Source organism: Pseudonaja textilis, chromosome Z (assembly GCF_049901715.1).
Source record: "Pseudonaja textilis isolate UNSWEBS1 chromosome Z, rPseTex1.2, whole genome shotgun sequence".
Classification (NCBI taxonomy): domain Eukaryota; kingdom Metazoa; phylum Chordata; class Lepidosauria; order Squamata; family Elapidae; genus Pseudonaja; species Pseudonaja textilis.
In genome coordinates this window covers 59,545,225-59,832,436 of record NC_142008.1, presented here as the reverse complement: position 1 = coordinate 59,832,436, position 287,212 = coordinate 59,545,225, and the positions used below count along the sequence as shown (strand labels likewise).

Here is a 287,212-nt window from a genome sequence, read left to right as displayed (position 1 = left end):
TGGAATTGTCGGCTAAATAGTTGCTAATTGTTGATTAATAATAAAACAATTTTTAATCTGAAAAATACTTGTCATTGAATCTGACACAATCTTCAGGAAGAGTCTATTTAAGGACAAGATTTGAGTTATTGGAATCCATAGCTAAATATGGGCACTTCCAGTAATTGCCATATTTTAAGAGAGCCTGCATATGAGATACCCCAGCCATTGAAAACATTTCTCATCTTTCATTTTTCTGTCTATGGTTCCTATAGAGATGTTAAGGTATTTCAACCATCAGGCTTAAATACTTAATATCCATTTTGGAAGGAAGAATCCCCTGGGATCCGAACCACAGATTGTCATATTTCCTCCTAGTCTGAAACATATGTAGAATTGCTAAATTTATTACTAAGGCAGTCAGCCTACAAATCCAATATATAGAACAAATTGGGGTCTCCCACAAGGGAGATTCATTTATCTATTCATTTACTATTTTGCTGCAAAAGAACACTTATATTTTATCACTTTAATAATTGTATTCTATCTTATTCCAAAATTAGATAATGTAGTATATTTTATTTTATTGATATGGTTGCAATACTAATCAGTAAATAAGCAAATACCGGTACTGTGTTATCTCTTACTACTATAAAGAAAATATTAGGATAAATAATGATACTCTGTTAGATATGCCTAACCAATGAATGTATCCTATGGAAGATTTCCATCTATTCATCCTTAAGGTGACCATCTCCTTTTCCTTGTCACTTACTCCTACTTACCCTACCAAGTCTATGGAGAAGTTCATCTCAAAGTTAGACATTGTCCTGTCCTCACAGGGCATTAAAATTGGTTTCACTGTTGTGAAAGGGAACTGTTTTAAAATTAAAAAAACATCCATACTTCCCATTAGCAAAAGTCACAAAATCATACTTTATATATAATATGTCTGCTAAGTCACATTAAACTACAGACTGACCAAATTTTGATGTTCTTTGAATTCAAGCCTATATGCTTATTTTTTAGTGTCATAAATTAGGGCTATCAAATCTGGGCTGCCAAAATCTGGACTATCAGATACAGAGATAAATTTAGGAATTCTTTGCTGCCATCTAGTGGTCAATTTATCTACTTACCTTAGTTAAACCTTTTAAAAAGATTGTGTAAACAGATAATGCTTGATTTACAATCGCAATTGAGGCCAGAATTTTTATTGTTAAGCAGGGCAGTTGTTAAATGAGTCATACCCAACTTTGCAACACTTTTTGCTATGGTTGTTAAACAAATCACTTGTAGTTGTTAAGTTAATAACATGTTTGTTAAGCAAATCTGATTTCCCCATTGATTTTGCTTGTAAAAAGCCAGTTGGGAAGGTTGCAAATGGCAATCACATGACTCTGGGACGCTGCTACCATCATAAATATGCCAATTGCCAAGCACCAGAATTTTGATCATGTGATGTGGGAATGCTGCAAAGTTTGTAAATGTGAGTAGCAATTGTAAGTCACTTTTTCCAGTTCCATTGTAACTTCAATAGTTAAATAATGATTGGAAGTTGAGGGCTACCTGTACACAGCTTTAGTCAGAAAAAAATTATCACAAATTTTTCAAAAGTCTGAATCTGGAGAATGTACAAACTCATCCTGATATACCTGCTTTTCTAAAGTTTAGTTTCTTTAAAGTAATATTAATTACTGGATGCACGTAGTGAACCATTTCAGTTTTGATTTAACTCTTTTTTAAAAACGTATCCAGCCATCTTATTTTTCTTCTGTGATTAAAGCCTTAGATGTTAAACTGTTGAACATTTAGAAAGAAAATCTTGTGGCACCTTTTAGATTTACTAAAATCACAAACTTCAATGGATTTTCTTCTCTGCACTCTCATTATAGCCAATTTAGAGTGCAATCCTATGGATCTCTACTTAGAAAAAAGCTCCAAGTTCAAGGCACTGACTTCCAAATATAGGCAGTCCCCAACTTATGACAATAGTTAAGTTTGGCAATTATGGTAATCAATCTTGATGGTAATGAAGCAGATTGTCACATGATCTTTTTTGAAGTGGTTGTTAAAAATAGACTATGATCATAAATAAATGCAGAAGTCATTAAGCAAACCCATTGTTTACTCTTGGGGAGACTTTTTTGGAAACTGGAAGTAAACACTGGTTTCAGAAAAAAAATAACTTAGACCCTACAAACAGCTGTAAATGTGGTCTGGTTGCTGAGTATCCAAAATGTGATCATGTGACTACGAGAGAATAGCCATCTTAGCTTTGAAATCAGATCATAAGATGAGGACTACATGTAAGTTTGAACATGTAAGCTTGTAAGTATATGACTGCAGTTTCAGCTATTTCAAAGTAAGTGCTTGTGGCTTAAGACTCAGACTTTATTTAAATGCACTGTGCAATATAATACATAAAACATCCTCTGAAATTATAGAGTTGTGCCTTTACTCATTTGAATAATTTATATTCTATTCTTCATCTGAAAACTCTTTTCATGCAGAACAAACCACAAAGATCCCTATCTCTCAAAATTCAAATCCAAATCATGATGCCTTTCCTCAGCAGAATGACTAGAAAAAATTGCTCAAAATGTTCACATTGTTCTATGTTACTTTTACTTTGTTTAAACTTCCTTTTTATCTCTATTTTTTATAACTGGGAGCAGCCTAAAATAGCCCATAGTGAGATAGGTGACAAAGAAATTTAATAATATTTTTTAAAGGAAATAAAGAAAAACAAGGTTAACCTGAATGACAAGGTAGAAAATTAATAGGATGAGTCAGGCATTTAATAAAACTTGATAAAGATCTGATGTATTTCTAAACCTGAGCTAAAGATGATGCATGGAAATACTTAGGAGCAATGGTGAATATTTGCTTTTTAACCTTCTTGTTAAAAATCATTGTGTTCCATCTTCTACTTCCAGGAGTTCATCAAGGTATTCTACTACTTCACCCTAGGATATGTTATCACAAAAGACAGATTAATATTTAAAAAGTTTAGTTTTTGACACAAATTTCTATTTTTTTAATAAAAATATAGAATTGACATTAATGCTGGAATGATTAATCTTCTGCCCAGAAAACAGAGTTCTAGTTTCACATTAGGCATGAAAGCTGATGAGTGACCTTGGCCTATCACTTTCTCCCAATTTCTGAAAGGCCCTTTATTGTTTTGAATTTATTTAAAACTTTCAAATGTAAAACTTTGAAAAGCTAGGCAGACAACTTGACACCATAAATGAAACAAAGACTAGAAAAAGCAAAATGGCAATTACTATGGCAAAAAAGTTACTTTTCCTTATATCTCTTTGATCTATCAAGAGATAATTGGAAATCATGCGTAATTAGTTACATGCATTATACACTGCTCAAAAAAAATAAAGGGAACACAAAAATAAGACACCCTAGATCTGAATGAATGAAATATTCCTATTAAATACTTTGTTCATTACATAGTTGAATGTGCTGACAACAAAATCACACAAAAATTATCAATGGAAATCAAATTTAGCAACCCATGGAGGTCTGGATTTGGAGTTACACTCAAAATTAAAGTGGAAAAAAGCACTACAGGCTGATCCAACTTTGATGTAATGTCCTTAAAACAAGTCAAAATGAGGCTCAGTAGTGTGTGTGGCCTCCATGTGCCTGTATGGCCTCCCTACAATGCCTGGGCATGCTCCTGATGAGGTGGCGGATGGTTTCCTGAAGGATTTCCTCCCACACGTAGACTAAAGCATCCCCAAACTCCTGGACAGTCTGTGGTGCAATGTGGCATTGATGGTTGGAGCGAGATATGATGTCCCAGATGTGCTCAATTGGATTCAGGTCTGGGGAACGGGCGGGCCAGTCCATAGCATCAATGCCTTCATCTTGCAGGAACTGCTGACACACTCCAGCCACATGAGGTCTAGCATTGTCGTGCATTAGGAGGAACCCAGGGCCAACCGCACCATCATATGGTCTCACAAGGGGTCTAAGGAGCTCATCTTGGTACCTAATGGCAGTCAGGCTACCTCTGGCAAGCACATGGAGGGCGGTAATGGTGTGGCCCCCTAAAGAAATGCCATCCCGCACCATTACTGACCCACTGCCAAATCAGTCATGCTGGAGGATGTTGCAGGCAGCAGAATGCTCTCCACGGTGTCTCCAGACCCTGTCACGTCTGTCACATGTGCTCAGTGTGAACCTGCTTTCATCTGTGAAGAGCACAGGGCGCCAGTGGCGAATTTGCCAATCTTGGTGTTCTCTGGCAAATGCCAAACTTTCTGCACGGGGTTGGGCTGTAAGCACAATCTTCACCTGTGGACATCGGGCCCTCATACCACCTTCATGGATTCTGTTTCTGACCGTTTGAGCAGCCACATGCACATTTCGGGCCCGCTGGAGGTCATTTTGCAGGGCTCTGGCAGTGCTCCTCCTGTCCCTCCTTGCACAAAGGCAGAGGTAGCGGTCCTGATGCTGGGTTGTTGCCCTCCTACAGCCTCCTCCACGTCTCCTGATGTACTGGCCTGTCTCCTGGTAGCACCTACATGCTCTGGACACTGACAGACACAGCAAACCTTCTTGCCACAGCTCGCATTGATGTGCCATCCTGGATGAGCTGCACTATCTGAGCCACTTGTGTGGGTTGTAGACTCCATCTCATGCTACCACTAGAGTGAAAGCACTGCCAGCATTCAAAAGTGACCAAACCATCAGCCAGAAAGCATAGGAACTGAGAAGTGGTCTGTAGTCACCACCTGCAGAACCACTCCTTTATTGGGGATATCTTGCGAACTGCCTATGCTTTCCACCTGTTGTCTATTCCATTTGCACAACAGCATGTGAAATTGATTGTCAATCAGTGTTGCTACCTAAGTGGACAGTTTGATTTCACAAGAAGTGTGATTGACTTGGAGTTACATTGTGTTGTTTAAGTGTTCCCTTTATTTTTCTGAGCAGTGTATTTTACAGTCTATTTCTCTGTCATTAAATGTCACTATATAATACAGGTAGCCCTCAACTTACAACCATTCACTTAGTGGCCATTTGAAATTGTAATGGTATTTTTAAAAAGTGACTCATGACTGTTTTTCACACTTACAACCATTACAGCATCCCCTGGTTACATTTGTCAAACTTTAGATGCTTGGCAACTGGCATGTATTTATGAAGGTTGCTGTTTACAGAATCATGTAATAAACTTTTTGTGACCTTCTGACAAGCAAAATCAATGGGAAAGCCAGATTCACTTAATAACTGTGTTACTAACTTAACAACTGCAGTGATTCATTTAACAATTGTGGCAAAAGCACATCAAATAGGGTAAATTTCATTTAATAACTGTCTTGCTTAGCAACAGAAATTTTGGACTTAATTGTGGATGAAGTTAAGAACTACCTATAGGCATGGAGAAATATTGAAAAAATATTGTGTTTTAATTTCCACAAGTCAATTCTTAAAAGCAGGCAGAAGCAGAAAAAAGCAAGGGGAAGGTCATTACCAACATATAATTTGATCCGTAGTTTATTTTAAAATATTAATTTGCTTTAATCTGCTTTACTTACTTCTTCATCATCCATCACATACTCTTTAGCAAATTCATACATTTCTTTGTGTAGCATTGTTATGTTGTAATATCGAATGGCTTCCTAGAAGAAGAGTAGCAAAACAATGTGTCATATTAAAATCCAAACTATATGAAGTCTCAAGGTCAACACAGCAAGCCTGGAAAAAATAAACCTATTCTTATACTGTATATCAATTGCTTCTAATCATGCTATTCCAGAAGTCTAGAATTTTTGATAGACTTGTAAGCCAATCAAACAGAATGTGCTACTTTTCCTTCTAGGCCAACATTTACTTACAGCTCTAGGGTGGAAATCTTCATCTGTGAGTCCCCATTTATCTTTATGGTATTGGTAATAGACAAGATTCTGTTTCATCACTTCATCTTTCTGGTCGAAAAGCATGTAAGTAGCAACACATGGAGCTGCATTCTTCAAATCATTCACTGAATTAAATATGCAATAAATCAAGTCAACTTCTCAGAAAGGTAGTATTATAACAACATACAGTATACAAATATATTTTATTAACACTTCCATCTGAAATCATATGTCATGGCTGAAATGAGATGCATGTTCTCAACTAAAAATATTCCATTAATTAAAAAGAAATATCCCATGTTAGCCTTAATATCATTATTATGAGATATGTATTCTTTCTTCTTTTCTTCTGCCTTTTTAATTTCATTTTGATAATGGTAATGTGTAACAATTCTTCTATATATAGATAAAGCTAGTGGTAAGAGCTCCTCTCTCTGTACATAAGAAATAATGAATCATTTAGATCATTTCTATGTAAAGCAAAGTGAGCACTCTTTTCATAGTGCCTTTAGGAAAAAACAAAGGGATTATAATATATCATCCAGGGCAGAAGATATAATTCAACTAGCAAAACTATTTTCTTCACAGCCAGTATCTATTGAGTAGTGTTGGGCTTCATGTTTTAATGACCATGGTCTAGACTAGGTCGCCAACTGGTGCTCCATGGAACACTGGTGGTCCATGAGAACATTTTGGTAGTCCGCAGCGCACCCATGTCTGCAACAGGGATGATACTCACAGTGGATGGATTGATGTGTGTGGGAGGGGGGTAGCATGTGGGAGATTACATTGTGGAGCCCTTCCTGGGTTTTCCCTGGCCTGCGAGGGAAGGACACGATTTCCCGCATCCCTCCCCTAAGGAGCTGCAAAGCACTCGCTGCCCCTCTGGCAGCCACCAAGCCTCCTCCCACCATGCTTCTCTCCCTCCTCACCAGAAATGCTCACACGCCCAGCAGGGGGAAGGCTTGGCGGTGCCAGAGGGACAGTGAGCGCTTTGCGGCTCCTGAGGGGAAGGGTCGAGCCTCCCCCTTGCAATGTCTTCACCTGAGGGCATCACTGGCAGCAGCTTTTTGTGGCTCAGGAAGTCTGCGCTCTTCCCACTGATGCTTGGCCTCCTCAAGGCGCAGAAGCAGGAGGCTGCAGCCATAACACAGGTTTGCTAGGGAGACTGCAGGATTGCCCCATCTCCCTGCCAGCCATTTGGTCTTCAGCATGTGGCTCGTCAGCCTCTGTACATTAGATTCTCACCACCCAGCACCAGTTAAGAGGTTCCTTTCCCCACACCCCCATGTGACCAGAGAGAGTGGGGAAGAGAGACAGAAAGACAGAGAAAGAGGGGGATAAGAGAGAGAAAGGCAAGATAAAGAAAGAGGGAGAAAGAGAGAGGGAAAGAGAAAGACAAGACACACAGAGAGGGAGGGAGGGAGAAAGGTGTGTGTGTGTGTGTGTGTGTGTGTGAGAGAGAGAGAGAGAGAGAGAGAGAGGGAGGGAGAGAGAGAGAGATGAGATGATCCCGGTGTTTTGTTTTCTGTGGGAAACGGGTCCAAATTACTCTTTGAGTATTTAAAGTTGCAGAAACAGGCAGCCAAGCTAAGTGCCTGAAGGACCCCATCCTGTCAGTGGGAGTCCAAGTGCTTCAGCAAGCGGCATGCTGGATTCATATTAGTGGTGTACGGGATTTAAAATTATGAATTTGGTGGTCCCTGAGGTTCAAAAGGTTGGAGAGCCCTGGTCTAGACAACATTTCTGACCAGTCAAAATGACTATTCAAAATCAGACACAACAAAGAACTAATCAGACACCAGCCCACACCAACTTGCACAAGTTGGAAACTAGCTTGGCTAAAGACCAAATGTAAGTCAGGGCACCTGGCAAAAATGACAGGTCCCTGCTCAGTTGTCTGTGGTAGTCAGTAAACTCTGAAGCTCAAACTGCCTATAACTTGTAAAAATGGCAATATGTACTAATGGTATATGAATAGTAATAAACAGCACAGTATCACATTAATTATAACGAATAACTGACAGACTCTAATCCAGTATTCATGACATCAATATCTTAGATTTCTGAAATAACCATGCCTTAACAAACTTTTGGAAAGCCATGCATATTGGGGGTATCTTCACAGGCAAATGATTCTATAGTAGAGACTCCTGTAAAAAAAGAACACCTACATTTGTACTGCTTTCCACCAAGAGCAGACAAAATTGTGGATACGATTACATAATTGAAGCCCCGTTACTCTTAATAAACATTTATGGAAAAACAAGAACAGGAGGCTTCAATTGCATCTTTGACTTTTTAGCTAGTGTCAGTTTCAGCTTAAGAATAAAACTCTTAACTTACATTTATAATAGGCAAACTGCAAGTAGTGATACATAGTAGCCACAAATTTTTCCACAACGTAGCCCCCTATGACAGGTGTCAGATCAATTTCACATCTCAGTTTGCACTTAAGAACTTCAGTATAGTGATCTAAAAATAAAATCTGAACATTACTTAACTTACTAATTCACCTTGAAAATGTCAGGTTGACTATAAAAAACAATACTGTAAATTTAGAAAATGTACAACACTTGAAGCTTGAAAGTCAGTAGGATATGACAATGTTTAACTTTTGGGGATGAATAAAATACTTAATAAACAAATGAGCATACATTCTCAAAATCACCTGACACTGGTATGACAAATTCCTAGAACAAGTCATCAGTAGTTTAACTATTAAAGATAATTTTTAATGTATTAAGACTATGCAGGGTTTCAAATGCAGAGTTACAGAAAATGCCACAGAAAAAGGACATTAAGTTAAAAATGGATATAATTAAACATAAAATGGCTCTAATAGAAAAAAAAGAATTAGCATAGAAAATCAGAAGTGTGAAACAGAACTACTTTGAAGATGCAAATAAACCAGGTAGATGGTTAGCATATAAATTGAGAAAAGAGAAAGAATCAAGGAAAATATTGCAATTAATAGATGACCAAGGCCAAGTTTGCTATGGTAGTAAAGAGAAGAAGGAAATCATATGAGACTATTATGGGAAACTATACACACAAGAGAATATTGATGAGGAAAGAGTTAAACAGTACTTACAGAATGCTAATCTACCCCAGATACCTAAAGAGATTGAAACAATGTTAGAAAGCAATATAATGATGATGGAGTTAACTGAAGCACTCAAGAAGCAAAACAATGGAAAGGTACCAGGCCCAGATGGACTTCCGGAGGAATTTTCTAAAACACTACAAGAATCATTGAACCTTCCATTGCTAGAAGTTACGAAGTTATGTTAAAGAAGAAGATACCCAATTCATGGTCAGAAGCTTATATTACACTTGTCCCAAAAGAGGACGCCGATCCATTACAAATCAAGAATTATAGACCTATTTACTTACTAAACACAGATTATAAATTTTTTGCTTCAATATTGGCAGAAAGACTTAAAAAATACTTAAACAATTTTATCCATCCTGATCAAAATGGATTTCTGCCAAAGAGACAAATTAAAGATAACATGAGAGTAATCTTGGACACTTTGGAATACTACGAGGCACACCCTGAAAAACAAATGGCTTTGATATTTTTAGATGCACAGAAAGCATTTGATAATGTGAATTGGTGATTAATGTTATTACAGCAGGAACAGATGGGCTTTGCTAAAAAATTTATTCAAGCAATAGAAGCTATATATCATAAGCAAACGGCAAAGGTAATGATAGAGGGAGAACTGACAGACTCTATTGATATAAGAAAAGGAACAAGACAAGGGTGCCCGCTATCACCTCTGTTGTGTTAACCATGAAAGTGCTAAACAGAAATATTAGAGAAGAAAAGGATATAAAAGGGATGAAAATTAGAAAGGAAGAATTTAAATTGCAAGCATTCGCAGATGATCTGGTTTTCATTTTAGAAGACCCACTAGAAACAACATCAAAATTGATAGAAAAGATAGAGGCATATGGAAAGGTGGCTGGTTTGAAAATAAATAAAGATAATAAGACAAAGATCTTGACAAAGAATATGCTATCAAGACAAAAGGAAGAACTGGCAGATCTACTGAAAATTCAGGTCACGAATAAGATCAAGTACTTGGGGATACATTTGACAGCAAGATGTAGTACACTAAAAGAGAATAATTATATCAAACTGAAGCAGCAGACAGCACTAGATTTGGCGAAATGGGAAAATTTACAACTGTCATCGATCAAGATGAATATATTACCCAGAATTTTATATATGTTCCAAACAATTCCAGTTAGGCTTGGAAAAGATTATTTTGAAGATTTAGATAAAATTGTATTGAAATATATATGGCAAGGTAAGAAAGTGAGAATAAAGTTAAAACTTTTGCAAGATGCCAGAATGTATATGTTCCAAACAATTCCACTTAGGCTTGGAAAAGATTATTTTGAAGATTTAGATAAAATTGTATTGAAATATATATGGCAAGGTAAGAAAGTGAGAATAAAGTTAAAACTTTTGCAAGATGCCAGAATAAGAGGATTTGGTTGCCTAATTGGGAATTGTATTACCAAGCTACAAATCTGATGTGGGTTAAGGAATGGATAACATTAAGAAATACTAGATTGCTGACATTAGAAGGACATGATCTGTTGTTGGGGTGGCATGCTTTTCTATGGTATAAAGAAACTAAAACACAGGGGTATTTTAGAAGACATTATATACGGGAGTCTCTGCGGTTAAACTGGGAGAAGACTAAAAGACAATGTTATTTGAAAATTCCAGTCTGGATATCGACTATTGAAGCATTTTCTTATGCTATAATATATAAATAGGAACAAACAGTTAGATATGGTAAAATATTGAATGAAAAGGGTGAACTTAAATCTATGCAAAAATTAGAGAAACAAGGTATAAAGATGAATTGGTTTTCATATGCGCAAACACATTCAAGGTATGATAAAGACTCTAAAACAGAAGGTTTCTATGATAAACTGACTGATTTAGATAAGATTTTGACAGGTACTGATAAAAAGGTGATTAAAAAATTGTATGGATATTTATTAGAAATTAAATTAGAAGAACAAGTTAAAGAAACAATGAAACAGTGCTTGGGGGAAGAATTTTGGATATGGGATTGATCTAGAGAAATGGCAAAAATTGTGGTCTCAAAATTATAAAATGACAATGTCAACAGCATATAAAGAAAATTTGTATAAGATGTTTTACAGGTGGCATTTCCCCCCGACAAGAATAGCAAGCATGTTCAAGAATAAATCCGAAAAATGTTGGAAATGTCATCAAACACCTGGCTCATATTACCGTATGTGGTGGAGTTGTGCGGATGCTAAAAAATACTGGACTAAAATCCACATGTGGTTGGAAAAAATGACAAAAAAACATATAGACTTGAAACCAGGGATATTTTTATTGGGAATTTTATGTGAAATATATAGTAAAGAATTGAAATACCTGATTGTAAATGTATTAACAGCGGCTAGGATTGTATTTGCTAAAAACTGGAAAAATGAGAAAATACCATTACAGGAGGAAATCATTAAGAAAATATTGGAATGTGCTGAAATGAGTAGATTGACATTTGAAATCAGAGAACAAGAGGATAAACCATTTTATAAAATATAGAATCTATTCTATCAATGGTTAGACAATAGAACATGGTAATGAAATATGTAGATTCTTCAAAAATAATAAATATATAAAGATGTATTCTTTTCTTATTATATCTACAAAATGATTGTAGGATAGATTTGAGATGATAATATGAACTGTCATAAAACAAATTAAGTAAAATATGGATTATTTCATAAAACATGAATGAATAAAAGTATAGTCAAATGATTAACAATGATATTAATGTATTTAATATTTGATTGAAAATATGAGAATATATATAATGTAACTGTAATTGAAGACTATGAAATGGAAGCACAAAACAATTTGTAAATCAACCGGCACACTGTATGTATATATATGGAAGATGGCTTGATGTTTTTATGTTTTGTTTGTCTATGTTTGTCTCAAAAACCAATAAAATTTTTGTTAAAAAAATGGTAATAAAAGCCATTATAGTATTGAGCAGAATGAAGGGGAAAAAAAGACTATGCAGGGTTTCAAATTGAGATTGAAATACTAAAACTGCCTCAATGCAGAGGCCTCTTTCCACTTCTTTTCCAATTGAATTAATTTGGCCCATTTCAGTATTTCAATTTGAGACACAGAGTTCTTATTTTCCAACTTTTTCCAAGATTTTTCCTCAAAATTAAGGACTGCAACAATGACTGAAGCCAACATAGCAGATCCACTCTGCACAGGTCTAAATAATATGCATAGGAATTGCTTTGTAATTTAAGCAAGCAAGAGAACATTCAACAATGTTGTGATATTTGGACACAGAAAATAAGTTTTCTATTTGCATATTATACAAAGAGCTGGAAAATATAGTGTTTGGAAAAAGGAAATCTAATTCAGAAAAAAGTGCTGTTGATTCCTCCCCCACCTCAGATTGTTGTTTTACCCTATCCAAATTACCTCTCACAAAACTTTCTTCACAAATATGAATATGGGAAACTAAAAGAGAGAAATAGGAACACGCAAGGCTAAGCCTACTGTAGCTTCCTTAATCAATCCCTTCTGCCCTACAACTTATTTGCTTTATAAAAAAAATTCCAATATATTTTAGGACTTCCAGTTTGCAAGGCTATGGCGGCGGCAGGAATCTGCGATTGTGCATGGTTCCCACTGCGCTCGCCGCCGAAGTGCCTCCGATCCAGCTGGATTTGGAGGATATGGTTGCCCCGTAGAGGCAATCGAAGATAGGGGAGATCCAGGTAGGGGCTTGGGGATATCGCAATCCCCCTCCTCAGCCGGCTAAACTCCCTTTTCCCAAGGTGGTGGAGCGGCGGTCAGCAATGTCCGCCACAAAGAAGCCTGCAGCCAGACAAGATTGTGCAGGAGGAAGTTGGAGAAAGTGAAAGTTTTTGGCTGAACCGGAACAACAAGGAACCTCTGAATACCCTGGAAATTTAATCTCTTGAATGATACATTGTTTCCCAAGAAGACTGGAAAAACGGCGGAAGAAAGTTTGGGGAAAGTTATTTTCTCTCACTCTCCTTCCCTACAGAAATAGCAGATGGAAATCTGAAAAACCTTCTTGGGCACAGAAGGTAACTAAACTTGAAAATTAAAGCCAAGGGGGTAAAAGATTCTTGAATACTGGAATTAAAAATTAAAATCTTTTTGCTATAAGTGGGGAGGAAGAGGTAAAGAACTTATTTTAAGATTGTACTGGAGGAGACTGCTTGGAGTTTATAAGACCAGAAATAAATGGCAATAAGACTTCTAAAAAATTATTTTGGAACTGTGTAATTAAATTCTACCCCAGGAAGAGAAAATATAAAAAGAAGAAAGTACTAATGAAATAGTTTGTCTTGATTTGGACTGCTTTGTGACTTTGTGACTTTTGGGAACTATTTTTTGAAAGATTAAAAACATTTGGGTTGGGTTTTTTTTTAAAAAAATGGCATTATCTGTTGAAGAATTGCAAATGGAATTTCAAAAGTTAAAAGAAGAGGAACAAGAAGGCAAGGGCTCTTCTGGATCTATTTTTCACTTTTTAGAAATGGCGATTTCTACCTACCAGGAAATACAACAACAAGAAAGCTGGGATGAAGAAGAAGAAGCCATCTTTAATGGACATATAATTTTAGTTGAGGAAGAAAAGAGAAAGGGGGGAAAGGAAATGGAGAATTCAGAACTTAAAAAAACAACCAAGAAAGGGAAAAATAAGGTGAAAAATCAATATAATGTCAGAAAGCAACAGAAAAGAGAAATACAACAGAGAGGGGAGATTAAGAGAGTGGAGTTTGAGAGATGGGGGGGTAAAAAGGTTAGAATTGATAAGAAAGGAAGGGAAAAAGGAAAGAGAAGTCATAAAGGTTTGAAACAAGATGTTAAAAAACAGTTTTTTTCAGAGACAAAGGGTAAAATATAATTTAAAAAAAGATTCTGCAAAAGTACATAAGATTGTATTGTAGATATTAGTATTTGAAATCGAGTTAGAAAACTGAAATATTATATGAGTTAATAATACATTAAAGGGAATGTATAAAAATGTTTAAGATTTAAAAATAGAGTTTAATTTCCTATGGAACATTGTTTTTACTATATTATAAACTTATTTTTCTTCTTTTGTTTTACTATTCTAAAACGTAGTACTTAGAATGTACTAAGCAGAATCAGTATGGAAAGAATATAATATTTTAAGTGTTAAATTTAGGGGAAAGATAAAAAGTTGTCATACTTCAACCAGTGATTACAGGAGAAATATTGTATTAGAAAGATAGATAATTGAAAGAGAACGGACAAAAGATGCAAGTATAATTATCTAAATTGAGATGAAATAAATAAAATAGAATTAAGAGAGTGAACAGAAGAGAGAAAATATATAGAAAATATAGAATGTTAAATAAGATATGAAATAGTATATTAAGTGAGCATGAATTTGATTTATGTCTGTACAAAAAGATGTAACTCGGGGTTAAGCCCCTTTCCAAAAAGAACTTTTATGTATTTATGTTTTGTGTTTTGCTTGTCTATATTTGAATTAATAAAACTCTAGAAGAATGTTGGAAGAGAATAATGAAATTGCAAATAAGACAGATGGATACAATGAATATATATAAATCAAGGTAAAAGAAATATAATTGAATAGAAGGAAAGAGAGAAATAGAGAGAAACTGGGAAAAGATATGAAGTTGAATATATAAGATAAATATACATATTAAATTGTGCTTGCATGGAACTGTGATAATTGGGAATTATGCTGTCTTTATAAGATGTTTTATTTGTTTTTCAGAAAAGATGTCTTATGTTTTTATATTTTACGTTTTGTTTGTGTATTGTTTTTAAAAATTAATAAAATTCGTTTAATAAAAAAAAATCCAATATATTTTCATGAACCATGTTGTTAACTTGTTTTCTGCCTTCTGCACAGAGATGGATTTGTAAACTGTACAGATGCAGATAGATAACTCAACAAGACGTCCTTAACAAATTACATTTATTGGTTCATCAGGTATCCTCCTAATTCACATTTGTGATGAAGTTCTTCTTTAATGACCAATCCTTTGTATATCTGCCTTGTAGGAAAAGATGGTTATCTCCTAACCGATCTTGTAGCGATAGAAAGAAGCTGCCATGAGTTAGAGAGTTCAGACAAAGAATGACGAAAACCTCCCCCACCCTTCGAGGGTCAATTTAGTGACCAATCAGGATTACAGATGTGGCCATGTGACATGAACTACATTTCCCAGGATACCTTTAACTACATTTACCATAATGCATTCCCTTAAGGGGACAGCTCATAATTCCTAAGTAACTATCCAATTCCCATAGACTGGCTGGGACAGCACACTCCCCGCCTAGAATTGTAAATTCCACTATTAAAAGAAGAGAGAAAAAAAATTAACTATAAACAAACATAAGCAGTAAAGGTTCAATCTTCAATCTTCAAGTTCGGCCTCTTGGTGCAAGACTGCTGGTTACCTCTGGAGGCCTTTTAGGGTGTACAGAAATTCTTGGTGGCAAAGGTGAAAGTCTGCTGGTCACCTCTGGTGGGATTTAGGGTGTACAGGTACTCTTGGTGGCAAAGGTGAAAGTCTGCTGGTCACTTCCAGAGGCCTTTTAGGGTTGACAGATACTCTTGGTACCAATCGTGAAAGTCTGGTGGTTGTTTCTGGCGGCCTTTTAGGGTTGGAACGGTACTCTTGCTTCCAGTGTCAAAGGGCTTCGGGAAAGGTTGTTGCGTAGGCATATGCTTCTGTAGAGCATCTTAGTGGACGTCTGGTGGTTGTTGGCTGTTTAGGGTGTCCTAGCGAAAGTGTACTGATCGGCGGTGGCTTCTTAGGCTGGAATGTCATTCTTGTTTTCGATGGTGCTAAAGGGCATCAGAAGGCTGTTGGAATGGATGGTGCTAAGGCATTTGCCTGGGTTGGAGCCTGCATCTGAGCAACACTGACAATTCCTATGATCCCCCATCCTAGTGGAGATTTGATGGCCACTGGGCCGTCTACAGGGCCGCCGACTGACTCGGAGAAGAGAAAAGCGCGTGGGCATTATTTCCCAGCAAGAGTAGGATATCAGCCTCCGGATCTAGAGCGGGGAAGTGATGAGCCACATGCTGTGGGTGAGGCATGCTGCTTATGACCTCAGGTGTTGCAATCTGACTGCGGCCGTTCGGTATCCCATCTCATTCAAATACAGGCAGTAGTAGGAACCGGGAACTTCCATCCAATGACTCTATGCAGAATCCAGTAGCTCTCCTCCCTGCCGTGCTTCTTGGTCCATGGCATGTTGATACAGTGAAGGGAAGTTTGTTCCGTTGCACTTCAAAGAGGTCAAGGAATGCGGGTCTGGCCAGAGTGCAGGTTCTTTGAGTGTCTATCCGCATGTACATTTTCACGGCATCTTCAGGGCATCCTTCAGGATACACTTTGGCTAAACAGATGGGAAGACACGAATGAGGGCACGGTGAGTCAGCATGCAGTGCTGTGCAGTTGACACTCATCCTTGGTTTTGGTTGTGGTTTGGCAATCTGCCGAGGAGCCCTGCACACTTCTGTGTTACTTTGAGGCTCCTTGTCTGAAGGAGGGCTACAGGATATCTGTGGCGGCGGCTCGGAGTCTGGATGGAGCGTGGTTGGGTGCTGGTCACTATTGCATAAGTCGCATTGCACCTTGGCTGTGCAGTACTTGGACATGTGTTTGGAATTGCAACACTTGTAGCAGTATTGGTACTCCCTTAGCAACTCTTTTCGTTGGGTCAGTGATTTCTCTGCAAACCCAGTGCAGCTGTTCAGCGAGTGATGAGTGTTGTGCATAGGACAAAACTGTATTCTCCTTGTGTTCAGAGATCTAAATTGGGTTGTATCTCGATGAGTTCTCTCCCCAACTGTGTGTGGATGAGGAGTCGATCTTGGTTTTATGGACAACCATGAAAGGTCTTTCCCTGGTAGTGTGCATAGGCCATGAGGGCAATATATGATCGCTGTATCTTCTGTGACTAGGAGGACTAACAGCTCTGAGTCCATGGGCCTGGTGTGTGTTGCACACTGTTGCCTGGTGGGACATGAATTCTTCAAGAAGTGTGAAGGGTACAAAGTGGTGATGACCCTTGGCAATGAAGGTGTCAGTCAACTGGAACCACTTTTCAATTAGCACCTGCAGAAGTTTTCGAACAATTTTGTTCTGCGTGTTGACGTGATCGAGACAGGCAAGTGCCGGTAAGCTGGGATCCCATTGTGCCGTTCTTAGTTGGACAAGTATGTTAGCAAGGTCTATGATTCGGCGAGGCTTGTCGATAGGAATTTTAGAAAAACTGTTGAGGCTATCCAAGGGTGTTGCTTCTACGTCCTCAGAAGCGCCATACAGTTCATCAAGCCTTTTTCATGATAACCGTAGGGCAGCAGCTGGGTCATCTAAGTGGGATGCCAAAAGTGCCCTCAGTATTTCGGCAGACTGTGGCCCTAGCCATGCTATCAAGTGTCCAATTATTTCATCAGGGTTCAGGCATGCCGCAGGAAGTTTCTTCCATACTAGATACTCGCCGCCGCCTGGCTTGACAGAGAATCTGCGAACTCCGTTGGCGTGCAAATTTAGCTTTCCACTTTGTACAGCCAAGTTTCTCCAGTAATCTTCAGCATTTGCTGAGTTGGGGGGAGGTATTGATGTAGAGGGTTCTTCTCCTGGATTCTCATAGAGTGGGTTCGGGTTGTAAGTCAATGACGGGTTGTAGACTTCCTCCCAGTACTTACGGAGGATGTCGTTCTCCCATACTGGGGATGATGGTCGAGCGTCACGCTACTGTGTAGGCTGGGCGCAGTTACCTTGTGGTGCCTGGGAGCCAGATTGGTATTGAGGTTGTGGCAGGAATGCCGCCGCCTGTGGATTGAGTGTGGCAGTTGTCGTTGATGGCATGTCGACTCATCGAGAAGTTATGAGCACTGGCGGGCTACGCTGCTCGGCCAGCAGGGTGTGAGACATTGCAGTAGGGTTGCTGGTGCTGGGAAGAGAATCTCGGACCTTAGTATGTACAACATAAGTTGGGAAAGGTTTGCTGTTGGTGGGAAATGAATCTCATATTTTAGGTCATACGCCAGTAGCATAACTGATGTGTAGTCTGTGGTTGAGATTTATCCCTGTGCATCTCTGGTTGTGGGAGACTGCTGGGCAACTGAGGTGGTTCCATCTGCTCGTTTCAAAGCGAGTGCTGCTCATCCACGTAGGCCTTGACCCGTGTATCTGGGCTCTCTTCTCCCAACTCATAGACTGGCTGAGACAGCACAACTTGTACTAACTGCTTTTTCACTAACATAGCTATGTTTCCCATAATTAAGTAATTACATTATACTATCTAATTACTATGGTTTTGATTGCAATTTCAGTCAAAATTTATTTTCACAGATTGATATCTTGACTGATTTTTTTTCTCTCCAATCTAGATTTTAACTATTTCTCAGCCTAATGTGTCATCATGTTGTAGGACCAATTCATTCAATGTATACGCTAAACAGGTAGGACAGAAAGAGAAGAAAAAGAACATTTTTTTGCAGAAGCAAAACCTTTCTTAATAAGTGATTATAAATATTATATTTAGACTTCTTTTATGTCAGAAAGAGACATATGGAAATTCCTGTTTTCTATTTGTAGCAAAAACTTGATATTATGTCAAAATTTAATTAAATATGAAATAGAAAATACATACTGTATATGTAGGCCTAATTTATGTTTTGAACTTCATCTATATAATCACTTGAATAACCATATTTATTTAAAATATGAATAACTTCATTTGTAATTCTTATTCTCACACTCCTCCTCTCCCCATTGGCTGAAAACTGATTATAAAACATATCGTGCATGTGAAATTTAGAAAGTAAGGATTCTTTCAAGAAACCCTTTCATAGGGCGATAGGGGCTTGGGTGGATATTCTGGAGACTTGGCAGCTTAGGAGAATAGAGATGGAAGAAATATTCAGTCTGAATGGTGAACATATAGATAGATGTTGATAGAGATAAAGATTCAAGAAAGGAGTATGGGAAGCAAGCTAAAAAATGAATAAGAATTAAATATTCTCTCATCCATTTTAATAAGTATTAAAATGGATGAGAGATAATGGATAGAAAGGAAACACACACACTTACACATATTAATTAATTCTTTTCTTCTAATATGATGGCCTGATTAGAAAATTGTATAGCGGTAAAAATAAGAATACACACCTTTATATGAAGCCATAGTTAGATGGAAAGATTGGAGGCTGAAAAAGGGTATAAGTATGTTTAAATAATAGGAAGACTGGTACTTCAATGATGTATTGTGAAATTGAACAATTAAATAATGACTATATCTTATATAAACATGTGTATTAATATTAGGATTAACAATGGTAACCTGATTAGAATAAAGGCAGAAATTAGAAATAGGGGGAATATTAGCAGATATAATTTTTTTTTATAATAGAAGTAATAATTTGATGGAAAAGACTAGAGGGTGAAAGGTGGTATTATCATGTATGCTTATAACATCATTGGCATTAAAATGGAATATTGAAATATTGAATAACTACTTTTAAAAAACCATGTATATTAATACTAGGATTATATAAGTTTGATTAATATAACAACTATATGATTATCATTACTGATATTTGTATCAAAATGAATTATACCCAGGGACCACACTGTATTGATATTGATGTATATTTAAAAATAAAAATATAATAAAATGTTTTAAAAAAGAATCACCTGCAATAGACAGATAAAACTCCTTAAAATCTGTGATCTCTCGGGAGCCTTCACAGGCAGCTGTACAATCATCATAGGCTTTGTAGAAATCAGGAAGTGCCAGTTCTATGTCTGAAATTGAGGTCCTCCAGTTTTCTCCATTGTAGGCCCTTACTGCCCTGACAAAGAGAGTCTAAAAGGCAAGAAAAAACTGAAGGAATGTGACAAACATTTTATTTGAATGACCTAATTTAAGAGTATATCACTATAAGCTTATGAAACTTAAATTTTGCTTTGCTTCACTCTCTCTTTTTCTTGGGCAGCAGATCCAAAGAGGTTATCTCTCCAATAGATAACTTAACAATTACATATTTTTCCCCATGAAATTTACATTGCCTTAGATTTATGGGATTTTCTAATAAAGTCCTGTATTAAAGAATTTCCTTCCACCAATATTTTGAAATTAATAAATTAAATGTAATGGATTGTCAAGGGACCAAAATTAGGCATTTTTAATAAAACTATTATTATTACAATTTACAAATGAAAATAAGAAATTATGGGAGGCTAAAATTATTATTTTTATATATTTTTACAGAATATAATCAGAAATGTTCATAAACAAGGGTAGAAACAGTACCTCATATGATTTGATTTCTAAATCTTTAATATAATCTTCAGCATCAGGCATGCTTTTATAATATGCCATATTCCTTTTCATCATTTCATCATCCGGATGTTTCAGAAGAAATGTATGTGCAGCTGCAACAGCTTTTGGAAAATTGTTTGCCTAGTGAAAAAAGATTTGGAAATATGTGTGTGTGTGTGTGTGTGTGTGTGTGTATACACACACTACATACATACATATATATATGTATGTGTGACACACACACACACACACACACACACCATGCCCAGTTTAAGTGTGGATAGATCAGGGGTCTGCAACACACTCAAAGAGCCACTTGGGCCTGTTTCCCACAGAAAACAAAACACCGAGAGCCACAAAACCTGGGTGACCATGGCTAACTCAACATCACTCTCCCACCCAGTCACATGAACTCCTCCCCAGCCATGCCTACCCAAGTTTTGTGGCTTCCCAGGTTTTCTTTTCTATGGGAAATAGGTATCTCCCTGTCCCTCCCTCCCTCTCATCTCTCTTTCTCCCTCTCATCTTTCTTTCGCTCTCTCATCTCTTTCCCCCTCACTCCCATTTTCTTTCTCTCATCTCTTTCTCTTTTTCTATCACCCTATCTTCCTCTCCCTCCCATCCCTCTCTTTTCTTTCTGTCTCTCTTTCATCTTTCCCTTTTTCTGTCTCCCTCCCTCTCCCATCCTTCTCTCATCTTTTTCTATCTCCCTCTCCCCTCCTCTCTCATCTTTCTCTCTCATCTTTCCCTTTTTCTGTCTCCCTCATCTTTCTCTCATTTTTTTCTTTTTCTATCTCCCTCTCACCCCCATCTCTTTCTTTCTTTCTCTCCCTCGCTCTTTCCCTCCCTTCCTCCCTCTCACTCCCCACCTCCACTTCCCAACCCGCATTTCTCCAGCCCTCACCTGCAATTCTCCATGTTCCTCCAGGCCTGGCTTGCTGATGGGGGAGAGCAGCCCTGACTCCTCTGCTGCTCTCCCCTAGGGACCCAGCCATCACTGCTGGGGAAAGGCACAGGAAAAGAAAGCAAACAGAAATTGCTATTGCTGAGACAAAGGAGATGAGATTGGGGAAGGCACAGGCAACCGAAAGTGGTGCATTTCAAAGGCATGTTTCTCCTTTGAAACATGCAGCTTTCTGTTGACTGTGCCTTTCTCAATCTCAGCTCTTTCACCCTAGAGAGAACTGCTTCTGCTTGCTTTTTCCCGGGCAGCAATGGCTGGAGCTGGGGTGGGGTAGCAGAGGAGTCAGGGCTGCTCCCCCCACTCAGCAAGCCAGGCCTGGAGGATCGCAGAGAGTTGTATGTGAGTGGCGGAGCGTCAGAAGACACACTCCAATGTCTCTGACTTCCAACTCACCAATGGGGGCGCTTCTGCCAGGCCATATCCCCCTGGGCTGCCCCCATATCCTGCTGGGCTGTTGTGCTCGGCACTTGGTGGGGAAGAGGAGTGCTTCTCCATGTGGCCCCCTTCTTTCTCTTGGTACCGCCAACAAGGGAAGAGGAAGGCCCAGCTTGGGGGATGGCCCCCACCCCTCAAGATCCGCTCCCACCATTCTCTCCCAGCACTCTTTGCTGGCAGCAACAGCAAATGAACAGCGACAAAGGCGGAATGCTATTGCTGCGCACAGGCAAGTGCAGGGGCACTTCGTTCCTGTGTTAAGGCTCCAGCTATGCCATTGCCATGACAGGAGCCACTGCAGAGGGTCCAAAGAGCTGCATGCAGCTCCAGAGCCACAGGTTGCTGATCCCGGGATAGATGGATAAATAGACAAAGGCAGTAAGAATGGAATCAGATGCTGACTGGTTTAAAGTCACCCAGTGAATTTCTTTGACTAAAGGAGGGCTAGGAAGTTTCCACTAATACATATGATGGGCTACAACTTTCAGAATTCATATAAATGGATAGTCCAACACATCTGGATGGCTGAAAGTCGGAAAGCTAGGCTTCTAGTATTATTTTTATAACACTAAAAAAACAGAAAAATAACAATTGGCCGAAGAATTCAGGAAAAAAAATTGATGGGCCTAAGAGAGCACAAAGATTATTGAATTTCACATTTGACAATGTCAAGTACAAAGCAGTTGTATGACATGCAAGAAACATAAACATACATGCAGGTGGACAGTGTTTCTCGACCTTAGCAGCTTTAAAATGCATGGACTTCAATTCTCAGAATTCCCCAGCCAGCATTCTGGCAGACGAATCCACACATATTTAAGAAGATGAAGTTGAGAAAAGAGGGTGGAGCTGGCGTCGCGATGATACGGCGTGTGATCTTGAAGATCTGAGATCGCCGCCGATATCTTTGCTTCTGGATGGTCCAAATGGATCTAAACCATCCCGAAGAGACAATGAATGTAAAGAGAGCATCCTGTCGATCCCAGGGATACTGCAAAGTCCCTGGTAGATCCAGGAGAAGCTCTTTTTGCCAGCAGCAAAGAGGCAGCCATTAAAGCTGCTGAAGCTGGAACAGCTCCGAAACGGGAGAGAATGGAAAGAGAAAGTGTGCCGGTTTGGTGAGAGTTTTTCCTTTAAGATTTAAAAGAACACCCTAAGGAAAAGAAAGAATTTGTAAAATCTGAGACAGAAGTGGTTAAATGGCAATTTTAAACAGGAAGTCAAAATTAATATTTCTTTTTTTATTGCTGGACTTTTAATGTATGATTTTTTTACTTTTAAACTGGAGTGGTTTTCTTTTTTATCTTTCTTTTTTTGGCTTTATAATATTCTATGCTAGAGATTCCCCTTCAGCTTTTTTTTCTTTTAAGACTTTTCTTCATTTTTAAATAATTTTTAAATTACATTTTGTTTGGAAAAGGAGGGGGAAAGTGAAAGTAGAGGAAAATATGTAGCACTGCCAACTAGAGGCTTAGAAATATTGTTTCCTTTTTTTCCCCTCTTTGACCAGACAAAGCTGAGAAAGATCTGAGGCTTCTTTTCAAGGACTTTGAGCCTGTTTGATAAGATAGAGGGAAGAGCACGGGAGAGTGTTATTGTAGGTGCTCCTCTGGGTTTCTATCAGTGGCTGGAGTCTGGTATTGAAACTTATAGAAAGAAGACGGTAGGACTCTAGAGAAGAGAGTTATAAAATAGTTTGGAACTTAACAAAAAGCCTTGGATAATTAAATAGGTGCAGTGTGTTCCTTCACTTTTTTTTTTTTTTTTTAACGTTGGGCTAATTTCTACTTTAACAAACCCCCTCCTTATTAGTCTACTATTTTTGATAGTTATTTGGACCTTTGGCCTTTTGGATTTTTTTTTTTTTTTGCTTTTGGAGTCTATTTTTATTTTTGCATCTTATTTTAAAGGAAAATCTTAGTATTAATTTTTTCTTTTTCTTTTTAAGGGAGTAGTTTTTTTTTTCCTTTTTTCTCTCCCTTCTCATCTTTTTATCCACCTCCTATATTGGTTTTTTCTCTGGCTTTTTTTTTCCTTTTTATACTTGAGACAAACCCGAAGCACTTTATTTCATTATTTTTCTTGCTACCCACAAAACTTAACAATTTTTTCTTGCTACCCACAATACTTAACAATTTTTCCTTTTTCTGTTTATGGTTTTTTTCTTCTTTTTTTATTTTTCCTGCTATTTTAACCAATTGAGCGGATTAAGACAAGAACCTGAAATTTTTTTTTTTACTCTGCTTCCTTTTTACTTCACTGTTACAATTGGTCATTAAACGAGTAGATTAAGGTCTAGAAGAACCTGAAGATTTTGAATTGTTTGAAATGAGCAGGAAACAGCAGCTGGTTCTTCAATTCCTACTTCTTCCTCTTCACCATATGGAGGACAACATTCAATACAGATGATGTTACAACAAGAAAAAGAACAGGAAAAGGTGACGCTGCAGATGATAATGCAAGGAATTCAAAACATACAAGCAAGAACAGAGAATATTGAAAAGAGAACAGAGAAAACTGATGAAAAGGTGGAGAATATTCAACAAATGATGATGAAATATGATGAGAGATTCCAAAAAATTGAGGAAGAAGATAATCAAAGAGATAAGAAGATTGGAGATATTGATGGCAGATTAACTGTGGTTGAACAAGATAAAAGTGGGATGCTGGGAAGGGAGATGGACAGATCAGAATTTTATCTTAGATTCCAAAACATAGAGGAAGAAAAGGGACAAAACTTGGCAGAAATAATGATAGAAATCTTGGCTGAAGCTCTGGAAATAACTAAAGAGAAGATGATGGATGGAATAGATGAGGTCTTTCGAGTTTTCACAAGGTACACAATGAGAGAAGTTCTTCTCTCATTGTGTACCTTGTGAAAAGAGAACTTCTCTTTACCAAGACAAGTTCACATCAGATTTACAAAGAAAGCTATTAAAATGCAAACACTGCAGGTGGCAAGAGAAAACATTGAAATATAAAGATAAGCAGATTGTGGTTTTGAAACAAGTACCCAGAAGAGTGAGAGAGATGAGAAGAGAGCATCGATTCTTGACTAAAATACGAGGGTTATCCACAAAATAGATTACGTTTTCATCTGTAGCAAGAAGGGGAGGAGCTAGCCTGGCCATCTTTGGTCTGTGCATCCGCCGTTCAGTCTACATCTAGTTGTGCTAGTGGGAAGTTCGTATCGTTGCCCGTTATTTCACAGCAAACATTTGAAATGTGTGCTGCAATTGAAAATCCCGCGAGTTGTGAGGTGCAATCAGATGGGTCAAACATGTGAACAGTGAGACCAAATTGCAGTCTATGGAGTGGGGGCAGACAAATTCCCCCAAAAAACTAAGAAAATGTTTGCAAACTATCTCTGCAAGGAAGATTATGGCGACTGTTTTTTGGGATAGACAAGGTGTGCTTCTTATCGATTTTCTGGAACATGGTGCAACAATAAACTCTGTGAGGTATTGTGAAACGTTGCAAAAACTAAGAAAAGCAATTCAGAACAAGCGTAGAGGAAAATTAAGCTCAAAAATTTTGTTTCTGCATGACAATGCCCGACCACACACAGCAAATCGCACTCGAGAAGTCCTGAATGCTTTCAAGTGGGAGATTTTTCCTCATTCGCCCTACAGCCCCGATCTTGCACCAAGCAACTACCACTTGTTTCCAAGGATGAAGACCTGGCTTGGAACACAGCGCTTTGATGATGCGGAACTGCGGGCGTGCATGACTTACTAGCTCAAATCTCAGGTGGCTGAATTTTATGACAATGGAATTACAAAGCTTGTTCACCACTATGATAAGTGCCTCAATTTGTTCGGTGAATATGTTGAAAAGTAGTATTTAAGTGTCACTTTCAAGTGTATATAATAATTTTTTTTCCCTACACTTTATTTTTTTTCTATCACAAAACGTAATCTATTTTGTGGATAGCCCTCGTACTACTCAAAAAAGACGTGAATTATAGATGATTGATACCAGAAGGTTTAATGTTTACATAGCAGGAACAGAGACACAGGATTGATTCAATTGAGAAAGTAGAATTATTTTATATAGAATACTTCGGAGAGAAAGAGGAGACAGAAAAAGAAGTGTTGTTAATTGAATTTCAAGAGGACGGTCAAGCAGCGATTGAAAAAGAAGGTGCAATAGGCGGAAAGGTGGAAGCTTAGAGAAAGAGAACCAAGATCTACTAGAGCTGCAAAACCTACTTATATATCATGGAAGAGAAAAAATTGATTAAAATTAATATAAATGGAATTAATTTAGCTGTTAAAAGAAGGAAAACTTTCCATCAATTAGAGAAATTAAAATTTGATATAATCTGCCTACAAGAAGTACATATTAAAAAGCAATATGAACAACTGTTGATACAGCCAAAGCTAGGGAAAATATTTATTTCTTTGACACAATGCAAGAAAAGAGGAATGGTCTTATACATCAAAGATACTATTCCAGTGAAATTGATCCATACAGATGATGATGGAAGACTCTTAATGGTCGAAATAATGGACAATAATATGAAAACACTCCTGATAGCAATCTATGCCCCGAATGAAAATCAAGAAGAATTTTATAGAAAATTAGATATGAAAATAATTGAACTGGACTATGTCAATATTTGTATGATGGGAGACTTCAATGGACTAGTAGACAATAAATTGAACTATACAACACAGAAAAAAACAAAACAAAGCAGAAAGGCTCTCCCCTATATCCTTTTTTAAAATGATAGATGAAATAAATTTAAAAGATGCATGGAGAGAAAGAAACGCTAAGACCAAACAATATACCTTCTATTCAAACAGACATTCATCATGGTCCAGAACAGATATAATATGGATGTCAACAGAATTGATCGCTAATCTCCAAGAAATAGATATTGAAACAAGTACCTGGGCAGATCATAATCCAATGACAATTAAATGGAGAGGACAAAGAAGAAGATCTAGATGGACGTTAAATAATACTACATTAAAGGAAAAAGACTTCACACAGTGGATGGAGAAAGAACTGCCTTTTTTCTTTAAAGAAAACAAAAAAGAAGACACATCAATCCAGAATGTTTCGGATACAATGAAGGCATATGCCAGAGTCTTGATAACAGACTACACAAGGAAAAGAAATGTTATGAAAAGATTAGCTTTTAAGACATTAGAGGATGAGTATAAGGGCCTTGAAAAAGAGTTACAGAAAATGCCACAGAAAAAGGACATTAAGCTAAAAATGGATACAATTAAACATAAAATGGGATTAATGGAGAAAGAAGAATTAGCACTGAGAATCAGAGGTGCGAAGCAGAACTATTTTGAAGATGCAAATAAACCAGGTAGATGGTTAGCATATAAACTGAGAAAGGAGAACGCATCAAGGAAAATATTGCTATTAATAGATGATCAAGGCCAAGCTTGCTATGGAAGTAAAGAGAAGAAGAAAATCATACGAGATTATTATGGGAAACTATACTCACAAGAGAATATTGATGACGAAAGAGTTAAACAGTACTTACAGAATGCTAATCTACCCCAGATACCTACAGAGATTGAAACAATATTAGAAAGCAATATAAAGATGATGGAGTTAACTGAAGCACTTAAGAAGCAAAATAATGAAAAGGTACCAGGTCCAGATGGACTCCCAGCGGAATTTTGTAAGACATTACAAGAATCATTGAATCTCCCATTGTTAGAAGTCATTAATGAAGTTATGTCCAAGAAGAGGATACCCAAATCATGGTCAGAATCTTATATCACACTTGTCCCAAAAGAGGACAGTGAACCACTACAAATCAAGAACTATAGACCTATTTCTCTACTAATTATAAAATTATAATTATAGAATTATAAAAATTTTGCTTCAATATTGGCAGAAAGACTCAAAAAATACTTAAATAACTTTATTCATTCCGATCAAAATGGATTCCTGCCAAAGAGACAAATCAAAGATAATATGAGAATAATTTTGGATACTTTGGAATATTATGAGGCACATCCTGAAAAACAAATGGCTTTGATATTCTTAGATGCACAGGCGGCCTTTGACAATATGAATTGGCGATTTATGTTACTACAGATGGAGCAGATGGCCTGTGGTAAAAAAATCCATCCATGCAATCGAAGCTATATATCATAAGCAAATGGCAAAGGTAATGATAGAGGGAGAATTGACAGATTCTACTGACATAAGAAAAGGAACAAGACAAGGTTGCTCACTGTCACCTCTGTTGTTTGTGTTAACTTTGGAAGTGCTAAATAGAAACATTAGAGAAGAAAAGGATATAAAAGGGATAAAAATCAAAAAGGAAGAATTTAAATTGCAAGCATTTGTGGATGATCTGGTTTTCACTTTTGAAGATACATTAGAAACAGCATCAAAACTGATAGAAAAGATAGAGGTCTATGGAAAGGTAGCTGGTTTGAAAATAAATAAAGATAAAACAAAGATTTTGACAAATAATATGTTATTAAGACAAAAGGAAGAATTGGCGGATGTTTTGAAAATTCGGGTCACAAATAAAATCAAGTATTTGGTGATACATTTGTCAGCAAGATGTAGCACACTCAAAGAGAATAATTATACTAAACTCAAGCAACAGATAGCGATAGCTTTGGCGAAATGGGAAAACTTACAGTTATCATTAAGAGGGAGAATATCAACAATCAAGATGAATATATTACCCAGAATTTTATATTTGTTTCAAACAATTCCAAATAGGCTTGGAAGAGATTACTTTGAAGATTTAAATAAAATTGTGTTGAAATATATATGGCAGGGTAAGAAAGCGAGAATAAAACTAAAACTCTTGCAAGAAGCTAGAATAAGAGGACGATTTGGTTTGCCTAATGGGAGTTGTATTACCAAGCTACAAATCTGATGTGGATTAAGGAATGGATAACATTAAGAAATACTAGATTGCTGACATTAGAAGGACATGATCTGTTGTTAGGGTGGCATGCCTTCCTATGGTATAAAGGAACTAAAATACAGCGGAATTTTAGAAGACATTATATACGGGAGGCTCTGTGGTTAAATTTGGAAGAAGATTAAAAGGAGATTAAAATTTTATTTGAAAATTTCAGTCTGGTTATCGACTGTTGAAGCATTTTCTTATCCTATAATATATGAAAAGGAACAGCTAGATATGGTGAAATGTTGAATGAAAAGGATGAACTTAAATCTATGCAAAAATTAGAGGAACAAGGTATAAAGATGAATTGGTTTTCATATGCGCAAATGTTTTAGATATGATAAAGATTTTAAAACAGAAGGTTTCTATGATAAGTTGACTGATTTAGACAAGATCTTGGCAGGTACTGATAAAAAGGTGATTAAAAATTGTATGGATATTTATTAGAAATTAAAGTAGAAGAAGAACAAGTTAAAGAAACTATGATTGCTTGGGGGAAGAATTTTGGATATGAGATTGATCTAGAGAAATGGCAAAAATTGTGGTCTCTAAATTATAAAACGACAATGTCAATAGCATACAAAGAAAATTTGTACAAGGTGTTTGTACAAGGTGGCATCTGCCCCCAACAAGAATAGCAAGAATGTTCAAGAACAAATCTGAAAAATGTTGGAAATGTCATCAGATACCTTGCTCATATTACCATATCTGATGGACGTGCGCGGATGCTAAAAGATATTGGACTAAAATCCACACATGGTTGGAAAAAATGACAAAAAAACATATAGACTTGAAACCAGAGATATTTTTATTGGGAATCTTACTCGAAACATACAGTAAGGAATTGAAATATTTGATTGTAAATGTATTAACAGTGGCTAGGATTGTATTTGCTAAAAACTGGAAAAATGAGAAAATACCAACGCAGGAGGAAGTTATTAAGAAAATAATGGAATGTGCTGAAATGAGTAGATTGACATTTGAAATCTGAGAACAAGAAGATAAATAATTTTATAAGATTTGGGATTTATTTTATCAATGGTTGGACATGGTAATGAAATATGTAGATTTTAGAATATAAAGAATATATAAAGATCTATTGTTTTTAGCATAATCATAATATAATTATTGGATAGATTTGGGATAATAATATGAATTGTCATAAAATAAATCAATTAAAATATGGATTATCTTGCAAAACATGAATGAATAATAGTATAGTCAAATGATTAATAATGATATCAATGTACTTAGGAATATTTGACAAATAATATGAGAATATATACAAGTAATTGTAAGTGATGACTATGAAATGGAGGCACAAAACAATTTGTAAACCAACCGACACGCTGTATGTACATAAGTGGAAGACGGCTTGATGTTTTTATGTTGCGTTTGTGTATGTTTGTCTAAAAAAACAATAAAACTTTTTCAAAAAAAAAAAAAGATGAAGTTGAGAAAAAGTTTCAGAATTAATCTACCACCCAATAGAAAGTTTTAAAGTTTTTCAGTAAAAAGTGAAATACAAGCCTGAAATTCAATTTATCTGACTATACATTTGATTCTAAGATGATGACCCTTCCTTTGTAATAATATGGAGGGAGTTGTTAGAAATCTTCCTTCCAGAAAAATATGAATGATTCAGCTATCATTTTCACTTGCTTATATATTTTGTTCCTCCCCTCTAAATGCATAGCAGTGAAAAATAATTAAATTTTTCCAATCCAGAGATGATGTAGAAGAAAAACATTTGTGGATTTCTGCCTTTCTGTTTAAAAAGCCTCAACTTAACATATGGAAGAAAACTAAGAGTGCGGAATGCCTTGAATCAGAAAGATCCGGACTTCATGAAAACTTTGGAAAGAGAAGGACGCAGAAAAGTGGCGCAACCAGTGGTGTATTAACTATTAAGCAGACTAAGCACATGCTTAGGGCACCAGGCCCAAAGAGGGCACCACAGTTGGGAATATGGCTTCGTCTGTACAGTTATGTACAAAGGAGGGGGGCACCAAGATTTGCAAGATTTGTCAGTGCTTAGGGCACCAGCGAGCCTTAATCCACTGGGCGCAACGGGGCAATGGGCTGCGCGAGCGAGCGGCTACCTTGAAGTAGGCGAACTGCAAGAACTTGTAAGGATCGCGGCGCTGGAATTCTTCCAGGACTTCCCTGCTGGGCTGAGACTGGCGGAAGGCCGGCAGCCCTTGCTTGCAGCGTTTCAAACACTGCGTTCTGAGTAACATGTCCCCGAAATAGCGCAGCTCCGGGAAACCGTCGAAACGGTCGGCCTCCTTCTCTTCCTCCATGCGGACAGAGCTACAGTTGAGGTGACAGAAGGCCTCGCTGTCCCGCAGAAGGCGATAGAGACGCAGGCTCATTTCCAGGTAGTTCACGGTCTCGGGCCAGTTCTCGTTGCTGTATTGGTCCAGGCCGTAGCGGTAGGCAGACTCCAAGGGCATCAGCTCGTCGCGCGGGAAACTCCTGAAGCTGTAGCGCTCATACTGAGCCCCCGCCCGCGCCCACAGGAGAGAGAGAGTGGCCACGAGTAGCGGGCGCTTCCACATCTTTCCCAGCTTAGAGGACACCACGTAGCAAAGGAGGAAAAAGTTCAGCCTTCCCGTCCGACTCCGAGAACCAGGCGGAGATCCTGAAGGATTGACGTACAGTTGGACCCCTCCTCCTGACGCGCGTTGGGGACGTCGCACATTTTGGGGAGAAACAGATGGGGAAAATTGGGTTAGCAGTTAGATCCAGGGATCTCACTTAAGAGGATTGGCATAGTTGGGTACTTTAGGAAGCAAAGTGCAAGAAGATTGACCTTGTTCTAACGTTTATATCTCAAGGATAGATATTTCTCATCTTCTGCTTTTCCTGAAAGAATAGATCAGCATTTCAAAGGGTATGTCTCTAAAAAACCGAAAATGAATATAAACATGTTGCCCTTTTGTACAGATAATCCTTGACCTAGGACAACAATTGAGCCCAAAATTTCTGTTGCTAAGTGAGACATTTGTTAAATGACTTTTGTCCTTTCACAACCTTTCTTGCCATGTTAAGTGAGTTATTGCATTTGTTGAGTTAGTAACATGGTTGTTACATGAATCTGGCTTCCCCATTAACTTTGTTAGAAAGTCACAAAAAGGTGATCACATAACCTCAGGACACCGTAACTGTCTTAAATATGAATCAGTTGCCAAACATATGAATTCTGATCATGTGACCATGGAGATGCTGCAATAGTATAAATGTGAAAAATGGTCATAAGTCACTTTTTTCAGTGCCATAACTTTGTTATTAAATGAACTGTTGTAAGTCAAGGATTACCTGTATTTATTTTCTGTTTATATCAATCACTTAAACCAGTATTTCTCAGCATCAGCAAATTTAAGATTTCAACTCTTTAAGTTTGAAATACACTGAATTAAATTATTACCAAGTACTTCTGACGCTCTAAAGTAGAGGCTGATTCCTAAAGGCATCTCCTCTAATGCTCTCCAGATCTATTGGACCACCATTGCCAGAATTCCCACTAGCCATGCTAAATAGGAAATCCTATTCATTCATCTAGTGGACTCATGCAATATTTGGAAAAAATCAGATGTATGTTAAGTAGAAAATCTTGCCTAGGATCTCCTAGTGTCCCAAAGGTGCCTTTTCCAAAAGGCAAGCGGAATTTTTGGTGTTTTTTTATTTGAAAATGTTATATTTCTCCTTAAGAAGCTTCTTCAGTTCTAATTGATGGGGAATGGAAGGTGTGGAAACTTCTTGATTTGGCTGAAAGGAGTCAGCAGTTTCAAGAATGTTTAACATCCATTTGCATTGTGATTCAGGTGATTCTTGAGGATACAGATAAACTTCCAAGTGGCCTCACTGAATCTGTGAAAGCTAATGACTGACCTTCAGAGTGCTCATGAGCAGATGATTACAAAGAATATAAAACATTCCAATCCCCACCAATTAGAACTGCAGGAGTTTCTTGAATGAGAAGTGAAAACATTTTCAAGAAAAAAAAAACAAGAAAGTCCAGTAGCCATGGTAGTCCACTCTCGGGACTACCATGATCTTAATCATCAGGCTGATTAAGAATCTCCATAAACATCTGTTTCCATTGTCCTATTTTTGTTAAGAAAGTGTAGTTGATAACCTTATATGCAGGGATGGGATTCTACTAGTTCTCACCTATTTGCTAGAACTGGTTGTTAACATTCTAAGCAGTTCGGAGAACCAGTTGTTAGAAGAAATTACTGGCCTAATCCTGTAAGGAAGGCAGGAAGAAAACATTCTGGTGTTGCTTACAGAAACTGCCTCTCTGTTAACCCTTATTATATTCTTGGCAGGACTAGACTTCCTGTCTCAGGAACTTTTTCCCCCTTCTTTGCTGGTACTTTGCTTGTGACCATTTAAAGTTACAATGGCACTGAAAAAAGTGACTTATGACCATTTTTCACACTTACGACTGTTGCAGCATCCCCACAGTCATGAGAGGCCATGCGAGGAGATGTGTGCCTCGATCTGAGTGATGTTGAGTTGGCCACACCCAACCAGTCATATGACCACCAAGCCATGCCCACCAACTGAGCCACGCACACAGAACCGGTTGTTAAAAAAATTGAATCCCACCCCTGCTTATATGTACAAAGTGATTCTTGATAAACTTTTTCACTGTAGGAATGTGTTAATGGATTGTCAGTTTCTATTAGCACTTTATGTGGTAGTTTAACTAAGCTATCTTATTGTTCTCTGAGCAATAATTTTTACAATAAGTTATAATTAGTAAAATTATTGATAGAATTGTTAGAGAAAGTGACAATTGTATGAACCTCAACACTTTAAAACTCAAATTACAAAGTGTACTACTGGAATATCAGTTTTCTATAAACAGATATTAAAGATTTTATTATAATTATTCATTGATATTGAAGCAGTACAGGTTGTCTACAATTTACAACAATTCATTTAATGATCCATTCAAAGTTATAACCTCCCTGAAAAAAGGACTTGCTTTTTACACACTTACATTTTACCCAATTACAAATGTTACAGCATTCCTATGGTCATGTGATCAAAATTCAGATGCTTGGCAACTGACTCAAAATTTATGATGGTTGTAGTGTCCTGGGGCCAAGTGATCACATTTTGCAAACTTCTGACAAGCAAATTCAATAGGGAAACCAGATTCACTTAAGAACTGTGGCAAGAAATGTCATAAAATGAGGCAAATTCACTTAACTGTCACACTTAGCAAAAGAAAGTTTGGGCTCCATTGTGGTTGTAACTTGAGAATTACGTGTATTAGTGCGATGACTCCCTCAGACACTTCCCCAGATACCTCTCCAGATGTCAGCTTGGAGGAAGATGATCCGGGCTGATGATAAATTGATCGGTGAAGGAAATAAGCTACAAGTCATATTGTAATGTCTCCCATGGATGCTTCCCCAGTTACCTCTCTAGATGTCAATTTGGAGGAACATGAACCAGTCCCAGGCACATGGGGGGAGTAGTTGGTCAATGGATCCAAGCAGCTGTCTGAGTGATTTGGCTGAAGTATAGCTATAGCAGGACAGCTGAGGCTTCAGATGGGGAAAGCATGCAGCTGCAGCCAGTCAGTGATGAAGAACTGTCTTCTGCACCTGATCCAACACATAGGGCAAAGAAAAGGCAGGAACAATGAAAGTTAACTAGATTACTCATGAGGGGGCGTCTTCCCTCTCTTGATGGGCTGCATAGGAAGCTGGATATTTAGCACAGCAGACAGTGGGAGATGATGTTGTGTGTTCCATATCCATAGACTTGAAGCCTCGCATTCCCATTGGTCCGTTAGACCACTATCTGATTGGACAGCTTGGACAGTTCTGATTGGCTCGCTAAGAGTCTGCCGCGATTGGCTAAAACCAAGCTTGGCAGACTTGAAGCAGCGTCATTGGCTGCCTAGCCACGGCGAGCTCTATAAAAGAGCCGCCGTGGCTGCTATTGTTCCTTAAGCTTGTTCTAGCCAGTAAATAAAGAGCTGTTGTTACTGAGCCAAAGTCTCTCGTCTTAAATGAACCCAACCTTCTGAACTTAACACTGGTGACGAGGATGGGATAAAGACGACAACGAGACAATCCAGCACATGGCAAACGGCGCGAAACAACCATCAAGATGGCCAGCAATGCCACGCCATCCGCACCCTTTAATCCGGCTGCTGAGGACTGGGAGTCCTACATCGACTGGTTTCAGATGTTTTTAGAATGCAGCAACCTGAAAGATGCCAACGGCAACCGGAAATGAGCTGTATTCCTATCACACTGCGGGCCCGCCGTGTTTAAAATGGCCAAGGCTTTGGAGAAACCCGCAGACGTCAAAACAATCCCATCCTCTGAAACCACTACGCTCCAGCTGTGCCCACCCTCATTCGCCGGCATGACTTTTACCAAAGAGACCAGCGCGAGGGTGAGAGCATTAGCGAATTCGTAGCCAATCTGAGGGACCTTGGAGGGTTGTGCGGATTCACTGACCTAGAAGAGGCTATGCGAGACCGGGTCGTCCTCGGCCTAAAAGACCCCACGTTACAAAGCAAGTTGATGGCAAAGGGCAGTATCTCCCTCGCCGACACCATAGCTGAAGCAATGGCAGCAGAAGCCACCCGCAAATCAGTGGCTCGGATGCGGTGATCAAACAGCCGACTGCCGCCCTGTCAGCGAAATAGCTTCAACATCGGAGAAGCATACCACCACCACCCACCACGGCAACACTGAATCCCCCTCTGACAGCGACTACGAGGAGGAAGAAATCCACCAGCTCCAGTCGGAACTCGATCGAAGAGACCGGCGGGATCGTAAGTTGGGGTTTCAATGCGCTGGATGCGGAGGCAATCACCCCCATTCCGAATGCCGTTTCCTTGATGCCATTTGTCGGCATTGTGAGAAGCGGGGGCACATTGCAAAAGTATGCCGAAATAAACGCAACCTCAGCCCCTGGCGTCGAGGAGGTAGCCCGAGACGATGAGACGGCACCCCCCAAAGCATCGGGACCGCCAGACTAACAGCCGATGGAACCGAGACGGCCGGACCAAGCGATTCAACGAGGCACCGCGGAAAGAAGAGACCCATCAAACGGTCGTCATTGGCCATTCTTCTACCATAGATGCCTCAAAAGTACTCATAACAGTAAAAATCGAAAACCAAACGTGCTCCATGGAAGTGGATTCCGGATCCTACCTCTCCATGGTCTCCTGGCACACCATCAAGTGTCTAATACCCAGCATACGCCAACACGAGCTAAGCGACCAAAAGCTGATCCTCAGAGACTACCAAGGGAATCGCATCCCCGTAACCGGCATCGGACACTTCAAAATCTTATTCAAAGACCGCACCAACATCCTGCCACTCACCATCATGGACAAAGACCGTCCCAGCTTGCTCGGGCTACAATGGTTCGAGCCATTAGGTATAGAAGTGGCTGGTATCCACCACACCAACGAAGAAGATTGGGAAGCGGCACTTGCACGGGACTTCCAAAAGGTCTTCGACAACACCTTAGGCAAGTACAAGGGGTCCCCAATCTCCTTCAATCTTAACCCCTATCTGCCTCAAACTGCGGCGAGTGCCATTTGCACTCAAGCCCAAAGTAGACGAGCAACTAAATAAGCTCATCGCCCAAGGCGTATTGGAACCTATTGACCATGCCCGTTGGGAAACACCTATAGTCACCCCCATCAAACCGGACGGCTCCATAAGAATCTCTGGTGACTATAAGGCCACCCTCAACCATGCCCTGCAGCAAAGCGCCTACCCCATACCAGTAGTCCAACACCTTCTGCACTCACGGGGAGAGGGTCTTTGCAAAGCTCGACCTGGCACAAGCCTATCAACAGCTACTGGTCGATGCAGAAACCGCCGAAGCTCAAACGATCGTAACACACCAAGGGGCATTTAAATGCAACCGCCTCCAATTCGGCATCAGCGTAGAGCCCGGGGTTTTCCAAAGCCTCATGGAAAGAATGCTGCAAGGCATTAAGGGAGTAGTGCCGTACTTTGATGATGTATTAGTGGCAGCGGCTAATAAAAAACAACTAGAAAAACGCCTAAGGGCTTTACTCCAAAAATTTAAAGATTCTGGTTTGAAAGTTAAAAGAGAGAAATGTCAACTATGCATGGAGAAAGTCGAGTTTTTGGGGTACCTCCTAGACAAACACGGAATTCACCCCACCGAGAAAAAACTTAAAGCCATCAAGGAAGCCCCCAGACCGAAAAACAAAGCAGAGCTTCAACCGTTTCTTGGACTCATTAACTTTTATAATGTTTTCCTACCCCAAAAGGCGACCGTGGCGGAACCCTTGCATAGACTACATAAGCCTGGCTTGTCAGGCCATAGGAATGCATGCCATCCTTGTTGCAGGTCATGACCTTCTAACTGCAGGATTCTTCTATTTTCTAGTAATATCCAATCTCTAACCCTGCTTGATGATAGATTTCCCAATCTGGAAAGCCAAAACCTCCCATTTCTGTCGCTTCTTGTAATAATTTAAGTTGAATCCTCGTTTTTTCCCCCCTTCCAAACAGAATTAGAGGTTGTCTTGTTTAGTTCTTTAAATAAGTTTAGTTCTATAAAGAAGCTTTATAGGTATATTTTGAAATAAAAATAACAATTTTGGGAGCACATTCATTTTAACTACCGAAATCCTTCCTGATAATGATAGTCTTAGGTACTCCATCTTGCCAGATCTTCTTTAATTTGTTGGTATAATTTATCATAATTATCTTCTTTAAGTGTGGTGCATCTTGACGAAATAATTCATAAATATTTAACTTTTTTTACTATCTGTATTTCCATTTTTTGGGCCAGATTCTCTTTTTGCTTCTCTGTCATGTTTTTAGTTAGCATTTTTGTTTTATCCTAATTTTTAGCCCTACAACTTTGTCATGTTCTTCTAATATCTCAAGTTTTGGTCCTGATTTTTTTGGATCCTCCCAAATGAATACCAAATGCTTGTAATTTAAATGTCTCTTTTTAAATTTCTAGACCTTTTTTTTAAAGCAAATTTTATTGATTTTAACAACAAACAAAACAAAACATCATTAAACATTAAAAACATAAAACCTCTTTCCATTATAAATCTTTACAAGGCAGATAACACATTATTTTATATCACATTCTTCTAATTTATCCCATTTCCATATAGACACGTAAATTCCCTTTAACAAATTTCACATTATTTCTCTTTACTCTTATTCAATCACATTTCTTTTCTAGTTTATCTGCTATTCAATCATCACATTTATATTTTCCTCTGGCTTGTTTACAGTTGTTCTCATCTGGCCTTCCTCCGAGATTTTATTAATTCTCAATTAAACACACACACATAAAGCACAATAAACATAAGATTACCTCTTTTTGTATGGACTTCAATTAAATTCATTCTCTTCTTATATACCATTACCTATCTTGTTTACCATTCTATATCTTCTATATAACTCCTCCCCACTTATATATTTCATCATACTTTAAGACAATATTTTTATATCTTTTGTCCATTTTTCCATTTACATCTATCTCATTCCCAATATAGAAAAAGAATAATTTCTCCTGAAATCACTAATCAGAGTATGATGCCTTTCTGTCATACCCCTAGATTGAAATTTGAAATAACACCTAAGTCCCAATCTGATTCTGCTTAGTACATTCTACTATTTCAAAAACAAATACTACAATAATAAATCTATAATAATCAACACATTAGCCCATTAAACTCTATAATTAAACTAATATTTTAAACATTTCCTTTAATATTTTATTAAAACTTAAAATCATTCATTATTAAACATTTTAACATTGTACCTTAATATTTTAATCTTTTATTGAATCTTATAAAATTCTAATTTTCTATTTTTAATACAAATACAACTGCTACAATACTATCATGTGTACTATGCAGAATCCCCCTTTTAAAAAAGAATCATACATTACCCTTTGTCCCTAAAAAGATTTTCTTTTTCCCCATCTTGTTTTATACCTTTATAACTTCCCCCCCTTTTCCCTTTCTTTCTTGGCCCACCTAGACTTTTTACCCACTCCTCTCCAAACCTCTGCCTTCTTGGCTTCCCCTTTCTGTTGCATTCTTCTTTCCTTTTGCTTTCTGGCATTATATTGTTTTTGCATCTTATTTTCTCTTTCATAGATATTTTTTATGTCTTAAGCCCTTCCTTTTCCCTCCTCTCTTTCTCCTTTCTTTCTTAATCACACTATTTAATTCATTAAAAATGGCTTCTTCTTCCTCCGCTTCTTCCAGCTGTTGTTTAATTTGCTGACACATAGCAAGCGCCATATCTAGAAAACAAAGGGCTTCTCCCATAGTGTCCTTGCCTTCTTTCCTTATTTTTAGATATTGTTTTTTTAGTTCATTGAGAGGTAGAGCCATTATAAACCTTTTCTTCTTCTTTTTCTGTATTCTCTTCTTATTTATTAAGCCAATCAAATATTTCCAAACTTAAAACAATTCCCCAAAATCCCAAAGTCCCAAAGTCATCAAACAGTCCAGGCAAAGCACAAACTTCTTCCTTCTACAGTTTCTCTTCCTGGGGTAAAGTCAGTTAGGGAAAAAAAAAACCAATCTGTATTTTAAATCTTTTGCAGTTAGCTTCTAATCTCTTTATCTTCAAAGCATCTCCTCCAACAAAGTCTTGGAATAATTTTTTTTTTCCAAGCCTCTCCCTTCCCACTTGTAACAAAGGGCTTTAAATTTTTACCTTCTGTTAGAGAGAAGATTTTCCATGTCCATTTGTTAGTTCCATAAGGGAGGGAGAGTAACTTTATCTTTCAACACTTTCCTTCACCGCTGAGAACCTCCATTAGAAACATTGTAGCATCCAAAAAGAATAGTAATTTTCCAGGTATTAGATATGTCCTTAAAGTCCCTGTTCAGCCAAGAAAAACTTTCATTTTAAAACTTCCTTCTTCTTCCTCCTGCACATTCTTAATCCAGTTGCTGGCTCCTTCATGGCGGCCATTGAGACCGCTGCTCCACCGCCTTGAGAAAAGGGGGTTATTGCCGGCTGGGGAGGGGGTCTGCGATACCCCTCAACCCCTGTCCGGATCCCCCCTATCTTCAGCTACCTCAACAGGGCAGCCTTATCCTCCAGATCTGTCAGGATCGGAGGCACCAAGACGGCTAGCACAGCAGGGATCGCAGAGAAAGCGAATCCCTGCTGTCACCGAAGCCTGGCAAACTGGAAGCTAAATTTCTAGACCTTTTATCTGTGTTTCCTTTCTAACAATTCTGGTCAGTACTTCCAGGGTAAGTATAAAAAGTAATGGCAATAATGGGCAGTCCTGTCTAGTTCCCTTTTGGATCTGAAAATTCTTTGTTCCTTCTCCATTTACAATTATTTTAGCCTTCTCTTTTGAATAAATCATACTAATAATATTAAAGAATTTCTCGCCAAAATCCATATGTTTAATTTGTTGTAAAAGGAATGACCATTTAATGTTGTGGAAAGCCTTTTGTGCATCGAGGAAAAGTAATGCCATTTGTTGACCGCTATGAATCTCATAATACTCTAAAACGTCCAATATAGTAGCTCATATTCTGTTTTATTTGCCAATTGGGTAGAAAGCCATTTTGTTCTTTATGGATAAATTTTAAGAATTTTTTAAAGTCTATCTCCTACTATTGTTCCTCAAACATTCTGATCTGAGGAAATGACAGATCGAATTTGAACCAGAATTCTTTCTATTAGGGATCTTTAATAATATACAATATTAGTATACAATAGTACATATTTTGACAGCGGCCAGATTGGCTTTTGCACAGTGTTGGAAACAACCTCATGTTCCATCAGAGGAAATGATTATTCAAAAAATATCAAGTTGGACAAATTAACTTTGGCATTAAAAGATAAAGAAACATCAATGTATTACAACAGCTGGAACTGCTGGTACGAATGGATAGACCAAAGATAGATTACACAATAAAGGGCAAAAGAAGATATGTTATAATTGTAGTAGTGATTATAACTTTTGAGGATGACATTGTTTTTAATTTTCTGATTTTTTTCTTTCTACTCTTTTTTCTTTGTTTCCTTTTCCTTTCTCACATTTATGTACGTGTTGTTTGTCTATTTTAATTGTAAAATTAATAAAGTTTATTTTAAAAAAATTCTGATCACTTCATTGAGCATCGTTTTTGTCTCCTCCGGAATTCTTGACAGTTCTGCCTTTTTTAGCAATTCCATTATGTTTCGTTCTAGGTATTTGTCACTCTCTTTATATAGAGTCTCATAGAACTCCTGGGCTATGTTTCTTTTTTCCTCTTCCTGATAACATATTTTCCCAAACTCATTCTGTAGTTTGCTAATCTGTCTCTTTTCTTTTTGTTTTCTCAATTTGTGTGCTGGCCACCTCCCCGGTTTATTTGCATTTTTGAAAAAACTCTGCTTTGTTTGTTTTTACTGTTGTGCCAATTCTTCTTTTTCTAGCAATTACAATTTGTGTTTAACTTGGTTCATTTGTTTGAGGTTTTTCAATTGCAGATTTTTCTATATCATTATTTCTAGTCGTTTATACCCCTCCTCTAGTTTTTTCTGTTGATATTTTTTCTCTTTATTTTTCTTCGCCATATATGCTATCACCACCCACCTCATATATGCTTTAGCCGTATCCCAGAGATTATGTACTGATGTCTCTTCTATTTTCACCAAGAAAGTGGCCCAATTCCTTTACCATTCTTGATCTAAATTCCTTCTCTTTTAAAATTACGCGTTGCATTGTCCATCTTGCTATTTTCTTATGTCCTCTCCAGCTATATTTAATGGGGTTGTGATCGGCCCAAAGACACAGTTCGATATCGACTTGTTTAGTGTCTGTATTGATTCCTCTTGACATCCACACCATGTCGATTCTTGAGTATGATTCATGTCTATTTGAATAATGAGTAAATTGTCCTACCTCCTGGTTCCTTTCTCTCCGTATGTCTTGTAGGTCTAGATCCTTAACCATTTCAAAAAATGTTCTGGGTAATTTTCTTCTATTTCCTTTCTTAATTTCATTACTTTTATAGTCTAGTTCTTTATCTACTATGGCATTGAAATCCCCAATTACACATATTTCTTCATATTCTATGTCACAGATTATGTTATGTAGCTTTTTAAAAAATTGTTCCTGACTTCCATTTGGGGCATAAATCACATTATTATTTTCATCATTCATTTCCACCTCTATAATTAGAATTCTTCCTTCATTGTCTTTGAAAATTTGTTTGACTGAAAATCTATCTTTAACATATATTACTACTACTCTTTTTTTTGGGGGGGGGGGGTGGACTAGAGAAGAAAACAATTTACCTAACTTCGGTTGTTCTAACAACTTTTTGGCTTTCTTTAATATGAACTTCTTGCAAAACTACTATGTCCAAATTTTGTTTTTTCAATTTATTATATATTTTCTATCTTTTTACCAGTGAATTTAACCCATTAATGTTGGTTGACCAGACTGCACATTCTATTCCCATATTTTCACTTATTCCTAGATCTTGTGCTTCTAATTAGTCTAAGTTTTTTTGGTTCTTCATAACTTCTTTCATAATTATCCCATCTTTCCTCTCCTTCTTTCTCTTTCCCACTAATTCTGAGTACTTCTTTTTCCATGGTCAATATTCTCATCTCTCTTTCATCCCTTGTATCTCTTTCTCCTTCTGAGTCTCCTTTATCTTCATTACCAAAATGTTGTCTGTAAAAATCCTCTGCCTTGTCTATCATGTCCAATCTGTGTCTCCTGTCCTGCCACGTGACCATAATCCCCTCCGGCATCAGCCACCTAAAGTTCACATTATGCTTATTCAATCTCGAGGTCAGAAATTGATACTGCTTTCTAAGGTCTCTCGTTCTTTTAGGTACCTGTTTTAGGACTGGTATCTGTTTTCCACAGTACTGTATCAGCTCATCCTGCGTTCTATGGAGAATTTCATCATGGATCGATTTTTTAACAAATTTAATATGTATTTCCTTAGGTAGATTGTGCCTTCTTCCATAGCTGGTTTGAATCTGATAAATTCCATCCATTTCTGATATCATTTCTTCCATTTCCATACCCAATGCTTTTGCTATCAATTCTGCCATAGTATTGGGAAGATCTTCTCCTTTTTTCCTCTTTAATATTTTGGAAGCAGATGCCAGGCCGCTTTTTCTGCTTCTAGGAAATGACAGAAGTTTCTAATTCCTTGTTAGCTTGCATTAGTCCTTAATTAATTTCATCTACTTTTGTTTCTTCCTGGTTTATTCTTTCTTCCATTTGCTCCAATTTCTGTTCTTTTTTGTTTACTCATTGTTGAAAGTCCTCAAATTTAGCGTCCATTACCAGCATCCTTTCTTTCAGTTCTCCCAAGTCATTCCTCATCACACCTTTTTCAGTTCTTCATGATTCTTTATCATTAGTTCCTGCATACTTTGTAACATCACTTGTAAATCTTTATTAGGAGTCACTCACTCTTTTTGTACCATATCTTCAATGGATTTCTGGGTCAAAGGGCTGTACGCCATCATCGAAGCCTGTGATATCATTTTCTTCCCAAGTCCAATCTTCGTCAAATTTGTGTTGTTTGTCATGTTCCACGATTTTTTCAAAGAACTACCTTTCAACCAAAATTCCCACCTTCTTTTCACCACTCTCTTTCCTTCCTCTATTTTTCCTTGTATTATTATTATCTTTTCTTTTCTGTATCCAGTGAGTTAAATCATACCAAATAAATCTTGAGTCCTAAGTTCACAACAATTGCAATAATTAATTTAAGGTTATATAGTACTTACCCTAAGTCTTAATCACAATTGATAACAATTATTGATCTTGCTAAGTAGCAATAAATAAACATTGATTACAAAATATGAACTTAATTACAATACCAGTAAGATAGCAAATAGTACTTCTTATAGAAATGGAAATATAAATATATGGGATTGGTCCAGTAGTATCAAATTTGTGCACATCAAATTTAATTATTTAATTATTTCACTACTAGATTAGGTAAATTTATATAACACTAATTCATTAATAGTATAAGTTAAGTAATAATATATAATGAACAATGAACCATTCTTTAAGCAAAAGCCCACCTTTTTTCAATTATTCCATAATCACTTTTAATTTTTCTAGATGAAATTCATCAGAACAAAAAGAAATATTTTCCTTAGGCAAATTCCTCCCCCCCCACATCATGTTTAACTTTTTTTGTTCAAGTTCATCAAAACAAATTACTTTCCAACACCACTGTCACTGATCTTCTTGTTCCTCTATAACCAGTAGGTGTCTCACTCCTTAATGCTGTCCAAAAGCGCTGTCACTTATAACAACTCCATTTTAGTTCAGTACTTTGTCTTCTTCTCAAAAAGTTATTAAATGGCAACAGCAAGTTCAAATTTCTTCTTATAAGCTATAAAACAAACTCTCCTCTCTTCACCACAGCTCTCAAATTAACAAATCACACTTAGCACTATCCAGATTTACCGTTATCTTCACTTCGGCTTACTGTCCGGCATTTCCTGCTGGTCTTTCTGCCACCATTGATCTCTCGTTGCTTCTCCTCTGATCTGTCTGGACTTTCTCTTTTGCCAGAACTCACTCTACAAATCATAAAAAAGTCTCTTCCTTTCACTTCCTCATGTGTAGATGATGCCTCGGGAATAATTTGGTCAAAAGCCACTCCACTGTTGTTCTGCTGGCTCATTGCTAGCCTCGTCCAGGCTGTTCAGTTGGCCATTGCTGACTATCTTCTTCCCGGTCCACTCAATCACTTCTTGTAAGGTTTCTGACCATGTTCCACCACAAGCCGCCATTTAAAAGTGTTCCACAGGATACCCACTCTTCTGGCTATCTCTCCAGGATCTCCTTGACTCCAATGAGTCCCGTGAACACAGGGAAAAAGTGGATTAACAAAGTGGAAATCTCTGCACTTCCACGCTCTTTGACAGCTGGCTGCACCTCTCCAAGAATCTGAATTTTGATCACATAACTTATGACCATTTTGCAGAAAAACATTGCAGCCTCTCCATGTGAAAAATAAGGCACTTTTTTCAGTGTTATTGTAACTTTGAAGAGTCACTAAATGAATGGTTGTAAGTTGAAGACTACCTGTAATTGAAGCATGTTAATGTTTTGACATTATTACAATGTTGATCACACATACTTGATTCTTTTATTAAAACATTTCATTTTTATGCTAAAAATAAAGTACCAGTATAAGCAAAACAAAATCAAGAATAAATTAAAATTAGATAAAAGTTCATAAAAAGTAGTATAGATGCCCAAGAGTTATTAAAAAGTCTTAAAGCTTGTGTTTGCTGGCTTATAGCAATAGCACATCTACCCTTCCTGGCTTGATTTCAAAGTTTTGTTTCCTTTAAATCCCTCCCAAAAATGCAGAGCACATACTGCACTGGGAATACAGAACACGCTATAAAGATAATACTAACTCGGAGAATTCATAGCTCTTTTTAAAAAAAATGAGGGGTAGTGAAATCAACACATCTGGTATAGATGGAATTTAAAGCAGAGATCAGCAAGAGAAGCAGTATATTAAAAAAAAAAAAAAGCTAAGAGGAACCATTTTGGAAAAAGACCTAACTTCCTTCTTCTTTTCGCTTCCTTTGGCTCTTCAATGTGTTTTTATCAGATGTCAATTCAATATTGCAACCCTGGGAAGTCTGCCCAAGAATATTATATCCCACTCAAGCTTAGCAGGAGTCGGAAGAAGACAAGGGAGCAGAAACAGAAACGCGAACTCCCACAGTCTGAACGAAAAAAAGTTGAGAATAGCTGAAACTCGGCAGGCAACAAATGAACAACGATTATTCACACCATTCCTCTCAATGAAATCTAGCTTTGCTTGCACTTTACAGCTGAAACCGACACGCGCGACCGCTCGGGCGGAAGTGATCAGCTGACTCGAGTCATGCGGTCGGCGGGCCTGCCTGCGTCAGGTGCTGGTGTATTTTCTTCTATTTCTTTGCCCTGCTGCTTTAACATGCTTGCTTGGGTTTTGCTTCATTTCCTAACAGCAGGATTTGGATCACCGGTAAGCATAGCGCTTTCTCGTAATCTCTCACAGGAAGATAGCTTGTATGAGGGAAGACTTTTATTGGGCGCGAGTGCAGAAGGGAGCCCCCGCCAAGGAGCAGAAGGCACAGCTGAGTTGATTGTTTTTCGAACTTGCAATTTACAGATGAGTGGATTTTTATTCCAGAATTTAAGTTACCCATTTTAAAATTGTCAGAGTTGGGAATCACTGCCATAGATTGATAATGGAGAGCTCAGTTTGCTTCCTGAACATATTTGAAGCCACATCTTGTAGTGCCAATAGTCTTACAAATATTCAAATATGACCAGGAAGAAATCTGAGGTCCCACCACTAATCTACAGCAGTGTTTCTCAGATAATTTCAAGATGTTGGATTTTTGGCTGGGAAATTCTGGGAGTTGAAGTCCACACATCTTAAAGTTGCCAAATTTGAAAAACGCCTATGGAACTGCATGTAGTGCCCAGCCTTTGCAAATAAGCTATTTTGCAAATAATAAGCCTTTGCAAATAAACTAGGAAGTGGGGAAAACAAGTTTAGTTGGCAGACATATTGCTGTATTCTTGAGGCCTGCAGAAACTTAGAAGCATTTAACTGAATTTGGCCAACATCAGATAGGAGACAAACTATTTTATTTTATTTATTTGATTTGTCAATCGCTTACAAGATAATAGGTATAAGTATAAACATGAGTAAGAATACAGGAAATAGGTATGAATAAATGTGGACAATAGGACAGGGATGGTAGGTGCACTTATGCATGCCCCTTACAGACTAGGAGACCCAAGGACATAGTCTAAAGGAGGAAGTGAAAAATGTCCACATAAGGCAGTTTTCCTGTCATTGCTTATTGCTGCAACTCTGTAGTCCAGACGGAATAGCTACCTTATCTAGAAAAGCACCCAAACTGCAGAAGCAAATGCTTTTCTCTGTTTGAAAATGTTTGGTTAATTGAGGTTGCAAACACGTGTGGTTAAACAGAATGGGATTATTAAATTAATGATTTATGATCCTTTGTACTACTGTAACAAATTTACTACTAAATCAATACCCGTGCTTCACTACAAAAGTATGTGGTCGTGCTTAGTTTTGGGGGAGGAAAATAAGGGGAAAAAATATTCTGCCTCTGTTTACCAGTATCCATCTATTCGTCTGGCTAGTGTCCTGTCAGTGTGTGAGAGAGTTGAGGGCTGTTTCAAAAGTGAAACAATATTTGTTGTGTGAGCAAGAAGGAGACAGCAAGGAGCCTGGGCATGGCTTAGCTCTGATGTTCTATACTTGGTGCTGTGAAACTAAAACTGAAAATGAAACTCCGCTTGTGTTTTGCATTTGGAGCAGATTTCTTTTCAGGTGGGGAGAGGGAGTAGAACTCCTTAGCATCAGAGTGTGTTAATAATAATAATATATGAAATACTAATGCTCTGGTGGTCATTTCGAAAAATCTTTTCTTAATGAGCACCTAGAAGCCAAGAGGAAGATATGTGCCAACTTTCAAGTTTGTAGGTTTTACGGTTCTGGAGATTTTGTGATGATGCGTGAGTGGTGTTTTGCTTTTATATAGAGAGATTAAAACTTGTGTTTGTAACTTCAAGTGCATTATATTGCAACAGTTTTAAAGTGTCTAATAAATCCACTGATTTGAAGAATATATAAAAAATCCTATAACCATTACTCCTCTGGAATTGAAATTTACGCAATGTTCAAACCAGTTTTAGTTGCAAAATTATTGCCAGTTACTTGCCAAAGTTTTCCCTGCAGTTACCTGGTCGTGATTTCTGACAGTTCTGCCAACATCCCCCAATAAAGACAATGGGGAAGCTGCCAGAAAGTTGAAAATCATTTCCACTCCCAGTTTTTCCCCCCACGCATGTTGATTGCAATATCTTCAGGAAAATTTAATGTTCATTCTGGTCACAAAACTGCATTATCTCTCAAACTTGACTCATAGGGTTGTCTGGTATAATTTATTCCCCTTCAAATTAAAAAGATGTCTATCTGAAAAATCTGCTAGGTAGTGGAAAGCTTTCTCCTTTTTTTAAGCCTAGTGAGAAAAATTGATATAATGTAATTTGGAATATAATTCCTGGGACTGTTAAAAGGAAGTCTTTACACAGGTGAATCTTGCCTCAGAAAATCATACTGTACGGACAGGTCATCAGCAAGCTATTATAATTATTTTCTTAGAAGATAATAGTTGCTACATTGCTACATTTGTGAGTGGAGAGATAATGATTGCATAGCATAGGTAGCACAATGACCAGATGTATAATAATGTATAACTATGTTCATGTTTTTAAATAATTGGAAATAGAAGATAGATAGATAGATAGATAGATAGATAGATAGATATTGAAGAAGAAGAATAGAACCGAGCTGAAAAGGGACCTTGGAGGTCTTCTAGTTCAGTCCCCTGCTCAAGCAGGAGAACTTATACTATTTCAGATAAGTGACAGCCAATATATATATATATATATATATATATATATATATATATATATATATATATATATATATATATATATATATATTTATTTATTTCAGATAAGTGACAGCCAATATATATATATATATATATATATATATATATATATATATATATATATATATATATATATATATATATATATATATATATATATATTTATTTATTTCAGATAAGTGACAGCCTATATATATATATATATATATATATATATATATATATATATATATATATATATATATATATATATATATATAAGCCTAGTATAGGCTATATCAACATATAGGTTCAAACACATATTACCAAAAAAAATTCAAACAAACAATTTAAAATGAGAATAAGGTAAAATACAATAGTTTTTGGACAAAATACAATAATTTAATACATAAATATGTAAAATAGAATAAAATGACATAAAATTATATTTCTGTATCACCTCTGCAATCTACTCCAATCAGACCCACATATGCCGATCTCGGACCATTTTAGTCAGAAATTATGCAGTATTAAATGTAGTTTTCAGATTCTGACCACACATAAAGTATGTTTTTTTAATATGGGCCTCCCACTGGGCCATACATTCAATATGTGTATGCTGTCCAGCCAGTAAATGGGAATTGGGATAGTTAGGAATTGGAAGCTATCCCCTTAAGGGAATGCATCATGGTAAAATGTAGTTAAGGCATCCTGGGAAATGTAGTTCATATCATGTGGCCACATCTGTAATCCTGATTGGTCACCCTTGGTGGGTTGGGGGAGGTTTCTTCACTCTTGCTCGGACCCTAGCTTCATGCTAGCACTTCTTCTTTGGCTCTACTACCATGGGATGAAATAGGGGAAAGATTACTATCATTTTACACTATGATTTCAACTATGCAAAGAATTGGACATTAGATGCATCTTGACATAACTGTGAGTTACCTTGAGGATACCTAATATAATCCAATAAAAAAAACTTTGTATGGAAGAATTTGTAGAGTTATCTATCTGTCTTTATATTCAACAATTGAATCAAAGGACAGAATAGTAAAATGATAAGTAGATTTGAATTCCTGCAATCCCTCAGTAAGAAAATGATGGAAATTTAAATCTAGACTCCCAAGTCAAAGCAAAAGGTTAATCTGAGTCTCCAAAGCAGAGATATAACTAGTCAGATTGCCTGAATTCATTTATTCATATTCTCTCTCTCTCTCTCTCTCTCTCTCTCTCTCTCTCTGTGGAATGGAAGTTTTACAAGCTTTTTGGATGGTTGGGAGGGGCTAAGAATCCCCCATTTCGCAAGAGGCAAACAAGTAAACTCCTCTCTGCATCTCCTCTTCGCATCTCTGTTTATCTGCTATCTCAAAGACTCAATTTGCATAACAAGAAGGAGAGTGTGAATAGCTAAGAAGAGCCAGAAATTCCCCATCATTCAAGGGAAACAGTTTGAGTGGGGCTTGGAAACATTTCCTCTGTTCAAGTTTTAAAACCTGTTTAAATTTGCTGAATCTTTCTTGTGCCCCCTAACAAACAAAGAAACTGCATTTCTCCAGCCCAGAGAATTATAAAAAGAGACCCTAGCCAGCCAGTTTATAACCTGGTATCCAAACAACAAGGTCATAAAAGAGGTCTCTGGCCAGTTTATTCGGGGTCATAAATCACTAGTGGAGAGCCGTCTCCAGAGCAACCCCCCCACAAGTCTGATCTGAGCAGGCTATTTGAACAAAAGAAGCAGTTTGCCTCTCTAGTTAAGACAGAGCTAGAAGATTTTTCCCTTTACTGAAAATTTAAAACTTAAAGGCCAGTCCAAAAAGAGATTATCTAACCACAGCGCTTATGTAATGGATTACAGTATTACATTTCTTAAATGACTTTGTACAAAAGTATTCCATATGTTTAATGAACTTTCCTTCCGATCTAATCAGCTACCATTCAACTGCCAGCCTATAGCACCATCTAGTGGTCAAGTAGAAATTTCACAGAGTATTTAAAAAAATTTTTTTTACTCTTGCACCCTACCCTTGTACCCAACTCAAGGTTCTAGCTCCACAATTGAAGAGGCCAACCTGTGTGCAACACCAGTGTCTTACAGACCTAGCAAGTACCACTGACAGGCCATTTTGTGCTCTGCACCAATGTCTTCCAGACTTTGCAATGCACCCTCTAGCGGCCAACCAGTGTGCTTTGTCAGTGTCTCCCACACATTGCAACACACATCTCTAGTGGTCAACCACTGAAACATTCTGAATTTTCTCAAATTCTCCCCCCCCCCCGCAAAATTTGGCCGGAAAATAAACCATGATAAAAAAAAACGTGATAAAAAAATAAATAATTTTTAATAAATAATTAATAAATAATAAAAACATCTCACTAACTTCATTTCCAAATAAATTTAATATGTTAACTATGTTTTCTATGGTTTTTTTGGATGATCAGGTATCGTTACTGTTATTTTATTTTATGTGCAGCCCAAACCAAATTTTCATCTTCTAATGTGGCCCAGGGAAGGTGAAAGGTTGAACACCCCTGCTTTAAGAGAATCCTAAAAGTGTAATTTGGTGTGGTTTCTCAAACAGCCATAAGATGGAGCCAGAAACCTGGGTTGTTTAGTCTTAGTCTTAGTCTCAGAAGAGAATGTGAGTCTTTTTCCTTCTGTTGGAGAATATTGCTGTTCCTTCTATTGACTATTTTTCATGGATTTGATGTAAGTCTGTTACTGAATTGTTTTTGACACTGGACTTTATTATTGGATTATCCCTGGACTGAAAACTGACTAATTTAACCATGAATGACTTTGGACTGCTTATTTTGAACTTTGCTTAAAAGTTTCTGGAAGTAAAAACCTACATTTACTGTACAGTGTATCAGTGTGCTGTGTGTGTATTATTCAAACATTCCTTTCAATATGTCTCCCTGTATGTGCTCATTTTCCTAACGGGGAATTACCTCAACACATTCCACTTAGACGACCCAGACGCTGCCCTTTGGTTGACATGGAAAAGACTTGATGAAGAGTACAGCGCTCCTATAGAGGTAGAATCATTGCTCTTGGATCACCTCAACAACTTTCCTAAAATTCCTATCAATAAGCCTCATCTGGTCAGAGACCTCTCTAATATACTTATACAGCTGAGAGCGGCACAACAGGATCCCGAGTTACCGGGACTCACCAGTCTTGACCACTTCGAAATGCAAAGCAAAATCATTCAAAAACTACCGCAGGTGCTAATTGAATGGTGGATCCAGTTGTCTGAGGCCTTCATGGCCAAGGGTCGCCCCAAAGGTACACCCTTTGCCCTTCTCAAAAAATTTGTGGCCCACCAGGCAACATTGTGCTACAACCCCCGGACCCACAGACTCAGAGCTGTTAGTCCTCCAACTGAAAAAAGATCCACCAGCAACTATGTGCTGTCCACAGGCCCTACGCACTCTGCAAAGGGAAAACCCTTCATGGTTGTCCATAAGACTGAGGTTGACCCCTCAACCATAAAGAGTTCAGCTGCTAACTCATCGGACACAACCCAATTTATATCTCCAACTACAAAGAGTTGAGTTTTGTCCTTTGCACAACTGAACAGGTGCCAAGCGTTTGCACAGAAACCTCTGCATCAAAGGAAGGATTTGTTATGGGAGTTCAGATTCTGCTACAAATGTTGCAAATCCTCTAAGCACGTGCCCAAAGACTGCACAGCCAAAGTGCAATGTCATCTATGCAACAGCAACGAGCACCCAGCCGCTCTGCATCCAGACTCCGAGCCACCAAAGCAGACAACACATAATTCTCCTCTGGCCAAGGAGCCTTAACGTGCTACACAAGCACACCCGGAGCCAGTGGTGAGTGTCAATTGCACGGCAGTGTACGATAACACACCAGCCCCTCACTCATGTCATCAGATCTACTTAGCCAACGTCTACCCCAAGTGACGCCCAGAAGAAGTAGTGAAGATTTATGTATTACTGGATCCTCAGAGCGATTGCTTGCTGACCAGGTCTGCATTCTTCAACCTCTTTGATGTTCAGAAGGAAGAGGTGCACTTCACGATACCAACATGCACCGCACCAAGAAGCATGGCGAGGAGGAGAGTTACTGGACTCTGCATAGAGTCATTAGATGGGAGTTCTCAATTCCCACTGCCACCTGTGTTAGAATGGGATGGGATATCAGACGACCGCAGCAAGATTGCAACACCAGAGGTAGCAAGCAGCATACCTCACCTGCAGCACGTGGCCTATCACATTCCCACTTTAGATCCTGAAGCCAAGATTTTGCTTTTGTTAGGAGTAGATGCCCCTCGATGCTTTAACTTGCACTGAAGTAGTCAGAGAGGCACCCCCCCTTTTGCCTTCAAGGAATAGTCTGTGTTGATCAGATGCAGGTCCCAACCCAGGCAAATTCCTTCACACCATCCATTCCAACAGCCTTCCGATGCCCTTTGGAACCATCAGAAATAAGAATACCGGTCCACCCTAAAAGACTACCAGTTACCAATACTTTCACTAAGAAGCCCTAAAAAGCTGCCAGAGACCAACAACTTTCACTAAGATGCTCTACACAGGCAGATGTCTTCGCAACATCCATTTCAACCACTTGTCAACACCCCTTAGAACCATTGGAAGCAAGAGTACCTGTCCAACCTAAACAGCCGCCAGAAGCAACCAGCAGACTTTCACCAAGAAGTTCTACACCAGACCGGTCACCGACCTAGTGTTGCTGCAGAGAAAGGCTGAACTTGAAGGTTGAACCTCAAGCTTTGCATGCTTTGCCTTGTTTGATGCTTTTTTTTTTTGAAAACAATTTTATTAGTTTTTAAAGACAAACAAAACATAAAAACATCCAGCTTTCTTCCATAAATATACAAACAGTGTGTCGGTTGGTTTACCAGTTTTGTGCATTCATTTCGTAGTCTTAATTACAGTTACATTACATAATAACTCATATTATCAATCAAAAATTATATACCCTAGTATTAAACAATCATTTGACTATGATTTTATTCATTCATACTTTGCGAGATAACTATAATTTACTTAATTTATTTTATCACAAATCATATAATCATACCAAATCTATCCTGAAGACATTTTATAAATGTGATATCAAATAAAAAAGAAAAAAACTCTCTTTATATATTCGTTATTATCTAAAATTCTAAATAATCTATTATTGTATTTTATCATCCAACCATTGATAGAAAAGGTCCCAAATTTTATAAAATTGTTTATCCTCTTGTTCTCTAATTTCAAATGTCAATCTACTCATTTCAGCACATTCCAATATTTTCTTAATAATTTCTTCCTGCAATGGTGTTTTCTCATTTTTCCAGTTTTTAGCATATACAATCCTAGCCACTGTTAATACATTTACAATCAAGTATTTCAAATCTTTATTATATGTATCAGGTAAGATTCCCAATAAAAAGTTCTCTGGTTTCAAATCCATGTGTTTCTTTGTCATTTTTCCAACCACATGTGGATTTTAGTCCAATATTTTCTAGCATCCTCGCAAGCCCACCACATATGGTAATATGAGCCAGGTATCTGATGACATTTCCAGCATTTTTTAGATTTATTCTTGAACATTCTTGCTATTCTTGTTGGGGGAAAGTGCCACCTGTAAAACATCTTATACAAATTTTCTTTATAAGCTGTTGACATAGTCATTTTATAATTTTGAGACCACAATTTTTGCCATTTCTCTAAATCAATCCCATATCCAAAATTCTTCCCCCAAGCAATCATAGTTTCTTTGACTTGTTCTTCCTCTAATTTAATTTCCAGTAAATAACCGTATAATTTTTTAATCACCTTTTCATCAGTACCTGTCAAGATCTTATCTAAATCATTCAATTTATCATAGAATCCCTCTGTTTTAAAAATCTTCATCATACCTTGAATGTATTTGCGCATATGAAAACCAATTCATCTTTATACCTTGTTCGTCTAAGTTTTGCATCGATTTAAGTTCACCCTTTTCATCCATTATTTCCCCATATCTAACTGTTTGTTCCTTCTTATAAATTATAGGATAAGAAAATGCTTCAATGGTCGATAACCAAACTGGAATTTTCAAATAACATTGTCTTTTGATCTTCTCCCAATTTAACCACAAAGACTCCCATATATAATGTCTTCTAAAATAGCCTTGTGTTTTAGTTCCCTTATACCAGTGGTCCCCAACCTTTTTTGTACCAGGGACCAGTTTCATGCAGAAACACTTTTTCAAGGACCGGCGGGGGGGGAGTCCGAGTTTGGTGGTTTGCTTGCAGACGTTTCATTACCTGACTAGATAACATCTGATGTTGTTACCTAGTCGGGTAATAAAACGTCTGCCAGCAAACCACCAAGTTCAGGAGGCTCAGGACAAGTCCCTGCAGGATGGCTGAGAAGCCCCGCCTCTCAGCCCTGCCTCCCTCAGCCTCATCCCTCAGGTGTCTCCCTCCCTCCCTCAGGTGTTTGCCTCGTTACTCTCTCAGTCGCTCTCTCGCTCCTCCACCAGCCCAGGAAGAAACTGCTTCAAAGAGCCGGCAGGGTGGCTTTCCTGTCGGCGCAGCTCCTCCGAGCGCCCGTTCACCCCCACCCGCTGCCCGCAGTTCAATCCAGTGCTCCGTTCTGCCTGCCTGCCTTCGTTTCTGGTTGTTTCGGAGCAGCTTCGCTGAGTAAAAGAGGTGAATAGTTATTATTCTCAGCCAAAGCTACTCCGAAACAACCAGAAACGAAGGCAGGCAGGCAGAACGGAGCACTGGATTGAACCACGGGCGGCGGGGTGGGGTTGAACGGGTGCTTCGGAGGAGCTGCGCCGACAGGAAAAGCCACCCTGCCGGCTTCTTTGAAGCAGTTTCTTCCTGGGCTGGTGGAGGAGTGAGAGAGCGACTGAGAGAGGAACGAGGCAGGAGGAAACCGAAGCCGCTGAGCCAGAGAGCAGGACAGGATTTGGTTGCTTCCTCCCTCCCCTTCTTTCATTTGTGTCCTTGATCCCTGATCCCAGCAGCATTCACCGAAGGCGAAGAAAGCCACCATTTTTATTTTATTTTTATTTTCTTTGCGGCCCGGTACTAAATGATCCACGGACTGGTACCGGTCCGCGGCCCGGTGGTTGGGGACCCCTGCCTTATACCATAGAAAGGCATGCCAGCCCAACAACAAATCATGACCTTCTAATGTCAACAATCTAGTCTTCCTTAGTGTTATCCATTCCTTGGCCCACAACAGATTTTCAGCTTGATAATACAACTCCCAATCAGGCAAACCAAAACCACCTCTAATTCTGGCATCTTGTAAAAGTTTTAACTTTATTCTCCCTTTCTTACCTTCCCTTATGTACTTCAACACAATTTTATTTAACTCTTCAAAATAGTCTTTTCTAAGCCTGATTGGTATTGTTTGAAACAAATATAAGATACTGGGTAGGATATTCAAATTGATTGCTGAGATTCTCCCTATTAGTGATAGTTGTAGATTTTCCCATTTCTTCAAGTCTAACGCTATCTGTTGTTTAAGTTTAGTATAATTGTTCTCTTTTAATGTACTGTATCTTGGTGTCAAGTATATCCCCAAATACTTGACCTTGTTCATGACTTGAATTTTCAATAGGTCTGCCAGTTCTTCTCTTTGTCTTAGTAACATATTCTTTGTCAAAATCTTTGTTTTATCTTTATTTGTTTTCAAACCAGCCACCTCACCATGTGTCTCTATCTTTTCCAATAATTTTGGAGCCGTTTCTAAAGGGTCTTTCCAAATAAAGGCCAGATTATCCGCAAAGGCTTGCAATTTAAATTCTTCCTTTTTAATTTTCATTCATTTTATGCTTTTATCATCTCTAATATTTCTATTCAACACTTCCAAAGTCAGTACAAATAGCAAAGGTGATAGAGGGCATCCTTGTCTTGTACCTTTTCTTATATTAATAGAATCTGTGAATTCTCCCTCTATCATTACCTTTGCCGTTTGCTTATGGTATATGGCTTCTATTGCTTGGATAAATTTTCTGGCAAAACCCATCTGTTCCAATAATAGTAACATAAATCTCCAATTCACATTATCAAATGCCTTTTGGGCATCTAAGAATATCAAAGCCATTTGTTTTTCGGGATGTGCCTCATAATATTCCAAAGTGTCCAGGATTACTCTCATATTGTCTTTGATTTGTCTCTTTGGCAGAAATCCATTTTGATCTGGATGAATAAAGTTATTTAAGTATTTTTTAAGTCTTTCTGCCAAAATTGAAGCAAAGATTTTATAGTCTGCATTTAGTAAAGAAATAGGTCTATAATTCTTAATTTGCAATGGATTAGCCTCTTCTTTTGGAATAAGTGTAATATAAGCTGACCATGTTTTAGGTATCTTCTTTAACATAGCTTCATTCATGACTTCTAGCAGTGGAATGCTCAATGATTCTTGTAGTGTTTTATAAAATTCTGCCGGAAGCCCATCTGGACCTGGTGCTTTCCCATTATTTTGCTTCTTAAGTGCTTCAGTTAATTCCATCATTGTTATATTACTTTTTAACATTTTTTCAGTCTTTTTAGGTATCTTAGGTAGATTAGCATTCTGTAGATACTGTTTGACTTTTTCCTCATCAATATTCTCTTGTTTATATAGTTGCCCATAAAAATCTCGAATAATTTCCTTTTTCTCTTTATTACCATAGCAAACTTGGCCTTGATCATCTATTAATTGTGATATTTTCCTTGATTCTTTCTCCTTTCTCAATTTATATGCTAACCATCTACCTGGTTTATTTGCATCTTCAAAATAGTTCTGTTTAGCACTTCTAATTTTCTGTGCTAGTTCTTCTTTCTCTATTTGGCCCATTTTATGTTTGATTATGTCCAATTTTAGTTTAATGTCTTTTTTCTTTGGCCTTTTCTGTAGTTCTTTTTCAAGTCTTTTATACTCATCTTCTAAAACTTTAGTGGCTTGCCTTTTCCTGATATTCTTTTTTCTTATATAGTCTATTATCAAGCCTCTAGGATATGCCTTCATTGTGTCCCAGACATTCTGAATTGAAGTATCTTCTTTTTTATGTTCTCTAAAGAAAAAGGCCAATTCTTTCTCCATCCATTGTGTAAAGTCTTTTTCCTTTAAAATAGTATTATTTAACGTCCATCTCGATCTTTCTTTTTGTCCTTTCCATTTAATTGTCATTGGATTATAGTCTGCCCAAATATTTGTTTCGATGTTTGTTTCTTGAACGTTAGATATTAGTTCTGTTGAGATCCATATCATATCTAATCTGGACCATGATAAATGTCTATTTGAATAAAAAGTATATTGCTTGGTTTTAGCATTTCTTTCTCTCCATATATCTTTTAAATTTAGTTCATCTAGCATTTAAAAAAAGGATATAGGGAGAGTCTTTCTGCTTGGTTTTGTTTTTTTTTCTGTGTTGTATAGTCCAATTTATTGTCTACTAGTCCATTGAAGTCTCCCATCATACAAATATTGACATAGTCCAGTTCAATTATTTTCATATGTAATTTTCTATAAAATTCTTCTTGATTTTCATTCGGGGCATAGATTGCTATCAGGAGTGTTTTCATATTATTGTCCATTATTTCGACCATTAAGAGTCTTCCATCATCATCTGTATGGATCAATTTCGCTGGGATAGCCTCTTTAACGTATAAAACCACTCCTCTTTTCTTACATTGTGTCAAAGAAGTAAATATTTTCCCTAATTTTGGCTGTACCAACAATTGTTCATATTGTTTTTTGATATGTACTTCTTGTAAGCAAATTATATCAAATTTTAATTTCTCTAATTTTTGAAAAATTTTCCTTCTTTTAACAGCTGAATTAAGCCCATTTATATTCATTGTAATCAGTTTTGTCTTTTCTATGGTTATATCTTGTAATTAGGTTTGACAGCTCTCGTAGATCTTGGTTCACGTTGTTCTTTGATCTCCACCTGTCCACCTACTGCGCCTTCCTCTTTTTTAGTCCCAATTGATCCTCTTGGAATTCAATTAGTGAGACTTCTTTTTCTGCCTCTTCCTCTCTCCTTCCAAAAAATTCTGCGTAGAAAAGTTCTCCTTTCTCAATTGAATCAATTCTATGTCTTTGTTCTTGCCATGTAAACATTAGTCCTTCTGGAATCAACCATCTGTAATTCAGCTTTTTCAGTAACATTATAGTCAGGAATCGATATTCTCTTCTCATCTCTCTCACTCTTCTAGGTATTTGTTTTAAAACCACAATCTCCTTGCCTTTATATTTCAACGTCTTCTTTCTTGCCACTTGTAATATTTGTGTTTAATGGATTTTTTTGTAAATCTGAGGTGAACTTCTCTTGGTAAGTTGTTTCTCATCGCATATCTTGTAAAGTCTCGGTATACCTCATCTACTCCATCCATCACCTTTTCCTCTGTTATTTCCAAGGCATCAGCCAGAATTTCTATCATTATTGCAGCTAGGTTTTGACCTTTTTCTTCCTCTATATTTTGAAATCTGAGATAGAATTCTGACCTGTCCATCTGCCACTTCATCCCACTTTTATCTTGTTCAACCACTGTTAGTCTGCTGTCAATATTTCCAATCTTCTCCTCTCTTTGTTTATCTTCTTCAATTTTTTGGAATCTCTCATCATATTTCACCATCATTGGTTGAATATTTTCAATTTTTTCATCAGTCTTGCCTGTTCTTTGTTCAATATTCTCTGTTCAATATTCTCTATTCTCTTTTCAATGGTATCTGATTTTGTTTTAATGTCTTTAATGGACAAATTAATGTCTTGGATTCCTTGCATAATCATCTGTAGAGTCACTTTTCTTGTTCTTTATCTTGCTTTAATATTGTCTGAATTAAGCGTTGACTCCAGATGGTGGGGAGGCAGAAGTGGAAGTTGAGGCGCCAGAAGGTATGAGTTTCCTACTCATTTTGAATATGCTCAAATCTTCAAATTCAAGTAGCCAATTATAATCCAAAATGGGGGTAGAGGTGGTAAAGATAAAAAGCCCAATAAGAGGAAAGAAAAATTCTTCAGGTTCTTCAAGACCTTAACCCAATTATAAATGGTCAGTTGTAATCCAAGGTAAAAAATGAAAATAAGAAAAATAAAAAAGCCCAATAATAATAAAAAAAAGATGAGAGAGAAAATTTCTTCAGGTTCTTCACACCTTAATCCAATTGAGAGGTCTCAAAAGTGAAAAATAAAAAAACAAAGAAAAACATAAAGATGAACCAAAAATATGAATGGCAAAAAAGAAAATCCCAATAGAAAAAGAAAAGGAGAGATTCTGAGGCTTTTCCTTTAAAACAGAAGGCAAAAATAAATATATTACAAAAGTAAAGATTTTTTTCTTTTAAGGAGAAAAAAAGGAAAAGAATACAGTAAAACTGGTAAGGTGCACAGCTAAAAATAAAATAAAAAAGAACACACTGCACTTTGTTTAATTATCCAAGGCTCTTATTAAAAGTCTCTTCTCCACAAGCTTCAAAGCCAAACTTCAATTGTTGATAGAAGTCCATCTATCTTATCAAGTTGCAATGTCCTTGAAAGAGGAATCTTTCACAGTTCTCTCAACTTCAAGTAAAATATTTTCAAGCCTCTAGTTGGCAGTGTTACAAAGTTTCTTTGTTCTCACTCCCCCCTCCTTTCCCAGATAGAACGTAATAGAAGTTTAAAAGGAAAGAAAATATATATATATATATATATATATATATATATATATATATATATATATATATATATATATATATATATATATATGAAAAAAAGATTACTAAAGGAGCCTCTAATCTAAAAATTATTTTATTTTTTTTGAATAAATTTTATTGAATTTACAATTAAAAACATAACAACATTACATCTACAACAGGGGAGAAAAGAAAAAGGGAAAAAGAAAAAGAAAAAACGCTTCGGTCTTGCGAACCGAAAAAGGAGAAAAAGAGGTATAAAAGAAAGAAGAAAACAAAGAAACAGAAGAAAAAAAAAAATACATTAAAACAGACAGATATCCTTTTTGACAGTCTGCAAGATCCAATTATTAATTATACACATCTTATCACTATTTATGCTTAAATTACCCATTGTTCATTGAACAGTTTATCTCTGAGATAACCAATTATACCACGCATTCCAATTATCATAAAATGCTGAAGACTCTTTATTTTTAAGTGCTATGGTTAAATTGTCCATTTCTGCACAGTCACATATTTTCTGGATGACCATTTGATCTGTAGGTATATAGGGTGATTTCCAGCACTGGGCAAATGCTAATCTGGCCGCAGTTAGAATATGAATTGTTATATATTTCATCTTTTTAGGTAAGTGTTTATCAGAGATCCCTAGTAGGAAGAACTCTGGTTTGTATTCGATTTGTTCTTTTGGTTATTTCCTCCAACCATTTTCTAATTTTTTGCCAGTATTTCTGGGCTTCCTTACAGGACCACCACATATGAAAGTAGGTTCCTTCTATGTTTTTACATTTCCAACATTTTGGACTAGAGTTTGGGTTCATTTTCAACCTCAAAGGGGGTAAGTGCCATCTATATAACATTTTATACATATTTTCTTTGTACGCATGGATTTCGTAATCTTAATGTTTCTATTCCAGATCTTTTCCCATTCTGTTAATGTAATGCTTCTTCCAATATTCCTACTCACATTATCATGTTCCCTTTCACTATCTCTTGCTCTAGTTCTACCTCCCAATAAATATTTATAAAATTTGGAGATATTCTTTATTTGATCCTAATAAGATTTTATCTAAATATTGTAATTTGCTATAGATTCCAAACTCTTTGATATCTTGTTTGTATCTGCTATGGATTTGTATATATAACCACTGGTCAATTTTAAATCCCTGTTCTTGTAAGTCCTGAGTTCTTAATTTTCCTAAAGGGTCTAATAAATCTTTATATTTAGTCATTTTGTTATATCCAAATTGTTGGGATGAACCATTGCCTCCATTGTTGAAAGCCAAATCGGAATTTTTAAATAATGTTTTTTGCATATTTTTTTCCAATTAGTTAATAGTGAATCTCTAATAAGATGTCTATGAAAATACGACTGTTTAGTTTTCCCCACATCCCATAGAAATGCGTGCCATCCTCTCTGAAGGTCGTGCCTTTCCAAGACTAAAGTTCTTTTATTCAGTAAATTGACCCAGTCTTTTAACCATAATAAGTTGGCTGCCCAATAATATAATTCCCAGTTTGGGAGCGCTAGCCCACCTCTACTTTTTGCATCTTGTAAGGCCTTAATACTGATTCTAGCTTTTTTTCCCTTGCCAAATAAATTTAAGAGTTACCTTATTTATATCTTCAAAAATTTTTGGTAATTTTATTGGGATTGTCTGGAATAAGTAAAGGAGTTTTGGTAAGATGTTCATTTTGATCGTGGCAATCCTGCCCAGTAGAGAAAGCTGCAACTTATTCCAAGATTCTAGATCTTTCTTAATTTGCTGTAACAGTTTATCATAATTATTCTCTTTGAGCGATTTACTATGTGGTGTTAACCATATGCCTAAATATTTGACCTTTTTTGTTGCCTGTATCCCCATGGTTTTTTCTAATTCTTTCCTCTGGTTCTCTGTTAGATTTTTAGTCAGTAATTTCGTCTTATTTCTGTTAATCTTTAATCCTGCTACTGAGCCATATTGTTCTAGTTCTTTTATTAGGTTATGTCCTTTTTCCATGGGTTCCTCTAGGAAAAAAAACATATAGCCTGCAAACGCCTGTAGTTTATATTCCTCTGCTTTGACCCTAACTCCTTGGATTTCAAAGTTTTGTCTTATCCGCGTTAACAGTGATTCTAAAGCAAATATAAATAAGAGGGGTGAGAGAGGGCAACCCTGTCTAACGCCCTTTCAATGCTTAATGGGCCTGTTTGTTCGCCATTAATTAGTATATTAGCTTGTTGGGTATTGTAAATTGTTGTGATAATGTTCTCGAATTTAGTGCCCAGACTCATGTTATAGATTTTTTGTATTAAGAAGTGCCAATGTAAGTTATCAAATGCTTTCTCCGCATCTAAAAACATGAGTGCAAATTGTTTCTCTGGATGAGCTTCATAATATTCTAGGACGTCAATAACGGTTCTTAAATTGTTTTTAATTTGGCGGAATGGAAGGAAACCATTTTGGTCTTCATGAATGTATAAATTTAAAACTTGTTTTACTCTATTCTCTATAATTGAGGTAAATAATTTATAATCAGCATTTAAAAGTGAAATTGGTCTATAATTGTTGATATATCTGGCATCTACATCCTCCTTCGGAATTAACGCAATCAATGCCCCCTCCATGAGTCTGGCATTTTGGCAGCCAAAAGTACTTCGTTAAACACTTCCAGCATCAGAGGCCCTACTAAATCTATTGTGGCTTTATACAATTCTACTGGAATCCCATCTGGACCTGGGGATTTATTATTACTTTGATTTTCCATTGCGGATTTTAACTCAGACCATATAATATCCTTATTTAGTAATTCTTTGTCTCCTTCCCTATTGTTTTTATCATTCGTATTCTCCAGATAAGTTCTTATTTTGTCCTCATTGATTTCTTCTTTTTTTATATAATCTTTGAAAATAGTTTAATATAATATCTTTTTTCTTCTCAATCTCATGTTGTGGGATGCCTTTCTGTCTATTAATTGGTGTATCAGTCTCTTTTTCTTTTTTAAGTTTATAAGATAGCCATCTTCCTGGTTTATTGGCGTGTTCAAAGTAATTTTGTTTGGACCTTCTCAAGCTAACTTCTATTTTATCTTGTTCAGTTAAATTCAGCTTATGTTTGGCTAATATTAACTGGTTTTGTAGTCCTTGGATCTTGGGGTTTTTTGTAATTGTATTTCTAAGTCTTGGATTTGTTGTTGTAATACGTTTTGTCGGGCATAGATTCTCTTGTTTCTCATAGCATTATAGGAAATTGTTGTGCCTCTTATAATTGCTTTCATAGTATCCCAAATGTTCTGTTTTGAAGTTGTTTCATTATTATTATCTTTTTAGAAAATAGTTTAGCTCCTCTTTCAGCTTATTAATATACTCTTCTTCATTTACAATTTGGTTGTTTAGTGTCCATCTTTTTTTTTTTATTCGCCTCCTATCTCTCCAAATTAGCTGTATTGGGTTATGGTCAGCCCATTCATTCGGTAGGATTTAATTTCTTTAATTTCATTAGCCAGATCCAAATCCATCCAAGCCATATCTATTCTAGTCCAAGTCTTATGTGGATTAGAATAGTATGTAAATTGTTTTCCTTCAAGATTCCGCTCCTCCATAAATCTTTTAAATTTAACTCTTTCAACATTTCCTTACATGCCGCGGAAAGTTCCCTTTTCCCCTTCTTGTTTTTTCCATATTACTATGGTCTTTCTGGTAATCTGCAATGGAGTTAAAATCGCCAATCAAGCAAATGTTTCTTTTTTCAAAGCCTACTATTTTTTGGTGAAGGTGTTTAAAAAATTTCCCCTGGTCATCATTTGGGGCATAGATTGCTACCAGTAAAAATGTGATGTGGTTTATTCAAACTTGTATAACCAGAGTTCTTCCTTCGGATCCGACCAGATTAATTCTGCCTTTACATCTTGTTTTACGAAATTGCAATTCCTTTTTTCTTGTGTTTGTCGTTTGGTGCCATAAAAGTTTCCCTAATTTTGGACAAATTAGATGTCTTTCATCATTTTTTGAAATATGTGTTTTTGAAGACATATTATATCTGCGTTATGTTGAATAAGTTTTGAAAATATCCTTTTTTCTTTTGATAATGAATTTAATCCATTTATATTGATGGAGAGCAACTCTCTTCCCTCCACCATTTATCTACGTCTGCTTAGATTTTTGCCTAGTAATGATTCGGTTCTCTTGTTGTTGTTGTTGTGGATTTGCTCTTCTCTCCCAGGTTGTGGGTTATCACTTCCCTGAAATTAGAGAAAGTCGCTCCTTTGGGTTCTGTGATGATATCGGTCCTCCTGTGGTCTCCTTTTAGGTTCTTCTCTAGTGGATTGACCATTCGTATCTGTGAGCTGTGGGCCTGTTCTATCGATTCTATTTTGATTTTCCTCTCTTTCCACGTAATTAACATCCCTTCCGGGATTAACCATTTAAATTGGATTCCTTTTTTATTTAAATCATTAGCTAAAATTTATAATATTGTCTTATCATCCTCACTTTTCTTTTGGAATTTGTTTTAAAATCCTAATTTCTCTGCCTTTTATATGATATTGTTTCCTCCCTAGACATTTTCAAAATTAAATCCTCAGACATCTCCTAGAGAAGCGGATATGGATTTCTCTTGGACAGTTGTTACGCCTGGCGTAGCTTGTGCTAACCCTATATACCTCATCAAACTCTTTAATTAGATCATCTTTTTCCTTTCCTAACCATTTAGCCAATATTTCTGCCATCAAATGTTCCAATTCTTCATTTTTTGCTTCTGCCACATTCTGAACCTTACACGCCATTGCTTTGTCCATCTCGGGGTGGACCAGAGAGTCTTCCATTTCTCTAAGTACATTTTTAAATTCCTCATCCATCCTTTCAAAGTTAGCCTCCATGCGTATTGTTCTACTCTATATCTTTTATTTTCACTTCGCTTTCTCTCATGGCCTGCTGTAGAGACCTATCTTCACCCTCCACCTTCGCTAAACCGCTTTCATTTCAGCCTTCAGTTTCCCCATCTCATCTTTCAATTCACTTATATCTGCTCTAGTTTCCTGTGATTTTTAATCATCATTTCTTGCATTTTAGATATAGCTTCCTGCAAAGGATAATATGGAAGTTTGTATATTAATGTTGTGGACATTAGGCTGCTTTTCCCTGTTAAAGACTCCTCGATAGTTTTTGAGTTGTTGGTGGGGTGGATGTCAACGAATCGATAGGGTCAGGGTATGCCTTCCTTCCTGTTTTTAAGGCCATAGTTGTTGTGGATGTCATCTCTAAGTATTTGTTTTTGTTGATGCACAATTTTAGATATATTATCCCAAATCACCATTCAGTATTTGGGTCCTGTATTTGAAAGTCTATTCACGTGTATTTCAATTTAATATCTCACTCCACAGTCTTTTCCCCCTATATCATAAATAGATATCTGCAACAATATTCTAGTCTATGTAATAAGAGAATTGGTCAGCAATAGTACATCAATTAACACTTTAAGACATTGATCTTAAATGTCTTATAGTCTAAATAATTTATAAATAAATTATATCAACAAAGTTTATCCCTTTTGCTATTAATACTTACAACAGTAATCTCTTAACTCTATAATAATAGTATATCCTCCTTCCCCCCAAGTAAGTAGAATTATGTAAGATATTTAGAAGATACAATAGGGAGGCAGGGGGCAAGACAATAAGAGAAAAGGTAGAAGAGAGATTACCACAGCTTCAGAAAATCAACAAACAAACAGCAAGGAAGTCATCTTAAAGAGAAAATAGTGCCAACTTAGTAAACTTAAGTAGTACCACGCAATAAAAAAAGCAAGTTGGGTGAGCTAAAGGTCCATCTTCCAGCTAGAGGATTCTTTTCAGCCTTCCAATCAGCAAATGGTATAATGTGCTGACTAATCTGCAGTCCCAAAACCGCCTTTTCCCAGCCTTCTGTTCGCCTCTGCCTTCTTCCTCTTGCTGCTTCTTCTTTCTTTGCTTTCCAACTTTTAAATCAACATACAAATCTTCCAAAGTCCAATATAATGCTCAATTTGTCTTCTCCACAATATTAAGTAGATATAATAGTCATGTTGTGCTCAGATCTGAGGATTCAAAAGACTCAATCAATGTCAATATTCTTTCACCTCCGTCGCCTCCCTCTTCTCAAATAAAGTCAAAAAGAAAGGTCCAAAAGTCAAATAAAGCCCTTCACCAATTCCGACCTCTGATCTCCCGGGTTTTAGTAATCTCCTCTTTTCCCAGAGCTTCCCTTCACAGGGTAAAACTGTGTTTTCCTTTTGTGCTTAGACTTTTCCGCTCTCCATTATAATCTTTCCATTTTCCCAACTGCTTTTCTCGCGCTCTCCGCCCGACTTCCGAGAGGTGCTAATCACAACCAAGAGAGAAGAATTTGTGCTATCATTCTTCTGTCATTCTGCTCCCTTCAATCTTCAAAGAATCCAAGTTATAAACCGCTTCTCTGTTCCTGTTACTCGATCTCGCAGGCTGTCACTGCTTTGCTTATTCACTCAAGTGGCAGACTGATTGGAAGCTGTCATAGAATGACAGCTTACTCTTTAGCGCCGGGCTCGGGAGCTTCCCTCTTCACTGTCGGGGGTTGCCTTCCCCCTCTGCAGCTCGAGGATCTCCACGTTGACACGGACCTCTCCAGGGTTCATGTATCCCTGGGGGATCGCTCCTGACGCCAGAAAAGGTGTTCGAAGCCTGCACCAGACTTCCTCACCTCCATTTTCCCTGTCCTGCCACCACAGACTCCCCTGCCACCACAGACTCCTCTAAAAAATTAAAAAAATCAAAAAAGAGAAGAAAGAATAAATGTATATATGAAAAAAACCAGTCCAGTTAACAAAGCTAAATTGCGATAGAAGTCCAGTAGAAAAAAAAAAGTGAAAAAGTAAAAAGCCAAGCCTCACTTTGACGTTTCCATTTAAAAACCGCTGCTTACTCAGTTCTGTCAAAACTTTTACAGATTTCCCTTTTTCTTAGGGTGTTCTTTAAGTCTCAGAATAATAGTAAAAAAAAAAAGTTCTCACCCAAGCCGACACACTTTCTCTTTCAGTCACTTCCGTTCCGGAGCTGTCCCAGTTTCAGCAGCTTAATGGCTGCCTCTCAGCCACTGGCAAAAGGACTTCTCCTGGATCAACCAGGGACTTTGCGATGTCCCTGGGATCCACAGGATGTGCCCTTCACTATCACTGTCTCTACGGGATGGTTTAGGTCCATTTGGACCAACCAGGGGCTGAGATATTGGCTGCAATCTTGGAGCTCAATTGCAAACCGTACCGTAGCGAGGCCAGCTCAGCCCACTTCCCAGCCTTGTTTGATGCTTTCTTTTTTTTTTTTTATAAAAGTTTTTATTGTTTTTTAACATACAAACAGACAGACAAAACATAAAAACATCAGCTCCCCTATATTTATATACAAACAGTGAGTCGGTTGGTTCATCAGTTTTGTGCATTCACTCATAGTCACAATTACAATTACCTTATATAATAATTCTTATTGTCAATACAAACTTATAAATCATCATATCATTATTAAAAAAAAGAAAAATAAATTTGACTACGCTTTATTCGATCATGCCTTTGTGAGATAACTATATTTTAAGTAATTTATTCTAGAACAAATCATATAATCGTGCCAATTCTATCCTAAAATAAAAAAAAAAAAGAAGGAAAAAGAATACCATTATATAAGTATAATATCCAATACCAAAAATTAATGTTTACTGTTTATCTTAGTTATAGTTACTTGCTCTTTAGTTAATAGTGGAATTTATAATTCCAGGTGGGGAGTGTGCTCAGCCAGTATATGAGAATTTGGATAATTAGTTAGGAATTGGGAGCTGTCCCCTTAAGGGAATGCATCATGGTAAATGTAGTTAAGGTATCCTGGGAAATGTAGTTCATGTCATGTGGCCACATCTGTAATCCTGATTGGTCACTGGGTTGACCCTTGGTGGGTTGGGGGAGGTTTCTTCATTCTTGCTCGGACCCTAGCTTCATGCTAGCACTTCTTCTTTGGCTCTACTACCATGGGATGAAATAGGGGAAAGATTACTATCATTTTACACTACAATTTCAATTATGCAAAGAATTGGACATTAGATGAATCTCAACATAACTGTGAGTTACCTTGGGGATACCTAATATAATCCAATAAAAGAAACTTTATATGGAAGAATTTGTAGAGTTATCTGTCTTTATGTTCAACAATTGAATCAAAGGACAGAATAATGTGGATCAAGGTACTTATCTCTCACCCCCTTATACAACAGCAATTGAATAATACATGAATCAGATCTTCCATATATAATAGCGAAGATTAATGACTGTCTAATTTCTTCTTAAAACCTCCAGTGATGGAGCACCCACGATTTCTGAAGCTAAGCTGTTCAACTGGTTAATTGTCCTCACTGTTAGGAAGTTTCTCCTTAATTCCAGGTTGCCTCTCTTTTTGATTAGTTTCTAACCATTGTTTCTTGTCCTGCCCTCTAGTGCTTTGTAGAATAATTTGACCCCACTTATTTGTGGCAGGCCCTCAAATACTGGAATACTCGTATCATGTTGCCTCTAATTATTTTTTTTAGACTTGCCAAACCCAATTCCTGCAGCCATTCTTTGCATGTTTTAGTCTCCAGGCCTTTGATTATCTTAATTGCTCTTCTCCGAACTATTTCCAAAATCTCAACATCTTTTTTGTAATATAATTATCAAAAATGGTTGTAAGTGTGGTCTTACTAAGGTTTTATAAAATGGTACCAATACTTCACATGATCTTGATTCTATGCCTCTGTTTATACAACTCAGGATTGTACAGGTAGCCCTCAGGTTATGAATGTAATGGAGCTTGCCCATTCTATTCGCAACCCGAGGATTCGTGGAAGTGAATCTTGTACCTTGAATGGGAAACTCCTTCCTTTTGCCCACGCATTCACTAATTGAATGTGAGGCTCATTAAATGCATATGAGGTATTTCAAGATGGGGAAGACCATGGGGGGGGGTGCTTAAGACTACCCAAGGCTTTCCCAACTCCACTGAAATACATCATGTTCCCCTCAATTGCTTTCCCCACCCACTCAATCTGCCTGGGTCACTTATTTTATTTTTATTTTATTTTTATTTTATTTTTATTTTTATTTTATTATTATTTTATTTTTATTTTATTTTTATTTTATTTTTATTTTATTTTATTTGTTTGTCAAACATGTACAAGATAACTAGTATAAGTATGAACATAAACAAGAAGAAAGGAAGTAAATACGGATACATGGGGACAGTAAGACAGGGATGGTAGGCAAGCTGGTGCACTTATGCACGCCCCCTTTAAGGACCTCTTAGGAATGGGGTAAGGTCCACAGTTGAAGCTGTGAGGGGATGAGGCTGTAACAATGTAGTCAGGTAGGGCGTTCCAGGCATTGTCCACTCTGTTGCTGAAGTTGTATTTTCTGCAGTTGAGTTTGGAGTGGTTTACCTTGAGTTTGTATCAGTTGTTTGTCTGTGTATTATTATGATTGAAGCTGAAAAGTCGTTGACAGGCAAGATGTTATAGCAGACAATTTTGTGAACTATGCTTAGATCGGACCACAAGCAGTGAAGTTCTAGGCCCAAAATTTTGAGCCTGGAGGCATAGGGAATTCTATTGTGAGTGGAGGAGTGGAGTACTCTTCTCAAGAAATACATCTGAACCCACTCAATTGTGTTAATGTCCAATATACAGTGCAGGTTCCAAGTGGATGAACTGTATTTGAGAATTGGTCTGGCAAAGGTTTTGTATGCCCTAGTTAACAATTCAATGTTGCTGGAGAAGAAGCTTCGCAAAATAAGGTTAACAACTCTTAAAGCCTTTTTGGCAATGCTGTTACAGGGAGCTCTGGGGCTTAGATAATTTGAGATAAGTACTCCTAGGTCCTTGACAGAGTAAGGATCGTCTATGAGATCATTTCTGTCTAACTTATATTTGGTTTTTCTGATTTTTTTTTTTTGCCAATGTGTAGGGCAGAGAATTTGTTAGTTGAAATTTGGAGTTGCCAGTTGTGCAGCCATTCTATTTTTATTTATTTATTTATTTGATTTGTCAATCACTTACAAGATAACAGGTATAACTATAAACATAGTTATGAATACATGAGATGGATACATATAAGAAAAATTAAAAGAAACAATAGGACAGGGATGGTAGGCATGTTGGTGCGCTTTATGCACGCCCCCTACAGACCTCTTAGGAAAGGGGTGAGGTCAATAGTAGACAGTCTAAGGTTAAAGTTTTTGGGGCTGGGGGAAGAAACCACAGAGACAGATAGAGTATTCCAGACATTGACCACTCTGTTGCTGAAGTCGTATTTTCTTCAATCAAGTTTGGTGCGGTTTCTATCTATTGTGTACTCTTGTATTGTTATGGTTGAAGCTAAAGTATTCATTTACAGGTAGGACGTTGCAATATATGATTTTATTTACTATATTTAGATCAGCGTAGTTCTAGGTTTTCTAGGTCCAGAGTTTCAAGTCTGGTGGCATAAGGTATTTTGCAATGAGTAGAGGAGTGGAGAACTCTTCTTGTGAAATATATCTGGACTTTCTCAACTGTGTTAATATCAGATACGTAATGTGCATTCCAGACTGATGAGTTGTGTTCGAGTATTGGTCTAGCAAATGTTTTGTATGCTCTATTTAGTAGTGTGATATTACCAGAGAAAAAGCTACGTAGGACTAGGTTAACAACTCTTAATACCTTTTTGGCTATGTAATTACAGTGGGCTTCAGCACTTAAATCATTAGAGATGAGTACTCCAAAGTCCTTGACAGAGTTTGGATCATCAACAAGGTCTTGACTATTCAGCTTGTATTTTATTTTCTGATTATTATTTTTTTGCTAATATGTAAGACAGAACATTTATTTGTTGAGATTTGAAGTTGCCATTTGTTTGACCATTCTGATACATAGTCGAGGTCTTTTTGAAGGGTAGCAGAATTATCTGTGGTGTTGAATAGCTTTACATCATCAGCAAAGAGAATGCAATTGCTCTTAATATGATCACAGAGGTAATTTATGTAGAGTATGAAGAGAGTTGGTCCTAGAACACTGCCTTGGGGGACACCACTGTTGACAGGTACAGCATTTGATAGGATGCTCCCAATTTTGACCATTTGTTGTCTGTTTGACAGGAATGTTTCTATCCAGTTATACAGGTGTCTAGAGATACCGTAAGATTTTAATTTTAGGAGTAGTTTGTTGTGTACCACTGAATCAAAGACTTTACAGAAGTCTATGTAGATTGCATCTATTGTTTTGCCCTGATCGAGTTGTGTAGTCCATATGTTTTTGCAGTGTAAGAGTTGCAGATTACAGGATAGATTTTTTTCTGAAACCAAATTGTTTATTAGAGAGTAGGTTGTTTGTCTCTAAGTGGAGGATAATGGATTGGTTAATAATTGCTTCCATGACTTTGCAGGTGATGCAGCACAAAGAGATTGGTCTGTAATTTTCAACTAGGCTGGGGTCTCCCTTTTTGAAGATGACGATGACCGTGGCTTGTGACCATAGTTTTGGCAAGGATCTGGTCCTGAAAGATTTTTCAAAGATTATGCTTAGAGGTTTGGCTATGGCAGTAGATAGCTTTTTAAAGAAGTAGGCACATATTCCATCCGGTCCAATAGATAGAGATGGTTTTATATTGAGTAGTGCTTTTTCAACATTGCCTACTATAAAATCGATATGTATTAGATCATTGTAGTTGTCTGTGGTTCGACTAGGAAATACTGGGCATGATCCATTGCTGTTTACAAATACCGAGCCAAAGAATATGTTAAAGAGGTTTGCTTTGATGGTGTCGTCGTTGCAGTCTTTGCCATTAGGTCCTTTCAGGGGTGGGATGGACCTTGAGTCTTTTAGTTTGTAGTTTACAAAATTGTAGAAAGCATGGGTGGAATTTGTGCATAGAAGGTTTTCCTCTTGTTTAATGTGATAATTAGTGCATTCAGTTTTTATCTGGTGGCATAATATTTTTGTATCAGCTTTTGAAGTTGGCAACGTGACCAGATTTGTTTTTCTGCCAAAGTGATCTCTTTTTGGATTGAAGCTTCCTTATTGTAATGGGTAATCTGTTTTTCCTGATTTTGGGGGTTGTTATTGGTACGTATAGTTTGATGACTCTTTTGACTTCAAGTAAAAATATGTTGTAATGGTCTTCAATAGTATTGCATCCAGGGAATAGAAATTGCCAGTCAAGGGATAAGAGATCGTTGTTTATAAGATCATAGTTGTCTTTTTTGAAGTTATAATTGGGGATTCCATCGTTGTGATGATTTTTGTGTGGACGTATGTTGAGACAAAAGTCAGTCATGTTGTGGTCACTGTTGGAAAATGGTTCTGACACATAGTCAAGGTTGCTTTGTAGGGCAGCAGGTGTTGCTAAATAATTTTACGTCATCAATGATGAGGACACAGCTGCTTTTAACATGATCGCATTGATGTAAAGTACAAAGAGTGTGGGTCTTAAAATGCTGCCTTTGGGGATACCACTGTTAACTGGTGCTGGATTTGATAGGGCTTTCCCTATTTTGGCCATTTGTTGTCTGTTGGACAGGAACGTGGCTATCCACTTGTGAAGGGGTCCAGAGATGCTGTAAGAACTAAGTTTCAGCAATAGTTTGTCATGCACCACTGAATCAAAGGCTTTGCAGAAGTCTATGTAAATTGTGTCTATTGCTTTACCTTGGTCTAGATGTGTAGTCTAAATGTTTCTGCAGTGTAGGAGTTGTAGATTATAGGACAATTTTTTTTTGAAACCAAACTGCTTGTTAGAAAGCAGGTTGTTTGTTTCTAAGTATAGAGTGATGGATTGGTTTACAATTGATTCCATGACTTTACAGGTGATGCAACACAGTCAGATTGGTCTGTAATTTTCTATTAGATTAGTGTTTCCCTTTTTAAAAACCGGTATGACCGTGGCTAATGACTATAAGTCAGGTAGGAAACTAATTCAGAAAGATGCTCATAGATTGTGCTTAGAGATTCGGCTAGGGCAGTGGCAAGCTTTTTCAAAAAGTAGGCACATAATCCATCAGGGCCCATAGATAGGGATGGCTTTAGGTTACGTAGTGCTGTTTCAAACTTAACTGTGGCAAAGTCAATATGTAGTAAGCTGTTACAATTTGTTGTGGTGCGACTAGGAAATAGGGGCAGCATCTATTGCTGTCGACAAAGACTGAACTGAAGAACGTATTAAAGAGGTTGGCCTTTACTGCTTCATTGTTACAGTCTTCCCCATTAGGGTCTTTTAGAGGTGGGATAGATTTTGAGTCTTTAAGTTTGGCATTAATGAAATTATACAAGGGTCAGGAAGAGTTCGAGTTTAACAGTTCTTCCTGTTTGCAATGAAGATTGGTACATTTGGCCTTTATCTGGTGGCATAAGGTTTTGTATCAATTTTTAAAGTTAGCTATGTAGCCAGTTTTGTTTGCTTGCTAAAGAGGTTTTTTCTTGGATTGTAGTTTACTTATTAATGTGGGTAATTTGTTTTTATTTTTGGCTTTAGGGGTTATTTTTGGTATGTATAGATTAATGACTCTATTGATTCGAGCAAAAAGGTGTTATAATGGTCTTTTGCAGTACTACAACCTGTGAACTGGAGGCGCCAATCAAGAGATGTGAGGTCGACAGCTATGAGATCATAGTTGGCTTTTTTATAGTTATGTTCATTTTATAGTTAGGATCATTTATAATTAGGATCATTATGATCCTCTTTGCAAGGACACAAGTTGAGACAAAAATCAATCATGCTGTGATCACTGTTGAAAAAGGTTCTTTAACTTGTAGACCATAAATTGAGTTTAAGCTATTGCAGAAAATGAGATCTAAGCAATTGTTGAGCCTAGTGTTGTTCATTATCAACTGCTCCAGCCCCAGAGTTGTAACAGCATTGTACAGAGTTGCATGTATAGGTTTGGTTGTACATTTGTTTAGGGTCCAATTAATAAGACAGAGATTGAGGTCACCAAGAAAGATAAGAGAGTGTGGGCAGGAAGCTGCCCTGCCCATGTTAATAGTGCAGTTAGCTTGTTTGTATGACCAAGGTCATAATTGGGCTCTATAACATAGCAAGAAATGAAGTGTGGTATTTCAGGACAGCTTGTAGACAATAGTCTCAGGAAGAGCAAGCTCCTGAGCACCATTAATCTTTTTCAGACCTAGGGACGTGCAATTGTGCACCCCTGTACAATTATTGCAGTCAGACTGGAAAATGTGATAGTCACTTACTATAATAATGGAGTCTGGAAAGGATACATTCAACCATGTCTTGCAGACAAAAGTAAGGTCAAATAGGGCCACACTTAGAAGCAGGAAGAATTCAGGCATTTTGTTTGTGAGGCTTCTTGCATTTAGTAGTTTGCATTTTAGGCCTGTAGGGCTAGACCTGTAGGAAGCTGGGGCTGTGCATGACTAGTTTTGGTTGTTGGGGGGGTTGCTGTTGTGACACGGGCCATTAGTCCTGTGTTTGATACAGTCTGCGTGGTAGTCTATGTACAGGTCAGTCTCTCCTTGATCCTGGTATAGTTGAGCTCTGAGCGAAGCTTGCGGACATGGACATGTTGCAGTATGGATAGGTTGGGCCAGGAACAAAGTTTCCTGTGGTTTGTGCAGCTTCCAGTGAGTGTGTCTATTGTGGAAATAAATTTGTGTTTGCTGGATTCACTCTTACAAACTGCACAAGCGTGGGGCCACTGAGCTGTCACTGTTCTTGAACTCAGGGCCATCGCAGGAAACATCTATGATTTCATCAGGAGAGATGGTTGATGCCTGGAAGTTGCTGATGAAGTCTTGAACCTTTGCATTTGTCATTTGATTCGTTGGTGTCCTTGTGTCCAAATTGTTGGGCTCCAGTTGCTTTCTGACCTGTTTGGAGCCCAACACTTCAATGGGGCATGAGGGGTTGCCGACAGCAGGCTGCAGCTGTCCAGGAGACCGGGGCTAAGCACCAGTTACCTGGTGAACCAGGCTTGTTGATCTGGCATGGAATCCATCGGAGCTGCTGTGAAATGGAAGGGTGCGCGTGCGCACACACACAGACACACACACACACAGACACAGAGCCAGGCTGGACTAATGAAGGTGGCTGCGAGGAGTGCAGGGGTTGGAATGCGCAGGGAAGCACGGAGGTAACAGGATAGCATAGGAGAGAGATAGCATGGAATAGGAAGTAAGAAGGGCTATAGGAATGGGGGTGTGGTAGAAGAGGCAGGATGGTGGGTGGATATTAGGAGGGTGTGGCTTTAAACATTCCGGGTGGATGCTGGATAACCTAATGATGGATTACTGAAGAGGTATTTAAAGCGCTGAGAGAATCTAGCTCTCAGCTCTGGCTTTTCACAGATTGTCCGTTCTTGCTGCTATTAATTCTGAGTTCTCAAAATAAAGCAGAAACATGACTGCATCAAAGTGTTAGTACTGTTTGCTTTGTGAATAACTTCTCAGGAGTTCAGAGGCAGCTGAGAGAAAGCCAATGCTGATTGATCTATGTATGTATTGAGGGAAGTGGTGAAGGATGGCAGAAGGAAAGGATCCAAGCTGGAAGAAGTTGAAGCAGATGCAGCTGTGGAGGTATTGGAAGATGGCTGGGAGCGATGCAGCAGGTGGTCCATACAAAGGCTTCAAGAGCTCACAAAGAAGTACGTCTTAGTGAACCGTTTATCCAAACTGGTCCTGGATCAGGACCAGGACAGTTGAAAGATTGGCGGGTGCGCAGGTGGCCTGAATGGGAGGAAAGTGGCTGGGCGGTGCCTGGTAGTGAAATTCTTGATATGCTCCAACTGCAATTTGGGGAAGTGATGGTGCAGGAACCTCCTTTATCTTCAACAAAGTGGACAAAACACAGACAAAGTGTAGCATCCTCAGTAATCACTAGAGGTCTGTTAACTAGCTCTAGCCCGAAGGTGGAAGTCAGTAGAGGGTTGGACCGATATGATTTGCAGTCTAGATGGGCCCATGCTATGATGGGTTCTTTGACACCACCGTCTAGGGCTGAGGGGAACCCTGGTAGGTGAGACTTTGGCAGAATCTTGGAACAGGGCCTCGTGGGGCCACAACCAGGGAAGTGGGGTCCTTCCCCCCTTTCATGCCTCCTTTGATGGGGACCCTGATAGGGTAGCAGTATTCCTAGCCCAGATCATATAGCAGTATTCCTAGCCCTAGACCATATAGACTTGTATGGAAGGTATTACCCCTCCCAATGGGCTAAGGTGGTAGCTGTTACGGAGGTGTTAGATGGAGTGGTTGGAGAGTGGGCTGCGGATTTATACTGAGAACAGTCCCCCGAATTACACTAGTTGACATTAGTCTCTTGTCGGCCTTACGGTCCCAGTTTGAAGATAACTCGAAGAGACAACAGGCTGAAGAGGACTTGTTGGCTTTAAGGCAACAGGTCTGGCCGGCAAGGGACAATGTCAGTGAGTTTTGTCAGGTGGCTGTCTGGTTTCATGCCTGGCTGGAAAAACTGTTGATACATCTGTTTAAAGGAGGCCTGGACCATGAATTGAGCAAAGCCTGTTTGTACAGGGGCCTACCACAGAGACTGCAAGACTGGTACCAGACAACTATTGATCTGGATTCTGGTCTAAGGCAGTTACGAGCTTGAGGAGATGGTGGGTCAGGGATTAGGCGGGAATCTACCAGCCAGACAATCCCTCTGAGTATCTCCAGCACCCATCTAGTGGCCCACAAGATCGCGTCTCATTTAGGTGCTTTCAATGCAATAAACAGGGACATAGAGGGGTGGACTGTCCTATTCTGCCATTGGGACCAGGACCACGTCTAGCAAAAACCACCACTCCAAGACCTATCCGAGGTCTTGGCCGAACGAGCAGAGGTGCCTGGAAGGCAGTGGAAAGATCAAGTGGTGCAAGTCAATTACACTAACACCACTTTGGACAAACCAATAGAGGAAGATCCCACATTACCCAGATGTCCTGGGCTGCCAAAGGGTGACATTTGGGAAGAAGGATCCAAGGACAATCCGATGGTAAGTATGGCCATCTGCCCATTTATCATACCAGTCTTATTATACAATAGGTGGACAAATCAGGTGGAGGAACTTGGGGTGTTCATTGATTCAGGATGGCTTTGGAAGCCATATTTTACTCTGCTACGTAGCCTGAGAAAGTGGAAGGGGGTGATTTCAATTTAGTAGCTCTAAGTAGATAAAATTCTTTTGTTCAAGGTAATTTAGTATGGCGCAGGATGAAATAATGATCTTTCTTTTGGATGGATCATGATTGGGCCATGTGATGTGATGATGAACAAGGGGGGATGAATTTGTAGTTTGGAGAATTGTGGAAAGCTCGAAAACTTAGATTCAGGATTCCACAGATGTGCCAGGTGCTCTTCTAATAAAGGTACTTTTGAGATATGTTTGTCTCAGAGTTACTGATTGGAATGGAGGTTTGTTGGAATGCTGATATCCCGAATCTCTAACAAACTCCAGCACCCCAAAAGAGGCCCAGCACTGATTCCAAAGATGGAGCAATGCAAAGACTCAGCAAAGATGGAAGAAGATACAAAAGGGGCTGGATACCAGAGGTCTAACTGAAGCCCCCAGCCCCCCTTCTGAAGAGGTGATGCAGGCATTAGAAGTTGCAGAGGAGAGACGGAGGTTAGGAGCCTGGCCCAAGGAGACTGACTCATGGAGAAGCTGCCAGATGGAGCTGAATCCAGGAATGACACCAGAGGAGAAGCTGCCTGAACGCCTCTCTTTCTCAAGCGCTCTACGGGCATCTCATGAGACAGAGTGGAGAAGCAGGGGGGACATTGGGATTGCAACTTGTGGCCTCCATCCTGAAGTCAGTCATTGGCAGGAATCCCAAAACAACTCCAACAAGTTAAGATAGAAAGTTATGTCTCACAGCCACAACCTCTCCAGGTGAGCTGGATCCTAATGCAGCCCACCTTTACTTTCCCTAGTCCGAGAAGTGGAGGGGGAATCACTGTGGCATTATTTGGAGGGGGTCTATGAAGCAGCCCAGCTGGGCTGGCTCGAGTTTCAAGGGAGAGGCGGAAGATGCAGCCAACATTGGGTACATTACAAACCCCAAGCTCTCCCCCTCCACAACCAGAAAGGAGATTACCCTCTGCAGATTACCCCCCCTCCAGGGTGGGGATTTTATCCTGGTCAAGGGTGGGTCCAATGCCAGTGGATGCTAGCATCTGTTGCATCACCTGATCCGGGAGCACCCTGGCCCTAAAGAGAATCAGTGATTCCTTCTCAGCAAAGGGATCTGCACAGACAGCAGGCAGCAGCCAACCTCCCTCTTCCCATCATGGGGAAGAATGCAACAAGCGGCCTCTTCAAGGCAGGTGCCAAATCAACCACCCTTGGAGCAACCCTGCAGAGGCCCTTCTTCCAGAGAGCCCCAACACAGCCGGCCCACGGAGTACCCCTGCAAGGTTCATATGTTCCTTGTCAGGCTGCATTCATTCCAGCTCAACCCACAGTTGCTATGATGATCCCACCCACCCCCCTCAGACCAGACAGCTTTTAAAGCAACATTTGATGGACAACATGAACATTTTGTTTATTTCCTCACTCGGATCTGGTCCCACATAGATCGCTTTGGAGCCCAATATGCAACAGATCATGACCTGGTCACTGCAATCACAGATGGATGAATGAGGGGGATACTTCCGATTGGGTGGCTCAACTGTACTGTGAACAAGCCCCAGAACTACAGGATGTCAATGCCTTCATTAAACTCCTTAGGTTTAGGTTCAAGAATCCTGACAGAGTTGGAGAAAATGAGGACAAGTTAATGGTAATGAAACAAGGCAAGCAACCCTTACAAGACTTTGTATAGGACTTTAGAAGGGTCTCAAGCCACCTCATAGACTGGCCTGAAAGAATTCTGTTGCACTATTTCAAGACCCAGAAATAAAAAAGGCCTGTAACATTAGAGAATACCCGAGACTCTGCAAAATTGCTATGCAATAACCCTAGGCTAGACAGGGAAATCAACCCCCCCAAAAAAAACCCCAACCTATCTGAAGGCCCTCCTAGGAGAGCTGTGGCCAGACGGCTTCTAACCAGACCGGCTGAAGCTGCTCCTACCCGACCCACAAAAATGATAAAGTGCTATTGTTGTGGCCAAGATGGTCATACAGCAACCGACTGTCTGTTTCCTGCACCTGTTCCACAAGCTCCACAACCAAGGTTTAGTACAGCCACCAGGGGTTGAAGAAATCCAAGGAAGCCTCCAGACACTAGCTGGTTTGCTAGACACACTGTAGAAGGTCCCCTCCACACAGAAGGGAGCAATGAACTTCTGGCCCGAGAAATTCTTCCCAGAGAAGCTGATGAAGAAGACAACCCAATGGTAAGTGCTGCCATCACACCTTTTATCATCAAAGTGAAGTTGGTGGTGCCTGATATAGGGGAGGCAGGGGAGATAGAAGTCATAATAGATCAAATTAGAGATGGGCAGACACCCTGAACTCATATTTTGTAGTGGCTCCAAAGATGTTAGAATCTGTCATATTGGGACTTGCTTGCCTGGATAAATGGGCCCCTACCATCAAGTGGGAGGATGGATACCAAGAAGTCATAATAGGGGTTGGCCCACTGCCCTCTTTCCTCCCACAAATAAACTGCCACCCAACAAAGATCCCCAACCTGAAGTAACAGTCACTGCTTCAGACTCTCCTCCAGGTGTGCCCCAAGTCCCCAAACAATACAGGGACTTGGCTGAGGTGCTCAGTGAACAAGAATACAATGTTTTACCTCCCCATCGAGCCACTGATTGTGCCATAGAATTAGAATCTGGGACAAAATTGCCCAAACCAAAGTTGTATTCCATGACACCAGCTGAAATGACTGAGTTGAGAAAATACATCGATAACAATTTGGACAGAGGTTTCATTGAACCTGCCAAATCTAGGTTGGCTGCCCCAGTGCTGTTCAAAGAAAAAAAAAGATGGCAGCTTAAGATTATGTGTGGATTTTAGGGGCATGAATGCAGTATGCATAAAAACATGTACCCTCTCCCCCTCATGAAGGACTTATTAAATCACCTGTCTAAAGGCAAGGTCTTCACCAAACTAGATCTGAGAGAGGCTTACTACAGAGTCAGCATAAAGGAGGGAGATGAATGGAAAACTGTTTTCAGCTGCCCTCTGGATAATTTCCAATTCTGAGTCATGCCTTTTGGACTCCAAGGGACCCCCATAGTATTTATGCAACTCATCAATGAAGTCTTACATCCACACCTATACAAAGGGGTCCTTGTCTACCTGAATGACATTCTTATATTCAGCGAAACCATCTAAGGACATTTCAAATTGGTCAAGTGCTGAAAAATCTTTTAGCTGTCAAGTTTATATGTAAAGCTGTCAAAATGCCAATTCCACAAAGAGTCACTGGATTATCTAGGCTACTGAGTGTCCAACCAGGGAATTGAGATGGACCCTGGAAAAATAAGAATGGTGCTAGACTGGCAACCTTTAGCATGAAATATATCCCAGGAGGGAAAAACATACTGGTGGATGCCCTGTCGAGAAAACTCCAATTTGACAGTTGTCAAGAGGAAGAAGTGCAAACTATGATATCAGAAGCCCAACCCGCAGGCCAAGTAACCACCCGAGGCCAAGCGAATCACAGCCCCAGAAAATAAACTGATGACTGAGTTGAAAGCAGCCCTTTTGACCAATCGCTGGTTTATTGAACATCAAACTGATTTGACAATGAACGAAGGATTGGCTTGGAAAGGGACAAAAATTTATGTACCCAATACTCTAATGGTACTGAAGCGTAGCCATGACTCATGGTTGGGGGTACACTTTAGGTTCTAACTGCATTTAGTCAGGAGACAGTTCTGATGGCCAAAAATGAAACCTGATGTCAAGGACTATGTGAAAAGCTTGCTCAATTTGTGCTATGATAAAACAGAAAAACCCCTGGCCTCCTTCAACAAGTTGAACCAACAAAGCCCTGGGAAGAAATCATTATGGACTTTATCGTAGAGTTACCTGAGAGTGGAGGAAATACTGTGATTTGGACTGTTATTGACTTATTCTTTAAGCAAGCCCACTTCACAGCCTGTAACAGATACCTTAGGCTAAAAAACTTGCGAAACTGTTCGTGAAGCATATCTATAGGCTCCATGGGGTACCTTGTAGAGTAATCTCAGATGGAGGTGTACAATTTACTGCTAAGTTGTGGAGGGAGTTTTTGAAGTCCATTGAGTCATCCCAAGGGCTTTCCTCAGTGATCCATCCTGCATGCAGGAGGGCAGCAGAGAGGGTGAATGCCATGGTGGAACAACATATTAGATGCTATGTAAATTATCAACAGCACTGGTTTTTCACGGATTGTCCGTTCTTGCTGCTGTTAATTCTGAGTTCTCAAAATAAAGCAGAAATATGACTGCATCAAAGTGTGAGTACTGTTTGCTTTGCTCAGGAGTTCAGAGGCAGCTGAGATAAATAAGATAGTGTTGGGATGCTTCTGTTCACGTTCAGTCACATCTTTAACAATGATGGAAATGTTACAGGGTTAGCGGTTTCTTGCGGCTGGGGTAGGGATAGGAATTCAGGATGTTGGTGCTTTTCTTTTCTGAGTAATTTCTTTTCCTTCAAGGGATGCTAGTCATGTTTCTGTGGTGTTGACCCATTTGAGTAGGACAGCAAATTTGTCCAGTCTGGCTGGTTTGCAGGGCTTCGGCAGCAGGCAGGAATCCACGATCATGCACGGTTTCTGCCTGGGCTTGCTGCTGGAGCGCCCCGAGCCAGCTGGCTTCGGGGCTAAGCCACCCTGTAGAGGTGGTGAAGAGGGGGGAGATCGCCAGCAGGGTCAAGGGGAGCCGCATCTCTCCTCCTCAGCTGGCCAAACTCCCTTTCCCGAAGGCGGTACGAGCGGTAGTCAGAAATGGCCACCTCAAAGAAGCACTCAACTGGAAAAGAAAGTGCAGGAGGAAGATAAGAAGTGAAAGTTTTGGCTGACCGGGATAAAAAGTAACAACTAAGGTACCTGGAATTTAAATTTTATAAAAGATAACATCACTCCCAAAGAAGAGTCAGAAGCAGCAAAAGAAAGTGAAAAGGGAAAGTTTTTTTTTCTTCACTCTCCTTCCTCACATTGACAATGAAGAGAGCTGAATAAGAAATCGGAAAAATCTGCTTTGGCACTAATAGGTAATTAAGCTGAAAATATAATTAAATGCCAAAGGGACAATAAAGATTTCTGGACACTAAAAAATCCTTTTTTTCTATAAGGAGGAAGAGAGAGGAAAAGAATAAGGGCAGGATTTGGAAGGAGGAGACTGCCTGGACTTCAAAAGAATCTAAAGTAAAATCTCAATAAGACTTCTAAAAGATACATTTTAACTGGAACTTTGGAACTAAATAATAACCCCAGGAAGAGAAAGTGAAGAAAGAAGAAAGTGTAAAAAGAAACATCTTGTATTTGGATTGATTGGTGACTTTGCAATTTTTGGATATTATATTTGCATGACTAAAAACAATTGGGTGGCTGTTTAAAAAAAATCTACAATGGCATCACTTATGGATGAACTGAAAATGGAATTTAAAAAATATAAAGAAGAGACACAAGAAGGGAAGGGCTTCTCTGGCTCCGTTTTTCAATTCTTAGAAATGGCGATCTGCATCTACGAGAAACAACAAGAAAAGACTGCGCAACTACAAGATTGGGACAAAGAAGAAGCCATCTTTAATGAAAAAGTAACTCTATTCGGGGAAGAAAGGGGAAAGGGGGGAAAGATAATGGAGAATTTAAGACTTTAAAAAACAGCCCAAAAAGGGGAAAATAATTTGAAAAGTGGATATAAAGTTGGAAAGCAACAGAAAAGGGAATACAGAAGAGACCATTGGAGGTGGAGAGACGGGGGGGTAAAAGGGGAGAGAGAAGAAGAAAGGGAAGAAGGAAAGGAAGAGAAATTACAAAGGTTTGGAGCAAGATGTAAAGAAACAGGACTTACTCAGAGATAATGGGTGAAAATTTAACTGAAAAAGGGATTCTGTGAAGGTACATAAGATTGTACTGTTATATTTGTAATAGAAATAATGTTAGAAAATTGGAAACAATGTATGATTAAAAAGTGGGATAAAATACCCACTATGGAAAGTGTTCCCATAGAAGTATGATACTTATCTGAAAAGTAATGTGTAAAATTTTAAGATTTAAATGAATATTAATATTAATGATAGAATTGAATTGGTGTGGATTGTTGTTTTAATTATATTATACATTTATAATTTTTTTCTTTTTTAAAAATACAGCGTGTAGTTTTAGAATGTACCAAGCAGAATCCAAATGGAAGTTATGTATTATATTAAGTGTTATAATTTTAGGAGAAAGCTATAAAGGCGTCATACTCCAATCAGTGATTACAGGAGAAATTTCGTTCAATGAGAAAAGACAGTAGACAGTTGAAACAGGACAGATAAAGAATATAAGTACAATGATTTGAATTGAGATGAAATAAATAAAATAAAATTAAGAAAATTAAAGGAGGGGAGAAGCTATATAGAAAATGTAGAATAGTAATAAGATATGGAATGGAATATAAAAATGAGCATGAACTTGAATTTGTGTCTGTACGAAGAGATGTAACCCGGGATTATGCTGCTTTCAAAAAAGATGTTTTATGTTTTGTTTGTTTATGTTTGTTTCTAAAAATCAATAAAATTTTCAAAAAAAAAAATGTCCAGTCTGGGCTTGCATGATGGGCAGAGTAATGGAAACACGAACTGGGAGGTTTTAACTGAAGCTGCTTGAAGGAACTGGGCAACACCTTTGGTTAGCCCCAAGCACTAGTGGTGAGCATACATGTTGCATAGAGCTCACTTCATGGTACTCTCATCCTCCTTGAGTGCTTCTGTACAGATGAAGCACACGCAGGGGTCGTGTGGCTCATCAGTACGATCTGCTTCTTTTGGGGTGGGGTTTGGCAGTAGAGTATTTTCCTGGCATAGTAAGGCTGCTGGGGGAGTTTCCTGCAGGTTAACTTCGTAGGTTTACTTTGTTCACTCCCTGCTGTCCCCAGCTTAGCTACTTTTTTGCAACTATTGGTTAGCCATGTTGCTATTTTAAAAAAAAATATTTTTACTATTTCCCCCCCTATTTTTATATGTGTGTGTGTGTGTGTGTGTGTGTGTATGTTGTTATGGGGGATCCCCAGCTTACCAGGCTTTCCTTATTAAGTGCTTTCAGTGTGGAAATTGTAATCTGTCTATTAGCTTTGCAAATAGACCTCCTGGTTCAGCATCCCTATGTATCTACCTCCAGTAGGGATTGCTGGCCAGCTATTTCCTGCTGGGTTTGGAAGCTCCCTTTGGGCCTCCATCAATCCTCACTTAGCATGTTGCGAGCCGAAATGGACCTTCTGAGGGGTGGACCCACTCCTCTGATGCACCATTCAGGCATCCAGAGGCTTTGCCCAGCATGTTGCCGGCCAAAATGGAACTTCTCTATTTCAGCTGGCAACAAGCAGGATGAATGTTACAAAGCCTCTGTGGTAGTTTGTAAGGGTGAACAAGCCCCATGGTGCTGCAAGATTCATTGTTTTGGGACTTGTTCATAAACACTAGAGGGTGCTTATCATATAACTTTGAACATTTGCTAAGGGAACATTCATAACCTGGGGATTTCCTATATTAGTTTTTTTGGCTGCTGCTGCTGCCCACTGCTGGTTCATATTCAAGTAATCATCCACCAGGATTCCAACATTCCTTTCACAGTTACTGTTTTTGAGCCAGGTCTCGCCCAATCTGTACTTATACCTTTGATTTTTTTTCCTGCCTAAATGTAAAACTTTGCTTTTCTCCATGCTAGAATTCATTTTATTGAATAGGGCCCATTGTTCCAAATGTGTCAAGATCTTTTTGGACCCTGAGCTTATCTTCACGGGTGTTGGCTATTCCTGCCAGTTTAGTGTCATGTGCAAATTTCTTTTTTTTTAAACAAGTTTTATTGATTTTACAAACAAACAAACAAAACAAAACATCATTAAACATTAAAAACATAAAACCTCTTTCCATTGTAAATCTTTACAAGGCAGGTAACACATTGCTTTATATCACATACTTATAATTTATCCCATTTCCATATAAACACGTAAATTCCCTTTACCAAATTCCACATTGTTTCTCTTTAATCATTATTCAATCATATTTCCTTTCTAATTTATCTGCTATTCAATCATCACATTTATATTTTCCTCTGGCTTGTTTATAATTGTTCTCATCTAGTCTTCCTCCGAGATTTTATTATTTAATTCTTAATTGGACACACACACATAAGACATAAACATAAAAACATAAAACTTTCTTTTAGAAAGTAACTTGGCTAGATTACCTCTTTTTGTATAGACTTCAATTGAATTCATGCTCTTCTTATATACCATTACCTATCTTGTTTACCATTCTATATCTATTATATAACTCCTCTCCACTTTTGCCTCGTCTTAATTCTGTTTTATATATTTAATCTTGCTTTAGAAAAAATATTTTTATATCTTTTGTCCATTTCTCCATTTACATCTGTCTCATTTCCAATATAAAAAGAATAGTTTCCCCTGGAATCACTAATCAGAGTATGATGCCTTTCTATCATTCCCTAAATTAAAATTTAAAATAACACCTAAATCCCAATCAGATTCTGCTTAGTACATTCTACTATTTCAGAAACCAATACTACAATAATAAATCCATAACAGTCAACACATTAATCCATTAAACTCTCTATTTAAACTAATATTTTAAACATTCCTTTTAGTATTTTATTAAAACTTAAAATCATTCATTATTAAACATTTTAAAGTTATACCTTAATATTTTAGTCTTTTATTAAATCTTAAAAGTTCTGATTATCTACTTATAATACAAATACCACTATTACAATACTTCGTGTGTACTTTGCAGAATCCCCCCCTTTTTAAGAAAATAAAACCCATACATTACCCATTATCCCTAAAAAAATTTCTTTTCTCCATCTTGTTTTATACCTTTGTAACTTTTTTCCCCTTTTCCCTTTCCTTCTTAGCCCGCCTAAACTTTTACCCCTCCTCTCCAAACCTCTGCCTTCTTGGTTTCCCCTTTCTGTTGCATTCCTCTTTCCTTTTGCTTTCTAGCATTCTGTTGTTTTTGCATCTTCTTTTTCTCTTTCATAAATATTTTTTTATTTTTAAGTCCTTCCTTTTAAGCTCCTCTCTTTCTCCTTTCTTTCTTAGTCACACCATTTAGTTCATTAAAATGGCTTCTTCTTCCTCGGCTTCTTCCAGCTGTTGTTTAATTTGCTGACACATGACAAGCGCCATATCTAGGAAACAAAGGGCTTCTCCCATAACATCTTTGCCTTCTTTTCCTTATTTTTAGATATTGTTTTTTTAGTTCATTGAGAGGTAGAGCCATTATAAACTGTTTCTTCTTCTTTTTCTGTATCCTCTTCTTATTATTAAGCCAATCAGTTATTTCCAAACTTAAAACAGTTCCCAAAAGTCCCAAAATCCCGTAATCATCAAACAGTCCAGGCAGAGTACAAACTTCTTCTTTTTACAATTTCTCTTCTAGGGGTGAAGTCAAATTAGGGAAAGAAAAAACATCCAGTCTGTAATTTAAATCTTTTTTAGAATTAATTTCTATTCTCTTTATCTTCAAGGCATCTCCTCCAGCAAAGTCTTAGAGTAAAATTTTTTTTTCCAAGCCTCTCCCTTCCCACTTATAACAAAGGAGTTTAGGTTTTACCTTCTATCAAAAGGCAGGTTTCCCTTGTCCATTTGTTAATTCCATAAGGAAGGAAGAGTAACTTTCCCTTTTCATCACTTTTCTTCGCCGCTGAAAACATCAGTCGGGAACATTGTAGCGTCCAGAAAAAAGCCAATACTTTCCCAGGTGTTGAATATGTCCTTAAGGTCCCAGTTCGACCAAGAAAAAACTTTTGTTTTAAAACTCCTTCTTCTTCCTCCTGCACATTCTTTATCCAGTTGCCGGCTTCTTTATGGCGGCCATTAAGACCGCCACTCCACCGTCTTGAGAGAAGGGGGTTATTGCCGGCTGGGGAGGGGGTTTGCGATATCCCTCAACCCCTGTCTGGATCCCCTCTTTCTTCAGCTGCCCCAACAGGGCAGCCTTAGCCTCCAAATCTGTCAGGATCGGAGGCACCAAGGCGGCTAGCACAGCAGGGATCACGGAGAAAAGCGAATCCCTGCTGTCACCGAAGCCGACAAACCGGAAATGTCATGTGCAAATTTCTATTCCCTCATCTAAGCCATTTATGAAGATATTGAACAGTACTGGGCCTAAGATGGAGTCTTGTGGTGCCCCACTGCTTATTTCTTTTTTTTTTAAAACAAATTTTATTGATTTTACAAAACAATACACAAACAAACAAAACATAAAATATAATGACATAAGAAATCTTTTTCTAAAAAAACCAATACAACATCTTATTTAAAGACAGAATTATTCCAAGTTATCACATTTCCATACAAACACAATTTAATATATATATTTACCTTATCTGTTCATCTTCATATCTTATCCCGAACTTCTCTTTATTACTTCCTTTCCTTCTATTTATTCAAATTATATCTCTTTAACTTTAGATTGTATACATTTTTTATATCCATCTGTCTTATACATTTTCATTATTCTCTTCCAATACAAAAACAAACAAGACATAAAACATAAAAACATAAAACATCTTTTCTGAAAGTTGCTTGATCCCGGGTTAAAACTCATCGTACAGACACCACTTCAAAAATCATGTTCCTTTTATATATCATTCCATATCTTATTACCGTTCTCCATTTTCTATATAGCTTCTTCCTTTTTTTAACTCTCTTAGTTTTATTCTACTTATCTCAGTTCAAGTCGTAATACTTATCATTCTTTGTCTGTTCTCAACTATCCATTCATTTTTTCTCTTTAAACAAAACCTCTCCTGTACACTAATTGGAGTATGACGCCTTTAACTCTTTCCCCTAACCTAATAATACTTAATATCACACATAACTTGTATTGGGATTCTGTTTAGCACATTCTAAAGTCACACAATATATTATATAGAGAGAAAAAGAAAAAAGAAAGAACAACAATAACAAAGAAACAAATTTATAAATATATAATATAGCTATTACCCCTGTCCAAACCATTTTAATCATACCTATTAATACTCATTTATATCTTAAACATTTTATTCTAAAAATGCCTATAATAACACAATCTTATGTACGTTACAGAATCCCTTTTTCAATTAGATTAACCAATTGTCTCTAAATAAATTTTGTTTCTTTAAATCTTGCTTCCCATAGTTGAGACTTCTCACCCCTTCCTTTCTCCCTTGCTTATTCTTTTCCTTACCCTTTTTACCCCTTTGTCTCTCCACTCCCTTTTCTTCTTCTGCTTTCCCCCTTCCTGTTGTTTTCTAACCTTATATCCACCTTTCAACTCAATTTTATCTTTTTTGGTTGTTTTTTTAGGTTTTAAAACCCCTTTTTCCTTTTCCTCTTTCTTCTTCACCCCAAATAGGATCACATGTTCATCAAAGATAGTTTCTTCTTTGTCCCAATTATCCTGCTGCACAATCAATTCTCCATAGGAACGCACCGCCATTTCTAGAGATTGAAAAAGAATGTCCAAAGTATCTTTCCAGTCTTGTTCTTCCTTTTTATATTTTGGATATTCAGTTTTAGATTCATCCAAAGATGATGCCATTATAAAGAGGAAAAACTTTTCCCAAAACAACCACCCGAGTGTTTTTAAACAAAGAAAAAAATTTTCCCAAAAGATCCAAAGTCACCAAACAATCCAGGTAGACTATTTCTTTTAGCACTTTTTCCCTTCTTCCATTTCTTTTTCTGGGGTTGCTATTAAATCACAAAATTCCAATTAAAATATGTCTTTTTGAAGTCTTATTAATGTTCAAATGGCTCTTAAAATTCTAGGCAGTCTGCTCCTTATTTTCAAATTCTACTTCAATTTTTTTCCTCTCCCTTCCCACTCAGAGCAAAAGAAAAAAATTTCTTTAAATATTTAGAAATCCATATCCCTTTGGCATTAGCATAGTCTTTAGCATTTAGCATACCTTCAATGCGGGTTTTCCGATTTCTCTCAGAGCTGCTCCGTTTGGAAGGAGAGTGAAAAGAAAAAAAGTTTTCCCTTTAATATCCATTCGCTGCTTACTCAGTCTGGGAACAATGTGTCTTTAATAGGTGTTAAATACCAGGATACTTTCACTGTTCCTTTGTCCCGGTCAGCAAAATCACTTTCACTTCTTCACAAGCTCCTCCAGCACTTTCTTTTTCCGGCTGAGCTCTTCTATGTGGCGGTCATTACAGACCGCCGCTCAGCTGCCTTCGGAGAGGGAGATTTAGCTGGCTAGGGAAGAGAGATGCGATGTCCCTTGTCCCTGCCAGAACCCCCCAGTCTTCACCACCTTCTACAAAGGTGGCTTAGCCCCGAAGCCAAATGGCTCGGGGCACTCAGGCAGTGAACACAGGCAGGGACCGTGCACAGTCGCGGATTCCTGCCTACACCGAAGCGCCACAAGCCGGAAGGGGCCCCCACTGCTTATTTCTCTCCATGTGGATGTAATACCTTTAGGGTCTACTTGTTGAATATGGTTTGTCAGCCAGCTACAGATACATCTGGTGATATTTTGACTATTCCACATTTTTCTAGTTTACCAAGAAGTAGGTTGTGGTCTACTCTGTCAAATGCCTTACTGAAATCTAAGTATGCTATGTCCACAGCATTTTGCTGGTCTACTAATTTAGTCACTTTATCAAAGAATAAAGTAAGATTGCTTTGCCATGATCTGTTTTTAACAAACCCATGCTGGCTATTAATTACAGCTTCATTTGCTTCTAGTTGTTCGCAGATCTATTTTTTAAAAAGTTTGTATTGGTTTTTAAGACAAACATAGACAAACAAAACATAAAAACATCAAGCCATCTTCCATGTATATACATACAGTGTGTTGGTTGGTTTACAAATTGTTTTGTGCTTCCATTTCGTAGTCTTCAATTACAATTACATTGTGTATATTCTCATATTTTGAATCAAATATTAAATACATTAATATCATTGTTAATCATTTGACTATACTTTTATTCGTTCATGTTTTACAAAATAATCCATATTTTACTTAATTTGTTAATTTAATTTGTTTTATGACAGTTCATATTGTCATCTCAAATCTATCCTACAATCATTTTGTAGATATAATAAGAAAAGAATACATCTTTATATATTTATCATTTTCTAAGAATCTACATATTTCATTATCATGTTTTATTTTCTAACCATTGATAGAATAGATCCCAAATTGTATAAAATCGTTTATCATCTTGTTCTCTGATTTCAAATGTCAATCTACTCATTTCAGCACATTCCAATATTTTCTTAATTATTTCCTCCTGTAATGGTATTTTCTCATTTTTCCAGTTTTTGGGAAATACAATCCTAGCTTCTGTTAATACATTTACAATCAGGTATTTCAATTCTTTACTATATATTTCAGGTAAAATTCCCAATAAAAATATCTCTGGTTTCAAGTCTATATGCTTTTTTTGTCATTTTTTCCAACCACGTGTGGATTTTAGTCCAATATTTTTTAGCATCTGCACAAGTCCACCACATATGGTAATATGAGCCAGGTGTCATTACCTTTGCTGTTTGCTCATGATATATAGCTTCTATTGCTTGAATAAATTTTTTAGCAAAGCCCATCTGTTCCGGCTGTAATGACATGAATCACATTATCAAATGCCTTCTGTGTATCTAGAAATATCAAAGCCATTTGTTTTTCAGGGTGTGCCTCGTAGTATTCCAAAGTATCCAATATTACTCTCATATTGTCTTTAATTTGTCTCTTTGGCAGAAATCCATTTTGATCAGGATGAATAAAATTGTTTAAGTATTTTTTAAGTCTTTCTGCCAATATTGAAGCAAAAATTTTATAACCTGTGTTTAGTAAGGAAATAGGTCTATAGTTCTTGATTTGTAATGGATCGGCCTCCTCTTTTGGGACAAGTGTAATATAAGCTTCTGACCATGATTTGGGTATCTTCTTTAACGTAACTTCATTCATAACTTCTAGCAATGGAAGGTTCAACGATTCTTGTAGTGTTTTATAAAATTCTGCTGGAAGTCCATCTGGGCCTGGTGCCTTTCCATTGTTTTGCTTCTTGAGTGCTTCAGTTAACTCCATCATCGTTATATTGCTTTCTAACATTGTTTCAATCTCTTTAGGTATCTGGGGTAGATTAGCATTCTGTAAGTACTGTTTAACTCTTTCCTCATCAATATTATCTTGTGTGTATAATTTCCCATAATAGTCTCGTATGATTTCCTTCTTCTTTTTACTGCCATAGCAAACTTGGCCTTGGTCATCTAATAATTGCAATATTTTCCTTGATTCTTTCTCCTTTCTCAATTTATATGCTAACGATCTATCTGGTTTATTTGCATCTTCAAAGTAGTTCTGTTTCGCACCTCTGATTTTCTGTGCTAATTCTTCTTTTTCTATTAGAGCCATATTATTTTTAATTATATCCATTTTTAACTTAATGTCCTTTTTCTGTGGCATTTTCTGTAATTCTGCATTTGAAACCCTGCATAGTCTTAATACATTCAGAATTATCTTTAATAGTTAAACTACTGATACATTTTGGATTGATGTATCTTCTTTTTTGTTTCCTCTAAAGAAGAAAGCCAGTTCTTTCTCCATCCACTGTGTGAAGTCTTTTTTTCTTTAATATAGTATTATTTAACGTCCATCTAGATCTTTTTCTTTGTCCTTTCCATTTAATTGTCATTGGATTGTGATCTGCCCAAGTACTTGTTTCAATATTTATTTCTTGAATATTAGCTAACAATTCTGTTGACATCCATATCATATCTATTCTGGACCATGATAAATGTCTATTTGAATAAAAGCTGTATTGTTTAGTCTTAGCATTTCTTTCTCATCATGTACCTTTAAAATTTATTTCATCTATCAGTTAAAAAAAAGATTTAGGGAGAGTCTTTCTGTTTTGCTTTGTTGTTTTCTGTAATCCAGATTATTATCTACAATTCCATTAAAATCTCCCATCATAACTATATTAGCATAGTCCAGTTCAATTATTTTCATATGTAATTTTTTTATAAAATTCTTCTAGATTGTCATTCAGGGCATAGATTGCAATCAGGAGTGTTTTCATATTATTGTCCATTATTTCCACCATTAGTATTCTTCCATTGTCATTGGTATAGATCAATTTCGCTGGGATAAAACCACTCCTCTTTTCTTGCATTGTGTCAAAGAAGTAAAGATTTTCCCTAGTTTTGGCTGTATGAGCAATTGCTCATGTTGCTTTTTGATATGTACTTCTTGTAGGCAGATTATATCAAATTTTAGTTTCTCTAATTTATGGAAAGTTTTCCTTCTTTTAACAGCTGAATTAAGTCCATCTATTTTAATTGTAATCAGTTTTTTCTCTTCCATGGTTATATTTTGTAGTTAGGTTTAGCAGCTCTTGTAGAAGTTGATTCACGTTGTTCTTTGACTTCCACCTTTCCACCTACTGCATCTTCTTCTTTTTCAGTTGCCATTTGGCAGTCCTCTTGGAACTCAGTTAGTGACATTTCTTTTTCTACCTCCTCCTCTTTCCCTCCAAAATATTCTGTGTAAAATAATTCAGCTTTCTCAATTGAATCAATTCTATGTCTCTGTTCTTGCCATGTGAACATGGGGAAGAAAAGAAGGAAAGTAAAATTAGGAGGGGGAAGGAAGGAAGGTGAAATCAGATGAGAGGGAAGGAAGGAATAAAGACATGAAGGGGGGGTGATGTTACTAGGTGGGAGTGCGTGATGCTGGGTTGGCCACACCCACCCAGGTTTTGTGGTTCCTGGTGTTTTTTTCCTGTGGAAAATGGGTCCAAATGGCTCTTTGAGTGTTTACAGTTGCTGACCCCTGTGTTAATTTGCCATTTATATAACCTACTTTTGTATTGGGCTGAGGTGGCGCAGTGGTTAGAGTGCAGTACTGCAGGCTACTTCTGCTGACTGCTGATTGCCATCAGTTCAGTAGTTCAAGTCCCACCGACTCAAAGTTGATTCAGCCTTCCATCCTTCCGAGGTCGGTAAAAGGAGGACCCAGATTGTTGGGGGCAATATGCCTACTCTGTAAACCACTTACCATGAAGTGTAATATGACTGTAAATGCTATTGCTATTGTCAAATATTAACATATATTTTTGATAATTTACTATAAATTGTTCTTTTAAGCAAAAGAAAACCCAAGGATCACAATCCAACTTTTGTATAAGCATTGAATTTATATTAGTAATGACAGGTTACATTTTACATTAAATTGCCAAATTTAAATACAGTCAAACTGGTGTCTGCTGTGATAGAATTAATGAACGCAAATCATCCTGGAGCTGAATGGATTATATTGAATATTAAAGTTAAGGTTAAAATTGACACAGTTTATATTTGACAAGGGTGATTTTTACACACACAATTTTTAAATTATATATTGCCTTCCATTGTTGGCAAATTAGAGTTTTTATCTAAATAATTTTCTTTCATAGGTTACATCCCAGAGAAGCTTTGAAATTGATTATGCTCGCAACTGTTTCCTTAAGGATGGGAAACCATTCCGCTACATCTCAGGCAGCATCCATTATGCCCGGATTCCCCGTTTCTACTGGAAAGACCGTCTCTTGAAGATGAAAATGGCAGGCCTTGATGCTATTCAAACGTAGGTAACACTGAAACTCTCAGACCCCTGAAGACACCTGAGATTTATAGTTGCAGTCATTGAAAATGTAGCCTCATAAGATGCTGATCAGAAATATCAAATGTTTGCAGTTCAGGTAACAATTATTTTCTTCAATAAAGAATACTCAAAGGATAATAATAAACTTTATTAGAGTCACAGACCAGCAATAGACAAAATTATTACTGTTTACAATAGTGTTAAAAGATATCATCATCAACAACAACAATAATAATAATAACAACAATGTCCATAATAATAAAATACATGGTATCAAACAATATAGCTCTTATACTTGGTTATATGTGTAAATATAGATTCTCTAAAAATTGTGAAGAGATATCTACAAGACATTGGTGCAATAAACATTTTTAATTCTGTAATTGGTCGTTGTAGCTACACAGAATGTTGTCACTGCCCATGTGATAACCGGGTTTGAATCCCAGAGGAGATAGTCTACATAAAAATGGTATGTCTTCCCTGGTAATCTTTCTAATAAGGGGAGAATATGCAATAACCTAAAAATTCTGTATAACTCATAGTGCAATAAAACGTGTGATATCTTTGACTTCACCTTTTCCACATATACATACTCATTCTACTATTGGGGTCTTGTTATACCTGCCTTCGAGGAATGCTGAGGGCAGGATGTTAAATCTAACTCTCAAGAATGCTATTCTATGTTTTGGGAAGATCAGGTCCCCTAAATATTTTTTATTTGCACCATCAATATCCTCCCTTCTTCATCTGTAAAAATTAGTTTAGCTTTTATTGTATTCTTAATATATAAGAATATATTTTATTTTGTTGTGACAATGAAGCACATAGGTTCCCAGTTCTACGATAATCCAGAATTTGAACATATTGTTTTTAATATGTACTTCTTGTAGACAGATTATATCTGGTTTTAATTTTTCTAACTTATGAAAAGTCTTTTTTCTTTTGATGGCCGAATTCAATTCATTTATATTTATTGATATTAGCTTCTTTTCTTCATCCATTGTTTACATGTTATATATAGGGTTTATTGCTCTCATTGTTCTTTCTTCTCTTTTCTCTTTATCCCTTTCTTCAGCTATCTCCTCTTGAAATTTGATTATTTCCTCCTCTCTTATTCTCTCTTCTTCTTTTCCTCTAAAATATCCATCATAGAATAGCTCTGCTTTGTCTATTGAGTCCAATCTGTGTCTTTGTTCTTGCCAGGTAAACATCAAGCCTTCTGGAATCAACCATCTATAATTCACTCCTTTTTTAATTAGAATTTTTGTCAGGAATTGATACTCTCTTCTCAAGTCTCTCACTCTTCTTGGCACTTACTTTAAGACTGTGATCATCTTCCCTTTCTATTTCAATGGGTCATCTCTTGCTTTATGTAATATTTCTGTTCTCCTTTGAGCTGCTCGGATCATCCAGAGAGTGGGAGGTGCTCCAGTCTGCATCTGTGTAGGCTGAGCTTAATTACTGAGGAATGCTCCGCCCTCCATCATGTCCCTTGCAGCGTTCCCCAGTTTATGCTCAGCCTTCGCAGAGTTAGGCTGTGTGTTTTGCATTCTCTTATCTTTGGCCGATTCAAGCACTCTATTGATTTCAGGTTTGATTTCAATTTAATTGTATTGTTTTTCCTTAGCCTCTGCGCATTTGGGGGTGCCTTGGGTGCTAGGGGTGCGTGAAATTTCGCCCCAAGGGGGTTGAGCGGGCGGCTTAGCAGCGCTTCTGCGCTAACCCCCCCTCGTTCTCTTTTGTTTTCCTGCCTTTCCTTGTGCCGCCTTCACCAGCGGCCTGAATTGATTGCGCTTTAGCGCAGCTGGTTTTCCCCCCACCTAACGCCGATCGTCCCTGGTAGAGACGATTTATTTACTGTCCTCTCGTAGCGTTAACTGCCAGAGGAACTTTAATCCGCCCTGAGCGGCCCGTTATTGAAGGACTCGCATGCCGCCTCGTGCTCGGGCGCCATCTTGTGGCCTCTCCGCAGCTGCGACGTTGATATTAGCCCTTGCCACAGGCCTTCCAGCCTGTTAGGGCCTTCCCTTTTTCCACCACTGGGTGAAAATTACTAATAAAAAAGGCAGAATTGTTTTTTTTTTTCAAAGTGTTGGCTTCCGCAGCAGCGCTCAGGGCGAGGAAGCAAGTGCAGCCACTCCCTCCCTCGGGGGGGGCAAGCTGCCAGAGGCCGTTTTACACTTCAGACGTTCATTCGATCAATTGGATATTTTTCTACCAACCTTTCTCCAAGTTTGTATTATAGTAAAAAGATAAATAAAGAATATCTTCATATTTGTACACTTGTTGCTCAACTCTATTCCATTGGTGAGTAATCACTCACTGCATTTATATAAATATATATATATATATTCATCTCTGCAGAAGCATATTTTCAGATACGTATTCTGACAATATATTAATAATAATAATAATAATAATAATAATAATAATAGTAATAATATAATTATTAATTATATATTTCAGATTATTCTTTTCCAAATTCTAAAAGGGGGCGCAGGCCAGCTTTAGGATACCCGGCCTCTCCCGTAGGTCGTATCCTTGGTGTGCCAACCGCCTACATTGTTCTACTCAATCCCTTGTACAATGGCAGAAGACAATTCCGCTAACCGCCTTTCTTTGAAGGCTAAATCTAAGTCCCACCATGTGCGCAGACAGGCTAAGGAAACCTCTCAGGAGGCATCCATGGCCTCTCAAAGGGATGCCTTAAGACACCATAAGGCGTTAGAGAAAGAATTCGATAGGCGATCCAGGGTGTCTCAACCAGCACCTCCAGCCATTCCTTCTACTTCTATGCACCCCCCCTCCTCCAGTTTGTTCTCCCCTCTCCAGGCACAGCTCACCCCAGGAGCCTCAGGTCCCTGGACCATCGACCAGGCGAATGCCCGAAGCCACATTCACCCTCACAGCCACCGGTCTCTGACAGGAGGAGCCCCTCACAGTCGAGATGCCTGATCATATGAGGGCTTGGATGGAACAGGCTATTCACCAGGGAATTGCTCAAGGCCTGCAGCAGATGGCCAGGCCAGGCCTCCTTCAGATGGCTCCCGCACACGAGTCACTATCAGCCAGGTCCACGCCCACTCTGGACCTTGCTCACGGTCAGGTACCTTCACAGGGGGCCAGCCCTCCTCTAGAAGGGGAACTGGAGGAGGACATGGAGGTTCTGGACCAGTACAGGGAGGAGGAGGAGTTTGAATGGGGATCCACTTTCCATGGAGAGCCCTTATCGGAGTTAGATCCGATGGAGGCAGAACTGTCTGAGGACGAGGGTCTCACCCCTGACCAACCGTCCTTTGTGGGGCTGTTCAAACCTCACATGTTTAAATCTATCCTCTTCAAGGCCAAGAACACCTCTGGCCTAGCCGTACAACTCCCCTCTGCCCCCCCTTCCTCTGCTGAAGATCCAGAGGATGCCATGTTTAGGCAACCCGTGGTGGCAGAGGACGTTGTCCCGGCTCCACCCATCTTCCACGACGTAGTTTCAAACCAGTTGGTTTCTACGCCCGCGCCCCCATGCTCCATCCAATCAGGACAGGAGGTTCTTTAACCTCAAGCCAAGTTTTTGCACCCTCCTCAATACCCCGGAGGTGGATGAGCCCATCATTGGCCTTGCATCCTCCTCCTCCCCCAGCAACCCTCTGGAGGCCCTCAAGCCCGAGGACAGGAGGTCCGAACTAGCTTTACGTCGGGCTCATCTAGCCGACGCCTGGGCCATCAGATCGGCCAGGGCCGCCTCCTTCTTCACCAGGTCCTCGATCCGGTGGCTCCGCCAACTAAAATCGCATGCCCCCCCCTCGAACACAAGGGCACATCAGGACATTGCGAAGATCACGGCCGCGGCAGAATTTTCGGCCGACGCCACGTACCACACGGTCAAGTTCTCCTCCCGGGCACTAGTCTCTCAGGTCACAGCTCGCCGTCTGCTCTGGCTCAAACCCTGGCAGGCGGACATAAAAAATACGGTCAAGCTGGCAACCGCTCCCATCAAGGGGGAGAAGCTTTTTGGTTCAGCTCTAGATCCCCTGCTAGCCGAAACCAGGAACAAGAAAAAATTCCTTCCCTCCCTTTTTCAGAGGCCAGACTCAAGAACCCCTCAGCCCTTTCGAAGAGGGTCCTCCCAACCCTTCTACCAGTCTCCCTTCCCACCCAGATACCCGAGGCCCCCCTCTTATAGGCCATCCTATCCCCAAGACCAGGGCGATCGGAATAGGAGGGGCGGCAGCTACAAGCATCCCTTCAGGGGCTCCGGGGGGAGGCCCTTCTGGTGCTCTAAATAAATCTTGCCCTTCCTTTCCCATTGGTGGTCGGCTTAGACATTTCGCTGACCAATGGGATTCCACTACCTCCAATAACTGGGTCCGGGACTCCATTAGGTTTGGGCTCACCCTGGAGTTCAGGACCCCGCCCCCCGAATTTTTCATGGCTTCCCCTCCTTCCAAGGATCCCTCCAAATGCAGTTTGATGGATTCAGCCACCCATCATCTCCTCACCATCCAGGCCATCCAACCAGTCCCATCCTCAACGAGGACAGGGTTTTTACTCCCACCTCTTTGTGGTTCCCAAATCCTCAGGGGGGTGGAGAGCAATCCTGGATCTCAAAGGTCTTAATCGCTACCTAATCCACCGCAAATTCAAGATGCACACCCTTGAGTCCATTTTACTGGGTACCAGGCAAGGGGACTGGCTTTCTTCCATAGACCTTTCAGAGGCATACCTCCACATTCCAATCCGACCCTCCCACTCCAAATTCCTCAGATTCTGTTACAATCATCATCACTTCCAATATGTGGCCCTCCCTTTGGGTTGGCTTCCGCCCCTAGAGTCTTTACTAAGGTCCTCATGCCCTGGCGGCTCACTTAAGGGACTGCCCGGTGCGACTCCATTGCTACCTGGATGACATCCTCATCCTGTCCCACTCCAAGCCCCAGGCAGAGAAGGACATCAGGGCTATCCTCTCTGCCCTTCAGGCCCATGGGTTCTTAGTAAATTGGAAAAAGAGCCAACTGCTTGCTTCTACCCGGATATGTCACTTGGGGGCTGTTATTGACACGGTTCAGGGGAAGGTTTTCCTCTCTTCGGAAAGGTTCCTTAGCATCCAAAATTCTGTTCAACTTATTCGGCGATCAAAGACGGCTTCTCTATTAGAATTGTCTAAATTGCTGGGTAAAATGGTTTCATGCATTTCTATTGTTCCTTGGGCCCGTTTGCACACCAGGTCCTTGCAGTGGCTCCTGCTCCCATTTCAAAGGTCCGGCAGAAGCAACTCAAAGACCACAATCAAGGTGCCTTCAAAGGTCCTCACGTCTCTTCTCTGGTGGACCAACCCCTCCATCAACAAGGGTCATTGCTTCAAGGAACCTCCTCGCCTCACAATCACCACAGATGCCAGCCTGTCTGGCTGGGGCGCTCACATCCAATCCCTTACGACGCAGGGCAAATGGTCGCAGGCAGAGCGGGCATGCAGTATAAACTGGCTGGAGTTCCACGCCATCCACTTCCTCCCTCAGGTACGCGGGCGGCATGTCCTTATACTCACGGACAACGTCACCGCCAAGGCCCACGTCAACAGGCAAGGGGGTACTCAGTCCATCCGATTGATGAGGGAGGCCGAATGACTCTGCCGTTGGGCAGAGCATCACCTCCTCTTGATCAAAGCAGAGCACATCTCAGGGGTCTCAAACACCTGAGCAGACTGGCTGAGCAGGGCCACAGTGGACCAGTCCGAGTGGCGCATCCACCTGTCCCTGTTCAGGGAGGCGACCATGATCTTCGGTCTCCCCTCAGTGGACCTCTTCGCATCCCCCTCAACACACAACTCCCATGGTTCTTCTCCAGATACCCTTCCCCCGGGCCGAGAACCACAACGCCCTCCATTGCCCTTGGCCCCCGGACTCCTGTACGCATTTCCCCCATTAGCTCTGCTCCCCAGAGTCATACAGAAGCTGATCCAAGAAAAAGCAGAATTACTACTAGTGGCCCCCTACTGGCCCAGACGTCCATGGTTTGGTGGACCTCCGCAACCTATCGGTGACTCCTCCCTGGAGAATTCCCCTGGACAGGATCTCCCTTTCCCAGGGGCCCCTTCAACATCCGGACCCCCAATGGCTCCAATTAGCCGTTTGGAGGTTGAGCGGGAACGGCTAAGAAACGAGAACCTATCTGACCAAGTTATTTTAAGACATAAGACATAAGAATTTATTTGTCATTACACTCGCAAGCGGGTGCAACGAAATGAGGTGCTCTTCCACAAGTAAAACTGGACAACACCATTGAAAGAAAAATAAAATTAAACACAACAGACCATACAATAATCTCTATACAATTTAAAAATGTAAATACCCCATTACTCTCAGCCATTAAATTCCACAAAAATCTTATGACCCTGCATTTAAACTCAAAACTGCACTTGGATAAAAACTGTTCTTAAATCTAGTCGTCCTTGTTCTTAATACCCTGAATCTCCTTCTCGATGGTAATAGTTCAAAGAGCTGATGTCCCGGATGAGAGGAGTCATTCAATATATTAAATATCTTCCTCTTACATCTATTCCTATACCGTTCTTCCAAAGAGGGGAGTGAGCAGCCAATGATGTTATTGACACCATCTTAGCCGCTAGACGGCCCTCAACCAACCGAATATATAATGCCACTTGGGTCAGTTTCTGCAAGTGGTGCCATGGTTCCCAGGTCAATCCGCTCTTGCCCTCTGTTGCTCAAGTTTTGAATTACCTCCAAGATGGGCTGAAGAAAGGACTTTCTCCTAACACCTTGAGATGCCAGGTAGCGGCCCTCTCAACCGTGGTCTCCGGCGACAATATTGGGCCCCTTTCTCACCACCCCCGCATCAGGGCCTTTCTCAGGGGAGCCACTAATCTTTGTCCCCCTGCCGTGCATCGATACCCCACCTGGGACCTTAACAAGGTCCTTGTGGCCCTCACTAAGCCTCCCTTCGAGCCTATCAGGGAGTCCACCCTCCAATTCTTAACTTTCAAAGTTGTGTTCCTGGTGGCGGTTACTTCAGCACGCCGAATATCGGAGATAGCAGCCCTTTCGGTGAGAAAGGACCTCTGCATCTTCCATGCTGACCGGGTAGTTCTCCAACCTGACCTGACCTTTTTGCCCAAGGTCAATTCCACCTTTCACAGGGCACAGGAACTCACTCTCCCCAACTTCTGTCCCAATCCCTCGCGGGAGAGGGAGAAGCGGTGGCACACCCTGGATGTGAGACGGGCACTCCGCATTTACATCAAACGCACACAACCCTTTAGAAGGTCCGAGTCCCTATTCCTTTATTTTCAACCCAAGACATTAGGCCATAAGGTGTCGCCTTCTACCATTGGCCGATGGATCAGAGCCACTATCGCTAAGGCTTATTTGTCTCAGGCCTTACTGGTTCCCAGCGGGGTCACTGCACATTCCACCAGAAGTGCGGCTACCTCGGCAGCCTGGGCTACCCAGGCTCCAATTTCGGACATTTGTCGGGCCGCCACTTGGGCCTCCCCTTCCCCTTTCATTAGGCATTATAAGATTGACATATTTGCCTCAGCGGAGGCCTCGTTTGGCAGGTGAGTCCTTCAGCAGGTCATCGAGGACCCATGAGAGCCTCCACCCCAGATGGAGTCCCTCCCGTAGGACAGCCAAGCTTTGGTATGTCCCACTCTCTGGATGATCCGAGCAGCTCAAAGGAGAATGGGCGTTGGTCTTACCTGACACGCCATTTCTCTTCGAGCTGCGAGGATCATCCAGCCCCACCCTTTTCCTTTCACCATCTGGGGGAGTCTTGTTTCGGCCAATGATCCCTTAAGTCTAGTTAGATGAGAGTGCGACCTTTTCTTCCCTCTTGACTTTGCATAAACTGGGGAACGCTGCAAGGGACCACGTGATGGAGGGTGGAGCGTTCCTCAGTAATTAAGCTCAGCCTACACAGACGCAGACTGGAGCACCTCCCACTCTCTGGATGATCCTCGCAGCTCAAAGAGAAATGGCGTGTCAGGTAAGACCAACGCCCATTTTAATTGCTTTCTTGGTAAATCTCACATGTACTTCTCTTGGTAGCTTATTTCTCATAGCTATCTAGTATACACTCGGAATACTTCATCAATTCCATCCATCATTCTTTCTTTTGGTATCTCAATAGCTTCTGCCAGCATTATTGTCATTGTTTCTGCAAAGTTTTCTCCTTTTTCTTCCTCAACATTTTGAAATCTTAGATAAAAACCAGCTCTGTCCATCTCTAGAGCAATCATTCCCTTTCCCTTGTCTTGTTCCACTACTGTTAATCTGTTATGTATTTTTCCAACTTTTTTCTCTGTCCGATCTTCCCTTTCTTACATCTTTTGCATTCTTTCTTCATTCTTCATCATCTGTTGTATATTTTCAATTTTCTCTTCAACACAGTTCCTCCCTCCTTTTTCTTTTGCTTGCATCATTATTTTTAGCTCCTGAATTGAAAACTCTTTTTCTTTTTCTTTTCCCTTTCCTGTTGTAACATAGCTTGTATTGATCACTGACCAGCTGGGCTTAGGGAGGAGGAGGTAGGGATCAAAGATGCTGTTGCAACTGTCTTCCTCATTTCAATATAGTTATAATCCCAAGCAAAAGTATCTGCCAGTTAATCCAAGTTCTGCTTTCTTCAGTTTCTTCTCTGCCTTAATCCAATTGTGAAAAAACCAATATCAAAAAAGAAAAAAAGAAATATAAAAATATAAAAACAAGGGAATCAAAAATACAAAATCAATAAAGAGGCCATACAAGAAAAGGGAGAAAAATAAAAATAAAAAAGAAATAATTTCAAAAGTAATCCACTAGTAGTAATCCAATAATAAAAAGAAGTGATGGGAAAAATTAAAATATCCCAAAAAGAAGGCTAATCAAAAAAGCAGATGGCTAAAGAAAAAAATAGAAAGGTCCAAGAGAAATACCAGCAGTAGAAAATAAAACAAAATAAAATAGCCAGCAGTAATTGTAAATAGAAGTCACAAAGCAAATCTAAGCCACTGTATAATATCCAAAAAGCCAAGTCAAAGCTTAATCCAAGGTCACAGTAGTCTTTTTTCTTCCTTTTCAATCTCCAGCTGTTTAGATTGTTTACCAGCACAGCACCTGTCTAAACAATAGTTCAGCACTCTGCTCTTTATTTTCCTTTTAAGTCTAAACAGTCTTCAGTCAAAAACAATTTTCTCACCAGTTCAGTCCTTTGATCTCTCCAACTTTTCTGTAACCTCTAGGTTGCACTATTGCTTTGCTTTCACTTCTTTGTTAGGTTGTATCCCAAAAAGCTTCCCCCCAAAAGTTTCACTTTTAAAATTTATAAGTTAATAGATATCAAGCAAAAAGGGAAAAATAGTTAAAAAACTAAAATTAAAATTAAAAATTTATCTTTTCCAAATTGTTAGTCTAGTTAAAAAATTGATCTTTTGTTAAAAATGTAATAAAATATTCCTAATTAGATTTGACAGAATCATGCTCTGTTGCTGCTAACTTCTCTCTTCTGTCTTCTATTTCTCAAAATTCTTTTTCCCTTAAGGTGCTCTTCCATTCTTAACAAAGTAAAATTAAAAAAAAAATCTCAGCCAGTTCCGACACACGTTCCTTCTGTCTTCTCTTCCGCTCTGGAGCTGTCCCAACCTTCCAGAAATCTTGATGGCTGCTTTCCTCTGCAGCTGCTTTGGGAAGTTTCCCTTGGATCAACCAGGGACTTTGCAGTGTCAACAGGATGTGCTCCCCTCTGTCTGGGACGGTTTAGGTCCAAATGGACTGTCCAGTTGCAGGGATATCGATGGCTTTTCAGGAGCTCCTGAATCACCCATCATTCCACTGCGACATCAGCTCCGCCCTCCCCATATCTTGTCCTCTAAATATCTTAATAGTTCCCACACCTCCTAGTTAATTCTGTCCTACTATGGAGAGCAACCTATTTATTTCTGAATGGAACTCCATGTCTTTTATTCTATTAATGACTACTTGCTTAGCTTGGTCAAAGCTTAGGGATATTAAAATTGCCAGGGAGAGCCCATAAGAGCCCGGTTTATGGATTATTATTGGCTGTTTCCAGGAGGAGGAGAAGTTATCTGTCAATACTAAAGGAGTCGGTCCCTCTGGGAAGAAATATATTTTTAGCCAATAAATAATGATGAGCTTCAAGGGTCTTACCTGAATCTGTCTCAATCTTTAACTGGGCATTTGGTGTACCTTTGGGTGCAGCTAAAATGGCTTGCAGGAATTTTGTTTGCATGATTTCTAGTGAGTCTTTCTTTACGTGCCCCATAAAGAATTTGCAACCAATGTTTTGGCCTTGAAGAGTTTTAAGGAAGCAGGGATTAATCGTCCTCCCCCTGTGAAGAAGAAATATTTATGGCATGTGAAAATCTGAGGGCTGATTGCAATGTAAAATCCAGATGAACCTTCCATGGACCTTGTGAGAGGAAAACCACCCCAAGGTATTTAAATATCCTAACTAGTTCTAAATTGTGGAGTATTGAATTGGTCTTTTAGAGAAAACTAAAATTTTCAATTTGTCAAAATTATGGACCAACTTATTCTGTCTTCAGTATCGTATTGTTGCTGTGATTGCTCTCTTCAGTCCAATTGGCATTTGTGACATAATAGCATCATCGGCATATACTGTAAGAGGATCAGGATTTTATGTTGTGCCAAGTTAGGAGAGTGCAAGTCAGGGTTCTGCAAAAGATCAATCAAGGGATTGATGTAAAAGTTACAGAGGGAGGAGGATAAAATACAACCCTGTCATACTCCTTTTTGTACCTTTACTAGGCTGGATAAAGTCCCTCGAGAGTTACACTTCACTTTCAAGGTGGAATTAGCATACAATTTTTATATGAGGCAGAGGAGGTATTTATCAATAGTAGTGAGTTTTAATTTCTCCCAGAGGGTATTTCTAAATATTGAGCTGAAGGCCTGCTTAAAATCAAGGAAGGCCACAAAAAATATGATTTTTTTAAAATATGTGTATTTTTGGACCAGATGGTGTAATAATACCAAGATATGATCCATTGTTGATCTTCCTTCTCTAAATCCAACTTGTTCATCTTTGATTATTCCCCCCTGAAATTAGCCAATCCTGAAGTTTATAATTTAGGTGTTTGGCATGCAATTTTCTAACAACACTCAGAAGATTAATGGGCCTATAATTGCCTGGGTCATTTCTGTTATCCTTTTTGTGGACTGGTAAAATAATTTCGAATCCCCAATCTTTTGGCATACGGTCCATTTTATCTATATTTGTAAAAAGAGATGCTGATAGAGGTGCCCACCAACTGGTGTTCTTTTTAATTATTTCTGGCAGAACATTGTCAGCCCCTGGTGCCTTATTAACCTTAAGGGATTCGATCAGCTGGGATACCTCTTCTGGTTGATGGGGCCAGTAAGAATTTGGTCCAAACTGATTTGGCTCTCATTAGATTCATAGTTGGGGTCTGTAGCTCTCTAAAATGTTCTTCCCAGGCATAAATTATTACCTGATTAGATGGATGTAAGGGGGATTTTCCCAATCCTCTAGTGCAGGGGTGTCAAACTCCAGGCCCGCAAGTCAGTGGGGTGCTTAAATCTGAGCCGTGGGATTAGCATGGAACTATCAAAAGACCGTTCGTGGTGCCTCTGGTGGCTTAAATGGGCTGCATACAGCCCCCCTGTGCCTTGTTTTCACTCTTTATGGCCTCCTACAACATTCTGCTGGCTGAAAACGGCTCGAAAATGGCTTAAAAGGAGGCAAAAAATGGGCCCCAAAGAACTGAAAACAGGCCAGAAACTGGCTGGAAAATGGGCTGAAAGATGAAAATGGACCTGAAAACAGTCCAAAAAAGCCCCCAAACGGGCCAAAAAAAGGCCAGAAAACATCCAGAAAAACTGGCCAAAAACAGGCTGAAAAAGAGCCTAAAATGGGCCAAAAATAGGCCTGAAAACGGCTGGCACAGTGCTGCAGGAGGCCATGGAGGGTGAAAACGAGATGCGGGGGGGGGCACGGACCTCCTGCACCTGGTTTTGGCTGACAGCTTGTTGTCCTGCTCACCCCCCTGGCCCATGGAGGAGAACTACAATGCTGATCCAGCCCTTGAAGAAATCCTGTTTGACACCCCTGCTCTAGTAATATTCCCCAAAAGGGATGTATTTTTTGTCTTGACTGATGCAAGTCAATCTTTGCCAAGACTTTCACAGCCACGCTTTTCTTTTCTTTTCTTTTTCTTTTCTTTTCTTTTTTCTTTTAAAAAGAACTTATATTGTGCAAAATATAAAAACAAAACAATAGAGAGTATGATCCTCAGAAGGGGCATTTTTACTTTTCCTGTACTCCTTGTTATATATCCTTTTCAGTTGCATCAATCTCTATCAAATCATTTTTTATTCTTTAATAAAGTCAGCTTTTTGGAGTGAGACAATGTTTTGTTGGGAACTGATTTCAAATTTTTAATTAAGATTTCAAACCCCTCTAAATATGATCCTTCAAACTTATTTCTTAGGAGAGATGTATGTAGTTCTTTGATTTCTGGAGCTAACATCCATTTAGTAATTTCCTTTTCCATTTTCTTATAGCTATTATTTAATATATCTATTATTTTTAACAATTAATTTATATCTCTATATGTTCATTTAATCCATTTTAATTTGTTTTATTTTCCAACTATTGATAAAATAAATCCCATATCATGTAATATTCTGTTTCTTCTTCTTCTTTGATTACCAATGTTCATCTCTACACATTCAAATATTTTCTCAATTACGTTTCCCTCTGTCAGTATCTTATCACTTTTCCAATTCTGGGCAAATACAATTCTAGCTGCTGTTAATACATGTATAATTAAATATGTTTTTTCTTTACTGTAACCCTCAGGTACCATTCCTAATAAAAATATTTTAGGTTTCAAATCTATGTGTTGCTTTATCATTTTTTTCAACCATATATGTATTTTTGTCCACTATCTTTTAGTTTTTGAACATCTTAGGCTTGTTTTGCTGGTGCATAGTGCCATCTGTAAAATACATTATACAAGTTTTCTTTATATGCTGTCAATATTGTTAATTTATAATTCCTATCCCATAGCTTCTGCCATTTATCTTATTCTATAGCATATCCAAAATATCCCATGCTATCATTGTTTCTTTAACTTGTTTCTCTTCTAACTTAACACCTAATAGCAATACAATTTTTTGATCAACTTATCTTCAGTTCCTGTTAATATTTTATCCAATTCTGTCGACTCCTTATAAATCCCTTCAGCTTTAATATCTTTTTCATATCTTGATTGTATTTGCATATATGAATACCAATCCATTTCTAACCCTTGTTCATTCAGTTCTTGTTTTGTTTTGAGCTCACCCTTTTCATTTAAAATGTCTTTCTATCTAGCAGTAGTTCCCATTTTACAAATATTTGGGTATAAGTGTGTCTATTGTTGATAGCCAGGTGGAATCTTCATATAATGTTGTTCTCTGTTTTTTTCCCATGCTGATAACAATACGTTCCTGGCTATATATCTTTGAAAATACCCCTGTATTTTACTTCTCCCCTAGCATAGAAATGCATGTCAGCCCAATTGCAGACTACTGTGGCTTGATAATATATTTCCCAATTAGGTAGCCCAAACCCTCTTCTGGTTCTCGCATCCTGTAACATTTTTATATTAATTCTTGCTTTGTTCCCTTGCCATATGTATTTCAATACTATTTTGTTAATATCTTCAAAATATTTTTTCCTCATTTTTTTCGGAATTTTTGAAACAAATACAACACTTTTAGTAATATATTCATCTTAATCACTGCAATTCTTCCTGTTAGTGATAACTGCATATTGCCCCATTTTTTCAGATCTATCTTAACTGGTTGTTTAATTATCTTCTTTAATTGTTCCAGTTGCCATCAACTGAATTCCCAAATATTTAACTTTCTTTGCTATCTGAATATCTAATCTCTTCGTCAATTCTTTTTTCTGTTTCTCTGTCATATTTTCTACCAATATCTGAGTTTCCCCTTTATTTTCAATCCTGCCATTTTCCCATATTTGTCTATTTTATTTATTAACTTGGGTCCTGTTCCTAGAGGTTCTTCTAATATAAAGGCTAGATTGTCTGTAAATGCCTGCAATTTATACTCCTCTTTTCTTTTCTCCTTAGAGCTGCTCGGATCATCCAGAGAGTGGGAGGTGCTTCAGTCTGTGTTGATTGTAGGCTGAGCTTAATTACTGAGGAACGCCCCTCCTTCCATCACGTGGCTCCATTATGGCGTTCCCCAGTTTATGCTCAGCCTTGTGAGAGTTAGGCTGTTTTTCTGATAAGCTCTTGGCCGATTCAGGATCTCTTCTAATTTCACTTGAAGGTTTGATTAAGCGTTTTTCCTGTAGCCTCTGCGCAATTGGGGTTGTCTCTAGATTAAGGGGAGCACGTTCCTTGCCCCCCCCCAGGGGGGAGAAAAGCAGGCGGTGTTCAGCACTCTCACGCTACCCCCCCAGCCTCTATCTGAATTCCTGCCGCTTCCAGTCACCCTCCTTAGTGGCTTGATCTTCTTGAGCTCCAAAGCGCCACTGGTTCTCCCCTCCCACGAATGCCGCGCCACCCCTCTCGGCTTCCTAGCCTTGCTGGAGTGGCTTAATTCCGCCCTGAGCGGCCCCAACGTTAGACTGATAGGCGGCCATCATCTTGGGCGCCGCCTCATGGTCGGGCGCCAATTTCTTCCTCCGATCTCTTTTCTAACCGCTGCGAGTGCTTTTAGCTCGCCTAACAGGCTTCTCCAGCTTGTTCAGAGCCTGTCTTCCTTGGTATTGTTGGCTATCCCACAGCTGCGCTCAGGGCGAAGTATTAGCAGCACCCCTCCCCCTCCCAGTTGTCGTCTGGGAGCAAAGCTGCTGGAGGCCTCATCTCTCCAACCAAGTGCCATTGGCCTCAGGCGTTCATTTGACCAATTGGATAAATTTTGCCTGGGTTGCTACGCTCACAGATTAAGATCCGAATTTACGTGATCAAATTATATATTTCATATCAATAAAAAATAAAATAAAAATAAATAATAATAAATAAATATATACATTGTATATACATATATACGTATATTTTTATGCAGATAAACAAAATACAATGAATCTATATATCATTAATAATAATAATAATAATACATATTATACACATCAAATTCCAAAAGGGGATGCGGACCAGCCAAAAGGACACCCGTCCTTTGCCGCGGGCCGTACCCTAGGCGAGCCAACCGCCTCTATTATCCTTCTATATGATCATTACTTCTTAAAATGGCAGATGACAACTAAGGCCCTTCCTTGAAAGCCAAATATAAATCTCTCCTTTTGCACAGTCAGGCTAAGGAAACTTCAAAGGCCTCTAAGGAACCTCTGTGGCACAGTGGTGAGAGTGCAGTACTGCAAGGCTACTTCTGCAGCCAGCTGCCTACAGCTTGGCAGTTCAAAGTCCACTAGGCTCAAGGTTGACTCATCCTTCCGAGATGGGTAAAATGAGGACCCAAATTGCTGGGGGCAATATGCTGACTTGGTGGACTGCTTATAGAGAGCTCTAAAGCACTATAATGTGATATATAAGTACTATTGCTGTATGAGACGCCTTAAGGCATCATAAGGCATTGGAGAAGGAATTTGACAGGCGATCCAGGGGGTCTCTCTTGGTGCCTCCAGCCCTCCCACCCTACTCTCCTTCTACCTCTACTCACCCCACCTTTTTTCCAGATTACTCTTCCCTCCTCAGGCACAGCTCTCCCCAGGGGCATCAGGCCCCTGGACCATTGACCAGACGGACACCTGGAGCTACACTTACTCCTACGGCCGCTGGTCTGCGCCAAGAGGAGCTGGCCATAATCGAGATTCAAGAACAAATGAAGTCATGGATGGAGCTGGCTATCGACCAGGGGATTGTGGAAGTTCTCCAACAGATTTCCAGACCCAGCTTCCTCCCGATGACTCCCGAACACGAGTTGCTATCAGTCAGGTCCCTGCTTGGATCGGATCCTGCCACAGTCAGGTACCTTACAGAGGGACAGCCCTCTTCCAGAAAGAGAACAGGGGGATGAGGTAGGGGACCTAGATCAATCCAGGGAAGAGGAAGAATTCGAATTGGGGCCAACTTATTACAGTGAACCCCTGTCGGAAACAGAGTCTATGGAGGGGGAGATATCCCAGGATGAGGGCCTCACCCCCGACCAACCCTCCTTGGTGAGCTCGTCCAAGCCACACCTGTTCAAATCACTTCTCCCTAAGGCCAAAAAAAGCATCTCTGGTCTGTACACACAGTCTCCCTCTGCCCTCCCTTCCTCAGAGGATAGTCCAGAGGATTCCAATTTCAAGCAGCCCGTTGTGGGAGCCTCCCCTGCCCCATCCAGCCAGGACAAGAAGTTTTTCAACCTCAATTCAGACTTCTCCAACCCACCTAATACCCTCGAGGTTGATGAGCCCATTGTTGGCTTAGCATCCTCCTCCTCCTCCCCTATGATCCTCTGGAGGCTCTGAAACCTGAGGACAAGAGGGCTGAACTAGCCTTACGATACCAGGCTCTCCAAGCCGTCGCTTGGGCCATCAGATCGGCCACTGCCGCTTCCCTTTTCACCAGGTCCTCGATCCGGTGGATCTGACAACCAAAACAGCATGTCCCCTCATCTCATCCAAGGGCACATCAGGACATCGCTAAACCTACGGCCGTGGCAGAATTCTCGGCCGACGCCACCTACCATTCGGTTAAGTTCTCCAGTAATGCTATAACCTCTCATGTCACAGCCCCCTGCCTGCCCTGGCTCAAACACCAACAGGCGAATGTCAAAACTACGTCTTGGCTACTGCTCCCATCAAGGGAGACAAATTACCAGCTCAGCTCTGGAACCCCTGCTAGTTGAGTCCCGAACCAAAAAAATAAATAAAAAAATTCCTTCCCTCTCTTTGTGGAGGCCAGACCCCAGAGCCCCCCAGCCATGTCGGAGAGGGTTCCCCGACCCTTCTACCAGTCTCTCTCCCCACCCAGGTACCCGACCCCACCCCTCCTTTCGGCCATCCCAAAGGATCGAGCCGATTCGGGTGACAGGAACAGAAGGGGCAGCACCCATAAGAGACCCCTCAGGGGATCAAGTGGAAGTCTGCTTCTGACACCTGGGTCGGAAACACCCCCCCAATGACCCTTCATGGCATTCCCCCCCCTCTAAGGACCCCTCCCAACGCAATTGATGGCTTTTGCTATTCAGCATCTCCCCAAGATACAGGCTATCCAACCCGTCCCACCCTCTCAACGAGGGCGGTGTTTTTTTTGCTCCCACCTCTTTGTGGTCCCCACTCTCTCAGGTGGATGGAGAGCAATCCTAGACCTAAAACGACTTAATCCTTACCTGATTCCCGCAGGTTTAAGATGTACACCTTGCAGTCCATCCTATTGGGTACCAGGCAAGTGGACCGGCTCTCTTCTATTGTTCTTCCAGAAGCGTTTCTACCCATCCCCTTCCGGCACTCCCATTCAAATTCCGCAGGTTCTGTTACAACCTTCACCACTCTCAATACGTGGACCTCCGCTTTGGGTTGATATCGGCCCCCTGAACCTTACTAAGGTTCTCGCGGCTCTAGCGGCTCCCCTCAGGAACCTCTCCGTACGTCTCCACCGTTACCTCGATGACATCCTCATCCTGCCCCCCCTCAGACGTCGAGCAGAGAGGGACCCCAGAGCTCTCTCTCTGCCCTCCAAGACCATGGGTTCCTCATAACCTGGCAAGAGCCAACTGTCGCCATCTAACCGGATAACCCAGTTCGGGTCCGTAATTCATTCGGTTAAAGGAAAAAAATTATCTCCTCGGAGAGATTCCTTAGCATACAGGGATCCGTCAAACATATCCGGCGATCAAAAAGGCAACACTATTAGAATTGTCTAAATTATTGGGTAAGATGGTCTCAGGCATTTCCATTCTTCCCTGGGCCCGTTTTCTCACCAGACCCCCTCAGTGGTTCCTGCTCCCATTTCAAACGTCCGGCAGAAGTAATTCAAAAATCCACGCTCAAGGTCCCTCCAAGGGGCCTTACGTCTCTCCTCTGGTGGTCCAACCCCGCCATCAACAAGGGCCACTACTTCAGGGAGCCCCAACGGCTCTCCCTCGCCACAGACGCCAGCCTGACTGGATGGGGCGCTCTATCCACTTGTTCAAAGAGCGCCACTGGTGTAGTGGTATCATGCAAGATTCCCATTCTTCGGCACAGGGCAGATAGTCGGAGACAGAACGAGTATGCAATATAAATTGGGTGGACTCCACGCCATACACCTGGCCCTGTGCAGCTTCCTCCCTCAGGTACGTGGGCGTCGTGTCCTATCCTCACCAACAACGTCACCGCCAATGCTCACGCCTACAGACAAGGGAGCACACAGTCCACTCGTTTAATGAGAGAAGCCGAGCGCCTCTGCCACTGGGCGGAGCGCAACCTCCTCCCCCTTAAAGCAGAGCCATCTCAGGAGTGTCAAACACCCAAGCGGATTGGTTGAGCAGGGCCACGGTGGACCAGTCCGAACGGCGCCTTCACCCGTCTCTGTTCAAGGGGCGACCACAATCTTCGGCCTACCAATAGTGGATCTCTTCACATCCCCTTTCAACACCCTCCCCCCAAGATTTTTCTCGAGGTTCCCCTCCCATAGGGCCAAGAATTACGACGCCCGACGTTGCCCCTGGCCCCCAGGGTCCCTATATGCATTCCCCACTAGCCCCAGTTTCCCAGAGTCATACAGAAGCTGATCCACAAGAACGCAGAACTGCCTCTGGTGGCCCCCTCTGGCCCAGGCGCCCATGGTTGGCGGTCCTCCGCAACCTATCGGTAGCCCCTCCCTGGAAAATCCTCCTGAAGGGGGATCTCCCTTTTTCAGGGGCCCCTTCTGCATCCGGATCCCACTGGCTCTAGCTAGCCGTCTAGAGATTGAGCAGAACTGACTAAAAAAACGAGAAGTTCCCTGATCAGGTTATTGATACCATCTTAGTTTCCAGATGGCCCTCAACTAACCGAATCCATGATGTCACCTGGAATAATTCTGCAAGTGGTGTCACATATCCCAGGTCAGCCCTTGTATTAGGGCATCCTCCAGAGGATCCACTAACTTGTGTCCTCCAACCTTTCACTGATACCCTACCTGGGATCTTAATAGGGCCCTTGTGTCCCTCACTGAGCATCTCTTTGAACCTCTCAGGGAATCCACCCTCCAGTTCTTAACATTCAGGGTTGTGTTTCTGGTGGCCATTGCATCGGCTCGTCAAATCTCGGAGATTGCAGCATCGTCGGTGAGAAAGGACCTCTGCATCTTCCTCGCCGTCCGGGTGGTTCTCCGGCCCGATCCTACCTTATTGCCCAAGGTGAACTCAGCCTTCCACAAGGCAGGGGAGCTCATTCTCCCAATCCTCTGCCCCAAACCCTTGCGCGGGAGGGAGACGCTTTAAACGTGCCCTTCGCATCTACATTACGCACACCCAGCCCTTCATGAGGTCTGAATCCCTATTCCTTTCCTTTCAACCCAAGACATTGGACCACAAAGTGTCCCCTCCAACCATCGGCCCCTGGATCAGAGCTACTATCTCCAGATCTCACTTGTCACAGGCTTTGCCAGTACCCAGCAGAATTACAGCGCATCCCACCAGAGATGCGGATACCTCGGTAGCTTGGGCCTCCCAGACCCCAATCACTAACAATTGCCAGGCTGCCACCTGGACTTCTCCGTCTCCCTTCATTAGGCATTACAAGATCGACATATTTGTCTCAGTGAAGGCCTCATTTGGCAGACGTGTCCTACAGCGGGTCCTCAAGGACCCAGAGAGGCTCCCGAGCCAGACGGGGTCCCTCCCGTAGGACAGCCAAGCTTTGGTATGTCTCACTCTCTGGATGATCCGAGCAGCTCTAAGGAGAATGGCCGTTGGTTCTTACCTGACACGCCATTTCTCTTCGAGTTGCGAGGATCATCCAGCCCCACCCTTATCCTTCCTGTCTGGTGGGGTCTTGTTTTGGCCAATGAATCCTTAAGTCTAGTAAGATGAGAGTACGGATTTCTCTTTCCTCTCGACTTTGCATAAACTGGGGAACGCCGTAATGGAGCCACGTGATGGAAGGAGGGGCGTTCCTCAGTAATTAAGCTCAGCCTACAATCAATACAGACTGAAGCACCTCCCACTCTCTGGATGATCTGAGCAGCTCGAAGAGAAATGGCGTGTCAGGTAAGAACCAACACCCATTTCATCCTTTTTATCTCCTTATCTTTCCTAATATTTCTGTTTAGCACTTCTAATGTTAACACAAATAACAATGGCGACAGGAGGCATCCTTGCCCTATTCCTTTCTTAATATGGTTTTTTTCAGTCAATTCTCCATTAATCTTCACCTTTGCATATTATTTATAATATATTGTTTTAATCATTTTAATAAACCTTTCCCCAAACCTCCATTTCTCCCATTTGTGTCAACATAAACTGGCAGTTCACATGATCAAAGCCTTCTGTGCATCCAGGAATATCAATGCCATCTGTTTTTCAGGGTCTGCTTCATAATATTCCAAAGTGTTTAAAATTATTCTCATGTTATCCTTTATTTGTCCTTTATTTTGATCTGAATGTATAAATTGATTTAAATATCTCTTTAGTCTTTCAGTCATTATTGAAGCAAATATTTTGTAGTCCAAGTTCAATAGTGATATTGGTCTTTAGTTTTTAATCTGTTGTAAATCAGTATCATCTTTCAGAATAAGAATGTTGTATGCTTCCATCTATGAATTAAGTATTTTTCCCTCCGTCAATATTTCATTTGCTACTTCTAATAATGTATTGCTTAAAGAATCCTGTAGGGTTTTGTACAGTTCTGCGGGTAGGTCCTGGTGCTTTCCTGTTATTTTGTCTTTTAATTGCTTCTGTTAGTTCCATCATTATAATTCTTTCCTCTAACATTGTTTTAATTTCTTCTGGTACTTTGGTAATTCTGCTTGTTTTTTAGATGTTCTTTTATTTCTCCTTGTTCTTCTCACTTGTTCTTCTTCATAGAGTTCTCCATAGTATTTTTGGACTACTACTTTTTTATCTTCATTTCTATGGCAGAGGTTACCTTTATCATCCATTAGTTGAGAAATCATTTTCTTTTCCTTCTCTTTTTTCAATCTATATGCTAACCATCTTCCTTTATTTGCATTTTCAAATAAGTTTTGTTTTGTACTTTTTATTTTTTATGCTATAGTTCTTTATTATTTCCAACTTGTGCTTTGTTAAATTCATTTTTGTTTTGTATATCCTTTTTTGCAGGTTCTTTTGAAGTTTCTTCTCCAACTTTTTATATTCTTCTAATATCTTTTGTGTCTGTCTTTCTGTTTCTCTTTCCCATGTTATTGTTAGTGCTCTTATATAAGCTTTTGCTGTATCCTATACATTTTGTAACGAAGTTTCCTATTTTCTATTTTTCTCAAAGAAGAATTTCAATTCTTTTTCCATATGTTTAATATACTCCTTTTCTCTTAATATTAAATTGTTCATTGTCCATCTTGACATCATCTTTTGTCTCTTCCATGTTACTTTAATTGGATTGTGATCTGCCCAAGTGCTTGTTTCAATACTTATTTCTTGTATGTTAGTAATTAACTCCATTGTTGCCTACATCATATCTATTCTGGACTAAGACAGATGCCTGTTCGAGTAAAATGTGTATTGTTTATTTTTTGGATATATTCTCTCCATGCATCTTCATCTGCCATTTTGAAGAAAGATTTTGGTAAAGTTTTCCTGTTCTTTTTGTTTATCTTTTGTGTTTTATAGTCCATTTCTGCATCTGCTATTGCATTAAAATCTCCTGTAATACAAATATTTTCATATTCCAGTTCCATTATTTTCTTATATGATCTATCATAGAACTCTTCCTGGCTTTCATTTGGTACATAAATTGCCACCAATATTGTTTGTTTACAGTTCAGAACTCTTCTTGGCTTTCATTTGGTACATAAATTGCCACCAATATTGTTTGTTTACAGTTCATCAATAGTTCCACCATTAACACTCTCCCGTCATTGTCATGATAGATTGGTTTCGCTTTTATAGTGACTTTTATATATAATGCTATTCCTCTTTTGTTTTATTATGCCAGGGAGGTATATAATTTCCCATTCTTAGGATAGTCTAATATTTTCTCATGTTGTCTTTTAATATGCACTTCTTGTAAACAAATTATATCCAATTATAGTTTCTCTAAGCTATTGAAAATCCTTTTCCTTTTTATTGCCGAATTTAGTCCATTTATGTTAATTGTCATTTTTATTTCTTCTTCCATATCTTTATTTATAATATGATTTTGTTGCTTGTCACTCTCGTCTCCCTTGGTTCCTTCGGTTTTTCTTCTTCTCTGATTGTTCTCTGTTGCTGTTTTCTCTCCGCTTTGTTGTCTTTCATTCCCTCCTGCAGCTTCTTCTCTCTGTTTTATTTCTTCAGTTTCCCTCCTTTTTTCTCCTCTTGTTCTCTGAAATGATGGTCATAGAATTGCTCTGCTTTCTCAGTTGTATCTAATCTGTGTCTCTGTTCATGCCATGTCACCATTATTCCCTCCAGTATCAGCTATCTAAAGTTAATCTCTTTTAATTAAGCATTTTGTCAGAAATTGATATTCCCTCAGAGGAGATATTCTGTGTCTGAATCAGAGGTCTCCAGTCTGTGGATCAGCACCAGACTATGGCATGCCAGCAGCTGGGCTGCACAAGTAAATGAAGCCCCATCCATGGGATGCAGGCAGCACACAAAACCTCACCCCCTCTGGTCCTTGGAAAAACCTTTCTCCATGGAACTGGTCCCTAGTGCCTGAAAGATTGGAGTCACTAGTCTATATTTATTTTATTTTATTTTATTCAGGAGCATGCTTTTGGTAACCCAAAGTCAGTTGAATAAGATAGGTATTTTAGAAACTGAAAAAAGGGCATATATTGTAGATAAGAGGGGCCAATGTTGTGAATTTCTAATATCATGCTATAATTAGCACAAAAATATAGTTACATTATTTGCATGAAGATCTCCTGATTGATTAGTTTTTTTGATATGGGATTTGTATAGAGGCTTATGAATAGTAGATTGTTTTACAAAAAGAGTTAGGAATATATAGTGCTTTAAGATAAATTGAACGTTCCTCCAAGATAATTGAGATTCTTCAACAAAAGAAAAATAAATGCAGCAGTGTAAATTTAGTGTGTAACAAATTATCTGGATAGATTTTACTTCTGCTACTTATAGGTGAAATTGAAATAATTATGAAGGTTATTTGTGCTCAGCTTTTATTTTGGTACACAATTTAATGAAACATTGTCTTTGACTGGTGCCTTTCCCACTTTGAGAATTAAAACATGCTTTGCGATCTCTCGGGATGCTGGTTTTTACATCTACCAGGTTTTCTGGGGGACAACATATTTTTATTTATGCAGGATTTATCTCAGCATAATAATATTTACATGTATCCATCTAACACTGCATATCTATTTATTAAATTTATATGCCACCCATATCGCTTTGAGAGTGACTTTGAGTGATTTGTTTCAGTCTCATGTGAAAATAACTGATAGTTTATTATTGTAATGCAGTCTTGGTGTTCTGTGGGAAATTGTGATTGAAAATAAGTAAACATTTTTAAATTTTTGTGTTAGCTCTCACAAGGATGGGAATTTTTACATGTCACAGTTCATCTGTTGGGCTACTGGCATGCTGTTGTTGTGAATGCAACAACAGCAGCGAGGGCAACACAGCAAAGCAGATCATGAGAGGAGCATGGGAAGCAATGGGAGAGTGTCGGTATAGCTGGAGGTTGCCGGTGGAACGTTTCAGCAAAGAAGATCAGTGAACCAGTGACTGAGAACAGCAACAGAGCAGCATGGGAGACCAACCAGCGAAGAGGGGGGGAATGCCATGAACTGAGAAAAGCAGGGAGAGCTGAATACCCAATAGTGGCAGGAGAAAAGCAAGTAAGAAGGGAGGATAAAAAGGCAACATAGGACACAAGGCTAAAAAAATGAAAGGCAAGTAGACAATAGCAAACAAGGAATATACAAAGGCAGAAAAGAAAGAGATAAATTAAGCCCACCAGAAGGCAGCGAGGGAAAGGATCAGAAGGAGGAAGGGAGGAAAGGGACAATCCTGTAACATTCCAGTACAGACTAAGAATGAACTTAAGCCCACTCAACACTGAAAATTTTAAAATTGCACAAACTAAATGATCTACTAGAACTTCAAATTTATAAACTAGACAATTTTGAACTATAGGACTTTAAATTCTTAAACTAGACATTCTTTAACTGCTAGAACCTTAAACTTTTAGCTACACTCCCCCACCCCCCTCAAATTTGAAACTTAAATTATCTGTTAGACTATATATATTTCAAATTGGACATTTTCCCTTCAAAAATCTATGGTAAAACCTTCTATACTTCCACTTTCAATTTTTAAAAATCCATTCATGGAAGAAGAAACTGATACTACTGTGATCTGCAGAGCATGTTCCATGTATGCACTTATGCCCATAGAATACCCAAACTATATATGTACCAAATGTAAACTAATCAAGTTACTAGAAGAAAAAGAAAAGGATCTAGAGGAAACTCTAACCACTTTGAAACTCAACCCATAAAATGAGAAACCCCAAACCTTACAAAAAGAATATGCCCAAATTGAACATAATAATGATCAAACAACTTCTAAAAGAATTGACCCCTTAGAGCAGGGGTTGTCAACCTTTTTATACCTACCGCCCACTTTTGTATCTCTGTTAGTAGTAACATTTTCTCTAACCGCCCACTGGTTCCACAGTAATGGTGATTTATAAAGTAGGGGATAAAACCCCTACTGCCCACCATGAAAGCTGGAATGCCCACTAGTGGGCGGTAGGGACCAGGTTGACTACCACTGCCTTAGAGGAAGAAGACAACAGATGGAAACATGTCACCCATAGAAAAAAACATAAATCTAGTACAAAACCCCTATCCAAACCAACCCACTCTAATGCAGCCCCACTGCTGCTAAGCAATAGATTTCATGGAGTTTTACTAGAAGAAAACATGCAGACACATATAAAAGAAGCACCATCAAATGTCCCTAAAAAGGTAACACCATCAAATGCTTCTGTGACAGATAGAAAAACACCCCAAACCTCCCTAGGAAAAAAAAGGTGAGTGCTGGTGATAGGAGATTCAATTCTTAAGGGAATAGAACCTGCCATCTGTAGACCAGACAGTCTATCCAGAGAAGTATGTTGTCTCCCTGGAGCTAAAATAAAAAATGTGGCTGAGAACCTAATCAAAATATAATAAAACCCACAGACTACTATCCCTTTCTACTACTACATGTAGGGAGGACTTCAAAAAAAATATTGAATGATTATGAGCAGCGAGGCAAGAAAGTCAGGGACTTAGGCGTAGAAGTAGTTTTTTCAACTGTACTGCCAACAAAAGGATCACATCCAGTAGGAGAACAAAGAATTATAGAAATGAAGAGAAGAAAAAAATTATACAAGATTATTATGGAAAACTGTACTATCAAGAGAATATTCAAGAAGAAAAAATTAAGCAATATCTACAGAAAGCAAAATTACCCCAGATACCCAAAGACATTGAAACAATGTTAGAAGGGAACACAATGATGATGGAATTAACCGAAGCTTTAAAAAAAAAACAATGCTGGAAAAGCACCAGGTCCAGATGGATTGCCAGCAGAATTTTACAAGACTTTTCAGGAAATACTGAATCTTCAACTATTAGAAGTCATCAAGTCTATTAAATTCAGTCTATAAAATTTTTGCTTCAATCTTGGCAGAAAGACTGAAAAGGCACTTAAATAATTTTATCCATGCTGATCAAAATGGATTTCTGCCAAAGAGACAAATTAAAGACAATATGAGAATAATTCTGGATGCTTTGGAATACTATGAGGCACATCCCGAAAAGCAAATGGCCTTGATGTTTTTAGATGCACAAAAAGCCTGTGATAATGTGAGTTGGCAATTTATGTTGTTGCAACTGGTACAAATGGGCTTTGGTAAAAAATTTATTCAAGCCATTGAAACAATATAAACAACTGCAAAGGTTATGATAAATGGAGAATTAACGAGTCTATAGATATAAGAAAAGGGAATAGGCAAGGTTGCCCACTGTTGCCTCTGCTGTTTGTGTTAACATTGGAAGTGTTGAATAGGAATATTAGAGAAGAAAAAGAAATAAAAGGAATGAAAATTAAAAAGGAAAAGTATAAATTGCAAGCCTTTGCAGATGACCTGGTATATATATTGGAGGATCCATTGGAAACAACATCTAAATTAATAGAAAAGATAGAAGAGTAAGGAAAAGTAGCAGGTTTGAAAATAAATAAAGATAAAACAAAGATATTAGCAAAGAACATGTTAGCAAGACAAAAGAAAGAGTTGGAGGAAGCCTTAGAAATACCGTATTTCCCCATGTATAAGCCACCCCTTTTTTCCAAAATTTTCAAGCCCAAAAAGTAGCGGGGTGGCATATACAAAGCAGGTACACTTTTTATACGTGAAAAATGCATAAAATAATAAAGTAGGAATAAACTGGTTTTCCAGCAGTATGCTATACTTTTTTGTAAAAATTGTACGTGATGATACGATTACAAGTGCAAGTACACGATAGAAATGCATACGCTAGGCATCGGCCTGAATGCTTCGTTCCTACTCTCATTCCGATGCGTAGATTGCTAGCGTCGCCCGCACCGCTTTCGGCGTCATGACCGAAGTTGTAGATCTAGACGTAGAATTTTGTTTCTTTGTAAATTTTCTTTCTTCATAACTTGTTTCTCTAATAAAATATTTTTTTCAAAACTTCACAGTCCAAAAATTGGGGGGGTGGCTTATACAAAGGGGGTGCTTATACATGGGGAAATACGGTACAGGTCACAAATAAGGTCAAGTATTTAGAGATATATATTACACCAAGATGTAGTACATTGAAGGAGGATAACTATTTTAAACTCAAACAGCAGATTGTGACAGACTTGACAAAATGGGAAAATTTCAACTACCATTGATTGGGAGAATATCTACAATTAAGATGAATGTATTGCCTAGAATTTTATAACTATTCCAGACAATTCCAATTCGATTAGGGAAAGAGTTTTTTGAAGACTTAAATAAAACTGTGTTGAAATACATCTGGCAGGGTAAGAAAGGGAGAATAAAACTCAGACTGTTACAAGATGCAAGAATAAAAGGAGGCTTTGCCTTGCCCAACTGGGAATTATATTATCAGGTGACAAATTTGATGTGGGTAAAGGAATGAATAACATTAAGGAACAGTAGATTAATGACCTTAGAAGGACATGACTTGCTGTTAGGATGGCATACCTTCCTCTGGTATAAGGGAACTAAAACACAGGGGTATTTTAAAAGACATCATATTCAAGAGACATTGTTTTTAAATTGGAAGAAGATAAAAAGATAATATTACTTAAAAATCCCATTATGGATATCTACTATTGAAGCTTTTTCTTATCCAATAATGTATAAAAAGGAACAAACAGATATGATGAGATATTGAATGAAAAGGGTGAGCTGAAATCTATGCAAGAGTTGGAAGAACAAGGTATAAAAATGAATGGGTTTTCATATTTTCAAATACAATCTAGATTTGATTAAGATCTTAAAACAGAAGGTGTCTATGATAAGTTGACTGATTTGGATAAAATTTTGATGGGTACTGATGAAAAGGTAATTAAAACTATGGACACTTAGAATTTAAATTAGAGGAAAAACAAGTTAAAGAAACAATGATTGATTGGGGGAAAATTTTTGGATATGGGGTTGATTTAGAGAAATGGCAAAAATTGTGGTCTCAAAATTATAAAATGACAATGTCAATTGCTTATAAAGAAAATTTGTATAAGATGTTTTACAGGTGGCATCTACCCCCGATGAGAATTGTGAGAATGTTTAAGAACAAATTGGATAAATGTTGGAAATGTCATCAGATACCTGGTTCATATTACCATATGTGGTGGACATGTCTCGATGCAAAAAGATATTGGACTAAAATCCACACATGGTTGGAAAAAATGATAAAACAACACATAGGCTTTACACCAGAGATATTTTTACTGGGAATTATACTGGAAATATACAATAAAGAATTGAAATATTCGATTGTAAATGTTTTAACAGCGGCTAGAATTGTATTTGCTAAGAATTGGAAAAATGAAAAAATACCTATGTCAGGAGGAAGTTATTAAGAAAATTATGCACTGTGCTGAAATGAGTAAATTGACCTTTGAAATTAGAGAACAAGAAGATAAACAATTTTATATGATATGGGATTTGTTTTATCAATGGTTGGATAAAAAGATATGGTAATGTAATAGACTAGAAAAGTTTGTAATAGAAGTTTAATAGATTGATATAAAATACTGTATAATATAGATATATATAAACATTGGATGAAAATATAATATAAATTTCAAAGTAAAATATAGAATATCTCATGTAAAATGATGGAATAAGTAGTTCAGTCATGAATGATTAATAATTGATAAATATATAAATATGTCAGTTTGACAATGTGAGAATTTATATAAACTGTGAGTAATAACTATGAAAAGATAGCACAAAAGATTTGTAATCAACTGACACATTGTATGTATATAACTGGAAGATGTCTTTATGTTTTTATGTTTTGTTTGTATATGTTTGTCCTAAAAAATAAAAACGTTTATATATATATTTTAAAAAATGGCAGATACACAGATCTGACATCATGTAAGGACCACTATATTGCTACAGAAATGCATGAAACCAAAGACGAAAACATTCTAGAATGTATATAACTCAATATAAAAGAAAAAAAGAATGACATGGCCATAGGTGATCATAGGCCACCCAATCAAACAGAAAAAATATGTTTCCTTTTGTCAAACAACTAACAAATATATGTAGGAAACACACACTACAATAGTAATGGGGGACTTCAATTACCCTGATATCAATTAGAAAACTAATTCTGCACCAAGTGAGAAATCAAATAGGTTCCTAATCAACCTAGCTGATAACTTTGTTGTCCAAAAAGTAGAGGAGGGGACTAAAGGGACAGCCATACTGGACTTAATATTTACAAACAGAGAAGACATTATAGAGGGAGTTGAGACTGCAGGAATGTTGGGTGAGAGTGACCATGTCATACTAGAATTCAATATAACACAAACACAAGCAATTAGAACATAATGACACCAGAATGTTAGATTTTAAAAGAGCTGATTTCAATGAACCCAGAGAGAACTCGGGAAAGATTCCTTGGATGAAAATCCTAAAGGGGAAAACGACTCAAGAATCTTGGGAAACTCTGAAAAGTACTATCATAGAAGCCCAGACCAGCACAATACCACTGAGAAAGAAAAACAAGAAATCCAAGAAGAAACAGCATGGCTGCACAAAGATCTCTCTGACAAATTGAAAGACAAAAAGGACAAGTACAAAAAATGGAAAGACTAAGGCAGAATATCAGCAGATAGCCAGAATCTGCAAAGATGAAGTCAGGAAAGCAAAGGCTCAGAATGAACAAAAACTTGAAACAAAAGTCAAAGATAATAAAAAAAGTTTCTTCCAACATATAAATAAAAAGAAAAAAAAATCAAGGAAACAATTGGTTCACTAAAGAGAAGATGGCCAGGAAATAACAGGCAACACAGAGAAAGCAGAGCTGCTTAACTCATTCTTTGCATCGATCTTCACGCAAAAAAAACCTGTAGTCCAACCTACCAAAAGCATAACTAAAAGACAGACTAGAAATAAAAGTTAAAATAAGCACACACAAAAAAATATTAAGAGAACACCTGTTTGATCTCCATGAACACAAATCATTGGGATCTGATGGATTACACCCAGGGTTCTAAAGGAGCAGGGGTCATCTCAGAAGCACTGCACCACATCTTTCAAAAACCCTGGAGCACCGGGGAACTACCAGAGGACTGGAAAAGAGCTGATTGTGGTTCCCATCTTCAAAAAAGGGAAATAAAATAGACCCAGGAAACTACAGATTAATCAGCCTAACATCACTATCCTGGAAGATACTGGAAAATATAGTAAAAAACAAACAAACAGATCTTCCAATATCTAGAAACAAGTAAAGTAATAGCTAGCAGTCAGCATGGGTTTGTTAAAAAGAGATCATGCCAAACCAATCTTATTTCATCTTCAACATAGTGACTAAATTAGTAGACCAGTGAAATACGTGGACATAATATACTTAGATTTCAGCAAGGCATTTGACAAAAGAGACACCAAACTTATTCTTGGTAAGTTACAAAATCGTGAGATAGATAGCATCACCACAAGATGGATTTGTAACAAACCATACTCAACAAGTAGTCCTTAATGGGTCTATGTCGATATGGAGGGAAGTAAGCAGTGGGCTGCCACAAGGTTCCATCTTAGGCCCAGTACTCTTCAATATCTTCATAAATGACTTAGACGAGGGAATAGAAAGGGAACTTACCAAATTTGCAGATACAGATACAGATAATCAGAGTTGGAAGGGACTGTGTAGGTCATCTAGTCCAAGTGGGAGACCCTACACCATTTCTGACAAATGGCAGTCCAATCTTCTCTGTAAGAATTAAGTCCAGTATGGCTGTCCCTCTAGTTTCACCCTCTACCTTTCGGACAACAAAGTTGTCAGCTAGGTTGGTAAGGAACTCATTTGATTTCTCACTTGGTGCAGAATTAGTTTTCCAATTGATATCAGGATAATTGAAGTCTCCCATTACTATAGTTGTGTGTTAACTGCATATGTTTGTTAGTTGGCTGGCAAAAAGGACATCTATTTTTTTCTGCTTGATTGGGTGGCCTATAATATACGCCTTTGGCCATGATGATACTAAGCTGGCAGGAATAGCTAACACTCTAGAATGAATCTTGACAGACTTGAACACTGGGCCCCTATCTAACAGAACAGAATAGAATAGAATTATTTATTGGCCAAGTGTGATTGGACACACAAGGAATTTGTCTTGGTGCATATGCTCTCAGTGTACATAAAAGAAAAGATACATTCGTCAAGAATCATTAAGGTACTACCCTTTATAATAGTCATAGGGTACAATAAGCAATCAAATCATACTAGGAAACAAATGAAATTGAAATTCAATGTAGAGAAAAGTTAAGTCCTACACCTAGGCAAAAAAAAAAAAACCCAAACCAAAAGGACATATATAGGTTGGGTGAAACCTGGTTTAATAGCAGTTAACTGTGAGAGAGATCTTGGAGTCTTAGTGAACAAATAAATACGAACAGCTAAATATGAGCCAGCAATGTGCAGCGGCAGCCAAAAAAGCCAATGCAATCCTTACATTAATAGAGGGATACAATCAAGATCAAGTGAGCTACTAATACCACTCTATAGAGCCTTAGTAAGACCTCACCTAGAGTACTGCATCCAGTTTTGGTCACCACATTGTATAAAAGATTTTGAGACTCTAGAAAGAGTGCAGAGAAGTGCAACCAGGATGATTAGGGGACTGGAGACAAACATATGAAGAACAGTTACAGGAACTGGGCTTGGCTAGTCTAGTGAAGAGAAGGACCAAGGGAGACATGAAAGCAGTGTTCCAATATTTGAGGGGCTACCACAGAGAGGAAGGGGTCAAGCTATTTTCTAAAGCACTTGTAGGCCAGAAAGGAATAATGGATAGAAGCTGAACAAGGAGAGACTTAACCTGGAAATAAGGAGAGATTTTCTGATAGAACTATCAACCAATGGAACAGCTTGCCTTTAGAAATTGTGGAAGCTTCATCACTTGAGACGTTCAAGAAGAGATTGGACTGCCATTTGTCAGAAATGCTGTAGGGTCTCCTGCTTGGGCGGTGGGTTGGACTAGATGACCCTACAAGGTCTCTTCCAGCTCTGTTAATCTGTTAAAAAATGCTGTAAAATACAGATTGTATTATACAGATAGTCCTTATTTAGCAACTGTCTCATTTAGTGACAATTGAGTTACGAAGGTGAAAAAAAGTAACTTTACAATCAGTCCTTGTATTTATAATCATCCCAGGTGTCTAAAGAAAAAGAAAGCTGAAGAAAGCACAATCGTGTTCTCATTACCAAGATGGCGCCGACGACGGCTGCCTCGGTGAAATGCTCTCTAATGGTTTCTTTATTCCTTATTATTATCTGCAATTCACTACGGATTTCATACTCACAAGACCATCTGCTAAGAATTAGGCAATGTTTCCTTAAGGAGCAGCTTTCTGATTCCCCACCCTCACCTGTCTTTGCAAATGCAGAGGAGATTCTAACCAATTCCCGGGTGCTATGGATTACAACAAAGAAAGCAAGAAGCGATAGCACTGGAAGAGGAGACGAGGTAAATGAGCAGGAATTTTAAACAGACTAAGGAATAAAGGGAAAAAACCTCCTCTCCCTTCAATCTTTCTGATGAATTTATGCTCACTGGCTAACAAGATGGATGAAATTCATCTCTTAAATAGATGGAATTCTGTTTTTTATAATTCAGCTGTTCTTTGTTTTACTGAAACCTGGCTTAATCCACAAATTCATGGAGACAACACCATATACATCCCAGGATTTCAGACATTTAGATCAGACAGAATTGAAGAGACATCAGGTAAAACAAAGGGTGGAGGATTATGTTTATATATCAACAACAGCTGGTCTCAGGATATAACTATAATATACTGTATAAGTTTTATGATGAAAACTTAGTCTTTACACATCAACTGCAAGCCATTTTACTCTCCCAATAGCTGTGTATATTCCTCCACAAGCCTGTGTAAACAAGGCATTACGAACTCTTGCTGATCAAATTATGGAGGCTGAAGCCAAACACCCAGATTCCCTTCCCATCAATTTAGGAGGTTTCAATCAAGCAAATTTAAGGAAAGAGCTCCCAAAATATTTCCAGCATGTAAATTGTCCCACCAGAGGCAAAAACACTTTAGACCAGTGCTATACAATAATAAAAGAAGCTTATAGGTCTTTACCATGAGTAGCTGTGGGACACTCTGACCACTGCATGATTCACCTTGTACCTGCCTACAGACAAAGACTTAAAACCATTAAACCAACAATTAAATCCGTGAAGACTTGGTTGGATGAGGCAAAGCTGAAGCTCCAGGCCTGCCTTGATTGCACTGATTGGAATGTTTTTGAAGATGCCTCTGCAGACCTAGATGAGCTCACGGATAATGTAACATAATATGTTAGCTTCTTCTTTGTAGACTTCAGTTCAGCATTCAATACCATCATTCCAGACACTCTTCTAAGTAAATTAAACCAACTAGCTTGTAAGTGGATCATAAGTTTCCTAACAGACAGGAAGCAGCAGGTGAAGGCAGAATCACATCCGATACCTGTACAATCAGCACAGGGGCCCCCCAAGGCTGTGTGCTATCTCCACTTCTCCCTGTATACCAATAACTGCATCTCAAATGATCCATCTGTTAAAATACTGAAGTTTGCTGATGACATGACAGTGATTGGTCTCATTCGAGACAATGATGAATCTGCATACAGACAGGAGGTTATACAACTTGCCTCATGGTGTAACCGGAACAATCTGGAACTGAACACACTCAAAACTGTAGAAATGGTGGTAGACTTTAGAAGAAGCCCTTCCATGCTACCGACTCTTACAATACTAGACAACATAGTATCAACAGTAGAGACCTTCAAATTTCTAGGTCCTATCATATCACAAGACCTAAAATGGACACCTAACATCAAAAACATCATCAAAAAAGCACGATAAAGAATGTTCATTCTGCACCAACTCAGAAAGCTCAAACTGCCCAAGAAGCTGCTTATACAGTTTTATAGAGGAATTATTGAGTCTGTCATCTGCACCTCTATAACTGTCTGGTTTGATTCTGCAACCCAAAAGGACAGCCACAGACTTCAGAGGATAATTAGGACTGCAGAAAAAACAATTACTACCCACCTGCCTTCAATTGAGGAGCTGTATGCTGCAGGAGTCAAAAAGTGGGCTGTGAAAATATTTACAGACCCCTCACATCCCGGACATAAACTGTTTCAACTCCTTCCCTCAAAACGATGCTATAGAGCACTGCACACCAGAACAACTAGACACAAGAACATTTTTTTCCTGAAAACCATCACTCTGCTGAACAAATAATTCCCTCAAGATTACTGTTAATCTTCTCACCACTCCTTCTCACCCATCCCCTCCCACTTGATTGTTTCCTAGTATGACTTGATTGTTGATTGTACCCTATGACTATCATTAAGTGTTGTACGTTATGATTCTTGATTCTTAATGAATGTACCTTTTCTTTATGTATTGAGAGTATTTAAACCAAGACAAATTCCTTGTGTGTCCAATCACACTTGGCCAATAAAGTATTCTATTCTATTTAGCAACTGCTGCACTTAATGACTGAATCACTGGCCTAATTGTGGTTGCTAAGTAAGGATTATCTATATTGAGACTCTTTAATATTTATTATGATTTCTATGTGAGAATTCCTTGAGACCTGAATATTGTTTCAAAGGTTCCTCCATGGTAAAAAGATTGAAAAAGTCTACTGTAATGAACGGTGTCACTCATCCTATTTCTAAAAGCCACTAGAGGGGGATAAATGCATATAATCTATCATGATAGCACGAATAAAAATTTAAGAAACAACCAGTTGCTACACTGTGTATGCAAAACAAATTTGACTCAGAACTTCTCTTGCATGAATCTCAGGAGAGAGAATATAAAAGTGTACAAAAGCTGTGTCTGTATTACAGAACTTTCCAGGTAATTAATGACACATAGGTTGATTTCTAGCTTTATAAGATTTTCATGGGATCCATGGGATCACAAATGTAAGCTTATGTCCACAAAATTGAAATGAAATATGTCTTGAAATGTTAGAAAATAGAAATGTTATGAATATATTTTTGCTATCTAAGATGTCTTATCTACCATACCAGGTTTGATTACACTCTTGAAAAATCATCTTGCTAACAATAGACAGACAGACAGACGGGTGGGTAGAGTTCTGAACCCCTTAATATATTTTTTCTAACATTCCATGGAGTTAGAAAGTATTTGAAAAGGTACAGTAATACCAGACTTTCAGAGATATTTATTAAATCCAATTTATTTTTAGTCAAATCATGTCATATCCTAGGCAATTCCACCAGCTTTTTTTCAATGAATTAACACAGAGGGATGCTGGGGTTTTGTTTCCTTGGTCATATTGGTCTGTTACAGGGTAAAATTCTATGAATTATCAGTTTTTCCGAGTCTCTTAAGCTGGTTATTGTGTCAAGGCATCCACTATTCCTGTCTCTCTGGTACAATCTGTACAAGAGTGGAACACAGAAGTTGTAAATTTCAATCTCTGAAGCTTTTAAATTAGACTGGACAATCACTTCTCATGGATTGCTTTTCCTCGTCCTTCTCCTCCATCATCATCATCATCATCATCATCATCATCATCATCATCATCCATATCTTTATTTTTTAAATGTATATGTTGCCCAACTGACATTACTGAGGATTGGACCAAACGTTTCTCACAATTCTGTAATTATGTGATTTCTGTTTGATATTTGCCTCAATAGCGTCTTCTACTAAATGTTAAGGAGTATGCTTTGTGTACAGTTCTTTACATCATTTGAAGTCCTCCAAAGTTGGTATGCTGAGATTTTTTTTCTCCTGCTGACAACTGATTTTGCCACCAAAGCTGGCTCTTTGGCAGTATGCTCAGGGATGGGATTCTACCGATTCTCACCTATTCGCTAGAACCTGTTGTTAACTTTCTAAGCAGTTTGGAGAATCAGCTGTTGGAAGAAATCTCTTTTTGTTTTTTTCCACTTTACAGGGCTAATCCTGTGAGGAAGGCAGGAAACATTCTGGTGTTGTTTCTAGCCTAATCTTTATTGCTCTGCTTACAGAAACTGCCTCTCCATTAACCCTTATTACATTCATGGCAGTATGCTTAAACTTTCTGTCCCCTGAGCTTCTCCTGAGTGTTTTTTTTCTTTGCTGGTACTGTGCTGGAGCTTGACTTTCTTAAAGGGGAAGGGTTGTTTTAAAATTTTTACACTGCTGTTGGGAGGAAATACTCCCCTCTTGGTCTGTCTGGACTTCTACTTGATGGTGCACCCCCTCCAAGTGGTGCTTCCAGGCCTCAAATGCCATCTTAATGGCCAGTAACTCCTTCTCCCAGATGGTATAGTTACGCTCAGCAGGATTGAGCTTCCTGGAAAAATAAGCACAAGGGAAAAGGGTACCACCAGAGGCGTGAGGAGCACTGCACCAACCACCACATCTGATGCATCCGCTTCCACCATGAACGGACGGTGTGGATTGGCATGCTTCAAGATTGGCTCTGTCATGAAGGCCTGTCTCAAAGCCTGGAATGCCTGCTACTCAGGAACACCCCACCGGAACGGAACCTTTTTCTGGAGGAGCCGAGTGAGAGGCGCAGTCAGGGAAGTGAAGCTGGGGATGAAGGTCTGATAATAGTTGGCAAACTCGAGGAGTCTCTGGACATTCTTCACTTGCTGAGGAGATTGCCAACTAAGCAACAACTCAACCTTACTCAGCTCCATGGAAATGCCTTCCGGAGAGATGCAGTGTCCCAGGAACTCGATTTTGGACTGGAAGAACTGGCACTTCTCCAACTTGGCGTACAAGCAGTTCTCCCGTTTTTTTTTTCTTTTATGCATATTTATTTTCTTTTTTGTCTTCTCCAGTTTTGCTTTATTTTTGTATTTGTTTTTCATTTCTTGGAGTTTGTATTTTAACATTCTGAATAAAAATAAATTATTTAAAACATAACCATCTTTACATTATCTGTAGTTAATAAGAGCAATATTCAGTATGTATGAAAGACAGTGTGGTGGGATGGTTAAGTTACCCAAACCTTAAGTAGGAAGATCTTAGGCAGGGAAGCATGGGTGACTTTAGGCCAATCAGTCTCAGGTCAAATCAGCATTAGTTCTGTGATGAACCAATTGAAGAACAAATCCCTTGTGTCATGCATTGATACAGTAGCTTTGCTTATGTGAACTAAGCAATGCAAAACACATGGGCCTGTAACAGTTTTATATGTAAAAGAAGTTCTCCAAAAAAGCCTGATATATTTTCAGAATAGTCATTCTTTCTGTGTTTGTTTGCACAAAAAAGAATATAGGTAGTAATTGAAATAATTTTAAATGCAATTCTATTGCTGTTAAACTAGTGAGCTTTTTGTAAATTGCAATTAAAATCATGATAGTAACATATGGGGTATTTACAGGTATGTTCCATGGAACTTTCATGAACCTGAGCCAGGAGTTTACAACTTCAGAGATGACAGAGATCTGGAGTATTTCCTGAAACTTGCTGATGAGATTGGCTTGTTGGTCATATTGAGAGCAGGGCCTTACATATGTGCAGAATGGGACATGGTAAATATTTTCTTGCTTATTCATGTTGACTTGCCCTTACATGGTGAAGACTGAAAAAATAATTTCTAAATCACAAAAAAATCATGTGGAATGTAAAAAAAAATTCAAAATCAGTATTAGGGAAAAATCCTAATTACACCAAATCAGTGGTCATAAAATATGTGATTTTCAGTTTTGTCTAATTGAAATATTGAACCTTAAAAAGAAATTTGGAATACAATTTTATGTGTTTATGAATTAGACTTTACTTATGTAGGTGTGTTCTTCATAATCAGACTCACTTAGATGTATGCATGTAATACAGTATGTATGCATTTAACAGATTTATGTGCAGCCCAACTCATACACAATAATTGTGATTATTGAGTGGCTGGATAGAGATATATAGTTATTTATTTAAAAATCATAAGCAATAATAATATCGACATTTTCTTTTCTAAGGAAGACATTGCAATAATTATTTACTTGAGGCAAATTAAGACATGAACTAAAACTATTTTGTACCCTTTGGTTCTAGTTGAGATGGGAAGTATATTTTAGATCTGCATATTTTTTAAAATTTTGACAAGAACCACATAATGTTAATCCAGGCCAACTTTTTTGCTCAGTTGTAATTTTCATATTATTTTGTATATTTGGAATGAGGGACGGACCTAAAAAACTCAATATATGCTTATTCAATTCTTCCAAAATTAAGAGAAACATTTAATAACATATTCTGTTCAATATGAGAGGTACTTATGAGGACAGTGCTTATATATATATTTATATATATGTGGATCTTTGGTTGTTCGGGTTTTCTCCCGCGTAAGATTCGAAGTATCTAGGCAACGTTGCCTGATACTTGAATCTTCGCGAGAAACCCGAACAACCAAAGATCCACTACAAATCTGAGAACCTCAGAAAACATTTATATATATATATATATATATTATTCTGACTTTATAGGGTGGTCTGCCTGCCTGGTTATTAGAAAAAGAATCAATTGTTCTTAGATCTTCTGATTCAGGTAAGAACATAAAAAATGTATTAATGATATCTGTATTTATATATGATGAAAATAAAATTAGGTCCTGGAAATTTGTGTTTGTGATCCCACAAGTTCCCACAAGTTTGTGATCCTACCATTCAGATCAATATAATACAGGTAGTTCTCAACTTACAACTGCAAGCTGGAATTGGAGTTTCCATCACCGAGCAATGAGGTTATGAAGTGAGTTGTGTCTCATTTTACAAACTTTTTTGCTATTATTAAGCAAAGAATATAGTTGTTAAGTGAATCTAGCTTTCCCCATTGCTGCTGGTTGCTGGTTGTAAATGTGAGGGCTGATCAAAGGTCACTTTTTTCAGTGCTGCCACAATGGTACTTCCAAGAATTTTGGTTTACTTGCATTCTGAACCTTCTCTGGAATACTCTTTCCCCTGAGATTTGATTTAATGAATTTTAAATAAATGTTTTAATGAATATGGTCTTTTAAATTATGAATGGATTACTTATAATATTTTATAATCAAATGAAACAAACAAAATGTTAAAAATTATGATATTTATGTAGTTACTTACCAAGCACATCTAAATTATATCAAAGTAACCACAATATCTTTACAATTCCCAAGGCATGTCACAACTTTTGAGCACCCCTAATGGGTGCTCAATTTCCTAATTGGAAATTGAAAGTTGAAAAATTTGACATGCCTAAAAATTGCTTTGAGAGATAAATAGACAACAAAATTGAAACATACAAATACTATATTCTAACTGTCTGTTATATTTTTTCAGACTATTTAGCAGCTGTAGGAAGATGGATGGGGGTCTTATTACCAAAGATGAAGCCTCACCTTTATCAGAATGGGGGCCCCATTATTACGGTGCAGGTAGAATTTTGTTGAATAATGATAAGTTCTACAACTTTCAAACTTAATCTTTTATTTTTTTTAAAGAAAGGTACTGAATAAGATTAGTGTATTGATTTGGAAATGTAATTCCTAAAACAGTCTTTTAGAGTTTTGGATTTCTACAATCTCTTTCATTGCTATTTTTTATTCTCATTATTAAAGCTTATAAATGAGGTTGGCATCTGAAAATTCATATTGTCTGACAGATGAACTTTGATAATGTCTGCAGCTATGATGTAGAAATTCTGAGGAAGATGTCTTCAGATCTGCTTCTGACTAACAAAACCTGAGTAACAAAACCTGAATATAGTATTGACCTCATAACAAGAGAGCATTTCATGAGTATTCAAATTTAGCACCTTTTGCAATAAGATCAGATCTGTGATACATCCTCACATATTTCAGCTGACCTTGAATATACTTACAAAGCAATAAGCAATTAAGGATTAATTAGACATACTTTTGAATAGATACGCTCATCAGAATTCAAAAGAAAGGAGAAATAGAAACTTGAACGTGTTATGTAAATATGAAAATTATGAAGAATGTGTTATGTTCAAACTTTGAAAATGGCTATTTTTTCACTATTTTATTGGTCACTTACCTATCCAATTTGATTCATGAATAATTTCATTGTTATAAAACTTTCGTTGTCAAACTCAAGGCCCATGGGCCACATCTGATCCACGTGGTGCTTAGATCTGGCTCATGGGGCTGTCCTGGAAACAGGGAACGACTGGCCTGCGGTGCCTTTACTAGTGAAAACAGAGCTCAGGAGGACCACACATGGCTCTCCCAGGCTTTGTTTTTGGCCATGATGGCCTCCTGCACCCTCTGCCAATGAAAATGGAGTTTGGAGGGGCCACATGCAGCCCCCCATAGCTCCATTTTCATGGTGGTAGGAGGCTGTCACACCGAAAACAGGGCTCAGGAACCTGTTTTCACCGGCAGAGCACTTGGGCCACCACAGATGCCTCCAACACAAGTGATGTCCAGCTGGCCATGCCCACTCTGATGACGCCCATCCTGGCCCTTCCAAGGTTAAACACAATCCTGATGCAGACCTCAATGAAATCAAGTTGGACACCCCTGTTATAAAATAACAACATAAGCTTTAATAATAAGGTTAGGTTGTAATGTTAATTAGATGTCCTTAGCTTTGAATCTAATCTTCTAAAATATAGCCAGTTTATTCCTTTAGAAAAGGCAGCAATGACTAAAAATTACTCTGAAATCTGTTAGAAATAAGAATAATGCACATAATTCTATTTAAATGAAAACATTTATGTTTTATCTTCAACTTAGCATTTGTCACTTCTCTTAAGAAAATAAAATTGAAATACTAAAGTGGACAAGAGATGATGGTTAGAAAAGAAATGCTGTTTAATACAAGATTAATTTTATTGAGAGCTAGAATCAAGATTAAGGGGGAATATTATTATACATACTTTTATATAATATACTAAAAGTAATGGCTAGATGTAAATATTAGATGCAGAAAGATGGAATTACTATGTAATAATATTGTGATTGTTATTAGAATGGCATACAAAAACACTGAACAACTAAACAAAGAAGGAACACACTCTAATACAAATATGTCTAATACCATAATTACATAAGTATGATTAATGTAACAAATATTTTGAATTTGAATTTGAATTCTTTATTGTCATTGTATGTATATACACAGTATACATACAATGAAATTCACATAACATTCAGAGACCAGACCCAACACACACACACATGACAATCCCCCAACCCCCCATGCCCAAAATTCCCTGCCTCCTAAAAACACAAGCATCCACACAACAGACCAAGTAATACTGTCCAACACTTACTGATGGTGGTCCTTAAGTTCATTGTTAAATGCAGTTATAGCTCTGGGATAAAAACTCTTCAGGAAATGTGTGGTCCACATTTTAATTGTTCTGTATCTTCTGCCAGAGGGCAACAGTTCACAAAGATTGTAAGTTGAATGGGAAGAGTCTCTCAGAATGTTGTGCAACTTCCTCAAACAGCGAGATGCAAAGATGTTGTCCAGGGCTGGTAGCTGGAGCCCAATGATATTCTGGGCAGTTTTAATGATTCTCTGTAGAGCTTTTTTGTCAGCTACAGAGCTGCTCCCATACCATACAAGAATGCTGTGTGTCAGGACATTCTCAATGATGCTGCAGTAGTAGGACAGAAGTAGATGCTGAGATTTATCTTCCTGAACATTCTTAGGAAGTACAGCCTCTTCTGGGCCTTCTTCACAAGCATGTTAGCATTCATAGTCCATGAGAGGTCTCCCGAGATATAAGTGCCCAGAAATTTAAAACTACCAACCCTCTCCACCTTTTTGCCGTTTATGTACATGTGAAACTCGAAAAATTAGAATATCGTGCAAAAGTTCATTTATTTCAGTAATGCAACTTAAAAGGTGGAACTAATATATGAGATAGACTCATTACATGCAAAGCAAGATAGTTCAAGCCGTGATTTGTCATAATTGTGATGATTATGGCTTACAGCTCTTGAAAACCCCAAATCCACAATCTCAGAAAATTAGAATACTACATGCAATCAATAAAACAAGGATTGTACATAGAACAGTATCGGACTTCTGAAAAGTATAAGCGTGCATATGTATTCAGTACTTGGTTTGGGCCCCTTTTGCAGCAATTACTGCCTCAATGCGGTGTGGCATGGAAACTATCAGCCTGTGGCACTGCTAAGGTGTTATGGAAGACCAGGATGCTTCAATAGCGGCCTTCAGCTCTTCTGCATTGTTCGGTCTCATGTCTCTCATCTTTCTCTTGGCAATGCCATAGATTCTCTTTGGGGTTTAGGTCAGGCGAGTTTCTGGCCAATCAAGCACAGTAATCCCATGGTCATTAAACCAGGTTTTGGTGCTTTTGGCAATGTGGGCAGGTGCCAAGTCCTGCTGGAAAATGAAGTCAGCATCCCCATAAAGCTCATCTGTGGAAGGAAGCATGAAGTGCTCCAAAATCTCCTGCCAGACGGCTGCATTGAGCCTGGACTTAATGAAGCACAGTGGACCAACACCAGAAGATGACATGGCTCCCCAAATCAACACAGACTGGAAACTTCACACTGGACTTCAAGTATCTTGCAGTATGTGCCTCTCCATTCTTCCTCCAGACTCTGAGTCCTTGGTTTCCAAATGAGATGCAAAAGTTGCTCTCATCAGAAAAGAGGACTTTGGACCACTGAGCAACAGACCAGTTCTGTTTTTCGATAGCCCAGGTAAGACGCATCTGACGTTTGTTGTTCAGGAGCGGCTTGACAAGAGGCATACGACATTGGAAGCCCATGTCCAGGATCCGTCTGTGTGTGGTGGCTCTTAATGCACTGACTCCAGCCTCAGTCCACTCCTTGTGAAAGTCCCCAACACTTTTGAATGGCCTTTTCCTGACAATCCTCTCGAGACTGCAGTCTTCCCTGCTGCTTGTGCACCTTTTTCTTCCACACTTTTCCTTTCCACATAACTTTCTATTAATGTGCTTTGATACAGCACTTTGGGAACATCCAATTTCTTTTGCAATTACCTTTTGAGGCTTTCCTTCCTTATGGAGGGTGTCAGTGATGGTTTTCTGCACAACTGTCAGGTCAGCAGTCTTTCCCACGATTGTGATTCCTACTGAACCAGACTGAGAGACCATTTAAAGGCTCAGGAACCCTTTGCAGGTGTTATGGCTTAATTAGCTGATTAGAGTGGGACACTTTGAGCCTAAAATATTGAGCCTTTTCACAATATTCTAATTTTCTGAGATTGTGGATTTGGGGTTTTCATGAGCTATAAGCCATAATCATCTTAATTATGACAAATCATGGCTTGAACTATCTTGCTTTGCATGTTATGAGTCTACCTCATATATTAATTTCACCTTTTAAGTTGCATTACTGAAATAAATGAACTTTTGCACGATATTCTAATTTTTTGAGTTTCACTTGCACAATGATAAATATACATCTCTCTTCCTCCTGAAATCAATTATGAGTTCTTTAATTTTTTTGATGTTAAGTATAAAATTATTTTCTTTACACCACAGTGTCAGCCCTTGTACTTCCTTTCTATAAGCAGACTCATTGTTCTTATTAATGAGCCCCACCATTGTCGTGTCATCTGCAAATTTAATAATTGCATTGGTGTTATACAATGGGGTGCAGTCATGTCATGTCTGTACAAAGAATAAAGAAAAGGGCTTAGCACACAACCCTGGGGGGCTCCTGTAGAAGAATGGTGAGAGCCCATCCTTATTACTGTGGCCTATCTGTCAGAAAATCTTTTATCCACAAATAAATCTTCTGATTTATACCCAAATTGGACATTTTAAGAAAGAATCTTTTGGGTAGAATGGTGTTAAGGGCAGAACTATAATCCAGAAATAACAGCCTTGTGTAAGTTCTCTGTTGTTCTAAATCATTCAATACAGTATGGACAACAATAAAATATTAATATTACTATTATTATTTGTATTTAAATGAATGATACCCAGATACCTCACTGCTCATATAATGATTTTGATGTATATCCAATAAAATAAAATAAAATCCCACAGTAGGCTAAAAACTAAATAAATAAATGTAATCTGACATTTATTTTCCATTTGATAGAGAACTGGGGGTTGGTGGGTGGGTTTTGAATTTCATGTTGTATTAAGGTTTGACCTTGAATGTTTGAGTTGATCTAATCTCTGACTGGGGACTTTTCTCCCTTTTTTCCCGATAAATAAGAAAAAAAACATGTCCATGCAGGTGTATAATTAAAACAGCCACATTTCGAATGTTACAGGAATGCATACTGGAAAATTTATTTGTTTAGGTTAAGTAAATATTGATTTATCATTGAACTTAGTTTGCCATGGCAATTATTTTTCTATCTATAATACTCTTTTAGAAAGTCCAGAATTGGGATAAAAACTTTAATGTTCATTTTGTTCACATCAGACTGCACTACTTTTCTCCCAAAGGATAACCCAACTGGTCATTGGATTATCTTAATATCATTAAACTTCACAGTTGTTTAGTATTTCTATGATTCCGCATTACTATCTACCATATTTTTCGGAGTATAAAGCACTCCGAAGTATAAGATGCACCTAGCTTTTGGGGAGGAAAAAAAAAGGGGGAGGGAGAAATTTGCCTCTTCCTCCCAGCAATTTGCCTCCTTTTAGCAAACAGCAAAGAGCTTGTTTCAGCTTCAGCACAGCCTGATTAGCACAAGCAGCTGATTGTCAGTAGGATTGACCTCCCGGTGACGAGCAGTTTCAGGCTGCAGGGATTGCAATCACCTATTGCTGCCTCCGTGCACCCCATTTTCAGCCTCTGCGTTCCATTTTCGGCCTCCACACATTCTATTTTCTGCCTGTTCCGGGCGGCAGGGATCAAATGGGACACACAGAGGCTGAAAAGGGGCATGCAGAGGCTGAAAATGGGATGCGGAGGCCAAAAATGGGCCACTTGGAAGCAGCAATAGGTGATGGCAATCCCTGCAGCCTGAAACAGTTGATCAGCAGGAGGCCGATCCTATCGACAATCAGCTGCTTGAGCTAATCAGGTTGTAGGGAAGCTGAAACAGGCTCTTTGCTGTTTGCTACAAGGAGGCAAATTGCTGGGAGGCAGAGGCCCAAGGGTGGGGGCTAGTGGGTGGGCGGGACTTTGGCAACATTCGCTGTATAAGACGCACAGACATTTCCATCCACTTTTGGGGGTGGAAAAAGTGTGTCTTATACTCCAAAAAATGTGGTAATAGGCAGTAATAATCCAAGTCACTATAACTAAATTGCAGATAGTAGTATATAGTCTTATAAATTAGCAAATATGATTGTCTGTGGTTTTGGTATAATTATAAATTAGTACTATCTGCTACTTTTGTCCTATAATTAATGTTACTTTTTTGACCAGAGTACAGATAGTCCTTGACTTACGATTATGTTGCTAAGTGAGATTTGTTAAGTGAATTTTGCCCCATTTTATGACTTTATTGCCACATTTGTTAAGTGAATCACTGCAGTTATTAAGTCAGTAGCACAGTTGTTAAGTGAATCTGTCTTCCACATTGACTTTACTGCTAAGTGTGCAAAAGGGGATCACATGATCCTGGGACACTGCAACCATAATAAATATGAACCAGATGTCAAGGATCAAAATGTAAATCAGATGATGGAGATGGTGCAGTGGTCATAAGTATGAAAAATGGTCTTAGGTCACTTTTTTTAGTGCTGTTGTAAGTTTGAATAGTCACTAAGTGAACTGTTGTGAGGACTACCTATAATTTTTTTTCTTTCATTTGAAGTTTCATATTATTTTGTGGTCTCCATCTTTTCTTACTGAACTTACTAAACTTGTCTTACTGTCTATATGTGGGTGTTTTTTAATTAGGTTGAAAATGAGTATGGAAGTTATTTCACATGTGATTTTCATTACCTCCGTTACCTGAAGAATCTTTTTCGCCAGTACCTTGGGAATGAAGTAGTCCTGTTTACAACAGATGGTGCAACAAAGATGTTTTTGCGCTGTGGAACTCTTCAAGGCCTTTATTCAACTGTGGATTTTGGACCATGTGAGTGGCAATTGAAGTTACAATTTAAAATTAAGAATAGAAGACTTTTAGATAATTTATTAGTAAACATTGCCTTAAATTGATTAAGGTTTTTGTTCAGCTTATTTCTACATTGACTGGTTATTTCCCAGCTAAAAATCTGGAAGTTAAATTTGGAGCCTTTTCTACACAGAGTGTCTACATTGTGTTGTTTAGCTAACCTGTAATATAATATAGAATAGAATAGAGACTAATATAGAACCTATATAGAATAAACTAACTCCTTACAAAACCTAGTTTTTCATTTCATGACATCAGATGGTAAATTCATGTCAAGGTTTTATAATTACCAGAAGCATACTGATCCCAAGGAATTAGGCAAGTCCCCAGATCTGTAAGTAAAGCTCTCTATGTATTATATCCATACCCTTTCCTGCTTATTAAGGCTTTCTATGAGGTGATACATGTTTGGAACCAGGCAATGATAACTGCACTCTTGAGGGAAGGATCATTAAAGAAATCGTTGTCTGTTGTCTCCTTAAAAATGTTATTCGGATCTAGTGATACAATTTTTGTTCCATCTTCCTTTTTCAGGAATGGTTGTTGAGAAGGAGGTCACTTTGCAGTTTCAGAGTGTAATGCAAGAAACAGGTTGTCAGGACCCTTTTAATCCAGTTTCAGACCAGGTTAAAATCTGGAATGGGCTCTGGAGGAAGTAGGAGATCCATTGCAACATCTTTACTGCAGTCAATGTTAGTAGGAAGGGAGAGTTCTAGCCAGAGAGTTTGATGAGGCCGTTTGAAATGGTTGCAAATTGAATAACTGTGATTAGTCTTAAATTATAGATTGTGTTCCTTTTTGCTTTGCTTTGTTTCTAGTTTTAATTAAATGTGATCCACTCAGACTTTCTATTTGCAAGGTGACAACTATATAAATTATTTAAATAAATAGGCTACTAGATATTTATCAACTTATTTAATGGAAAGAACTCACTGGACAATATTTCTTAATATTTTAGTATACCATCAACATTGAATGTCCAGTTGCAATAGAATGCAGTTCTTGCTGTTTCTTTTCCCAAGGGCAGAGCTGGCATTGCGGTGGTAAGACGTGTGATCTTGAAGCTCCAAGATCACCGCTGATATCTCTGCTGCTGGACGGCCCTATTGGACCTAAATCGTCCCGTAGAGACGGTGATAGAGAAGGGCACATCCTGTCAATCCCAGGGACACCGCAAAGTCCCTGGTAGATCCAGGAGAAGCCCTTTTTTCTGGGCGGCGGAGAGGCAGCTATTCAAGCTGCTGAAGCTGGGACAGCTCCGGAACGGAAGAAAAGCTGGAAAAAAAGTGTGTCAGTTTGGTGAGATAAATTTCTACTTACTATTTTTTGGAGAGAACACCCTAAAAGACTTAAAGTATAATTAAAAGTGGAAATAAAAGAGGTTAAGCGGCAAGATTAAGCTTAAATTAAACTGAAGATTTTTTTTTCCTTTTTATTGGAACCTGGAATTTGGTAAAAGCTTCTCAACTTTAAACTGGACTGGTCTTTTTCTCTAATTTTTCATTTTTTAAATAACCTCTTTGAAAGTCTCTTTTGATTAGGATTTTTTTTTGTTTTAGTTTTTTCATTTGAGGTCTACTTTTTTCTTTTTCTCTTATGACTACTTTTTTTTATCTATTCCTGGCTTTCGATATATGAGAGGAAGTGAAAGTGAAGGGAAATAAGTAACAATGCCATCTAGAGGCTTGGATACATTGTTTTCTTTTTTGCTTGTTTATACATTGGAGTTACATTCAAGGACTCTGAGCTTTTTACAAGATAGTGGGATGAGCATGGCAGATTGTTTATACAGGTGCTCCTCTGCGAAACTATTGATAGCTGGAGTTTGGAGTTGAAATTGAAAGAAAGAAGATTGAAATGACCTTGAAAAGAGAACTGGAAATTCTGTTTTGATTCATTAAAGAGCCTTGGACATTTAGTGGCAGTGGTTTGCTTTCTGACAGAAGTGTTTGTTATCCTCTTTGTTTTTTACTTCCCCTCCAGCTGGGTTTTTATGTTTAGACTTTAGCCTTTTGGCTCAGGAATTAGAGTATATTTTTCCTCACTCCTCTTCTTTTGTTTTACTTTTTTTTTATTAAGGGGAATACATAGATTTCTAGTTTTTAAATTTCTTTTTAATTTTTTTATTTATTTTCCACCCTTTCTTCTCTTTGTATTTGGAACAATTGGATTAAGGTATACAAGTGCCTGAAGATTTTTTCCCCTTCCCTTTTTTCTTTCTTTTCTTTTTAATTTTTATTGGCATGGCAGTTGTCTGCTCGCTTCTTCTTTTTTTTCTCTTTTTTATCAAGCACTACAAGATGAGTAGAAAGATAGCAGCCTCAGCCTCCTCAATACCAATTTCTTCCTCTTCACCATCTGGAACAGGGGTTGCCAACCTTTTGGACCTCAAGGACCACCAAACTCATAATTCTAGATCCCAGGGACCACTAACCACTAGCCAAATTAGGCCATTAGGTGTGGCTTAATTTGTGGATGTGGCTTGGTGGTCATGTCTTGTATGTAAATATTATAAATATTTATATAAATATTTATATAAATATTGATTTTTTTATAAAAAAAGAGCAACTTTTATCCAAAATCAGGCAAAGCAGGCAGGCAGATTGAGTTGCTCACAGAATCACAGATTCATTCAGAGATCTATCTGCCATTGGCTAGTTCAGTCTGTCACATAAAATTTGCTTGCAAGCAAATTCATAAAATTTGCTAGCAAGCAAACTCACAAAATAAACTCACAGCACACCATGCATGTAAATATTGATTTTTTTTTTTAAAAAAAGAGCAACTTTAACCCAAAATCAGGCAAAGCAGGCAGATTGAGTTGCTCACAGAATCATTCAGTGATCTATCTGCCATCGGCTAGCTCAGTCTCTCAAATTTGCTTGCCGTGAGTCTGCAATGAATTTGCTTGCAAGCAAACCTTCAGTCCTAAGGGAGGTTTGGCTGAGCCGAAGATCTAAAGACTAGCTAGAAAGCAAGAAATCCAACCATTTCCTGCTTCCTAGCTAATCTAAATCTCCTGGCACAGCAGAACAGATGATGGTCGGAAAAAGGAAAAATAGCAATTTAGCAGGCAAGTTTACCGAGTAAGGAGTGAGTGGGCGGGGAGGGTTCCCGCGGGCCATATGGGCAGACATATAGACATACCGGTTTTTTCCCTAAGTGTAGGACTTAATTTTTCTCTACATTGAATTTCAATTTCATTTGATTTGATTGCTTATTGTACCCTATGACTATTATAAAGGGTAGTACCTTAATGATTCTTGATGAATGTATCTTTTCTTTTATGTACACTGAGAGCATATGCACCAAGACAAATTCTTTGTGTCCAATCACACTTGGCCAATAAATAATTCTATTCTATTCTGTTCTGTTAGATAGGGGCCCAGTGTTCAAGTCTGTCAAGATTCATTCTAGAGTGTTAGCTATTCCTTCCAGCTTAGTATCATCATGGCCAAAGGTGTATATTATAGGCCACCCAATCAAGCAGAAAAAATAGATGTCCTTTTTGCCAGCCAACTAACAAACATATGCAGGAAACACACAACAATAGTAATGGGAAACTTCAATTATCCTGATATCAATTGGAAAACTAATTCTGCACCAAGTGAGAAATCAAATGAGTTCCTTACCAACCTAGCTGACAACTTTGTTGTCCGAAAGGTAGAGGGTGAAACTAGAGGGACAGCCATACTGGACTTAATTCTTACAGAGAAGAAGTGATAGGGGGAGTTGAAACTGCAGGAACCTTGGGTGAGAGTGACCATGTCATACTAGAATTCAACCTAACACAAACACAAACAACAGAACATAATGACACCAGAGTCTTGGATTTTAAAAGAGCTGATTTCAATAAACTCAGAGAGAACTTGGGAAAGATTCCATGGATGAAAATCCTAAAGGGGAAAACAACTCAAGAATCTTGGGAAACACTAAAAAATATGATCATAGAAGCCCAGACCAGCACAATACCACTGAGAAAGAAAAACAAGAAATCCAAGAAGAAACCAGCATGGCTACACAAAGATCTCTTTGGCAAATTGAAAGGAAAAAAGGACAAGTACAAAAAATGGCAAGAAGGACATACAACTAAGGCAGAATATCAGCAGATAGCCAGAATCTGCAAAGATGAAGTCAGGAAAGCAAAGGCTCAGAATGAACAAAAACTTGCAACAAATGTCAAAGATAATTTAAAAAGTTTCTTCCAACATATAAATAACAAGAAAGGAAACAGTCGGTCCACTAAAGAAAGAAGATGGCAAGGAAGTAACAGGCAACAGAGAGAAAGCAGAACTGCTTAACTCATTCTTTGCATCTGTCTTCACGCAAAAAGAAACTATAGCTCAGGCCACCCAAACATAACAGTAAAAGACTAGAAATAAAAGTTAAAATAAGCAAAAAAATAGTAAGAGAACACCTGTCTGATCTTGATGAAAACAAATCACCGAGGCCTGATGGATTACATCCCAGAATTTTAAAGGAGCTGGCAGAGGTCATCTCAGAACCACTGCACCATATGTTTCAAAAATCCTAGAGCACCAGGGAACTACCAGAGGACTGGAAAAGAGCTGATGTGGTTCCCATCTTCAAAAAAGAGAAAAAAACAGACCCAGGAAACTATAGACCAATCAGCCTAACATCAATACCCAGGAAGATACTGGAAAAGATAATAAAAAAACAAATCTGCCAACATCTAGAAACAAGTAAAGTAATAACAAGCAGTCAGCACGGGTTTGTTAAAAACAGATCATGCCAAACCAATCTTATTTCATTCTTCAACACAGTGACTAAATTAGTAGACCAGCAAAATATTGTGGACATAATATATTTAGATTTCAGCAAGGCATTCGATAAAGTAGACCACAACCTATTTCTTAGCAAGCTAGAAAAAAGTGGAATAGATAGCACCACCACTAGATGGACTCGCAACTGGCTGGCAAACCATACTCAATGAGTAGTCCTTAATGGGTCTAAGTCTACACGGAGGGAAGTAAGCAGTGGGGTGTCACAAGGTTCCGTCTTAGGCCCAGTACTCTTCAATATCTTCATTAACGACTTAGATGAGGGAATAGAAGAGGAACTTACCAAATTTGCAGATGATATTAAGCTGGCAGAAATAGCTAACACCCAAGAAGATAGGCTCAAGATTCAGATGGATCTTGACAGACTAGAACACTGGGCCATATCTAATAAGATGAAATTCAATATAGAGAAAAGTAAAGTCCTACACTTAGGCAAGAAAAACCAAAAGTACGCATATAGACTGGGTAAAACCAGGCTCAATAGCAGTAACTGTGAGAGGGATCTTGGAGTCTTAGTGGACAACCAGCTAAATATGAGCCAGCAGTGTGCAGTGGTAGGCAAAAAAAGCTAATGCAATCCTAAGTTGTATTAACAGAGGGATACAGTCAAGATCAAGGGAAGTACTAATACCACACTATAAAGCTTTAGTAAGACCACACCCAGAGTACTGCATCCTGTTTTGCTCACCACATTATTAAAAAGATGTTGAAACTCTAGAAAAAGTACAGAGAAGAGCAACCAGGGTGATTAGGGGACTGGGTTTTGCTCACCACATTATAAAAAAGATGTTGAGACTCTAGAAAAAGTACAGAGAAGAGCAACCAGGATGATTAGGGGACTGGAGGCTAAAACATACAATGAACAGTTTCAGGAACTCTGCTTGGCTAGTCTAGTAAAGAGAAGGACCAGGGGAGACATGATAGCGGTCTTCCAATATTTGAGGGGCTGCCACGGGGAGGAAGGGGTCAAGCTATTTTCTAAAGCACCTATAGGGGATTGATTTAGAGAAATGGCAAAAATTGTGGTCTCAAAATTATAAAATGACAATGGCAACTGCTTATAAAGAAAATTATGGGTGTTTTACGAGTGACATCTACCCCCAACAAGAATTGTGAGAATGTTTAAGAACAAATCGGATAAATGTTGGAAATGTCATCAGATACCTGGTTCATATTACCATATGTGGTGGACATGTCTCGATGCAAAAAGATATTGGACTAAAATCCACACATGGTTGGAAAAAATGATAAAACAACACATAGGCTTTACACCAGAGATATTTTTACTGGGAATTATACTGGAAATATACAATAAAGAATTGAAATATTCGATTGTAAATGTTTTAACAGCGGCTAGAACTGTTATTTACTGAGAATTGGAAAAATGAAAAAATACCTATGCAGGAGGAAGTTATTAAGAAAATTATGGGCTGTGCTGAAATGAGTAAATTTGAAATTAGAGAACAAGAAGACAAACAATTTTATATGATATGGGACTTATTTTATCAATGTTTAGATAAAAAGACATGGTAATGAAATAGACAAGGAAATTGTATAATAGAAGACTAATAGATTGATATAGAACAGCGGTCACCAACCAGTGGGCCGCAGAGAAAATTTTGGTGGGCCACAGAGAAATCTCTCCCCCAGATCACCCACACAAAGCAATTAATTCAGGCTGCGCAGAAACATAAGGCTGCACTGCCCACATGTCTATAGCATCTGTTAACTCTCCATTTATCATGACCTTTGCAGTTTGCTTATAATATATTGTTTCTATGGCTTGAATACATTTTTTACCAAAGCCCATTTGTTTCAATTGTAATAACATCAATCGCCGACTCACATTGTCAAAGGCTTTCTGTGCATCTAAAAACATCAAAGCCATTTGCTTTTCAGGATGTTCCTCATAATATTCCAAAGTATCCAGAATTATTCTCATATTATCTTTAATTTGTCTCTGGCAGAAATCCATTTTGATCAGAATGAAAAAGCTATTTAAATATCTTTTCAGTCTTTCTGCCTAAATTGAAGCAAAAATTTAATAGTCTGAATTTAGTAGGGATATTGGTCTATAATTTTTAACTTGCTGTGGGTCTTTGTCTTCCTTCGGCGCAAGTGTAATATATGCTTCTGACCATGTTTTGGGTATTCTCTTCTTTGACATAACTTCATTCATAACTTCTAGTAATTGAAGATTCAGCATTTCCTGAAATGTCTTATAAAATTCCACTGTTAATCCATCTAGACCTGGTGCTTTTCCCATGTTTTGTTTTTTTAAAGCTTCTGTTCCATCATCGTTATGTTCCCTTCTAATATTATTTCAATGTCTTTGGGTATCTGGGGTAAATTCGCTTCCTGTAGATATTCTTTGATTCTTTCTTCCTGAACATAGATACAATTTTCCATAATAATCTTGTATAATTTTTTTCTTCTCCGTGTTTCCATAGAAAATATGTCCTTGTTCATCTATTAATTGACTTATCCTTCTTAGTTCTCTTTCCTTTCTCAATTTATAAGCTAACCATCTGCCTGGTTTGTTTGCATTTTCAAAATAATTCTGTTTAGCATTTTTACTAATTCCTCTTTTTCCATTAATCCCATTTTATGTTTAGTTATGTCCATTTTAAATTTAATGTCTTTTTTTGGTGGAAATTTCTGTAGCTATTTTTCCAGTTTCTTATAGTCGTCTTCCAGTGTTTTAATTTTTTTTTTTCTGTTTTCTGTTTCTTTTTCTTGTATATTCTATTATCAAACCTCTTATGTAGGCCTTCATCATGTCCCAAAGATTCTGTAATGATGTGTCCTCTTTTTTATTTTCTTTAAAAAAGAAAGCCAGTTCTCTCCATTTTCTGTTTAAATCCTTTTTCCTTTAATATAGTATTATTTAAAGTCCATCTTGATCTCCTCTTTTGTCCTTTCCATGAAACTGTTGTTGGGTTATGATCTGCCCAAGTACCTGTTTCTATTTCAATTTCTTGTATGTTGGAAAAAAAATTCTGTTGACATCCATATCATATCTATTCTAGACCATGATGCATGTCTATTTGAATAAAAAGTATATTGTTTATTTTCCGCATTTCTCTCTCTCCATGCATCTTTTAAGTTTATTTCCTCTATCATTTGAAAGAAAGATTTTGGTAATGTCTTTCTAATTTTCTTTCTTGTTTTCTCTGTTTTGTAATCCAATTTATCATTAATTATTCCATTAAAATCTCCCATTATACAAATATTAACATAGTCCAGTTCAATTATTTTCATATGTAATTTCCTGTAAAATTCTTCTTGGTTGTCATTTGGTGCATAGATTGCTATTAAAAGTATTTTTACATTATTGTCCATTATCTCCACCATCAAGATCCTTCCATCATCATCTGTATAGATTTGTTCTGCAGGGATTGTATCTCTAATATATAAAGCCACTCCTCTCTTTTTACATTGTGTCAACGCTGTAAATAATTTCCCTAATTTTTGTTTTTTCAATATGTGTTCATGTTGTTTTTTAATATGTACTTCTTGTAAGCAGATTATATCAAATTTTAATTTCTCTAATTTATGAAATACTTTTCTTCTTTTAGTAGCTTAATTGGGGTCCATTTATATTAATTGTAATCAATTTTCTCTCATCCATTTTAGACTTTATAAGAAGGATTTGTTGCTCTAGTAGATCTTGGTTCTCGTTGCTCTCTGGGTACACCACCTACAGCTCCTCCTTTTTTTTCAATTGCTGTTATACACTCCTTTTGGAATTCGATTAGTGACTCTTCTTTTCTTGTATCTTCCTCTTTTCCTCTAAAAAACTCTAGATAGAATAGCTCAGCTTTTTCAACTGTGTCAATTCTGTGTCTTTGTTCCTGCCAGGTGAACATGAGACCTTCTGATATCAACCATCTGTAGTTTACTTCTCTCTTAAGTAACTCTTTAGTCAGAAATAGTTATTCTCTTCTCATCTCTCTCACTCTTCTCGGTACTTGCTTCAGTACCATAATTTCTTTGTCTTTATACTTTAACATTTTCTCTCTTGCCGCCTGCAGTATCTGTGTTTTAAAAGCTTTCTTAGTGAATCTAATATGAACTTCTCTTGGTAATTTATTTTTCATTGAGTATCTTGTATAGACACGGAACACTTCATCTATTCCATCCATCATCTTAGTTATCTCTAATACTTCCACCAGGATTTCTGTCATTATTTCAGCAGGGTTTTTGCCCTTTTCTTCTTCTATATTTTGGAATCTAAGATAAAATTCTGACTTGTCTATTTCCCATCCCGATGATCTGCTCTTGTCTCTTTCAACTTCACTCAATCAAGTATCAATATCTCAAATTTTCTTATCTCTTTGTACACCTTGTTCTTCAATTTTCTTGAATCTATCCTCATATTTCATCATCATCTGTTGGATATTCTCAACTTTCTCATCTGTCTTTTTGGTTCTTTGCTCAATATTTTCCATTCTCTTTTCAATGTTGTCTGTTTTTGCTTGTATCTTTTAGATTCCTTACATAATCACCTGGAGTGTCACTTCCTTTTTTTCCTCCTGTTGCAACAACATCTGTATTGATCACTGTCCTCCAGATCAGCAGTCACCAACTGGTGGGTTGTGGCCCACTGGTGGGCCATGAGAAAATGTTGGTGGGCCGCAGAGAAATCTCACCCCCAGATCACCCCCACAAAGCAATTAATCCATGCTGCACAGAAACATAAGGCTGCGCCACCAACATGGTCTGCAGGAACCCTCCCCGCCCACTCACTCCTTATCCAGTAAACTTGCCTGCTAAATTGCTATTTTTCCTTTTTCCAACCATCATCTGTTCTGCTGTGCCAGGAGATTTAGATTAGCTGGGAAGCAGGAAATGGTTGGATTTCTTGCTTTCTAGCTAGTCTTTAGATCTTCAGCTCAGCACAGCCGAACCTCCCTTAGGACTGAAGGTTTGCTTGCAAGCAAATTCAGTGCAGACTCACGGCAAGCAAATTTGAGAGACTGAGCTAGCCAATGGCAGATAGATAGATCACTGAATGGTTCTGTGAGCAACTCAGTCTGCCTGCTTTGCCTGATTTTGGGTTAAAGTTGCTCTTTTTTAAATAAAAAATCAATATTTACATGCAAGATGTGCTGTGAGTTAATTTTGTGAGTTTGCTTGCAAGCAAATTTTATGTGACAGACCGAGCTAGCCAATGGCAGATAGATAGATCTCTGAATGAATCTGTGATTCTGTGAGCAACTCAATCTGCCTGCCTGCTTTGCCTGATTTTGGGTAAAAGTTGCTCTTTTTTTATAAAAAATTCAATATTTATATAAATATTTATAATATTTACATACAAGCCATGCCCAGCCAGTCACATACCACCAAGTCACAGCCACAAATTAGGCCATATCTACAGAACTGGTTAGTGGTCCCTGGGACCTAGAATTATGAGTTTGGTGGTCCCTGGGGTCTAAAAGGTTGGTAACCCCGATATAGAACATAGTATAAAAATATATAACCATTGGATGAATGCAGAATATAAATGTATAATTAAATCTAAAATATCTCGTATAAAATGATGGAATAATAGTTTAGTCGAATGATTAATAACTGATAAATATATAAGTATATGTTAGATTGACAATGTGAGAATCTATACAACCTATGATTAAGGACTATGAAAGGATATCACAAAAGACTTGTAACAAATTGACACATTGTATGTATGTAACTGGAAGATGGTTTTATGTTTTGTCTGTATATGTTTATCTTAAAAAATAAAAATATATATAAAGAAAACATTGAATGTCTGGTTGCAATAAAAAGCTGTTCTTGCTGTTTCTTTTCCCATTCAGAGTTTTTTTTTTCTATTAGAAAATGTCTGCCAAAGAGAAAAGGAATGAATTATAGGTAATTCTCAACTTACAACAGTTCAAAATTATAACATCACTGAAAAAGGGACTTATGACTATTTTTTCACACTTATGACTGTTGCAGCATTCCTATATCATATTCATGATATGAATACAAACTATTAAAAAAAACAGACCCCATAAAAGAGGAGGTGGAGTTGCACTTTATGTAAAGGACCACTATATTGCTGCAGAAATGCATGAAACCAAAGATGAAAATCTCCTAGAATGCACATGGGTCAATATAAAATAAAAAAAAGAATGACATGGCCATAGGTGTATATTATAGGCCACCCAATCAAGCAGAAAATATAGATGTCCTTTTTGCCAGCCAACTAACAAACATATGCAGGAAACACAGAACAATAGTAATGGGAGACTTCAATTATCCTGATATCAATTGGAAAACTAATTCTGCACCAAGTGAGAAATCAAATAAGTTCCTAACCAACCTAGCTGACAACTTTGTTGTCCAAAAGGTAGTGGGTGAAACTAGAGGGACAGCCATACTGGACTTAATTCTTACAAACAAAGAAGTGATGGGGGAGTTGAAACTGCAGGAACTGCAGGAATATAGACTTGAAACCAGAGATTTTTTTACTGGGAATTTTACCTGATACATATAATAAAAATTTGAAGTATTTGATTGTAAATGTATTAACAGCGGCTAGAATTGTATTTGCTAAAAATTGGAAGAGTGAGAAAATTCCATCAGAGGAAGAAACTATTAAGAAAATATTGGATTGTGCTGAAATGAGTAGATGAACATTTGAAATTAGAGAACAAGAAGATAAACAATTTTATGAAGTTTGGGATCTTTTTTACCAATGGTTAGATAATAAAACATCATAATAGAATATTTAGACTTAGGATATAATGAATATATATTTTCTTTTTCTTTTTTTTTGATATTATTTTTATAAAACTTTACTAAGATAGATTTGGTATGATCTTATGATTTGTTGTAAAATAAATTAAGTAATAGTTATCTCATTAAAGTATGAATTAACAAAATTATAGTTAAATGATTTTTAGTAATGATACTAGGTTATACTATTGTTGATTGATAATATGAGTTATTATGTAATATAACTATAATGGCGTCTAGGAAACGGATGCACAAAAAAAGTGGTAAACCAATCAATACACTGTGTGTAAATCTATGAAGGAGGATGATGTTTTTATGTTTTATGTTGTATGTTTTATGTGGTTTTATTTGTTGTTAAAATCAATAAAACTTTTTTTTTAAAAAAAGAAAGAAACTGCAGGAACCTTGGGTGAGAGTGACCATGCCATACTAGAATTCAACATAACACAAACACAAGCAACAGAACATAATGACACCAGAGTCTTGGATTTTAAAAGAGCTGATTTCAATAAACTCAGAGAGAACTTGGAAAAGATTCCATGGATGAAAATCCTAAAGGGGAAAACAACTCAAGAATCTTGGGAAACTCTAAAAAGTATGATCATAGAAGTCCAGACCAGCACAATACCACTGAGAAAGAAAAACAAGAAATCCAAGAAGAAACCAGCATGGCTGCACGAAGATCTCTCTGGCAAATTGAAAGAAAAAAAGGACAAGTACAAAAAATGGAAAGAAGGATGTTAAATAAGAAAATACCTAAAACATGGTCAGAAGCTTATATTACACTTATTCCAAAAGAAGGGACCGATCCATTACAAATTAAGAACTAGAGACCTATTTCTTTACTGAATGCAGACTATAAAATTTTTGCCTCAATCTTGGCAGAAAGGCTCAAAAGATACTTAAATAACTTTATTCATCCTGATCAGAATGGATTCCTGCCAAAGAGACAAATTAGGGATAATATGAGGTAATTCTGGATACTTTGGAATATTACAAGGTAGCATCCTGAAAAACAAATGGCTTTGATATTTTTAGATGCCCAAAAGGCATTTGATAATGTGAACTGGAGATTCATGTTTTTGTTATTGGAACAGATGGGCTTTGCTAGAAAATTTATTCAAGCAATAGAAGCCATATATGATAAGCAAACGGCAAAAGTAATGATAGAGGGAGAATTTACAGACTCTATTAATATAAGAAAAGGCACAAGACAAGGATGCCCATTATCACCTTTGTTATTTGTATTGGCTTTGGAAGTGCTGAATAGAAATATTAGAGAGGATCCAAATATAAAAGGAATGAAAATTAAGGAGGAATTTAAACTGCAAGCCTTTGCGGATGATTTGGTTTTTATTCTGGAAGATCCTCTAGAAACAGCTTTAAAACTATTGGAAAAGATAGAGATGTATGGTGAGATGGTGGGTCTGAAAATAAACAAAGATAAAACAAAGATCTTGACAAAGAATATGTTATTAAAACAAAGAGATGAACTGGCAGACTTATTGAAAATTCAAGTTACAAATAAGGTTAAATATTTGGGGATATATTTGACGTCAAGATGTACTACATTGAAAGAGAATAACTATATTAAACTTAAACAACAGATAGCATCTGATTTGAAGAAATGGGAAAACTTACAATTGTCATTGATAGGTAGAATTTCAAGAATCAAGATGAATATTTTACCCAGAATTTTATATTTGTTTCAAACCATACCAATTAGACTTGGTAAAGATTATTTTGAAGAATTAAATAAAATTGTGTTGAAGTTTATATATGGCAAGGTAAGAAAGCCAGAATAAAATTAAAACTTCTACAAGATGCTAGAATTAGAGGAGGATTTGGCCTTCCGAACTGGGAGTTGTACTACCAAGCTGCAAATTTAATGTGGGTTAAAGAATGGATAACATTAAGAAAGACCAGATTGTTGACATTAGAAGGACATGATTTATTACTGGGATGGCATGCTTTTCTGTGGTATAAGGGAACTAAATCGCAGGGCTACTTTAGAAGGCATTACATACGGGAGTCTTTATGGTTGAATTGGGAGAAAATTAAGAGAAAATGTTATTTGTAAATCCCAGTCTGGTTATCAACTATTGAAGCCTTTTCTTATCCTATAATATATGAGAAGGAACAAACAGTTAGATATGGGGAAATATTGGATGAAAAGAGTGAACTTAAAACAATGCAAAAACTAGAAGAACAAGGCATAAAAGATGAATTGGTTTTCATATGCGCAAATACATTCAAGGTATCTTATAGATTCTAAAATGGAGGGATTTTATGATAAATTGACAGATAGATAGGATCTTGACAGGTACTGATGAAAAAGTGATTAAAAAATTATACAGTTATCTGTTGGAAATTATATTAGAGGAGGAACAAGTTAAAGAAACGATGATTGTTTGGGGGAAGAATTTTGGATATGGGATTGATTTGGAGAAATGGGAAAAATTGTGGTCTCAAAATTATAAAATGACAATGTCAACAGCTTATAAAGAAAACTTGTATAAGATGTTTTACAGGTGGCATTTTCCCCCGACAAGAATTGCAAGAATGTTCAAGAACAAATCTGAAAAGTGCTGGAAATGTCATCAGATACGTGGCTCATACTACCATATGTGGTGGACTTGTGAGGATGCTAGAAAATATTGGACTAAAATTTGCATATGGTTGGAAAAAATGATAAAGACACATATAAACTTGAAACCAGAGATTTTTTTATTGGGAATCTTACCTGATACATATAATAAAAATTTGAAGTATTTGATTGTAAATGTATTAACGGCGGCTAGGATTGTATTTGCTAAAAACTGGAAGAGTAAGAAAATTCCATCAGAGGAAGAAATTATTAAGAAAATATTGGATTGTGCTGAAATGAGTAAATTGACATTTGAAATTAGAGAACAAGAAGATAAACAATTTTATGAAGTTTGGGATCTTTTTTATCAATGGTTAGATAATAAAACATAATAATAGAACATTTAGATTTAGGATATAATTTTTTTTTGATATTATTTTTATAAAACTTTATTAAGATAGATTTGGTATGATCTTATGATTTATTGCAAAATAAATTAAGTAAATTATAGTTATCTCGTTAAAGTATGTTAATAAAATTATAGATAAACAATTTCTTAGTGATGATATTGGGTTATACAATTATTGATTGATAATATGAGTTATTATGTAATATAATTATATTAGCGTTTAGGAAATGGATGCACAAAAAAAAGTGGTAAACCAACCATTACACTGTTTGTAAATTTATGAAGAAGGATGATGTTTTTATGTTTTATGTTGTATGTCTTATGTTGTTTTGTTTGTTGTTAAAATAAAAAACTTTTTAAAAAATGAAAAGAAGGACATACAACTAAGGCAGAATATCAGCAGATAGCCAGAATCTGCAAAGACAAAGTCAGGATAGCAAAGGCTCAGAACGAACAAAGACTTGCAACAAAAGTCAAAGATAATAAAAAAAGTTTCTTCCAACATATAAATAACAAGAAAAAAATCAAGGAAACAGTTGGTCCATGAAAGAGAGAAGATGGCAAGGAAGTAACAGGCAACAGAGAGAAAGCAGAACTGCTTAACTCATTCTTTGCATCCATCTTCACACAAAAAGAAACTATAGCTCAACCCACCTAACATCAATACCCGGGAAGATACTAGAAAAGATATTAAAAAAACAAATCTGCCAACATCTAGAAACAAGTAAAGTAAAAACTAGCAGTCAGCACGGGTTTGTTAAAAACAGATTATGCCAAACCAATCTTATTTCATTCTTCAACACAGTGACTAAATTAGTAGACCAGCAAAATACTGTGGACATAATATATTTAGATTTCAGCAAGGCATTCAATAAAGTAGACAACCTACTTCTTAGTAAGCAAGAAAAAAGTGGAATAGATAGCACCACCACTAGATGGACTCGCAACTGGCTGGTAAACCATACTCAACGAGTAGTCCTTAATAGGTCTAAGTCTACATGGAGGGAAATAAGCAGTGAGGTGCCACAAGGTTCCATCTTAGGCCCAGTACTCTTCAATATCTTCATTAACGACTTCAATGAAGGAATAGAAGAGGAACTTATCAAATTTGCAGATGATACTAAGCTGGCAGGAATAGTTAACACCCAAGAGGATAGGCTCAAGATCCAGATGGATGTTGACAGACTAGAACACTGAGCCATATCTAACAAAATGAAATTCAGTGTAGAGAAAAGTAAAGTCCTACACCTAAGCAAGAAAAAACAAAAGTACACATATAGACTGGGTAAAACCAGGCTTAATAGCAGTAACTGTGAGAGGAATCTTGGAGTCTTAGTGGACAACCAGCTAAATATGAGCCAGCAATGTGCAGCAGCGTCCAAAAAAGCTAATGCAATCCTAAATTGTATTAACAGAGGGATACAATCAAGGGAAGTACTAATACCACTCTATAAAGCCTTAGTAAGACCACACCTAGAGTATTGCATTCAGTTTTGTTCACCACATTATAAAAAAGATGTTGAGACTCTAGAAAAAGTAAAGAGAAGAACAACCAGGATGATTAGGGACTGGAAGCTAAAACATACAACGAACATACAAGGAACTGGGCTTGGCTTGTCTAATAAAGAGAAGAACCAGGGGAGACATGATAGCAGTCTTCCAATATTAGGGGCTGCCACAGGAAGGAAGGGGTCAAGCTATTTTCTAAAGCGCCTGTAGGCCCGACAAGGAAAACCCGAACAACCAAAGATCCACATACAAATACCCGCGAGAACCTCAGAAAACAAATATTGCACCTCTACGGGGAGGAAACCCACCATCTGACCAGGACTTATGAAAAACTTGAAGTCCAAAGAGCTTCCATTTTATGTGACCTTGCATTCCTATGCAACTGCCGAGATCAAAATTTAATTCCCACAAGCTTCCAATTGAAATTCCACACCAACACAGCAGCCACCAAACGCATCCTAAAAAGAACAGAATTGGCCCTAATTAGAAATGAACTTCACACAAAAAGGTTTCTCCTAGACCAAATCAACAAAGATCTCCTCACACTCCACCTCAGACTCAGCAACAAGATTCACCCCTACTTTGGGACAAATCCAAACAACTCGCTGTCTGGAGAGCCGAAACACAGACCACCCTCAAGACAGACACACACACCAACAAACTCAGGAAACTACAACAACGCCAGAAACCAACTCCTCCCCCACAGCCACACATGAAACAAACAGTGCACAACATCTCAGACAAGATCCTCACTGAAGCTGAAACCAAGGTCCTTTCAAAAGGATTCAACTTTGCTGTCGCTCCCAAACACATCCCCACAGAAACCATCATATGCGGAGTTGAAACCAGCCTGACCAAAACCAACCCTGACGATGCTAACAAAATCAGACTCGAAATCACCAACATCCTCTGCACTAGCAAACCACCCAAAAGCAACTTATCCAAAGAAGAACAAACTGCACTACTTAACCTGAAAGAAGACACCAGCATAATAATCCTACCAGCAGACAAGGGCAACGCGACAGTGGTTATGAACACATCTGACTACCAAACCAAGTTAACCAACCTACTCCAAGACCCCACATACAAACCCCTAAAGACAGACCCCACCACCTACCTAGAAAAACTACCAAATCCAAAATAAAAGCCTCCCCATCAGTGAAGAAATCCAGCAAAGAATCATACCCAGAGAGAAATCATCCAGATGCCCTAAGCTTTATGGTCTCCCCAAGATACACAAAGAAGGAACCCCACTCAGACCAATAGTCAGCTCCATAGGCTCACCTATACAAAACCTGGCCAAATTTCTCGCCAAACAACTACAACCCTATGCAGAATCCATCAACTCACACATAAGAAACTCATTCCAGTTCATTGAGATCATAAAGAAACAAAACTTACAACCTAGCGACCTACTAGTAAGCTTCGATGTCATATCCCTCTTCACCCAAGTGCCAATAAAAGAAGCCTTGACAGCCATCCAAGACAAATACAACCCCCCCAAGCACATCCTAGATCTGACCAACCACTGCCTATCCAATACATACTTCACCTACAATGGACAAAAATACAAACAAATAGAAGGAGCACCCATGGGATCACCCCTCTCACCTGTCATCGCAAACCTCTACATGGAACACTTTGAAACACAAGCTCTAAAAAAATACGACCACAAACCCAAACTCTGGCTCAGATACGTAGATGACACCTTCATAATCTGGCCACACGGGAAAGAAAAACTGAACAACTTCCTCACACACCTCAACAGCCTACACCCCAAAATACAATTCACCATGGAAACAGAAGCCAACAATCAACTTCCTTCCTAGATGTCTTGGTATACAAAAGATCCAATGGCTCCCTAGGACACACCATCTACCAGAAGAAAACACATACAAACCGCTATCTACATGCACTCTCACACCACCACCCAGCACAGATCAATTCCGTAGCCAAGACACTCATCTCCAGAACAAAATGCTTAGCCAATGAACAACACCAAAAAACCAAACTACACACTCTCACCAACGTACTTACAGCCAATGGATTCCAAAGAAAGAAGATTACCCACCTAATCCAAAAAGAAACCCCAACCAAAATCCAAGACAGAGAACAAGAAAACGGCAAAGCTCTCCTCCCATATATAAAAGGCACTACAGACAAAATCAGCAAGATCCTCCAAAAACACAACATCAAAACAGCATTCTGCACAAACAGAAAAATATCCACCATCCTAAGAAACCCCAAAGACAAAATCGAATTAGAAAACCAAGGAGTATACGAAATCCCTGCACTGCCTGCCCTACCACATACATTGGACAAACGAACAGAAGAATAAGTGCACGCATTGAAGAACATAAGAACTCAATCAAAAAAGAAGAAACGACCTCTTCCCTGGTCCAACACCTCAAAGCCACAGGACATGAAATTGATTTTAAAAATACCAGAACTATCGCCAAAACCGAACACTTCAACAACAGAATAATCAGAGAAGCCATAGAGATAGAAAAACGCCCACACAGCATGAACAAACGAGATGACACCTCCCGCCTCCCAGCCATTTGGAAACCCGCCCTCATGAACAGACGAGTACCTAACATGAAGAACGACACCAGACCCACACCCATGAGAGCCACACAAGATGCCACCACCACACTTCCATGTAGAAAACAGACTCACACCCACTCAGAAGATGAGACACGACCATGGACCAGAAGCTGCACTGCAGCCACATCACTACCCACTTCAAACCCCTCCGAGCCATACATGAAGCAAACCGACACCCACTATGAAGATGCAGCATGACCACGAACTCGAAGCCAAACAGCAAGATCACAGCTCACCAACTCAAATCCCCCAGCAACTAAGACTAACCTGAGCACAACCAAGCCCCCACCTGAACAGAACACGCCTCCAACCAATCAGAACACGGCCAACCCCCAACCAATCAGAACACAGCCAAACCCCTACCAATGAGAACACACCCCACCCAATCAGAACACAGCCAAGCCCCCACCCAATCAAGTCCCACCCCACTAGCAGTTAAAAGGAAGAAGCAGCTGCAATCTCACATCACTCTGAGAAGCAAGAGCCGAAGACAGAAGCCTGAAGATGATGAATGAGACTTCATCGAAACGTTGTTTCCTAGATACTTCGAATCTTACGCGGGAGAAAACCCAACAACCAAAGATTCACATACAAATACCATGAGAACCTCAGAATGAATATATATATATATATGTATGTATGTATGTATGTATGTATATATATATAATTTATTTATTTATTTATTTATTTATTTAAATTTTTTTGGGAAAAAAGACAAAAACACCCCAAGGGGTATACAATAAACTGTACCAAATGACCAAAAAAAGGAACCAAATTATTAATAAAATATAAATGTTTTTTGAAATAGAGAAAAATTAAGATGAAAAAAATTATCTCTAAATAACCAATTTAACCAAATGAACACTGAGGCCAAACTTAAAACACGAAAAAATAGTCCAGGAAAAAAATCTGTAAAGGCCTCTGAAGCAGCCTCCCAACAACCTGGGAAGTAGGTGCCTGTCTTCGCCTCTGAGCAGGCTGCAGAATGCCAACAATTAGAATGGGGCAACAGGGTACAGAACCACAATACCACTTCTGAATAAAAGCTCCCACAGGCCTGTAGGACCTGCTAAGGGGCCCTACCAACGTCACAGCAATTTAAATCACTTCGATGCCTTTTTTGAGAAAGGCAAAATGGCGCCCGCCACGAGGCGTGCCTAAAAATGGCCATCGGGCTGGACGCAAGGCTCAGAGACGGAATAGCCCCTAAGAAAAAAACCAATCAGCCAAAAGGGACTGAATTGAAAACGAGGGCTAGGAGAAGGCGTTCGTGGGGGGAAGACACAACACGTGCTAAGAAGAGCGTGATTGCAAGCCGCTGCTTAAAAGCAGGAACAGCTTGAAACGGCAGGAAAGAGGGAAGGGGGGGGGGGGAGCAAAGGCTCTAAAACCCCTCTATCTCCCCCCTGAGGGGCAAAACTTCGCTCCTTTACCACAAACCTAAAAGCGCAGGGACCAAGGAAAGAACAAAAAGCAACGATCAAACCTGAAAATGAATAGAATTCCTGAATCGGCCAAGGAGAATGGTCTATAGCTGCCTGTCTCTTGCGAGGCTGAGCTAAAAACTGGGGAACGCATGGAGGAGACACGTGGTGGAGGAGGAGCGTTCCTCAATTATAGCTCAGCCTGAAATTGGTGAAGACTAGAGCATCTCCCACTCTGGATGCTCGGAGCAGCTTGATTGAGAAGGTGTAGGCTCTCCCGCTTGGGTGGGGGATTGGACTATATGGCCCACAAGGTCCCTTCCAACTCTGATTATCTGATATCTTTTATCTGATTTACATTTGAATGCTTGACAACTGATTCATATTTATGATGGTTGCGGTGTCTGGGGGTGATGTTGTTTTGTGACAAGCAAAGTCTGTAGGGAATCCAAACTCACTTAACAACCCTGTTACTAATTTAATAACTGCGGTGATTCACTTAACAAATGTAGAAAGAAAAGCCCTAAAATGGGAAAAACTCACTTAACAAATTTCTCACTTAGCAACATAAATTCTGGGCTCATTTGTGATAATAAGTCAAAGACTACCTGTAATCCCAAAAGCCTTTTTACTGTTAGCCTTAGTACTATTTTTTAAAAAGTAGTGCGTGCACGCATACATACACACACACACACACACACACACGTGTGTATTTCTAAAATGAAAAGTCTGAAGTGGGTAAAGCAATTGAATATGAAGACTTTATTAAAAAGCTTAATTAAATGTAGAATAATGTTACAAACCTCAGTTTTAACACAAATGATATTTTAGTCTATTTTTACTATTATTTGAACTAGTTTCTATTGAATTAAATGGCATACAGGATTCATGCCTTAATACAAAGTATCACACAACTTTTCTGCATTTTATTTTAAATTTCCATTCAACGAAAACTTCTGATTATTAAGATACAGCAAAAAGCAAAAAGTAATACTTTAAAAATCTTTTACTTTTCCTGTCCTGCTCATATCCACAAACCATTTTTAACTTATTAACCGTTGCCTGTGAAAGGAAATGGCAACACAAATATACATTGGGGAATGTATTTTGCTGGTGCAGCATGCAAAGTTAAGTGAACATGGCTTTTAATTTTTTTCTTTCTCACTTAATAATATCTTGATAGGGTCATTTTTTTTCAGAAGGTTCCATAGTACTGGGACAGTTAGAACAAGACTAGAAACTGGGAGACCATGGATTCTAGCTTGCCTTACGCACAAATCTAGCAGGATAAGCTTGACCCAGTTACTATTTTTCAGCCCTAAGACACAGGCAATGGCAAATCATTTCCAAAATCTTGGTAAGAAAATGTGTTCAGGCAGCTGCTGGGAGTCAAAGCTGGATCAAAGGCTCATATACCTGTACTATTACTTGATCATTTTTTATTCTCTACAATGCTTTGTAATGCTTCTGACTTCATAAATAACATACATGTATGTAATAAATTAAAGTATCATTGTACCTTTTAAGGGTAATTTCTCTGTGTATCATAAAAATAGTTTTTAAATAGAGGCCTACAATTAGTAAATCAATTTTGACTCTTTGTTTTATTGATTTGCAGATACCAATGTCACTGCAGCATTTTTAACTCAGAGAGGAACTGAGCCTCAAGGCCCCTTGGTATTATGTTTTCTTCATACATTCATACTTTACTATTGATAAAAGTACAAATTGTCAGATAATAATAATAATAATAATAATAATAATAATAATAATAATAATAATAATAATAATAATAATAAAAATAAAAATAAAAATAAAAATATGATATTGAACAGCTCAATTTGACTTGAAAATTTATATTAATTTTTTTTACATAGATGGAATGTCCTTTAAGTTAGGAGTATTATTATAAGGTATATCAAACAGCAGGCAAAGTGTAGAAGTATACATGGGTAGGAAAATAAATGGCCAGTGAAAGGACTGACTGTAGCATATTTAAAAAAATCTTAAAATTGTTGCCAGTTACAAAAATATATGCATCTTGATGTAGTCTGCATTTAGGAACTATAATTGGGATAAGCAACTTGGTCAATAAGCTGAAAGAGCGAGCGGGGAGGGAAAGAGAGAAGACCCTATAAAGATTGTAATTTTGGGCATTAGTCCCAAAGTTACTTTTTCATACCATTCCAATTGCTAGTGGTTGCTCTCTGAGGCAGTCACTAAATGAGAACTATCTGTTGTAACCAACTTTCTGTAAAAGTTCTTGGATTCCTTTGTTTTTGGATAAAGCAGGGAGGTTCAAACACTTAGAAGAAAGTTGATTATTAAATGTTAAACTAAAGCATAACCTAGTATTACACAAAAGGAACAATTAATATGAATATCTGCTAGAACAGATTGCAGGGTTCAGTGCACTTGACCACTGTTGTCTTCAGACCTAATCAGATGTTTGACAAATTTTTCTTTTAAAATCTTTTAAAATCTTTATCCATCTTTAATATAATTAGAAAATACTATGCAATTTTTTTTATTTTACATTCCATAGTATTTCCCTCTTATGTTAAAGATGGAGCCTGAGAAACTGTTAGGATTTGCTGGGTTTTGTGAGTTTGTTTTAATGTTTTGAAGGGTTTGTTGACATAGTTCATGTGAACTATATTGTGAAAACTAGAGAGAAAGAAGGAAAGTAAATGTGAATAGGAAAATTTAAAGTTATTACTAAAAAGAAGCTACCAATGAATAACTCATTAAAAAAAAGAGGGAGAAGAACCATTCAGTGTGTTTTAGATCAGGTCAGTCTTGATTGTGGAGTAGAAAAAGTGAAATGGCTACTATATACTGGGAAATATTGGTAATTTCAAGGAACCGCTATAAGTAGACCTTGGCCTATGACCATTTAATCAGTGACTTTCCTCAGTTATGACAGTGTTGAATGAATTTTGATTACAACTGGTCCTCAATTTTCCAAATTTCATGATCTCGGTGCTTGGCTAGCTCGTGCACCATTGCACACCCTCCCTGATCTGTGCCATACTTCTTGTGTATTTTCTCATGACTATAAAACTAACTATAGACACCACTCTTTACAGGAAGGTTAAATTTAGATGGCTAGCTCAGGCACCTATTATTTTCACAAAGTTTCATATGGGTTTGGGGGAATTTCCTAACAATCTAGGAGGAAGGCAATTCTATTGAATAGTTTGTTGAACTCTGGAAAAGAGAGATGGCCAGGATGTCAGACAGGATTGTCCTGAGTAGAGTCTGCTGCTGATTCCAGATGGCACTTTGATTCTCTAAAGAGTACTGAAAAATAAAAGGAGTGAAGAGAATCCTGGGACAATTCTGATGGAAAAGTATAAGCAGACATGGGCGTAAACTCAACTTTCAGTTTTCTCTAGGGTGATAAGAATATTGGAAATATCTCCCTTTTCATTTCCATTGCAAATCCCCATTCTTATTTTTTAAAAATGTAATAAAGTTTCATTTTAAGAACAGGATACATCTTTCTTTTTAAAAGCAATGTAGGCTTTATTTCTCACTCTGTGATAAATACTTTCTTCTATGATGGAAGAATTCAGAAGAATACAGAATTCTTCTGTAATGTCAGGTTCCTTCCAATCCTTTTGTCTTCTAAGTTAAGTAACATCATGTATTTTATTAAAAGCTGTTTAATTTTCACATTATTTCAATAAGTATCCCACCATCAGGGCATATTGTCCTATTTAAAAAATTATGATGGAGTATTGGATGCATATTTTTCATTTTCGTCTTCTGATTTCATTGTCTATGGAAAGACTGCTATTTAACTATTTCTCCCTCTCTCTTCTTTTCTTATTCATTTAATTTTTCTCAAACTTGTTTTATTAGAACATTTAGTATTTTGCATACTGTTTTGTGTTTTTGACATTTCTATTTAGCCTCAGTTTTTGCTTCCTTGACTTACAAAGTTATATTTATATGGTCCTTAAAGTAAAGGAAATCCTTGACTTACAATCACAATTGAGCCCCAAATTTCCTTTGCTAAACGAGGCAGTTGTTAAATAAGTTTGCCTCATTTTACAACTTTTCTTGCCACAGTTCTTAATCGAATTGTTGCATTTGTTAAATTAGTAACACAATTGTTAAGCAAATCTGACTTTCCTATTAATTTGCTTGCCACAAGGTAGCCAAAAGTGATTACATGACTTGGACCCTGCAACTGTCATAAATAAGAGTCAGTTGCCAAGCATCTGAATTTTGATCATGTGACCGTGGAGATGGTGCAACAATAAGTGTAAGGAATCATCATCCAGCTCCATAGAAAAAGTTGTAAAAACTATAAGAAGTCTTCACATTTCCTTTAGAGCTAAAATTGAATCTTATCATCTTGCAAAAACCTTTATAAGTCTTATGGTATTGTAGAGACATGGTATGTGGCATAACTCTTGATTGTGGAAGCCTCCCTACTACAGCATTTAAAGCTTTATGAGATTTTAAATAATTGAAATTTTGAAATTCCTTTATTTCTTCAGTGTTATAATGGAACGTTATGGACTGTTCTATTGCCATAGTTTTGACAATGGGCTTTTAAAATGTGGATTAAATAAATGCTGCTAGATGAGGTTTCCTAGTATTAGTTATAAACATATCACCCATATCCTCCTGCAGCCTTGAATGACCATGTGCTAGTATTAAATAAAGGATGAGGTGATGTTAAAATTTCTGAGCTGCATTTGACTTGGCATGGATTCATCCTCATTCATGTGTAGCAAATAGATCTCTTGAGCAGCTTTTTTGTTGTAGATTGTTAAGCATTGTTTTTTTTTTTAATTTCTAATATACTTTAAAAAATCTTTTCCTTTTTCAGGTCAATTCTGAATTGTATACTGGTTGGTTAGATCATTGGGGCCACCCCCATAATGTTATACCGTCACCAGCCATAGCTAAAACTCTTAGTGAAATCTTGGCACATGGAGCTAACGTTAACCTGTAAGTTCATTGATATCTGTTTAAAAGAAAAAAAGTAAGTTTCTTGGGCAGCATTCTCAATTGCTTTTCTGCTTCTTTTTTCAGATATATGTTCATAGGAGGCACTAATTTTGGGTACTGGAATGGTAAGAAGTATGCTTGTAACTGCTTATTCTATAATTAAAAGATTTTCTTTTTCTAATCCTAAAAACAAGAACACATATACGTCCTCTTAAACAGATGAGTAGAAGAAATTTGGATGGAAGAAAATAGAAAAGTCATAAAAGGGAGTTCTTTTTGTTGAGGTTTCAATTTCCGGAATATAGCACAAGTATCCTCAGATTATGAGAGCAATTGAATCCAGAATTTCTATCACTAAGCAACATAGTAATAAAGTGCTATGTTATGTAACTCAATCACTTAGCAATGGCAATCCTAGCGGCCATCATAACCCCAGGACTGCATAAGTGTGCTATGGGCAGACTCTGTGAAGCATGGATGAAGATGCTTTGGACAGGTGCTACACAGCACAGTGAACAAAAATTGGCAGGAAGGGAGAGTGAATTCTGACTGTCTGCTGGCTTTCCCACTGCAAATGCTTATGGAGGCTAGCAAGGAACATTGGAAATTGTGATCCCATGACTGTGGCTTGCTCAGTCACATAACTACAGAGATGGTCAGAATTCCAAAGACCTATTATAGGCTTACTAATTCAACAGCATTATAATTTTGAATAGTTGCTAAACAAGTGGTCTTAATCCAAGGACTATCTGTATTATCTAACTGCCAGGCACTTAGGCTAAAATTATAACAGGGACTGAATCTCTTGTTGATATGAAACCAGAGGGTTAAATAGAATGAGGCAGTTTTATTTGGAACCATTGTACTCCCCCACCCATACTCTTTCCCCCCACTTGCTCTGTTTTCTGCTATTTTAAATGTTTTTTCCTTGACCAAGAAGATAGAGTCAAGAATGATCAAAGTATGGTTTTCTTTGGTACATTTTCTGATTCATAGTTCTGCATCATACAGTTTTCTCTAACAATTGCTGAAAATAATTCAATTAATAATCACACATTATTGCCACTTTCTGCATTATTTTGACCCATGTATAAGCAATTCATTTACAGAATTCCTATCCCTGTTTTATATCCACTATATCTGACTTTTATTGTATTTATCAATCTTTAACTCCATTTTTCACACAGACTGTCCATATTTCAAAACTGGTAATTTTTATCATGCACTTTGTCTTAGTCAACAAATGTATAAATATGAGAAATTTACCTATTGAAGAGTAAAAATATAATCTGCATGTTTCTACAATCTGGTGTAAACTCCACCATCTTCTCAAAATTTGCTCATAGTCATTTCTTTCAACCATAATTTTGCCAAAATCTGCCCAAACACTCTTGCAATCTAGTTCTTATAATTCTGATACCACTCCTTCTGTACATGAGAAAGATAATGATGTTACTATCAATTATGGCTTTGGTCAATCAAGGTTTTTAGTACAATACCTGTTAGTAAAGAAATAAGTGCAAATAAGGTTACTAGTCATATTTGTGATTTAAGCCATTATATGAATGATAAGGATCATCACTTTGGATGCTTTTGGGTCAGTATTTTACAAATCCAACTAAAGTTTAATTGTACTCTAAACATGTTTATCAGAGGTGGTATTCAGCAGGTTCTGACCAGTTCTGGAGAACCGGTAATGGACATTTTGAGTAGTTTGGAGAAACGGCAAACACTACCTCTGACTGGAGATTTTACAGCATCCTTCCCCTGCCATGCCCACCAAGTCACACGCACAGAACCGGTAGCAAAAAATTTTGAATCCCACCACTGATGTTCATGCTGTTATACCAAGCTAGTATCTCAAATATAGCAATTGCTTGCAAGTCAACACTGAGGACATTATAAAGTCTCCTAAACCCATAATTCAGTGGAGGCAATCAAATATCCTAATTACAATCTGCTTCTTTTCACAGGAGCCAATATACCATACATGCCACAACCTACTAGTTATGATTATGATGCCCCATTGAGTGAAGCAGGGGATCTTACAGAGAAGTATTTTGCTGTCAGAGAAGTCATTGGTATGGTGAGCTTCTTTTTGAAACATCACTTCTGTATCTTACCCTGGATTTGTTTTGACTTCTAATTTAGTCAAGACCCTAAAGTACCTACTGTTGCGAGATGAATCTGGGCTCCATAGTAGTCTGATTCAGTCAAGCAAGATTTCTCAGATTTGATGACAAAATTCAGGTGAATGTTTTCAGAAAAATCTGGAGGCTCAATAGATTGCAGCAAATGGGTACAGAAAAAAATCTAAATGTTTTCTGCTATCTGGTGGTTTTTTGGATTTTTCCATCCTAAATGTGGGAGTGTTAATGTAACCCTTTGCAGTCTGGATATAAAGTATCTCAATTGCAGCAGAAAATAAGTATTTGGTTATAGTAAATAAAAAGAGAGCAAAGGATTATCTACAGAAGCAAGAAGAATGTCTCACATTTTTTTCTGAGGAATAGCCATTTTTGTGAGATATGTGTAAGAAACATTTCCAAAGTTGTTCTTCAAATTTTTAAATTAGTCTAGATTCTAGATTTAAAATTGTCGCAGCAGAAATGAAAAAAAATGGAATTCATGGAAGCCTCCTCGTTGTATATAATTGTTACCAATGTAGTGAAGATGTGGTGAGATTACAATTGCCATAAGTCCTAACAATTTTGGCTAGGAAGTGATGGTGCTGGTGGATTTAATCCCAACAAATCTCAAGGATTCCAGACTTAGTAATGATACCACAGCAACCCGAGATCATATAAACTTATTTACACAAGAATGAGAAAATTGATTTTTCAAATGCTGAAGAATGTATGTATGTATGTATGTATGTTTTTTCATTCCTATTTCAGTACAAGGATTTGCCAAAGGGGCCTATACCTCCAACAACTCCTAAGTTTGCATATGGAGAAGTTAAAATGATGAAGGTAAATAAATGTATATTACATAGCCATTTGCAATTTGATGAGTTGGGAAATTTTGATTTAGTGATTAGGAAGATCTATTTTTAAATAAAAGGCCAAAAAAAATTGTGTGCTTTGTAGTGGTGTGGTTTGGAGATTGAAGGTGGAAAATTTGAACTTTGTCATGAAGCTGAAAAAAAAATGGAGCTCTTCCTTTACAGTGTGTAGTTGAAAAATGTGCAAGAACCCTGACAAAAGTTTAATTAGAATTAACACATCAGGAAATTTGGTTTCTGGAAAGAATCATATCTTCAGGATAAGGTGGTTCATTTACATTATGTCAATAAAATTAATTATAAAATATAAGCTCTGGAGGAATAATAATTTTTTTTCACTGAGTTTTCACATTATCTCTACATGGAACTGACATGCATTTTGAATTACTACACCCTTCAAGATGAGAATTCAGTTAAGAATATCAGCTTCTACAGGCAGAAGGACTAAATGGTTCCTATACATATACTATTGTATATCTTAAATAGATTTCTTTAGAGCAAATTCTGATAAATATTTTTGTAAGCATTGTTTAGAATGATCGTGTTGTTGTTCTGCATTTATTTCAATGCAAATTATTGCTCCATTTTTGCTCCATTATAGGTTGGAACAGTGACTGAACTTCTGAATGATTTTTCCCCATCTGGACCAATTAAAAGCATGTATCCTTTGACGTTTGTTCAATTAAAGCAGGTAAAAGTTGATCCCTACACAGACTTTTTGACCCACAATTTGGGCAGTTTATTAAATTATGTATGCCATGTAAAATTATTTACTCATTTTTAATTTATCTTTTCAATTACTGGGGGAGTTAGGCTATTCTATTCTCTGTTGTACCTTTTAGAAAAAGTGGATAAACATAGGAAATTTGTACCATTTGCATATTCTGCACTATTAATGGAGAACTTGAGTTTCTGTTTTGATACTGAATTCTTAAGAAGTGAAATGTATCAGAAAGGGAGTGGTGACTAGTGTAGGTGATATAAAATAAATGTGAGAGCTATAAATAGAAATGGTGGTTGAATAAAAGGACTCTAGATTAGTCAGGGATTTTGATTTGAACTCAGTAAATGGGTTATGAAGATGGAGAAATAAATATAATTACAGAAATAATATTTTGTAGAAAAAATTTGAAACAGACTTTCTCTGGAGTAGTGTCAGAAGCTGGAAGATAATGATAGAAAAAGAATTAGAGATTTGTATTAAAGTATTGAACAACTTTTATAGAATAAAAAAATGGGAGATTTGTCTGAACAGAGATGTGAAGCTTATTCCCTGTTTCTATTGCTGCCCCCTATTTATTATATAAAATTTTGTATTAAAACATTCACAGTATATAAACACAAATACACAAAAACTTGAAATAGATAATAATGTGTACAATTTTACACATAATAAATAATTATATATGCCCAGTGGCATTACAAAATTTTAAAGTACACTTTTATTCAACATTGGCTGTACTCATACATGATTTAAGCATTTATTTGTGCTTATCTGTAATACACTTTCACTAAAATTAGTAAAAGATAGTTTGACTATCTTTTTTTCAATATTCCTTTAATAGAGTGATAAATTTTACAGGCATATAAAAATAATGCTGAAGATCTTCCATCTGAGAATGACTACAATGTCAGAATCTCTAAGGATTTTGCCAAAATCATTGAGTTTAGCAGTGATAATTCAGTGCCAGAAAAATAAACACAGATGGCTGATTTAACATCTTTATAAACATAAGTAGATTTTACAAACCAGTTGTAGATTTCTCCAACATGGAGCAAACTCAAACAGAAACATGTTGGAAGTTCAGAGCAGAGCTCCAGTCTTCAGCAAGCAAGTTAGTTTCATCTTCAATAGATCAGCAGGCAAGCAAGAAGAGAGAAGCAGTTTCATCACAATAGGCAGACTCAGAGCTCAACATAGCTGCAAAGCTCAACATAGAGCTACTTTTAGTTTCAGTTTCCAGCCTAGGCTACTTCTAGTTTCAGTTTCCAAACTATCCTCATTGGCTGATTTAGTTGCTATGCCTATTCATTGGCTGACCTTGTTTCCAAGCTCTATTCCAGTTCATGAATATACTGACAAAAATGCATACATCTTCAATTACTACTGAAAACATTGTTTACTAATTAAACAATTAAAAGCTGTAAATAGTTGCCAAATATTGTAGAAAGTTATATTGATTAAATGTTTAGCTTATTTTTGGTCTAATTTCAACTTCTATAAGTATCAGAATTTAGTTATCACCATGTAGTTTTTATTCCTCCTAGTGTCCAAATTATAAATAAGTCTCACCACTTCTTGGATTCTAAGGTAATAGTTGGCATAGAAAGAGAATACTTGTCCAACGTTCATTTAAAGAAGATCTCCACCTGTTTTGTTGGAATAGCAAATCCAAATATTACCCAATAGCAAATCCAAATATTACCCATTATTTCTAAAAGTTTGCCAAACCAGATTTTAATAAAAGATAAAGTCCAGTTCAACTTGTAGAAGATGAGCAGGAGTTCTAATAATGTTTTCCATTGTTCTGGATAGAAAAAATTTCATAATCCTTCCCCATGGGTCTTAGTTACTATTATTTTAATATTCTTTGTGAAAGCCTTCTAAAATAGCAATAGCACTTAGACTTATATACTGCTTTACAGTGCTTTACAGCCCTCTCTAGGCAGTTTACAGAATCAGCATATTGCTCCCAACAATCTGGGTCCCCATTTTACTGACCTTGGAAGGATGAAAGGCTGAGTTAACTTTGAGCCTGGTGAGATTAGAACTTCAGGCAACCAGATTGCAGGCAACCAGCAGAAGTATCCTGCAGTATTGCATTCTAACTACTGTGTCTACAACTCTTCTGCTTCATTAAATATTCTAAATTTTTAATTACCTCACTGTTTTTATGATGCTATTTCTATTGCAAAATAAAACATTTTAGGTGTTTCTCCCATACCATAAAATCGGGATTGGCAAGATTAATTTGTAGTTACCATTAAATACAATAATCTCCTTTTAAAACATTAATTTAAATCTAGTTTTTATTAGTGAGATAAGAAGTGATAACTTCTAGATAGAGGAAAAATTCTGGAGTTTACAAAAAAGGCAGTACAGAAATTGTATGAAAATTAAACAAGTAGACAGCAAATTTACCCAATATACATTCCTATGTTTCACATAAGGAAGGATCTTTATCTTAACATGTAGCACAAAGAAAATCTTGTTTCGGAGCTTCTGATCAAAGGTTAAACTCTGAAAAATCTAGAAAAGCAAGCAGTAAATACTTACTATAGATATGTTTATCTGTAAAGAATAAGTAACAAGTTGGTTTAGGGACATGCTTATTTATAGGAATTATATCAGAGTCTGAGGACTATTGAAAACACTAGCTAGTCAATTTCTATGGACATTCTCAGTCATCCAGAAAAATCAGAAAGTTCAGTTGCCTCTTGAAAAAGCACCTTTGGAATAGCCAGTAGACCATTAGTAACCATTTCATTCTATGTCTCCTTCAACAATGTTCCCTAGCACTATGCTTACTGAGTGGTAACAGATTTAATTCTACTTTTATTTAAACATGCTGATTGTTGACCCTATTTTTTACCACAATACCAAACTTAAGAATGGTTAATTTGACCTTCTTTTATGTTATCTTTCTTATATGTATGACATCCTCTATCAAAATTAACAAATATTTTCCAGATGATAGACCTAATTATTTCCATGTTCACTAGTTCAATTCAGAGGATATGCTGATAAGAACCATACATCTATGTCTTTCCACACTCTTAATCTCAAACAAACTTAATTATAAATGTTTTTATATTGCATAATGATTTTCCAAACTCTCCTCAACAGTTCTTGTCCAACTACAGTAACATATTTGTTTGTATATTTACAAGAGAATTGCCAATGTTGATACAGAGCATCCAAAGTCCCATTTTCCCCCACCATTCCTTGCTAAATATCTGAAGATAATGGTGACTCTTAAATACCAAATATTTGATGTTAGTTTTAAACCTTTAAATCTGCATATTATAATTTGTTGTTAAAAAAAATGTAAAAAAACAAGTTTACTTTGAGCCCCATTTTTGTTTTCCAATTGCAGTTGAGAGATATCTATATAAATTGATATAAATGTAGCTACATTATAAAAATGCAATGCTTGCTTAAAATAATTTTCAGTATTTGTTTGTCTTTATTTTGTTGTTCAAGTATTTTGGATACGCATTATACAGAACAAAGTTACCAAGAAACTATAGTAAGGAAATTCTTTCTTCATTTGATGGCATTCGTGATCGGGCCTACATTTCTGTGGATGGGGTAAAGCACCATATCACAACTCCTTTCTTGTGATTACAGCTATGATTACATCTATCTATCTATCTATCTATCTATCTATCTATCTATCTATCATCTATCTATTATTTTCTGAGGGATTATCCTGCCTCCTGTATACAATGTAATAATAATTATACAATAAGAATGCCAAATAACTACTGCCTTCTAAGTAAGATCAATTCTGTGATGCTTGGTGAAGGCTAATTATTTCCTGATATGGTTACTGATGGATAAATTTGCTTATATTGTTATACTTATTTATACATATTTTAATTTTATAATGGCTTGGTAACAATGTGAATACTGTTCGTAACTTCATTTTGCTCTATTAGGCAAATCCCAAGATTCCTTGTAAAAATGTATTAAAAATAGTTTGTTAGAAATATGCCAATACTGTGATTTAGCATAAATTCAGATGAATGAGTCTTGGGGTTCTATTGTCAAAATAATTTCTGGTTACTTTTCATGGCTATGGATCCTATATAACTGCAAAATACTAATTTTAGCTTATCAAGGTATTCCTTTTCTGCAGATTTAGGGCAACTATGAAAAATAATGCCTGATATCACATAGTCATGACAATATACTGCACTCATAAAATAAGTGATAGTAAGCTTAAATTGTTTACTTATAAATATCATAGTCAATTATGTTCTGAATGATCTGTTCTGATGGTTTACTAAAAATCAGAAAGAATGCATTGAAATACATATTTTCTGAGATGATGCTGAGCCAAAGCCATGTGTGCTCTCATGTCAGTGTTTTAACTAAAGATATATGAAGAAGATTCTCTCTTGTCCTTTAACATTGTGTTGGCAATGAGAGGAGCACGGAAGTGATAGATTTATTTAGACAGTATTAGATTTCAAATATGGTTATGTAACTTTGGCTAGCAATAGGTTTGCAAATTGATTTGAATGGTGATTATAACTATTATTATCAAAGCAGATTGTAAATCATAGTAAACACTATGATTTCTCTGAGATAAAAAAACTATCAATGGAAGGAGAAAGATAAGAGGATGTGAACTTGGCAAGTTCACAACCAGGATTTTTCAATCCTGGCTTGAGATCATTATGTTTGGAATTCTCCGCCAACTTCAAATTTCTTCTTTTAATTCCTGGCTCCTCTAATTACTATTGCTGAAAATTGGTGGTACCATTTCTCATCAATTTGAAGCAGAATCTAAAAAGTATAGTCAAATATTACAGTAGAGTTAAGAGATGTTTAAGAGCTAGGAACCTCCCAAACTCTCTTTTCATGTATAGCTCTATGCATTTTGCATCAATGTTCCATCTGTGGTTCTTTTATTTCAAAAAAATGTTAAATGTAAGCCTAACAACCTAAAGATTTCCATCCTTTTTTAAATCAAGAAATGGTAGAATGAACTAAATCCAATAAAGAGGTCTTGCTATATAACAAGAGTGATTTATGACATCAATCAAGAGAAACGAGGATGGATGTTTGTCTTTTAAAAAGAACAAAACAAGCAGACAGGGGGTTGTTTTAATATTTTTTATACAGCTACCCATGCTTATTCGTTTTTTTGTCAGTTATTTAAACTTTCTGACCACAGAGGGTGGGGAAAGTACTCATTTTATTTTAAAAAAAGTACTCATTTTATTTTAAAAAACACCTGAAAGATTTTGAATTATAAAAATGACTCTTACAATTTTGATTCAAGTCATATTATATGCTGACTCTGTAAACTGCTTAGAGTGGGCTGTAAAGCATTGTGAAGTGGTATATAAGTCTAGGTGCTATTGCTATTATGAATTAACACAGTTGGGGATATGCACATACTAAAACCTCCCATCAAAATGCAGATACTTCTGAAAATGACACAAGTGGATAATGACAACTTTTGTATTGTGTCTTGTTTTTGGTTTAACCTTAAATTTTATTGTTCATTTAGATTCCTCAGGGGATTCTTGAAAGAAGGAAATTCTTGAAATTGAACATAACTGGAAATGCAGGTGCCAATCTGGATTTGTTGATAGAAAACATGGGTCGAGTCAATTACGGACGATTCAACAATGATTTTAAGGTATAGTTTCAATTGCCTTAACTATCCAGTCAACTATAAATTTGTCAGGTTATTTGAACTCAAAGCAACACTTGTTCTGATGACCCAGGACATGGCACAGAGGCATCACAGTCAGCTGATAGTTCAAACTGCCCCTTTATTGCTACAAATGTTTCCCAAATGCTCCCATGTTTCTGGGCAAGTTCCAGAGTAAAATGATCTCTCTCTCCTCCGTCCCTCCCTCCCTCTCTCTCTTTTTCTCTCCCTCCCTCCGTCTCTCTCTCTCTCTCTCTCTCTCTTTCTCTCTCTCTCTCTCTCTCTCTCTCTCTGTCTCTCTCTCTCTCTCTCTCACACACACACACACACACACACACACACCTCCAGCAGCCTCTGGCTGCAAAACAAGAAATCCAGCAGGACAAGGGAAGAAGTCAATTAGTCGAGGAAGCAAAGGAACAAGGCAATTAATCCAGGAAGCAAGAAATAAAGCAAAATGTCCAGGAACCATCCAACATCAGCAATGGAACACAACCCTTGATGAATTCAGCATTTGTTCCCAACAAATATATCTCCCCATAGTGTCTCCTTAAGTTTCAGGTGTGTCTCATGGAGAGGGGCAGAGCGCTCTCCTCCTGAGTGGTCAGGTCAGCCTGCGCTGTTCCTAATTCTCTCCACTCTCTGTGCTCAAGGATTAGGAGTGGGTGGTCCTTGCTCATCACCTGAGTTGTGTCTCTCATGTTCACTGCTTAGCCTCTCTTGGTCATCCTGCCCCCATTCCTCCCTGCCTACAAACCATCCCAATCCTGAAAGACCCTGGTCTGCCTTGGCATGCTCCACCCCATTTTCCTCTGAAGCCAACAAAGTCTCCCCCTTGATCTCAGTTGGCTCCATTTCCAGCTCATTTTCCTCTGCAGATTCAGGTTCTGGTGGGACACTTTTAATGCTATTGAGTTAATATTATAGAGGTATAGTATTTAGAGGTATCGTTTGAGAAGAAAATAAAAAGTTTTGAGATACTATTATATCCCTTTAATTAAGAAGAACACTATACTTGATAGTAGTCCAAAATTCACTGCTTTCTTTGGTGGACTTGTGAAGGTGATTAGAAATCTGACCAAGTCTTTTATGCCACTGGCATTGATCTAATGCAGGTAAGATGCAGTACAGTGTTTTATGAAGAGATGTTATCTCAACGGGCACCTTCCTTTGGAAATGTGAACAGTTGTTCAGATCATATAGTTCTTGTGGGCTTGCAAGAGGAGTATAGATACTCCCTATCATTCGTGGAATTTACATTATCTAAAGTACATTGGAAAGTATCAGTAGGTGTGTTCTTTTTGTTCTAATTGTAATCTGAAGACTTGCGGTCTGTGCCAACCCAGTTTTGATGCTGATTAGTTATGAAGTAATTTTCTCCTTTCCAATTCCTTAGTGTCTTTCCACATCAGGGAACAATATCCCAGTAAGTTTGTCATAAAAAATTGAATATCATTTATTTTACAATCATGTAAGTTTATTTTCTCCATGTCAACCCTTTTATGGATTGCCTTTGAATGGATTGATTATTCAGAATGCCAACTCTGACTTTGATGGCAAGGATTTGTAATCAGAAATATATTACTTTTATCAATTGAAATGTGTACAACTTGATATTTAAATGTTTTATATATGCACCAGTATTATTATTATTAAGAAAATATAGACATATAAATTAGTCACACTCTCTCCTAAAAACTCTTGCCACTTTTGGAGGCAAGCTTGCTGTGATACTACAAATTACAGTCTTAGTGAAAAATAGAAAAAACAGAAAAAGAGAGCATGGGTTTCTTTAAGGAACATAGCTTTCATGTGTTCAACTGCTTCACTACAGGATGTGGAAACTTGCAAATTATATTGTATTGTGAAACTTAAAATGTAAAAGTAAGATCAAAATCCTAAATTAAATTTATCTTACAAAGAATCTTTAAAAATTGAGCTTTAGAGGAGATGCTCAGGTATTCACAGCTTTTGCACTTGAGCTATTTCTGTTAATATTGTAAGCTACCTTCTAATGTTAATGGCAACACCTTTGGCTATTTGGGTAAATAATTTAGATAGTTTGAGGTTTGGGATGGTTCTTAATATGTGCAGTAGGATTTTTCCCAATGATTGTATCATTTGACCAAGTCTTAGAGATGACGTCTTTCTTCAGATAACCCCTTTTCAAATTTGCACTCTTAAGAGGTCAAAAACATGCACCTTGAAGTTCCTCACTCAGCAGTCCAATCATTGCATTTTGTACCAGTTAAAGGCATGTAGCAGGCATGTAGTAACTTCACAAAGAATGCATAGTAATTGTCTAATCACAGGTTACCATTTTGTTAACCACTATTGTTAGGTTTCCTTGTCCAGGCCAGAATACAATTAGTAAGCAGTTGGAGTAAATAGTATGCACTTCTATTATAAACATTTGATAATGCTTTTGACTCAAGTAATGCATCCATATTACATTTCTGAGGGAGAATATGCCATTTCAGATCAAGCTATTACCCAAATTCCCATTCCCTTGAATCCACTGACCTACAAAATCTCCACCTTATGATTCATTTTTAATATATTAAGCCATATCTATTCCATCATAGCACTGTTCTGACCTTGCTCAGCATTTTCTGATGCAGATACAGTATTATGAAGTAGACCTGAATGATCACTTCAACATGTTAATGACAAATAGCTTCAAATTTCTAATGAACATCCCTTTCCCAGTGAACTTATACATTGGTAAAATCACATCAGAGAAAATATGCTTTGCAACAATCTAGCACAAAGTTTTCAGATGTCAGAAATATAATCACCTATTATTTTTTCTTTCAAACAGTGTCTGTAAATAGAAGCAGAATAATTGCACAACATCAACCACACTTGGATCTCAGACTAAAAAAGATCTAAATCAGGGGTGTCAAACTCAATTTCATTGAGGGCCACATCACCTCAGAGGTCCGGGCGGGTGTTTCTGACTGGGTGTGTGTGGTCAACTGGCTGGGCATGGCCAGCTGACATTACTCCCCAAACTGCTGGCATGTTTCCTCTTCGTATTGGGTAGACCGGGCCGAAGCTATGCTGGCCTGATCTTTCATTTTTGCACCGAGTAGACTGGGTCAAAACTATGTTGGCCTAATCTTTCCTTTCTGCACTGGATAGACTGGGCCAAAGCTATGTGGCCTGATCTTTCCTCTCCGCACCAGGTGGACCAGGCCAAAGCTACATTAGCCTGATCAAGTAGACTGGGCCAAAGCTATGCTGGCCTGATCTTTCCTCTTCACACTGGGTAGACCAGGATGGCCGCGCAGGCCAGATCCAATCTGGGCTGGGTTCAGCCCACAGGCCTTGAGTTTAACACCCCGATCTAAATGATTTGTGACCAAATAATCAGCTATAGACTTCCCACACCAGTATATTGTAAGGCTGTCCCCATCTAAATAAACTGATTTAAAGTGATAAATTAAGTTCACTTGCAGGAATTTATCACCCTGGATGGGTGGTAAAGGCAGAGGGATGCTTCGGTGGTCGCGAGGAGAGTATAGTCTCCTCAACTGACCTGAAGAAAACCCCTCCATCCAAACTAAAAAGAGAACCACCAGCTTGGCTGAATCGAAGCTGGGAAGGCAGCTGAGATGGAAGTGAAAAAGAAAGGAAGGATCTTGTAACAGCGTGCTTAGTCTTGGTAAGAATCACTCCAATTTCTGCAGTGGAATTTTCCTTGGAAAGTGAGACTCAAAGGAGGAAATTAGCTGCGATTAACAATCGGGAGTGACTGTCAGATTTAGTAAAGAAAAAAAAGATATTGCAGCTAGAAGTAACTTTAAAAGTAAAGGACAGATTGGATTGGTTAACCCAAATTTCTGGACTGTATTTTTACTACTACTCAACTTGAAGAACTTTGGGAAACTACTGGAAAACAATCTTATTCAGAGACATATTGATTGTAGTTAATGTGTTTTAATTCAGTGAGTTTCACTCTCTTTCAATAATCCAATGTGCTTTTGAACATTCTGTTACAGCCTATTGTTTACAGTGTAATAGCAGCAGCCATCGGAGCAATAAATTCCTCCCACCCAGTAAATAACAGCTGCTAATAAAAAAATTAACCCTTTCCTTACAGACTCTTAATAATACCTTATTACTTTAATCAAACATTGATTAATTCATTACCTCAAAACTTACAACTTTTCTTCCTCATTACCTATATCAATGATTAGATAATCAATTTCTGTAAAATAATTTATTAATGGTTTAATTGATTTATTGTTTTAATTGATTAGTGTGATTAGAGAGTGTTTAGTGCAAATGGTGTGATTACTGATTAGTTTAAAAGATCATGTAATTTAATTGATTAGTAAAATTAGTGATTTAGTGAATTTAATTGAACAGTGTGATTAATGATTAGTGTAATTAATTGATTAGCGATTAATGTAACTAATTGATTAGGCTGATTGTTTCTTAGCAAAATTATTTGACTAGAGAGATTATTGCAATTGGTTGATTGGTGTGATATTGGCTATACTGATTACCCAAAGTTGTTTCATTAAGTAATTTAATCAACGTACCATCTTAACAAACCTATCATGCCAAGAAAAAAATCTAATGCCAAACCACAACCTAAAGAGAAAGTAATCCCCACGAATGAACCACAAGACTCCTGCACATGCCTTAAATGCTATAAAACTCTAAAGGAAAATGAAAATTCCATCAAATGTTCTCTATGTAACAAATACACTCATCGTGACTGCTTGGGATTACCTGAGTAAATGATTCAATACCTAGAATCATCCAATGAGTTTCCATATTTTTGCAAACCATGCAGACTCAAACTGGATCTGTTTGAAAGAGTTGATACCATAGAAACATGAATAACATCCCTTGACACTGTAGTAGCATCCCAGGACGCTTTAAAAGAAAGATTATCCAACCTTGAAAAAAAAGACACAATGCAAAAACCTGAACATCCAATAGTTACAAACCACATCTCTACCCAACAACCACAACCCAATCTACAACACAATCCACAACAAACCATAAATCAAACAAATAATGATATCCCAATCCTCATCAGAGAAGCTTTTGAGCTCAAATGGAAATGTCAAAATGCCATCTTATTTGGTCTAGAGGACATCAATGACGATGATGTCACAACTGTCCGAAACATCATCAGTGATTATCAAGCATCAACCATCTCCCCTGATGAAATACTTGACATTTCCCGCATTGGCCAAGAACTAAAATACAGACGGCTCTGTGGCCCCACGCTTCTGCAGCGTTGTTTGCAAAATGAATCAAGCAAACGTAAATTCATTTATACTATAAATTAACTTGCCAAAAGCAACACCAACCATAAGAACCTCCGTTCTCGCTCTGACCTAACCATATAGCAACATGCTGCTCCCCTGTACTCCACACAGAACTAAAAAAACATCTAGACAATGGAGAGAAGGACCTGTACATTGACTACCATGCTGACTGTATCAAAAGTAAGTCACACAACCTGCAACTCAGCTTTAACCTTCAACCACAACCCTACCTCAACCACTCCACTATCACCCAAGACTAGGCATGCATGCCCCTAACTACCTCAATTCCAACTACAGCTGGCCTTAAATGCAAGCTACTCAATGCAAGAAGCCTTGTGAATAAAATACCTGAATTTCTCCTCTTACTAAATATGGCTAAATTAGACATCATATTTGTCTGTGAAACATGGCTCAACGCATCTCTCCCTGACTCCATTACCACAGTAAGAGACTATCATGTTTTCCGATCGGATCATGAAACAAGTAATGTAAACATGTAAACAAGCTAAATTCACTACTAACATGGGCAACATCCTGCCCACACGCTTTTAACTTTCTTGGTGACTTCAATCTACCTCATATTAACTGGACCCTAAATGAATGTACAACTGAACCCATATATGCAACCTTCTACAATGTTGTTACAAATCTGGGACTGGAACAACTAGTAACCAACAATACTAGACTTAACAACTGCCTCGATCTCATCTTCTGCAATAGTTTGAATTTAATTTACAGAATACAAACTAAAGAACCCTTTTCCAACAGTGACCACAATATGATTGACTTTTGCCTCAACATACACCCACACAATAATCATCACAATGATGTAATCCCCAATTATAACTTCAAAAAAGGCAACTATGATCTTATAGACAACGATTTGTCATCCCTTGATTGGCAATCTTTATTCACTGGATGCAATACTGTTGAACACCATTACAACATATTCTTACTGGGAAGTCAAAAGAGCCATCAAACTATATGTACCAATAACAACTCCCAAAACAAAACAAAAAACAGACTACCCATAACAATAAGGAAACTCCAATCCAAAATGAGATCACTCTGGCGGAAAAACAAATCTGGTCATGTTGCCAACTTCAAAAGCCGATACAAAAATTTATGCCACCAGATAAAGACTGAATGCACCAATTATCACATTAAACAAATCTTCCACGCACCAATTCCACCCACACTTTTTACAATTTTGTAAACAACAAACTAGAAGACTCAAGGTCCATTCCACCCCTGATAGGACCTAATGGTAAAGACTGCAATGATGACACCATTAAAGCCAACATCTTTAACACATTCTTTGGCTCAGTATTCGTAAACAGCAATGGATCATGCCCAGTATTTCTTAGCCAAACCACAGAAAACTACAATGATCTAATACATATCGATTTTACAGAAGACAATGACGAAAAAGCACTACGCAATCTAAAACCATCTCTATCTATTGGCCTGGGTGGGATATGTGCCTACTTCTTAAAAAAGCTAACCACTGCCATAGCCGAACCTCTTAAGCATAATCTTTGAAAAATCTTTCAGGACCAGCTCCTTGCCTAACCTATGGTCACAAACCACAGTCATCCCCATCTTCAAAAAGGAAGACCCCAGCCTAGTTGAAAATTAGAGACCAATCTCCTTATGCTGCATCACCTGTAAAGTCATGGAATCAATTATTAACCAATCCATTATCCTCCACTTAGAGAAAAACAACCTACTCTCTAATAAACAATTTGGTTTCAGAAAAAAACTATCCTGTAATCTGCAACCCTTACACTGCAAAAACATATGGACTACACAACTCGATCAGGGCAAAACAATAGATGCAATCTACATAGACTTCTGTAAAGCCTTTGATTCAGTGGTACATGACAAACTACTCCTAAAACTAAAATGTTATGTTATCTCTGGACACCTGCATAACTAGATAGAAGCATTCCTGTCAAACAGACAACAAATGGTCAAAATTGGGAGTGTCCTATCAAATTCTGTACCTGTCCATAGTGATGTCCTGCAAGGGAGTGTTCTAGGACCAACTCTCTTCATACTCTACATAAATGACCTCTGTGATCATATTAAGAGCAACTGCGTTCTCTTCGCTGATGATGTAAAGCTGTTCAATACCACAGACAATACTGCTACCCTTCAAAAAGATCTTGACTATGTATCAGAATGGTCAAACAAATGGCAACTTCAAATCTCAACAAATAAATCCTCTGTCCTACATATTGGCAAAAAAAATATCAGAAAATAAAATACAGGCTGAATAGTCAAGATCTTGTTGATGATCCAAACTCTGTCAAGGACTTTGGAGTACTCATCTCTAATGACCTAAGTGCTAGAGCCCACTGTAACGACATAGCCAAAAAGGCATAAAGAGTTGTTAACCTAATCTTACGTAGTTTTTTCTCTGGTAATATTGCACTAATAACTAGAGCATAGAAAACATTTGCTAGACCAATACTCGAATACAGGTCATCAGTCTGGAAACCACATTACGTATCTGATATTAACACAGTTGAGAAAGTCCAGAAATATTTCACAAGAAGAGTTCTCATTGTAGAATACCTGATGCCACCAGACTCGAAATTCTAGACCTAGAAAACCTAGAACTATGTCGCCTTCGGTCCGATCTAAGTGTAGTATATAAATTCATACACTGCAATGTCCTATCTGTCACTTAATACTTCAGCTTCAACCATAACAACACAAGAGCAAATAATAGATACAAACTCAAGGTTAATTGCAACAAACTTGATTGCAGGAAATACGATTTCAGCAACAGAGTGGTCAATGTCTGGAATATGCTACCTGACTCTGTGGTTTCTTCCCCAACCCCAAAAACTTTAATCTTAGGCTGTCTACTATTGACCTCACCCCTTTCCTAAGAGGTCTGTAGGGAGTGTGCATAAGCGCACCAACATGCCTACCATCCCTGTCCTATTGTTTCTTTTATTTTTCTTATATGTACCCATTTCATGTATTCATAACTATGCATTTATATACCTATTATCTTGTAAGCGGTTGACAAATCTAAATAAATAAATAAAAATAAAATAAATAAATTCCTGTGCACACATTCTTTTCCATTTTAATAATTTTTTTAAAGAGAATTCTGTAAGAATTGTGTGATATAAAAACAGAAATCTTAAATGAATCCGTTGCCTAAAGTTACATAACTTTGAATACAAACCATATTTAACCATATTGAACACTGAGAGATGAAACAAGATCAATACAATACCACTCCCTCTCTACCATATGCCATTTATCTAATCCAGGAGTCTGCAACCTTAAACCCTCAAAGAGCCATTTGCACTTGTTTCCCACAGAAAAGAAAACACCGGGAGCCAATAATTTAACAACTGGTGTAACTGGGTGGGTGTGGCCAACTTAATGTCACTCAGTCCCACCCAGTCACATGCCCCCCCCAGCCACACCTACCCAGCCAGTCATTAGGACAGAGAACCGGTTGTTAAATTATTTACCACTTCTGGTCCCGCCTCATCCCTCCCCTCCCAATCACCTCTTGCCACACCTGATCTCGGGTGTGTTCTTCACCTTTTTCTCTGTCTCTGTCTCTCTCCTCTCTCTCTCTCTCTTCTCTTTCTCTCCTCTTTCTCTCTCTGTGATGAAAATCAGCCATTCAAGTATTCAGACAATTGAATACTAGAGATGTGAACAATATATAAGAGCTTTATTATGAAGCTTTTGCAAAAGGGAATTCTGCCCTTGGCAGAAGACCTGATTCCCAGGAAGGCTGGGGTTTATATACAGGTTCAAATATATAGTCTCTGCCCCTTTCCTGGGTTCACAATCTATCCAACTACATATCCAGCTACGCAACACCCCTGTTATTATAGCGTAACATCTGTTTCCTTGTCCTGTTTACCCATTTCCATTTCCAGTAATCCCCATCATTAACATGACACTGGTCAGCATAACCTGATGACCAGTAACCTATTTCACCAGTTTAGACCTGTGAATTACCACTACCTGGTGGTTTAACCATCTCCTTTTTCCTTGGTTTGGTTTGGTTATGTTACAACAATAGTTAACATAATTACATACAGGTGTACATTGAATACAGATACAAGAAATGAAGTTGATTATAATAACAATAATACAAATGAATAAGCCTTCCAACCAGGTAAAATTGATAATCAATAAGTCAATCCATAACATATCCTCTTAGTGTTACTCCAGGTTTAAATTCTACCTTATTTTTGTGTATATTTGTGTATACATATGTCTCTCCTGTGGATCCTAAAAAATCCACCACCATTAGAAAGATTATCATTCATCATATCATAATATGACTCCATTTACTTGTTTATATTCTTGGAGTTTGCTACTGCCATACCTGTCGTCATATAGCATATCGCATGGGATCCTCCTATTGCATATACAAATGCATAAGCATATAAGCCAAAAAATATAACTACCATCTAGGTATAATACAGGGGTGTCAAACTCATTTTCACCGAGGGCCATGTTAGTGTAATGATTGCCCTCAAAGGGCAACATGTAACTGTATGACAGTATAAATGTAATCAAATGTAACTACTCCTAAATGTTAATTCACTCTGAATTTATTATTTATTCAAATCACAAATATTACATATCCATTTGCATAAATGTAAAAAAAAAGGTTGCTACCGTGTTTCTCCAACAATACGGCCTCCACCAATAGGAAGGCCCAGCATGATTTCTAGGCATGAGGTGAAATTAAGCCCCACCCCCAAAATTTAGGCCTATTTAAACCATGCATTTCCCCACCATTTCTCACATCATTCGTTAGAACTACATGAGGTGAAGAGAAATGGGAAGGGAAGGGGGGGAGAAAACTTGCCTTTAGGAGTGCCATGCAGGTAGCCTAGGCTAGAATACCCTGATCTACTACCGATAGAACATCAGCCGAGAGAAGCTCCCCAAAGGCAGAGTGACCAGCTGCTTCTATCGGCTGGAAGAAGTGGCTGCCAACTTTGCCTTTGGGAAGCTTCCATCGGCCGATAGAAATGGCCTCGTGAGGGAGCTCGTATTAGTTGTCTTTGAATCTACCAGTGGGGCAGGAGAGAAGGCACACGTGTATCTGTGTCTGGATGGAAATTGTGAGATTGCGACAGAGAGAAAACGCCTTAGCCCAAATGTATTCTTGTTTTGCTTTCTTGGCCATTCTCTGATCAATCTCTCCAGGGCAGCTTTTAGCCTAAAATCGCCCAGGTCTCCCTCAGCTAAAAGAGAGGGGAGGTCTCCAAAGACCATCCTGAACCTCCACCATTTGAGAGGACCAAACTCATTGCTTCTCAAAGTTAGACCCACAAGTTTTTCAAAAGTTCTTCTGAACGCCTCCAACGTCCAATGAAATCAAGAAATGTCTCGTGATTGAACTCAATTTAAAAAAAAAAGAACCTACACCTCATCGCCAAGTCCCTGGTTTTACGGCTCCTCTCTCATCCCGAATTATGCCAAAATAAGGGATTCCGAGGCTGGCATTGGTTAATTGGTTAATGACGGGTGCTCTTTCAGGCGCTCAGAGAGAGAGAGAGAGAGGCGTCGCTGAAGTCATCAGACTTCCCCCAACTATTAGCAACGCCACCCGTGAGCTGTGGCAGGATTGCCTCGGATCATGTGCAGACTGCCTTCGCTGTTCAGCTCCCCCCCACCATGACTCAAGGTTCATACTAAAATTAGGCCTTTCCAACCAACCCCTGCAAATATTCGGCTCTCACCAGAGCAATAGAAAGGATGGTTTAGCTTCTCTCCTGCCCTTCTTCACTCCAGCTCCCTCCCGCCCTCCCATGCCATGGCGGTGACCCTTTCACACTCACCCCACTTCCCCGCCGCATTCCTACGAGGACCGCTCCCGCATCTCCTTTCAGGAGCCCGCCCGAACTCCCTTCTAAGGGTAGCCGAGCTCTGCTGCCTCCTCTTCCCTCCCTGGCAGCCCTCCCCGCTCCCCAAACCAGCGGCGGCAGCAGGTAAAGGGAGGTCGGCTGCCCTGGGACTTTGTTAGGGTCTGGCCTGGGGAGGGAACAGCGGCAGTGGGAACCCCACAGTTGCTGAGATCTTCCCTTGCCAGAAGGGTTTGGCTGACCTGGTGCAGGGACGAGGGCTAGTAGGGGTGGTGTTTGTGTGTGTGTGTGTGTGAGAGAGAGAGAGAGAGAAACTCAGCTTGTTTCCCTTCTGCTAAGAAAAGTTTGCAGCCGCTCTCCCATGCGCACTCCCCTTGCCATGAAGCCGTTTCTATTGGCTGATGGAAGCGGCTGGTGACTCTGCCTTTGAGGAGTTTCCATTGGCTGATAGAAACAGCTTTGTGACGAAGTGAGTGCGCGTGAGTGCTTGCCCCGAGGCCACTTCTACCGGCCGATAGAAGCAGCTGGTGACTCTACCTTTGGGGAGCTTCCAGTGGCAGCCTCATGGAGAGGTGAGTGCGGATGGGGCACTCTAGGTGGAGGTGTGCTTGGGGGAAGAAATTAAGTCACCCCTGTAAAGACGTCCTAGCCATTTTTTCGGGGCTCAAAAAAAAAAAAAAAGACCCAGCCTTATTTTATGAGAAACACAGTAGTAGCTCTGTTAATATAACATAAAAAATTTACTTTGTCAAGTTAAGAAACCCACATTACTCCATCAATCAATTATCAATCTATCCAAGTGAATAATAATAGAAAAACATCATCCAACATCAGTTATGATAATAACTTTGTTCAAATCCTTTTTGTCACAGCTAGGAGGGGCAGAATAACAGAATAAGTACAACCAACAATTGTGAGCTGTTAAGAACATATGTGACAGATGTAGCATTTCAGAAAAACAAATGGCTGCATATAGCCTTGAAGATTTGTCTACATAAACATATAAACGCATTACTACACATATAAAGTTATATTTGTAAATAACTCAAAATAACAAAATCAGGGATGTCTCAATTTACAACTATATTGTCTAAAGTTTTTAGGCGAAGTTCATGAGAAGATGCTGACTGTCCTGGAACACACAGAGTGGATCCCCTCTCCTCCATCATAATCCATTGATCATGTTCTAAAAATAACAAAATGTCAGCACAATCATTAAATTGCAGTTTAACTATTCTTCTTGATTGAAATACATTTTATTATATATTAATTAGGTTTAAAAAAATGCTTACTTATGCATTTTCTGGCTGAATCTTTGACACCGTTTTTCCGTAGACAGTGTGTCAATGTCTGGTTTTAGGTCTTGTGCTGAAGCAATCCATAGAACAGCGTGGAGGTTCTCATCAGTGATACGCGATCTATGCTTGTTTTTGTTTAGATTCATTATTGAAAACATCTGTTTGCACAGATAGCTGCTCCCAAACATAGACAAAACATGGGCTGCATGACGTTGAAGCTGTGGCATTGAACCAGGGGGTATTTTACAGTAAAAGTCCTGGATCACAACATTCTTGAACTTTGCTTTCAGGCTACGATTGCTTTGAAGCTCGATTAACTCCATCTGAAGGTGCTGGGGTGCAGTGCAGATGTCGGTGGTGAAAAGATGGCAAAGATGGCAAAGTCTGAGTGCTGTGCTTTAAAGTCAGAGAAGCGCCGATCAAACTCATTTATTAATCGGCTCACTTTGGTAGCCAACTGAGCACATGAAAAAACACTGGGAAATGAGGCTGAAATGCTTTGACAAACAGGAAAGTGAGCAAGATTGTCCTGTTTGACTTGGCACATCCACGGATCAAGTTTACGCTGGAAAGCCGTGATCATGTCGGACATCTGCATAATGACTTGTCTATGTCCCTGCAGCTTCTGATTCAGTTGGGCGAGATGCTCGGTTATGTCACATAACATAGCAAAGTCACACAGCCAGTTGGGATCTGACAGTTCAGACACAAATTTTCCTTTACTTAGCATGAAAAGAGCAATATCTTCCCTAAGTTCAAAAAATAGTTTGAGGACATTACTCCTACTCAGCACCATACTTCTGTATGGTACAGCACGTCTCCAGGCTCTGAGCCCATCTCCTGCAGAACAGATGGAACTGATGGTGATTCAGGCCATGCACTCGAATGAAGTTCACAGTTTTCATGACCATGGTCACTACATGATCCATCCCTAGCACCTTCCCACACAACGTTTCTTGATGAATGATGCAATGATATGTTACCAGAGGCATCTGACAATTACTTTTCAGCATTTTGTCTTTTATTAGTCCAACCAAGCCCGCTTTTCCTCCACACATTGCGGGTGCACCATCTGTAGTTAATCCCACCAGCTTTTCCCAAGGCAATGCATTTTTACTCATGCACTTCTCCACCATATCAAAAATGTCCTGTCCCAGCAGGACAGGACATTTTTGGTCCCATGCATGGTCCCATGCATGGCAGCTACATCCAACAACTCCTCAGTGACAGAGAGGTCCGACTTCACACCTCGAATAAAAATGGATAGATGCACTGTATCCGTGTTGTCTGTGCTTTCATCAAGAGCTAATGAAAAAGCTATGTAGCTACGTGTCTCTTGGGCCAGCTGCATCGACAGGTTTCCTACTAGTTCTGTAACTTGGTCCACAATGGTGTTCCTTGATAAACTGATATTTTTAAAAGTCTGTATCTGGTCGGGGCACCAGACCTGCTCACAGACCTTCAGCACGCACTGCTTCAAAAACATGCCCTCTGAAAAACACTTTGAAGCTCGGGCGATTTCTTCTGCAACAATGAAGCTAGCTTTCACTGCTGCAGTGCTTTTGGTTGTGGCTTTCGTGAACACATTCTGCTGCAATTGTAGTTTGCTTTTTAATTCTTCAACATCTGTCATTTTTCTGAAAGGCTAACTTTGGCATACTTAGCTCCGTGTTTGGTTTCAAAATGCCGACGTAGATTGTACTCTTTGACAACCGATAATGCCTTGTAACATAAAAGACATACCAGTTTCTCTCCTTGAAGCACAACATGTATTCACCTTCCCCTCTTTCTTGAAACATCCTTCCATCTGCATCGACTTTCCTCTTCCTGGACATTTTGGGATCATTTGTAATTCCACATAATTCAACTTGCAGAAAATAACAATGATGCGGATACACTGTAACCTAGTGGCGGGATGTCGACAATTCGCTGGTAACATAATTGGTATGCATTCTGGGAAATGTAGTTTGTGGTCAATGCCCTCTTTTGCTTTATTTATTTAAAGACAATCGGAACTTTGTAGCTCTCACGGGCCACATAAAATGACGCGGCGGGCCCTTGAGTTTGACACTTGTGGTATAATACTTGTCCCATTGCATTTATCTCTTCTACTTCAGTGCAAAAAAACACATCCTCAGTAGGTAAAGGATTATATATATTATATCTTTATCCTGTTTCTTTTCCGGGTACTTATATTTTACATGTTCATAAGCTAGTAAAATTGCAAGGCTCTAATTGGAGCCTTAGGATCTTTAGGGTATCCAGTTCCTACATCTACCACTCCATATAAATGGAATGTCTCCACACAAAAACATAAGCTTCAACTGAGTACTTCTTAATACAATATATTGGTAAAATTAGTCCTTCCTCCAAAGTTTTAAATCTCATGTAGGAAGGTGAATAAGTACCATATAATCCAACACATTGATTATACAAAACTTCCAGTCTTCTTAACACATCCCTATGACTGGTGACTACATCATATTTGCGATTACACTTTGTATACCTACCTAAAGGTAATCAATCATCCAAGATGGATTTTATCTGAGCTGTGGATTCAGTTAGTGTCAGTGGTGTTTGCACCTGGTAATTATCACTGTCGGGTTCAGTATGGAAACATAGCTGCTGTCATAGGATAACTAGGCAATACATCAGGAGCCTCCATTCCTACTCCAAACAAGGCAATAACCACTGTTAATATCAACTTCATGTTGCAATGTTATAAATGAACTAGGCCCCCCTCCCACCTTAGCGTCTGTAGTTTATATGTCAAAACTTACAACCGGTTGTTGGGGTCTTACATCCACTTCTTCCTCCTTGTACCATAGCCATCATCTACACCAGTCTATTATTTTTTTCTCAGTAAAATTGACAACACAATATAAAAGTGTATTACTCCCAGCCAAATGAGCAACTCAATCTCTCAATGTCCCATCAACTAAGGATACATGTAATCTTAAAAATATAAGTTGAAAAGGATTTTATGCACCTTGCTTCACTGTCCATTCAGAGGGTCGTTTGTCCAGATTGTTGTTTCAGTGATCAGCAGGATTCAGCAAGACCTGTCCCAGACTTGGCTATTTGCTCACATCAGCTTTTTATCCAGTCACCAGGTTGGAACTTATGAACAGCAAATTAGGGAGGGAATCTCGATAGACAGCAAATTGAACTAGCAGTCCTTTTTTCCTGAGGTAAGATAAAGAAAGGGAGAACCCAAGTATACAGTTATTGACAAAAAACATCTTGTGCCATATTATGGACTTTCCAGGTATGATATTCCAAACATCATTTCATATGGTGAAATACACACATCTTTCTTAGGGATAAGGACAAACATTTCATCCAGAGAACCTGAAGTGCCAATATTAACCTGTTTACTGATTCTTTTAAAGCCACTCACCTCTATATCTATGTGGCAATTAATCCCCAATTACTCCATTCCCTATCGTACCGTCTGGACAGTGAAATGTGTGCTTCTATCACAGTCAGTAGATTCAATCAACCCCTATCTAGGTATTATATTATTAGTACAGTCATTTGAGCACTTGCTCTTGCACACAGAATCACTATAACCCATTTATTCAAGTGATCTACTATTACCAGAAAACATTTCAATATTCCACTGCTGACATTTCAGTGTAATCAGCCAAATGATCAGATCTCTTCCTTCTACTACCTCCTTCCGCATGACCCTTTTCTTTATTTGTATACAATGTATAAATTCTCCCCACTTGCATGGCTATCATTTACATGCCTCTACAAATATATTCTCTTCATATAATGTATAAATGCTAGTTTCCAAATAAGTTCACTCAGCACTGTCTCGATTATATTCCTCATAATAGATATATTTTGATGGATTTCAAAGATCAGTCATTGTGCAGGGTGCCAAGATGTCTGACTGACTGGGCAGCGTTTATTCTTTTATACCATTTTTACAAGCAAGGAAGAGTAGCATAGATACAGCATTAGGATTGGAGAATAGATCCCACATGGGTGAAACCTCTCAACCACATTGGTACAACCTCCCAACCAATTCTTAAGACTAGTAGTGATGTTAGTAAATGGATCACCTATATGTCTGGAAAGTCCAGGACTTTCCACCTTCAACAAGATATAGGGGATGAGATCATGCAAGTAGCCAAAAGGCCCCATATAGGTTTTAAGCATTGCTGTTTGCTGCTAGCATCTATCATCATCTATAGGATCTGAGTAGCTACTACATTTCACTCTTTTTTATCTTGTTTAGACAAAACATAGTCATAAGAGAGGTTAGTAAGAGACATATAATAATCCGTAGAAGAGCACACTTGCAGTTGTTTATACAGGGCATATACTTGACCCTGAGGCAATGTAGGAGAGATTTGAGGGTGAAAAGCTGTGATACATATGTTGCAAAGAGAAGGGAGACATTGAACAAAGCAGCACCCACTAATTAAAGCACAAATAATGACCACATAACGTAAATTTTTTCCCATTAAGCCTGTGGGCAATCAAGCCCAAAAGCTTTCCCACCAAGATCCTAAATTACCAATTTTCAAATCCAAGGCCAGATTGTGTAAAATATTAAGCTGGTGCTGGGTGGTTCATGACCCAGCAAACAAATTAAAACAACATAGATTTTGTAGAATAGCCTTCCTCAATGCTTGCATCTCGTGGTTGATTGTGGAGATAGCTGAAGAAATAGCATTAATTATTTTTGCTAAATTACATGCAACAGAGTTAATATTAAGGTGAGCACAAGCAGCAATTGCTTGCATGCCCACTATAAACAAAGCTAGCAGTACATATTCTGCTTTATTAAGTAAGTAAGGCTGTTTCAGAGTCACAAATACTATCTAATGTGAGCCCTCGTCAAGAACGATTAGAATAATAATTGTTGTTTAGAAAGCAAAACAGGAATCAGCCAGCTGAGGCAGCATTGCACTTCACTAATATTAGCAGGAATATAATTAAAAGTTTCTTGACCACATGTAAAAACCCGTCTTTCCTGCAGCCAAACATGAGCAAAGTGAAAAGAAGTCTCTTCCAAAGCTGTGCAATTCAGAGTAGGTGAGCTAATGTGATGACAGTGAGGTTTTTTACATGAAGATGTACAATTAATTACTTTTGCGCAAGTTATATTTACACGGACTGCTACCGTTGAGGTGTGTAAAGCAATTGCATAATAGGCAGAAAATCCTGAAGTTTTGAATTACTACTGAAGGAGTGCAGACAGGAACTAAACACGTAAAAATCAAATTTTCCATATCATAAGTTTCAGATAAGCAAAAACATTCTGTGTGATGTTAGCCAATTGCACCCATAAGTTTTACTTCATTCATTGCTCAAGTGAATGTTTGTGTGAAATGACAGCCACTGATGCAAAAGGACAGCTTTAAATAATCAAACATAAGCAAATGAGCCCGGATTGGACACTGTGCCATCTGTAAAGTCAAATTCCTGGGATTGGATCCGGGGATTGGTGCCACAACATCCTTGGCTGGGTGGGCAGTCGGACACAACAAACTGAAATCCACAAAGGTCCTGTAGAAGCAAGCACAGCAGCACAGCCTGCCCCCTCAATTAATTTAAGGTACATTCAATTAATTTAAGGCAAATGGAAACATTAAATTGCATTCATTTGAGTTAAAGTAAATAATACTTTTAAAACTATTTTTAGAGACCCTTTCCCTCCTTTTTTATTTATTTGTGGAGACAGGCCTTAAATGACTGATGAGCATGTTCCATTATGGCTATATTCCAGGTTGTACGAAATTGCAAAAAAGCGGAATATGTTGTAAAAAAGAGGGTTTGTCTAGTAAGTAACATCCATTTGCCAAAATTGATGATGAAACAATCTGCTTGACTTGAGTAACTGGAATATGGCAAGCTTGTGCCAGGCCTCTAGCATTTTGATGGAAAAAAGAGTGACTGAAAAAAAAAAATCAGCAAAGCTATAGCCTTAAGAAAGAGGCCCAGATAGGAGCAAGTGACTATGTATGTAAGAAATATCTTTGGTCTTGTAGTAGTTGTTGCAAAATTAAAAATAAGGTCAAAGGATTAGGGACAATCCTGGGCGTAATATAAGCACTTGGAAGATTAAAAGAAGTTAACACACATAATAAGAGTCATAGAGTAAAGCGAAAGGCTGTTGAAAAAAGTTTTGAAAGTTAAAATAGCAGGACACTTTCAAAGTATCATCATGACGATCCTTTTTCTTTAAACGTTATTGGTTTTTAAAAACAAACATAAACAAACAAAACATAAAAACATCAAGCTATCTTCCATAGGTGTACTTACAGTGTGCCGGTTGGTTTACAAATTGTTTTGTGCTTCCATTTCGTAGTCTTCAATTACAATTACATTACATATAATCTCATATTGTCAATCAAAGATAAATACCTTAGTATCATTATTAATCATTTGACTATACTTTTATTCATTCATGTTTTACAAGATAACCATAATTTACTTAATTTATTTTATAACAGTTCATGTTATCATCCCAAATCTATCCTAAAATCATTTTGTAGTTATAATAAGAAAAAACTACATCTTTATTACTGTACTTTGTTGTCTAACCATTGATAGAAAAGATCCCAAATTTTATAAAATTGTTTATCCTCTTGTTCTCTAATTTCAAATTTCAATCTACTCATTTCAGCACATTCCAATATTTTCTTAATGATTTCCTCCTGTGATGGTATTTTCTCATTTTTCCAGTTTTTAGCAAATACAATCCTAGCCGCTGTTAATACATTTACAATCAGGTATTTCAAGTCTTTACTATATATTTCAGGTAAAATTCCCAATAAAAATATCTCTGGTTTCAAGTCTATATGTTTTTTCGTCATTTTTTCCAACCACATGTGGGTTTTAGTCCAGTATATTTTAGCATCCGCACAAGTCCACCACATATGGTAATATGAGCCAGGTGTCTGATGACATTTCCAACATTTTTCGGATTTATTCTTGAACATTCTTGCTATTCTTGTCGGGGGGAAATGCCACCTGTAAAACATCTTATACAAATTTTCTTTATATGCTGTTGACATTGTCATTTTATAATTTTGAGACCACAGTTTTTGCCATTTCTCTAAATCGATCCCATATCCAAAATTCTTCCCCCAAGCAATCATAGTTTCTTTAACTTGTTCTTCTTCTAGTTTAATTTCTAATAGATATCCATATAATTTTTTAATCACCTTTTCATCAGTACCTGTCAAAATCTTACCTAAGTCAGTCAGTTTATCATAGAAACCTTCTCTTTTAGAATCTTTATCATACCTTGAATGTATTTGCGCATATGAAAACCAGTTCATCTTTATACCTTGTTCCTCTAGTTTTTGCATAGATTTAAGTTCACCCTTTTCATTCAATATTTCACCATATATGTTTGTTCCTTTTTGTATATTATAGGATATGAGAATGCTTCAATAGTCGATAACCAGACTGGGATTTTCAAATAACATTGTCTTTTAATCTTCTCCCAGTTTAACCACAGAGACTCCCGTATATAATGTCTTCTAAAATACCCCTGTGTTTTAGTTCCTTTGTACCATAAAAAAGCATGCTACCCCAACAACAGATCATGTCCTTCAAATGTCAACAATCTAGCATTTTCTAGTGTTATCCATTCCTTAACCCACGTCAGATTTGTAGCTTGGTAGTACAATTCCCAATTAGGCAAACCAAATCCTCCTCTAATTCTAGCATCTTGCAAAAGTTTTAACTTTATTCTCGCTTTTTTACCTTGCCATATATATTTCAACACAATTTTATTTAAATCTTCAAAGTAGTCTTTTCCAAGCCTAATTGGAATTGTTTGAAACAAATATTAAATTCTGGGTAATATATTCATCTTGATTGTTGAGATTCTCCCTATTAGTGAGAGTTGTAAGTTTTCCCATTTTGCCAAATCTAGCGCTATCTGCTGTTTAAGTTTAATATAATTATTCTCTTTTAATGTACTACATCTTGCTGTCAAATATATCCCTAAGTACTTGATCTTATTCGTGACTTCAATTTTCAGTAGGTCTGCCAGTTCTTCCTTTTATCTTAATAGCATATTCTTTGTCAAAATCTTTGTCTTATCTTTTATTTATTTTCAAACCAGCCACCTTTCCATATGTCTCTATCTTTTCTATCAATTTTGATGCTGTTTCTAAAGGGTCTTCTAAAATGAAAACCAGATCACAGCTCACAAATGCTCACAGCTTAAATTCTTCCTTTTTGATTTTCATTTCTTTTATATTCTTTTCATCCCTAATATTTCTGTTTAATACTTCCAAAGTTAACACAAACAACAAAGGTGATAGTGGGCACCCTTGTCTTGTTCCTTTTCTTATATTAATAGAGCCTGTCAGCTCTCCCTCTATCATTACCTTTGCCGTTTGCTTATATTATATAGCTTCTATTGCTTGGATAAATTTTCTAGCAAAACCCATCTGTTCCAACAGTAATAACATGAATCGCCAATTCACATTATCAAATGCCTTCTGTGCATCTAGAAATATCAGAGCCATTTGTTTTTCAGGATGTGCCTCATAGTATTCCAAAGTATCCAAGATTACTCTCATATTGTCTTTGATTTGTCTCTTTGGCAGAAATCCATTTTGATCAGAATGGATAAAATTATTTAAATATTTTTTAAAGTCTGTCTGCCAATATTGAAGCAAAGATTTTATAATCTGCATTTAGTAAAGAAATGGGTCTATAGTTCTTAATTTGTAATGGGTCGGCCTCCTCTTTAGGAATAAGTGTAATATAGGCTTCTGACCATGATTTAGGTATCTTCTTCTTTAACATAACTTCATTCATAACTTCTAGCAATGGAAGATTCAACGATTCTTGTAATGTTTTATAAAATTCTGCCGGAAGTCTATCTGGGCCTGGTGCCTTGCCATTATTTTGCTTCTTGAGTACTTCAGTTAACTCCATCATCGTTATGTTGCTTTCTAACATTTTTTCAGTCTGTTTAGGTATCTGAGGTAAATTGGCATTCTGTAAGTACTGCTTAACTCTTTCTTCATCAATATTCTCTTGCATATATAATTTCCCATAGAAGTCTCAAATGATTTCCTTTTTCTCTTTGCTACCATGGCAAACTTGGCCTTGGTCATCTATTAATTGCAATATTTTCCTTGATTCTTTCTCCTTTCTCAATTTGTATGCTAACCATCTACCTGGTTTGTTTGCGTCTTCAAAGTAGTTCTGTTTAGCACCTCTAATTTTCTGTGCTAATTCTTCTTTTTCTATTTGACCCATTTTGTGTTTAATTATATCCATTTTAGCTTGATGTCCTTTTCTGTGGCATTTTCTGTAGCTCTTTTTCAAGTCTTTTATGCTCATCCTCTAGGGCCTTAGAGGCTAGCCTTTTCATAGTATTCCTTTTCCTTGTATAGTCTATTATCAAGCCTCTAACATATGCCTTCATTGTATCCCATACATTCTGAATTGATGTATCTTCTTTTTTGTTTTCTCTAAAGGCCAATTCTTTCTCCATCCACTGTGTGAAGTCTTTTTCCTTTAAAATAGTATTATTTAACGTCCATCTAGATCTTCTTTTTTGTCCTTTCCATTTAATTGTCATTGGATTGTGATCTGCCCAAGTACTTGATTCAATATTTATTTCTTGAATGTTAGGTATTAATTCTGTTGACATCCATATCATATCTATTCTGGACCATGATAAGTGTCTATTTGAATAGAAGGTATATTGTTTAGTTTTAGCATTTCTTTCTCTCCATGTATCTTTTAAATTTATTTCATCTACCATTTTAAAAAAAGATTTAGGGAGAGTCTTTCTGTTTTGCTTTGTTGTTTTCTGTGCTGTATAGTCCAATTTGTTGTCTACAATTCCATTAAAATCTCCCATCATAACTATATTAGCATAGTCCAGTTCAATTATTTTCATATGTAGTTTTTTGTAGAATTCTTCTTGTTTGTCATTCAGAGCATATATTGCAATCAAGAGTGTTTTCATATTATTGTCCATTATTTCCACCATTGGTATTCTTCCATCATCATCAGTATAAATCAAGTTTGCTGGGGTGGTCTCTTTAATATATAAAACCACTCCTCTTTTCTTACATTAGGTCAGGGAAGTAAATATTTTCCCTAATTTTGGCTGTACCAACAATTGTTCATATTGTTTTTTAATATGTACTTCTTGTAGACAGATTATATCAAATTTTAATTTCTCCAATTTATGAAAGGTTTTCCTTCTTTTAATGGCTGAGTTAAGTCCATTTATATTAATTGTAATCATTTTTTCCTCTTCCATGGTTATATTTTATAGTTAGGTTTAGCAGCTCTCATAGATCTTAATTCACATTGTTCTTTGGCTTCCACCTTTCCACCTACTGCACCTTCTTCTTTTTCAGTCGCCATTTGGCAGTCCTCTTGGAATTCAATTAATGAGATCTCTTTTTCTGCCTCTTCCTCTTTCCTTCCAAAAAGTTCTGTATAAAATAATTCCGCTTTCTCAATTGAGTCAATTCTGTGTCTCTGTTCTTGTCATGTGAACATTAAACCTTCTGGAATCAGCCATCTATAATTCACCTCTTTTTTAAGTAGCATTTTAGTCAGGAATTGGTATTCTCTTCTCATCTCTCTCACTCTTCTGGGTATTTGTTTCAAGACCACAATCTCCTTGTCTTTGTATTTCAATGTTTTCTCTTTTGCCACTTGCAATATTTGCGTTTTAATGGTTTTCTTTGTAAATCTAATGTGAACTTCTCTTGGTAAGCTACTTCCAATCACATATCTTGTGAAAACTCGATAAACCTCATCTATTCCATCCATCATCTTCTCTTATTTCCAAAGCTTCAGCCAGTATTTCTATCATTATCTGAGCTAGGTTTTGTCCTTTTTCTTCCTCTACATTTTGGAATCTAAGATAGAATTCTGATCTATCCATTTCCCATCTCAACATACCACTTTTATCTTGTTCAACCACCGTTAATCTATTATCAATATCTCCAATCTTCTTGTCTCTTTGTTTATCTTCTTCTTCAATTTTTTGGAATCTCTCATCACACTTCAACATCATTTGTTGGATGTTCTCCACTTTTTCATTGATTTTCCCTATTCTTTGCTCGATGTTCTCAGTTCTTTGTTCAATGTTCCCTGTTCTTTGTTTGATGTTCTCTATTCTCTTTTCAGTATTCTCTGATCTTGCTTGAATATTTTGAATTCCTTGCAAAATCATCTGCAGAGTCACTTTTTCTTGTTCTTTTTCTTGCTTTAACATTGTCTGTATTGAACGTTGTCCTCCAGATGGTGGAGAGGAAGAAGCAGAAGTTGAAGAACCAGGAGCTGTAAATTTCCTACTCATTTTAAGCAATTCAAAATCTTCAGGTTCTTCTAAACCTTAATCCAATTGTGAAGTAACCAATTATAGTTCAAAATAAAAATAGTAAAAAAAAGAAAGCCCAATAATAATAATAAAAAAGGGGAAAAAAAGAAAAAAAAAGAGAGGACAAAATTTCTTCAGGTTCTTGTATATCTTAATCCAATCAATAGTAGGATAAAGAAAAAGAGCTTAAAAAGAAAAAAAAAGAAAGGGGAAAAATTCTTCAGGTTCTTCAACATCTTAATCCAATTGAAAGGTCTCAAATTAAAAAAAGTGCATCAGAATAAGCCAAAAAGGTAGATGAAAAAACAAAAATACCAGGAAAGGAAAAGAAAAGGCTTTTAAGGCTTTCCCTTTAAAATAAAAAGCAAATGTAGAGATTGGACTTCCCCCCCAAAAAAAGAAAGAAAAACAAAGACAAGCTCCAACAAAGTCAAAGATCCAAATAGCTATTGCAAAAAAAAAAAAGATAAAAAAAATGCAATAAAGCTGGTGAGGAGGGATAGCACAACTTAGGAAAAGTAAAAAGGGCACACTGCACTTTATTTAAGTATCCAAGGCCCTTATTATAGCTCTCTTCTCCAAAAACTAACACCTTTTTTCCCCCTACATTTCAACACCAGACTCCAGCTGTTGATAGAAACCCAGAAGGGCACCTGTAATAATACACTCTCATGCTCTTCCCTCTATCTTATCAAATAGCAATGTCCTTGAAAAAGAGTCTCAGTTCTTTCTTTCTCAGCTTTGTCTGGTCACAGGGAAAAGAATATTTTCAAGCCTCTAGTTGGCAGTGTTACAAAGTTTCTTTGCTCTCACTTTCCCCCCTTTTCCGAGCAGGATATAATGAGAATTAATCAAGAAAAAGATTTTTTTTTAAATGAATTAACTAAAGGGAGCCTCTTGCCTAAAGTATTGCAAAATCAAAAAGGATCTTAGAGTAAAAAAAAAGTTCCCACCACTCTCTCTTTCTGCTCTCTTTCATTTCGGAGCTTTCCCAACTTCAGCGGCTTTAATGGCTGCCTTTTTGCCGCTGGTAAGAAGAGCTTCTCCTGGATCTACCAGGGACTTTGCAGTATACCTGGGATCAACAGGATGCGCTCTTCACTTTCACCGTCTCTTCGGGACGGTTTAGATAGACCGTCCAGGAGCAAAGATATCGGCAGCGATCTCAGACCTCCAAGATCGCATGCCGTATCATCGTGACGCCAACTCCGCCCTCCATGACGATCCTTATAAGGACAGGAAAGGAAGAAGTCATTAAGCAAGTAAGCCAAAGTTATTTAGGCAAACAATACAACTTACATAGTCAGGTAAAGAACATTGAAGAGAAAAGTTTTTCTAAAAATAAAATTGAAAATCAGATTTACACAGCTCCACCATTTATACCTTACTGCACTTTATCAAAAATTACAAAGAAAAAGTTATTTGCAAGGCCCATTGTAAACCTTTCATGATTTTACCTGTTGTACTAGCAATAGTCATGCATTCTTCACATTCTTGTTGTAAACCCTCCAAACAAGAGTCAAATTTTAGTGTCAATTCTCTGCTTTAATCAAAATATGGATTAAGAGCATGTACAGAGTGCAGCTGATTTTAAATTTTGATTCCCCTTGCTAAAACTGGGAACTGAGCCATCTTCAAAGATAATTGTTTCAGGCACTGCCAATCTGGGAACTGAACCACCTTTACAGGTAATGTTCCAGGCAAATCGCCAATCTCAGCCTAGCTATCTAAGGCTCCTTTGTATTTCTCCAGCAATGACTACGTTTGTATGTAACCTATATAAAAAAATTACTTTCCAGCCCTGCCTTACTCAAAGCAGAGAGAAAAGAAAAAAAAACTGCCAAAGTGATCAAAAGCCTCATTCTCCCCCCCCCTCCTCCTGCCTCCGCCTTTACAAGGCAAAAAGTTAACAACCAGCAAAGGGGGGGGGGGGATTTTAAAATACTACACAGAAATCTCACCCATTTTTTCCACTCAACATTCTTCTCACCAATAAATTACACACAAATAATTTTCATCACCAGTAAAGCACACACAAATACACACACAAATAATCCTCTCTTTCCAGTAAAGCACATACATTTTTCCATGGGATCTTTGTCATGTCTGGACCATTCTCATTTCCTTGCACACACGATTTCTTACTCTCCTTTCAATCTGGAATGGGGTCAACACACAAACATTTACACCAACTTTTTTACCATCAACATGCACATTTACACTGTAATCATACTGCTCACATACTTACAGACACATTCTCACACACAACATTTCCAGAGCTGAGGAGGTTTTGTCTCTTTAAATCTCTACATTTTCTTTTTTTGGACAACCTATAGTTTGTTCTCAGAGCACTGGGATAATTCAAGGAGTGATTCCAATCACAAAGGTGATTGTGGGCCCGAATCACTGCCTTCCACGACTCTAAGCCCAATCCAAAAAGCCAATTCAATTCTCTGGCTGCCAAACATGTTACAATTAATTCATTTTGAGATACAGCAGTTCCAATTGGGGCTATACACAGGTAAAGGATTTTTCTCTTCAATTCAATCCTATTCAATTCTGTGTACAATTATTTTACAGTATTATACATACACAACTAAGTTCTCTGCATGCAATTATTATACATTATTATACATACACATCTAAAAAGTTTTAATGAAAATCACATCCTGAAAACAATAGTAAACATTTTCTTCTTCTCTTAGTTCTTTCTACCACACATAACAGCATAAAATAACCATATCTTCTTTGATCAGCCCCAGTGTACTTTATGGAGGGGCTTTATTTTAAACACGGATCTGTGTCTCATTCCATGCTTCTGAACAGCAGATCTAAGTGGGGACCATTGAAATCAATGGGGCATGCCTTCCACATTCACCTCTGCCATCCAGTGCATCAGAAAATAGAAGTTGCCCGCATTCTAGTTACATCCATTGTTCTATTTTCTTAAGCACTAAATAATTAAAAAGATTAAACATAAAAATTTTAAACAAATATATTTATGTGTCTTTGTCCTGGGTTTCTAGCTTGAATCTCTCCCCCTTTTTCTAATTGTTCCTCTAATACTTGCCTTATGGGTGTGTACAATGGCCTTGGAGAATCAAAAGATTTAGCCTGCTCAAAAGGAGCTGAAAGTCCAATTGGAGAAGATTTCGAGGTGATAATTTTTACCTGATCATAATCAGGAGGGGACTTGACAAAAATGCTACTGTTTTCTTCTTCCCAGTCTATGTTTTGGCTGGCAATCCTCTGGCCATGCCATCCTCCACTCCTCACACAGGATAACTTTAACTTTCTCTGTATATTCATCTTTCATCAACAAATACTGTAATTTCCCCACTTGAGGGGAATCACATATCCACATACACAGTGCATTTTTACCATTGCCATCCTGGCTTCTAAGTCAGCTAAACTATCACCTCAAGCTTCAGAGGACTATAAAGCTGCTGATTTAAGGCATATAATGCACAAGTCCAACTTAAAATACTTTCTAGCTAGCCAGAACAAAACTCCATCTCTTCCTTGAGAAGCAATGCTTGAGAAGCAATGCTTTCCCCAAGGAAATATCCACTAGGCCACCACCACCTTCCCACTTCTGGGCTAAAATCCTCCAAAGCCTTCCCCTTATCTGGGTAATATTAGGTTCAAAAAAGTGTAATTATTTATTCTAGGCAATCCAGAAATCTCCTCAATTCCTTCAGTTCTACTATTATCATTAATCACCTGTCTTAAATATTTATCCCTCTTGCTACATATTGTTGTTCATAACTCCTCTCCATTTTTTTAAATAAACAAACAATATTCCTTAGGATGTGTTCAAAATACACAGACATAAAAACATAAAAGGTGTAAAAAAAAAACCTCAGAAATAAAGCAACCATCTAATTGAGGTATTTTGTGTCACTGCTCTGAAGTATATTTGAATCAAACTAAAATCAAAATCACACTTCAGAACTGGAAAGAAAGCATTCCCTTTTTCTACTTCTTTCCTTCAAAGCAAAAGTCCTTGCATAACGAGTTGACGGAAGGGGGATAGAGGGAGGGAAAATATTTTAACTACACAAAAGTGTCCCCTCCTTTCTCCATTCCTCTTAACAAAATACTTTTCTCCGTTTCTCCTTCGCTCTCTAGATTTAGTAAATCACACGTATTTCCCATACATATCTTTCCCATTATGGAGTATTTATATACATTTGTCTTAACAACAAAAACATCGAAACCTTGCTGCTTTTATACAAAAGGAAATCTCTCTCACTGTGGTGTCAGCACAAAGTTTTCAGGAACACCCTTTCTTATGAGCCTCAGGTCTTATCACACACTCACATTCGTACAGCAATCAGACTTTTCTTTTGAACCAATTTCACACACATAAAGTTCCATTTTCATCTGAATGATCTGAAAACAAGTAGATCTCATAGAAGCATTTTTCTATTTAAAACAATCATCATAATTATTTCAGGGAACTTTTCACAAGTCAATAAGCTCAATTTCTTAAACAACAATTTGTGTACTATTATCATTAGAGGGTCACATCCTCCCAGAAGGTTTGGAAATAATTACACACAGACACTTTCATGCAAACGTATCATTAAATCTCATTTCCAGGCCTAGGAATCTATCTAGTTATTCTTTGCATCCATAGCTCATTCTTCAAGCAGTGGGAAATGGACTGGCTTTAATCAAAATGTGATTTTGGGCCCTAACCACTACCCATTTTCCATAGCTCCAAATTCAAGCCAATAATTTAACCTATTTTGTCAGTAGTGCAAACATATCACAATCATTTCAATCCCATTCACTTCACACTATTAGTATAGTGTACAGTATAGATATATATCCTATTAATGTTTAACAGAAATCACAATACATTAATCAAAGGCAAATTATCTATGTCTTCCTGTTTATATAGGCTTTTACTTTTTTTACTACCTGCTAAATCCCAGATGGGAAGAGCAATAAACCCCTTTTTCATTTTCTTAGGAATGATAAACCCTCAAGATTTATCTCAGGATATCATTGTAGTTTCTTTTCTTCCTACCACACATAACAGCAGTGATTAACCAAAACTTCTTCCTAATTGTTTTTGTAAACTCCACACTTTCACGCAAAGTTACACCCATGGTTCTTAATTTTCATTAATCACAGGAGGTTTACACCTGCCTCTAAGCATTGTACACAGTATACCAACTTTCTTCTATTAACATAATAACTTTCCCAGGGGGGAAGAGGGAGATTAGAAGGAACTTCTTTTTTCAGGATCCTTAACAAACATTCCGTTTCGGAGCCCCATAATACACCCAAGACTTTTACTCCCTCCTTTAACTGTTTCCTTTAACAAAAATACCGTACTTCCAAGAGGAAGATGTAGTCATACACACATCACCGTCAATTAATCAAGGAGGGGTAGATCACCCAGTGAGACTTAACTAAGTACCCCTTATGTTCTAGTACTCATCTGGGCACCAGTGCCTGGTCTGTTTGGGCTACTTCCTCATTCAGCTCCTTTTTAGGGTCTCCAGTAGTCCATTTGAAGAGCAAATCCACAATCCACCCATGGAGAAGGAGCTCTCTCATACCAGCCACTGAAAACAGCGTGGGTGCTCCCCCTCACCCCGGTCTGCAGAAAGCTCACCTCAGCCAGTGGTAAATTGGATGTCCTTGAGCCCCACATTGGGCACCAATTATGATAAAAATCTACCATTCGGGTATTAAGAGATCTGAATTCTGGGGAATACTGAAGCTTTTGCAAAAGGGAATTCTGCCCTTAGCAGAAGACCTGGTTCCCAGGAAGGCTGGGGTTTATATTCAGATTCAAATATACAGTCTCTGCCCCTTTCCTGGCTTCTGAGCTACACACACACACACACACACACACACACACACACACACACACACACCCTTTATACAAAACAATAGAGAATTCTTACATAATATTCCAGTTAACACAGAGGTTAACACAGAGGTTAAAAATGGTGTTACCATTGCTTTATAATTTCACAGGTATAATTTTACATATCACACACTCGCCCTCTCTCTTTCTTATGCTCTCCCTCCCTCCCTCCCTTTCTCTCTCCCCCTCCCTCTCTCTCATCTCTCTCTCTCTTCTTCCTCTCTTTCTCTCCTCTCTGTCTCTTTCTCTGTGTCTCCTCTCTCTTTCTCTTCTCTCCTCCCTCTGTTTTTCTCTCCTCTCTCTGTCTCTCCTCTCTCTTTTTTTAATCAGGTTTTTTATTTATTCTGATATAATTATCAGTACGTAAACAGTGTGGCACCTAATTATCATATATTTTGGTGCAAACAGAAATAACAACATTAATCACACTCCTTACATTCATCACACTTAATAATTCTAATATTGATGCACATATTTGTAATAATTTATGACCCTTCATTGTTTAATTTCAATACAAACATGACTACAGTTACATATCCATCTTTCTTGAAATTCACATCACATTATTACTTATTCTATTTTCTTTTAAATATTCCCAAATATTATATTCATTGAACCTATTTTATCAAATTGCAGTTCATAACTTATTTCATTTTTAAAAAAATATTCTCATATCTTCCTTTTATAATATTGTCTAGGATTCTTATTTCTTTTCTATATTCATTATACATATTACTTTTATCTGTCACATTTGCAATTTAATCACATACTGTTCATTTATTATTTAATAATTCCATCCTTATTCTATTAGTTAAAAAGGTGTCCCCTTTGGTTGTCAATTATAGCTTACTACCTATTTGCCTTGGGCTTTCCCTCCATTTATTCCCTTTAATTCATTATAATTACCTCATTCTTCATTAATAACAATATTATCCTGTCTACTATATGTCGTATGTATGTATGTATGTATGTATTTTTCAGATCAGATTCTGCATGGTATTCTTTCTCTCAATCACCTAGTAAATCATGTATATATTGCAAAAATATTAATCTATTCAGTTAATTATAAAAATCTTTCCTTCAATTCCTCATATCACAACACATTACCTTGCAGAATCTTCTTTCCTATTATTGTTTTATTCATTGTCTCTCATCCTCTTAACTATGTAATTTCTTTACATTCTTGTTTGTTTCCTGTTTCTTTTTTTTCTGGTCCTTTCTCTTAATTCTCCTTTTTCCCATTATTATTTCCCTCCATTTCTCATTCCAATCATTTATTTTATCCCCCTCCCTCTTTCGATTTTTCTTCTGTAATTCCTCTTCTGCTTTTTCCCTTTAACTTTCTGAACCAATCCCCCTTTCATTATTATATCAAATCACAAATTTTTAACTTTAATTCTTCTTTCCCCCTGTTTAAATGGTCGTTGTTCCACTTGATCTTCAAGACTGATTTCCTCTTTATTTGACTCTTCCCCTTCTGTTTCTCTTTGCTCTTTAAACTGAGTTGCCATTTCTAGTTTTTGTAATATATTGTTGCACATTTCCAGATTTATTTTCATCATTTCTTTCATATCTTGTAGATCCAATCTCATTTCTACAAATAGTTCAACCATTTTTTAGGCTGCGCCTTTCACCCCCTTTCTTTGTTAATTATACAATCCAAATAAATTATTTCAACCAGCGTCTTTTATATTTAATTTCAACAATCAATGTCCATTAGTCTTTGTTTCCAGGTTCCTTCTCTTGGTTTTTCCCAAAGTCACCAGATAGTTCCAAAGCAATTTCTTTAGATATCTTCCCCTTCTAATATTTCACTTTTCAGGGTTTTTCAGGGTTTTGTTTCATTTTAATGGAGTTCCTCTTATTTTCTTTTACGTTCCAAGTCAATTTTAAAAAGACCAGACACTCTCCGGTGAGCTCTCCTTGGGGCTCTTTGCTACTCCTTTTCTTTCTTCTTGGCAACTTTTTGGAAATCCGGGCTGGCTGAAGAATGAGTCCGGGCAGCAGCAGAGGCTTCCCTGAAGATGACCCTTCTCCTCCTCACATGACCCTCAAATTAGCGGCCTGACTAGGCCAAAGTGCAACAAAGGTGTGCAGGGTGGGCAGGTTGACCAGCTGACAGGCAAGTGTCTTTGGTGAGGACATTCCGGCTTTCTCTGAGCCCAACTTTTTCTGGTGGGCGTGCGAGCTTTGGTGGGGCCAGCCCTCTTTTCCTGCTTCCCTGAACTTCTTTACTCAAGCGACCGAGGCATGCCCAGCACCATCAAGCATTGGAAGAAGCTCTCGTAAGACCCAGCAAGAGATGAGATCCATCCGCTTCTCCATTCCCCACCATCGCCCTTACCTTCTCAGGCCAGGCGAGGAGTGACTGGGAGGGGAGGGGAGACGGGTTGGATCAGCCAATTCAGAAGTTTATCTGTTCAGCAGGGAGCCGCAACAGAGAGATCAAAGAGCCACATGTGGCTCCAGAGCCGCAGGTTGCCGACCCCCAATCTAATCAGAGCAGAAATTCAGTTGAAAAATATCAATATGGTAAAAATATCATGGTTTTCCAGAGCTCCCAAATACCTACTATTCTCATGGGATGACTTGCATTAAATTATCTGAGTCTATGTAGTCACTAGACTGAGGGCTTCCAAAATAAAGCTATAAGAGGAGAGAGAGGGAAGGTGGAAGAGAGCGAGAGAATTATAAAGCAGTAAAACTCTTATTTGGCATATATAGTTTTATTATTATTATTATTATTATTATTATTTTCCAGGGTCTAATTGTGAATTTAACTCTTGCTCAAGATATCCTCTTTGATTGGGAGATATATCCCCTGGACATTGACAGAGCAGTACAAGGAGGTTTCAATCATAGGATATCTGGAAAAAATGTATCAACATATGAAGGGCCAAGCGTTTATACTGGTAATTTTTCCATTCCTAGTGGAATTCCAGATTTGCCTCAGGACACCTATCTCAAATTTCCAGGTTGGACAAAGGTACTATTTCTTTTTTCATAAAAAGTTCATGTATTACTTCAAAATTCATAACAGACTTAAAATACTTATCATCAATCTCATTTATAGGTAAAGTGTAAAGCAGCTTAATTGCAGTATGTTGACGGTATTGGGATTGTTAATTTCCAGTGCTAGGATTGAATAGCTGCTTATAATAGAAATATTTAGTAGGTCAGCCATAAGGATTGATAAAGTTGGCAATGTACAACAAAGCAATTCAGGCTGTTATTGTCAAAACTAAAGTATTAGACATTACAATTATATGGTGTCTGATAATCTATCTTTTGCAATTGATGGACTTGTAGATGCTACTGGCTGAATTGTGTTAATATCAGTTAATGGATTTGTGGTATTTTTAGTAATTGCCTCACATATGCAGATTAATATTGAAATTCATAATCTGCTTTCCACACATATGTTCCAGTGTCCCAGACTTATGTATCCATTTGATAGAGTAATATTTAATAGCTCTCATAACATAATGGTTTTTACAAATTTTCACTTGAGAGTATCAATGATTGGAATGCACAAATTGTGAAAATTAAAAAAGTTATTTGGTCCATTATTTCTAATTAAAGGCTTTTCTAAGATTGATATCAACACACTTTCTACTTTAACATTTCACACTGTATTACATGGGCATTTTCCTTCCAACATTTTTGATTCAGTTTTTATCAACAACATAATTATGGCATTAAGCATTGTTAAACAACATCCTTCTAGGCAGTTAAGAATGTTAAACAATTCTGTGACATGAATATAGGCAATGTTATTCTATCCCATGATGGTTTTTCAGGATTCCATTCTGGTATCAATTCTGATAAACTTGCATATGACATTGGTGGTATCCTTGGGAAGCATTTCTTATGATATCTGAACTATTTTTCTGTATTATTTCAATCAACAGAAAACCCCAGTGGAAAAGTTAATCTCTTTTCAATTGAATCTGTGTTGTTCTATCCCTTGTTCTTCATGTGTTCTAGTTTTATTCTTTTAGCTCACATGTGAGATTTTTAATGTATAATAAAAAGTGACAATATAACATAACATAACATAACATAACATAACATAACATAACATAACATAACATATAACATAACATAACATTACATAAACCCTTTGTCAGATTATGTTTTGGCCATGTGCATCATATTCATTCTGGAGAATATCTGTCATCATAAGAGTTACAACTGACTTGATGGCACCTTATTTCCTATTAACTAATTTGGGAGATTATCATGCAACTTCATAGAACTATACAGAAAACACTGTTCAGTATTCCTCTCTCTAGTAAGAGCTGACACTGGATTATTTTTAATAGAGAGAATATTTGTAGCTCATTGTTGAACTGTGGAGTCCTTGGCTGTTTGCTTGCAGATCAGAGTAGACATTACCTGACTAGATAAATGTCAGGTTACCTGACTAGACAGTGAGTATAGGGTTTGCTCCCCATTCATATAGAGTAGCTAGCCTTGTTGGCGGAAGTGTATTTTCTTCTAAGTATTTCTTTGATTAAGCTTCTTTTTCTGCTTGATTGTTTGAGTGGTGATAATTATCAATGTTGGTTGCTTGCTTGAGAGGATGTGTTTTGATCCTTTTTCCTTCTTTTTAAATGTTTCTTTTGAATAATGCTCCTTTTTTTTCTTTTTTTAATATATATATTTTTAAAAAATATACATCCATATTGTGTGTGAACAGAGGTGGTTCTGAGTATTGTTCACATTAATCCAACTGACAGTAACAGTGTTAGTAATCTCTATCACATTTATCAAATTTAGGTAATCCTCATTATGGTGTTTAAACATACATAAAAAACAAAAAAATGCCTAACATATATAAACTTCTAATCTTTCAAATTTAAGTAATCCTTATTATATTGTTTAAACATACATACAAGGAAAAAAGCCTAATATCACATTTATAAAATTTAAGTAATTTTCATTATATTGTTTAAACATACATAGAAAAAAGAAGCCTAATATCTGTAAACTTCTAATCTTTCTATTATTTTTATTTATTCTGTAGAAGTTTATATACTACTGTTTCTCCAACAATACGGCCTCCCCCAATAGGAAGTCCCAGCATGTTTTATCAGCATAAAATCGAATTAAGCCCGTCCCCCCAAATTAAGGCCTATATTAAACATGTGAAATGGAGGGGAATGGCGGGGGGGGGGCTTGCTGTTAGGAAGTATTTTTGTTACATACCCAGATATGGTGCTGCCTGCGTTGACTTTGGCGTTGGTGGGGCACATCGTATCAGGAGACCTTCCACCACCGTTGCTTTCCCTTCTCACATGCTGCCACGGCATTTAGAGCAACACCGTGGTGTTTGGCACAGCCACACACAGCCAGCCAGGGCTCCTCCCTGCAACCGGAGCCCGGTGGAGACACTTGGCTTCAGGCGCTCCTGTCGCCACCTTCCCTTTGCCTTCAAAGGCAAAGCCAATTCTTTTAAAAATGATGCCCTACTACCAGTATGACAAAGCCTCCCCTGCTCGAGAGGGCAGCCCAACCCCACATGGGGAGGCGAATCTCCTGGGGCCACAGCACAGGATCAGCCCACCCCGGGAGAAGCGCCCAGCTGCCATCTCTGCCTGGTGCCAGGCAGAGTGCGAAGAGCTTCTCCTGGGATGCCCAGTGCAGCTGACAGGCAGGCCCACCTGCCCGGCAGCGGAGCTCTTGCCAAGGCAACGAGTGCCTCCCTGCCGGGCATTCCGCTCATCCTGCCAGGGCCACGCCAGAGCTGTGCGGGCTGGGCAGAGCCAGGAAAGCAAGCCACAGGTGCATGCCCGACTGACAAGCGAAAGAGCCGGGCCGACCTGAGCTTGGCTTCCTTCCCAAGTCCCTCCAGCCTGAACCTGAAGGGGCCACCAGGAGAGGCCGCCTGAGGCAGTGATAGCACCCACCCATCCATGGACAGGGAGGGGAGGCGACGGCCTGCACCACCTCCTCCGAGCTGAGCACCGCCGAATCAGCACCTCTGCCTGATGCCTGTGCCACTGCAGTGTTTGAAGCTGCTGGTGCATTTGGAGCTGTATGGGACAGGGCTGGGCTGGGCAAGGGGTGGAAAGGATGGGCGGCTTTGGGCTCTCTCCGCTGGCCCTGCCAGCCAGGGAAGCAGCACTGCCATCGCCTTGCCTCCCTGTCCGTGGATGGGTGGGCACTATCACTGCCTTGGGCAGCCTCTCCTGGTGGCCCCTTCCGGTTCAGGCTGGAGGGACTTGGGAAGGAAGCCAAGCTCAAGTCGACCCAGCTCTTTTGCTTGGCAGGCGGGTGCGCACCTGCGGCTCACTTTCCTGGCTCTGCCCAGCCCACATGGCTCTGGCATGGCCCTGGCGGGATGAGCGGAGGTTCCAGCGGGGAGGCGCTCGCTGCCTTGGCAAGAGCTCCGCTGCCGGGCAGGAGGGCTCACCTGTCAGCTGCGCTGGGCACCCCAGGCGAAGCTCTTCACACTCTGCCCGGCACCAGGCAGGGATGGAGGCTGGACGCTTCTCCCAGGGTGGGCCGATCCTGAGCTGCGGCCCCAGGAGATTCAACTCCCCATGTGGGGTTGGGCTTCCCTCTCAGGCAGGGGAGGCTTTGTCGTACTGGTAGTAGAGCATCATTTTTAAAAGAATTGGCTTTGCCTTCGAAGGCGAAGGGAAGATGGCGACAGGAGCACCTGAAACCAAGTGTCTCTGCCGGGCTCCGGTTGCAGGGAGGAGCCCTGGCTGGCTGCACGTGGCTGTACCAAACGCCATGGAATTGCTCTAAACGCCACGGCAGTACAGGAGAAGGGAAAGCAACAGTGGTGGAAGGTCTCCTGATATGAAGTGCCCCACCAACGCCGAGGTCAACATCCAAGCCGTTGCTGCCCGCCCACCTGAGGATGCAAGGGGGGGAATTAAGTCACCCCCGAAAAGACGGCCTAGCCATTTTTTCAGGGGTCAAAAAAAAATAAGGCCCGGCCTTATTTTATGAGAAACACAGTAATATTTCCCCTATCTAATTTTATTTCTGCCTCTTTCAGCTTACAGTCAAGCTACTTTAATATTTAAAGGGCAATTCTTTCTATTCATCATCTTATCCTCTGTTGAGCTTCAATTCTTATCCATTTTTTAAGTTGCCTCCCCAACTCCTCATCTTTATCTCTATCTTCATCTATATCTTTCTTGTTCATCCTAACAATTTCTCCAAGTACAATCTTATACTGCCAGTTCTCCCAGATGTCTGCCCATTTCCCAATCTCCTTATCAAAGGTATCTTCCTGTCCTTGTCAATTTGTCTGTTTTATTTTTTTCAGTCTTTCTTCCTTTATTAGCTGATTTGTCAATCCTATTTTTTGCACCAGTCCTTGATTTATTTGTCGATGTGGCCAATTCATCTGTTGTTTCTGCTCCTTTTGCTTGCCATTTGTCTGGTCTTTCTCTTTGTCGAGCTTTTGCTTCATATGCTGATTGTTCTGATCCATATTGTTTCCTTGTTTGTATTCAGTTTGCTGGCTTGAGTAGTCCATTTCATCCAATCTTTCTGTTGCTTCCACCAATTCATGGGCAGTTTGATCTTTATTCATTGTTCTTTGCAAAATGTTTTCCATTTTCTCACCTATACCATCAATTGAATCATTAATATTTTGGAACAATAAAGTCATCTCATTAAAAAATCCTCTTATTTCCACAGCTGTTCCTTCAACTCCAATCATAATAGTGATACAAGTGGAATTAACAATAAAATCTCACTCTAGTTCAGAAAGAGTCTAAAACTATAGGAGTATAGTTTATTCTCCAATCATTAGTAAATGGCACACTCCTCTCAAGTTTCCATGCTACCTTTTTCCCAGCAAGTATTAATTTCAATCAAAAATCATTTCTTTCAAAACAAAGTCAATTATTCAGATAAGCCAGTTCCAGCATTTGCTCAATACTCTAATAGTCCAAGTATTTTCCAAGTTATTTAAGTCTGCTCTTTGTTTTTAGTCTTTTGTTCTGGTTTCCCAAAGTTTCTTTTATACAATGTCTTTCTTATTTCCACCTCTGGTAAGTATAAGGTGATAAACAGTTAAAAATCACAGCTACAAAAAATATATATATATTTATTTCCTCCTCTGTGAATTTCGAGGAGTCTAGGAGTCACTTTTCCTTTTGTCAGTAGATGGTGGTCTCGACTTACTATATGGCATAGATCTCTTTATCCAAAATATTTTTTTTTTCTGCTTAAACATGTATATTTTTAGAATCTCTTCTCTGGGATTTTTTTGTTTTCCTTGGGGTAATTTTTAAGGAAAAAAAGAATCATCTCACTCAGCAACAATCTCTGTTCACTGTTCTCTTTGCTCCCATACTTTCTTATGTGTTCTGATTGTCCCTGGCTTCATGGCAGCCATATTGACTGCTGCTGCTCCTCGTCTTTTGATGAGGGGGATTTTTCCAAGTCAGGGAGGAGAAATGCCCCCTCCTCAACCTGCAGGGTGCCCCCCCTTTGCTTCACCACCCCTACAAGGTGACTATGGCTCCTTTCAGAGCCCTCCAGTGGGGAGAGCTCAGAGCAGGGCCAAGGGGCTGCAGAGCTCATGGTCCTCATTTCCGATTCTACCGGAAATACAGCCGGAAGTCCTGAATAATGCTTCTTGATCTAGGATGCTTACAGTTTTCAAAGAAAAAAGGAAACGGACTTCCTGTACAACATAGTCCACGGATATCCTTGCAAATTTAGCAGAAAATGTCTGATCTGTCAAATATTTACAGCACATCTAACACAAGCTATAAAAAGGATAATACTGCCAAACATCAAAAACATCTCAGAACAACCACAGATTATCACAACCACATGGCATCAACATAGCATGCAAACTAGCTAAATCCCTCCAACATATCTTAAACAAAAGACCCAGTAGTCCAAAAAGAAAATACAGGGGTCATCTACAACTTAAAGTCTTACATAGGTCAGATAGGCAGAAGACTAATTAAATGAATCCATAAGCACAAGTAGCAGTCAAAAGACACAATGAAAGTTCCTTAATCTCACAATATATGGACAGAATCGACCATAGTTTCAATTGAGAAAATGTGAGCATCCTAGACAAAGCTAAATCCAAAAATAGATAGGAAATCAATTCAGACAAATCAGCTACTGGTATCAATCTGGTACCCAACTGGATCCATAAGCAAGGCTTGCATAAGACTCTTTCTACAATTTTCTTTACTTCACAACAACTGGAAATTTCACCTTTGATGTAGAAATGGGATATAGTCATCCTGGATTAATTTATCTTTTCTTTGTTCTCTCTTTAAGGTCAGCTAAAGTGCCATGTTTTGGGGCAATGAAGGTTAAGTTGTATACGTAGATCTTTATTGAAGTGCAATCTTAGAATTTTTGTCATCAATTTGTTTTTGAAATATGAGAGTCAAATTCACAATGAATATAGTAAGGGAAACAAGTAAGCCTTTTTTGCAGAGGTCATTTTAAATTCGGGATTTTCTTCTTTTGGGGAGAATTGCGATTTACAGTTTCTACTTTTGATTTTTTTATGTATTAAATAGTAGAGAATGCTACATATTTTAGCTTAATGCTGCAAAGGTCTTTTTCTCAGTCTCCTGTCTTGTTCCCCCCACATATAGGCATGCACACACACACACACACACACATACAAAACAGATTAGCAAAGGCAATTTTGCCAAAGCCACAGCAAGAGATAATTTTGATAAAAATGTTCTAAGGTTGAAACTTATTTAACACTTTGTGGAATGTGATTTATCATATCTCTAGAACTGTCTTAAAAAGTTTTTTACTTTTTAAAGACATAGAAAAATGCATAAACAGAATGAATTGTCAAAAATTAAAAATATGATTTGCAGAAGCAGTTTGCACCATAACTTGGTTGAATTCGTTTTTTAAACTGTTCCACTTTTTCCTAATCAGCATAATATCCTTCAGTGATTCCAAGAATGCATGTTAGCATAGAGGTTAAACATATTATCAGATGGATTTCATTTCTGAGTAGGATGTGAATTGAACTCCAATTAATCAGTGCCTTTATGGGCACTTTCCATCACTCCAAGTCCCAACTTCCTCTTGCTTCAGTGAGTGGATCAGTGTTTCTCGTTGACAACTTGTGGGGGGTGTGGACATCCTGGTTGTGGAATTGTGGAATCTGAAATTTACACATCTTAAAGTTGCTAAGGTTGAGAAGCTTTATCCATAGATTGCTCATTTGGCTTCCTGAGCATATTTGAAGCCATATCCAGTAGTGCCCCACAAAAATTACAGATTTTCAGTTTAAGTCACAAATTGACTTCTATGGACATAAGTGGTTAGTAAAGCAGGTGTGCATAAGTGTACTAACGTGCCTATCGTCTCTGTCATTGTATTTTTATTTTTTATTATTGTTCTTGTTTTTGTTTGACAAATTCTAATTAAATAAATAAATACATTTTTTAAAAATCCTACATATATTCCTCTGGCTGCTTGTTTAATAAATGCTCCAAACCCAAATTCTTAAGTCACTGTTGGGGTGGGGAATTTTGACTTCTTAATTAGAATTTTGTTGGATTTGATTTCATATAAATGTTGCAATAAGGATAGCTAAAATTGTATTTTTTTCCTTTGCAGGGACAAGTCTGGATTAATGGCTTTAATTTAGGACGCTACTGGCCATCCCTTGGCCCTCAATTAACATTGTTTGTGCCTAAAGATATCCTTGTTTCATCTTCTCCAAATAATATTACCATTCTGGAGCTGGAGAAATCTTGTGGCATCCAGAATTGTTTAGTGGAATTTGTGGATAAGCCCATCCTCAATAAAACTCTTGATTATGAAGGCAATTTTGAGAAGCTGTTCTCTAATGATTTGTGGCTGAATCCTATATAATTCTGCTTGATTTACTGATTGTTGAGCCCATCAAAATACTCAGATTCAAATGCTTGGTTCTAAGAGATTCTTAACTTCATGAAAACGAACGTATCTTCTGCGTTTCTAAAGTAGTCATTTTATATTGATGAAATCTCAATTCTATTTAATTGATTTTTCCATATATTAAATCAAAATGTTAATTAATTAAAAATGTCTGGGTGCTATTTTAACACCCAAATTTAATTGGATATTCTTAGATGTACCACACTGTGTTTTCCTTGCACGATTATAGCTTTTCATAATTGGTTCTGGAATATGTTAATATTTTTATAAAATATTTTTATATATTTGTCTCTGGTAAAATTGATGAAATTTTTAATACTGCATCCATCATGGTTCCCCTTCATCATATATGTCTGAAAATAAATGCAAGTTGCCAAAATTATAATGCACAACCAAATTCATATAAAGTCCTCAATCACAAAAATTGTTGGCTATTTTAAATTATTTTATTATACTATTAAAGTATACTTGTTTGATTGTATCACAGAAGGTGAAATTATCTAGCCATTCTGGTGAATCCTCTCAATAGTTTACATGCTCAAATGATCTACATTGCAGATTTTTGAATTGTCAGAAGCAGAACTGGTTCATGATGTTCCAGACATGGCTACAGCCCTTAAATTAGCCATGGCAAAATAATTTTTATATATGGGTCAGTTAATCACCAGGAATCAAACTTGCCTTGAGAAAAGTCTATTGCATATGCATAAGCCTCTGGTTTCTATTGGCGCCCCAATAGTAACTTTGTTAAGGAAGCTGTTCTACCCTTATATGAACGTTAATTATTTGTGGACAAAATGTGGGGAAAATTTAATTTAACCCAAAAGCTGATTTTACATATCCTGCCGCTATTATTTTATTGTTGCACTGTTCTTTGATTCCCATACTGTTTTTCACAGTAACCTCAAAGGATTTTGTTTTAATCTGATAGTCAAAAGTGAACAGGATTTGTAGCTTTCCATTAAATGCTTACTACTCCCTCTGTGTCATTTCTCACAGAGAATTATGGTTTCCTCTTGTCCTCCATTAAAATAAATAAAACAATTACCTGCAAAAAAATTCCTTCTATTAGTCTTTCTGTGTACTTTAGAGTCAATTTTGTTCCTTTCTTTTCTATAGACTTCCTTCAATTTACTATACTTTTATTTCTGGGTACACCATTTGGGAACTTTATTTCTTTCATAAACATTCTATTGTGATCTCACAAAATCAGTGCAGGCTTATAGTTCCTGGAAGCTATCATGATGTTTAGTCTTAACAAGCAAGTTATTCTTTCGTGGAAACAAAAATACATGCTTCCCTCAACAAAAGTACTTGCTTTCTCCAGTGTTTGCCATAACAAATATAGAAGATGAGGTGAGTCTTCAAACATGATCTACATTAAGGTGTGTGCTCATCTGATGTACCAGGAGTCTTGTGTAAAATGAGTGAAATTGCTCTGCATACAGATTTGAATCCAGGCAGCAATTGGTGCTTTACATTTCACAGCCAAAATATATTGGGGGAAAAGCTGCTACTAAAATATAAAGCAAGACCAGTGGTGAAAAGCATTTAACTAGAAGTAGGAGGTACTGAGTTCTAGTCCTTTTGAGCAGGCTCTCTTAGCTCTGGGAAAGAAGCAAATAGCAAACTGTTTCTGAATATATTGCTAAAGAAACTAAGGATTTGTAGTTGCCAGAGTCAAAGACAGAAAAAAAGTATGAAATATATGGCATGCAAATATGTGCTTATATACAGTGTTCAAAGCTTGGGGAACAAAGGGGGTGAACTAGAAGCAATAGTACACAAAGACAGACATGACATAGTTGCCATTATAGAAACCGGGTGGAGTGAAACCCATGACTGGAATGTACTGGTGGATGGATATAAATTGTTCAAAAGAAACAGATCAGCATAAAGAGGAGGTGGAGTTGTGCTATATGTAGAGATCACTACATATCTACAGAAATGCACATGATCAAAGAAAACCACTCGAGAATGTATATAAAAGGGGGGGAAAGTGACATCACCATATGTGTATATTACAGGCCACCCAACCAATCAGAAGAAACAGATGAACTCTTTGCCAATATTTGTTTCTTTTATTTTTCTTATATGTATCCATATATTCATAACTATGTTTTTACTTATACTTATCATCTTGTAAGCAATTGACAAACCAAATAAATAAATAAAAATATCCATATGATGTTCATCCATCATGTTCGAAGAGGACCTTGACATCTAACTGGTTGTGGACTCTCCACAGTGTGTTCGAAGGTGGCTAATAAGGTCCATACAGCCATGGAATGTTGGGCAGATATGTGCGCACCATTGTTGCAGCATTTGTAGTTCTGGCTTTGCGGAGTGCTTGCTTTTTTTGTGCTGTAGTAGTTCTTTTGTCTTCAAATGCTGGCAGCCTTGATGGACCAATGTGCGCCATGTCAATTGATCTTGTACCAGGGTTTCCCAGGAGGTGGTGTTGATGTCCAGGGACTTGAAGGAGGCTTTCAACATGTCTTTGTATCACTTCCTTTGTCCCATTTGTGATTGCTTTCTTTGAGACAGCTCACCATAGAGGAGCTGTTTAGGGATGTGATGGTCTGGCATCCTTGCAACATGGCCTGCCCAGCATGTCTGGGCTTTCATCAGCAGGGTATGAACTGATGGCAAGCCTGCTCTAGAGAGGACTTCTGTGTCTGGCACCTTGTCCTGCCACTAGATCCTCAGAAGTCTGCAGAGGCAGGTTGTATGGAAGTGGTTCAATTGCCTAGTGTGTCTCCTATATACAGTCCAAGTCTCACTGGCATACATTAGGGTAGTTAGCACTACTGTTTGGTAGATTTTGAGCTTTGTAGCAAGGCTTATTCCTATCTTAAACTTTAAAAGATCTGATTTTAATAAACTCAGAGCCTAGGAAAGATTCCATGGACTAAAGAGGAAAACCACACAAGAAGCATGGGAAACTCTGACAAATGCGATCATAAAAGGGTGGTCCAGCACAATACCACTTAAAAAGAAAAACAAATACAAGAAGAAACCAGCATGGCTGCACAAAGATCTCTCTGACGAACTGAAAGACAAAAGGACAAGACCAGAAAATAGAAAGAGAGACTCATAACCAAGGCTGATGATCAGCAGATAGTTGGAACATGCAAAGATGAAGTCAGGAAAGCAAAGGCTCAGAATGAACAAAGACTTTCAACAAAAAAATAACAAAAATAGTTTCTTCCAACATATTAATAACAAGAAAAAAGTCAAGGAAATATTAGATTCACTAAAGAATGAAGATGGCAAGGAAGTAATAGGCAGTAAGGAGAAAGCAGAGCTGCTCAACTCATTCTTTGCATCAATCTTCATGCAAAAAGATCTTCACCCAATATACAAAAAGAAAACCTACCGTAAAAGAAACAAGAAATAATGGCAAGGAAATGATAAGAGAACATCTATATGACCTTGATGAATATAAAACATCAGGACTGACAGATTACACCCCAGCGTTCTGAAGGACCTGGAAGATGTTATCTCAGAACCATTGTATCATGTCTTTTAAAAATCCTGGAGCATTGGGGGAGTGTCTGAAGATTGAAAAAGAGCTAGTGTGGTTCCCATCTTCAAGAAAGAGAAAAAGATTCTGGAAAAGATATTTTTTTATAAAACAGATCTTTGAACAACTAGAAGAAAATAAAATTATAACTAGTAGCCAGCATGTATTTGTTAAAAACAGATCATGCTAAACCAATGTTACTTCATTCTTTGATAAAATGACTAAATTAATAGACCAGCAAAATGCTATGAACATAGTATACTTAGATTTCAAGAAAAACATTTGGCAAAGTAAACCACAACGTACTTTTTGGTAAGCTAGGAAAAAATGGGATAGGCAGCATCACCACCAGATGGATTTGTAGTTGGCTGATAAACCATACTGAATGAGTAATCCTTAATGCTACCCTATCCATATGGAGAGAAGTAAGCAGTGGATTATCCAAGGCTCTGTCTCAGGGCCCAAACCCTTCAATATCTTCATAAATGTCTTAGATGAGGGAATAGAAATTTGCAGATGACACTAACCTGGCAGGAATAGCTAACACCTCAGAAGACCAGTCAGGATCCAAAAAGATCTTGACAAACTTGAACAATGGATCCTATTCAACAAAATGAATGTCAATGTGGAGAAAAGCAAAGTTTTACATTTAGGCAGGAAAAATCAAAGGTATAAGTACAGATTAGGAGAGACCTGGCTCAAAAACAGTAACTGTAAGAAGGATCTTGGAGTCCTAGGATCACTTGAATATGAGCCAGCCATGTGCAGCTGCTGCCAAACAAGCTAATGCAATCCTGGGTTCCATAAACAAAGGCACAGAATCAAGATCATGTGAAGAATTAGTATTGCTTTATAAAACCCTAGTAAGATCACACATGGAATACTGCAACAAATGTTGGTTACCATACCACAAAAAAGATGTTGAAACTTTGGAAAAAGTTCAGAGAAGAGATGATCAAAGGCCTGGAGACTAAAACATATGAAAAACGGCTGCAGGATTTGGGTTTGACTAGTCTAAAGAAAAGAATTGGGGTGACATGATAGCAGTATTGACATGATAGCAGTATTTGAGGGGCTGCCACAAAGAAGAGGTGGTCAAATTTTCTACAAAGCACCAGAGGGCACAACAAGAAACAATGGTTGGAAACTAATCAAAGAAAGAAACAACTTGGAATTAAAGAGAAACTTCCTAACAGTAAGGACAATTAACTAGTGGAGCAGCTTGACTCCAGAAATCGTGGGTGCTCCATCACTGGATGTTTTTAAGAGTCTAGACAGCCACTTATCTGAAATGGTATAGGTTCTTCTCCTTGCCTAGGGGGCTGGACTAGAAGACCTCCAAGGTCCGTTCCAGCTCGTTCTATTCTAAATAAAACCTCCAATTGAAATTAGCATTTCCAGGAAATAATAGCATACTTTTCTGATATCGTGAAGAATGGGTGAGGCTTCCAGCTGGGCGCTGCGTTGAGGCGGAGCTGAGGAGAGGATTGCTGCTCTGAAAGGCTCTGATTTTCGCTGTTTAGTGGCTTCCAGGAGCATTTTGGACCTCAGAGGGGTAGACAGATGAAAGGGAAAGAACTGGAGATCTCGGGGAGCTGCCACAATCCCGGAGATTACAAGAGAATCCCCGAAAACCAGCAGCAGAAGAGGGAGATCGCACAAATTGGAACCATAGATGTGGCAGCCCAGCAGCTTAAAGAAGAAGGAAGGAAGCAAAGAGTGGAAAACAGCAAATTGAGTAGTGGAAAGGTAAATTTAAAGAAGATTTCCAGAATACTGATTTATACTACAAAAGGAAATTGAAAATTGAAACTCCAAACAGTGCAGCGAAGCGGCAGAAATATCAGGAGTACTAACTAAAGAAATGGCAGTAATTTGTGCTGATTAATGGAGCACTGAAAACAGAGGAGCTGAAGGGTGAGACAACACCATTTACTTTTACTTTGGGAGTTGAAAAGGGAGTTGTATAACTATATTTTCTGGCGATTGACGTTTGAGAACTGTGGGAAGAAAGAGAAAGTGACAGTGACATGTCCAAGCGAGACAGAGATATTGGAAGAACAGCTGAGAGTAAAAACTTGAAAAGAGAACAATTGACACTTTAAAAGATTTAAGGAAAGGATTGAGGAAAGAAACCTTATAATTTCAATATTTGTCTGATAACTGTGATAAAGAAAAAAGGAAGCAATAAGATAACTAAGATTTATAAATGGAACTAGGACTGTGTGGAAAAAAAGAATAAAGGAGCAAGAAGAAGAAGAAGCCAAAATAGAAAGGAGAAATGAAACGGTGGAAGTGACTGTGCAAATTTAAAGAGGACATTTTGAACTTGAACTAAGAACTGTAATAAGGTATTTATCAGAGAAGAAGAAGAAGAGGAGGAGGAGGAGGAGGAGGAGGAGGAGGAGGAGGAGGAGGAGGAGGAGGAGGAGGAGGAGGAGGAGGAGGAGGATGGATATCATTCAACTGGTCAATCATGGATGTAACTAAATAATATTGGTAAACATAATCTTAATAGATATATAGGTGTTAGAATATTGAGTTAAGAATACTGGTTAATAATTTTTGAATAACTGGACAATTGAAAATGTATTATATAAATATAGAACATTATAGAACTCAGACCTTCAAATAATAATCATATAGTAAGAAATTGAGGTATTTTTATTCTGAGGTAAGCATATAATTAAGAACTCTAAAGAAATAGATTAATTGATATTTATATATAGATAAGAATTTAATTACTTTAATGAATTGGCTGCTTTAAATTAATTAATTAAGCATATAAGACTGTTGATTTTGTGAGTAAATATATCTGTATTTGATTAATATTGAATTCTCTTAAGTATTGTAATAGTTTAATAAGTTCAATAAGAAAAAATAGAAAAAAGAGCTGATTGTGATTTTCCATAATAGAATTTTGGTAATTAATAATATAATAATATATGTATTAATATTACTATTGAATTGAAAAGGAGAGGAAAATAGTGCTCTACTAGGGATAGTTGATGGTAGATTGGAAAGAGCTGCTACAGATAGTTAAAATGGCAACAACATCAATTACAAATGTAAAATCAGGAAAGAAAACTACAACAACGATGTCTTTACCTATGGGGCAGAGATCTATAGATGCAATGCTATTGGCAGAAAAAACTAGTTCAGCTCAAAGCCTGCAGACAGTACAGGCAGCGCTCACTATGATGCAGGAAATGATGGCAAAAACCCACGAATTGATAGCGAGGAACCATGAAGATATGAAAACAGAGATGAGAACTGAAATAGGACAAGTGAAAAATGAAATACAAAATTTGAATAGTAAGATTGGAAAGATGCAGGAAAAAGTGATAAAAAATGAACAGAAATTAAATTTAGTAGAGGCAAGAATGGAGATGGTGGAGAAGAAATTAGAGGATTCAGAACAAAATTGGAAAGTGCTCTACTGCGAACTCCGGGATTCGATGGTACACATGGAATTAGAGAAGGCATTATTTCATCTTAGGTTCCAAAATGTGGTGGAAGACAAAAAGGAAGATTTACGTGCAATTATGATGAATCTGATAGCAGCGGCTTTACAGAAACCCAAACTGGAAATTGAAAATGATGTAGACGAGGTCTACAGAGTATATACACACTATGCAAGGAGACATAGACCACCCTGAGAGGTTCATATTTAATTTGCGAGGAAGATAACACGAGACCTGCTCTATAGTAAGACCAGAGATGAACCACTTGTATACAAAGATCATGAAGTGGTTACACTGAAACAAATACCTATGAGAGTCAGAGAGCAGAAAAGGGGCTACCCTTTTTTTATCAACTTAACTTATTAGAAATGGTATTCCACTTAGGTGGCTCACCCAAGGGGGGCTTTTAGTTTCATGGCAGGACAAAAAATACAAAATTGATACAATTGAAAAAGCACAGGAATTTCGTGAACGACACCTAGGACCCAAGGAAGAACAAGAAAGTAGAGACGACCTAAATACAAGAAGCCAAGAGGAACAACTCTCTGGAGAAAAAGAATCTGATTCACACTCTGAACCTCAAAATCTTAGAGAAGAAGGGGAAGGCAACAGACTAAGAAAAAGAGAGCCTAGAACAAGAAATGAAATGAGAAATGCCTCACACACTCAGTGACACTGATAGAGAAATCACTTTATTTTCAGTCAATATCAATGGTTTAAATCAGGGGTGGGCAAACTTTTTGGCTCAGGGGCCTCATTGACTTTTAAAATTTGACAGACGGGCCGCCACCTGGTGTCGAAATGCCTGTCATTACAAGTCAGAATAAAATGAATGCAATCATTCAATCATTCACATCAAACCTTAATTCTGTACCAATCTTCAGCGGGCCGGATTAAAAAGACCAACGGGCCGGATGTGGCCCCCGGGCCGTAGTTTGCCCACCCCTGGTTTAAATCTATCATCAAAAAGAAAACAGATATTTGAGAAACTTAAAAAACAAAATGCTGACATAACTTGTATCCAAGACATGCATATTCCAGGCAATCAAGCAGACCTCTTAAAGAATATAAATTTGGGTAAAATGTACTCGGCACTTGAAAACAAAAAAAGGGGGTATTGTAGTATACGTAAAGGATTGGTTGCATCATAAACAAATGTACAAAGATCAAGAAGGGAGAATGCTCTTTACAGAAATAAATGTAAATCAGAAAAATATGTTATTAGTCACAATATATGCCCTGAATACAAACCAAAAAGACTTTAATAATAGGCTTCACCATAAGATAATAGAATTTGAGTATGCTAATGTATGCATTGTAGGAGACTATAATGCAGTCCCAGACAAAGATAAAGATTATAGAACTTCCAAAAAAAAAAAAGGAAAGGAGAATACTCCCTTCGTCTTTTAATAATATGGTAAGAGAACTTAACTTGAAAGATGTGTGGAGAGAATTAAATCCAAATAAAAAAAATATACCTTTTTTTCGAACCCCCGCCATTCTTGGTCCAGAATAGATTAGATATGGATGGACCCCGGGTTAATGGAGAATATTGAAAGGATCGAGACTTTGCCAAATCTATGGGCTGACCATAATCCCATTCAAATTAAATGGAAAGGAAAGAGAAAAATTGGAAGATGGACATTTAACAATACCATATTAAGAGATAAAGAATATATTGAAATGATAAAGAAAGAATTGAACCTATTTTTTGAAATAAACAAAAGAGAAAATACCTCTCTACAGAATTTTTGGGATATGGCCAAAGCCTATGTGAGAGGTCTAACTATTGCTTATAGTATTAAAAAGAATAAAGAAAAAAGACAGCAACAAAACATATGGAGGGAGAAACCGAAAGATTTGGAAATAAGTAGACAAAAGGATCCAAAACAATTCAAACATTAAGAAAGAAACAGATCTGGTAAAACATAAAATAAATTTAAATGTACAGGAAGATTTGGCCCCAAAAATTAAATTAGCAAAACAAAATTATTTTGAAAACGCAAATAAGCCAGGGAGGTGGTTAGCCCATAAAATTTAAAAAGAACAAGAAAAGAGAACGATTGTAGCTCTCCAAGATCAGGAAGGGAAATAATGCACGCAGACCCAAGAAAAGAAAGAAATTGCTAAAGAGTTTTTTTATGAAATTGTATAAACAGGAAGAAATACCAGAAGAATCTATTGATCAATATTTGAATGAAAAGGACTTGCCCGGAATTACTGATGAAGAGAAACAAGATTTGAATAATAAAATATCTATAGAAGAAATTAGGAAGGCAATTGGAACAGAAAAAGCAAATAAAACCCCTGGCCCAAATGGAATTCCTTCAGAATTCTATAAGGAATTCCAAGAAACAATAGGGGAGATATTAGTGGACTTGTACAATGAAGCCCTGGAGAATACTAACATACCTAAATCATGATTGGAAGCCTTACCCTTATTTATGAAAGTCCCGAATGATGTCTGGAGCATGAACTGCAGATGCATCCATCCATGAGCAAATTTCCGAGTCATCCACTCTCCTCCTGACTAAATACTGGAAACGACCCTTGAGCCAACGCGAATCAGTAACAATGACCACCGTGTCATCAACCTCCGCCTCCTCACGGGGTGTCGATGGGGAAGTCGTACCAGCTGGAGCATGCAGAGGATGTTCCGGGGAGTCAGGAACCGAAAGAGAGCGATGGAATACAGGGTGAATAAGCATGGAGCGCGGTAAGGTGAGCCAGTATGCCACAGGGTTGATAACCGCCTCAATCGGGAATGGACCGATGAAACGATGGTCCAATTTCCTAATTGGGTGATCGATCCTAAGATGTTTTGTGGATAACCACACCTTGTCACCCACAGCTAACGGAGGCGGTGCTCGATGTGACCGGTCCGCAAACCGTTTATAGTCCTCTTTCGCTCGTTCAAGTTGTTGCCTGACTAAACGGTGGACTGCTTGTAGTTCCTCCAGAAAATATTGTGTCTCAGGAACTGGTGAATCCATTCAAGTTAATGGAAAGAAGCGTGGATGATAACCTACATTTGTGAAAAATGGCATTACCCGAGTGGAGGTGTGCTGCGAGTTATTAAAAGTGAATTCTGCCAATGGGAGGTATTTTGCCCAATCGCTTTGTCGCTGATTAACAAAACACCTCAAATATTGGATAAGAATGCCAATCACCTTCTCAGTCCCGCCATCAGTTTCCGGATGGTGCGCTGATGCTAAGCACACCTGAACTTGTAGCACTGCCATTAACCGTTTCCAAAACTGCGCAGTAAACTGAACTCCACGATCAGAAACCACTCTATCTGGCAGTCCATGCAGACGAAAGATATGCTGTAAAAATAGCTGAGCCATAGTGCGGGATGAAGGTAGCTTCCGACAGGGAATGAAATGAGCCATTTTAGTCAGCATATCATGTACCACGAGCACCGTTGTGAAGCCCGACGAGGATGGTAAATGCATGAGAAAGTCCATGGAGATCGCTCCCCATGGTCTGCTCGGAGTAGGTAATGGTTGGAGGAGTCCAGGGGGCGCACCCGACGCCGCTTTCGCTTGCCTACACTGGACGCAAGAAGCGACATAAGAGAACACATCATGACGAACCCGAGGCCACCAAAAAGTCCGGGTGACCAAATGCAAGGTTTTATAAAATCCAAAATGGCCAGGAGCGGGGTTATCATGACATTGTGTCATGATGAGAGCTCTCAATGACCTGGTAGGTACGTATAATAAACCCCGATGTCGGAGCAAGCCCTCTTCAAAGGACCATGGAGAATCAGGTCCGACATCCCCTCGTCTCTGCTGCGTCCACGCATCCAATCGTTGCGCCTCTCGTATGCGAGCCCGCAAGTCTACTGGATCTTGCAGTATGGCCAAGGATTCTGGTGGTAACACCATTCATAGAGGAAGAGGATCCTCAGGACCGATATACTCGGGCTTCCGAGACAACGCATCTGCCCTCCGATTCTGTCCACTTGGAACATAAGTAATGGAGAAATTGAACCTGGCAAAAAACAACAACCACCAAATCTGGCGTTGGTTCAATTTCTTAGCTGTGGTCAAATGTTCCAAGTTTCGGTGATCTGTCCAAACCTCTACCTTGTGCCGAGCCCCCTCTAAATGATGTCTCCAGGTCTCAAAAGCAGCCTTAATGACCAACAACTCCTTTTCCCAGATGGTGTAGTTGCGCTCTGAAGTTGTGAGCTTCCTAGAATAGTATGCGCACGGGAAAAGAGGCGCGCCATCCTTCGAAGCTTGTAACAGTACCGCTCCGATAGTGACATTAGAGGCATCTGTCTCGACCACAAATGGACGATTCGGATCAGGATGCCTCAATATCAGTTCGGCCACAAACGCTTTCTTTAAAGTTTCAAAAGCCTGTTGTTGTGGAGGCCCCCACACAAACGGGACCTTCTTATGGAGGAGCTGAGTTATGGGGTCCATTACTTTAGCAAAGTCTGGGATAAAAGTCCGATAGTAGTTGGCAAATCCCAAAAGACGTTGCACGTCCTTGACTCGACGAGGGGCTTCCCAACTACACAATGCCTCAACCTTTTTAGGGTTCATAGCAATGCCCTCGGGAGGAATGATGTGCCCTAAAAGCTCTATCGACGACTGAAAAAAGAAACACTTCTTCAGTTTCGCATAGAGCTTATGCTCCCGAAGACACTGCAGCACTTGACGGACCTGATGAAGGTGGTGATCCCTGGGCTGGGAGTAGATCAAAATGTCGTCCAGATACACCACGACAAACCTATCCAGGATATCCCGAAAAATGTCGTTCATCAAATGCTGGAATACAGCGGGAGCGTTGGTTAGACCAAATGGCATGACGGTGTACTCAAAATGACCATAACGAGTGCCAAACACCATCTTCCACTCATCCCCCTTGCGCATCCGAACCAGGTTGTAGGCCCCACGCAGATCAAGTTTAGTGAAGATAGTAGCCTCCCACAACCGCTCCATCAATTCCGGAATGAGCGGTAAGGGATAGCTATTCATCACGGTGATAGAGTTTAGTCGTCTATAATCACAGCAGAGACGCAGTTCTCCTGACTTCTTCTTAACAAAAAGAACAGGAGCCGAAAGAGGGGATGACGAGGGTCGAATAAATCCCCGAGCTAAGTTTTTATCCAAAAACTCTCGGAGTGCAACCAACTCAGGCTCCGACATGGAGTATAATCTCCCCTTTGGCAATGGAGCGTCCGGTATCAGGTCCACGGGACAATCATAAGCACAATGTGGGGGTAATCGGTCTGGCTCCTGTTCGCTGAAAACATCGGAGAAGTCCGACAGCTCCAAAGGAATTGAGACAGCAGGAGCGGTGATATCTTGGCCAGCACAAACATGCCTCAGGTGGTCCACACATTGTAAGCTTGGAAAAGAAATGGCGTTCTGCGACCAAGCCACCAACGGATTGTGCAAACGCAACCAGGACATTCCGAGCACCAAAGGGAGATGGAGGTTCGAGGTGACATAAAGACTTATCGCCTCCTTGTGATCCCCAATAAGCACACGCACTGGCTGAGTAGCTCAGCGAATGGGTCCCGACTTTTCACACCCATCTACGGTTTCCACCTTAATGGGTGGATTCACAGGAATCAAAGGAATTCCAAAATGTTTAACAAAAGCACAGTCCATAAAGCTGGTTGTAGCCCCTGAATCCACCAGCACAACGGCGGGAATTCCTTCCTTCTGGGACTGTGAAAAGATACGAGTGTCCAAAAGTAAGTGCCGAGGAGGACCAGGATTTACTTTGGCAATTTGGGATGGGGGTGTAAGATGTGCCCGACCTAAGGTTTCCCTGAGGTCGGTCCTACCCCATTTCCCGACGGGCCAGGAGTGGTTTCAGGCACAGGTCTGCGAGTCCTTCTCTGAGTGCAGGAATTTGCAAAATGTTCCAGACCCCCGCAATAAAGGCACAAGCCTTCCTGGAACCTTCTCGAACGTTCTCACACCGTTAAGCGAGGGCGGAGTGCGCCTAACTCCATCGGCTCCTCAGCATTAACCGTGGGTTGGAAAACTCTCGGTGGCGTGGGTTGTGCACGAGAAAACGAAGATGGTTCCATAACGAGCCGTTTGCGTCCACGTTGCTGTAAACGAGCTTCAATTCGTAAGTACTGAACTATCAATGCATCCAAAGTTAAAGCCCACTCTGCATGGACCAGCTCATCTTTGATGGCATCAGACAAGCCTTCCTGGAATGCAGCCATATGAGCCGTTCATTCCAGTTAGAGTCCATACACAGCAAACGAAATTCTGCAACGTATTCCTGCAGGGAACGTTTCCCCTGATTAATGTCCCGTAACTGTCTGTCCGCAGTTTGTATCTTAATTGGGTTCTCAAACATCACTCATTTGTTGGAGAAAACCCTGGAAATTGTTCAACAACGGGCTATCTTGAACTAACGGGAGTAGCCCAATTAGCAGCCTGCCCAGTTAATAAACTGATCATAACTCCTACTTTAGACCAGTCGGTTGGGAAGTCTTCAGGCCTCAGAAAGATAAACAATTGGCATTGACCCATAAATGCCGGGAACCTGTCCATTTGCCCAGAAAATTTCTCCAGCATGGATACTGGGCTTTTCCTCACAGGAGGGGCAGGGGGAACAGCAGCAGGGCTTGATAAGCTGGAAACATAATTCAGCAATTGTGTTACCTGATTCTGAAGCGTCACATTGCTTTGCAGTAGTTGGTTAATTTGTTGTTGTTGCTGCTCTACCAAACGCTGCAGTTGATTTGAATCCATCTTGCTTTAAAGATGGTTTGTTTGGGGCCAGGAACAATAATGTTATGACTCCCCTTCAAAATTCAAATGAACAAAACAGAAAGCAGCCGTTTCACAATTAAATCAAACGGAAAGAAGTCTTACAAGATAACGGCTGGCAGAAATCTCAATCCACAGCATAAATCTTTACTCTGTCCGGCAAACCAGTCCTGGCAATAAATCTCCAGTCTCAGAGCTTCTTGCTGTAACCTCCTCACTCAATAAATCATTGTACCAGCCCAGCTGTGTCCTTTTATACTCATTGAGGCAATGTGCTAATTTACTGACTCGCTCTCCTCTTTCGCTCCAGCTGATTTTGCCTTCTCAACCGTCTTCTGTTCCTTACATTTAACCACAAATTTTCCAAGTTCTCATCTCCACTAGAAGACTCTCTCAAAACTTCCCTGTCAGCCATTCCCGGCTGTTGATCAGATAAGGAACCAGAGGAGGTCAAAGGTCCTGACAATTCTAATACATCAGGTCTGTCATCCTTTGTCACGTCCATCTCCTCATCCTGGTTACCAGTCCAATCACTGAGCCATGCCGGCTCATATTTTTCTGCCATGTCCTCCTCACTTGAACTCATATCAATCACAGGAGCTGAATCCAAGCCTGGAGCCAAAACAGGTCGGAGGGGTTTGAAGCAGGTAATGATGCAGCTGTGGTATGGCTTCTGGTCTAATCATCATCTGTATGGGTGTGAGTCTGCTTTCTACGTGGAAGTGTGGTGGTAGCATCTTGTGTGGCCCTCATGGTGTGGATCTGGTGTCCTTCTTCATGTTAGGTACTCATTTGATAATGAGGGCAGGTTTCCAGATGGCTGGTAGGTGGGAGGTATCATCTCATTTATTCATGCTGTATGGGCGTTTTCTATCTCTATGTCTTCTCTGATTGTTGAAGTGTTCAGTTTTGGTGATAGTTCTGGTATTTTTAAAGTAAATCTCATGTCCTGTGGCTTTGAGGTGTTGGACCAGGGAAGAGGTTGGTTCTTCTTTTTTGATTGAGTTCTTGTGTTCTTCAATGCGTGCACTTATTCTTCTGTTGGTTTGTCCGATGTATGTGGTGGGGCAGGTGGTGCAAGGGATTTTGTATACTCACTTCTTGGTTTTCTAACTCGATTTTGTTTTTAGGGTTTCTTAGGATGGTGGACAATTTTTCTGTTTGTGCAGAATGCTGTTTTAATGATGTGTTTTTGGAGGATCTTGCTGATTTTGTCTGTAGTGCCTTTTATATATGGGAGGAGGGATTTGCCGTTCTTTTTGTCTTGGATTTTGGTTGGGGTTTCTTTTTAGATTAGGTGGGTAATCTTCTTTCTTTGGAATCCATTGGCTGTTAGTACATTAGTGAGAGTGTGTAGTTCGGTTTTTAGGTGTTGTTTGTCAGCTAAGCATTTTGTTCTGGAGATGAGTGTCTTGGCCACGGAATTGATCTGTGCTGGGTGGTGGTGTGAGAGTGCGTGTAGATAGCAGTTTGTATGTGTTGTCTTCTGGTAGATGGTGTGTCCTAGGGAGCCATTGGATTTTTTGTATACTAAGACATCTAGGAAGGGAAGTTGATTGTTAGCTTCTGTTTCCATTGTGAATTGTATTTTGGGGTGTAGGCTGTTGAGGTGTGTGAGGAAGTTGTTCAGTTGTTCTTTCCCATGTGGCCAGATTATGAAGGTGTCATCTGCGTATCTGAGCCAGAGTTTGGGTTTGTGATCATATTTTTCTAGAGCTTGTGTTTCAAAGTGTTCCATGTAGAGGTTTGCGATGACAGGTGAGAGGGGTGATCCCATGGTGCTCCTTCTATTTGTTTGTATTTTTGTCCGTTGTAGGTGAAGTATGTATTGGATAGGCAGTGGTTGGTCAGATCTAGGATGTGCTTGGGGGGGTTGTATTTGTTTTGGATGGCTGTCAAGGCTTCTTTTATAGGCACTTGGGTGAAGAGGGATATGACATTGAAGCGCACTAGTAGGTCGCTGGGCTGTAAGTTTTTTTTCTTTATGATCTCAATGAACTGGAATGAGTTTCTTACGTGTGAGTTGATGGATTCTGCATTGGGCTGTAGTTGGCTAGGTTTTGTAGAGGTGAGTCTAGGGAGCTGACTATTGGTCTAAGTAGGGTTCCTTCTTTGTGTATCTTGGGGAGACCATAAAGCTTAGGGCATCTGGATGATTTCTCTCTGGGTATGGTTCTTTGCTGGATTTCTTCGCTGATGGGGGAGGCTTTTATTTTGGATCTGGTGTTTTTTTCTAGGTAGGTGGTGGGGTCTGTGTTTAGAGGTTTGTATGTGGGGTTTTGGAGTAGGTTGGTTAACTTGGTTTGGTAGTCAGATGTGTTCATAACCACAGTCGTGTTGCCCTTGTCTACTGGTAGGATTATTATGCTGGTGTCTTGTTTCAGGTTAAGTAGTGCAGTTTGTTCTTCTTTGGATAAGTTGCTTTTGGGTGGTTTGCTGGTGCAGAGGATGTTGGTGATTTTGAGTCTGATTCTGTTAGCATTATCAGGGTTGGTTTTGGTCAGGCTGGTTTCAACTCCGCATATAATGGTTTCTGTGGGGATGTGTTTGGAACGACAGCAAAGTTGAATCCTTTTGAAAGGACATTGGTTTTGGCTTCAGTGAGGATCTTGTCTGAGATGTTGTGCACTGTTTGTTTCATGTGTGGCTGTGAGGGGGGAGGAGTTTGTTTCTGGCATTGTTGTAGTTTTCTGAGTTTGTTGGGGTGTGTCTCTGTCTTGAGGGTGGTCTGTGTTTCAGCACTCCAGACAGCGAGTTGTTTGGATTTGTCCCAAAGTGCAGGGTGAATCTTGTTGCTGAGTCTGAGGTGAAGTGTGAGGAGATCTTTGTTGATTTGGTCTAGGAGGAATCTTTCTGTGTGAAGTTTATTTCTAATTAGGGCCAATTCTGTTCTTTTTAGGATGTGTTTGGTAGCTGCTGCGTTGGCATTGAATTTCAATTGGAAGCTTATGGGGATTAAATTTTGATCTCGGCAGTTGCGAAGGAATGCGAGGTCACATAAAATGGAAGCTCTTTGGACTTCAAGTTTTTCATAAGTCCTGGTCAGATGGTGGGTTTCCTCCCTGTAGAGGTGCAATATTTGTTTTCTGAGGTTTTCATGGGTATTTGTATGTGGATCTTTGGTTATTCGGGTTTTCTCCCGCATAAAGTTGGAAGTATCTAGGCGATGTTTTGATGAAGTCTCATTCATCCTCTTCAGGCTTGTGTCTTCGGCTTTGTGTTTCTCAGAATAATGTGAGCTTGCAGCTGCTTCTTCCTTTTAACTGCTAGTGGTAGTATGACTTGATTGGGTGGGGGTTTGGCTGTGTTCTGATTGGGTGGGGGTATGTTCTCATTGTTTGGGGGTTTGGCTGTGTTCTGATTGGTTGGGGGGTTGGGTGTGTTCTGTTCAGGTGGGGGCTTGGTTGTGCTCAGGTTAGTCTTAGTTGCCAGGGGATTTGAGCTGGTGAGCTGTGATCCTGTTGTTTGGCTTCGTGTTTGTTGTCGTGCCACATCTTCATGGTGGGCGTCCGTTCACTTCATGTATGGGTTGGAGGGGTTTGAAGTGGGTAGTGATGCAGCTGCAGAAATAATAGCATACTTTTCTGACATTGTGAAGAATTCCTGCTATGTGGACAATGCAGAACTAGATAGACCAAGAGTTATATATGTGTATTATTAAAGAAAATTATGTTTGGAGTAGCATAAATACATCCTGCAATGTTTGCTTTGGAGTGATTGATGTATCACATGAAACTGGGCTTTTGATGTGCTAATCAGGTGATTGGTTATAAATTTCTTATTGAAGCTGATCAAGAAAAAGCTTGATAAGATGAAATCTAGAAAGAAAGTTTGTAAAGTCAAAGACCAAATATTTTAATTTTCTCTGATTTCTTTGTAACTATTGGCTTTAATGCTGGTTACAAATAGTATTTGATATTCTGAGATTAAGTTAAGATCATCTGAAAATATTTATTGCTTAATAAGAGGATTTTGGACAAATAATATCTTTGTATTTTGCAAATAATACTTTGTGATCTAAACTGGATGAAATTTTCACCTTGGATGAAAATCCTAAAGGGGAAAACAACTCAAGAAACTTGGGAAAACTCTGAAAAATATGATCATAAAAGCCCAGTCCAGCACAATACCACTGAGAAAAAATAAACAAGAAATCCAAGAAGAAACCAACATAGCTGCACAAAGATCTCTCTGCCCAATTGAAAGACTAAAAGGAAAAGTACAAAAAATGGGAAGAGGGACATACAACTAAGGCAGAAGATCAGCAGATAGCCAGAATTTGCAAAGATGAAGTCAGGAAAGCAAAGGCTCAGAATGAACAAAGACTTGCAACAAAAGTCAAAGATAATTTAAAAAAAGTTTTCTCCTTTAGGATTTTCATCCATGGAATCTTTCCCAAGTTCTGAGTTTATTAAAATCAGCTCTTTTAAAATCCAAGACTCTGGTGTCATTATGTTCTATTGCTTGTGTTTGTATTATGCTGAATTCTAATATGACATGGTCATTCTCACCCAAGGTTCCTGCAGTTTCAACTCCCTCTATCACTTCTTCTCTTTTTTTAAGAATTAAGTCCAGTATGCCTGTCCCTCTAGTTCAGTGGCTCCCAAACTTTTTCAGTCCACCGCCCCCTTGGTGCTACAAACTCATCCTTGGTGCCCCCAACACCCAAGGGTGGGATTCAAATTTCTGTGGGCATGGCCTAATTTGAGGATGTGGCTTGCTGGTTATGTGACTGGCTGGCATGGCTTGCTGGTCACATGGGCATGGCCAGGTGACTGGCAAACCATTAAATATAAGTGGTCCTCACTTAATGGCCAGTTGTTTAGCAAGCGTTCTAATTTATGACTGGCCTCCCCAGAGCTACTTGACCTGTTTTTGGAGTTTTGACAGCCATGCACACACATATACACACACTGCCTTCTAACCCTGCTGGAGCAGATCATTGGACTAGAATCGACAAAGCATCTCTGATTCTAGTAGCGAATAGAATCTTATCAGAGATGCTTTGCCGATTCTTGTTGCTTTGTTTTATTTGTAATTCTTTATTTTATGTTGCTGAATTGCATTGACATGTGTTTCCCTTCTTGTGCACAACCCAGAAGCTTTTGTGATTCTTTGCAGCAAAAATTACCGACCTCTGGCTTTGCTCTACTTTTCAAATGTTCCACCACTGCCGTGTTCTAGGTGCCAGCCCACCCCATGAGCCCACTGCACCAAACAACTCTGAGTGGAGCGGTGCACCAAGTCAGTGAGGTGAGCCTGAGAGAGGGAAAGAGAGAGAGAGAAAAGAAAGAGAGAAGGAAGAAAAGAAAGAGAAAAGGGAAAGAAAGAAAAAGGGACAGACAAAGAAAGAGGGCGGTGGTGGAAGAGACAGAAAGAAAAAGAAATGAGGGAAGGAGGGAGGAGAAAGATGCGATATCTATTCTAGTCCAATCACCTGCTCCAGCAGGGTTAGAAGGGAGTGTGTGTGTGTGTGTGTGTGTGTGTGTGTGTGTTCTCCTTGTAATTTACCAGTACATTTTGGGTTTGCCTTCTTCAGAATTGGCACTGTAATACATTGGGGAAAAGTATTTTTTTTAGGGTGGAGATCTGGTCCAGTGGATCCTGTTTAAAGCCTCAACAAAATGTGAGAGCTTCCTGATAGTCTTGACCATGTTTCGTCCACAACACCTTTAATAGAAGCCAAAGATGTTTCAATGTGCTGGCAAAGATGTTTCAATGTGGAAAAGGGCCTCAGTCTAAACTAGGCCTCATTTCAATCTGATGCATCAGGCCTCTCTCTCTCTCTCTCTCTCTCTTTCTTCCCCCCTCCCTCCCTCCCTCCCTCCCAGACTGGCTTTGCTCTACTTTCCCAATGTGCCTGCGGGGCCGGCATTTCAAACATGGATGGGTGGATGGATGGAGAGAGAGAGAGAGAGAGAGGCAGGTAGGTAGATAAGTAGGTAAGTAGGTAGATAGGTATATAGGTAGGCAGGCAGGCAGGCAGACCTTTTGGATGAATGTATGGATAGATAGGTAGGCAGGTAGGCAGGCAAGCAGGCAGGAAGACAGACAGACAGACATTTTGGATGGATGGATGGATATATAGGTACATAGGTAGGCAGGCTGGCAGGATAGATAGGTAGGTAGGCAGGCATGCAGACAGGCAGGCAGATCTTTGGGATGAATGTATGGATAGATAGGCAAGCAGGCAGGCTTTGCTCTACTTTCCCAATGTGCTGCCGCTGCTGTGTTCGACATGCCGGCTCCGCAGGCTCACCCCATTGAGTTCCTTGCACCACTCCAGTGCAACAGTCAATGGGGTGAACCTGCGGTGCTGATGCCTCAAATGCCCCCTTGCTGCCTCTTAGTGCCCCCAAGGGGGCTGGCAGAGGGGCACTAAGAGGCAGCGGGGGGGGCATTTAGGGCGCTGGCCCTGCAGGCTCACCCCATTGACTGTTGCACCACTCCGGAGCCAATGCCTTGAATGCAGCAGCACATTGGGAAAGTAAAGCAAAGCCACCGCCACTGCATTCGATTTTTCTTAACTTCATAATGTGTTTCACCTACAGGTTTGGGAGGAGCAGCTGGGATTGGTCTCAATGTAGAGCCTATTGCTGGTTTTAATAAGCTGATGTGAAATAGCAGATGTATTTTCCCTAATATGTGAGGGAGACTAAGCTGAATAGGATTTGAGTTAATGTCAGGGTTCCAGAAAAACCCAACTCCAATTAAAAACTCTCATACAGGCATTTTCTCTAAGTTTCCTTTTATTAGAGTAAGTATATTGGCACATCTGGGAAAACCCATATCCAAGAGTTCCGAGTTTTCCCGTAGTAATTCAAAAGTCATTTATTTTTTAGTTTTGTCAATTGCTTGCAAGATAATAGGTATAAGTAAAAACATAGTTATGAATACATGGATGCATATAAGAAAAATAAAAAAATAAAAGAAACAATAGGACAGGGAGGTAGGCAGGACAAGGAAACAGACGTTACGCTATAATAACAGGGGTGTTGTATAGCTGGGTACATAGTTGGATAGATTGTAAACCCAGGAAGGGGGCAGAGACTGTATATATGAACCTGTATATAAAGCCCAGCCTTCCTGGGAATCAGGTCTTCTGCCAAGGGCAGAATTCCCTTTTGCAAAAGCTTCATAATAAAGCTCTTATATATTGTTCACATGTCTCTAGTATTCAGTTGTCTGAATACTTGAATGGTTGATTTTTATCACAGGGAGAGAAAGAGAAGAGAGAGAGAGAGAGGAGAGAGACAGAGATAGAGAAAAAGGTGAAGAACACACCCGAGGTCAGGTGTGGCAAGAGGTGATTGGGAGGGGAGGAATGAGGTGGGGCCAGAAGTGGTAAATAATTTAACAACCGGTTCTCTGTCCTAATGACTGGCTGGGTAGGCGTGGCTGGGGGGGCATGTAACTGGGTGGGACTGAGTGACATCGAGTTGGCCACACCCACCCAATTACACCAACCCTAAGACTACTGGTACTAAAGCGTAGCCATGACTCATGGCTGGGAAGCCACTTCGGATTCTTAAAAACCCTACATTTACTAAGAAGACAGTTCTGGTGGCCAAAACTGAAACCTGATGTCGAGGACTATGTAAAAGTTGCTCAATTTGTGCCACAATGAAACACAGAACTGGAAAAACCCCGGTCTCCTTTAACAAGTTGCTGAACCAAACCAACCATGGGAAGGAATTGCAATGGACTTTATTGTGGATTACCTGAGAGTGAAGGGAATACGATCATTTGGACTGTAATTGACTTATTCTCTAAACAGGCCCACTTTATAGCCTGTAAAGGACATCCATCTGCAAAAAAGCTTGCAAAGCTATTTGTGAAACTTATCTATAGACTACATGGAGTACCTTGTAGGAAAATATCAGACAGAGGGGTAAAATTTACTGCAAAATTTTGGAGGTAATTTTTGAAATCCATTGGGTCGCCCCAAGGATTATCCTCAGCTTTCCATCCAGCTTGTAAAAGAGCAGTGGAGAGGGCTAACGCCATGATTGAACAATACATTAGATGCTATATAAATTATCAACAAGAAAATTGGGCTGAGTTATTACCTTTTGCAGAGGTTGCTTACAATAATGCAGTACATAGCAGCACGGGGTTGACTCCATTCCAAATCAACACTGGAATGGACTTTGTCCTGATGCCAGAGTTACCTAGACAACCTCCCACATCCATGTCATTAACAGAATGGATGAACTCATTAAAGAAAGAGTGGGAAGATACAAAAAAAGCTTTGACCAAAGCTGCAAAAAATTATAAAAAACAGGCGGATAAACATAGATCCCTTCAACCTCTCTTTAAAGTGGGAGACAAAGTATATTTGTCAACCCAGTATCTTAGGTTGAAACTGCCCAGTAAAAAACTGGGCCCAAAATTCTTGGGTCCGTTCCCAATTTCAAAGATAATCAATCCGGTCACTGTCCAATTAAGTTTTCCTCAACTATTAGGAGAAAATTCATCCAGTGTTCCATTGTAGTCCCATTCATGCAGTGTTCCAGATATTACATCAATGATAAGACCAGTGCCAATCACTCCCCCTGACCTGTAAACGGTACAGGGGGAAACACATTATGAAATTAAGAAAATTCTCGATTCTAGATTACACCGTGGACGATTGCAATATTTGGTCTTATGGAAGGGATACCCTCTCTCAGATGTTATTTGGGTAAAGAGTTGGGATGTCCATGCTGATCAATTGGTTACCCAGTTCCATGAAGACTTTCCCCACAAACCAAAGGGTCCTTGTGGAGTGGGGAGAGGGGGTTAAGGACAATTAACCCCTGTATCTGTTTTGGTTGTTTTTCTTTTAGGTGAAGGAGTTTTCAAGGGGGGATGCCTGTCAGCTCTGAGATCAGCTGCCACAAGAATGCGAACAATGGAATGGGGGGTGAAGGAGTTGAACAGTCAAGGTTATTTAGTATGTTGCATTAAAAAATTCCAGCTGCAGTTAATTGGTTCTCATGATTTATGAAGTATAGTAAGTGGGAGGAGATAGGGAGGAATTTGTGAGATGTGCTGGAAATGAGTTTCAGTTTTGGAAATTTTCCACAGATGTACCAGAGCTGTTCCCAATAAATCAATTGGAGATTATGCTTGTCTCAGAGTGATTGATTACTATGGGCAATTTCTGGATGCCTAACATCTTGATTCAAACTCGATAGTAAGCCTCTCTCAATTGAGTTTTGTAAAAAATTTTCCTTAGGGTAGGTGGGCCAACATGTCCTTCATTAAGGGGAGGGGGTATACGTTCTCTACCGAAATGGCATTTAAATTTCCATAATCCACACATAAATGAAGTGAGTCATCTTTCTTCTCGTGGAACAGTACTGGGGCACTACCTGAGGCCTAGCAGGTTGGATGAAACCTCGTTTCAAATTTTTATCAATAAATGACAGCAGCTCTTCTAGCTCCCGCGCTGTCATCAAGTACAGTTTGGGTTTTGGGAGTTTCACTCCTTGCAAAATTTCAATACTGAAATCTGTTGAGCGATGGGGGGGAGCTCGTTTGAGGCCTTCTCACTGAACACCTCCTTTAAATCCCAATATTCTTCAGGAATTTTCTCCTTCCCCCCTTAGATTCTCACTGCCCATGGATGCCAGTTCTGTGGAATTCTGGGGTTTTGGTTGAGGTTGCCCCTTCCCCTCTGGGAGTTGATCAGTGTGTATGCGCAATGATCCCCTCCTCCAGTCCACATGGGGTTCCACTTTCGAACCCAGGGCAAGCCCAGTAGTAGGGGGCGCTCCATCCAAGGGACAACAATAAAACACAAAGTCTCTTTATGCCTCCCCATCGTCATTTCCACTGGTTCTGTTATGAAATGTGCAGGGCCATCCCCAGCTACCAATCCATCCAGTGGGCAAAAAGCTATGGGAGTTTTTAAAGTCCTTAGCCTTAAACCCACTTCTGAGATAATCACATACCTTGTACACCCAGAGTTTATCAAGGCTGATGTTTCTCCTTGGGCTCCCAATGTGGGTACTCTTAATTTCACTGGGATGATCATTGGGCCCTTGTTTGGACTTACCAGAGAGTCATCTTCCGATTCAGATTCACTTTCATCAGGAGAGGTTGGAGTTCCTAGCTCCTCTCCTTTTGGAGGGGCGATCTCTACAACCTCCTCCACTTTAAGAGCCATTTCCCAAGGTTTGACTGGAGTTTTATCAGGTTTTCTTCTGCCTCCTGGCACCCCCTTTGGCTCTAGCTTGGCATGGCAGTCTGCAGCCTGGTGACCTTCCTTCCCACATCGGAAGCATGCAGTGGTTTTGGGTTTTGCCACCAGCCCTCCCTTTTGAGGTTTTGAGGGTTCTCAAGGGCTGGTGGGGAATGGCTTGCTCCAGCCAAGCCCCCCCCCCATGTCTGTTTCAGGTCAGATCAATTTCCACTTCTGCTGCCAGCCTGTACCAGAGCTGCAGCTCACTGGAGTCTCTTCTGGTGATGAAGCTCTGATAAACATCTTCGTTCAGCCCATCTTTAAAAGCTTCTATCAGGGCTCCCTGGGACCAGCCTCGAATATGGCATGCCAGCTCTCTAAATTCCTGTGTGTAATCAGCCCCTGATTTATAGTTTTCATTCTAATCCTAGCTTTACATTCAGCTAGTGAGTCTTTAAATCTGGTGTGCAATGCTGTCATGAACAGGTCATAATTCATCAGCTGGGGGGCATTATCATTATGCAAAGTCACCATCCATTTTGCAGCTATCCCTTCCAAAGCCCGGGTAACACACCTGACTTTAGCTGCTTCTGAGGAAAAATCCTCCCCATATTCTTCCATGTGGCTCCAGACTTGGGCTAGGAAGAATCCTAACTCCTTGGGATCCCCTCCATATTTTACTTCCAACAGAGGCACCTTTGGAGTTCGACGCCTTCTGGCAATTGCTCCCCACACCAGGGGCCCCTGGGCTGCTGCTGCCTGTTGCGCCGGCCCAGGATGATTTATCGGGGTAGCTATTCTGGCTCTCATAGCTGGGGCTGCCTCCCCCTCTTCCCTCTCGTACCTTTGATCAGCATGAATTCCTCCGACAGCTTCATTCAGAAAATGTAAGAAGATTCTTTCTTTCATCCTCTTGCCATGGCTCTTCTCTTCTACGCCATCAAGTAGTGGTCACTCCTGGAAAGGGTTCTTCTTCTGGATCCTTCCAACTGATTCCCAGAGACCATTTTGGGTTTATAGGTTTCTCATCAAGATGTAGCTCTGATAACAGCTCAGTTTCCTCTGCAGTCTCTAATAGCAGGGAAGTTTGCCTTCCAGTCGCTCCCAAGTCTTCTTGGTCGCTGGCTGGGTTAGACATTGTTTTCAGACCCCCTCAGAAGAAAAAACATTAATTCTCTAGGTGGGCAGATAAACTGAGATTCAGAATGGTGCTCCATTCAAAATCCAAGAAAGAAATACTTAGACTCCATTAATTAGAGAAAAGATATCTTTTACTGGAAAATCAAATGGTAGCATTAAAAGAATTCTGAATCTGAGAAAATGAGCGTGTAAATCACATATACAAAGTGATGGCAATGTTCCCACCCACAATAGTTCAATCTGCCCATCCAATTAAAAGTTGTATATAATGTCATGTGGCATCTTCAGGTGGTGATGAGGCATTGTCCATTGACCTTGACATATTTTGATAAAAAGGTGCACTTGTGCATAGCATAAGAAAGGAACATAAAGAAGAAACTCCCCCCCAATTTATACAGTTTTTTCTCTTCCCATAACTATTTCACCCTCCTCCCCCCATTACTTATGACAGCCGAAAGATGCAAAGCAAAGGAAAAGAATCTTGAAGGCCGACACAGTCACTCTTGCCCATGTCACTTCCTTTCTTGATTTTAGCAACACGCTCTACATGGGGCTGATCTTGAAGAACATCTGGAAGCTCCAGTTAGTGCAAAATGCAGTGACTGGCATGGTTTTGTGCAGATCCTGGTGTGCACGTTTCACCTCTCCTATGGGAGCTGCATTGGTTGATGATTTGCTTCCGGGTGCAATTCTTTTTTAAAAAAAAGTTTTTTATTTTTATAACAAAAACAACAAAACCTTCTTTCAATTATAGAGTGTGTTGGCTGGGTACATATATCTTGTGCACATAATAATATTTGTATACATTTCTTATTGAGTTTACATTCATATTGTATTCTAATCAACATTATATATCATATTATATCATTATTAAAATGTCATTAGGTTTTTTATTTCAGTTTCCAGTTATCTTTGAAAGCAAATCCCAACTCTTACTGTTATGTCCTCGAGGCTGACACAAGTTCCCCCTCCGGTCCGTTCATACTGCGGGGGCGTTTGCAGCCCCCATTGGCCGGCTGCTAGGTCGAGCCAGCCGCTGTTCGCTGGAAGGTCTGTTGTTAGCTTACAGACGCGACAGCCCCTTTATTCCCCTGAATAAAGTGTGTTATGTGAGATGCTCTGGTGTGGCCTCCTCTTTATTCCGAACTTAACATTGGCGACGAAGGTGGGATATGGCCAACCAGCAGCAATACCAAAAGAGCTGAATCACACACCAAAACGCTGAACCGTAGCCGCGCCGTTGAGAGCTCGGTCAGTCGTTGATTGCGGAAGTGAAAGTGGAGCGTGTAGCCGCTCAGTTAAAAAAGCTACGTGAGAGAGAGTGGGGCACTGAGAGCCTCAGCCGCCCAGCATTGAGCACAGAATCCAACCGCTGCTGTTCGGATTCTGCTTGTTAGCGAAACTTCGGCGCTGCGCTCACAGCCGCCAGAACACTTAGGCGCGCGATTTGAATAGCTGTCAGCACGACGTTACAGCTATAGCCGCCTACGCCCTTGTAAGGGCGCGAAATTCAAACGGAAGTCAGTTACGGCGCTGCAGCAATAGCCGCCATAGTCACACAGAGCGTGTAACCCAGAGAGACCATTTAGAGCTGAAACAGCGCTGCGAGCTGCAGCTGCCATTCTTAACAGGGCCTTGTATTCCCAGAGAGAGATTGGTCAGTCTACCAACAGACTGAACACCAATATGAATTCAAATCCGGCGTTTCCACCATTTAAGCCAGACGAAGACAAGTGGGACTCTTACAGAAACCGCTTCAATCACTACCTTGATGCCATCGGTCTGGCCGACGCTACAGAGAACAGGAAGAAATCGTACTTCCTGAGTTACTGCGGGGCCACAGTATTCGATACCGCCACAGCGCTACTCGCCCCCAGGGAATTAAAGAACGTCCCGTGCTCCGAACTGTTGGAGACACTCTCTAACCATTATTCTCCAAAGCCATCGCAGATAGCGAGACGTTTTGCCTTTCGTATGAGGAAACAAACAGATGGAGAATCTATCAATCAGTATATGGCCACCCTGAGAACCGCAGCTCTCCACTGCGAATTTAAAAATTACCTAGACAACATGCTCCTGGATCAACTCGTCTGTGGAGTCAGAGATGTAAGGTTACAGAGGCGGTTGCTGGCCAGAAAAGATCTCAACCTCACCCAAGCAATCGAGGAAGCTTTGGCCGCTGAACTAGCCACACAATCAGCCGCTGAAATACAAGGAAGCGCAGCCAAACCCAGTCCGGTCACTGTTCATTCCGAGGAAGCAGTGAGTGAAGAAGACCCCACCGAACACTTAGAAGTGCATCGCCTCAAACCCTTCAAACAGCCACAGGTAGGAGCTAGGCCTAAAAACGGCAACGTGCCCAAACACATCCTGTTGTGCCTCTCCTGCGGGGGGTCCCATGCCAGAACGACTTGCAGGTTCAGGAACGCCACCTGCAACAATTGCGACAAGAAAGGTCACATCGCCAGGGCCTGCCAGGCAACGCACGCGGCGCCACAAAAGTCGTCGTCCCCTTACTCCCCTCCGGGGCCACCCAGGCAAGTAAAAAATTGTTATACATGCTACCAAGCTAACCACACTTTTTTGACACCTAATAAAATTACCCTCTCTATTCATTTAGAAGGTAAACCCTGTCTTATGGAAGTCGATACCGGATCGGCACTATCGATCATCTCTTGGAGCACACTTAAGAAAATACGACCCAACCTGTCCAGGAAGCAACTCCAGAAGAGTCGTCTCACCTTGAGGGATTATCAGGGGAAGAATATTCCAGTACTCGGAACAGGCAAGTTCCTCGTTAGATTTAAATCCTTTAAAGGCCATCTGCCTTTGGTGGTGGTAGATGGTGCCCTCCCTAGCCTTTTGGGGTTGGATTGGTTCCCCTATCTCGGCCTTAGCTTAACGGGAGTACATGCTGTCTCACCTTCCGATATCGACTCACTATTTTCAGACTATGCTGATGTGTTCAGCAATGAATTGGGTTGTTATAAGGGTACGCCCATTTCCCTTTCGGTGGACCCCAAAGCAGTTCCCATCCGTTTAAAACCGCGCAGAGTACCATTTGCTCTGCGCGCTAAGCTGGATGCAGAACTGGACAAATTGCTCCAACAAGGGGTGATCGAGCCCACGGATTTTGCTAAATGGGAGACTCCAATTGTCACACCCCTAAAAAAGATGGTAGTATCAGAATGTGTTCTGACTATAAAACCACAATTAACCGCTATCTACAGACTAGCGCATACCCAGTCCCAGTAATCCAACACTTACTACACACATTTGAACCGGGGACCATATTCGCCAAATTGGATATGTCACAGGCTTATCAGCAATTTCCTGTGGATAACCAAACGGCTGAACTACAAACTATTGTCACCCACAGAGGGGCATTTCGATGCAAGCGCCTCCAATTTGGCGTTAGCATCGCCCCAGGAATCTTCCAGTCATTAATGGAACGGATACTGCAAGGCCTCCCTGGCGTAGTTCCGTACTTTGATGACATTTTGATTTCAGCCAGGGACAGGCCCCAACTTTTCCTCAGAGTCAGAGCGGTATTGGATAGGTTCAGGCAGCATGGCCTCAAACTAAAAAGGGAAAAGTGTGCCATCGCCACTAGGCAGGTGGACTTTCTTGGGTATAAAATAGACGCCTCTGGCATCCACCCCGTGGAGTCTAAAGTCAAAGCCATTCACGAGGCACCCACTCCATCTTCCAAGTCAGAATTACAAGCTTTCCTGGGTTTGCTAAACTTCTATGCGTCATTCCTACCCCACAAAGCCTCAGTAGCTGAACCGTTGCATAGACTTCTAGACAAAAACACTCCATGGCATTGGGGTCCCAAAGAGGAATACGCCTTTAAGGCAGTCAAATCGCTACTCACTTCGGACACTGTCCTAATGCAATTTGACCAGCACCTTCCTCTAGTCTTAGCTGCAGATGCCTCACCTTTCGGGATCGGGGCTGTCTTAAGCCACAGACTTCCCAACGGCTCCGAAGCGCCAATCACATTCTTTTCTAGAACCTTGTCAACAACCGAGCGTAATTATAGCCAAATTGACAAAGAGGCCCTAGCCGCCGTCGCTGCGGTCAAAAAATTCCATGAATTTCTGTTTGGTCACAACTTCGAACTTGTCACAGATCACAAACCACTATTGGGGCTCCTCTCAGGAGAAAAACAAACACCACAAGTCCTGTCCCCCAGGATGACTAGGTGGACCCTATTCCTGGCGGCCTACTCGTACAAACTGGTTCACCGCCCAGGAAAAAACCTCAGCCACGCCAATGCCCTCAGCCGCTGCCCGTTGCCAGCACCCGTGGAGGACCCGGCCCCGGTCCATGCCATTTTCGATGCCAGTGAGTTCGACATCCCAGTCACCACTGGCAACATCGCTCTCCACTCCAAAAAAGATACACTTATCGCCCAGGTTCTGGACTGGGTACGGAGGGGGTGGCCGGGCGGTAATCTCTCAACTGAATTCTCACCGTTCAAAACCCGCCAGCAAGAACTTTCCAGTTTACAGGGCTGCCTGTTATGGGGGACCAGAGTTGTCATTCCAAAACCTCTGCGCACACCCGTCCTGAAGGCGTTACACGAGGGGCACCCTGGCATCGTCCGGATGAAAGCGTTGGCTCGGAGTTACGTCTGGTGGCCGGGCATGGACGACAAGATCACGAAATGGGTAAGCTCCTGCCACCCCTGTCAACAATCCAGGCCAGCACCACCGATCACCACCCCAACCAAATGGGAAAGTACCAACGCACCGTGGTCACGGTTGCACATTGACTTGGCTGGGCCATTCCACGGCAAGACCTTCCTGGTGGTCGTGGATTCATTCTCCAAATGGATCGATGTAGCTCTCCTACCCACAACCACCACCCGAGCAATTGCCCAGGCTCTGACCCGCTTATTTGTTACACACGGTCTGCCTGACACCATAGTCTCAGACAATGGCCCCCAATTTACGTCCACAGAATTCAGCCGGTATGCCACCAACCTGGGCATCCGGCATATCCTAACGGCCCCTTTCCATCCCGCTAGCAATGGTTTGGCGGAGAGAGACGTTAGGTCAGCAAAAGAGGCGTTGGCAAGATTCACTCAAGACGACTGGCACTCCAGACTCTCTCGTTTTCTCTTAAGCCAACACTCGACCCCATGTACTGTCACGAACAAGTCCCCAGCCGAATTACTGATGGGCAGACGGCTAAGGACAGTGCTGGATAGACTGCATCCCCACTATTGCCCGGACACACCATTGGGTTCTAACACCAGGGTCAGGAGTTTTGTATTACAGGACCAAGTTTTTGTCAGGAACTACGCAGGCGATCCCCTGTGGGTACCTGGGAAGATCGTGGCCATTACCGCGCCAAGGTCATACCGCATCCAGTTGGGGGACGGCCGTATCTGGTGGAGGCATCTGGACCAGATAAGAAGTCGCCAGGGCGAACATGCCGACGCTGACCCAGGGACTTCAGTGACCCTCCAATCACCGCACCCGAATCCTAGCTGGGACCTCCAGAGTGACCAGTCGCCACCAGCCGAATCGAGAGAACGGACGGTAGACCGGGACCGTCCTCCGGAGTCATCAGCCGTACCAACCGACGACACCACCGGGTTGAGTGACAATGACAATTTAACAATCCAACCCGAGGACTGTGACCACTCCCAGACTCCAGTCAGGACTCCAGACCGACCCTGCTGCCCGGCAAGGCCAGTTACTGACTCCCAGAACTCTATGCCACTTTGTGCATCGCCAGAACTGCGCCGGTCGGGGCGCTCACACAAACCACCAGCTTACTTAAAGGACTATTCGTGTTCGTTTCTAGGGGGAAGGGGTGTTATGTCCTCGAGGCTGACACAAGTTCCCCCTCCGGTCTGTTCATACTGCGGGGGCGTTTGCAGCCCCCATTGGCTGGCCCCCTTCGACAGCCGGCTATAAAAGCCGGCTGCTAGGTCGAGCCAGCCGCTGTTCGCTGGAAGGTCTGTTGTTAGCTTACAGACGCGACAGCCCCTTTATTCCCCTGAATAAAGTGTGTTATGTGAGATGCTCTGGTGTGGCCTCCCCTTTATTCCGAACTTAACATTTACTAGATTATATTTGTGTTATAAATTATTCAGAATGATCTATTACAGTATATCATTATTACAATATCCTTTAATTTCTTACTCTACTTTCTACCATCCATAAAATAGATCCCAAATCTTATAATATTCCCTTTCTTCTTGCTCTCTAATTGCTAATGTTAACCTACTCATTTCTGCACATTCCATTATTTTCTTAATCACCTCCTCCTCCATCGGAATTTTCTCATTTTTCCAATTTTGAGCAAATACAATTCTAGCTGCTGTTAATACATGAATAATCAAATATGTTATTGCTTTACTATAGTTTTCAGGCAAAATCCCCAATAAAAATATATCAGGCTTTAAATCTATATGTTGTTTTATCACCTTTTCCAACCATGTGTGTATTTTAGTCCAATATCTTTTACTTCTGCACATGTCCACCACATATGGTAGTATGATCCAGGTATCTGATAATACTTCCAACATTTCACTGATTTGTTTTTAAACAACTTTGCCAATCTTGCCAGGGGAAGAGGCCACCTGTAAAACATCTTATACAGAATTTCTTTAAAGGCTGTAGACATTGTTAATTTATAATTTCTATTCCATAATTTCTGCCATTTATCCAATTCTATCCCATTCCAAAGTTTTCCCCCCAAGTAATCATTGTTTCCTTAACTTGTACTTCTTCTAATTTCACTCCTAATAAATAACCATACAGTTTTTTAATCATCTTCTCTTCAGCACCTGTTAAATTCTAATTCAGTCAGTTCTTTGTAAAACCTATTTATCTTAACATCTTTCTCACGTCTAGAATGTATTTGCATATATGAATACCAATTCATGTTCATCCCTTGTTCATCTAATTCTTGTTTTGTATTGAGTTCACCCCTTTCATTTAAAACATCATTATATCTAACAATATGTTCCGTTTTAAAAAACATTTGGATACATGAATGCCTCCATTGTTGATAACCAGACTGATATTTTCAAATAATGTTGTTTCCTTATTTTTTCCCACGTTGACAATAAAGCTTCTTGTACATAATGGCTCCAGAAATAACCATGTGCCTTGCTTTTCTTATACCATAAAAATGCATGCCAATTATAAATCATGCCCTTCCAATATTAACAGCCTGGTATTTCTTAAAACAATCTATTCTTTCCTCCACATCAATATTATGGCCTGATAATACTGTATAATTCCCAATTGGGTAGTCCAAAACCTCCTCTTGTTCTAGCATCTAGTAACAATTTTAATTTAATCCTTGTTTTTTCCCTCTGCCATATATATTTCAATATTATTTTATTTAAATCCTCAAAATATTCTTTCCCCAACTTTATTGGAATTGTCTGGAATAAGTAAAACATTCTTGGTAAAATATTCGTTTTAATTGTCAATATTCTCCCTATCAAAGATAGTTGTAGGTTTTCCATTTTTCTGTCACAATCTGTGGTTTTAGTCTATAGTAATTATCCTCCTTAAAATTTCTAGGTTCTATTATTACCAGACCTAAAATGGACACTTAACATCAAAAACATCATCAAAAAAACACAACAAAGAATGTTCTTTCTGTGCCAACTTAGAAAGCTCAAATTGCCCAAGGAGCTGTGATACAGTTCTACAGAGGAATTATTGAGTCTGTCATCTGCACCTCTATAACTGTCTGGTTTGGTTCTGCAACCCAACAGGACAGACAAAGACTTCAGAGAGTAATTAGGGCTGCAGAAAAAACAATTGCTACCAACCTGCCTTCCATTGAGGACCTGTATACTGCACGAGTCCAAAAGAGGGCTGTGAAAATATTTACAGAACCCTCACATCCCGGACATAAACTGTTTCAACTCCTACCCTCAAAATGACGCTATAGAGCACTGCACACCAGAACAACAAGACATAAGGACATTTTTTTCTCAAATGCCATCACTCTGTTAAACAAATAATTCCCTCAACACTGAACCAACTATTTACAAAGTCTGCACTACTATTACTATTAATCTTTTCATCACTCCTTATCACCCATCCCCTCCCATTTGTGACTGTATGACTGTAACTTTGTCGCTTGTATCCTTATGATTTATATTGACTGTTTCCTAATATGATTTGATTGCTTATTGAACCCTATGACTATTATGAAATGTTGTACCTTATGATCCTTGACTCTTGATGAATGTCTTTTCTTTTGTGTACAAATTCCTTGTGTGTCCAATCACACTATCTGTTCTATTGCCAGACAAAACAGACTCGAAGACCGGAGTTGAATTCAGCTCTTTATTAGCATTCCGTAACTTCAACTAAAGTCGAGCCGCGGCAGCCCTTTTTATAGTGGCTGCTCGTGGCTCGCAACCAATGGCATTTATTTAAACTTCCCGCCACTTAGGCGGCCAATCCGAAACTGTCATTATTAACCAATGGTTAAGCTATGTTAACTACCCAATAGGAATGTGGTATTAGAAGTATGTACATGAGTACACCACACTATCTATCTATATTAAGTGTTCCACATCTTGCTGTCAATTGTATCCCCAGATATTTCACTTTTTTTTGTGATCTGAATATTTAACCTATCCATCAGTTCTTTTTTTGCTTTTCAGTTATATTCTTCACTAAGATCTTAGTTTTTTCTTTATTTATTTTCAGTCCTGCAACTTCCCCATATTCTTCTAACTTTTGTATCAACTTAGGACCGGTTTCTAATGGTTCTTCTAGTATAAAAACCAGATCATCTGCAAATGCCTGCAGTTTGTACTCCTCATTTTTTATCTTCATACCCTTTATTTCCTTGTTTCTTCTAATGTTTCTGTTTAATACTTCCAAAGTCAGCAGAAATAGCAATGGCAACAGAGGACATCCTTGTCTAGTTCCTTTTTTGATATTAATATTTCCAGTCAAGTCTCCATTTATTATTACTTTTGCTGATTGTTGATAATATATTGTCTCAATCGTTTTGACAAACCTTTCCCCAAAACCCATTTTACATCTCAGTGAAATCAGTGGAGAGTGTGGGTGGTGGGAGAGGTGGTATTCAGCAGGTTCTGACCAGTTCTGGAGAACTGGTAGCGGAAATTTTGAGTAGTTTGGAGAACCGGCAAATACCACCTCTGACTAGAGATTTTACAGTATCCTTCCCCTGACATGCCCACCAAGCCACACCCACAGAACCAGTAGTAAAATTTGTTGAATCCCATCACTATCGTAGTGGTCATTAGGAATTTGAGAATTAATTGATATGCTTGTGACAGTTCCTTGTAGTATGTCAATCAGGAGTATATTCTCAAATGTTACCTTGATAACTATTATTCCAGGATAATACCTGGAATGGGGAATTTATTAATTTGGATGAAGTTGCATCCTCTTAGAAGAAATAGATATATAGTTTTGACATATGTGGCAAGATGGGTGGCAAAAAATTAATAAATAAAAAAAATATTGTTAACTCATTCTATCACTGGATGATCAAGTGACTTCTATATAGTAGTTTCTATTTCCATCTTTGGTTAAAGATGAATCTTTAATAACTATCATCCAGAACTGATGCTTAAGAAGATGATGATGGTTATTTTTTTTTCTACAGAATTATGGATTGTCTGGATTTTTCCACGGTGCTGTTCCATGAGTTTTGTGGCACACATTGACAGCAGTAGTGGCATGGACTGTATATGAACAAATGATGGCTAGGGTGGGTTTAAAATCCTAAGGGATATGGCAAGAAATAATTGCTGTATCTTTATTTTTCCACTTACTGTGATTGCTTGGTGAGACTTGTATTTGGATTAGTCCTATGAGAAAGGTCACACAGTGCCTCAGAATCTTTAGAAATATGAGTGAATGGAGTAGAATAATGTGACAGCATAGGGGAGATATTTCAGGAAACCTGTGCCATACTTGGAAATTGCACGAACTTCTGTCTGTTTTGTGGTTTAGTAAGTACCAATAGAGGAGAATATTTGTAGTTTAGGGTTGAACCCCACAGTGCTCTCTCAGATTGGTGGTTTTCTTGAAGACATTTCATTACCAACTAGGCAACATCATCAGTGCAAACCAAGGATCCTATTGTTTAGAAAGTATCAATTGTCCTACAAAGCCATTTTACCCACAAGAACTTTTCACCCCTCTGTTTTGACAATTTTATTCAATGAATTGTTGAATACTTTTTGCAGTTGAGATTTAAAACTTAGAGACATTATTCTTGCTGGTTTCTTGCTGGAATTGTGTGCTGCATTTCTTCTCTGCTTTCAGTATTGCTCTTGTTATATACTCAACCAAAAAACAACAACAATAGAGGGAAGTCTTGAAAAGGATTTCACCAATAAAATCTCATTCACTGTTTCCTTGATACAATTGTTAAAATAAGAAAGTTAATGCTAAACTAAAAGACTAAATTTGATATTTTGATTAAAAATAATACTAGCATATCATCTTGCCATTTCTGGAGCAGCTCTCAAAAGGTCCGAGCTCTGGGCCTAAACCAGTAATTAAGACCACGCATTTGGAGGCTTACTGGATTTAATGAGCCAGACTCTGGCACACAATGAGTTTCAAGAAGCAAACGGAGTAAAGTCAGCACTGGGAGCTTCTGCCTCCGAGTGCGTCTTATCCAGGAGAAGAGGAGGTCCACACTCTTCCACCTCCATAGTCTTTGCCTGGTCTTCTCAGCTGTTCTTTGGCAGGGGCAATTAGCCTCCATTCGGCCAATCCATGGGGCTGTCAAACAGCTAGTTATCAGCTTGCCCTTCACCTCCTGGAAGCTTGTAGCAGTTGCATGGTTTGCAATGCCCACCTCCTCACCAGCCACCTGGTCTTTGGCTCCCCATTGCTCTGGACGGCAGATGCCCTCCACCCAGCACCTCCTTTACCAGGGCCATACCTGGAAGACAGTAAGCAGAAGCAGTGAGCACAAACGTTGGCAAACCACTATACCCTATCTCCTGTATTCCCCCCCCCCCCAGTTTGTGGGGATGGTCTTTGTGGAACTTCTTAAGCAGACAAGCCACCCTTACATCCCTGCTAACTACCCAGGAGGCCTATGTGGTGGGATAGCCTTTCCATTAGACGAGGTACTGTAGGTAGTCCCTATGTAATCGGGAATCCAATACCCAGTCAATTTCATAATGGGTTCCCCCACCCACCGGCATAGGGCCGGATGATGGTGGTGGCCTTGGTCATATGGCGGCCTCCCCTACAGGTTTTAAGATGCTGTGGAACATGGGATGCATCTTTCCCAACAATCGGGGTAATTTCAGCTCCACTATCACAGGGTTGATTACCTGCACAATGGGGAATGAGCCCAGGAACTTTGGACTCAGTTTGGGGCAGGGAATCTTCAATTTCAGGTATTTGGTTGACAGATACATCCTGTCCCCCACCTGCAATGGCTTCTGCGAGGCCTGTTTCCTGTCTCCATGTACCTTCTGGGTTTCTGTTGCTTTTCTTAGGGCCACTTCATGGCTCCCCATACCCCAGACAAGGTTTCTATCTTTGGGGCTAACCAGGAAAAGAGCATCTCGATGGTATTCAGGTGTAGGAATGAAGTCTATTCTGTTCACCACCCTGAAGGGAATAAAATCTGTATGCCATGGATAGCATTGTTATATGCCAGATCTGCAAATGGCAAGAGTTCTGTCCAATTGGTTTGCTGGTAGGTAGCATAGATCCTAAGATATTTTCCCACTATGGCATTGGTTCTCTCCATGGCCCCATTGGTACTCAGGTGAAACGCTGAGCTTAGATCCTGGGAGGACCCCATCATCTGAACGAAGTCCCACCAGAATTTGGCTGTGAACTGTACTCCCCCCATCTGAAATTATCCTCTGCAGCATGCCATGGAGGTGATAGATATGTGTGAGGAACAGTTTATCTAATTTGCGATGGTAATCTGGCGCATGGTACAAAATGGCTTGTTTGACCATATGATAGTTTGACCATTGCTTTCCAGAAGCTCCACAATGAAATCCATGGCTATCTCCTCTCAGGGCTGAGTCGGGTCAGCCACAGATTGTAAGAGACCAGGGGTTTTCCCTGAGTGGGGTTTTGTGGTTGCACAGACTGGACAACTTTTGACATAGTCCTCTATGTCGTGTTGCATCTGGGGCCACCAGAATTGCCTTTTGGCAAAATGCAAGGTTGTGAGAAATCCAAAGTGTCCTACCTGTTTGATGTCATGGCACATTGACACTATGGCTGTCAAAAGTGATATTTAATATAGCTAGAGTTGCAGTTCCAGCATAAATGGACAGTTCTGGGTTGTAGAAATAATTCTTAATTCTGCCAAACTCATAATGAAACATGGCTTCAGTGTTCCTATTTAAGATCAAGTTAGAGAGTTAAATGTTGCATGCATTATTTTTGAAGCTGCAGTATCAATACTGCCAAATGATGGACTAAACATTTCATCAGTAATTAAATGGCATGGAAAATAGAAATTATAACCCATAACAGAACAGAGATATCAAGTCAGTACTAAACACTACTCCTGGGTTACTCTTTTGATCAAGACTATCATCTTACTTTTTTCCAAATAGAATATGCTTGGCCCATTCTGTGCATTCCTCACTCCAAAGATTAGTCTTCAAAGTATGCTGCAATGTTACCTTTAACATTTTTAGAAAACTAGCTTGATGTGTGTTTTGCATAACTAATGAAGGCAGAAAATTATTGTTGGAAAATTGGTTATTTAAAGCTATTTCCATGCAGTTCTGCTGATTAATAGCTATGCTTTCCTTTATGGTAAGGAATCTCTTACCAAGGGTTTGAAGCCTTGGAATCTGCAAGAGGACTTACTTATTTGGGCTGTGAAGAAAACCCGACACATATTTTAAATGCTTGTATTGGATTATTTTATTATTATTAAAAATCTATTTTTAAAAATGCTTCTTTTTTAAAAAAGCAGATGTCCCTTTTCCTCCTGGTTAGTTTTATCACTTTTGGTTCTTTTACACTTTTGAAGTGAAAACCTAATCTTCAATTATACTAAGTTGGTTGTAAATGAGTGTAGTGTAATACTTACCACTCCTCTCTGCCACAGATCATGATGCTGTTAAATGCTGTATTTGGGTATCATGCACAAAGAAAAAGAAAAAGGATAGTTATAGTGGAGCATCAAAATAGTTATCTAAGAAGAGGGCTTTCTCAGAAGAGGATGCAGACCTATGAATAAGGTTTAAATACCTATCCAAAATAAGACAAGGCCATGAATTTAAGAGTTGGTGCTAGGATTCAAGAGGAAAGAAAACCATTAACACCACCAGCAAAGCTTTTTTATGCATTTGGAAAACATGAATCCTGGCTTTACTAGAGATCATGTAGGGAACTGCTCTTTCTGTTTTGTTTGACCATATTGCACAATGGGCCCTATAATTAATTTTTTTAATTAATTTTTTTTATTGAAAATTAAGGTTTAAAAACATTTGAACGTGGTGATCTTTTGACATATATCAGCAGTCTTTAAATTATTATATCAGAATGTCATCAAACAATATAACACACACACACACACATATAAATACACACACATCTATATACATCTTTACATTATAATTCTTCATATTCATTTCCATTTTAGATGTTTTATTATAGTATAAACTCTTGGATTTCTATTTTACATTTTTTTGACTTCCTTTCATATCCCTCCAATTATAATTTTTTTCCATACTTCATAGAATTCTGAAGTATCTCGTTCCTTTAGTTCTAATGTTAAGCTACCTGGCTCAGTGCAATATAGAATTTTTTAATTATTATTTCATCATTAGGTATTTCTTTTAATTTCCATGTTTGGGCAACCGATAGCCTTACGGCTGTGATAATATGTGTAATTAAATACAGATCTGCTTTTTTAAACTTCTCATTTGTTATTCCTAGTAGAAACATTTCTGATGTATAAATTATTTTTAAATTTAACATTCCCTCTATCCATTTCCAGATTTTTTTGCATTTCTTGCAAAAGTTATTGCATTTTTGTGCACTCACCACCATGTTCTTTTAAGCATTTCCAGCATGTCGGAGATTGGAAACCATTCATTTTTGCTAATATGGTGGGTGGGAGGTGCCATCTGTAGAACATCTTAAACAAGTTCTCTTTATAAGATGTGGCTAGAGTGATCTATTTATTCCTGTCCCAGATTTGCTGCCATTGATCCAGATTTATGTTATAAACAACATTTCTGGCTCAGATTAGCATTGGTTCTTTCACTTGCTCCTCATACATCTAATAGTCTAATAGATAGTTATATAATTTATTTGTTTATTTTCCGGTCCTAAAAATATTTTGTCTAGAATTGTATCTTGGAAGTTTATTCCCCATTTTTTTTATCTCTTTCATACCTAGATTGTACTTGGAAATATGCCCACCATTCCAAAGTTAAGCCCTGTTGAGCAAGTTCAAGTCTTTGTTTTAGTCTTCCGTCATCTGTTAAGATATCTTTGTATGTGATTGCCTTATTTTGGTTATAAAGATTAGGGTATGATATGGCTTCTAAGGAGGAAAGCCAACCTGGAATTTCTATGTAATTTTGCGATCTTATCTTATTCCAAATGAATATTAGAGCTTGTCGAATTTTATTTCTCAAAAAGTATTGATGTGTTATATGTCTATTAGGCCATAAATATGCATGCCAGTCATTTTGCAAATCATATCCTTCTAAGGATAATAGTCTTTTTTTCTCCAAGTTTATCCATCCAATCTTTAATCCATGTTAGAGCGGCAGCTTTATAATATAATTCCCAATCCAGGAAACTTAGTCCCCCTCTTTCCTCTGCATCTTGTAAGTGTTTTAGCTTAATTCTTGGTCTTTTGCCCTGCCACACAAAATTTAATGTTATTTTGTTCAGTTCCTTAAATAATTTTTTCAAATTTAATCGATATATTTTGAAATAGGAACAAAATTTTTGGTAGTATGTTCATTTTGATAGCCGAAATTCTGCCAATTAATGATAGTTGAAGACTGTTCCAATGTTCCAAATCTGTTTTAATTTGTCTCAATAAATTTCCATAATTATCCTCCTTTATTGTGGAGCAGTGCACCAAAATATTAATTCCTAGATATTTTATTTTTTGTACTATTTGAATATCTAATGATTTAACAAGGTTTTTTCTTTGTGTGTTGGTCATATTCTTGGCTATAATTTTCATTTTTTATTTATTTTATTTTGGCTACTTTTCCATGATCTGCAAGTTTTTCTAATAATATCAGACTTGTTCATTCAGGGTCGTCTAAAAAAAATATTAAGTCATCAGCATATGCTTGTAATTTAAATGTTTCTTTTTTAATTTCCAAGCCTTTAATCTGTGTTTTTTTGTCTAATTATTCTCGTTAGGACCTCCAATGCATATAAAAATAGTAACAGAGAGAGGGTTCAACCTTGTCTTGTGCCTTTTTGTATATAAACCGTACCTGACAGTTCTCCATTTATTATTATTATTGCTTCCTGTTGCATATATATTGCCATAATTATCTTTAAAACTTAAACTTTTCACTGATATACATGTGTTTTAACTGTTGCATTAGGAAAGACCAATTTACGTTGTCGAAGGCTTTCTGAGTGTCTAGAAATAAAAAGGCTGCCTATCTATCATTATAGTCCTCATAAAATTCAAGGGCATCAAATACTATTCTCACATTAAATGTTGTTTGTCTATTTGAGAGGAAGCCATTTTGGTCGCTGTGTATAAATTCATTTAAATAGTTTTTGAATCTTTCAGCTATAATTGTAGTGAATATTTTGTAGTCTGTATTTAAGAGATATGTCGGCCTATAATTTTGGATTCTTGTCTGGTCTGTAGCTTCTTTTTTAATCAATACTATATTGGCCTCTCTCCAAGAATTTGGTATTTTCCCATCATCAAGCACAGCATTGAAGACCTCTAATAAATATTGGTTCAAGGCATTCTGATGTTCTTTATATAGCTCTGCAGGTATAGCATCTGGGCCCGATGCTTTATTGTTTTTTTCCAACAAAATTAATTTTAGCATGGAGATAAACAAAACTTTTCATTTAGGAGTTCCGGTTTGTAAGGCTTCGGTGGTGGCAGGAATCCGTGATCGTGCACGGTTCCTGCTGCGCTCACTACTGGAGTGCCCCTGATGCAGCTGGATTTGGAGGCCATGGTTACCCCGTAGAGGTAAGTGAAGATAGGGGAGATCCGGGTACGAGTCCGGGGGTATCGCAACCCCTCTCCTCAGCCGGCTTAACTCCCTTTTCCAAAGGCGGTGGAGCAGCGGTCAGCAATGGCCGCCACAAAGAAGCTTTCAGCTGGACAAGAATGTGCAGGAGGAATTCTGAGAAAGTGAAAGTTTTTGGCTGAACCGGGACAACAAGTAACATCTAAATAACCTGGAAATTCAACTTTTTAAACAATACATTGTTTCCTAAGAAGATCGTAAAAGCGGCGGATGAAAGTGAAAAGGGAAAGTTTGTTTTTTCTCACTCACTTTCCCTACGGACATAGCAGATGGAAATCGGAAAAACCTGCTTTGGCACAGAAGGTAATTAAATTTGAAAATTAAAGCTGAGGGGATATTAAAGATTTCTGAACATTGGAATTAAAAATTAAAATCTTTTTGCTATAAGTGGGAAGGGAGAGGTAAAGAATCCATATTAAGATTTTGCTGGAGGAGACTGCTTGGAGCTTATAAGATCAGAGACAAATGGCAATAAGACTTCTAAAAAATTATTTTGGAACTGTGTAATTGAATTCTACCCCAGGAAGAGAAAGTATAAAAAGAAGAAAGTGCTAAATGAAACAGTTTGTGCTGATTTGGATTGCTTTGTGACTTTGTGACTTTTGGAAACTATTTTTTGAAAGACTAAAAACATTTGGGTTGTTTAAAAAGAAAACCTCATAATGGCATTATCTTTTGAAGAATTGAAAATGGAATTCAAAAAATTAAAAGAAGAGGAACAAGAAGGCAAGGGCTCTTCTGGATCTGTTTTTTACTTCTTAGAAATGGCGATTTCTACCTATCAGGAATTACAACAACAAGAAAGCTGGGATGAAGAAGAAGAAGCCATCTTTAATAGACAAATAATTTTAGTTGAGGAAGAAAAGGGAAAGAGGGGAAAGAAAATGGAGAACTCAAGATTTAAAAAAACAACAACCAAGAAAGGGATAAGGTGAAAAATTGATACAATGTCAGAAAGCAACAGAAAAGAGGAATACAACAGAGAGGGGAGCCCAAGAGGGCGGAGATTGAGATATGGGGGGTAAAAAGGCTAGAATCGACAAGAAAGGAAGGGAAAAAGGGAAGAGAAGTTATAAAGGCTTAAAACAAGATGTTAAAAAACTGGGTTTTTTTAAGAGACAAAGGGTAAAATACAATTAAAAGAGATTCTGCAAAAGTACATAAGATTGTATTGTAGTATTTGTATTTGAAATAGAGTTAGAAAATTGGAATATTATATGAGTTAACAATATATTAAAGGGAATATGTAAAATGTCTAAGATTCAATAATAGAATTTAATTTGCTATGGAACATTGTTTTTACTATATTATAAGCTTATTATATTTTTATTCTAAAATGTAGTATGTAGAGTGTATTAAGCAGAATCAGCATGGAAATTATATATTATTTTAAGTGTTAAATTTAAGGGAAAGATAAAAAGGCATCATACTTCAACCAGTGATTACAGGAGAAATTTTGTATTAAAGAGAAAAGATAAATAGATAATTGAAAAAGAACGGACAAAAGATGCAAGTATAATGATTTAAATTGAGATGAAATAAATAAAATAGAATTAAGAGAGTGAAAAGAAGGGAGAAAATATATTAAAAATATAGAATGTTAAATAAGATATGAAATAGTATATAAGGTGAGCATGAATTTGATTTATGTCTGTACAAAAAAATGTAACCCGGGGTTAAGCAGCTTTCCAAAAAGAAGTTTTATGTTTTTATGTTTTGTGTTTTCTTGGTCTATGTTTGCCTATTGAGAATTAATAAAATTTTGGAAGAATGTTGGAAGAGAACAATGAAATTGTAAACAAGACAGATGAAAGTATAAGTACAATGAATGAAAAAGATATAGAAATTTAGGTAAAAGAAATATAATTGAATAGAAGTAAAGGGAGAAATAGTGAGAAGTTGGAAAAAGAGTAATAAGATATGAAGTTGAATACATAAGATAAATATGCATATCAATTGTGTTTGTATGGAAATGTGATAATCTGGAACTATGCTGTACTCAAATAAGATGTTTTATCTGTTTTGTTAAAACTCAATAAGCAGCTTTTAGAAAAGATGTTTTACGTTCTTATGTTTTATGTTTTGGTTGTTTGTGTATTGTCTTTAAAAATTAATAAAATTTGTTTTTTTCTAAAAAAAAACCTTTACATTTAGACATGAAAATTCAGAGACAGATATGGTGAGACCTTGCTTATAGTAACTGTGAAGTCCTTGGAGTCCTACTGGATGATCATTTGAATATGAGCCAACAATGTGCAGTAGCAGCCAAAAAAGCTACTACAATCCTAGGTTGTATAAATAGAGGCATAGAATCATGATCACGTGAAGTATTAGTGCTCCTTTACAAAACCCTAGTAAGACCATACCTGGAATATTGCAATCAATTTTGCTCACCATACTACAAAAAAAAAAAAAAGATGTTGACACTTTGGAAAAGGTACTAAAGGCCTGGGGACTAAACCATATGAAGAATGGCTGCAAGTTTTGGGTCTGGCTAGTCTAAAGAAAAGAAGAATTGGGGTGACATGATAGCAATATTTTAGTATTTGAGGGACTGCCACAAAGAAAAGGGGGTCAAATTATTCTCCAAAGTACCAGAAGGCAGAACAAGAAAAAAATAGTTGGAAACTGATCAAAGAGAGAAGCCACCTGGAATTAAGGAGAAACTTCCTAAAAGTGAAGACAATTAACCAGTGGAACAGCTTGTCTCCAGAAATTGTGGATGCTCCATCATTGGAGGTTTTTAAGAAGAAACTGGATAGTCACTTGCCTGAGATGGTATATTTATTTATTTTATTTTGTCAAGTGATTATAAGATAACAGATAGTATAAGCATGTTTATGAATACATGAAATTGAGTCATACAAGAAAAAAAAAGAAACAATAGGACAGGGATGGTAGGCACATTGGTGCACTTATGCACGCCCCCTACAGACCACTTAGAAAAGGGGTGAGGTCAATAGTAGACAGTTTAAGGTTAAAGTTTTTGGGGTTTGGGGAAGAAACCACAGAGTCAGGTAGAGTATTCCAGACATTGACCACTCTGTTGCTGAAGCCGTATTTCCTGCGATCAAGTTTGGTATGGTTTACCTTGAGTTTGTATCTATTGTGTGCTCTTGTATTGTTATGAAGTTGAAGTATTCATTGACAGGTAGGACATTGCAATATATAATTTTATGTACTATACTTAGATTGGACTGAAGGCGTTGTAGTTCTAGGTTGTCTAGGTCTAGAATTTCAAGTCTGGTGGCATAACATGCAACGAGTAGAGGAGTGGAGAATTCTTCTTGTAAAATATTTCTGGACTTTCTCAACTGTATTAATATCAGATATGTAAGGCAGCTCCAGACTGATGAGCTGTATTCAAGTATTGGTCTACCAAATGTTTTGCATGCTCTAGTTAGTAATGTGATATTACTGGAGAAAAAACTACGCAGGATTAGGTTAACAACTCTTAATGCCTTTTTGGCTATGTAGTTACAGTGGGCTATGTTAGGAATGTAAGTTACCTAACAGTTGGGTTGGAAAATATATAAACCAGGATAGACATTTTAATACTGTCTCTTTAAGGGAATGCTAAAATTGTAATTGGGTGTGGTTCCTCAAATGGCCCTAAGATGGAGCCAGAAAACTGGGCTGTCCTGTTGTTGAGAGTGTTGCCGTTCCTGCATTTCCCTATTGACTGTTGCTGATTGGCGTTATTCTTGGATTTGATGTGAGTCTATTTACTGAACTGTTTTTGATATTTGGATTATCCCTGGACTGAAAACTGACTGCTTTAACTGTGAATGACTTGGACTGTTTGTTAGACTTTGCTTAAATGTTTATTGGAAGTAAAAACCTACATTTTACTATACAGTGTATCAGTGTGCTGGTTGTGTGTTATTCTTCACCACTCTCACTACCTCTCCCTGTGTGCGCTCATTCTCCTAACAGGGAATTACGTCAACAGGCTCTAGCACTTAGTTCATTAGAGATGAGTACTCCAAAGTCCTTGACAGAGTTTAGATCATCAACAAGGTCTTGACTGTTAAGCTTATATTTTATTTTCTGTTTTTCTTTTTGCCAATATGTAAGACAGAGCTTTTTTTGGTTGTGATTTGAAGTTTCCATTTGTTTGACCATTCTGATATATAGTCGAGGTCTTTTTGAAGGGTAGCAGTATTGTCTGTGGTGTTGAATAGCTTTACATCATCAGCAAAAAGAACACAGTTGCTCTTAATATGATCCCAGAGGTCATTTATGTAGAGTATGAAGAGAGTTGGTTCTAGAATGCTGCCTTGGGGGACACTACTGTTGACAGGTACAGAATTTGATAGGACACTCCCAATTTTGACCATTTGTTGTCTGTTTGACAGGAATGCTTCTATCCAGTTATGCAGGTGTCCATAGGATTTTAGTTTTAGAAGTAGTTTGTCATGTACCACTGAATCAAAGGCTTTACAGAAGTCTATGTTAATTGCATCTATTGCTTTGCCCTGATCGAGTTGTGTAATCCATATGTTTTTGCAATGTAAGAGTTGCAGATTACAGGATAGTTTTTTTTGAAGCCATATTGTTTATTAGAGAGTAGGTTGTTTGTCTCTAAGTGGAGGACAATGGATGGTTAATAATTGATTCCATGACTTTACAGGTGAGGCAGCATAAAGAGATTGGTCTGTAATTTTCAACTAGGCTGGGGTCTCCCTTTTTGAAGATGGGGATAACCGTGGCTAGTGACCATAGTTTTGGCAAGGAGCTGGTCCTGAACGATTTTTCAAAGATTATGCTTAGAGGTTCGGCTATGGCACTGGATAGCTTTTTTAAGAAATAGGCATATATTCCGTCCGGTCCAATAGATAGAGATGGTTTTAGATTGCATAGTGCTTTTCAACATTGTCTTCTGTAAAATCGATATGTATTAGATCATTGTAGTTGTCTGTGGTTCAACAAGGAAATACTGGGCATGATCCATTGCTGTTTACAAATATTGAGCCAAAGAATGTGTTAAAGAGGTTGGCTTTAATGGTGTCATTGTTGTAGTCTTTAACATTAGGTCCTTTCAGATATAGGTTCTACTGCCTGAGCAGACGGCTGGACTAAGGTCCAAGGTCCCTTCCAGCTCTGTTCCGTTCTATATTGAGAACAGATGTTTAACCTGAAATCTACACTGAAAGCAGTTGACCATTTTTCTTTCTGTTTTCCCAGTGGCAGAAAGGAACCAATATTGTTTTTGAAATAGAGGTTTTGGCTTCTAGGACAAAGACCATGGTGTTTCTCCTGCACATGCATTTGATGTACATGCTTCACAAATTGCTTGAACACCATACTGTTGAACTGTATATTGTATATTATGTATATATAATAATAACATATTGAACTGGAACATACTGATAGAAGGGTACAAACTGTTTCAAAAAAACCCATGACCCCATAAAAGAGGAGGTGGAGTTGCACTTTATGTAAAGGACCACTGTATTGCTACAGAAAAGCATGAAACCAAAGACAAAATCCTCCTAGAATGTATATGGGTCAATATAAATAAAAAAAAAGAATGACATGGTCATAAGTGTATACTATAGGCCATCCAATGAAGCAGAAAAAATAGGTATTGTTTTTACTAACCAACTAACAAATATATATATATATAGGAAACACACTACAATAGTAATGGGGGACTTCAATTACCCTGACATCAATTGGAAGACTAATTCTGCACCAAATGAGAAATTAAATAGGTTCCTAACCAACCTAACTGACAACTTTGTTGTCCAAAAGGTAGAGAAAGAAACTACCAGATACAGCCATAACTGGATTTAATTCTTACAAATAATTGATAGATGGAGTTGGGTGAGAGTGACCATGTCATATTAAATTCAACATAATCCAAACACAAGCAATAGAACATAATAACACCAGAGTCTTACATTTTAAAAGAGCTGATTTCAATAAACTCAGAAACTTAGGAAAGATTCCTTGAATGAAAACCCTAAAGGGGAAAACAACTCAAGAATCTTGGGAAACTCTGAAAAGTACGATCATAAAATTCCAGACCAGCACAATACCACTGAGAAAGAAGAACAAGAAATCCAAGAAGAAACCAGCATGGCTGCACAAAGTTTATCTCTGACAAACTGAAAGACAAAAATGACAAGGACAAAAAATGGAAAGAGAGACACACAACTAAGCAGACTATCAGCAGATAGCCAGAATCTCCAAAGATGAAGTCAGGAAAGCAAAGGCTCAGAATGAACAAAGATTTGCAACAAAAGTCAAAGATAATAAAAAAGTTTCTTCCAACATATAAATAACAAGAAAAAAAATCAAGGAAACAGTTGTTCCATTAAAGAGAGAAGATGGCAAGAAAGTAACAGGCAACAGAGAGAAAGCAGAGCTGCTTAACTCATTCTTTGCATTGGTCTTCACACAAAAAGACATTATAGCCCAACCTACCAAAAACTTAACTGTAAAAAACAGAAAGGAAATAAAAGTTAAAATAAGCAAAAAAATAGCAAGAGAACACCTGTCTGATCTTGATGAATACAAATCACTAGGATCTGACGGATTACATCCCAGAGTTCTAAAGAAGCTGGCAGATGTCATCTCATAACCACTGCACCACATCTTTCAAAAATCCTGGAGCACCGGGAAACTACCAGAGGACTGGAAAAGAGCAAATATGGTTCCCATCTTCAAAAAACAAACAAACAAAAAAGACAGACCCAGGAAACTATACACCAATCAGCCTAAAATCAATACCCGGGAAGATACTGGAAAAGATAATAAAAAAACAGATCTGCCAACATCTAGAAACAAGTAAAATAATAACTAGCAGTCAGCATGGGTTTGTTAAAAATAGATCATTGTCAAACCAGTAGACCAGTGAAATACTGTGGACATAATATACTTCGACTTCAGCAAGCTTTCAACAAAGTAGACCACAACCTACTTCTTGGTAAGTTAGAAAAAAAATGGGATAGATAGCATCACTATCAGATGGATTCGCAACTGGCTGACAAACCATACACAATGAACAGTCCTTAATGGGTCTAAGTCTACATGGAGGGAAGTAAGCAGTGGGGTGCCACAAGGTTCCATCTTAGGCCCAGTACTCTTCAATATCTTCATTAATGACTTAGATGAGGGAATAGAAGAGGAAGTTACCAAATTTGCAGATGATACTAACCTGGCAGGAATAGCTAATATCCTAGAAGATAGGCTCAAGATCCAGATGGATCTTGATAGACTTGAACACTGGGCCCTATCTAACAAAATGAAATTCAATACAGAGAAAAATAAAGTCCTACACTTAGGCAAGAAAAACCAAAAGCACACATATAGATTGGGTGAAACCAGGCTTAATAGCAGTAACTGTGAGAGAGATCTTGGAGTATTAGTAGACAACCAGCTAAATATGAGCCAGCAGTGTGCAGCAGCAGCCAAAAAAGCTAATGCAATCCTAAGTTCTGCCAAATTGCTTTTCTATTATCATCCCGAGATACAGTTTTCTTGTGTTTAACACGAGCATCATCGTAACCACTTCTTTACTATAGGAACAGGTCCCATTCTTGCAGAGGTAAGCCAATTAGACTGATAGTTAGGAGGTTTGTAATATTGGAAACTGTAAGGTGACTTCTGCCCTCTGAACATATTATGTTCATCTGCGAGAAGCCCCTTTCTGCCTCTGCTGAACTGACTGCAACAGTTTTAATAATATCTCTAGCCTTTTTAACGCTGCAAGGAATTGTATAATTTTAGAATCTTTTCATACATTTTCTATGAAATCATGATAATCATTAATATTGATTTCATAATTGAAAATTTCATCAAATGCAACCAATTGTTCTTCAGCTGCTCTCCATGGAACCACCACTTCTTCAATCTTCCAATAATCTGCTCCAAATAATTTAGAAATTTTAATTGATTAGTGTCTTTAAATTGCCCCCGTTTTTAAATGTTCGCAATCCACCAATCTTTTCCTCAAATTAATTACAATGCTTTGTATAAGTTTTTCATGAGGAAGTCCCACAAATCAATGATTTTGTATAAAATTTATATTTTTAAAGGTTTCTGAAGTAATTAATTCATCAACCTTTTTTTTTCATATGCACCCTTTTCCTCTATAAACATTTCAAATGATCTAATTGATCTTATCACAAGTTTTTCAGCCTTTATAATGTCTATGTTTCTTGCTTGCAATGCATTAGAAAGAAGAGCTTTTAAGTTAGGACATCAATCATCAAGGCCAAATCAGTGAGAAAATATGTGTTTTCAAGACGGGCAGCCATACCAGAAAATGATTGATTTGCTTTATTTCCCTAATAATATTTATAATAATAATATTTTAATAATATTTATTATTATTTAATATATTTTATAATAATATAATATTTCCCTAATAATCTAAAACAAAGTTGCAGACGATGGTTTAAACAGTGCCATATAATGATATTTGAAATAATATTTGCAACTGCAGTTTTACATGAATGCAACCCTGTTCCCAAATCTAAACCATTTGTTATTTGTAATTCAATCAGATCTTCTATATATGAAAATGGTCTGCCCGTTTGTACCAGACTATACACTGTAGTAAACATTCTACATGTACTACCCAGATATTTCCAGTCATTTTCTCCAGTCCTTGGAGAAAATGGATTTGAAAACGACAGTCTATAAAAAAGATGTTGCACTGTGACAATAAAAGAATGGCTGATATTTTCATAATTACAATTCATTAATTGAAAAAAAACTTAACATGGAAATACTATTAACAAACTAAGGGAGTTTGTTATTTTGTGCCAATAGTGGCACAGAACTCTTTCCTAACCAAAACTACTTACCTGGACCAACAGTCCCTAATGGAATGCTCTCTATAGCAGAGAGAGAGAAGCCAGGGGAAGCCATCTTTGGACACCTAACCTTTTTAGAATGCAGCTTAAAAATGTACCGAAGCTTTTTACAGCCGTATGCAGATAAATATAGTACAAAAAAAAGATAATAGTACAAAATTATCTAAGAGGTTAGATTAAGAATGGAATTGATAGGCACATTCACAGAGCAATACTGAATTCTTTTTCTGAAATGTATTCCTCAGTTTAAAAACTGGAATATATGAATTCAGTATTGGGCTCTGCTAGTGTAGCTATTCAAGAGGATGTATTATCAAGATTAACAAAAATGATAAAGCAACATATAGATTTAAATTTTAAAACCAGACATATTTTTGTTGGTACCCATATAAATAAAGGGAGTACAATACATATTTAATGTTACACGTGTTACAGTGGCTAGAATTATGTTTGCACAACAGTGGAAAAACAAAGAGATCCCCATAGATGAAAAGGAAATTAAAAAATTACAATGTGCAGAAATGGATAGAGATAAGAGGTAGAAATAAGGCAAAGAATGATCATTGTTATGTATGAATTAAATACAGAGGATTGATAATTATAAACATATTGATATACTGAACAAAATTAGAAATAAGCCAATACAAAGAAATTTGAATATTTTTTCTGTTACACTGCTGTACTTATTACTATTTGTTCCTGCTTTGCTTTTTCCTATTAGGAAAAAGCAAAGCAGAAACGTAAATATCAATATGTAACAGCAGTGTAACAAAACAATTTTCATTTATGAAATATTTTATAATACTTTATAATATAAGTATAATAGAATTACAGAGGTAAGGTAAAGATATATTGTTATGGAATAGATTGGTGATGATGAAATGAACATTATAAAGTAGATTAGGTAAAAATGGTGATTTGCTCGCATAAAATGATATAATATTAGTAAAGTCTAGTAAGTAATTAATAATAGTAATAATATAAATATATATAGTGGAATTATGATATAAGGATTAATGCAAATTAATCCATAATTTTTTTTATCTATGGATTTTGCTTTTATGAACGATAAAAACAGTAGACCTACTGAAAACCTGCATGCATACATAAATGGAAACAAAACATTACATTGTTGTTATATATTTATACTTGTTTCTGCTTTGTTTTTTCCTAATAGGAAAAAGCAAAGGAGAAAGAAACATCAAGATGAATAGTAAAATAATTTTTATGTATGTATGTATTTATTTTTTTAGTATCTGTTTTGTTTTTATGATTAATAAAAGCAAAAACAGATACTAAAATAAATAAATACATAAATAAAAAACCAACTTACCAAAAATGAGTAATGGGATGTAATCCATCAGGGTGGGATTCTACAGGCAACTTGGCTAGCTAGCTACGCCAGGGTCCTCCTCAGTCTTCAAGCTTGCTGCGGCAAGGATGGCTGTCCCGGGAGTTGGCACTCGACCAGGCTGGCAGCACCAGCGGTGATAGGAGAAGGTAGGTGACTGGCAGGCTTGCTGCTTTGCCTCCTCACTCACCAATCAGTGATGGGAAGGCAAGGCAGCAACCCTTGGGCCGCGGCAGGCAAGGGAAGGTGGTGTCGGCCCAGCCAAGATGGCCACCGGGTGGGCAAAGCAGCGGTGGCCGGCCCGGGAGTCTGCACTTGACCGGGGCTAGCAGCGATGGCAGCAGGAGGAGGTAGGAGACTGGTGGGGCTTGCTGCTTTTCCTCCTCACTCACCAAACAGTAGTGGGAAGGCAAGGCAGCAACAATGTGGGCAAGGAAAGATGGTGGCGGGCGAGGCAGGGAGCATCGGCAAGAGCAGTGGGCGTCCTGGGAGTCGGCACGACCGGGACTGGTGGTGGCAGGTAGGTGACTGGGTTGGAGGTCGTACTTATCAATCCGTGTCTTCGGAGGCCAAGGTAGGCTGTCCAGCTGAATGAGGACAGCTAGTGGCAGCAGTGGCCAGGGCTTGTGTCTTCTTTAATGGCAGCCACTGTGGGAGGCAGTCCAGGCAAGGCAGGCAGGCAGGCAGGCCTGGGAGGCAGGCCAGCTGGGTGAGAGTGGTTAGCGGCAGTGGTGACCGGGCCCTGCGGCTTGCCTTCACTCACCCAGCAGGGAGGCAGAAGGCAGGCAGCAATGGCTGGCTGGCTGGCTGGCTGCCTCGACTGCTGCTGCTGCTGCTACTGCTGCTGGTGTGAGCAATGGTGCCGGTCAGGAAAATTTTTGTAGGTGGCGCACATGTGTTATAAGTAGGGGCAGGCCAGGGCAGGTGGGGGAGAAGGCAGCCAGCTATTATCACGCATGTGCGCGATGTTGCGCATGCGCAATAATAACTGACTGGGCTGGGAACTGCGGAGGGGGGCTGATGACAGGGGAGAATGCCATCCCTGATTGTTACGCATGCGCACAATGTCGCACATGCACAATAACAAATAACTGGGTCGTGAAGGGAGGGGCGGGTGGGGGAGAATGAGGCAAGGATTGTTGCACATGTGTGAAAAATGACATGCATGCACAGTAAAAATGGTTTTTGGAGCGTAGGAGCGGCAGAGAGGGATGGGGCCAGCCAGGGTTCTGTTTTACTGGTTCTTAGAACTACCGGTGATGTTAACAACTGGTACTATAGAAAGGGTGTGAACCGGTAAAATCCCACCCTGATGGATTACATCCCAGAGTTTTAAAGGAGCTGGCAGATGTCATCTCAGAACCACTGCACCGTCTTTCAAAAATCCGGGAGCACCGGGAAATTACTAGAGGACTGGAGAAGAGCTGATGTGGTTCCCATCTTCAAAAAAGGGGAGGGGAAAAACAGACCCAGGAAACTATAGACCAATCAGCCTAAAATCAATACCCAGGAAGATACTGGAAAAGATAATAAAAAAATAGATCTGCCAACATCTAGAAACAAGTAAAGTAATAACTAGCAGTCAGCACAGGTTTGTTAAAAATAGATCATACCAAACCAATTTTTATTTCATTCTTCAACGTAGTGACTAAATTAGTAGACCAGCAAAATACTGTGGACATAATATACTTAGATTTCAGCAAAGCATTTGACAAAGTAGACTCCAACCTACTTCTTAGTAAGCTAGAAAAAAGTGGAATACATAGCACCACCACTAGATGGACTCGCAACTGGCTGACAAACCATACTCAATGAGTAGTCCTTAATGGGTCTAAGTCTACATGTAGGAAAGTAAGCAGTGGGTGCCACAAGGTTCTGTCTTAGGCCCAGTACTCTTCAATATCTTCATTAATGACTTAGATGAGGGAATAGAAGGGGAAGTTACCAAATTTGCAATGATACTAAGCTGGCAGGATTTTAATTGTCACTTTGTTAGTGATGTCAGAATCATCATTATGCACAATAGTGGGGTTTGCTGAGAGAATGTATAAATTCCAAGTTCTCAATACAGTATATTTCTCCTACCTGAATTTTGTTCCTTGTACTAAAGGCAAAACATTTGTAATTTCAGGTGGGCCTCGTTCATGCTTAATTTGGACTAGTTTCTCTCAATTCCATGACACTAATTTTCATAGAACAAGTCATGAACTGAAACATCTTTTTTCTTCCCAATTCACGAGCCTTTTTAAAAATTCAGTTGGCACAAGAGTCAATTTCCCCTTATATAATACTGATATTTTCATGGAGCTCTTATTACTGAAATCAAGTGAGACCTTGGAGTAAGCAGGGTTGGTATGTATTTTAACTGCACACTATTAAAACTTGGAGTGGAGGCCAGTTTCTGGCCAATTAACTCTTGAGTGTCGGAAGTGTGCTAGAATAAATTTGGCAGGATTTTCGCTAACACCAGTAGAGTGTTTCTTTGTGACTGGGGTTTGATAGTAGTTGCTGCCACATTCTAGATTTTTGAAGACTGGTAAACAAGGTGGCTGGATTTTATGCATGTTGTTAAGCATTCCCATATTTGATTGAAAATCCTACATCTTTTTATTGAGGTATTTATATCATCAATCTGAAGAGAACCTGGGAAAAACTGCTCTTAGCAGCCCGTGCCATTGTAGCTATTGAGAACCCAGCAGATGTCAGTGTTATTTCCTCCAGGAATACTGGGCAGGTATGGATACACTTGGCTAGAAGACGAAAATTATATGTCCTATAAGAAACCATCTAAGAACAAGTCACATGAATTAAATGTTCTTGTAAGTCAAACTTTTGACAAAAGTCAAATATATTTATGACTTGTGTTTCAAAATGACATTCTCCAGTTCAGTCCTGCTTATACTTGCAAAATTAAGAATTGCTTTATTGATTTTGGGGGATGTTCACTAGAAACATAATCCATTTTATCATTTCTTTTATCACCCCATGTAGCGTGCTGTTTTGAAATTTGCTGCAGCTACTGGTGCAACTCCAATTGCTGGCCGGTTCACTCCTGGCACATTTACCAATCAGATCCAGGATGCTTTTCGTGAACCCCGCCTTTTGGTGGTCACTGATCCAAGGGCTGATCATCAGCCACTGACTGAAGCATCTTATGTAAACATTCCCACCATTGCCTTGTGCAATACAGATTCTCCCCTACGTTATGTGGATATTGCTATTCCCTGCAACAATAAGGTACTGTGACATCTAGTACATGTAGGGTTTTTTCAAAAACCATATCTAGCTGTGGTTATGCAAAACATTTTAAAGTAGGTTTGATATAATTTTTTTTTTCAGGATTTAAACATTTTGGGAAGGAAGGAAATATATGCACGCTTGTTAGAACTCAGAGCTGAGGATGGTTTCTATCCAAAGAACTTATGAGTGTAGGAAGTGTGCTACATTATCTTCTGCAAGTCTTTTCGCTAACATCATAAGAACTTGGGTTCAATGAATGGGGTTTGATAGTGATTCTTGCTACATATTTATAATAGTCAATTGTTAGCTGAAGACAATCAAACTGGGTTGGTTAAGCTATATTTTGTTTTCTTCCTGAATTGTTTAACAGTGTGATCCTTTTGCTTAAACTTAGTTAAATAGTTAATGAATTTAAATGAGTGTGTTGAAAATCTAATTGATCAATATTTAACAAATGTTTAGGGGGCTCACTCAGTTGGTCTGATGTGGTGGATGTTGGCTCGGGAAGTCCTACGAATGCGTGGCACTATTTCCCGTGAGCATCCATGGGAAGTTATGCCTGATCTCTATTTCTACCGAGATCCTGAAGAGGTAAAAATGTAACATATTTGATTAGATTTATAATTACTTTCTTATTGAAATAAATGGTTTTGCATTGGTCATATGATCTTATGTTTTCTATAATGTGTGGTCTGGTAACACAACCTGAAAAAGGAAGTATTAAAATAAATGCATCAAGGAAATACTTTGCTTAAATACAGAAATCCACAGCACACAGTACAAGTTTGTACTAAATCACTCATTTTCAAACTTGACTCAGAAAGGTTTTGATGCTAACCAGAAAACTTTAATTTATAATTATAACTTGATTTGCCTCCTGTTCAGATTGAAAAAGAAGAACAGGCTGCAGCTGATAAGGCAGTTACCAAGGAGGAGTTCCAGGGTGAATGGACAGCCCCTGCCCCTGAATTCACTGCACCTCCACAACCTGAAGTGTCTGACTGGTCTGAAGGGGTACAAGTGCCTTCTGTCCCAATACAGCCTTACCCCACTGGTAAGTAGAATGTAATTGAAAAGAATGCTAAGTGGACAATGTATCATACACAGTAATTTAAGTTATGATAAGGTTTTTTTCACAATTGATCAACCAATTCCATTTTGAGGAGGTGGTAGATTCAAGAAATGCAAAGTTTGAGAAATAAGTGGGTAGGAGCCAGCATCTAAAACATGTACACACATAGCTCAGACATCCATTCTCGTTCCCCATTAATCTATTCAGGTACTTTTCTTTATTCTCCCTTTCCAGTTGCCTCTAGATAGCTTTTAAAATGCTTCCAGTTATATTGTACTGGAAATTTTAATTTCAAATTGCTATTTGGTGTAGCACAGGTTTTACTGTTTCAGAAGTAATACTTTAATCTAAAATGTGCAACGAGGCAATTTGCCTCTACATTTTTTTGGGGACGGGACGGGACAGGGACACTTATTTGCTGAAAGAGGAGTTAAAAAGGGGAAGCTGAATTAGATTGCCTTATCCATTGAAGTTAACTACTAGAAATATTTTACATTAACGAATAACAGGAGCACAGTGTTCCAAGGATTTGTGGAATATCCTTTTTCCCTGAAGACCATACCAAACATCTGTACTATGCTGTTTGGAACAGGAAGCAGTTTGGCACTTACTTGAATTAAATTCTTCCAATTCATGGGGTTTATGTCTGTAAATTAAAGTCATCCCTTAGAACAGCTTGATTCACATGAAAGTGGGCCATTTGAAATTCTCCAGAATTCTCTGTTCCTGTATTGTTTTGTACTTAATTGAAATGGTTTTGATTCTGTTCATCTTTGTGCAAATATTTATAATTTCCAAGATTTGTATTTTGGAATTCAATTGCTAATCACATCAAAATATGGTAATGAAGATTGAGGAAGTTGCTTATATTTTTCAAAGCCTGTGTGATTTTATGTCTTTTTCAGAGGATTGGAGTTCACAGACTGCCACTGAAGACTGGTCTGCAGCTCCCACTGCTCAGGCTACCGAGTGGGTTGGTACTGCCACTGAATGGTCCTGATTAAACAATAGCAATTCAAGAATTACAGTTGAAGAATAAAATATCTTCCTTGATAACTAAGATTTGTTTGTTGTTTTCTTACATTTTTGTTGATACGGGAAGTTATGCGGGATCAGCCCTTATTAGTACATGGAAGGTTGAGGTAGAAATGTTCACCTGGGAAAGTTAGAGCCAAGAAGCTGACAGCTAGTGCTGTAATTCCAGAAGTAGCATCACTGCAACCACTAAGATTTGCCAAGCTACATTCATCCCAAAAGCAAATAGCATGTCAAGTTGCACGGCTTGAAGAAAAGAACATTTTTATTCCCTAAATTCTACCCCATTAGTTTTTGATACATTTTCTATGCTGAGAAAAAGGGAGTGCTTTTTTCTTCTTTGATACAGAAGACACAGGTAGGTGGGATTTGTGAATGGGACAAGCCTTAATATGGGGTCTCTGTAGAGACTTGTGGCTGAACATCTCAAATTCTGCTACATTACACAAGTTTGAAATTCACACTTCACAAGGTTACTAAATAAGTCAAGCTAGTTAAAGATGATTTGTTATTAAAGTCTCTTACAGAATAATTCCAAAGGTGGGCTGTATTTGTAAAAAGTATTTTGAATCACATGTTAAAAGAGTTAGCTTTATCTGACATTCAAGGAATAACATTCTGTCAGAGTTAGACTAGCTGGGAAACAACACTTTAAAAAAAAGCAATATTCTAAAATAGTTGGGGAACAAGGAAAATATTTTGCCCTGCCACCTTTGTTATGTTTTAGATAGAATAAAGCATTTTGTAGTTGACTTTAGAATATTATGTTCTGCTTAATCTAGGATTTCTGTAAACTTGTGATAGCTATTTGGCTAAAAAGTTATACAGAATGTTTCATGTGCAATTCATTTAATATCAGAACAAAACTTGTTTGTTAAGGTCTCCAAATCTTAAGCTGTTTCAGATGTCCTAATTCTAAGTACACAGTTGTAGAAAACAACATGAATGTTCTGAACTCAAAACAGCACATTCCAACAGTTTTATCACTATGTTAGAAAAAATACTTCAGCAAAGCTTTCGTTATTGAATGATTTTATTTTTGAACTTAATACCACTTGCATGCCTCCTTTCTAAAAATCACAACACTTTTTTTGCTTTACTAGAATGTTTAGTAACCCTTAATGGGATGTTAATTAACTTGCATTCAAGAGAGATGAACACAGGCACTCCTTTTTGAATAAAAGCTTACAGAAGAAAAATAATACAAGTTCTCTGATATTTTATTTTCCAAACTAATAACATTAGCTGCTATGAGATCGATAATATAACTTCAAATGTAAGGATAGCTAGCAATAGTCTTAGAAATAGTTGTAATGCTTCATAACCTCTAAATCTGACATGACCAAACTGGGCTACATGCAGCCCTGAAAAGCTAGTAATGCAGACCCACAAGATAATACAAAAAAGTTTCCTTTTTATAGTTTGTATTACCTTGTGGGGCTGCATTACTAGCTTTCTATATACATACAACTAACTATATTATATAAATAGGCCACATGAGGGACTGGAGCTCCAGACAAGGGGTAAAACTGCGCAGGTACAAAAAATGCACCTTTTCTTCTTGCTCTTCAGTTACTGCCAGCTGAATGGAGGAGCACAGTGACTTTTTTGAGCCAGTTGGACTTGCTGCTTTTTCTGCCCCCTGAGGCACACTTACTTAAATTTGATTTCTTGTTTTCAGTTGACCTCATGATGGATGTGGCCCAAGGACCATAACATGCCCAAGTTTGCTCTAAACTATTATGATTTTACTATGTATTGTTCCCCAGTTCCCTGAGGATGTACTGGAAACAAGTCATAGATGCTATATAATATAGAGAAAACAATCCTTTACAAAAGCAAGGAAAATTGTAAGTGAATTGAAAGAAGTGCTAAGATTGCACATGTGAAAAAAGCTGTATTGTTTCCAATTATGATTAGAAATTGAAATTAATATATTTGATATTACAAAATTTTATTTAAAACAACAATGTATATAATGTATTTTCCATGTTAACAAAATTTATAAACATGTAAGCTAGTTATGGAAAGCTTTTCTATGGAATGGAAGTAAAGTTCTACCAGCCAGATCCCATTAGGAAAGGAGAAAGACACCATATATCTCCTTATTGCCATGCTAGGATGGCAATACACCTTTGTCAAAACTTTGTTTATCTTATTTACTTTTAAAACAGTTTTATAGTTATGATTGTAGATTCTAGATACATAGAGTCCTTTCAACACCGCTAGGTCTGGACTTTTCTCCTTCCAGGCTGCCATTTCTAGCTATTGTGTTACAGCTTAGGTAAACTCTATTTGTGTGCCAGATAGCAATAAATGAAGGTGTATATAAGGAGAAACCAATGAACTTTGAAATTTTGCAAAAACATTACATCCCCAAGTAGGAACTTTTAATTACCGTATATACTCGAGTATATACGGTACTCTTCCAAGATAGTTGAAGCTCTTAAATTTCTAAACTGGGACAATTTTGTAAAATAACCACCGATTATGCTCATGATGTAGTAGATAGCATTAATACTTCTATGCCATTGTTACTTAGGTTCCCCTCCTCCAATTCCTGGATAAGGCTGCCTTGGATAAGATCTTGGTTTTAGTTGACTAGAGACACCTCTTCTTGGAGTAAGTGGCTGGGTCACTATCACAGATGAGGATGACAACAGTACTCTTTTCGTAGGATTTGAATTTGTCTCTTTCTCTGGAGAATGGTTTTTATAGCTTGGTGACATAGGCTTATCTTGGTTTAAAAGAAAAAGCATTATTGCACTAAAATTGTTGGTATTATAGTTAATAAAGCTGAGATAAAAAGTGACCACTAGGTAGCAGTCAAGAATTATCATTTTCTATACATGGCGTCTGATACTTTCTGACTGTTTGTAAATCAAATGTACCCTAAGGCAAGACCAAATTAACAATTATTAGCTTTAGTAAGGCACATGGCTTAGTAGCTAATAGTTTTAGAGATTTCTGTTAGCTAACTGATAAGATTGAGCATCTAGAACATAAATACATCTAATTTATTTTTTTTATCAAGCAACAATTAAGTATATACAGTACTATTAAGTCTTAAACGGAGATGTCTTTGGGTCAAAAGGAATAACAGTCATGCTTACACAAGCAGCATCTCTCTTATATGCACTGATATGAGTAGTGTATGGAAGAGGTGGTGCTTGCACCTTCAGAACACAAGGCTGATTTAGAGTATTTTGCTGAACCTTACAAGATAAGCTGTAAAACATGGCATAATATTAAATGTTGATTTTTGATTATTATTCTACTGGCTTAGAATAATTAATTGAAAAAGGATATGAGCATTGTGATGCCATCTCTGTAGATGTATAAGATGACCTTGAGATTAAACAACGGCACATTTGCTCTTTTATTTAAGGAGGACAACACTCTGCAAATGGTAGAGGAATTAAAGTTGTCCTATTATGTTAACTCACTCAAAGCAATATATGTTTGAACACTGGACATTATCTTTACCTTTAGCTGCATTGGGTCCTTCCATGTGTTTTGCATATGGAATAAGCAAGTCTTCTAGTTCTTGCATTGCAGAATTGGCAAAAAGCTTATTCTCATTTTTATCATCTTCACGTTTCTGTAGAAAAAAAATGCCATGAAATACCTGCTTTATTTGGAAAGAAGAACCATAATATCTAATTTAGTCAAAATTGAGATTTTAGATGGAACTTTTATGTGGATAATGTAATTTAAAATTAGAACAAAACTGATAATTGATAATTTTTTAATCCCATCTTTATTATTTTTATAAATAACTCAAACATTGAACATATCTAATATTCCTTCTTATTTTCTCTACAGCAACAAATCTGAGGCAACTTGGCTGAGAGAGAGTGACTGACCCAAAATCACCCAGCCAGCTTTCATGTCTGTGGTAAGACTCAGAGTCTCTTGGTGTCTACCCTGTTGCTTTAAGCATTAGACCAAACTGGCTGAAATGGAGCTGTATCGGAATTTATCTTTGATCTTTCATTCAATATCATATTAGTCTGAAATTATAATTTATACTATAATTTTGAAAATACACAGGCTAAAACAGGACAATCTAGTCTAACATGATATGAGGAAGTAGACAGGAGTATTTGGTAAGAATTTTCTTTATCCATTTGCTATTTAATTTGGTACCTTTGACATTTAATTTCAGACATGTCCTATAATACATAATCATATGAACTGTATTCTATATGTATTGTAATTTGAACATATTTATTTAATTGAGTTTTAACTTGTATTTTTCTTTCTTATTTTGTCTATAGAAAAATTAAAATAAGAAACACAATAGTGAGCACAATAAATTGTAGAGATTTTTCCATTCATCCCCATTGTTTAATAGTCATATTACTTTCATCTGGTCAATGTTTAAATGGTAGGTTACATACTAAACTCAATTATAGAGTTTACTCTACTCTAAATGTCTTGGTCCTAAGTAGATTTATATGTTCAGAGTGATAAAAAAATAATCCATGTTTCATGTGTAAAGTAAGAGGATATTAAAAATAAAATCTAATCTTTTATAGGTATTAAATATTCATGCATGAATGCATTACATCTTTTTAAAAAATCATTTCTGGAAAAGCTGCTGTGATTTTGAGAGCTCAAAAGACTTGAACAAGGAAATACTAACCTATACATTGACTACCTCACAGAATGTATCAAAAGAAAGACCTTCAATTTACATCCCATTAACCATCACCCCAACACCCAACATTAGGCATGCATGCCTCTTATTTCCTCCAGACCCACTACTACATATCTAAAATGCAAACTACTGAATGCAAGAAGCCTCGCAAACAAAATGCATGAATTCCTCATCTTATTAGGCACGACCACATTCGACATTATATTTGTCAGTGAGACATGGTTAAATGCATCTTTTCCAGACTCCATTACCACAGTCAGCAAATATCACGTATATCGATCAAATCCGTAGAGGAGGTGGAGTTGCTATCTTCTACAAAAAATCCCTAAATATAAAAAAAGAATCAAATTACACAGGAACTTGCTCTCTCAGAGACCATTGTCTGTGAACTGTCCTCAAATGCCACAATCCACTTCTTACTATGCTACAGAGCCCTGGATTATGACATAGTTCATGCAAACAAGCTAACTTCACTGTTAACTTGGGCTGCCTCTTGCTCTCACTCATTTTCCTTGGTGACTTCAATCTACCTCTTATAAATTGGAGACTAAATGAATGTACATCCAAACCCATACATGCAACCCTGTACAATGTTGTTACTACACTGCGACTGGATCAATTAGTAACTAACAACACTAGACTCAATAATTGCCTTGACCTTATCTTCTGCAACAGCTTCAGCTCTATATATTGCCTACAAATTCAAGAACTCTTTTCAAACTTTTGGGTTAGGTGGGTTTTTTTTTTTTTTTTTTTTTTATTTCCTCAAAGGAGGTGGAATGTGTTGTGGGAAGAAATAAAATTAAAAAAGGGGGGTTTGGTTTTTCCAGAGGTTGTGACATATTATCTTGATTGGAACTGTTCTGTGCTCTAGCTGTAATACCACAGAACATCATTATAATGCATTCTTGTTTGAACTTGAAAGAGTCATTAAACTATATGTACCATTAGTGGCCTCCAAAACAAAAGCAAAAAACAAAAAAAAATACCCATAACAATAAGGAAACTTCAATTAAAAAAAAGATCGCTAGGGCGTAAAAACAAAACTAGCTACGTAGCAAACTTTAAAAACCAATAAAACACCCTATGCTGACAGATAAAGGCAGAATGCACAAATTACCACTGCAAGCAAGAGGAAAACCTCCTATGTACAAAATCTACCCACGCCTTCTACAATTTTGTTAACACCAAACTTAAAGAATCAAGAAACATCCCACCTCTAAAAGGACCAAATGGGAAAGACTGCAATGATGAAGCTGTTAAGGCCAATCTCTTCAACACATTCTTAAGTTCAGTCTTTATAAACAGCAATGGTTCATGCCCCACCTTTCCTAGTCGTACCACAACTAACTGTAATGACCTTCTACATATTGACTTTACAGAAGATAACGTAGAAGAGGCACTATGGAACCTAAAACCATCTCTATCTATTGGCCTTGATGGATTATGTGCCTACTTCTTAAAAAAGCTCTTCTCTGCCATAGCGGAAGACCTAAGCATTATATATGAGGTATTCAGAACCAGCTCCTTACAAAACCAATGGTCCTTAGCTATGGTCATCCGTATCTTCAAAGAAGGTGACTCCAGCCTGGTTGAAAACTACAGACCAATCTCACTGTGTTGTGTCACGTGCAAAGTCATGGAATCAATCATTAACCAATTCATCACTCTCCACTTAGAGTCAAACAATCTACTCTCCAAAAAACAATTTGGTTTCAGGAAAAAAATTGTCCTGTAATCTACAATTCCTACACTGCATATGGACTACTTTACTTGACCAGAGTAAAGCAATAGACACAATTTACATAGACTTCTGCAAAACCTTTGATTCAGTGGTACACGACAAAGTACTGTTAAAACTAAACTCTTATGACATTTCCAGATCCCTCCATAAGTGGGTTATTGTGTTCCTGTCAAACAGGCAACGAATAGTAAAAATAGTGCTATATCAAACCATGCTCCATTTAACAGCGGTGTCCCCCAAGGCAGCATTCTAGGACTCACAAATAGTAAAAATAGGGAGTGCTATATCAAACCATGCTCCAGTTAACAGTGGTGTCCCCTAAGGCAGCGTTCTAGGACCCACACTCTTTATACTCTATATACATGACCTTTTCGATCACCTTATAAGCAACTGCGTCATCTTTGTGGATGATGTAAAACTATTCAACACCACTGACAATGCTACTATCCTTCAAAGCGACCTTGTCTGAATGATCAAACATCTGGCAACTCCAAATCTTGACCAACAAATGCTCTGTCCAACACATTGGTAAAAAAAATCAGTACACCAAATACAAACTAGGTGGATATGACCTTGTTGATGATCCTCACTCTGTCAAGGACCTTGGAGTTCTCATATCAAATGACCTAAGTACCAGAGCTCACTGTAACAGCATTGCCAAAAAAGCATTAAGAGTTGTAAATCTGATCTTACAAAGCTTGCCTCCGGAAATATCGAATTGCTAACTAGAGCATACAAAACTTTTGCCAGACCAATACTCGAATACAGCTCATGAGCCTGGAATCCACACTGCATATCAGACATTAATACAATCGAGCGAGTCCAGAAGTATTTCATGAGAAGAGTACTACACTCCTCTGCTTGCAACAGAATACCCTATATCAGTGGCCCCTAACCTTTTTTGTACCACGGACCGGTACCAGCATCACAAAATGATCCACGGACCGGTACCGGCATCAGTACACACGACCAAGGCAAGGAGAGCTGAGCGACTGGCCAGCCAGCCGTCCCCCACTTCTCCCCGCCACCTTCAACTCCTCCTTTGTACCTTTTTTGTTCTTTTCGGGCTCTTTCTTAATCTCCTCCTGAGTTACGTGAGACTCCACCGCCATCGGGACGGCTCTTCGTTCAAAGTCGCCCCCCCCCTTTGACGAAACTAAGGTGCAAGGATTCCTTTAGCACCCAAATGCTGCTTTCCAACAACCGATAACCGACAAGCTCACCCAGAAGCACTTTCTCAAGCGCTGTCGAAACAAGATGGCGGCGCCCAAGCAAACTGGTGGCCCGGTACAAAATGCTCCATGGACCAGTACCGGTCTGGGGCCCGGTGGTTGGGGACCACTGCCTTATATCACCAGGCTTGAGATTTTGGGCTTGAACAACCTTGAACTACACCGCCTACGGTTAGGCTTAAGTGTAGCACACAAAATTATCTGCTACAATGTCCTACCAGTCAATGACTACTTCAGTTTCAACCACAACAATACAAGAGCACACAACAGATACAAACTCAATGTAAACCGCTTCAAACTTGATTGCAGAAATTACAACTTCAGCAATAGAGTGGTCAATGCCTGGAATGCCCTGCCTGACTCTGTTGTTACATCCTCTACCCCCCCACTCCTTTAACCTCAAACTAACCACTATTGATCTCACCCCATTCCTAAAAGGTCTGTAAGGGGCGTACATAAGTGCACCATCGTGCTTACCGTCCCTGTCCTGTTGTCCCCATTTATTCATACCTATTTCCTGTATTCTTACTCATGTTTATACTTATATCTATTATCTTGTAAGCGATTGACAAATCAAATAAATAAATAAAATTTTAAGAGGAAAATAATTAGAACATAAGATATCTCAATTAGCATATGAATGAACACATGACTTTTTCAACTATATTGTTGAAAAAATGAAATAGTTGTCTATATTCAAATAATGCAAATGTGATTATTTTTACATTTAAACTAACATGAAATGTAAACAAATCTAAATACCATTTGCATTTTCTTTTTCAGCTCTGCATTGGCATGTTTGTATCCTTCAGCCACAGCATTTAGGTAATATATGGCAAGACTGTAAAATCAAATTTCAAATTAAAAAAAAAATTCTAAGATACCTTATAGGACTTTAAGAATATACTAAAACACAGAAGCATTCTCAAACTTTGTGATATCCAGAATCTTATATGAAAATGAAATCTGTGTTACTCCTCTCATGAATAAAATCAGAGCTGGTTCAGAAAGAAGCTGCTTTTAAAAGGTTATGACATAAGATAATTATTTGACTTAGGTTTACTTTTAATTATCAAGCTCTTTCACTTCTAAACTATTTAACTTTTCCATTATGAAAAGTTAATAGTTTAAAATAGTAGATAAAGACATTGATCTTCATTAACCCATATACTTCTACAGACTCAGTGATGAATACATACATCTACATACAATCCTGAAAATCACCAGTTGGCAGAAGCTTAAACCTGTGGGTTTGGCCATTTTTACAGATCCTAGACTGAAGCCCATGCAAAATAGGAATGAATTTTCAAGTGTTCTTGATTGGCTTGTACAGACAAAAGCAGTGAAGTTGTCCAGTCAGAATGAAATCACTTTAAAAGCACTCCCACTTTGTTTAAGCTAACCTAGTCATCTTAAAAATATATACCCTGCTCATAATGTCTCCTCAGAGGGGTTTTATGAGAAATCATTTACTATTTGAAAGTTCATTTTAAATGGTAGGTTAAATTCTAAATTTAGTTTTATTTCAATAATTACTGAAACTTGTTATAAATAATGCATCTATTCTAAAATTAAATAGAATTACTAGATAATGAATCAAATTCATTCACAACCAAGTTCAAGAGAATGGGAACAATGTATTCCTAAGATTCTCATCTCAAGAATGCAGTCAGTACTAAATGTAGATAAATTGCTAATCAATTTGCTAATCACACTGGAAGCAACAATTTGTATAATGGATTCATGAAGAGGGATTTGGGAGTTGGCAGCTTAAGAATTTTGGAAAAGTTGCATAATCTACAAGGATTTTGCTTTATTTGCTGTCATATGCAGCACACATTTTTTAAAATTCATGACAAATTTTAATTGATAACCTATTAATATATTCTTATTTACAAGATTCCAATTCCCCACACCCCAAAATCTCAGTCAATGCAACTTACATCATAAGCAACCCTGCGGTTATGATTAGTCCTGGATTTGCCAAATAACCTAAGACATTGGCTACAAGAGGTGGGAAATCATATTTGATGGTCTCTTGGATAACATCGTACATTTTCTTTTTTCCACTGGAAGAAGAAATAAATAATGGACAGGACTGTATAATGACAAGAATCAAACTTCAGAGAGGACATACAAAAAAGTCTTCATGCAATATATTTTCAGAATATACTATTTGAATATTTCTTATTTTTAAAGAAATAGTTGAATATATTTCTCTTCTTTTATTTTTGAATTTGCAAATTTAAGATACATAAAAAATAATAACAATCTCATGACACATGATTTTGAAAACAACAGCAAAATATGTTCTTTTTAAAATTTGATGTTACAACAGTTCATTTAATGACTGTTCACTGGTACAGCACTGAAAAAGTGACTTAGGACTGTTTTCACACTTATGACCATTGCAGCAACCCAATGGTCATACAATCAAAATTTGAATGCATGTCAAATATTATTATTGTCAATATTTATGATGATTGCAGTTGATCACCTTTTTCAACCTTCTGACAAGCAAAATCAGTGGGGAAGCCAGAGTCACTTAACAATTGTGTTACTACCTTAACAATTGGAATGAGTCTGTGGTGCAACTGTGGTAAGAAAGGTAGTAAAATGGGGCAAAACTCAATAAATGTCTCACTTATCAATATCAATTTTGGGCTCAATTGTGTTTGTAAGTTGAGGATTATCTGCATAGGAAACTGCTTAATTCTCAATTTATGTTATTGTTAATGCTCAGTATAAACTGGACTTAAACAACAATAAATACATCATTACATTGCATATACATTGCTTTCTCCAATTTGTTATCACTCTTGTGAATTCTGACTATAAGACTTTCCAGCCAGCATTTGTATCAATTACAATTCTGGAAGTTGTAGTCCCAATACAACCGGAAAGTCAGGATGTGAAGGTCTGATTGCATGTTATTACCAACCATTTAATATGCAATAAGTATTTAATGTTTAATAAAGTTACTAATTGATTATATGCCATCAACTTTTTTAATGGAAGATATGTTCTAAATGGAATTTTAAAGGTCAAGGCAACATGTCTAATGTAATCCAAAGAAACTTAATATAAATTCTTCCTTCATCAAAAGATATTGCTTCTACGTTTCTTATTAACAAGAGAAAAATAGAAAGAACAATTTGTTCTGAGCTGGTTCCATACTGAGTCAGTATCTGTAGTGCAGCATGAAAGAGTTATTAAATCAACTTAGGGGTCACTGGTTTATTAATCTGGCCTAGAGATCCACTTGAAAGAAACTGATTCACAATGGAAGCACAAAAATTGTTATTAATACAATAGTCCTGGTACATACTCAGCTTCTATTATTCTGCTTTTTACATTCATAATAATTTATTGTGACTAAGTAAGGAAGTTTCAAATAATGCTTTGAAAACATACTTTTGTTTTTATAACTCACCCTGATAGTTTTGGTTATATATTGAACCATTATATTTTTACCTCTTAGCTTAAACGTAGCAATGCTCTTGTTCAAAATAACATTTTTTCTTTACAAAACCAGATGTTCTATCTGATCCACCAATAATTTGTTCTGCAGTCATTGAGCAAGTTCAAACGATATTATCCAAACTCTGGATTTTCAAATCTTTGTTCTTATCATTTTCATTTCCTCCATTAGAGTATGCTACATCTATCTCCAAATAAGTGATCCCCAAATTTATCTGTAAGAATTGTCACTTCAGGAATGCAGCTTTATCAGAAATATAGGTTCCTCTCTTAATTCCCTGTTGAAATTACTTGAACTCCTGACGATATACGTGCCAAAATCTAGAGACAGTGCTAGAATATCCTTCAGAGAATATCAGAGCCCTTGATTCCTCCCGCACAAAAGATGTTTATTGTCCTGAAAATCTTGCTGCTCCAGGATTTGAGTAGCCTATAAAGGGACAGCAGACTGAACAAGGCAGGCAGGCAAATATTACTGACAGCCCAGCACAGTAATGCGAGATCTAATGGCAAAGGCTCTAGGCTAGAAAATGGGAGACCATGAATTCTAGTCTCGCCTTAGTCATGAAAGTCAGCTGGGTGACACTGGGCCAGTCACTCTTTCTCATTCCACATTATTTCATAGGGATGTTGTAGAGAAAAATAAAAGGATGTGTGGGTATTTTAGCAGATTTGAATTATTTGTAAAAAATAATAAAGGCAGGATATAAATAAATAAACACACAAATGAACAAATAAATACTTTAGAAGTGCAACAATTTCACTTTAATAGCCTAACAGAAATTGGTGAAAACACAATGTAAAAAGGCAATTTGATAAAAATTAGAGCAAACTTATTATTTTCTGATATCTGGACAAAATGTTCCTATTAACTTAGCAATATACCGTATTTGTTTTTTTAATAAACCAATTCCATTAGCCACATGGATGATGTGGTCAGCCTTGGCTGTTAATGTGCAAACTTGAAAGAAGCTTCTTCTAAAATTATTAAATTATTAAAACAAATACTTCTGTTTTCTCTAGTTACAAAACAATTAGTTGATATATTATAAAGTATTTTAGTTATTTACATCTAAGTAATTTATTATAAGTCAATCTACTTTGATTTTTGATATTCATATGAGAGAGACAAATTACAGCGTGTACAAATGATTTTGAATTATTATTTTATTTTTTTTATTTTAGTATCTATTAATTTTTGATTAATCAGTTCAGATAACTACATAAATATTTCATGAATATTTGTTATAATTGCTATTGCAGTTTATAGAATTTATATAAATTTATATTTGCATAATTTGTATTTCTTTTTCCTGCGAGTTTGGCTTATCAGTGAAAAATAACATACAAGTAAAAGAATCAGGAAGAAATTATTTCGGTACCTGAATGGTCCACAGTCAAAGGAAGGAGGCAGAGACATTATTGTATATGCAACTGGTAACACACTAAGGAACAAAATCAACAGCAAGAGTCCCATGTAAAAATTATTGGATTTAGAAGCTTTGAACACTCGTTCATGGGGGACATTGCTGCTCATAACAGCCCAGGTCTGGAAATACATGGAGATTAATAAACGTAATACGTTGATCCCCACAAGTCCTGGGGCATAAAAGGATCCCATCCTATAAGTTGGGGCGAGGGAGCATGAAGAGGAGGGTAGAAGGAAAGAGAAATATTAAAAAATGTTTTTATGATGACTGATACTGCCTGTTTTCAAAAAGGTATCCATAATACATATCAACCAGATATAGTAAATCAAAATATAGGTCTTTTACCTATATAGTGTCTTCATTGTAATGTCAATTTTTATTAAAATGCTTTTTGGATTGTAGAAAAATGCTTTCTCATCAGTCCATTGAGCAGTGGCAGAAAAGGAAAGCAATTTGCTTATTCAATAGTCTTGCTGATGATCTGACATCATTGCCACTCTATAAAGTGCCATGAAAGAGAAATAGGGCCACTTCCTAAATACAATTAATTATGTAGAAGGTGAGTGAATCAATGCAGTTAGCACTGTGAAATTGCCAGAGACCATGGATTTGCTAGGCTTTTCCCCCCAGATGCTGATTCAGGACATTTATTACCTCTTCTATGTTCTACTGGTATAAAAAACAAAAACAAAATAAGATTGAATGCTATATCTTATTTATGTCAGCTCACAACTTCAGATGATCATTTTCAGGGATTATATTTAGTTTAGACTGTAAATACTATGGGAATTAACATTGTGGTCTCAGAATTGCCATCACTTAGTCGCTACAAAGCAAAGCTATAAATTACCCCCTGGAAAATGTATGTCAAATAGGAGCAAAACTAGTTTAAGGCAGTGCTCCCCAATATTCAGTTCTGATGGATACAATGATCATTTATTTCAAAAGTTACTGATAGGTCTATTAGAATACCTTGAATTCTGTGGGTTGTCTCTCCAACTTGTCTTCCAATCTTATAAAAGGGAAAAGTGAATGAAAATCTAAATCTCATTGTGTAATGATCTCACTATTACAGTGAAAAAGATATAAGTGTGGAAGATATCTCCCACTTTCTTCCTAACCAGTAAAAATAGAATTAGAATGGAATTTGCCACACTCCAGTGTGGGGGGATAATATAACTAAATCAGCTTCATGGCAGTTATGCAACCTATGAAAACTTAAGCTGTTTTCTTGAAAGGAAACAATTTAATATGCATATTAAAATCCCATGGGATCCCACAGCTTCTGAAAAAAGATGAATTCAAATGAAAAAAGCCATAAAATTCTGTGAGATGTCCTAGTTCTACTTAAAATGTCTTGAAAAAATATGGAACATTCCAGCAACACTGAAAAAGTACAAAAATGGAATATATAGCAATTTTCCTTCAGTTCAGTGAAGATATAAAAAATACCATTACCATTTTCTCTGGCTAACAATATTAACATGCTAGAGTATCTTACCAGATCATTCCTTGATTGAAGACCAAACCTAGCACATTACCACTAATATCAAATTCTCCATATGAAGGCTGTTGAGAAAACAAGAGATATGATGTAAATGCTAATAAGCTTTATTCAACTTTCACCAAAACCTGATATGATATCCTTTATAGCACTTTTTTTTCAAAAGACCCTGTAAATGGAGATGTTAGGAATGTTAATTGGGGATCAACTGTAACAAAAGGGAGTAATTATGTTAAGATGGTTGAGATGTTCGATGAAGGGTAGGGAAATGCAAGTTTTAGTCCATCTTTAGCTAAGAAGCTCACTGGTGGACTTGAGCCAGTTGATATATCTGTCCATCCTACCACATAGGTTGGCCATTGTGGAGACCAATAGGAGTAGGGAGTATGCCAACTTACATTTCTGTCCAAAAGATAGGATATAAATCTAACGATAGATAGATAGATAGATAGATAGATAGATAGATAGATAGATAGATAGATAGATAGATAGACAGATAGATTATAGATAGATAGAGATTAAGATAGATGATAGTTGTTAGGTAGGTAGGTAGGTAGGTAGGTAGATAGATAGATAGATAGATAGATAGATAGATAGATAAAACACCTGAAACATAGAAAGATTTTCTAATCCTATCTGCACAATCATTAAGGCAATGAACATTTTTACACTATCATTTTGTGATTTGTCTTATATAATCAACATTTTAATATTTGCATATTTTAAAGTTCTTATTTTCTCTTTTATTTAAAATTATAGTTTAGTTTTTAAAATGTTACTAACCATCGTTATGATTAACAGATTAACAGAATAGGAAGGAACTTTATAGGTCATCTAGTCCAAGCCCTGCCCAAGCAGGAGACCCTATACCATTTCTGATAGATGGCAGTACAGTCTCTTCTTGAAAGCTTCCAGTGATGAAATTCCCACAACTTCTGAAGGCAAGCTGTTCCATGGGTTGATTGTTCTCACTGTCAGAAAATTTCTCCTTATTTCCAGGTTAAATCTCTCCTTGTTCAGTTTCCATCCATTATTCCTTGTCTGGCCTTCAGTTGCTTTGGAAAATAGCTTGACCTCTTCCTCTCTGTGGCAGCCCCTCAAATATTGGAACACTGCTATCATGTCTCCCCTGGTCCTTCTCTTCACTGGACTAGTCATGCCCAATTCCTGCAATCATTCATCATATGTTTTAGTCTCCAGTCCCCCATCATCCTTGCTGCTCTTCTCTGCACTCTTTCTAGAATCTCAACATCTTTTTTGTAATGTGGTGACCAAAACTGGATGCAGTATTGTAAGTGTGGTCTTACTAAGGCTTTATAGAGTAGTATTAGTACCGCATTTGATCTTGATTGCATCCCTCTGTTAACTTAGGATTGTATTGGCTTTTTTGGCTGCTGCCTCACACTGTTGGTTCATATTAATTGGTTGTCCACTAAGACTCCAAGATTCCTCTCACATCTACTGTTATTTGGTTTTTCTTACCTAAGTATAAGACTTTATTTTTCTCTACATTGAATTTCATTTTGTTAGATAGGGCCCAGTGTTCTAGTCTGCTGAGATACATCTGGATCTTGAGCCTATCATCTAGGGCAGGGGGCTGCAAGCTTAAATACTCAAACAGCCATTTGGACCCATTTCCCACAAAACAGAAAACACCAGGAGCCACAAAACTTGGATAGATGTGGCCAACTTGATGTCACACACTCCCACTCAGTCAGATGACACCCTAGCCATGCCCACCCAGCCTGTCATTAGGGCAGAGAATCAGAGACACAAAACCCTTTTGACATCTCTCTCCCCCTCTCACTATATCTCTCTATGTCTCTCTCTCTCTCTCTCTCTCTCCCTCCCTCCTGCTCGCTCTCCCCCTCTCTGTGTCTCTCTTTGTGTCTATGTTTCTCTCTCTCCCCCCCTCTCTCTGTAACTCTCTCTCTTTGTATCTCTCTCTCTCCCCCTC

The 287,212-nt window shown here is 38.3% G+C and overlaps 4 protein-coding genes and 2 non-coding genes across 15 annotated transcripts in view; 4 read left to right on the top strand and 2 right to left on the bottom strand.

Annotated features, from left to right (window-relative positions):
• CRTAP (cartilage associated protein) overlaps window positions 1-31,249 on the bottom strand; it is an 83,321-nt gene extending 52,072 nt beyond the window's left edge. For 2 of the 4 annotated variants that reach the window (XM_026718703.2, XM_087918494.1), the window contains exons 1-7: window positions 30,686-31,249; window positions 20,269-20,418; window positions 19,650-19,821; window positions 8,211-8,339; window positions 5,844-5,989; window positions 5,544-5,627; window positions 2,878-2,948 (exon numbers count right to left, since the gene is read on the bottom strand). In XM_026718703.2, the coding sequence (XP_026574488.1) occupies window positions 2,892-2,948; window positions 5,544-5,627; window positions 5,844-5,989; window positions 8,211-8,339; window positions 19,650-19,821; window positions 20,269-20,418; window positions 30,686-31,144 (1,197 nt within the window). In that variant the 5' untranslated portion in view covers window positions 31,145-31,249 and the 3' untranslated portion in view covers window positions 2,878-2,891. The remainder of the gene's footprint in view (window positions 1-2,877; window positions 2,949-5,543; window positions 5,628-5,843; window positions 5,990-8,210; window positions 8,340-19,649; window positions 19,822-20,268; window positions 20,419-30,685) is intronic. The other 2 variants (XM_087918496.1, XM_087918495.1) reach the window with 1 other exon arrangement.
• Window positions 31,250-45,461: 14,212 nt separating this feature from the next.
• GLB1 (galactosidase beta 1) lies at window positions 45,462-215,439 on the top strand. Of its 7 annotated transcripts, none has more exons than XM_026718712.2 (16): window positions 45,465-45,621; window positions 93,269-93,438; window positions 130,696-130,846; window positions 131,795-131,855; window positions 132,626-132,720; window positions 139,132-139,312; window positions 161,052-161,110; window positions 164,280-164,401; window positions 164,486-164,526; window positions 166,375-166,487; window positions 167,299-167,373; window positions 168,007-168,096; window positions 171,610-171,717; window positions 173,651-173,782; window positions 206,246-206,470; window positions 214,078-215,439. In XM_026718712.2, exons 1-16 carry the CDS (start codon window positions 45,499-45,501, stop codon window positions 214,333-214,335), a joined length of 2,004 nt encoding a protein of 667 aa, XP_026574497.1. In that variant the 5' UTR covers window positions 45,465-45,498; the 3' UTR covers window positions 214,336-215,439. The 7 variants fall into 7 exon arrangements, with proteins under 7 accessions (XP_087774614.1, XP_087774616.1, XP_026574497.1 ...); XM_087918487.1 differs by having other exon boundaries at window positions 45,485-45,526; XM_087918490.1 differs by lacking the exons at window positions 206,246-206,470; window positions 214,078-215,439 and adding an exon at window positions 174,146-174,334 and having other exon boundaries at window positions 45,464-45,621.
• A 50,750-nt stretch (window positions 215,440-266,189) lies between these two features.
• LOC113453559 (small ribosomal subunit protein uS2) lies at window positions 266,190-271,227 on the top strand. Its single transcript, XM_087917161.1, has 5 exons — window positions 266,190-266,429; window positions 268,470-268,589; window positions 269,558-269,686; window positions 269,981-270,149; window positions 271,073-271,227. The coding sequence occupies exons 1-5, from the start codon at window positions 266,190-266,192 to the stop codon at window positions 271,165-271,167; spliced, it is 753 nt and encodes a 250-aa protein (XP_087773287.1). The 3' UTR covers window positions 271,168-271,227.
• On the top strand, window positions 268,220-268,374 carry LOC113453560 (small nucleolar RNA SNORA62/SNORA6 family). Its single transcript, XR_003376286.1, has one exon. It is a non-coding gene; the product is annotated as a small nucleolar RNA SNORA62/SNORA6 family (small nucleolar RNA).
• LOC113453561 (small nucleolar RNA SNORA62/SNORA6 family) lies at window positions 269,225-269,382 on the top strand. The gene has a single exon (XR_003376287.1). It is a non-coding gene; the product is annotated as a small nucleolar RNA SNORA62/SNORA6 family (small nucleolar RNA).
• Window positions 271,228-271,269: 42 nt separating the features above from the next.
• The window catches only part of LOC113448125 (transmembrane channel-like protein 2), a 176,477-nt gene continuing 160,534 nt past the window's right edge, over window positions 271,270-287,212 (bottom strand). The window contains exons 15-20 of the mRNA XM_087917160.1: window positions 285,253-285,320; window positions 283,704-283,943; window positions 280,785-280,910; window positions 279,604-279,682; window positions 274,689-274,803; window positions 271,270-273,939 (exon numbers count right to left, since the gene is read on the bottom strand). Of these exons, the coding sequence (XP_087773286.1) occupies window positions 273,737-273,939; window positions 274,689-274,803; window positions 279,604-279,682; window positions 280,785-280,910; window positions 283,704-283,943; window positions 285,253-285,320 (831 nt within the window). The 3' untranslated portion in view covers window positions 271,270-273,736. The remainder of the gene's footprint in view (window positions 273,940-274,688; window positions 274,804-279,603; window positions 279,683-280,784; window positions 280,911-283,703; window positions 283,944-285,252; window positions 285,321-287,212) is intronic.

Excerpts from the sequence above, each read along its gene's own strand:
- GLB1 (XM_026718712.2), top strand. The coding sequence starts at position 45,499 with ATGCGGTCGGCGGGCCTGCCTGCGTCAGGTGCTGGTGTATTTTCTTCT. Across the intron at positions 167,374-168,006 it reads GAGAAGTTAAAATGATGAAG|GTTGGAACAGTGACTGAACT; the intron begins GTAAATAAATGT and ends GCTCCATTATAG. Across the intron at positions 173,783-206,245 it reads GATTCAACAATGATTTTAAG|GGTCTAATTGTGAATTTAAC; the intron begins GTATAGTTTCAA and ends ATTATTTTCCAG.
- LOC113453559 (XM_087917161.1), top strand. The coding sequence starts at position 266,190 with ATGGCAGCAGGAGGAGGTAGGAGACTGGTGGGGCTTGCTGCTTTTCCT. Across the intron at positions 269,687-269,980 it reads TCTACCGAGATCCTGAAGAG|ATTGAAAAAGAAGAACAGGC; the intron begins GTAAAAATGTAA and ends CCTCCTGTTCAG. Across the intron at positions 270,150-271,072 it reads AATACAGCCTTACCCCACTG|AGGATTGGAGTTCACAGACT; the intron begins GTAAGTAGAATG and ends TGTCTTTTTCAG.